General features: G+C 43.0%; 3 protein-coding genes across 8 annotated transcripts; 2 read left to right on the top strand and 1 right to left on the bottom strand.

Moving 5' to 3' along the window:
* Positions 1-164,183: 164,183 nt before the first annotated feature.
* XYLB (xylulokinase) lies at positions 164,184-270,805 on the bottom strand. 6 transcript variants are annotated; one of them, XM_068404783.1, is made up of 21 exons: positions 270,760-270,805; positions 261,760-261,786; positions 260,657-260,787; positions 247,777-247,859; positions 246,809-246,878; positions 245,303-245,383; positions 241,781-241,867; positions 240,487-240,615; positions 239,229-239,294; positions 236,762-236,834; positions 231,310-231,428; positions 230,102-230,183; positions 229,036-229,076; positions 228,511-228,626; positions 226,022-226,137; positions 223,702-223,775; positions 222,212-222,308; positions 179,355-179,413; positions 175,047-175,134; positions 172,735-172,829; positions 164,184-164,440 (listed from the first exon to the last, which is right to left on the bottom strand). In XM_068404783.1, exons 3-21 carry the CDS (start codon positions 260,702-260,704, stop codon positions 164,357-164,359), a joined length of 1,608 nt encoding a protein of 535 aa, XP_068260884.1. In that variant the 5' UTR covers positions 260,705-260,787; positions 261,760-261,786; positions 270,760-270,805; the 3' UTR covers positions 164,184-164,356. The 6 variants fall into 6 exon arrangements, with proteins under 6 accessions (XP_068260884.1, XP_068260883.1, XP_068260886.1 ...); XM_068404782.1 differs by lacking the exon at positions 270,760-270,805 and having other exon boundaries at positions 261,760-261,841; XM_068404785.1 differs by lacking the exons at positions 239,229-239,294; positions 270,760-270,805 and adding an exon at positions 237,893-237,919 and having other exon boundaries at positions 261,760-261,841.
* On the top strand, positions 260,126-266,064 carry C7H9orf152 (chromosome 7 C9orf152 homolog). The gene is made up of 2 exons (XM_068404788.1): positions 260,126-260,354; positions 265,094-266,064. Exons 1-2 carry the CDS (start codon positions 260,126-260,128, stop codon positions 265,663-265,665), a joined length of 801 nt encoding a protein of 266 aa, XP_068260889.1. The 3' UTR covers positions 265,666-266,064.
* A 286-nt stretch (positions 270,806-271,091) lies between the features above and the next one.
* Positions 271,092-288,143, top strand: NUB1 (negative regulator of ubiquitin like proteins 1). The gene is made up of 15 exons (XM_068404987.1): positions 271,092-271,277; positions 274,308-274,425; positions 274,512-274,673; positions 277,490-277,548; positions 278,120-278,190; positions 279,075-279,257; positions 280,666-280,754; positions 282,155-282,261; positions 283,117-283,303; positions 283,667-283,774; positions 283,945-284,097; positions 285,043-285,189; positions 285,465-285,560; positions 286,304-286,496; positions 287,445-288,143. Exons 2-15 carry the CDS (start codon positions 274,309-274,311, stop codon positions 287,606-287,608), a joined length of 1,836 nt encoding a protein of 611 aa, XP_068261088.1. The 5' UTR covers positions 271,092-271,277; position 274,308; the 3' UTR covers positions 287,609-288,143.
* Positions 288,144-288,358: the final 215 nt, after the last annotated feature.

Here is a 288,358-nt window from a genome sequence, read left to right as displayed (position 1 = left end):
GTCAAAGTCTCCTCATTTTCACTAGAGCAGATCACTAGAGGACAGATTTTCAAGAAAGCAGCTCCTATTTTGGCATCCGTTCAGCTGCCAAAATTTCACGTGTGATCAAAGGCAAGGCTGAGTTCCTCTGAACGAGACAGGGACTGAGCAGGTGAAGTGTATCTATCTGCTCCACCGCCTCCTCATGCCCCAACTACTGAGTTCAAAAATGGAGGTAAAATGGAGTCTAAAAACAGATCTGAAAAGCTGAAAGGTCCAGACCTGGGAGTTTGATGTGTGGGAAATGGATCTATGTGTGCATGGCATGGGAGCCACAACCACATGTGGTCCCACATGTGACACTGTCTGAAATCCAGCAGCTCACCCTCCAGGCAATAGCACTGATGGAAATATGCTAATTGTTCCTTTTTCCCATGTCATTGTGTCCCTTATTTATGTCTCTCAGGAATAAAGGGCTTTTAAAGCAAGGAACAAACTGGTCTACCCCAAGCAGTTAATCTCATACTTGGCTCCCACTTTCCTTTATTTTGTCGTTTGGATCTGGATGCTGGTGCAGTTTCATCCCCTACAACCTCACATCTAAGTTTTCATTTGCATGGTAAGTATTGCTGTCATAGCATTCATTCTTTTAAATCATAACCCAAAATTTTGCTTCTCCTTAACTGGCTGGGAGGATTTCCTCTCCCTTTTAGGGGCATGCATCTCTGGAAGACTCTGGGAAGAGACCTTCCTACTTTTGGGGAGAAGGGCTGTTTCCCAAAAGAGCATAGGAATGGTATAAGCATGTTTTTCAGGACATGACTATTTTACTACATAACAGCCCAATAATTTATATTATTATACTGGAAGCTTTGAACCTTTATTTATTTTATTCCATTTTTTTTGGCTTTGCAAATAGAAAAATGGGGGGGGGAATCACCAAATCTTTGCTATGGGACACCCTAGAGTGTATTAATGTACGTGGGGGTTGAGGAGTGCCCAGCTATGGGAGGAAGGAGTCGGAGCCCAGGGGCGGCCCCAGCATTACATTGGGCAATGTGTTATTTCAGTCTCTCTGGAGACCAGTAATAGGGCACGTCAGAAAAACTTTAAGGTAACCAATGTAGAGGGTAATGGCTGCATAAAGAGACCAACTGACAGAACACATTGAACCAATTTTCTTCCAACCTCCCCCAAATTTTTCTTTAAAAGCCTTCCCCTTCAGAAACTTGCCTGAGGTTTTCTGAGAAACCAGGGGAGGAGAACGAGAAATGGTGGTCGGCTACAGAAACTTTTCTCCCCTTTGTGGCTGTCTCATCTCCCTCAGCCCAATCATAATTAAACTTTCTGTTGCACCCACTGTGCTAGTCACTAATTGGATAATGCAAATAGATGTCCTCACTCTGCAGGGATTTTATTCTGAAAAGGTAAGACCAGGCAGTATTATTCTCCTGTTAGCACAGCAATGGTAAGCAACGGGTATTTTTAAAAGTTATTCACCAACACTTCCAGCCAGCTTAGTAGCATCTGCAGAAAACAGGGTGTTTACTCCTCTCAAATAAAGTTTTAAAGGAGCTGATTTTGTCAGCACTGATTGTGGTGGTTTGCTGTGAGACACCACGGAAGCGTGGCCTGGTTTTCAATAATTTGTCTTCTAATACTCACACCTAACTTAACCTGCCTCACTTTTTTTTTAACATCTTATGTGCTTCCACACAGTCTATAATGGGATTTTCCCCATAACTCCCTGCAGAACATTACTCTGCAGTGATTTGGAGGAGCGAAGGAAGCAGGAGCTGAAGGAGAGAGGAAAAGGAAGCTATTTTGAGCACAAAGCCTCTAGGCAGATGCAGCTTGTGGCACTATCACATTCAGCTTGAGTTATTGGAGCAAATCAATACTAATTATTTTAAGGTTGAGGCCTTATGCTGGGGCTTCTCAGAGTACTCATGGTGATCTTTTATTGCGTCTTTTGAAAATTTACAGTGTGAGCCGTTATCGCAGTGTACAGAGCAAGGATGCTGTAAGGCAGGGAAGGTCCCACTGCTTAGTCTCACCATGCTCTCAGGCACCCTTGTACAACCTCTATCTGTGGCAGGGCATGCAAACACTGGTGGAGGATGGATTTCATACTATGAGTCCTTTGTGGGATGGGAGGATCCCAAAAACTCCCCTCCTTAAAGGACAGGACCATGTTTAGGCTCTTTGCTTTAGGAGACAAGGAGGGGACCTGCTTTAGGAGAAGGGACCTCATGGTCCCTTCAAGCAGCCTCAACTACAAATGAGGAGCCAAAGGAGCTTGAGATCCACAAACTGAACACTGCTGCCATCTCAAAGCAAGCAAGGAGACTGCATGTTCCTGAATCAATGCAGCTGAGCGCATGCTTCACCTTCTCCACATTCCTCCAGCAAGGAACATGCTTCATCCTCCCCGCAAGGGAGACATTCGCTTGGTCATTGACAATCTCATTTACAACCACAACTCAATAGACTGGGATCCTATCCAGGGTCCAAACTCTCCCTCCAACCAACACAGCTGTTTACTGTGTCTCCTCTGATGCTTAAGATGAATTTCAAGCTCATATCTGGCAACTAGCTACCTAAAACTCTCAACCCAGCCCAAACCTGAGAGCTCTTCTGTGATGAAGGCTGATGTTTCACATCTCAGTGCTGCCCAGCACAGCCTCTGTGGGGTTTGGTACTTACCCACACCCACCAAGATCATACCACAAAAGTGATCTGCGGCACCCATCCCACAGTATTTTTTACTACCTCCAGGAGCTTCTGTATTCCTTCTGCTGTCTGCTGATCTTTAAGCAAGAGAAGCTCAGAAATGCAAGTGTTCTGCAGACCCATTCCTACGAGGGTCCTGGGTTATACAAAATGAAGGAATGCAGCTGCATCCCAGCACCGTGCTTAAGAAACCATGAGTATAGCATAGCTGGCTTTGATGCATGACATAGGTCTGGGAAGGGCAAGGGTAGCCAGAGGGTCGACCGTAAAAATCAGTGCAGCAATATCCACTACCATTTAGTTTCTCCATTTTACAGGAGGGGTTATAATGTTTTTCTCTTATGAAGGCTCTTCCCAGCATTGATTTTATTTTTCTTGATTCAGTGGCTGAACCAGGAAACATAAAGATTATTTCATTTTATCCAAAATGAAATATCTGTTTCATTCTCTGTTTTTTTTTATTTTTATACGTTTTTGAAGAAAAAGAATTAATTACATTTTCAAGTAAAATACTGATTTGAGATGTAAAGTTTGGGTTTTGCAAATAGCAAGGTGCAAGACTGCAATATTTTCAAAAATATTTTTCTTTCATTCTTTGGGGGTGAAAAACCTTGAAAATGTGGCATGATTTTGCCAAGTGTCAGGTTAACCAAAAATGACTTGTTTATGGCAAGTGAACTGCCGTCTGAGAACTTGCTTCATGTAGCTCCATTCTTCACTAACTCCTTTTTGTCTTTGTAGATTTGAAATTCTTCAGGGAAGAGACTGACTTTCCTTTTGCACAGGGGAGAGCACTTTGAAGATAAAAATTGTTAGAGCAGTGCTAAGTATTGTGTAGCCTCGGAAGAATGTGTTATCAGCTTACAAAGCCACTTTTAAAAGTAGCATACACTCAAAGGCACTGACATCTGTCTGTAAAAAGAAAAAAAAAAAAAAGAAGTGTAGGTGGGATTTGCTGTCTGCTATATAACTTTCTCCTAGACCTTGACTGCGTGAAACACGCTGCAAACGAGGCAGAGTTTTTCGCAGTAACAACTGCTCTCAATGAAACTTCTTTGTAAGGATTCTGTAGCAGCACAGGGATGCCAAATCTTTCTGCATTCAGATCCAAAAAACCTCCCTAGGTCACAGCAGATCAGCCCAGCCTGCACAAAGACATGATTCAGCAGATCAACTTTTATCAACCAACAGCTGATTTTCAGGTAAACCCACCTCTTCTTCTCAGAAATTATAATCTGAGAGGATTTTTTTTCATTTTCCCACTGAGTATTACTGCAGCAAACTGAGTCGTCAGCGCAAACAGAGCTTCAGAGCCGGGTACCAACTACGGGAGACCCAACCATTCTGTACCATCTTTTTAAGGGAAAATAACTTGTGACTTCTTTCCTGGCTAGACTGTCTTTCTAAAAGACTACAGGGAACTCCAGGGATGTCTGGTATTTCTTCAGTCGTGGGTATAATTTTGCTGTTTTCTGGCGCGTGTGAGACAAGCGCTGATGGAAGAACTGGAAATATTTGCCCGTCTGTTGGAGGAGTTGCCCTACCTGCCACCACTCTACCATTGTTGACCACATTTATGCCACAGCCAATTTCACAGACCCATACACTCATGTTGCTCCACTTCTAGTCCAGTCAGTGCTGGTTTTCAAACCACAAAAAAAAAAGCCTGCCTGTACATTCAAAGTAGGAAAAAAAATACTCTCTGTAGGGTGAGACAAGTAGTCAGCGCTTACGGGCTGTGTCTGTGGGTATGCACACAAGTGCTGCTGCTCATCCTGCAGCCTTTGTAGCACAGCACCAAGGCTCCTCGAGGGAGAGACCCTGAGTCAGCTGGGGCACAGAGAGGCTGAGCAACTGGAGACTCCCCTGGAGGGCTAGACACCTTTTTAAGATCTTAGACATATTTTAGTGCCTACAGGACTGAAGAGTGTCCATGAATCCAGTCAATTACTTCAGACCTTGCCATGGTGCCATATGGTGCAAGAAAGGCTGTCTGGGGCACCTAGCTTTGCTCCCAAGTCCAGCAGCAGCCCTCTGAGTTGCTAAATTGCTCCACCATGTAGCAGAATCTCACTTGGTCAAAACAAGTGATGAGTCTGCAGGACTAAAACCCCACAAACCAGATGCCTGGAAGCAAACATACTCCCCCCCCCTTTCCCCTAACATCCAGGACTCCAATTCTGCAAATTCATCTCCTATGCTGCTCAGGAGCACGTGGCGGTCTGAACTTGCAGATCAGCCATGGGACTGGGAGCCACAGGACAGCTCAGGAAGCCACTACAGCAAAATGGAAAGCTTCTTTCAGAGACCCCCTGGCTTCCCTATGCCTCTGGACCACTGTCCTGCATCTCATGTGAGTGCATGAGTTCCAGCTGTTCCTCCTACTCTTGAGCCACTTATGCATCTGCCAAGAGGTTATTCAGCCTAATTAAACTGGAGGTCCCTTATACAGCTGTTGCAGAATGACATCCACTTGTAATTGTTCTTCCCCTGCCCCTGAGGGAACCTGGCCTCCTAGCTCAGGTATGTCACATCCCCCAAATACATATATGTTTTTACTTCTTTCCTATTCAAGGTCCGAACACACCCATAAACACCCTTTCTCTTTGCTACAGCACTAGCTAGAGAAGGGCCCAATATGTTGGAGTCACTCCAAAGATGGCCTCTTTTAGCAGATATCTCTAAAATTAGCCAGGGACAGCCTGTAAATCTGTGCTGAGGCTCTGTTACAGGTGGGAACACGGAGCATCACCTTAAAAACAGTAGTAAGCATTGAGGCAAGTTCTGAGCTCACTGGGTATCTCCATTACACGGGGGTGGCATGCACCAGCCACTGCTCCTCTGCTGTTGTCTGCTTCTAGTGGTACCCCTGAGGCTGTGGAAGTCTTCAGGTGCAGAGGAGGAGGAGGGTTTGTGAGAAGGGACCGAGAGGCAGAGCTCTCTCTGCTACAGCACCTTGCAGCCTGAGGCTCGTAGTGACCCCAGCTGCCTCCCCACCTCCAAAAAGCTCATAAAGAGTGGTATAAACTCATCCACATACAGGAACACAGGGAAATTAACTGTGAAATAAGGGCAAACACCTTGAGCCATAAGCTCTCAGCTAAACAGCAGCCAAACAGTTATTATTGTTGTTATTATTAATGTTTTATCTTCAAGGCTTCCATTAAAAGCCAACCTATGTCCTGGGGCAAGACAAGAGCTGAACTTGGGCCTGTGAAACAGCTCACCCAGATGACTTGTTCTCTGAGGACAACCTCCTTAGTGAATTTTGGTCTCAGAAGAAAAGACTGAGCATTTCCCCCACCTGGCATGTCCTACCCTCTAGGTCCTGGTATTTGTTTTCTGTACCTGGAGCAATAAATTTTCCTAATCTCAGCTCACATTTAACTCATGACTTGCCACAGACAGGAGAAGCCTCTGCAGCCTCTTGGAGTCACTCCCTTCTTGCCTTTGCTTAGCAGGAGCTTTCAGAGCCATAACAGTGTCCATTTAACGACATTAGGTTTCCAGAGTATCACTGCCTGCAGATGACAGCTGAACTCCCAACTGCTCTTTTAGTCACCTTCTGAACTTAATGCTTTTTATCCTTTTTCCCAAGAAAATGCAGGTTTCATGGGGTACTTCCCAGCTGAAAACCCCAAAGCACCTTACAGAAGGTCAGTATCAGTACATCATTTTACCAAAGGAAAACTGCAGCGCAGAGAGGGTGGAAACCCCAGCCCACATCACCAGAGTCCCAGGTAAATGTAGGCAGCTGTGGGCCATAATATTGCCCATTGGTTTGAGCCACCTATACTGCTGCCTAACAAGGTGACCATCTGCCCAAGGTTACCATAGGATGACCCCATGTCCAGAAGACATTATCAGGATGTCTTAAATGTTCTCCAGGATATATAGGCACAATTAGGTTTTTTCTGTTTGTTCAGATCCTATTGCTGCACCACACTGACTCCAAGTGGTGCTGGCTGAGGGAAAACTATCCAGGAGAAGGAGGGATCGCTGTGATGGACAGTGTTTAGAAGGAAAAGACCAGTGAGCAGAGATGTTCACACCAGACTCGTTTCCTTTGCTCAGAGTACATGTTCATGGCACTTACCGAGCATTTCCAACAACATGTATTCAGATACTCAGTTAAATGGGGAGGAAAAAAAACGTCAATTTTGTAAAATGCACTCTAGCTCCTGTTGGGAGGTAAGCTGCGAGTTGTGACACTGAAAAGTAGTTGGAAGGGTTACTTCTAGATTGTTCATGCAATTATAGCCTCTGTGTTTTCATCCCAAATAACTTTGGAACCCAATGGTCACTTCCCACCAAGTATGAAAGAGATGGAGCACTCCCAAAGCTAAGCAGTTCCTCCAAGTTTCATAAGAACAGGCAAGCAGGTAGATGAGAGAGCCCCAAGCAGAAGGAAGGATGGACATCCCCAGCCAGTATTAGACATGAGAGAAGCCAAATAGAGACATACATGTATACAGCTTTCAGTGCCCCAGCTGATGGAAAATCCTGACTTTGTCCCCCACGCCAAAGAATCCAAACAGCAGACACGAACCTTGGAAATGAGGCCACTTTGATCCTGCCGCAGGCTGAATCGCTGATCTCCTGTGGAATTTGCCCTCCTAAGGCTGGAACAAAGAAGTCAGATGAATGGGAGGAGGCAGGACAGCAGCAGCCACCTCCCGTCATTCTGCCCACATCCTCCCTTGTCCCTGTGCGGCTCACCTTGTCATTTACTTGCCATGTCCATACTGCAAACACTGCTTCACTTAACCGGTGACTGTGCTATGTGGGCCAAAGCAGACAGCATAGTGGGAAGACCTGAAAGGACTGAGCCTGCCTGCGGTGACACCTCCAGACAAGTTAACAGCATCCCTTGGAGATGCTAATGAAACATATCCTGCTAAGGGAGGTAATCCCAAGAGCTACAGAGTTGCTAGGGCCCAGAAGTCCATCACTTGATCCAAGGGGAAAAGCAACTTTTCTCCCAGAAGCTGGGGAGAAAGAATGTTACAGCAGCCAAGAGGAGTTCCTCATGGGTCAAAGCCCCCAGCATGAACCCCTATGCTTGCCCCTGACACATCTTGTGCCCCAAAGCATCAGGAGGTGGAGATGTGAGCCAGCATGGACTTACCAACAGAAACACTTCTAAACATGCCACAAATTTACTTAGACGAGAAAGGGAGTGCTAAGGAGGCTTAAGCTCTCCTTTTCACCTTATTTGCACTACTGCATGCTCCCATCTTGTGGCAACAGTCCCATGGGCATGACCTGTCCCCATTTCACATTGGAGATGCATCTATCCCCAGACTGAGCTGCAGGAATGCAGGGGGGGCAAAGACTTGGGATGCTTTTCTGCAGCCGCTTCCAACCTCCACGTTGGGAGCTCAAAATAGGGCCGTGCTCCCCATACTTCCTTTGTCTGTAAAACACCAGGGACTTGCAAAGCACTGAGCATACTAATAAATAGACCTGCTCTTAGCATGGTATTTCATGGCAGCCCTAAGAAATCAACCAAGTACTGGCCCATTATGCTTGGTGCTGTGGAAATCCACAGTCAATGACAGCTTCTATCGCAAAGAGTTGCAGGAGTGGTTTACACAACTCCATCCCTACCTCTCTGCAGGCCACCATCTATCCGGCTGGTGGGCGCCGCTGCTCTCACATTACAATTCTTAATTTTAGAGAGTCTCTTCTGACATTTTGGCTACTATGGCCTGATGCTCACATGCTCATGGGAGCAAGCTGTGCTCAGAGAGGGTGAAAGTCAGTTCCTCCAATGGCACCCGGTTTCTCTCTCACATTTTCTTTTCTTCCCTTCCTGATTCATTTAAAATCAACTATGAAAAATGTCACTGATTTCCAGGAAAAACATGGGTCTGACCAAGGCAAAAGTCAACCCTTTAATTTAAAACAGTTGAGGGGGAAACAATTCGGTGAAGCTGCTCAGCTAATGCACAAACAGTTTGTAATTACAGGAGCAGGCTGGAAAAACAGGACCTACCTAGGGAATATCCTTATTAAATAAAGCAGAATTCTGTCACCTTCTTAATCATGAAATATTGATGAAACTGTAAGCAGCCCTTCTGAGGTTTTAGCCTTTGCCCTCTCCTTGTGTGTATGTGTGTCCACACAAAGACGAAGGGGAAAAAAAAAACCCTCAAAGCCTACCCATGGAGCTGCAGAATACTAACCGTGCTGCTCTGTACCAGTGGATTTTGCTGAGCTTGCATGGGCATATGGATTGGAGAAATAAAAATTCTTCACTCGGCACGATCAGAAACTTCTTTTAGACTGAATGTGTAATGAAGGGGTGATTAAATAGAGACAAGTAAGAAAGGACATATTAAAGGGAGGACTGTCCCATGAATCAGCAGGGGAAAGGCCAGGTGTTGATGTTCTTCCTTACCTTGAACCACATATTTTGGAGGCAATAGAGGGATACTGAACTCCAGGTATCCTGGAGCATCAGATATTCCCCTGGCCTCACGAAGCTATGCTTGCAGCTCTACTGCTTGTTCCTGGGTCAAACAGCAGCTGACAACAGAAAAACAAGCACTGGGATAACCCATCTTCACAAGCCAAAGGCCAGCCAGGGAAGCAGGAGGTTTTGGTTGCTGGAACTCCGAGCATCTGCATTCTCCTTTGGGAACTCTTGGAGCTCCAGAGAAAGCAGCGCCCAAGACACGGCAGCCTGTGAACTCAAGCTATATGCACTCAATATTCATCAATATCCACATCTGGGGACAATCGGAGCTGGGATGAGATCCCCACAGGTCCTTGGTCTCAGACGGTACCTGAGATCCTACAGCATGAAGCTTCACACCATCTTTGAGGTGCCAAAAACATGCTAGCTGCTCAGCAGAGGAGCAGGTCAGCTTCAGGCAGCTAGCTGGCAGTGGGGCAGGTGGTACCACACCCCTTGCACCGTTTAGCTCATGTCTGGGCACTGCTGGCTTCAGCCATCGATTTACTGAGGGGCCTCAGCAACAGGAGCCCAGAAAAGCCCTGAGGGGGAAGAACCAGGGACTATGAATAATGTGGGTGAAACTAAAAAGTTTAGAGAAGAAAAATCACAGGCAAATTTTCATCCCTTCACACTTCTCTTCACAGTGGGAAGGGACAGAAACTCTTCTCAAACCAAAATAACCATGCTCCATTCCACTTCTGTGACTCAGCTCCATGGTTCTACCAAGACAAATAAACAAAGAAAAATGGGAGCTTCCCAGAAGGAGAAAGACATTGGGAACCACAAGCAAGAATTGGAAGACCAGTATATCACCAATAATGAATGTCCACAAGCAGACACTCGGCTGAGACTGTTTTTTAATCCCTTCTGCAAGGGGTGGATGAATGGGGATGGGGAGAGAAAAATAGATGGGAAAGCAAGACTGACCACAAGGTTCAGCCAGGAATAGTAGTCACTACGTGAGGTTATCAGGACTTTCCTGACAAGAAAACATCACAGTTGGGAGGAACTGGAAAAAGGGACTGGGGCCAGGCTGGCTGGAAAGCAGAGGAAGGATCAAAGCACTAGAGGCGGAAGGAGGACAAAGACGGGGAGGCTGCAATAGCTTAGAGAGGGAGAGATGCATCAAGCAGCAGGGGAGCCTTCTCTCTGCCCACTGCGGTAATGGGGCCTTTGTTCTGCTCCTTTCATGTTCACGCACATCCCGGTCCATAAGGGCAGCCGACAGGAGCTGAATCAATCACTCGCTGGTCCCAGCGGAGGGCAGGGCATGATTGATTTGCTCTCCCTGATGGTTGGCTCTGAAAGGATGTGCTCTCATTACAGTTAGTTTCTGGGACCCGGTTCTTTACTCCAGGTCTAAATGCTGCAAACCCTCCTGCCTCCACCACACGCTGATTCTGTACCATGGCTTCATTTCAACTGCCTGAGAAAGCTGTGAAAAAAAAAAAATCCACATTAAAAAAAAAAAAAAATTAAATTAAATTGAATTAAGATAAAATAAAATAAAACAAAACAAAACAAAATAAAATATGTACCCCAGCTTTAAAACTTGCTGCTGAAACATAAAGCTGAGGCCATGGCCATTTTAGTGCTCTGTCTGCTCCAAATTCCAGTCATGCTTGTCACAGTCCCACAGCCTCTCTGTAATTGTCAGGCACAGCCTTTTGTGTTCCTAATCACCCCTGAAAAGGCCGCACTTCCCCTGATATGGCAGGCACCCTGGGGTCGTTGCATTTGGGGGCTTTGGGGTAAGGCTGCCCTGCCCCTACTCTTGCATGCTGCAGGCTGCCAGCCTGGAGAGCCTGGAGGACAGTGGAGAGGGCAGAGAGGGGCTCTGGTCACCAGAGTGAGAGACAGATACTCTGGCTGAAGACAACAGCTGGGAGATGGAGGCAGACGTGCGTTCAGCAGCAGAGACAATGGTGGCATACAACAGCAGCCTGGGTCTGCAGTTAGGTCCATCAGTAGTCACCAAGGGGTCAAGCCAGTCCTTCAGGCTGAGTTTATGTTGTACCTTCTGCAATAGACAGTGTTGCAAGACAAGTGTACATCTACGGTGAAGGACCATCCACTTGAAGAAGTCTTTTCCCCGCCTCGGTATACCTTAAGCATCTCACCAATTCCAGCCATGAGTGGAAGCAGTACTATTAGCTACCAAGGCCATTACAGCAATAAATGGACAGTTTATCTGCAGGTTTTAATTACTCACTGTTTTAAATCCTTCCCACCTACATGCTCATGTACCCTTCAGCCACACTTAGTTTTAAGCAAATCAGGCACAGCAATGCTATGTTCTCCTTTGAATGTTGCTTGTGGTGCTGCAATGAATGATGTTACCCTCCAATCCATTGCCTTGCTTACCGAAACCCACCTGATGGGATGCAACTCAGTGTGACACAGCATGGCTGCATGCAATGGGCTGAACGCTGTGGAGAATGTGGCAACTCACAGACAAACAAACTCACTTCAAAAAAAGTTATGCACAAACCCAAATCTTCTACATGGTTTGGTTGGAGGAGAGAAAGAGTCCCAGAGAGAAGAGGCTTTCAGGATGAGTTAGGGTGACATGGGTGCATGGTCTAGATAAAAAACAAAGTGCCTGGGTGCCTAGGAAGAGCAAAATAAGGTAATTGTAATGAGCTTAAAGCATGTTAGAACCACCAGAAACTGCAACAACTTATTTACACTAAGATTCTGCTAATGATATCCTTCTGCTGAGCAGGTCCTTACAACTGTCCTGCTCTCTCTTTTTTTGTCTGAGGAGTGGGTATCATACGTGGTCTGTGCCAGTGCCATCTAGCTCTGGTGTCCAGGGCAAAGCATTCCCTGGTTTCAGTGCACCATAGGTTAGATAAGGACTAGCACAGCCCAGGCTTCCACAGGCAGTTAGCAGCTTAGCTGCTAGTTTAGGAATGTCTGAACTTCACCTCCAAGTTTTGATATTTTGCCATGCCTTTTCATTAGCTGTGTTTTCCTTCTGGAAACTACCGCTTATCTGTATCACTACATCTTTACAACAAAGCCCAAAGCGTTTTATACTCTCCAGTGAGTGTTCCTAACTATTCCCAGCTCTCTTTACTAGGAATAGCTGCTTCTGCTGGCTGCTTACACCGCTCATGTAGGCAATACATTTTCCAGATTCTTTCCACCTTCCACTCCTTTTTACTAGAGATGTGCTCCAACATGGGAACAGATTAAGCTGAAGCAGAGGAAACATTGGAGCCAGGCTGGCTCAATAGCTTTATAGCAGAAATTTATTTCAAAATGAGCACAGAGCTCTGCACAGACAACAGTATAGCTCTTCAGTTTGTGTAACTTCAGCCTTGCTTTTAACATCCAGTAGATACCATAATTCTCAAGAACTAAAATTCTTACTTTCACCAAAAAAAGATGATCTAATAGTGTAATAGCATAATAGATATAATAATACCATGATATGATTCTGTTTTCATCTTCTACTCCATGACAAGGTGCAGTGAGGGCTAGCTGCTCCCTAAGGGATGGGGATCCCTAAGGCAAGGGCAACCTGGAGACATGTCAGGACACAAGTTACAACATGCTTACAACACACCATCTTAAGCACAACTCTGAAGTCACCACTTTCAGATGTATATTTTCAATTGCCACAAACAGGCCTTTTTGCCCTCTTCTCTGCCTGCTTAGTCCTGGCTCCAGTAGAGCTCCCCAGATTTGCCCCAGTTCAGAACTGGGGTCTCCAAGCTCTGCCCAGTAATCAGAAATAACAGCAGGGAATAAGTCCTGCTGCACCAAGCTCTGCAGAAACATGAAGTAAGAGACAATATCTGCCTGAATGAGCTCACAGGCTCTGTAAATGAAATAGAGAATGACACAACGGTGAAAGGAAGATGTCTGATTGAACATGGCACAGTGTTGCAGGTTGGGTGTCTGAATGCCACACACTGATTGTGCCATTACAGCACTGCTTAGACTTGTATTTCCACCCCAATGTACTAAAACCTTCTGAGGCTAAGCTCACCCAATATAGGAATACAAATAACCTCAAAAAGCCCCATTTTGGAAGCCCCCGTTCCTTGGGAAGCCAATGACAGCATGATGACGTTGCTCTAAACTCACCTCCGGGCAAACCAGGCTTAGTCACTGCTGTGAAATTGTTGCCTTCTTTCCTGCCTCTCTCCTGCCTTTGCTGTCTGCTCCCCGTTTGACACGTTTCACTGTGACAGTCATCAGCCTGTGTATAATATAATCAAAAGGCTGCTTCTGGCTTCAAGCCGTTACAGAAAGAAATTTTCACAGCACCCTACATTAAAATGCAACCCCTGCCCTGTACCTTCCCACTATGTACCTTTCTGTTCCTTTCCTCCACTCCATGCTTTTGGGTTTAGGGAGTTTGGGTTTGTTTGTAATTTTTTTTTTTTTGTACTATCACATTATCCCATGTCGCAATTGTAAAACCACATTATAAAAGCAGCCAATATTGAACTAATTTTATCACAGGGCTAGTAATAAAGTTTAACACCAACTATAATATTGTTGCACACCAGAAATATTGCAACAGAACAGTAATATCCTGTTAAATTAATTTTCCATCCAACATCACAAGATCTGTTGAAAGATGTTAAGGGTGAAGGGCTTGTAGATTTTTAAATTTATTTTTTGCTTTATTTTTCCAAAGCACCATAAATGTTTAAATTTCATAAAAAAATACATCACAAGTTTGGCAGTAATCATTCTGGTGACACATCTAATGTGTTCATTGTCTGAAAAATAATGGATGGCCGGTAGCTACCCTGCAAAGCGATATACATCATTAGAACCAGCCCATAGAATAGAAGAGGTAGTTTTAACGTGGCCCCCATTACTGCAGTGTCTTGTGCCCTCGCAATGCTTTATATATTTATTCTTAGGCACTCCAGGGAATTAGATGCAATCATCCTTTTTTTTCTTGGGCAGAGAAATGGGTAAAACGTTAAGCAGCTCGCCCCAGGTGACACAAAAAGTTTTATGATACTTCATGGATCTGAATCAGCATCCTTGGTGCAGCAGCTGGGCAATCTGCACCTCCCACGGGAGGAGGACATGGGTGGCGAAATGCTTCTTCTTGCAATCATCCCTGTCTGAGAACGCTGGCCACTTTCTACTGCCTCCGAGGAAGGTCTCGTCCACCTAGAGGAACACACAGGATTAATTAAAAGCATTCTTTTAAACCAATTAACTTAAACTGGTAGAAACCCTTGTGTAGATACTCTCAATGGATTTAAACCTATTTTTTAAAATTCAGTTTAACTTGAGGCTCTGCATTTGCCAGCTGTGTCCCCAACATCTTTCACATCTTTTCAACTGCTTCTGTTTTTAAGCTAATTTTAATTAAGCTCACGCACTCTGTGTGGTCAAATCCCAAAGGGTCTGTAGGAAGGCAGGCAGGGATGCTAGGAAGTGGAGCACAAGTCGGTTCAAGGTAATCCCAGGCACCACAGCAGAGCTCTTGGCAGGTGCCAGCTGATTCAAGTTCAGTATACGTGGACACCAGCCCTGCCCTGATGAATTTATGGTCTCTGTAGAAATTAGTCTAGACTTTAATGACTGCATTCATCCATAGACAGGAAAAGCAAAGCAGAAAATATGAGTGATGGTGAGAAGCATGCTACAGAAAATCAACAACAAAGCAGGAGACCCAATGTCTATTGACTGTCAGTGCTGCCGGCTCCCTGCCTTCCCCCAGAGCAGAATTAAACGTGACCTGGGGACAATGCTCAAGGATGAGCTTTTTAAGGCAACAGAGCATGGAAATCACAATACGTAAGTATTTCTGTCATGGAGTCAGCCCAAAAGGCAGAGTATTCATGGGAACTGCCAGTGCCTCTAAACAATCAAAAACCACTGACAGATGGAAAACCGTAGATTTCATTGACCATTCTTTGATCTAAACACATACACTACATATTAGACAAGACACCTCAGGAAATATTTTTAAACGTGTTCTGACCTCATTAAGAACAAATAGGAAGATATAGTGCCACTTACTCATAAATCTTTCCTCTTTTTAAAAGACCATTCAGTGGTTTTTTATTTGCTAATGCATGTGCCAAGCAGACAGTAGACCAAAGTGTGGAAGGCTCCAGTCCTTTCTGATCTCTTACCCATTCTTTTCCACTTCTCTGTAACTAATTCAAGGGTGCTATGCTCCCAGAGGTTTTCTTTTGTGGATTTTAAACTCCCTTGCCCCCTCCTAGATAAACCTAGACTTTGATTTGTCAGTCTTTTATAGACCCCAGAACTGAGATGATCATGCAATAGTGACTGTCTCTTCCTGTGCAGAACATGTCTGTAACGAAGTTTATACCCCTGAGGGTAGGAACCAAAGCCCATGGAAATCTGCTGGTCAGACACTCAGTACAGCCATACCTTCATATATGGCCATTCTTGTTAGTACAAACCAGCAGTAATAACACAACGACATTCAGATAGGATCTTTCCTCAGTTACTAAGCATCATCTTAAGACTGTATCCTCAAAATGTCTTTAAAAATCTGTTGTCCTGCAATATTGGGCCCTTTGCGCTGTGATTAGGATTAACTTGAGTTTTGGATTTGTGCAAGGAGTAGTCTCCAGGACAGTGTTGTGTGTGTGTCTGTATAAACATTAAAGCCACAATCCGTGGACAATGTGCCCTGCTGCTCAAAATAATGTTGCATTTCTAACAGGAATTTTAGCCTTCACAGGAGCTTTTTTAAAAGTCATAGTCTGAGGCTGAAAGGGAAAAAAAAAGTCACTTGACATCCACTGTGAGAGGCTTTGCATCGTTAATTTATTCCCCCAGAAACTAGGAAACTTGTCATGGAGAGATATAGAAGGGGAAAGGAAAGGTCTTAAGGACCTGTGAAAAGCTGCAAAAAAAGAGGAGAATCAGAAAACAAAGTCACAGATGCTACAAGAAACCAGATATCAAGAAGATTTTCAGAGACCAGGTGGCAATTAATTAGTGGAAGGATTTCTTATGGCTATTCTCCAACAGCAGCTTGGGAATATGAGAGAGTTGCTGAGATGGGCAAGCAAATATGAGCCACACAGAAGCTTCATTGCAAGTGGAGTGCAGGAAGGCAGCAGGATAAGTGAGCTGATGAAAGTTTGTAGGAAGCCTTTGGGAAGGAGGTGGAGGACTAGCTGTCTTCAACAAAATGTAACAAGAGGCAGGATGTAACGGAAAGGCTTCCCAGTGAAGGGATTTCCTGACATCTTGCATCTTAAAGCACTTTGTAATGCAGTGACAATTGGACATGAAAGGAACCTTCCTGAACTGCTACAGGTTTATGTGCATTCTGCAAAGGTGGAAGTAACATCGTGAAGGGGACAAGGTTGGAAATAAGTAAGTCCACTTAAAGCATCATCGTACCATTGTCTACTGGTAATAAATAACATTCTTTTCTTTCCTCTTTCTCCATATTTACTTTTCTACCAGTATAATTCTTTACTTATCTTGTCTTAAACCACCCTTGATTTGCATCCATTTAAGTGAATAAGACCTTTTACATTATTCCCTACAGTGGAGCAGTGGTGATTTATCCCTCTGAGAATTTTTATCATATCCATAAAGGCAAAGTCAATTTAGCTTGAAGAATGGTTATGTGTTATCCTATAGTGCAGCCCAAGGGAGGTTTAGGAAAGGAATATGAGAATGCGAAGCCAAGGCATAGATTTTAAGGCCAGAAGAGACTGATAAAATCAATTTGGTTGATCTACTAAATAGCATAGGTTTCCAGAAATGCTCCAGAGTCAGAGTCTCAGGATTACACAGGACATCTGTAGTGGAGCTGGAAAGTGAACCCAAACACACGCGTCCTACTGCAGCAGGTGACCTGCAAGGCCACCGTTCAATTCTCTTCGGTGGAAGCAAGCCAGGCATTTTCTTTAAATCTCATTGAGGGACTATTTGCTTTTCTTATATCTCACATGACTGTGACCTGGGACCTCAAGCAGGCAGCAAAACAAATCACAGAGCGCAAATTGCTTGAAAAACTTGTGCAGGCGGATAAAGAAAAATACAGCTGAAACCAGTTCTCTGTGAGAAGATACTGAGACCAACTTTTCCTGAAAACAGAATCATCACTTCTGTTGGCATAGCCTATTTCTTCCTATGTCTTTCCTGAACCCTAATATTCAATGCAAGAAAAAGATGCAAAACCATTATCTGGGTGGTTAAATTCATGTTGTCCTCTTCCAAATGATTTATTTGTAAGGTTTCACACTGTCCTACCACCACACAAGTAAATGCTTTTTTAAAAAAATATTTACTTCTCTTTTCTTTAGTTACTAGAAGAAAGTTTCTAAGTTGTCTTGATAGTATGTACCCTTCTTCCTCCTCCACCTGCAAACCCACATGCTTCCCCTTCACTTCTTCCAAACCATCTTTTCCATTTGATGTCTTCCTTTCCTCTGACCACAACTTTGTGTGGTTGGTGCCTTGATCTGAGTGGCTCATCAGTTCTGTTTTCAATGGCTTAAGTGGCTTTTAAAAGTCAAAGCTACCTTGACTTTGGCAGATCATGCACACAAGCAGAAGAGGCTCAAAACAAGGCAAACTGTTGCGAGTAAGACAGAAAACCTCTTATTCGTTCTAAAGTCTTGCCATTCTCACTGGCTCCAGACAGAACCGTGAAGCAGATGTCCATGGACCCCATACAGACTCTGTGCCAAGGTTCTGCCGGGAGAATCTAGAACTTAATTTATTGTACATGTTTACCAAGCTGTCTTTGGGGACATCCATAATGATCTGTTTTATCTGGCAACAACAGATGACAAAGGCACAGCAATGTGAAGAAAGACACATTAGCTGTCAGGAGACAGGTAACTCATCTTGCTAACATACGCCATTCCTTTTTCCCCCCAATAGCTTGGAGCTGTGTTTTCCTTTTAAAAGTATGCTATCAACTCTGAAAGATAGATTAATTCTTAAAAGCACCAATGTTTTGGGAAAGTGGTACCTGCTAGCAAGGTAGATATAGGTTTGTCATTCAAGAGGTTTTCTATTTCCTATTAGGTCCTTTTCCTGGAAAGCAGCAATCATTTATTTTAAACTTTATCTACTGGTAGGGGTTTGGGTTTTGGGTTTGGGTTTTTTTGGCTTGTTTTGATTTCTTCTGTGGACACATCTGCCAGCAGCGCGGCAGGGTGGGGGTGCCTTTTCTTGGCTGTCCTGAAAGGTGAGCACTAAAAAACTGCCATTGCTCTTGCTCAAAGTGGGTTACCAGCATGTTATTGCAAGAGGATAGATAAAAAAAAAAAAAAGGACAAATATCTTCCTAGAAGGAGATTTAGAGTTCTGATAACTTTTTTTTCCTCTCACAAGAAAGACTGAATCAGTTGTGTTGCTCGTATTCCTGGTTGTACTTCTGACAGGACATTTTGCTTATCTGGCAAATTGGCTCAGATGCATCCCACCTGATAGTAGGCAAAGACTCTGAAGTTAGGACTGTCGTTATCTGGGTGCCAGCTACAATCACAGAGAAGAGAGAGAGACCTCAGGAAGGGGATTCACATCTGAGGAGGGTGAATCATGCTCTCAAGATGCCAGTATTTCTCTGTTTCTCAAGATGCTGCTGGCACAAACAGCAGTAAGTCAGTACAATGAAGCTTCTAATTTAGGAGCCTTGGTGAAATGCCTGAAGTTTGATGGGTGAATCTAGACTGTGGTGAATCTCCCTCTCATCATATATGCAGCTTGATGGAAAGAAAGATATCAAAGGTATTCACTCCTTTGCCACACAGGACTCTTGTGAAGGGAGACAAGAGCAGCAAAAAGGAAAAGAGGAATAAAGATAAGAGAAACATGGAGGTTTCCAAGGGGAAGTGATGAAATCTATCCTGCTATTGCCTTCTGGCTTTGTGAGCTGAGTTGCACGGCTTCTTGTCTATGCCACCTCCACGCCAGAAGGCTGCTCAAATACAGGATTTGATTCAGGCCCAAAGCTCAAGCAGGAGCATAGCTGAGGATTTGCACATGGTTTCCATCTGCTTCCCAACTAGTTCTCCCCAATAACTCACACAGCTGAATGGCTGCTGTCGTGGGAAGGACAGGGTTGGGGTGGCCAGTGACTTCAGCCTGGAGACTCAGGTTGGCTGAACACTGGACCAGGCTGCCGAGAGAGGTTGTGGAGTCTCCTTCTCTGGAGACATTCAAAACCCGCCTGGACGCGTTCCTGTGTGATATGGTCTAGGCAATCCTGCTCCGGCAGGGGGATTGGACTAGATGATCTTTCGAGGTCCCTTCCAATCCCTAACATTCTGTGATTCTGTGATTCTGTGATTCTGTGAATATATTCACTAGAAGGATAGAAAAACATCAGCAACCTCAGTGAAATTCCAGAGAAGATATTTCCCTCCTGGAGATTCCTTGATGTACAATATTTTCTCATTCCCAAGTACTAAGTGCAAACAGTTAAAAGAATTGAAACTTTTTTGGGGTCAAAACAGTGGTAGGAGGTGGAAAAGCACAGTCAAGTCAGGATGCTCAGCGCTGAGCAGATCAGGAACATGATATCATTTAAAGACCCTAACTCCGGGATGTCCTGGCAGGAGACTTTGTATTAGACTTCTTTCAGTCTTGAGAAGCTAAGAGAGCAATGTGATCCCCCAGATACTTCCACCCTGGCTCCAACTCTAGCCCCATCTCTACAGAACATTGTAGACCCAGGAGCTCTGCACCATCCCCAGCTGAAGGACTTAGTAAAGGGTCCTTCCCAGAGACAAGCTTTTGGGTTGCTGCTCTCTGTGGCCTTCTCTGGAGTAGTGTCAGCTCTGCCACTTCCTAAGAGGTGCCCCAGCACTGTCTCCAAAGAACTCCCTACTATGCTGAGCCCCACAGAAGGATCAGAGGCTTTACCATCAATGAGGCACTTGACAGAAGACCTCTCCTGATGGTATTCAGGTTTCCCAACTCAACCACTCTGGGCTGTGGCTATACAGGCACTGCTGGTACAGTTCTCCTCTCTGTTCATTGCCTAAGGGGTAAAATGGCTTCCCAGCACCCTGCTTTCCCACCATCCTGAACTCAGAAGTTCATTTTATCAGATCCAGAATGCCAGGTTCTTGCATGCATTTGAAATGCAGGTAAGGGATGGACAACACACGCTTTTCTTCTTTCTCACTAATACTGGCAGAGGGGTCCTTGTGAGTATCAGGATGGTGCACTCAGGGTCTATGAAACTCATGAAGCATCTGAGTGTGGCCTGAACACAGTCACACCAGTTGCCCTCTGTAATCAAGGGAGAGGCATTCGCACTAGTTGCCCTCTGTACTCAGGGAAGAGGCATTTCCAGAGAGCACTCATCCCTCTGAAGATATAAATCACTCCAGGGAGGCTAGTGTTGTTCTTCATAAAAAAACCCAGAGCAACTGCACTATGGTGGGACACAAACAGAATGCAAGGAGGGTGCTGATGCCATGAGGACATACTCCATGTTTTGGGTCACACAACAGGGCATGTGGTTAGTATTGGGGGCAAAGCCCTTGTTTCCCACCTCCCCTTATCAACCACTTGGAAATCAGAAAGGTCTCAAAGTCATGGATTGAAAAAGAAAATCCAGTGTTCAGACTGAACATGGGAAGCAGGAAAACAGCCTGAAGACCATGTTCAGAATATCAGGAACTGGAACTCCTGGGACATAGTTACTCCAGGAAGGGCTTCTGAGTGCCTCATTTTACATGTCTCAAATCAGTCGGTGACTATAATTATCAGTGTTGCTTGGCTGCAAGAAACCCAGGGAAACAAGCATTTACAACAAGACTGTGCACCACCTACTCCCACTGGTGAGCGTTCCCATGAGTAATTCCAATGAAGCCGAGGAGGCTACATGTGTGAATAGCATTGGATCTCCTGGAGAATTAGGTTCACAGCCTGGCCCTAAGAATTATTCTAAGCCTCTAAAAGGTCCTCTGCAAACCAGTCAATCATTTCTCTGCTCACAGGTATGCACATTGCAAGTTTTGTCCTGGACCTAATGGCTTCCCAGTTAATGTTTCCATGAATTAAAAATAATGTGTGCACTGCACTGTGTCATGTCCGTGTACACATGTGTAATAGCAAAGCAATACAGGAACCATAATACACAGTTTGCTAGACCCACTGTAATAAGATCAGGTAGTTTCAGTGCCTGTTTCGTTGCCATTTTTCACCTGAGTGACACGCTTGTCCATTTTGGTATATAAACTTCTACAAGGTCATCTAGGATGTTCTGTTTTACCTTGATTGATAGCATGGTGCAAAGAAGTGTGACTGATCCATGCAATCCTGCCTCAACCTATTTTTCTCCAGATCTTCAAGGGTTGGAACCCCTCATTAAAAAAAAGTAAAAAAATAAATAAACAAAAAAACCCCCAGCCAAATCCAAAAGACTAGAGCAGTCAAAGCTCAAGTACCCATCCTGTCTGCTAATAACTTGCAAAAGTTTTTACTGCAAGATTTGGAACGTGACAGTAAAATTCTGCAACACGTACATGGTGTGGGAGGAATAGAAATTACATTCAGAGTTTGAGTCTGGAAATTTGTGCCTGAACAGGGAAAAGCAAGGGATGTGTTTAATCAACAGGCTCAAGCATTCCCTTCTTGTAAGACAGAAAAAGACAGCACTTAAACTTGATAACTCCTTAGAAATAACAAGCGAAGAACATAGATAGGACGTCAGCAATGCTCACTGGGGAGAAGAAACACAAAATGGAGTTAGAATTAACGTGTCCTTTACACACACGCGTGCACCGTGCATTGCAGAGTGATTTGTTTAGTAGTTTCCCTATATGCACTCCTGGCTGGATTACCAATGCCTTATCTCTGTGCCCTGCACTGCACCCTTTTATATACCGTATACTTGATTCACCAGGGAGGCCGGGAGCTTCAGCTGACAGTAGGGTCCTCCAGTGGGAGCAGTTAGATGCTCGTCAAACTCTTAGTAACACAGCAGCATTGCAGTGGGAAAGAGGAAGGAAGCTGAAGCACTGAAAAGGGGAAATCTTTGTTAAAAATCCTTCAGCAAAGCTGGGAACTGCAGTCAGGTGTCTGACCAGCAGCCCTATGCTCTCAGTAGCAAGCATCAGTCAAGCAAGGTTGGTCTTGTGTCCTGCCAGGCTAATGCAATGAGAGCTAAAGTGAAATGCCCAACTGGATTTTATTTTAAATGCAAACAAAAGGGACAGAATAATGAGGAACTAGAAACTTCTCTCCCTCCAACTGGACATCAAAGAAGGACTGAACTCTTCCCCAGGAGCAAATCCCTCTTCACCAGCCACCAGCCCCCCTCCTTCCCTTCAATGCTGTGTCTCTCCCTGGCCTTGGGGACCAGGACACAGACTTTTTGCCTGATCCCCAGGCATCATCATGTTTTTCTATAAAAAGCAGAGCCCTCCACCCTGCCAGGGCTCCCAGGCAGCGCTGAACACTTTCCCAAGCTGATACCTGCTGATACCAATGCTGTCACCAGTGGGTGTGGAGGAAAGAAGCCATCCCATGGACTAGGGCTTTGGGGCAAAGGTGCCAGCCCACCTTCATAACAGGTTTTGCCAAGTGAAAGTCAGTTCTGGGTCAATCAGAAAACTGAGACTGACACTTCCGTCAGTGTTAATCTTCATTTTCTGACTTCTTCAGTGAGATTCTGGAAATATTCATGCCCCATCCACATCAGACAAAGTTCTTGTATCTCCTCTCCTGCTAGCACCAGTTTCCTGCATCAGGCTAGCAAAGCTTGGAGGATTCATGCAGCCTGAGCGCCCAGCAGCTGTAACAGACACAGCAATGAAAATAAAAATGTAAGGAGTTGACTTGCAGATAGCAGGTCTTTTCTTTTGCCACTAGAAATAATGTAATTCAAATGACGCTATCCATAGCACAAATGTTCTGGAAAGTGTTCCCAGCACAGGCAGAGCTGGTAGACTTGGAGTGTGAAGGCCACAGGAGTCAGTCTGAACATAGCACACAACCCTACTGCCATAGACCCAGAAATGCACCCCATGCTTCTTGCATCAAACACTCACACCTTGTGACTGAGCTAGAGCTCTTCTTCTCAAAAGGCACCCAAATCTTGATTAATGCAGCTAATTAACTTAATTGCAAAAAGGACTGCTATCCTTTTTGACTGATTTTATACTAACCATTAATTTTAGGTTACGAATGGTTACTGAACTGCCTACTTGCACAAAGAGGGGCTTCCCAGGAAGGATGCCTTTCAACTAAGATACAGCATTTTATCAAAGAGAAGAAGGATTTCCTCTCTCTTTCTCAACAGAGAGAAATGAGGTTCTGACTACAGTAGTGTCACTCACTGAAATGACAGGTTAAGGGTAAGTGTGTATAATTGCAGACTGCAAGATGGTAAAGTATATGCAAACCCCTTTCAAATGCCAGAACGTATATTACTGTATTTTCATCTGGGGAAGAAAAAAAAAGCTTTTTTTTGCCGTGTAAAAGACAGAAATACTCACTTTGGGCACCACATTCTGATCTCGCACTCCGTTGAAGTGACTTCATCTGGGGCTCTTACAGCTTTGGACCAGCACTGGCAGAGCCCCAAACACAGATACTAGTTTATTAAACCGTGCTTTATGTTATTGTTTTGAATCTCTGAAATTTTGTGAGGCAGTTGTGCAAGAACCTTGCATCTTCAAATCAGTGTGACTGTGCCCGCCCTCCTAATCCTGTGCAAAGACAGAAGGTTAATTAAACCCGCGTTTGATTTATAAATGTTATCCCTTCTGGGGGGCAGAGTGCAACTCCAGCTAGAAGGCAATACTGTGTTTATTTTACTTCTCCACTGGCTGTTCCCTACATGCAGTAGTTTATGGATATAAATAACATTTTAGGGTAGGGAGCGGTTATGGTGAAAACGAAGCCCAACTTTTGAACAAGCCATGAAAAAGAGTAACTTGAATCATGCAATGATTTCTAGGAAGCTGAAGCAATTCACTCTTTCATGGGTAAAATATAAGCCAAAAAATAAAACTTCAGTGTCCCATGGTGACAGCAAAATTTAGAAGTATGGTATTAAAGAAGGCAGAATTCCCCACTAGTATATGAAAACAGTGTTTTCATTTAGGCCAGCGGAAATCTGGACTAGTTCCATCTGAATCATTGCATTTGCTCTGGATTTACCCCAGGGCAAATGAGAACAGAAGACAATCCTCCCAGATTTTCTTTTTCATTTCTTTACTTCTCTTTCTAAAGAATTGGGGCCAGACTCCAAGAAGCTAATATCAGTACAGCTCCAAGGTATGACCTCTTCATCACCGCTGGTATCTGTGTGGACGTAAGTATTTGTGCTCCCTACTGTCTTCCACTTTTGAGAGGGCTCCTTTCGAAGAGCAACCACCCTCCATCTCGGCTCCTGTAATGTAACCAGCTGCTTGGCAAAGCTCGGATCTAGTCCTGAATAGTTGCAAGTATTTGCGATAGGGGAAAAAATCTGAAGACATGTACACCTAGGTTGTTGTGGGAGACTTCAATTCAGACAGCAAAACATCCATGGGAAAATGCACACCATTTCTGAGTGAGGGCATTTATCACTTAAAAGACACCTATTTAGAAAAAAAAACCAAACACATTAAAACAGATCTGGTTTCACGATGCTGCGCTCAAAACATAACCACAAGCATTTCAGCTCCTGTTAGTAACTCTACTACCTTCAGCCACTCACGAACCTATGAGAGCAAATGCTGTTTATATGTCCCATGCCTGACACAGGGAATAGAACCAGCCTGGAAGGTTTCTGGGTCAGAGACCATCTTTGTGTACTGCACCAGTGCAGGATCAGTCTCTAAGCCAAGTACCGAAGGGTTGGGCTAACGCAAAGTTGTAGGACAATCACACAGTATTTGCTACATTATACCATGGCGCTGGTGACATCTCTTGAGAGTTCCAGGAAATAATGGCAAGATCACTGAGATCAGGGCAGAGGATGTGTCCCAAAGATGACTACAAATTGTTATTTGGATTAATAATAGGAAGGTCACGAAGCTGCTTTCTATTACCCTGTGTAGAGCTTGATTTTCTTTCTACTTAAACGGTCCTCACTCCATTTACGCCCCTATTCAGCAGAGCATTTGCAAGCTTAAATTTAAATATGAGCGTTAAGCTCCATCGACAGATCTCCTCTGGCTGCTAAAAGAAGCCCTGAGGCTGCTTAAAAAAACAGACTGTGCTCACAGCGAATTTGCAGGTGTCGGCTCAGACACTGCCAGAGCACATTTTCTAAAGGGTGCAGTACAGGCACCGTTGTTGGCTTCAGCTGGACTGAAGGAAGTGTTTCAGTGCTGGTAGAATCAGGATCCTGAGCAGAGCTAAGAGAGGAAGCCAGGTAAGTAAACTCAGACCTGGCTGACACACTTTGCACCCATAAAGGGAACCTTGGTTAGATTTGTGCTACAAAGCCAACTCAGCTGCTGCTCGAAATTCAGCCTAATGTTTGTTCTACGTTCCTGCAGGTAATATCCCTGTAGCAGCGGTTTATGCTACTGTAAGAAAAGTATTTTAAACACTTTAATGGCCTGCTTTATATCCATCTTCTCCTTCAGTGGGTGCAAATAATTGCCAGTGCAATTTTGTACCCCCAGTTATTTGCAGTTATGGTGCGTGTCGTTGACATGTCTAACTAGCTGATAAGATACGTGGGTGCCATCAGATGCCGTAATTAGAAGTTTAAATGACACGAACTGCACCCACACATAACTGCAAGTGCAAAACTGTATCCATAACATCTTGGAAGCAGCAAAGAGAGGAAGGACTTAGAAATTTGTCCCTGCAAATGTTAATTTGCATAGCGATAAGCTTGAGCCTATTCGGCAAATACACTTTCATTACACAAAATTTAAGCCAATTGATTCTAAACAACCTGAGAGTGTTCAGACACAGCATCTTGAAAAATTATACTAGTCTGTTCAACTAGGGCAAAGAACTTTTCCCTTCAGTTAGGTAACACGTAATTCATGTCTTCGTTACTGCCTTTGCTGTGGTTAGAGCAAGCAAGAGTCTTCGCTTGCAATGACAGATTTTTATAATGATTGCTCAAGGCTGTAGCACCGTGTAAGTGTGTTTCATATTTCATGGTAAGCAAATGGTGTGCAACAAATAAGAAGGTTCTTGCTCTGGAGTTTCTCTTGATGCCATAATCATATAATATACAATTATATATTCCAGCCTAATGCAAAGCAGAAATTTTAATCTGACACCTCTCTGTAGACATTATCCAAAGTTGTAGGAACCTTAGAGAAGTGTTCAATGATTTTACTAGGAAGATACTGATGCATTTTGAGGTTAAATCAGAACCATTGGTATTTCTCTTATTTCTCCCCCGTTTTAGCCCCAAGGCTCCATTTAACTATCCCTGTGCACTGCAGTGTGTGCAACACCACTGGAAATATTTCCTCAGGCTGTTTGTTATTTCCCCCTCTCTTCTGGCCAAGGGAGACCAAGAGAAAAGCTGAACCAAGTAAGACTGAACAAGCCAAAGAAAAGCACGATGCAAGGGAGTGTAGAAGGGTAAAACAAAAACGCTGAGAGATTACATCCTTTCATCCCTCCTGCAGTGTTTTGGCTCAGCAGATCAGCCTTTCCCCTTGCTGGGAGAGGGGAGTGTGAGGAGTCCATGGCAGAGCAACGCAGCACAGGCTGCTTGCTGTGCCTTGGGGTGATCCACCTCTCCAGGCTTGGAAGTTGTGTTTGGCCTGCCGAGGGCAGGAAAGCAGGTTTCAGACAAGGAGCATCATTTTGGGTCTTGAGGGGAGCCAAAATGCAGCAGTCTTTCTGGAGCCACATCGCCCTTTAGCTGACCTGCACCTACTTCTGAAGCTGGGATATTCCCGCACCCAAGTGTTGAAAGAGTTTCAAAGCTTCAGGAGATGCTCGTCTGGGGTTCAGGAAGTCTTCTTTTCATCAGACCCCATCAAGTGTTGGCTGCCTCGACTCGGGAGCCAGTACCTCCCATGCATTTTGAAACAGCACAGACCACGGCAGCTTCCTGCTGTGTCTGACTCGGTTTCCCACCTCCCATCTCTACTTCAAACGCTTTGCAGCTGACCCTAAAAGAAACAAGCCAAAATCCCAGCTACCCCAGAAGCAGTCCCTGGAGAGCATGACTTGCTAATGGCAAACAGCTGCAGTCATTAATGTTATCTCAGGGGATCTGGGCTTTAACAGTGAAGGTCCCAGGTTCAAATCCTGTTGACAGACTGTAAGATTAATACTAATAATCTTGCCTAGCAAAATACAGCAGGGATGACCTTCTCTGAGGCCCCAGGTGCCTAAGAGAACAGGCAGCTGATGATATCTGAGGCACCACATTGTCCTCTTGGCTGGATAAACAGGATAATGCTCTGATGGCTTTAAACTTTTTTCCTCCTACTTTTTCTTCCTTTCTCTGACAGACTTTCTTCAAGTGCCATGTACTGTGGCTGTCCATAGACTGACTGTTTCACAACATCTGAATCAAATGTCTGCTCTCTGTGGGGAGTAGAGTATTTCCATATGCCCTGAGTGCTTCTACTACTATCTCTTGCTCTTGAATCTGTGGAGACGTTGGCTGTATCATCCAAGCCACCCCACTCAGCCTCTCATACCCACTAGCTAATAGAACAAAGGGATCCAAATAGGGATTATAAAATGGCAGGTTCCTGGATCAGCCTAGGACGTGCGTAACAAGCAGCATTCAGCCTTTGACTTCCAGGATGCAGAATAAGGCAGAGTCCGCACTGCTGATCGATAACTCAAAAGTGGGGCGAGGTGATCTCACTAAAGCAAAACTGGTGAGATGAAAACTATTAGATAACATCAGCTGAGTTTGTCAAATGAGCTGAAGAGAGCTCTTGGCCCAGCTTTCCATGGACATCTGGCTATGTGGTGCTGCCTTGATAATGCCAATCTTCACCTCCATCCTCTGGGACATGGGAGAGGGCAGAGGAGCCATCATCCGTATATGTTTGGCGGTAGTAATAAGGAGGCCATTGCAGCCATGAATAATCTGTTTTCCACAATTTCCACAACCCATGTGGTGTGAAAAGCTGGACAAAGATTTGTAAATGAATTGAGCCCAAGAGTAATTACACGTTCCTGCAGATTACTTGGTGCTGTAATTGCACTTAGTATTTACCATGTGACCTAAGCCAGAAATAATCATGTATTTACTTTATATTTATATTGTAACGTGCCATGTACTATAATTATACTGCCACTCCATGGTACTTAACACATCATCGAATGTTCCACAATTATCATGTTAGTAAATAGCACTTACTGAGATTTGTGGCCCATAATTTCAAGCATTACCTGCTAAAAATTTAATGTAGTAATGTCAAAAAACCTGTTTCTTGACAATGTCATTTCATATAAAAAAAAAAGACAAGTCCTAGAACAAATAGAAATCAGTTTTTAAAAATTCAAAATTTAAAAATACAAAGCAAAAACTAGATTTAGAATTAAGGGCTTTTCCAGTAAAGTAATAATCAGTTCCATGAAGAATTCCCTGAATTCTTCTACTCGAGGTTGCAGAAGATTAAAAGTGAAAACTTTCAAACTTATGTGATTAAATGAAGGTATTAAATCCACCATGAGTCTCTTAAAGAAAAATATTTTGGAAGAAATTAATATCCACTCAACCTCTCATTTAATTCTGGTTAAATCTTTGAGTAGCTAAAACCAAACCTTGGATTTTCTGAATGGACTTATGCTTACATATACATTTGCTCCTAGAAGCATTCCCCTTGTTTTCAGTAGAGTTACTCATGTGATTAAAGTCAAGCATGTGCTTAAGTGCTTTGCTGGTTAAAAGCCAAGCATGGAAGTCTTAAAATGTTGTTCAAAGTAAGCTCATTTAAACAGCAAATCTTTAGAAGATTTTCAAATTTTCATAATTCCTCCTTCAATGGGATTTTTCCATATTGTAACACAGATGGATGCCTGGATAGCACTTAACTCTTGCAAAAACTCAATCAAGACCCAAGTTTTCCAGCTCAGGCCAATCCCGTATTAAATACATCACAAAACCTTTAAAGAAGCCACCCCAAGCTTCCCTTCCTTGCTGATGTTCTCTTTCTTGGTTTCATTGCAAGCCCCATAGAATGACATCTAATGTGAAGATCCAAACCTGGAATTAGGAATACCTTCTTTTCTCCTATGATTCAAGAGCACAGACAAGCCATTACATTCAAATTGAAGGACGAAATCCTGGTTGCACACATAGTTAGTAGTTCTGCTGTTGAACTCTGTGGACCTCAAGTTATTCCCCCAAAATCTCGTCTCTTACTTTGGCCTTGATCTGCCCAATATATACAAATAAGCTTAAATTTAAACACTGATATACCATTTACCTCATTAACTGGAGCTGGATGAATAATTCATAATGCATAATTTATCCAATGAATCTCACTTCTTTTTGTGTTTGTGAATTGTCTGCAAATAGATTCTTGATTGGACTCTTCATCTAAAATTATTTGCAGGTTTCTTTGGTGAATCATAATCAGTCTGCAGATCCTTTGAGCGGTACACTGCGAGCAGTCACAGTTTGCAGCTCACACTGTGTGGGTTCACTGTAGGAACGTCAAGGTAACACTCCTGTTCCCTCCCTGGAAAGCCTTATGTAACTAACCAACAGCAGGATGAATTTCAAACTGCCCATATGAGCGTAAAACTTGGAAATTCACACCCTTGCTGAGTGCTGTTGTCAAATCAGACTCTCCCTTTGGTGAATGGTCAAACAGTGCTACAGAAAAGCAAATATCAAAGCTGCATATGCTCTTGTAGTGCATCTGAGGGCTTGGAAACATGAACAAAGTTACTGGAGGGTGACAATTTTCAGCCTAACAGCTGATCCATGATGGCTGACCCTCTGAATGATCTCAGGTTGAGACAACCTGGATTAAGCCTCTCCTCAGTGGAGGTTAAACTAGCAGATTACTTTGCTCTTGCTGTGGGCTAAGAGTTCTCATATTGATGCAAATTGACGATTGTAGGGTAACCTGATCCTGTGCCTGAGGCTGCAAGGGGGTTTTCCACCTAGCTACCCTATTTGCTCTTGAGAAAGATCTCACCCTGGCAAAGTATCTTCTGCAGGGGCAGTGCCATTACTTGCAAAGTGCTCAGATCCACTGCAGGCATTAAAGCTGGTGGGACAGTTGGGTGCATGTATTAAAACTGGTGGGACAGTAGCCAGTGGGACTGGAAAAAGTCTTGTCAAGCTTTCATCACAAATATTGCACTGGCCTCTATGAGCAGAGCAAGAAGCCAGCCTGCTTTTGATCACCATAGCTCGCACCACCGCTTTCACTGTCCCTAAGTGACCTAAATTTGGTGTGAGAAGTAGCAGAAATTTCCTCTTCTGCTCTCCCTACCCAGTTCAGCAGAGCTCCCTAAGAAAATCCTTCAAACCTGTTGACCCTATTGCAATTTAAGCACTTTCTTGCCATAAGCCATGTGCTTATGTGCTTTGCTGAGTGGATTTGGTTTGCTAAATTAGGATTTGGTTCTAGGTTGGGAGATTTTGTCTGATTAAATCAATCTTTACTATAAACTAACATAATAACCCTTCAAAAAACAGAAGCATGAAAGCCCGAAACCGATGTGCTGTAGCCCAGGGCCATGTTCAATATGTAAAGATTAACACAATTTGAAAAAAACCTCTGCTATCATAAACGAGCCCCCAAAGTGGTCAGATGCGGAGCAGACTTTCAAGTACATCGTTTTGCAGTGAAAGAGGCAGTGATGAATATGCAGAAGAGGATGGAAGCTGTCAGGCGCATGCAGATGAAACCGCGTGACCAGTCGCTCCTTTGACCTGTGTATCAGATTTTGAAGGGAAAAGGCTAGTTTTAAGTGCTGTCTCAGAATACAAAGCAACTGTCTACCACCACTTCACGTACTGCTGAACAAAGAAGTGGGCTTTGCAGGAGGAAGAGAACAAACTCAGAGAAGATCTCCCAGGCTCAGCATTTGTTCAAACACGAAGAAAAAGATAAGTCAAAGAAATTTTTTAATGAGTACCAGGCTACATGTTGCTCTAAAGAGACCATGGGGGAGCAGAATTTTTATCTTCTCAGTGGAATAGATGCTGTGATTATCATCAGCCAAGATAATGGATTCAGTGTCCAAGCTTTGCCATGAATGTCAATTTTGGCACAACAGTTTGACATAAAAAGCGCAAATGGGAAAAGATGGCAGTGAACAACTTTATACATTAGGGCAGGTGAGCTCTGGTGGTGAAGTGATATGCTTTTTCCATGCCTGAGGAAGTATTTGGTCTGGGTGCAACACTAGCTGCATAGCACAAGGCTGTAGGAAAATGGAATTATAGGAGTAGCATGGGAACTTATTCCTGACCTTGATCTGCTGTAAGTTTTTAAGGAAATTCTCTTAAAGCTAGACATAACACCCACATTGAACTTCTCAAGAGAAAAGATCTTCCTATGTGCCCTGGTCCAGGCTGGCACGCATCTTTGAAAAACAAGGGTTGTGTAGGCACTGCATTGTTGACTCCTATACCAGCAAGCCACCTTGGATATCTGCTTCAGCTTGTGAAAGAATGCCTAAAAAGTTAGGCTCTGTGATCCAGGATATGGTCACCTGTTATACCCTCATGGTTTGTGGTATCAGCAGGCTGCACCTCACCCTTGAGACAAGGAGCTGAACACAAGCCCTCAGCTTGCAGGGGGTTTAATGCACAGATAACCCATTTCCTGCAAATCCAGTGATACTTTTCGTGTAATCTCGTTCGCCCCACAAGTAATACGAGCAAAATTTATGACTCCTTTCTGTTTTCCAAGCCTGCCTGAAAACATCACCATATAATGAGTCCCGAATCCAGGACCTGCAGTGCCACAGGAATGACCCTGGCACCCACAGCGATTCCTCTAGCCGGTATCTGCAGTAGCCCCGTCTTCACTGGACCAGCCACCGGAGTGGACAAGAATCACAGGGTACACAGTGGGGCATGTGTCCCACCGGCAAGTTTGGGTAATACTGAGCCACTTGCTCTCACCCATAAATTCTTTCCCACAGCACAACAGTCTGATGTAATGAACATTTTACACGAGCCATGAGCTTAGAGCTTTTGCTGCTGTGCATGTGCCATTGATTAGAGTGGCTGCAGATGGTTTTATTTTAGATAATCAAGCTTGCTGAGGTTTGCCAGCATCAGAACAAAGGCATAGTTTCCCCGCTCACTAACCAAATTTGCGGCCAAGGCACTTGAATTGATCTCAACTGTGATGGATGGTGAGAAAGCAGGGACTGGGGAGAGAGCAGCTTGCTCATATACCTCAAGCCAGGTGGCTCATACCTCTGCACACCACGTTTTACCTCCACCTTAGAGGAATTGTATTCCCTTTTCCTCCTAAAGAGGGATGGAATAAAACACCTTTTTTTTTAACAGCTCCCATGCTGCCCTGCTGTATTATAACAATGTACTGAGCTTCAAAAAACAAAGGAGAAAACAACAGCAGCCACAACACCCCACACAAACACTAAAGCCTCTGGAGCTGGAATTCCTCCTGCGAGACGTCCCTTCTGAAGTCTCCAACCCGTACTGCAGCGCGCTGCTTCGCATGTCACTCGACCAGCACTCCCCTGCCATTCCCACACGGCTGGAAAATCTCTTCAGGCTCCTTCCCTGAGGAAGCAGGAGAGGGAAAAGACGAAACAGTTATATGATGCTACAGGCCACACAAAGTCATTCGAACTAGATTGCCGCTGCGTGAAAGCTGCTAAAGCTCCCTGTTATTTAACCATTCATGTTGGTCTCAAAAGAGCCCAGTTTTATGGGATGCTTACTAGTTTTCAGTCTCAGTGAAGCCAGTAGAAGGGTATACAGCAGCTTGCAAGGTCTGGTTGTTTGACCTTTTGGGGTTCTCTGAGACATGCAGGGCAAGGGTGGTGGTGGGACTGGTGTGGATGGAATTGCCCATCTCTTTGTTCTTTCTCATATGCAAGGGGATGGATGGAAGCAATGGGAGCATATACACGGGATGATAGCCAGCCGGGGCTGGATAAGCACCACTTCTTGCTCAGCCGCTGTGCTGAATATCCCCTGCCACAACAAAAGACATGAATCTGCTTCCCAAGGTGTTGCTGGCTTGGACAATAGAAAGGGCTGTGATCTTCCAAACGGTCATTCTGTGGCCTTTGTTTAAAGCTATGCTTTGTACCTATAGAACAAGTGGATTGAATGTAAAGGAAGAGGAAAAAAAAAACAAAGAAAAACAGGGTAAAAAGATTGCAAGAAAGAAATCAATAGAAAGCATTTAGCAGCCGGTGTGACATAGACAAAGTGCATTTAGAACCACAGACACTTGACTTCAGGGCTGGGGTGGGGAGAGGGTTGTTTTATTTTGCTCTTTGCTGCTTAATATTTTTCAGATTAACAGTTTGCAGTTCTCTGCTGAGCTGTAAGGTCTCAGAGGCACTGCCTGCTGGAACGTTTTGATCAGTGTAAGCCGGGGCACTTCCAACAGACAGGTTTATTAACTGATTTACTGACCACATGAATTTCACCTAGATGAAACTATTTAGCTGGCCCCTTTCTCTCCCCTTTTCCCACACCTCCCAATTATTAATCATTAGGGAACTTTTTTACTTTGGCATGAAAACAGCCCCCAGACAGTGCTGCGTTGACTTTAGTCATACACAACGTGACAGATCCTCTACATTGTCAAAATTTTCCTTATGTAGCAAACCATGATAGAGGGCAAATGGGACTTGTCCCCTGCATGGGAGATGTTTTGAAAAGGAGTTGTAATGCTATCAAATATACTTTCTGGACCTACTGAAGATAGTTGCTTGTAACTGGTGCCATCTCAGAGAAATACTACTTTGGCTCAAGTGGCACAGAGCCACCAAAGGTCCTGCTGTGTCCTCTATTAGTGCTGGAGCTCGAGCTTTCTCTGGGAGGTGTCTTTTAGAGTCAAGAGAGGATTCACCCTCCAATTCAACAGCAACGTATGCAAGGTACCACCTTAGACATATAACCACCACTTTTTTTTTAATAAAGTGCAATGTGCAGAATGAAAACAGCATGCGATGTAAAGATTACCCAACCAAACCCTCTCCCTATTATATGGACTTAATTTGCCAGCTCAAGAGAAAAATGTCTTCTATAAAGAACACTATCCAGGCTTAATGATGAATTTACTCATTTGAAGGACTTGCTTTATGTTTTTTGCACTTGAGCTAGTTAAAAAAAGAAGATGAAGAAGAAAGGAAAGCGCTGAAAGAAACATTTTGAAAAAAAAAACCTTTCAACATTTGAGCGAGAAGGCTTCAAAAACTTGCATCTGTTCTCCAGCAAGTCAAACTATGGATATTTTTCCTCTCAGTATTTTGTTTTTTTTGGAGCATTAGCATTTTCAAGTTTGGAAATTCTAGTCTCTTCTATTATTTTGCATTGCCTGTTGAAGTACAAAGTTTCCTTGGTACAAAACATCTACCCAAGGACTTCAAGGAACCTAACCTAAACTGATTAACACATATATCCTTTTGAGAACCTGGTAATCATAGGAGATATTGTGGCCACTAAGTTTCATGTGAAAATTAAAGGAAAAAAGCAAAACCACTCCCTCCCTTAAGGTACCACAGTGAGAATTTTTTGGCTGAGCATCACCCATGTTACCTAGATCTCCTCTTTGTGCTTTAGCTCCTGAGTCACCCCTTCCCAGGGACAGAAGAACATACAGAGCAGGTCCTACAGGGACACTTTTCTATATAATTCACCAAATAACTCCACAGATAACAAAACTAGTGAAGCCAGTTTTCCCACAAAGTTGACATCTCTGGAGGCATTCTCTAGTGTCTATGGAGAGCCATGCTAACACTGCAACCTTTCTCTAGGGAAGGCGTTATGAGAGTTTGCTGTCTATACTGTCTGTTTTAATGAAACTCATAGGAATGAAATATCTTGAGACCTGTGTCAAATTTGATTGAAATAGGCCAGCAGGCTTAGTAGGTAGCAAGGGGATATATATACAGACACAGAGACCATATAAGTCTTATTTCCCAAGGAAAATAGGCTAGAAACACATCCCTTTTCTTACACCCACACAGATACCTGTTGAAAAGTCAATGATCATTTATTTCATGTTTATTTTTTGGCTCATATATGTAGAAACAAGTGTCATACACTACTTTGACATCCAGCGTCCTGATGGTCTACCAGAAGAAAATTGTTCTCCAGGTATTTTGGCCTCACTAGAGGCAAAAAAAATGTAAGCTTCTTCCTAAAGGTCTATTCTCAGTCTATGCCTCAGTCTTCACCGGCAAGTGCTCTGGCTGCACCACCCAAGTCACAGAAGGCAGAGGCAGTGACTGGAAGGATGAAGAACTGCCCACTGTAGGAGAAGATCAGGTTCGAGACCATCTAAGGAACCTGAAGGTGCACAGGTCCATGGGCCCTGCTGAAGTGCATCCACAGGTCCTGAGGGAACTGGTGGATGAAATTGTTAAGCTGCTATCCATCATTTTTGAGAAGTCGTGGCAGTCTGGTGAAGTTTCCACTGACTGGAAACAGGGAAACATAACCCCCATTTTCAAGAAGGGAAAAAAGGAAGAGCCAGGGAACTACAGGCCAGTCAGTCCCACATCTGTGCCTGGCAAGATCATGGAGCAGATCCTCCTGGAACCATAATGAGGCACACAGAAATCAAGGAGGTGATTGGTGACAGCCAGCATGGCTTCACTAAGGGCAAATCATGCCTGACAAATTTGGTGGCCTTCTATGAAGGGGTTACAGCACTGGTGGCTAGGGGAAGAGCAACTGATGTCATCTACCTGGACTTGTGCAAAGCATTTGACACTCTCCCACATGACATTCTTGTCTCTAAATTGGAGAGACATGGACTTGACAGAGGGACCACTCAGTAGATAAAGAATTGGCTGCATGTTCACACTCAAAGAGTTACGGTCAACGGCTCGATATCCAAGTGGAGACCAGTGACAAGTGGCATTCCTCAGGGGTCAGTATTGGGACCGCTCCTGTTTAATATCTTTGTTGGTGACATGGATGGTGGGATTGAGTGCACCCTCAGCAAGTTTGCCAATGACACCAAGTTGTGTGGTGCGGTCGACATGCTGGAGGGAAGGGATGCCATCCAGAGGGACCTGGACAGGCTTGAGAGCTGGGCCTGTGCGAACTGCATGAAGTGCAACAAGGCCAAGTGCAAGGTCTTGCACGTGGGTCAGGGCAATCCCAAGCATAAATACAGGCTGGGCAGAGAATGGATTGAGAGCAGCCCTGAGGAGAAGGACTTAGGGGTGATGATTGACGAGAGGCTCAACATGAGCCAGCAATGTGCTCTTGTAGCCCAGAAGGCCAACCGTATCCTGGGCTGCATCAAAAGCAGTGTGACCAGCAGGATGAGGGAGGTGATTCTGCCCCTTTACTCTGCTCTTGTGAGACCCCACCGGCAGTACTGCGTCCAGCTCTGGGGCCCCCAACATAAGAAGGACACGGAGCTGTTGGAACGAGTCCAGAGGAGGGCTACGAAGATGATCAGAGGGCTGGAGCACCTCTCCTATGGAGACAGGCTGAGAGAGTTGGGGCTGTTCAGCCTGGAGAAGAGAAGGCTCCAGGGAGACCTTCTAGCAGCCTTCCAACACCTGAAGGTGCTACAGGAAAGATGGAGAAGGACTTTTTACAAGGGTGTGTAGTGACAGGACGAGGGGGAAGTTTTAAACTGAAAGAGGGTATATTTAGATTAGACCTTAGGAAGAAATTCTTGACTGTGAGGGTGGTGAGACACTGGCACAGGTTGCCCAGAGAAGCTGTGGCTGCCCCCTCCCTGGCAGTGTTTAAGGCCAGGTTGGATGGGGTTTTGAGCAACCTGGTCTAGTGGAAACGTGTCCCTGCCCATGGCAAGGGGGTTGGAACTAGATGATCTTTAAGGTCCCTTCCAACCGAAATCATTCTATGATTCTCTGATTCTCTGATTTTTGCAACATTGTCTGTCTAAGTTTGCAAAGAGAGACAGCATCTATCCACCAAATGGTAAGGAAACCCTTGGTTTTCATGGTACAGGCAATTACCTTGCCATGGAATTATTTTTCCCAAGTCAGTTTATACATGTTTAGATCTTTCAAAAAAAAGTGGACCTTACTAAATCACAAGACAAAGACCTCTTTCAGAGGCATGTTAAAAGAATGAGACCTGTATGTAAAACGATATTCTCATTGTGAGTATGTAATGGGATCTCCTTTGCAGTCAAACGGAGACCATTTTTCTCTTAAAGGGCCTTTCTCAGAAGTGGGAAAAGTCTTTTGTGGATCATTGAGCTGTTCAAATCCATCTCAGAAGCTCAGCACTTGTCAGTACCTGGCAGCTATCCATTTACCTTCTTCAGAAATCCACCGAGAGAGGTTTTCAGCCATGCTCCTGCTGAACAGACAATCCCATTAACAGATCTTCCTATCCCAGATTTAAAGCCAGGGTTCTCTATCTGAACAGCAGCACAACCTAACAGGGCCATGAGGAGCAGCTTATTCCCTCTTCCTTCCAGGTTGTTAAGCTCAGGACAGACTTAAGACACACCAGCAGCCCAGCCTGGGTTTATGCTGTCTCTGTGCATGCTGTACCTGTTCTGTAGATAAAAAAGGAACTTCAATTTCCAGTGCTGTCAATGCAGTGACTTTTAATCAGTAAATTCCTTTTCTAAGGCAGGCAGGAAAAAAAAAGTCCTCATCTGAAAAAAATATCAAATGCATTTTCAGCCAGGAGACATAAATATAACCAGAAAGCCATTTGGAAATGCTTTCATCTGACAACTGACATGCTTAGATCATCTGCAGCCCACCCTGTGCTTTTCTCACTAGAGAAATTAAACACTAGGAGAACTGCTGCTGCTTTGAATACTCCCCTTAAATATTTTCTGGCACAGACTCTCCCAAAAGCATCATTGGATGTCTCACTGCTCAGGACAGGCAAATCTTCCTCTCCTTTTCATGAGACACGACACAGTGGATACCCTGGGACATGGGTAGAAACAGGCTGAGATTTAAGAATTGTGTTTTTCTCATGGAAAACTACCTGCTTGAGAGGGCCTGGTGCTTTTCTCTAGGGTGGGGAGCTTTGCTCCTACCTTGCTTGTGAACCTGCACTGATCCATTTTGGATCCCCAGTTATGCCCAAAATCCCATTCTTTTGTGTATTTGGAAAGCCTTTCCTTCCAGTGACAGCTCTGTCCACATGTCCATGCCACTCTGGACTCTGGATCCGAGCCCTAATGTCCTCCATAAAGACTGAGTCCTGCCCCATCATGCTGCAAGGCTCTTCACGTGGCCAGTGCCCCATTGCTATCCATGGCTCCTCTTGCTCAGCAAAGGTCCATTCAGGATGGTAGAACATGATCCTAAACAAACCCACCTTTGAAGTCTATGTAGAAACCCTCACCCTCTGCAGGGGGTGGCAGTGACCACAGAATAACATTCATTGCAGAGGCCCTTGAGGCTGTTCTGGCTTCTTGTTCAAGGTGTAACTTAACATATTCAAACCAAAATGTAATTCTTTGATGAGGGGGTTCACCCAGTTGCTTGTCACTTCAAGCCCCCGTACAAAGTGTAAGAAGTTCTCAGCGACTTCCAGGAAAACCGCGAGCAGCAAGCAGGAGGCTTTGGCTGAGGGGGCCTAAATCCTGAAATTCTCTTGTTTTCTTGGTTCACCAGAGGACAACTTAACAGCCAGGGCATGGTGCAATGTTGAGTCATATCTACACATCGCAGCTGAATGAGGCATATATGCAGCTTTACTCCAAATCTCTGCAAACCCATGCAAAGTCCAAATCCATGCAAAGGTCTTGCTGTTAAGAGTTATCTGAAGCCTGGATGAGTTTACGCAGCTCGCAGTGCTGTTTAGAGCCCTGGATTTTGCACGGCGGAGAGAGGACAAGTACGCTGGGGGCTTCTGCTGCTCCCATAGCCTCCTCCAGAGAGCAGAAAATCTTGCCTGCAGCAGAAGCACCTGCTGGAGAAAGACTCCTAACTAAGAGGGCTGCAAATTAGCAATCCTCCATGAATACATCTTTCAGGATTGAAACATTTGTTGAAAGCTGGACCCCAGCCAGAAACAAGCATTTGGTGAGTGCCTAAATTAAGTTAACATTTGCAGCCATGATAGACTCGGTCTAAAACACCAGGACACGATCAGTCAATTGAGTTACAGCAGCTTAAACTGGCAAGGTAACTAATTGCTTCTTGTTGTGAGTTAAGCACAATAGCTTATGTCTCAGTGAAAAAGGGGGAAGCTAAACTGAAGGTCTCGTAACAAAAATAGGTAGAAAATATACAAAAGGATAGCTGCGTTACGTCAGTTGACAGGTACAAACTAGATAAGCCCATTACTACTTTTCATGTTTCTGTGTGCTATATCCCTCTATATATTATGCAAATCCGTGTGATCCTTTCATGTAGAAGCAGTTACATTTCACTGGCATATGCCTTAGTGCAGATGGAGTTGCACAATTATAAAAATGTCCCGTCCTTGATGCCAACGTAGATGGATCACCGCTCAGCCACTCAATAAATGAAGTTCTAGGGTGTCTAGTCCTCCATCAGAGATGGAGTCCTCCACTGCAGCCAGAGAACACAAACGTAACCCTAATTAAAAAAAAAAACCACTCCCCCCCCCCCAAAAAAAAACCACAGCCAAATCCAGATACAAATATATCTAAATGTGTTCAAAAAATTATCTAGTCCAGGAAGACTTTATGTCTGATGTGAGTTGTTTGCTCATGTTCTTCTATCCAGGTTAGAATCTCCATCCTCTTATGGTCAGCAGATGGGCAGCATTGACACCAGATTGCACACACTGACTATGGAAATGCAATTGTGTGCTCAAGTCACATCCAGTCACTTCGTAGCAATATAACTGCTTGTGTACTTCAAAAGCCACACCATTTTTTCTATACAATGAAAATAATGTGGACACATCAGATACAATCTAAGTGTCTAAGTATTTGTGGCCTCTGGGCTGTCTCAGTTTATCCTGTCTGGACCTGGCTGCCAATGCAGAGAGGCACAGGCCTCCAGTGGGTCACATCTGCCTGACCCTAAGGATGTCTCAGCCACCCAAGGGCACCTCAAGTGGCATGGAAAGCTGCTTAATATTGGATTTAGGAAACTGAACCATGCCCATGGTGATCGCTGGTGGTACTGTAAAAGCTACAGTCAGGCTTGCACATCAGCAGCTAAAGTAAGTGAGCAGTTTTACTACTATTTCTATATACACCTCAGACCAGCTGGCATGATGGTATTTTTTGGTAGATTTTATTTTCTTTTAAATACTTCATTTCACAAATCTGGCAAAGAGTGTAGCCGTACAAGGAGGTGACTAGATACTGCCACATAAGCCATAATCCCTCCAGAGTGGGGAGAGAAGCTAGAGCATCCAAGGGTGAGCAGTCCTGGAAGAGATGCATGTAATTGCACCCCGAGCCTCTCCAGCCAGGTGGGCTTAACTAGAGATCAGGCCGCCTCAAAGTCAAACAGGTTGATCATACTTCACATTTTGTTTCCCTGTGGTTGTGAATGATCAAGAGTCATCCTGACAGTTTTTCTATAGTCACACTCCTCTCTTTACTTTTAATGAAAGTTGAGAGTCAGATTTAACTGTATGATTCCAGGAGCTGGGAATTTAAGAAAAGTGTAAATAAGTTGACAAGGTGGCTGTGCTGAACTTAGTGTCTCAGCCTTGGACTAGCTCTTCACACCACAAGCTTTGTACTCAGGCGTTACATGAGAGCTGAACCAAACACTACCACCAGGAGAGCTCAAGCTCATGGGCTACTGAAAATGCCCTTGCCTCATGCCTGAAGGTGCTTGGAGTCCATCAGTTAAATGCAGAGTACATCTGGCCTTGCATGCCAAGACTGCACAACAATTTGAGCTTATCTGGAGTCAGGCAGAAGATCGATATCTCATAATGCCAAGCTTCAAGGGTTTCTGGGGTGCCTGTGAGCCACACCATCAGCTCTCTGGAGCAAATTCAGGGTAATTGTGAGCCACAGCAGGTGATGGAGTTACACCAGAGATGGCTCATATTGTCTGCTTTACATACACACAAGGGCTAGAAAAGTCACAAATACTCAGGCAGAGTTGTGCAGTGAAGGCTGTGGTTTACACGTAAGGTTTCAGAGCTCGTGGTGACAGTTCAGCTGCAAAACCTCCTGGTGCTTAAACAGTGACGTTCACACTCACTCTCTGGAGGGGACAGAAGGTAATGGTACTCAGCTGTGACTATGACTATGCCAAATACCATTTGCTCATCCGAGATGAGCACAGATGGTCATATTTCCCTCTGTTTATTTTTGCTGAATGGCCTTTTCAGCCTGCCTAGTCTGTGACCTTCTCCTAAAAATGGGTAGATCTGGTTTTGCTGGAATGCTAGGTTTCTTCTTTGTTCAGGAGGTAAAATAGAGGCTCTGCTGGTGTCAGCTGCGAGGATACGGGTAGACCACGTAGTCTTTATGCTTTCAGTTCGTTCCCTGCAGAAATGCGATTGTAGGAGCAACAAAGGCATCCAGGTACATACGTGAAGAGTGTCCAACTTGCTGCTTGTCAAGTACAGATTATGCAGACTATGAACAACAGGACTCATGAGTTATTGCACTATAATTTAATACATGGCACTTTTCATCTTCAAAGTAAAACTGCAGTCTAATATAAAAGATATTCTAATCACTACATTTAAATAGAAAGGAGAGTAAATCACTAAACAATATTTTAAAATATCAAAGATAATAAAAAAAGGAATGAGTAATAATCAAACAGCACCTGCCCTCTTGGCCACTATGAAAAGGCAGACTTGGTGGGGTGTGGTGGCCTCCATGGAGCTTTCAAACTATAGGGCAGAGAGCAAGTAGTAAATGTAAAGAGTGAGAAATGCCTCTTGCCTCAGAAAGCCGACAATCTAAACAGAAAACAGAAAAGCAGTATCACCTCCATTTAAAGAAAGAGGAAAGAGGTACAAAGGGTAGATCTGTGTGATCTCTGGGACAAGAATTCCTGTCTTGACTGTTGTCCTTGTCCATGGAGACAGTGAAACTAAAAGGATTGCCTCAGCGATCACTGAAGTTGCTCCCTGGAGCCTGCATCAGTCGAACTGGACATGACTGGATGAACCATCTATGCATATAGCATGCAAATGCAAGGGAACCACCATTAAAAACATGATCATTAAGCCCAATCAGCTGCTCAAGGTGATCATCAGAGGTCCATGGAAGAACCACAGAATGAAACTCATCTCCTAGAGCTCCAACATCCTCCAAAATTCCTCCATTTCAGTAGGATTTGAGAGAGCATAGCATCATGTGGGATCTGACCCACCACATGCCAAGACACCCAGTTATACTTTGTACCACTTAAATGGTTCCTGTTCCTTCTTGATCCCTAACTCCTTGTTTGGAAGAAATGAGATGTTGGTTCCAGGCAAAACCTACCTACTGTGTAAACAATGGCTCTCCGAGGAGATGGCAACGGAGCAATTGACTACAGTCCACATGGTTTGGATGACAACCAGCAGGATGGTCTCCAGCCACACTGCCTCACTCATTGCATCATGTGGCTGTTTTACATTGACAAGCAGTCTCAGATGATCCCCCCTGGGGGTGTGTTGGCAACATAAAGTCCTATTGGCTCTGAGGCAGTTTGTGAACTTCAGAAGCACAACCTTTAGCACTTTGTTCTGTAGGACAAAGGTGCTCAGATAATGCCCTGATGGGAGCTGTAAAGAGTGATTAAATGAAGTCCCGCGGTGGTCCTGCCTTCCTCTCTGGTGGCCACCAGCTCAGTGCAAGGACACCCTGAGGCCAATCTTATGCCAGATTATCTTGTTTGGACAATACGGCACCTTACTGCCCATCTTTTTGCAACCTGGAAATGGTCCTTCAGCTCTACTGAGACATCAGTCACCCAGATAGCTACTTCCAGAGATGTCTGGAGCTCTGTTTTCTCAACTAACTCCTTAGGGTTAAATGGCAGTAAAGCCCAAACACTGGTGAGCTACAGGAATTTTCTAACCCCAAACACTTTTACTCCTACAAAAGCACAGGAAGTAATCAATTATGAAAAACAAACACCCTTTGAGAACATTTCCCCTCAATGCAGTCTCACCATTTGTAGGAGGACCTGGCCTGGACCTCGAGCCTGCCAGATTTTCTTAGGGGCTCAGGTGAGAAATTGCTGCCCTTGCCTCAGAGAAGCTGAGTGCCTCAACGATCTCTCCCACCTCTTGTCAAAAGATACTGCATATCCCAAAGTACCCCATCTGTGGACTTCTAGATCCTCCTCAAAACACTTCTGCACAAAACCCATTCAAAGTCAACTGTCTTCAATGACAACAGACCTTATATTTAGAAGGGAAAGATCCCTCAATGGCTCCTTCTCTCTGGTAGCTCTCCAGAAGGTCTTCCACTCAGTTAGCATAAATGCATTGTATCCAGGATGGCTCTGGATATGGTGAGCCAAATATTTAATATTTTTCATTAATATGAAGGCTGATGTTGATGATGAATATTTAAGCCAATACCCTACAAGGCCAAACTCCATGCTGATTATATTTAGAATCTCAATTTTCACTCTTCTTGGCCATCATGCTATATTTAACATTTTTTATTTTAAAAGCAATGCATCTCAGAGACATGCAACATCCAGTCAACCTTCCAACACACACTTGTACATATGTTTTCTCTACAAAGCAAACTTCGGTTGATTGAGAGAGCTCTGAGCTCACTGTGGCCAGCTGTAGGATCTCCATGAATAACGTCACATGGAAAGAAGTCTGCCAGGAGCTGCCATGGGGCTCAGTCATTCTAGTAGCACAATGTCATTCTAGTAGCAAACACAGCTTACACTATTGCTTACTGATAATTAACAAACACGTCACTGTTACACCGTGGCAGTCATGTTTGTGTATCGCTATGAAGCGTACTCCTCACTTGGTGCCCAGGCCAAGGTGGAGAGGGGAGGTAATCAGGACGGTTTAACTATTTGAGGTGCATCTCTCCTCAGTGGAAAGGAGAAGGAAAAAGCGTTGCTTCGTGTCAGTGAGTGGTACAGGCAGCTTTCTCACATGCAGGTGAGTGATTTCATTTTAATGAAGGAGAAATTTTGATCTTTTTGATGAGTCACTCACATTATTACCAAGGAAAAAGAAAGAGCTGCTCACTTCAGCTGATAGCCTCCTCTGAAAGACCCAGCAGAGATGGATGACAGCACCGGACAGAAAGCTCTCAGACACTTTACCGATGAGCCATGGGCTTCACAAACATTAACCCTATATAAATAAATAAGGGCTTGACTTCACAGAGACTGATCATTGGAAATACAGACAAAATTGCTCATTCTACAAGCCCCTGCTTAAAAAAATATGTGGGTAAGAGAAGAATATAAAAAAGATTAATGGATGTTGTCACAACCTTCTTTAATGAAAAACAAGGCTGTCAGGCCAGATCTCTGGCCCAGATCATTCGCAGCGTAGCCTGGGTTTGGGCTAGGAAAACAAATGCTGACCTGTCATGGCACTGCAGTACTTTCATTTGAGCCCTTATAAGTGCCACTGATTTAGGCATGGGGAGATACTGTGAGCAATTTTATCATCAACAGCCAAGTTAACTGTGTTTCTCCCTCTCTTTACAGCATGCTACACACTCACCCCCCTTTCTATCACTTACTACCTCCATGTCTCTTCCCTGCCAAGAGAATGAAATGCATGGAACTCCTTCCCACACTCCCCTCTTACCCAGCCCTTTCGAAACAGAAGCAGAAGCGGGGACAGATCCAGTCTCGTATGGCTGGAACTGGGGCTGGGTCTACGCCAGAAGCCCATTAGATTAGCAAACATTCCCTTGTGCTCGCTCCGTTGGCTCAGCAGGCGGGGAGTTAGCAGGCATCTACTTTCACAGCATGCTTCTAGTTTGGGGAAAAAAACCATCCACATGTCCCATGCTATTACATCAAATATAAATGGCGTGAGGGCTTCTGCCATCTTGTTGAGCTCCTCGCTGATTCCCACAACAGGCAGAGAGGAGAGAGGTTAAGCAAGGATAATAAATGGCTGTAGTGGCGAAAAAAAATAAAAGAAGTCCATGATTTCCCAGAGGTAAAAATAAATGGTGATACTCTCCCAGGCTCTCCATGTTGCTGTTGACTATTCCAGCACAGAGTGCACATCTTCATAGAAAAATCATAGAAAGCAGGACTGGAAGGAATCTTGACCATTCCCCTGCCCAAAGATGGGGTCAGTTGCACTCTCTTTTTGTAGACAATTTGCTAAGTTACATAGTCCTCAGTATCAAGACCAACACAAATGTCATGGCATTGCAGCACTGCCACCAGGTTGAGGAGTGACTCATGTTCTCTATTTCCCTGGAGCTATCTGTAGGCTGTCTTCAGACTCAGGTAAGCATCACTGTACAATTCATGTCTGGGTAAGAGAAACAGTGATAGGGACTAGACCATTTTTGTTTGGTTTAGGTGTAAAATTGGATTCTAGCATTTCAAAAGACAGCCAAAGGAAGGTCCAGGTTCACATAAATACATGTATGCAGGGTTAAAGTATGTGAACAGATTGGCACCTTTTGGGTTGTAACACAACTGAAATTCCTTCAGTCAAGAACTCCTCCCAGCAGACCTGCAGATGTTTCAAGACAATGACCTGGAGGTCATCTCCCCATCTTTTTCCCCTACTGTGTCCAACAGAGAGATATTTGAGCAGAGAGGGGACCAGAGATGGTGCCATGAGTGCCTTGAAGAGAAGATGTTACCCCAATCTGAGAGCACTCTAGTAGGGACACTGTCAGATCTACCTTAGGTATAAATCTATAGGTACGTTCAAGAGAGGGTCTGGTTTTGCCCCAATAGATACAGGACAACACATGGTTTATGACATGCTGTTGTATCTACTTCTGGGAACCAGACCTCTAGCAGAGGGGGTCACAGTTGAAGTACTAGGTTCAATATTGCCTGAGTACCCAAATACTCCAAATCCACAGGACAATTCCTACGTGATTTTTCTGGTGGATGCTGCCAGATTCTGCTACTGAGAGACAATGATTTCACTGGACCCAGAGCAAACTTTTTACTATTCCATTTATAAAAAGGTACATTTTTTTTAATTGTTTGTTTCTGTGCCACTGTTGTGCCTGAATGGATTATAGTAAGGGCTTGTGATACATACAAGTAGAAATCAGCTTGCTTAGATGGAGCAATACTACTTAAACAATAATGCATCAGTTTGAGTCTCATTTTGTGACATGTCTAGCTGTGTTAAGTATTCCCCTGCATACATAATGGTCCTCCTTCATTCCAAAAAGTTCAATAATTGAGTTTTATTTGCTCAGGAGTAAAATGTATATCGGGACCTGTAACACACCACCCTCCATTGGAATTTGCCACACCTAAGGTACAAGACATTGTCTGCAGGCATCCACAAAGATGCTTGTGATCCCAAAGTGTTTTACCTCCCAAGTGGGACTGATCTCCTTCCCAGAGATGTTCATAGTCGTCTCATGCGTGAAGCAAAGTAGGAAATTTGCATTTAGTCTTTGCCTTCACCTCAAACAACTTGCTCTCTCTTATTTCTTTATCTGTAAAGCAATAGTAAGGCACATATCTCCCTCCCAGCTCTTTCTTCTCTTCAGCTTACCCTAAGCAGTAAGCCTATCTAGAAAGAGACTGTTTGCACGCCGGCTAAAACCAGGAGGCTATAATATTCACCATGGCCTACAGGGGAGAGCTTCATATGGGTGTACATTGCAGTGACACAAAGTAATGACAACAGTGTCTTCTGGCTCCATCATTACCTGAAATATAAAGCAAGTTCTATTAAAGAGATGCACAACTTGGTATGTAAATCTCTGGGCTCCTTCCAAGCTGGTCTAGTTTAATCATAGCCAGACTTCATATGCAGATGAGTTCATCAAGTATTTTTTAAACAAAAAAAAATACAACATGGCTCATTTTACGTTGCCTGATTTTGTTTATAGTCTAAGACAGAACTGATCATTTCATATACATAAACATGATTTCATCGATGCTTCTTAGTCCTGGACTATTCTTCTGTGCCCGGAGGGGGTTATCAGTTACCCAGATCAAGTCTCAGTTACAGGTCAGACACCTGGAGACCACCACGCTACTAGCTCATATTTAGGTGGCCTTTGAGAGTTGATGCATATTGCTGATCAGCTAATCCAGTCAGGGTGGATCTTATACCTTCAGGCAGATAAATATTGAGTGTCTAATGTCAGCAAGCAGCCTAGGTTTCTTTCCTGCATGCCTATGCACCTCCAAAGGATGGGCAGCCTAAAACCAGTATCTAAGCTGGAGGTCTTGTCATCGTAGCTGCCCTCACTTGTAACTGCAGAGGAACCTGATTAACTGTTTAGACTAGGTCCCTAATTTTTGTAAGGCTAATCTTAGAGTAAGATTCATCTCAGCTACCTGATATCTTGAAGCCCAGACATGAATGTGAAGTGCAGATGGCTTCTCTAGGACTGGCTTCCCAACTGCAGTACGTGCAGGATGAGACATTCATCTCAGGGGGATGTGTGGAGCCAAGAGCTGCCACTGATGGAAGAAATGAGGACAGCAAGCTTGGGAACCCCAACCTCATGATTCCCCACATTACTGTGTCTGCATTTTGGGAGTTTTTTTGGGACTGGCAAAAATTATGCAAGAGCAGGTTGGCCTCCTTAGACAGTAAGGCTAAGTTTCGCCTCTCCCACCGTTCCTCCCGGGACTTGCTCCAGCTGGAACCCAGAAACATAGAGCTCTTTCCAAGGGTTAAAAACAGCAGAGGAAAAGCCCTGTATCGTCTCCTTCACAGATTCACTCCAAAACATGGCCTCACTGAGCATCTGTCACTCACCTTCAGATACAGCCAAGGTTAGAAGGATTCATCTTTAGAGGCCTGATTTTTGGAAGTGCTGAGCACCACCATCTCCCATAGGGAATGTGGCTACTCAGCACCTCCAGAAAATGAGATCCCAGATGCCAACACATAAAGCACAAGTGAAAAAATACCCAGTCACAGCATCAAACACGTCTCCTGTGGGCCTGCCCTGATGTCTATTACCATTACAGCTGAAGGGTTTGCTCCAGCATTTATCTGACAGAAAGAGCCCATTACCCTGAGGAAACAGTTTCCTCCCCTATTGACGTTATCACTTTATTGAGTTTTATATTAGGTATTTTGAAATATTTACCAGGAGGGTTAGGCATTATTGTATTTTTCAACTAAACAGTGTTGAAGGTACAGCGGGAAAGGCTGGAGGGCTTCAGCGTACCCTGCTTTGCATCTGCCCTCCTGGGTGTCCCCTGGGCATGATGCTTGGCCTTTCTTGGCCTGATTTGCCACTTCAATGATGGGATGGAAAGGGAGGGGATGTTTTTCCCTGGGTCTTGGTGTCCAGTGGTGATCTGCTTCATCTCCCCACCACCACTGCCATCACAGAGGTAAGACAGAGGAGCAGAAACAAATGTTAGAGAAATTTCAACTTAGCTGATAATATTTTACAATAATACAATAACAGCCACTCATAAAACAGTCCCTGCCCCATAAAATTTACAATGTAAAGCAGACATATAAACGAAGTGGGAATAATATAATTATGGAAACACATGGACAGGGAAGCTGTTGACCGCAGCCATCCAGCCATGCATGGACAGAGGCAAGAACTGATCCCAGGCTGGGAATTTGCCATCTGTGTCCAGCACCCTGCAGAAAAATTGCCTCTCCAGCATTCATTTTCCAGGAAGTTATCTGTCTATTGACTGTGATGCTTCCATACCCAGTATAAGCTTCATCTAGCAGGCAGCCACTATCAGACGGAAAGGACTTACTTTCTCCAGGATATCCAAGGTCTATATCCATGGCAATTTCAGTCAGCTGAGTGTAGACAATAGCCACACTTATCTGAAATACTACAACACTGGCAGCTAATGCACACTAAGTTAATCACTGGCATATTTGTAGACTGCCAAGTATATAATAGCACGATAATGAATTTGTATGGCTGGGCCTGTAAAAACTTTGCTTTTCATACTCAGGCATTTTAATTGACACAGAAATACATTTTAAAAGAGAAAGCAGGCTTGATGAGGTCAGCTTAAATTCCTTGGTATAATTACCAAGCCCATTGAACACAAATCTGAAATCATTTAGGTTAAGTTAATAACTTCTGCCTTTAGTTTATAAGCACCACATTACATTTCAGGCAGCTCAGATCCCAGCTTTGCTAAAGTGGCCTGGCCTTTAATAAATTCCTCCCCACGTTTTTCATGTTATAGTTCTTTTACAATCGTGGTTTTCAAATGGCAGTGCAGGTACAGCGTGTTTAAATCACCATAAATTAGAATATTTTTTTTCTGGCTATAGCACCTTTATTGTAAGTTGTTGACTTTTCTTTCAGCCATAAAGGTTATTACAGGCAGAAATCAGAAATGAAAAATAGGCCATGTGCCGTCTGCGAATGTCCCATGCCAGACACCTCCTGAAGCAGAATCACTTTCAGAGTTTTCCAGGGGAGTTCAATGCAAGTAAGTATTTTTATCAACTTGATTAGAATGACCTTCACATTTACCACCTTCATAAATGGACAGACGTATATTTTATATATCTCTGCAGCATAGGGGTAATTCTGTCTACAGGACGGTCCTCAAGTTAGATCAGGCATCACTGAACCGGACAGATGTCTTGTTAAAACTTATAGGAGGGAAAAAATATGTCCATCACCCATAGTCCAAGCTGGCACTAACCACTAGGTCACACATTTCTCAGGGGGCTGGTTACCATCATATGATGGGTAAATAATTCTCCCACTGCCCTCTGCTTGTGCTGCCTTTCATTTCAATTGGAGTGACACAGGGGGTCCAAAGTGGCTAAGCAATGGTGATAATAAAAAGGAAGGAGCTTGCTGGAAACCCTGCAACAGGAGAAAAGGCTCTGCTTCTGCTAAGCAGCCTGGGGAGATGCCGTGGGAGGTGGTTTTGGAAAAGTTGCCTCACCAAAGCACTTAGCATGCAGCTGGCTTTGGGTTTGTCCATTCATCAAATGGCACTTGCCCGTTGATGGACTGAAGGCAGAGGACAGGCAGGGAAAGCATCTCCACAGCACATGCCGCAATGTGGGAACTGTAAGAAGCTCCTTGGGGTGCCGGGAGGCAGCCGCCTCCTTACACCTCATCTCTCTTGCCCCTGCTCCCTCCTCCCCAGCCTCTCTCTTCTCGTGCAAGTCCATCTTTCCCAAGGATGTCAGAGGAACCCTGCACACAGTGTTAAGAGAAGCAGCAAATAATGCCGGCAGGAATTTGCTGAGACAGCTGCTCTTTTGCACCCTGTAGGATGCACAGACCAAAGAGGCGTCTGCCACACATGTCACACAGATGAAACCAACTTTGCATTCAACAACTGCACCAAACAAAAGATAAAAGCACTTTCAGCATAATAGATCATTCAAAGGGGCTCCAAATCCACACTCCCTCCCCTCCCTTTGTACCCTCTCTCCAGGTTGCTTAGCAAAAGCTGATTTTTATTTCCAATTAAAGGATTTCAGAACAGCTTTTATTTATTATTTATTATTATTATTGTGTGACCACTTTCAATCATACTGCTTCATTCTAGTTCTTTAATCTAATAAAAAACTGCAGCACACACAATTCCTTCCTGTGAAATATTCCTGGGTTTTGTTTAATGTTTTGCATAGCTACACTCAGGTTTTTGGTGTATTTTTAACTGACTCCAGATTCGTGCCTGAATCACCACCAGTCCCACCAGCAAAAAGTAGAGGGGGAGAAGAAGCAAAAAACGCCTTTCTAGCCATGTTCCTGGGATCTGCTTTCATCAGAGATATACTGGTATCACAGAGGAGTCTACAGAGCACCGTCATGTTTAACGTGCACAGGCCGACACTAAGCCAGCAGCTTGAAATGCAAAGAAACCCAAGTACAGTCATTGCAGCATCTTGCAGCAGTGCTCAAAATGCCGCTGCTCTCCTGACTGCCAGCCAAGAAGAATTTCCCAGGAAGGTGTACAGTGTAACCCTCTTCTCGTGGGGCCAGACAAAGTGACATTTCATTACCGAACAGTAATGAAGAAAATTCTTTTAATTCTGTGCAATGTGAGCATTCAAATTCCAGCTCAGGGTTTGTGCTGTTTACGTTAGGGATGAAATGAGCACCAGCCACTGGAGCACTTGTGGAGTGCTGTGGAGATGCTGTTTCCAGAGAAGGGCATTTTTTCAGAAGATAGATACTGATGGCAGAGCAACGCCCAGGTCTTACTGAGTGACTTATGCGAGTTTGGTTCTCCAACCTAATCAGAGCATTTGAAGTTCCAGTGGTGCTTTCACGCAGGCTATGTATGCACTCACAGGGCTTGCTGTGCTTGAGTAGCTTCTCATTCAAGACTCAAAAAAAGAGTCTGCAAAGATCAGTTAACTCAGCTCCACAGCCATGCAGGTGGATGAAGTAACCTGAAAAGCAATATTTTTAATGATTTGGAGACCAAAGGGCTCCATGGCTGCTACAGGCAGTACTGAAACAGCAAAGGCAAGGTGATCTCTGCCCTTGGAACATCCCTCAGTGTGACCAACAAGAGGCAGCGAGAGGAAGGAGCACGAGAGGCACTGGTGGACAGAGTCGGTGTCCAAAGAAATGACAGAGGTCAGCATGGCAAGAGAGGACAGCTCATTGTTAATCCTGTTGCATGGGACAGACCTTCTGTCTAGCAAGAGGCACAGAGCTGCCTTATATCGAAAAGCAATGTCAGCAATAAAAAAGCGTTAAGAATTGGTCCTGTGCCCTTACCAGCACATCGCACATTGCCACAGGGTATCGCGCCGTTGGAAAGTGTCCTAGTGATTTGGGAGCATCAGTCCCAGGATATTATCCACACACCACAAGTCACATGGAAGCAAAACTCCCATGAGGAGCCTCAGAGAGCAGCTCAGCTTGCCGCGTTCCTATGCCAGTCTCTAAAACAAGGCCAAAAAACAAACCTGCTTTTATTTGAGATTTTTCAAAAGCAAAATCTTACTTATCTCCCATTCCCGCAGTCAGATGAGGAAAAGCAATTTTCATTCAATTGCTCAGATAGGGACTGTGTCATTAATGTTTAAACACTGTTCAGTGGGGAGGGGCACCGCTTCGATGCTAACAAGTAAGGTGCAGTCTAAAGGACGGGTTTTTTGAGTACGAGTCTCAGAGGCTACAGCCACCTACACTCCATTTTAGAAGATGGGCTTAGATAGGTGGGCTCATATTTTAATGGCAATTAGGCACCAAATATTTCAGAAATATTTTCAGAAATGTTTCAGGTGCTGAATTGCATGTTGGGATTGCTAAATGCCCCTAAAACTCCACCCCTTGTAGTATAATACAGGGTACCAATGAAATAGGCTAACTCACAGAATAAACTGGGAGGTAGGGATCAGGTACAGGAAAAGAGAGCCACATCATGGGTGATGTGTCAGCTTGTGCTTGTCCTTAAATCCCACAGAAAACACAAGGCAATTTGGATGGGCTGAATTCTTGGCAAAAGAGAGTCTGGCACCACCTCTATCTGGAGGGAAATTGGCCACAACTGTCAGGAGGGAAACGAAACCCTCTGGAACTGAGAAGTGAAAATACAATATTTTCCACAGCTGGAGATATCCTTGAAGAGTGAAAAAAAAGAAAGAAATCAACAGTTTCTATTTCCATACTTTTCTTCCGCAATCCCTTCGTGATCAGAAGAGAGTGGGCTAAATACGTTGCAGCAGATTACGCTGCCGTTATTTTAGGACCCATCAGAAACACTGTAATTTTCCTGAAGAATCTTGTTATCACAAAATTGCAACCTAATTTGGCATACTCAGAGACTTCTGTAGGTCAGATAAGATTTGAGTAAACATTTGAATCTTTGGCTATATATCTGAACTGTACTTGTCAAGCACAGCTAAAATACAGTTCATGATACAAAGGAGGGTCTCCCTGTGCCTTTTGAAACTCCTATTTCATATTCTGAAGAGCCCTCCCAAGCCTAGGTAACTCATTTCTTTAGAAAAAGATTTCCAGAGGCACATTTACAGACAGCTAGAATTGTGACAAGGTACAACCACTCATGCCAAGACTACATTTAAGTTTTTGACTTTCCATATCCTTTTTTTTTTTTTTAGGCATTTAAAGTTCAGTGTGAAGTTTTATTACAGTTCTTACTATGAGCAAATGTTGTGCAAAATCTTCCAAGATCCCCAAAATCCACACACTAACAGGTTTTTTTTAAGGGCCAGAAGGCATCATTACAATGATCCCTTCATTTGACCTCCTCTATAACCCAGGCCAGATTGACTCCAACCTCCAATCTCAAAGCAACATCCACTTACAAAATTGTTCATTTTTTCTTAGACATATGGAGATGTTTTTCCACCAGCTGCCTGAAAACATACTAAGACAGGGGGTAGGGAGCAACGACAGAATGGGGAGGCCAACCCCTGGGCAAAAGGTCCAGGATCCAGACACCGATTTAAACTCAGCACCACCAGGGCCAAAGAAACTGCAGTGGTTTAAATTCTTTAACGATAGTATCCTGGGCTGCGTTTTACTGTTCATTTTACAATTCTGTTTATAACTTATATGACACAATCAAATGGAAAGTTCAAGAGAGAGAAGCTAACGGTGACTTCTGCGGTGGTTTTCAAGGTGAGGCTGTCAGAAAAGGGGACATGTAAGTATGACATTTTGCCTATTCAGTGCTTTTCTGTAGAGAGGGTTTAGGCACTTAATACTATTTAACAAAGGACAATGGGTGATATTCCCTATTGAATTTTGCCATGGTGACTCAAAAAACTGCTGCCCCAAGTATCCACCCTGCTGCTCCACAGGCAATGATGACCCTTCCACATGCTGACTGGACTTCCCTCTGCTGCTTTGGTTCACACACAGGCATCTTAGCACAAATCCACGTTCCTTGGACAGGACAGATACTCAAGTATGATGACATCTGAAATCACAACTACAGGATTTATCAGAGACCAGCTGTTAGTGATCTGTGTTTCACAACATCCCTTTTCTGCAGTTAAACAGTGTTGTGTCCATTTTATGGGGAGTAGAAGGACAGACGACCACACTACACAACTCCTACAGCAACCATCCCCTTGCTCCATTCATCATCTCACAACTGCAAGTGTAAAAGACCTGTCCTACCCCAAAACTGCTGCTGTGGAAATGGGTCCTAAGGTGCTTGGCTCCCTTTGAAATCCATGGGAGAACAGATTATGAGCTACCTGGCACAAGGAACACAGTGTAGCATAGCCGTTCACTTAGGGTAGAGTCCAAGTCAATACATTGAAATAACAGTGATTTAAAAAGAAACACATAAAACACCTTGCTTGCATTTGCATTAAACTCAGGAAGCTTTCTCGGGTCTTCCTCAATACATGTTGTATTTCATTCCTCTCTATTATCATAGTTACATCTCAGAGTGGGAACTGTTCAACTACTTAATGACCTAAGGCTTCATCCATAGTACAATGAAGGCATGCAGATATATTCCTCCATCTGTGATAAGCCATATAGACAGCAAAAGGCATATCAAATTCCTATATTATAGGAATTATTCTTTGCTTGCTTTATAACAAATGGGGCCATGCAGAAAATTCTACAAGGAATGCAGGAAAACCCTGCTTTCTGCATGTTCTTAACACATGAAAGCATATCCATTTAATTAAGAATAAGAAACATTGCCATACAGCACTGAAGGAAAAAAAAATATAATTTGGGGAGCTAAAAGCCTACCTGTCTTCTCTTTGGAGACAATCCTTTTACTGAGCTGAGGAATTCATAAAACTCACAGCCGCTTTTGATGTGTTGCACATCAGAAGTTTCAATTCTTTTCTTGTGAGACTCCATTCACACCCAGGAGCAGGAACGGGTCACGTTTGCTCTAGACAAGAGTCATTTTAGGGAAATTTGGCTGCTTTGGATATTTTGAAGTTTCCAGAAACAGCTCAAAACCAAAAGAGTAGGAAACGGAGCCAGAGGATATTTTGACAACCCTCACACTTTTTTTTTTTTTAATAATTGCCCAGGGAGGTCAGATTGCATTGCCATAGATCAGGAATCAACCCACCAAAGTCAGTGCAGTTTCACCAGCATTCAGACTCAGCTCAGTAAGGAGGACTCATGGTTACTCCATTCCTACACTCCATTTCCAAGGACTAACAGCCTGTGAATGATGCCAGTCAGAAACATGGTAACAATAAAGAGGGTAAAGCATGGTGACATTTTCTCAGCTAGTCGGTGTAAGCAAACAAACAAAAATACAAAGGGAGGAAAACAGTCTTGGCACAGATGGGCTCTTTTGCATGTTGCTTTCCACACGTAGAGCAATTTAATCTTGAGTCAGCACGAGTTAGCAAAGGAATGACAGGTTGTTACAATTACAAGCTGCTTTGGAAGTATTACTATCAGTGCTGCCACTATTTATGTTTAGTATTGTTATTGATGCTGTTAATACTGCTCGTACAAGCGTTTAATGTTACTGTACTGATGTAAATAACATCTGGATTAACAGTTGAGAGAACAACATGATGCGAAACAGATTGACGGCTGAAGGAGCAGCTTTTATTGGGTCACATTTCTGGGTTACATTCCTGTGGATCTTGTGCATTCATACTACAGGAGTCAACGGGAGGCTTTTCTAAATAAGCACCCCAGGATCTGGCTTGTGAAAGAGGACATGATGCTGTGACTTTTTTTTTCCTGCCTCTGCAAGGACAGATTTGTTACCAGATCGCAGTGGCAGAACTGACCACAGAAACTCTAAGCCTCAGTCCTTCTAAATTAGCCACGTGGAAGCATTACCCAAGAATTCAAACCAGACCTCACTCGGCATCTTGTTTGTATTATTTGTGGTCTCTGACTTAACACCACAAGTCATCCTTTGCCCCAAACTCCTTTAATCACAATCATAGCTGGGGGCTCAGCAGAGACCTGAGCCTCACAGTACAGAACAGAGGAAAAGCTGATACATGCTCCACGGATCGTGTATAGTCTAAATAGACGACAGGAAAAAGGAGACTGCAATCTAACTTCTCTATATAGGAAACCCTGAGGGACTTGGATAAATGTTCACTTTAACCACTGCAATAAACTTCCTCAAGTCACTGCCTCAGATGTCCGAAGAACTGTCCTGTTTGAATTAGGCACCATCATGGCACCCTGCTGGAAGCCCCCACCAAATCTCTGGGGCTCTCCCCACCAGCTGCCTCCCAAGCCGCCCGGCTGCCACAGCCTGATCTGGCTCCCACGGGTTGTGATAGCACAAGCAGAAATGCAGCCTGGTCCCCGCTGGGTGACCTGGAGATGCGCTGGGACACTGGCCACAGAGGATAGGGTTCAGCTGCTCCAATGCAGGCACCTAATGTCATTTTAGGTGCTGTAGTCTGGTCACCTGCTCCTACCCCAGGAGGGTGCAGGTCTCCCCAAAGTCCTGTATCATAGCTATGTTTAGGCAACTGAATTCCACTCTAAGGGAAGGACCCAGGGCTCTAGGTTTAAGGACCACCACATCCTCCATCAAGGTCCCTGGGGCATATCAACATCAGCATTTTAGTCTGGACCATGCACACATTTTGGAAGTGAACTCTCTTACGGTTCTTTGCTTACCATGCTTTCATTCACATCATGGTGCAGGTTGAAGGCACACAAAGGCAATTTCTTCTCAATTAAAGGGCCCTGGAAGATGCTTTTCAGGAGCGAATCTAGTAAAGTCCAACTACTAATGGGTAGAGGAGTGATTCTAGGGTAACATCCAAAAACACATTGTGGTTTATTGGCCCTCTTCATCAAATGTCATCTTTCACAGCTCCGCTCCTTCAGCACTTGTGCTACATCAAGAGAGCTTACATTGCATGTAAGGGCTGTTAAGTCATAGGTAATGTAAAGTAAAGAAAACAGCACTGAATGGGGCTGTTGACAAGTGAGTACACCCTGAGTCCAGAGCCAAAACGCTGTCTCTGCCCTGCTCCCCAACTCGCTGACAAGACGTAGCCTCTTCCCTAACACATTCCCCTTGGCCCAGGTGCATTGCCTGTGGGGATGCCACTACCCCGATTTATTTAGGGTTTATTCAAGGTCAGATGTCTCCAGGAGATCATGTTCCCTGATTCCAATTAACATCGCACCAGGGCTGCCTCCTCATGCCCCAAGCCACCAAAGTCCCCCTCACCCCAAACAAAGCCCACAGGAGCTGATCCTACTGATCAAAAAGCAAAGGTTGCTTTTTAAAGGTGAAGCCCTCCTTCCTGCCTGAGAATTGCAGACTTTTGAGAAAAGCCTTTCCAAGTGCTCTATCTTGCATTAATATGCTTTATATTGAAATGTAGATGAGGTTCATCCCTGGCCTGTCAGTGTGACCAGGTATGACAGCAGTCCACAGGTTTTGAGCCATGGTGTGGTTTTGGCTGTTTGGCTGGGTTCCCATGGTGTCTATGAAAGACTAGTGGAGATGATAGAAATGGTCTCATTTAGTCAATACTTAAATTACAGTTTTAAAAGAAATTAGTAAAATACTAAAAAACCTGCATGTTAAATACATTGTGCATTAAGAAAAATCAGATAAAACATGGCTGCTGTATCCAACTCGTTCTTCAAGCAGGTTTCCTCTGATAGCAAGAGAAAAAAACAGGCTTTTGCTGCTGAGACTAGTAAACAGGGCTTTGTAAAAGTGCATTAAAACTGCTTTGTTCCTTTGGTTTATAAATGGGAAGCGCAGCCCCAGGTAACTGCTCTGTGGTCACAGGAAGCCTGTGGGAGCTTGCGAGTGAAGCCAGGTATTTGGAGTTGAAATGCAGTACCTGAAACCCAGAGCCACCTTTCACGTCTCTTCTGATCACTTCCAGTTCCACTTAGTGTCCCCTCCTTTATTTATGGAGCATTTATCCTGGCCATGTTTCTAGGGAATGGAAAACTCCTCTGGAGAGGCTTTTTCAAGCAATCAACATTAAAAGTTAAGCATCTTAACTTCATACAGCAGAGTTGTCCCCATGATCCGAATGTACATGCTAAACCCTTTTATTCTCTGTTGTACATTGATTGTATTCACTTCAGTGGCAAAAGGTAAAAAAAGTAATTTCCACCTGCAGTTGCCCAACTTTTATGATATTTTATGACTATCACTGACATACACAGAATGACCCATTTAATTTTACATTACAGGCATTTCAATAGCTATCATCACCAGATTGTGTGATCACCTCATCAGAATTAGCCATTAGAGAGGGAAAGTTGCTTCTTAAAATGTGAAGCCTGCAGGCAACACAGAAAGCCACCTTACATATTTGAAAAAGGCCAATTTTTAACTTCTCTGTTTTTTAAACCTGTAGCATCAATAATAGGCAGACTTTACTGACATCAGGGAATAGTACATTCTTGGCCTGAAAAGCAATGGGAGATGAACTGTGTGGTTTTGAATAGACATAAAGCAAGTACTGAAGCATCCCAGTGAAATATCTAGTCTAGCATACGGTCTCCCACAGCAGCTGCGATCAGGTGCTTTGCAGAAAAGCAATCAGTACAAGGTAACCGACCCATGCGTATGAGACTAATTGAGCATGTACCAGCTGTGCATTGCCAGTGTCCCAGCCATGTAATTCCCTCTGCATGGACACATCTCCCCATCCAGAATCAACCTGACTAGGTTTCTTTAAGACCAGGTATTTCCCTTGTATCTAAAATGACCCTATTGGTTTTCTGTGGTTCCACTGTGATTTTCCTGCTGTCAAAACATTTCTTTTTATTCTTTGAGTTGCTCATTCTGGTGAAATATTCGGAGCCTGGCAAGATGTTACTGCATGCCATCAAATTACCCCATAGAGCATGTGGCATTGGCATCAACTAGAAGAATGGGCTGATGCCAGAGCAGACCTATTACCTGGCATCTACACGAGTCTCTTAACCTTCACATGAAGCAGCCACTACCCAAGAGATAAAGTTGTATCTCAGGCTGCTGTGAAATGTGGTGCATGTGCTCCAGAGTCTGGAGTACAAAGAAAGGAAAAACATTTCCCCTTGATAATGCAGACAAGGGAGCCTTGGAAGGAATTTGCTCAGCCTACTGAGTTAAGAGGAGGATCTTAGCTGTTGAGTTTCATAGGGAAGGACTCACAGAAGAGGAACATGTAAGAGTCAACCCTGGCTGATGGTCCTCCCATGAAACAAAGACTTTTTAAAAAATATGATAATCCTTTTACCTCAGTCCAGTTCCCTGCAGTGGTTTTGTTTTATGGCACCTAAAGAAAGAGCTCCTAATTTCAGTAATGCCATGATGTGCCACTGGAGGTACAACTGCTTTACCGAGTCCTAAGAAGAACCAGCACAAATCCCTCTAATATACACAGCATATGTCCCACTTGTGGAATTTGGTCATAGATAAATTTTACTCATTTTTGTACCTAAGATCACATTACTGCCTGAGCAAATGAGTTATCTTGAAAATCCTACATCTATGGCAGCAGAATACTCTGAAATCTGAGTGGAGTGAGTCATAGTTTACTTTCTGGAATATGAATAGTTCATGTTCCAGGTGATGCACATATGGCTACTCAAACAACTGCATCAACAGATATCAATTGTTTCTTCTTCTTAATCTGTTTTGTTTGGGGTTTTTTTTAAACACCTGTGAGCAAGGACAATGAAGGGAGAAGCCTATTCCAAATCCTCTATTCCACTGATGTCCAGAAACAAAGATCTTCTAACATAGCATATTTCAATGTCTTTTGTTTAACCTTCCCCCTTGAAAGATCCAAACACAGAGCCTTTGTTTTCTGGTGCTTTTCAGGCTAACCTACAGGTTATGCTTTGGTAAATATCCAGTGAGCTAAGGAAACATCAAAGCTTTTCCTTAAGATGTGTAGTTGTTATTTTGTCTGACATCTTCTATTCTTCTTAAACAATATCATAAGTATTTAGGAAGCCCTTCTGCCTCTGAAGCTCCTGTTTGCTGTTGGTATAGCATGCTGAAGTACCCAGTGCTAGTATTTTCTGTTTCAGCCACTTAAAACTTCATCGGGTCCTTTAGAATTCACACTTCTGACTGTCTCAGAAGAGCAGGCAGCGAGTTTCATCTTTACAAAACAATCACGTCCCTGGGGCTTAACACACACTTTAAAGCAAAAACAGAAACCCAATAGGAGTGATGTTGCGATGCTCTGGAAGCAGAAGGCTCGTAGCAAATGACTATTCTGGCATAACATGAATAAGCTCATGACAAAGTTCCTAGCACAGCCATGTCCATGCATATCATTCCTGATATACAGCAGAATGTATACATTCCTCCAGTCTTCGGCTCAGAAATTCCACCTCGGTGAGTTCATTGGCAGTTAAAGACTCCATACTCTAAAGTTAGGACAGCGCTGATCCAAGTTGCTACTAAGGCTACCTCCCAGGGACCGTGTGCTTTAGTGTAGGTTAGAAAAGCAAAACCATTAGTATCAACACTGATGACATAAAAAAGACTTTGGAATAGAAATTGGTGGGATAAACCAGTGTGATAACACAGGAGGAGAGGAATGGCTGCTGTAAGGGCTGCTTGCTCTGTGCACTGTGCTTTGCTTCAGATCTTTGCTGGTTTGAGATATTAGGTGCACTTCTCTCCCAGATTATAAAGTGCTCTAAGTGCTTTTCCTCTCAAGTCTTCCCTTGAGTAACCTTTTCTTTCTGAGGTCAGCCTCACTACTTCACAAGGTCAGCTGAGTTTAGATTTTTTCAATGTAGTTTCAGGTGAAATTCAGGGCAACAGACAGTCCCCATCAACCCCCAAGTGACCAGGACAAAGAATTCTGTAAACAGCTATATCTGCCTCCTTTCTCCGTGAGTAAAAACATGCCATGCATTACCTAGTCAAGAAATCAGAAGACAGTATCTACACGCCTTAGGAGAGAGATGACAGAACTGTCTTCCAGTAGGAATAGAGGGGCAAATGACCTGCATGCCTCCAAGATGAAGCATAGTCCATTCCTGGAAGGAATTTGCATTCCTTGATGCATATTGGATGAGCCAAACATGTCCTTAGTTGCCCATGAGAATCTGTCTGTTTGGGTTTGCCATCCTGTCCTTGAGTTCCCATCAAAGCTGGTCATCTCAAGAACCCCAGGCTGCTTGGATCACTGCCATTCAGATTCCCCATGCTTCCAAGGGCTGGTTTTGGTCATTATTTGAACATAGTAAGAGCTATCAAAGGGCCAGAGAATGTTGCAGGTCCAAGAGGATGGCTTCATGGTCAGCATGAACCCATTAACAGCTGCATTGCTACCAAAAGCAACACCACCCATGGTCCCCTTCCTCCTTGCCCAGCCATCTGCTCCCTCTGCTCTACCAGCTGCAACCGTAGGATTCACCTGTACATTTTCAGCCAGATCCAAAAGTGGGGCTGACCCTTCACAAAGCAGCATAATTACTGGTGCCAGGGTGAAGGAGGAGGCAGGAAAACATGCCCAGGATGGTGAAAGGCTGCAGATGCCTCTTTCAGCTAGTAGCACAGTCTTCAACTTAAGCTGCTCAGGAACTGTACCTTTAAAGATGCTACACTCTGACAGGGCTTTTCTCTCACATGAGATGTAAAAACAGAAGCCCTGACCTCTTGTGGTCATTAAACAATACAAAACCAGTAAATTGTAATTTTCCCAATTCCTTAATCTTCTGTCTGAGCATTTTCTACCATAAATGGTCACACTCCAATGGCTGGGTATGTTGGATTCTCACCAGTCACATCTTGTTGGGATGGCACAAACAGTAACTACTAGCATTTTGCCAAGCTCTCTGGAAACCTTGTCTGAAAGAAGTTCAGCCCAACTTACAGTCCAAGCAAACTTCCCTCTACAAACATTAGAGAGCTGCTGGGGCCATGTCATCATTCTCAATTTCAGGATTGTTTTACAGACATTTAACAAACCATGCAAGTAATTCATGGCACGTTTGGGACAAGTTAAAGATGAACTTACGCTTAAAAGATTCATACCTGCTTGAGGTGCCTGGGGCTGGAACTGAATAAAATACAGTCTCCTGGTTTATTGTACACGGTGAATGATGAATGGTTGTTTTAATGGTAAGGGACTCATTGGGACAGAACACAAACCAGCAGTGACAGAGTGTGAGGCTAATACATATCAAGAAGTTGCTGTGCTCCCTGAGAGCAGAAAAATGCTTAAACTGGAAGGTTGCTTCACCTGGGCAGGTGCAGAGAGCAAGGCCAGAAGGCAAAGGGAAGGCTACAAGCACTTGTACCAATCGAAGCAGACATACCCAAAGATTTTCTGATGGGTAAATACACAAGGTTCTTCCTCCTTTCTATATGTGGATTCCCTTGGTGCAAGAAGTGTGCAGCTAAAATAGCATAGAGCATCATATGGAGCATCTTGCTGTGCCTCCTGCAGCCAGAGCAGCCTCCTCAGGGTGAGCTCCCATCACAGGCTATTGCTGAGATAATTATTATTTGTGACAAAGTGGAAAACTGTACTCTGTCCCTTCAGGGAGGTGGAATAAGCTGTAATGGGGAAAGCAAACACGTGCTGCATACACAGGAGCGCTTTGTGTCAGTGTAGTGCACACACACTGCCTCCTCTCCTCACCCCGTGGCACTGGAGGGGCTGAAACCCCAGAGAGTAACTGGGGTGACTCTTCTGCAGTACGTGACTCCAACCAGGACGTAGCAGTTGTCACCTCTGCCAATGTGTCACCTGCGCTGACGTCCCACTCACACGCATTGTGTCAGTGGGTCGCATAAACCCCAGACCCTCAGGAAAACTCAGCTGGCCAAAATGGGAATCAGCCAGGGGTTTCATCAGCTTTTACCCTCCTGGTTTCATCTGCACTTCAGCCGTCCAGGTTGGTGTTTGTGCAGTGGCAAGCACAAAGGGTCCTGAGCCAGGATGAGACCACCTTGCTCTCCAGGAGCAACAGAAATAATATTAAACATACAAAACATGGTGACACACACTTTAATTCTGCAAACACTGGAAACAGCTCCGATGATAGTACATTTCATCACAAAACTATTAGATAACATACGCGTGTTTTGGAATCATCTAATTTTATATGTTTCTCATTAAAAGTATTTCCTTCCGTGTGCTTTTTCCTCCTAAAGAACACAGAGCACACTTATAACTAAATCTCATTTCAGCTGTTTTCCCTGAGAATAAGCAAAACATGCTGTTACTCATCACACTGTGATGTTTGCTCCCGCCAAGTGCACAGGGTGAAGGAGCAGGATGCAGCCACACACTTGCAGCTCTGCACAATGAAGGTCCCCTCCATTCCCTGGGCTGCTCATCTGTCCTCTGCACAAGTACCCTCTGCATGTGCACGATCCACGCTCAGGCAGGGCACCCACGGAAATACGCACACGTATCACCTCTTCCAAGCACTTGTGTTTCTCAGCTGGTTGTTCTCAAGCACGGACAAAGCCCTCTTTCTTCACAAAAAAAGAAAAGGCATGCGAAAGAAAGAGCCTCCAGAGCCAGGGCAGGGGCCTCGCCTGTGTTAATGCTTGATTTCCATCTGGCATTTTTCTGCTGTAGCTCTTGAGTCTCATCATTTTAGATATGGGGAAACTGAGGCACAGAGGTGGGAAAGGATGGAGTAACGGTCACTCAGGTGGGACTGCACTGAGCTCTTCCACTCACACAACCACATGCTAGCACACTCCCACTGTAGGTGCAGGTGACTGTATTAAAGATTTGCCCATTGCAAACACGCTGGTGTTGTTACAAGCCCCCGTGAAGGTGGGCCCTGTCACTGGAGAAACATGTCCCTTCTAGTGAAATAACCACAGATACTCTCAAATCTCTGAATGCAAAAAATACACTCCTGTGGGGTTTGTTTTTCCTGATCCCCGATAATATTTGGCCAACACAGATTCCCCATTAATTAAGACAGACCTCTCCCACTACGGGCGTTCATTGCAGGCTTGTATTAAAAGTCTTTTGACATTTACAAAACCCAGGAAGAGTTTTATGTGTTTGTGAAGACCACGTGGCTTCCAGCGAGGAACACAACAGCTCGCAGGAGCCCTAATTAGTGCCAATTACTTTTCTGATTGAGCTGCCTTCACTCCGAGGGGCAAGTCGTCACTGTGGAGTGAGGCAGGAGATGACATTGGGGCGTCCACGTTGGTGTGGACCAGCCCTACGTCACCAACCCTGGGACAATGCTGGGCCATGGGAGGCTGTGGAAACCCCAGGACTACATTTCGTACCCCACTGGGAGCTCTTGCAGAGCTCCCCATGTCCTCCGGCCATGCAGGAGGGTCAGGAAGGTATCAAAGAGACAAGACATGAGCATTGCAGCTGGCATCTGTGCTCTAAAACAGGGTGAGGTGCTGCAAAGCTTTCCTCAGAATTGTAGGAAATATAAATAACCTGTCTTTGAAGCACAAATGCACCCAAGAAAGGGGAAGGCGGGGGAGGATGTGCACACACACAAAGAGGGAGAAAGAACAGAGAAGAAACACAAACCTCCCCCCAAAAATTAAAGCAAAGTCCTTTTCCTGGGGAAGGCTGTCTTATTCTCTGCTGTGGGGGGAGAAGTGGGACTGGTGCTCTGGACAACCAGTGTGCACAGCATGGGAGAGATGCTCCCACGAATCCAAACCTACTCGATCGTTCGCTGCGACATTTTCCCGGCGACAGAAGGGCAGAGCATCAGCATTTCAGCTTCTGCTCTGCAATGCACGGCTCTCACTGGGCTCTCTCTTTCTGAAACATATGATGCACTAATGACGCCACCCAGGGATGACAAGCAGCTTAAGAGCTGGCTCGACCCTCTGGACACCTGGCACATTAAACCATGCAGCAAGTGGCATGTGCTGGCTCGGGAAAAAGCCATTACCACTTTGGACAGCCACCGGGCCCGATTGTTAATCCAGTGCCTTCATGTCCCCTGTTGCTATTAATATCAGAAAGGAAAGGAAAAAAAATCCAGGAGGAGGAATTGACTCGGCCGTTGAAGCATGTTATCAGGTTACTGATTCAAACTTCAGATGATAAACTGTGATAGGATAGAGTAAAATAACAGTGAATTAAAGCTCATGCGATGTTTAACCATTATAGAATAACAATATCCACCCCTAAATCAGCTCAAGCTTTCTTTTCTGAGACTTAAGGATCAAAACTTGGTATAACATGTAGGAGAAGCCCAATACACAGCACCCAAAGTTGGACACCACCGCTGAGGAGCTGCTGCAGCATGTCAGGGCTGGGTCTGCCAGCCTGAGCACTGCCGGGGCAGAAGGACCTGGCTACATGAGAGTTTGTCCCCAAAGAAGCTCTCCTTGTATCTCTCAGAGCTGGAAGTGTGTTTCTTCCTCATGCATGAAGGTTTATGTCATTTCCATTGCCCTTATTTTCACAGCCTTAATTTAGCGTTCAATTAGGCGGTGTTGCAAAAAGCTTCCAGAATGATTCTAAATCTAGATGAGGGTCGAGAGAAGATGTTAGGAAGCCCCTCCTTTGGGGGCTCCCTCCGAGGAGGGTCACAAGTTAGATTAGCCTAGACATTGACATAATGTTCCTCAGTGACAGTGGCTAAATCCTTTATTATTTCCAGAGGAGACCAACACCTCAACATTGCCATCACTTTGCCTGCAGAGAGAATTGGCTCCTGCAGAACTTCAGAGCTGCAGAAAAGACAGTGAGAAGAAGTCACCAGACCCAACCAGTCAGAGAAGGGAGGGAAAGGGTGAGGAAGAACAATCCTCATACTGTTGTCTATATGAAACAGAGCCACAGGGCCCTGGAATATCTCTGTTCCTCAAGCATACAGCCATCCTTCCTCCTCCTCAGCAAACCTCTGGGATCTGCATTCAGTGTGTTTCTGTAGAACCACCCATAAAACACCGTGCACTGAAGTGATAAAGAAGAAAGGTTGCATATTCATCAGAGCTGGCTTTTGGACTGAGAGAGTAATTGCAAGGACTCCCAGCTTTTACATTTAGGTCCTACCTGTGCACAGGGAGGACAAAGCTGCCCCATGTGGATGCTCAGCTCAGCCACACAGCAAATACTCTTATGTCACCAAAGCTGTCCATGCTCGTGGAGCTGTCCACAGAAGAAGTGTCAACACCTGGTCTCAAGCTCTACCCAAGCACAAGAGGAACATGTGCTGCCGTCCGTCTCCAACACACAGAGAAACTATGAGCTCTTACGAGTGTAAAATAAAATTCTACAACATACCATGTAAAAATAAATAAAACAAAGCCCTTTACTAATTAAATAGATGATGAAAGGGAAAGCTAAGAAGCAGTGCAGCTGGGAACCCTTTGAAATAATTAGACCTACCTACTTGGCTCTACAGTTTTTTTACTATCAGGAACATCAAGAAGGGTGTCAGCAAGAGACCTTCTCATTTCTTAGGTGAACAGCACAGAAGGATTTAAAATCTATTAAGAGAAGCCTGGGATTCTTTAAGTTCACTGGAGCCAAAGTAATTCACCCTGAATGCAGACCCTGAAGGTGACTGTGGAGCTTAGAATAAGGATGTCAACACTGTGCTTTCATCGTTTTCTAGCGGAGCTGGTACTGCACATGGAGCTTGCCTTGACCATTTAATTAATAAAGGGACCCACGCAGCTGGAATTAACGTGAACTTTCAAAGCATCAAAAAGTCCAGCAAAGGTTCAAGCTGGTATTTTCATTTATATATATTAGCTTATCCTGGGCCATTGTTGTGCTCCTCATTCACATGATACAGCAGCCTCTTATCACACACACCCCCTTACATATTTCCTTTCATTTTACCTCCACAGTGCTTCTGTGTGATGGGGTCTATCACCAATTAATGCTGACAATGGGAGCTGGAAGGGAATTTTAGCAAGCACAGCAGGGGTTTTTTTCTCCCCAAAATCTCTGAAGAAAGGGATTATTTCCCCCCTGCCCTCCTCCCCCAAAAAATAGTGAGTTCCACGCCAATGTTTTTCTCTGATATTTTTTTTTTTATTCTTGGTTTTACTCTGTCTCTTTTCCTTTTTTTCTTTCATTTAACACCCAACAATAGCAAGGACAATCCTTCAAAAATATTTTCATTGTAGCGTATTGAACAGAACTGGCTTCAACCCTGCCAGGTTAAAATGTTCACTCCACTCCTCAGCACTCCACAGGGTCCTATAAATTAGCCCATGAGAATCCAGCATTTATTGCTATCTCCAGTCAATGTAAACACTGCCTTTCCTTTTCTTCCTATGCCAAGGGGCAAAGATCTCAATTAATATGATCACAAAATAAGATCTGATAGCACATTAATCTATTCATAGACTCAACAGTTGCCACTTCACTCCCATAATTCTCAAGCAAGATGGGACTTCTGGTTAAAACAGTCTGCAAACAGGGGTGATATAGAGATTTTGAATCAACACAGAGCGTCTAATAAAACATAAGACCTTGGGCTCAGTGCAGGCATCACTGGATGACATTTTCTACCTTGTATGTTCATGAGAACAAAACATAATAATCTAATTGTCTCTTCTAGCCTTGAATCCTACCAATCTTTGGTACCATGAGTTCATCAACTATCCTGGCTTTCATGGTTAAGCTCTGTAGATAATCATCATTGAAGCCACAGTGGATCACTATCCCAGATGCTGAGGAAGCATGCCCTTTAATGATCCATGTGTCTTCTAGTTAGGTGGCAAAGCAAGTAGAAATTGCTTCATCTAAGTCCCTTGTTCTAGGGAATGTTGCCTCTTTAAAATTAGTGTCTTCTCTTATTCTCAATTAAACACCTACCGAGGCCATTTCAAAGATTCCTTGTGATGGCCTCAGTGGGTATTTGATATGACTTCACAGAGCAAGAAACTGGTTCCCAACCAATGCCTTATCGAGCAGCTGCCCTTTTGATGAGAAATAAAGCTGAGACTGTAAAGCAATTGTGAGCACAGCAGACCACAGATGTTTTCTCAAGAGCAGGAGAGCTATCTTTAGTGTCCTCACCAATTTGCTTGTGTTGAGTTCCTCTTGGATTTTCAGGTGGAGCTTCATTTCGACTGCTCCAAATCCATTAGCCAAATCCCCACCTCAAGGACATGCCACATAGGTGCTGTGGTTTGTGTGTTCACCAGAGCTGCTACGTTCCACCACAAGGAGTAAAGTCATAGTTAGTCACTCTTGTTTAATCGCGTCATTTCTTCTTTTTAGAGAAGAATCAGTTTATTGGGCAAGTAGTTTACACCGAGAGATATCTGTGGTATGTGAATGTTGTAGCATCTGTCTGTGAGTGGCAGAAGGAGCAATTTAGCATCACTAAAATGGCAGGAATCAAGAATGCAGATCACCTCTGATTTTCTATGAGCTTTGGTCTGCCTCTAAAAAGGGATACAGTCCCTGAAGCATTGATCCTCCCAAACCCATCTTCCACCAAGCATTCCAGACACAAATGAGGTGCCAGAGGCTCCTGAGATCTGGAGAATAGTGGGGGGAAGAGGAGCAATTCAGAGCAGGATCCAGAACCACCCTGTGGAGCATCCAGGGACTTCTGGGTACAGACATCAGACCTTATCTTTCAGTGGTTTACACTGTGCTGCAGAAAGATAACTCTCCTGATGCCGTGCCCACAACCTCTCCTATCAAAACCTAGGCGGGGTCTCTCATCTTTCCTACCTCCTCCTCAGCAGGAGAGAGGAAGAGTGCCAGTAACGACCAATGCCGCTTGTTATGCAAGGTCTGCTGCTGCCTATGGAGGTGCGAACACATTTTCTTGTCTCCCCAGAGACTGTCCTAAGAACCAAACCACAGGGTCTTTGGAAAGTTTCCATCTCATCTGCTCAACCTCTTCTACTTTATAGAAAGGAGTGAGATTCACTTGCTGGTTAGCCCACTCCCCTGCAGCAGAGGTGGAGGGGATCTCTGCTTTCAGGGCTGTCTGTACTTGATATTAAAAATACTCAGAAGAAATTGCATGATTCTTTCCTGGAGTGAGGACTGGACATCCACAGAAAGTGTGGAGTTGCCCTACTTTTAGGCAATCAGTCGTGTTGTGAAGCCTGGAGAAGAAAGTGAGGGACCCAGGTTTAATGACTTTGCCTCAAGTAATTCAGATCCCCATCTTCCACCACCCAGAAGAGAGTGCCAGACATGGTCTAGGGCTGGCATTAGATCATTGGGGATCTAGAGGTGACACTGGGGATCTAGAGTGGGGCAGCTCACAGAATTACAGAATCACAGAATGGTTGGGGTCGGAAGGGACCTCTGGAGATCATCTAGTCCAACGCCCTGCCAAAGCAGGTTCCCCTGGAGCACATTGCATAGGGTCGTGTCCAGGCGGGTTTTGAATATCTCCAGAGACGGATACTCCACTCAGGGCCACCCGAGCAGCAGCCCCGAGTCCCGTCCCAGGAGAGGTGGGGGCGTAGCCGGAGGCACCGTGGGAGATTTGAAGGGCCCCCTGGGGAGCGCGAGCGACCCGGAGCATGGTGAACAGGAGCGTGGTGAACAGGAGCGCGGTGAACAGGAGCGCGCAAACAGGGGCGTGGCAGTTTGCGCAGCAGTTCGCGCAGGCAGGGCGAGCAGACTAGGCAGGCAGGAAGGTATGGTTTCCACTCGGCGGGGCCCTAAATCCCTTGCGGGTGCCAGAAAAGACATGGCAACCCAAATGGACCTGCTGCGGAAGCATGCAGAGGTGCAGGTGTCAGGCTGCAGGGAGTGCCAGAGCCTGGCCCTGACACTTGAGGGTAACGGAGACCTCACCTGTGTGAGGTGCGAACAGGTCGATGACCTGATCTCCTTGGTGGCCCAACTCAAGGAGGAGGTGGAAAGGTTAAGGAGTACAGGAGCATCCCACGAAGAGGTTGGCTGGCAGTGCTGTTCCCTGCCTGTCCTGGGGAAAACGGACGGGCCTAATGCTCCCCGGGTAGTAGAGGATCCTCTTCCTCCTCCACAAGGAGCAGGAGGAGACCTAAGGGATGGGGGGGAATGGAGGCAGGTCCCTGCTCGGAGTGGCAGGCGAATCCCATCCCGACCTTCCTCCCCTCCCCATGTCCCCCTGAAAAATAGGTATGAGGTGCTGGAGCCTGAGCGTCTTCCTGAGTGTCTTCCTGAGTGTCAGGAAGACACGAATCTAGGTGAAAGACCTTCTACGGGGCTACGTAAACAGAAGCAACCAAGCAAGAGGGTTGCAACCAGCTCCAAAAAGGAGAAAAGAAAAGTAATTGTTATAGGCGACTCCCTGCTAAGGGGAACGGAGGGCCCCATATGCAGGTCAGACCCGAATCACAGGGAAGTCTGCTGCCTCCCTGGGGCTCGGGTAAGGGATGTTGCCAGGAGGCTTCCTGAACTGGTGAGGCCCTCTGACTACTACCCACTATTAGTATTCCAGGTGGGTAGGGATGAGATTGAAGAGAGAAGTGCCAGGGCTATCAAAAGGGACTTCAGGGCCCTGGGGCGTTTGGTGAAGGGGGTAGGTGCGCAGGTTATATTCTCTTCAATTCCTTCGGTGTTTGGTGAAAATAGGGAAAAGACTATGAAAGTACAACAGGTTAGTATGTGGCTGAGACTGGTGCCGTAGGTGGGATTTTGGGTTCGATGACCACAGGGCAGCTTTCATGGCACCGGGCCTGCTTATGCCGGATGGGGAACAGCTGAATCAGAAGGGGAAAAGGGTTATGGCCCAGAAGTTGGCAGGGCTGGTTAAAAGGTCTTTAAACTAGGTTCGATGGGGGAGGGGGATAAGACCAGGGCTGCCACAAATGAACCTAGGGGTGACAGGCCTGCGTCGGGGGCAAGACTGCTAGCCCAGCTGAAGTGCACTTACACCAATGCACGCAGTATGGGCAACAAACAGGAAGAGCTAGAAGCCACTGTACAGCAGGAAGGTTATGATGTGGTTGCCATCACAGAAACGTGGTGGGATGACTCTCATGACTGGAGTGCTGCTATGGATGGCTATAAGCTCTTTAAGAGGGACAGGCGAAGCAGGAGAGGCGGTGGGGTAGCGCTGTATGTTAGGGAGTGCTTAGACTGTGTCAAAATTGAGGAAGATGGTGAGGATGACAAGGTTGAATGTTTATGGGTGAAGATCAGGGGGAAGGTCGGCAGGGCGGACATTACGGTGGGAGTCTGTTATAGACCACCCAACCAGGATGAGCATGTGGACGAGGCGTTTTACAAGCGGCTGTCAGAAGCCGCCCGGTCGCCGGCCCTTGTACTCGTGGGCGACTTCAACTTGCCGGATGTCTGCTGGAAATACAACATGGCAGAGAGGAAGCAATCTAGGAGACTCCTCGAATGTGTGGAGGACAACTTCCTCATGCAAGTGGTAAATGAGCCCACTAGAGGAGGGGCCCTGCTTGACCTGTTGTTTGTGAACAGAGAAGGACTAGTGGGAGATGTGAGGGTCGGTGGCCGTCTTGGGAATAGCGACCACGAAATGTTAGAGTTTTCGATAGTGGGGGAAGTAAGGAGGGGCAAGAGCAGAACTTCTGCCTTAGATTTCCTGCGGGCTGACTTTAGCCTGTTTAAGAGGCTGGTGGACCGAGTCCCTTGGGAGTAGGTCCTGAAGGGCAAAGGACACCAGGAAGGCTGGACATGCTTCAAAAGGGAATTGCTAAATATTCAGGAGCAGGCTGTCCCGGTGTGTAGGAAGACAAGCCATCGAGGAAAAAGACCAGCCTGGTTAAACAGAGAACTTCGGCTAGAACTTGAGGAAAAAAAGAGAGCATATTTGCTCTGGAAGAAGGGTCGGGTAACTCGGGAGGTCTACAGGGACATGGCCAGGTCGTGTAGGGAGAAGATTAGAAGGGCCAAAGCTCAATTAGAGCTCGATTTGGCTGCTACAGTTGAAGACAACAAAAAAAGCTTTTACAAATACATCAACAGCAAAAGGAGGGTCAAGGAGAGCCTCCACCACTTGCTGAATGAGGAGGGTAGTGTAGTGTCAGGGGATGAGGAAAAGGCAGAGGTGCTCAATGCCTTCTTTGCCTCGGTCTTTAATGTTAAGACCGGTTGTCCTCAGGAGACTCGGCCCCCAGAGCCTGAAGTTAGGGACGGGGGGCTGTGAGAACCTCCTGTAATCCAGGAGGAGATGGTTAGTGACCTGCTGTGCCAGTTGGACACCCACAAGGCTATGGGCCCGGATGGGATTCACCCCAGAGTAATGAAGGAACTGGCAAATGAACTTGCCAAACCACTCTCTATTATCTACCGGCAGTCCTGGTTAACTGGAGAAGTTCCAGCTGACTGGGAATTAGCAAACGTAACGCCCATCTACAAGAAGGGTCGGAAGGATGATCCAGGGAACTATAGGCCTGTCAGCCTGACCTCGGTGCCAGGCAAGGTGATGGAACAGATCATCATGAGTGCCATTACATGGCACATGCAGGACAATTGGGGCATCGGGGCCAGCCAACATGGATTCATGAAAGGCAGATCCTGCTTGACCAACCTGGTCACCTTCTATGACCAAGTGACCTGCTTGGTAGATGAGGGCAGGGCTGTGGATGTAGTCTATCTAGACTTCAGTAAGGCATTCGACACTGTCTCCCACAGCATCCTCCTGGACAAACTGGCTGCCCGGGGCTTGGATGGGTGGACTCTTAAATGGGTTAAAAACTGGCTGGATGGCCGAGCCCAGAGAGTGGTGGTGAATGGGGCAAAGTCCAACTGGCGGGCGGTCACTAGCAGGGTTCCCCAGGGCTCAGTTCTGGGGCCGGTGCTGTTCAATATCTTTATAGATGATCTAGACGTAGGGATTGAGTGCACCCTCAGCAAATTTGCAGATGACACCAAGCTGGGTGGAAGTGTTGATCTGCTGGAGGGGAGGAAGGCCCCACAGAGGGATCTGGACAGGTTAGATAGATGGGCCGAGACCAACGGCATGAGGTTCAACAAGAACAAGTGCCGGCTCTTACACTTCAGCCACAACAACCCAATGCAGCGCTACAGGCTGGGGGAAGAGTGGTTAGAAAGCGGCCCGGCGGAAAGAGACCTGGGTGTGCTGATCGACAGCCAGCTAAACATGAGCCAGCAGTGTGCCCAGGTGGCCAAGAAGGCCAATGGCATCCTGGCCTCTATTAGGAATAGTGTAGCCAGCCGGTCTAGGGAAGTGATCGTCCCTCTGTACTCGGCACTGCTGAGGCCGCACCTTGAATACTGTGTCCAGTTCTGGGCCCCGCACTTCAAGAAAGATGTTGAGGTGTTGGAGCGAGTCCAGAGGAGGTCCACCAAGCTGGTGAAGGGTGTGGAGGGTATGACCTATGAGGAACGGCTGAGGGAACTGGGGTTGTTTAGCCTGGAGAAGAGGAGGCTCTGAGGTGACCTTATTGAAGTCTACAACTACCTGAAGGAAGGTTGTAGTGAAGTGGGAGTTGGCCTCTTCTCCCAGGCAACCAGCAATAGGACAAGAGGGCACAGCCTCAAGCTTCGCCAGGGGAGGTTCAGGTTGGACATTAGGAAGAATTTCTTTTCAGAAAGGGTTATTAGACATTGGAATGGGCTGCCCAGGGAGGTGGTGGAGTCACCATCTCTGGATGCGTTTAAGAAAAGACTGGACATGGCACTTAGTGCCATGGTCTAGTTGACAGGGTGGTGTCAGGGCAACGGTTGGACTCGATGATCCCTGAGGTCTCTTCCAACCTGGTTGATTCTGTGATTCTGTGATTCCACACCCTCCCTGGGCAGCCTGTTCCAGTGCTCTGTCACCCTCAAAGAAAAGATGTTTTTTCTCATATTTAGATGGAAACTCACAGAAATATAAATAAAAATTCTTTGAAGAAGATTAGAAAAGTCAAAGAGCAAAAAGAAACCAAAAGAGTGAATGTAACATGTTTAACCTACTGACTCAAATTGATAAGCATGCACCAGATGCTTCCAAACCATAGCCATTTGATGAAGGCATCACAGTCCTTCAGGCATCAGTGTGAGACAGCACACAACAATGTCAAGATTGAGGTGCTTTCTATATTCCAGATCCTGGTGGGAGCAGATTTAACCCCTAACATCAGGCATTAAACTACTCCCAAATGCTCATTCCTTCCACATCTTCAATGTACCTCTTTCTTGCACGGACTATTGTCAGGTCAGAGGCACCACTGAAATGGAGCCTAATTTAGGTCTTCAGTCACTTGTCCTTCCCTAGGCGGTCAGTGGAGAGCATGGAGGCAGGCTGATTCTCCCTCCGTAGGGGGTTTATTTGCTCCTGGGGAATACTTTCAGGGCAGAAACTGAAGTGGGCATGGAGTTTAGCACACCAGGACTAAGCAGAAGCTTGCTGGAGGGGGCTTGTAAATTGCAGGGCTGGAACTAAATGTCCTAAATCCAGCTGGAGCTGGCCTTCCGCCTCCTGATAGTACAACACAGCTCCCCTGTGCCATGAACATTAAATACCTTGCAACTGTCCAGATACCTCCCAATGATGTCTTTCTAAAGCGGAAACTCAAGGAAGTTTCTGGATAAAATGCTGCTCAGTGTTGAATGCCACTGAAGTATCTTTCAGTAGAAATCCAAAGTCTCTCTGAAAGTCTCACTTAAATATTTTGGTAGCTCCTGTAGTTGTTCCTGCCTGACAAACACTTCACACTGGTTGCACGGCTTTTGGTTGGAAGAAATCCCAGCTTTGTTGACACTGACTTCAGTCAACTTCAGAAGGCCTCTTAACTCTGCTTTTGGGCTTGTCAACACATAGCGGACTGAGACACATTGCCAGCAGACAGCTTCTTCTAGAAAACATTAATTGAATTCAAATTGTCTCCCAGGCAATTTTTTTTAAACTTCATATTGTGTGAGTTACTTGTCAGAACTGAAAATCTGGGTTAGTTCTTCATTGTTCACATTTACAGAAGATCATTCCCCCATTCCTGCCCCACCAACCCCAAATATATCACATCCTGATCATCCAAATGGCTTCCACATGGCAATGTACAACCAAACCTAACTTGGTGCTGCTGAATAATAACCATATGCGAAGAGAGAAGAGCACAATAGCACTTTGAGCTTATTTATACTTAGGAAAATAACTTCATAAGGGGCAATTTTTAACTACTTTTACCTGAATGATCAAATGCCACTATTGCTTTTTTGCATGTGGAAAGCTTACACTCCCCCTTCTCCCTGTGGTCTCCTGTAGCAAAACAACACCTCTACTTTGACATGGTTATTGATATATTTAGTTCTGTTTAATCAATGCACTCCTGGGGTTCTCAAGTTAGATCTCTTTAAAAATACTCCACCACTTGCAAAACAACAAAACCTCACAGGAAGCAGCCCTTGTACATCCTTCAGATATTTTCCACTTTATTCAAAGGAGAAAGTAGGGAAATAGCATCAAAGAGAGAACTTTGCTCGTCACTCAGCAAGCGTAAGACCAAAGACTAGTTTTATTACAAGCCCTGTTTTACCAGAAGACTTTTATGAAGACCTAATTGAAGATGCTGTAGCTTATAGAAATTATAATTATTTACTTGTATTAAAGAACCTAGAGACCTCAAGAAGGTTAAAGCTCCATGGTACTAGTCTTTGTACTAACAGTGGAAGACATCTAGGTTTTTGAAGAGGTTCTGCTCCAAACAGTCCAGACACAATGCAGGTGAGAAGAGAAAATAATCAGAGAAGAAAGTATTTTCTCCAAGAGCTTAGAGAAGTCAAGAATAAAACTGCTTTTCCTGCCACAGCGCTTGGTGGACTGACAGAGCTTGGGGTGGATAGTTGTGAGGGAAGTCTTTGTCTTTACTCAATGGTTTAGATTTACCTGCTGATTCACCTAACTTATCCTCAATTTTTAATTAACAGAATCCAAGTGCAACTGGGCTGGAGAATAGCATGTTGGTACAGAAAACCCACCAAACTCCAACATGTGAATGGTCCATCCTATTACTGAAAGTAGAGGTAGAAGGAGGAGGAGAAAGATTGTACAAAACATGTTGTAACCTGGTTTATCCCTCCAGCTTCTGTCAGTTGGCAGGTCAAGGCTTTCTAATCTGGAAGTTGGTTGTGAACCATTATGTTTAGTAGCCACTGGTAATGCTGTCCTTCATAACTGTTTAGTCCTTTTTAAGTACACTTAAGCATTTGGCCTCTGCAGCATCCAGCGGCAATGAGTTCCATAGATTTTTTAGGTGGAAAATACTGCTTTGTTTCATATATGTCACCTGATAATTGCATTGGAGCAAGGTAGGTCTTTCATTTTGAGAAAAGCTGAATAATTGCTCCCTCTTACCTTCCTCCTTTCCATCCCTGATTTTGGTGCCTTCTAATTTGTTCCCTCATGGTCATCTGCCTTCCAAAGCAAAAAGACCTGGCCTAACCAGTCCTACCAGCTCTTTCTTCTGATGGAGAACAACTTGTCTCCTTCCAGGAATCAGCACCACTTCACCAGCAGCTTCAACCAATGGCTTTAGCTACAGGCCCACCCAGAGAGGATGGAGGTCATGGAGGTAAATGTCAACCATGCCAGTGTAGCAGGACCAGAAGAGTTAGAAATGATGCAAAGCTCTGAATATTGTGCCTGTTTCAGATGCAAAAGCCCTCCAAGTTCTTAAATAGGGGAAAAAAGTAGTTGAAAAAAGTGGTTAAAATAAGTAAATATTGCTTGCCTGCATCATAGGAAACCAAAGTTTCAAGGTTTTCGTTCATCATGAATAAACAGAAAATAGGATTCCAATTTGAAGAGTGTTTTGAAATTTTCTCATTATTTTTCATTAAACAAGAACTGGAATAAACTGCTGTGATTTTTCCCCACACTTCATTTTCCCTTATGTCGGTTTCATTTTTGTCTCCCTTTTTCCCAGCCATTTCAAAAATAGCTGAAGATCAAGTGGCTGAAATTGAAAATGAAAAGGAGAGGATGAAAGAGAGAGGAAGCAAAAAGAAAAAAATAAGAGGGAAAAAAAAGCTTGAAAATAATTTCTCCAGAATGCAGACGATGGGTATTTTCAGTGCTCATTGGAAAGGTCCAATCAGGTTGCCACCTTAGCTCCCATGGCTGCACCCAGGGAGCACTTCCCCTTTTCCCTTTGTTTGCAGCCCATCCGATTCAAAGCACGATATGGAAATGACTCACATTGCTCTGACTGCAGATTTGGGCCATGACTGCTCTTCTCTAAGCCTCACTGGAGACCAGGAAAAAATTTCTTTCTGCGAGTGCCAGCAATGGTCCCTACCTACAAAGCAAACACTAGATGCTAGAATGATGGGAAAATGTCCAAATAGATAAGACAATCCTAATTAGGAGAAGTTTTCCCATGAAAAGCTGGAGTTTATTAACAAAGAAATGCTTAGCTGGGCAAAATGCACCACACTGCTATGCAAGAGGGTACTGTATTATGCCATTAAGACATGCAGAAATACAATTAAGTTGCCTGATGGCAAGGTTACAACAAAATATGTGATTAGCTTGCCTCACGTTGTAAGAGCCAATCGGTCACTTCAGAAAATTCTGATTTCTTCCTCGTGCCCTGTGTCTGGCAAATCATCATGGTCCGAAGCTGTTCCCATCCCAAACAGCTCTCAAATTGCCAGTTTGTCTTGACAGGACTGGATCCAGGATGCCCAAAGCCAGCGTCTACCTGGTTCTCTACAGTCCATGGACCTCTCAGCCCTGCAAGGAAAAATGTAGTTTAAAATGTGCAATTTGTTATTTTCTCACTGAAGACAGCTCCCCCAGATCTCAGAGATCTGTGCTGAGAAAGATTTTTTGCTCCAATGGACTCCATTATCTTTTTTCCATGATTTTGCTCACCTCTGCCAATGGACATGGTTTTTCACTACAATTATTCAGTATGCACGTTGTGCTGATGAGTGCTTTCTGTCTCAGGGCATTTCCTTCCCAATTTGGAGTCAGTTGGGGCCTGAAGACATCAATAAAGGTCTGGGGACAGAAACCAAGGTGTAAGAAAATTGGGTGAAAGGGAAAACTTCTGGGCTACTGAGAACGATGATGTAATCTTGCAAAAATCTCCATCAGCATCTTCAGATGTTCACGCAGGAACAGTGAGCGACCTAAATGTGCCTGAGTCAGCCGCTGCTCAGAAGAGCCCAGTTTAAACATTAGAACGCACAGATAGTAGGAGTATGTTTAAAGAGTAAGTATTTTTTCACAGGATAAGAAACAAAGCTGTTGAAATACCAAGGAAGCTTTTTACAAGCTTCAGGGTGATACTATACAGATACAGGATGATTAAACAAGTTACCCTTTAGTGTGATTCACTGATCAGAGGAGAGGACTGGGAGTCAAGACTTCCCATTTATTCTTCTATTTACCTTTTAAACAAATCCCCGATGGGATCCTTGCTTTTCACAGACATCAAATACCCACAGCTCCTCCGGATTTCAATTCAAAGTGCACGTGTTCAGCATCTCCACAGTGTGGACCTTCTGTCTGTCTTGACATTAAATTAGCCAGTGACGAAACAGGGTTATTGCTACTGACCTTCTTTGGTAGATTTTGCACCTTTGTTCACAGAGCAATTCGAGATCCTCAAATTGGCTGCTCCAGAGGTGCAAAAAAATTGCAGTGATCCTCCTTAAACTAACCCCGGGACAGTTGTTATGCAGAGAGAGCTGCCAGCCCCAGAGCTGCAAGAGCAACCGTGTCCACAGCCATGGCATCAGGCAGCCTGGCGGGCAAGTTCGTAACACAATCAGAAATGCTTTTTTAGCATGGTTTTATCCCAAAATCAATAAAGGAACCCTTTCAAAATCACAGTTGAAGCAGCACAGCCCTTTGCTCTCTCTCTGTGCACTTGCCGCACTCTGCGCCAGCAGAGGCAGAGCCTGTGCTCTCGTAAGCGGGTGACAGAAGGACACAGATTTGATCTGGGCCACAAAATGTCACCTCTAATGTATTCTAGAACCAACAGCAAAAGGATTCTGGATTCTTCCGTGCGGCACAAAAAGTGGAAAAAATATCAGCAAGTCAAATGCGGAAATGATGCAGGGGACAGGGCTGGGAGCTGTGTGAGCTGTCTAGAGAAAAGGGATGAGGTTGGAGGAGGGAGGGGGGACAGACAACAAGAAGTTTTAGACTATTGCTTTTCATTGGCCTAACTGGCAATAAAAACAAATTGGGCAAGCTCCCAAGAATTGCTCTTGGATAATCAATCACAGACAACAGAATTAGGCAGAGGCACTAAGCAAGTGGCAGGATGTTAATTCAAGCTACATTTTTAACAGTCTTGGGTGAATAACTCTCAACAAAGTATTTCCTAGTTGAAGTTTATACACTTCTCTGTTTTTTTAACCTTTCATAGAATCATAGAATCGTTTTGTTTGGAAAGGACCTTTAAGATCATCAAGTCCAACTGTTAACCCAGCACTGCCAAGCCCACCACTAAACCATGTCCCTAAGCACCACATCTACACAGCTTTTAAATACCTTCCCGGATGGTGATTCCACCACTTCCCTGGGCAGCCTGTTCCAATGCTTGACAACCCTTTCAGTGAAGAAATTTTTCCTGATATCCAATCTAAACCTCCCCTGGCACAACTTGAGGCCATTTCCTCTTGTCCTATCACTTGTTACCTGGGAGAGGAGACCAACACCCACCTCGCTACAGCCTGCTTTCGGGTAGTTGTAGAGAGCTATAAGGTCTCCACTGAGCCTCCTTTTCTCTAGACTAAACAACCCCAGTTCCCTCAGCCACTCCTCATAAGACTTGTTCTCCAAATCCTTCACCAGCTTTGTTGCCCTTTGTACTCTTTCTTTGCCATGTGGCCGCATCCAGAATACTGTCATCTCCAAAATTAGTCATTACTTCAGATTCTGCATTGGATTCTTTCTGTCGCATATTCAGGATCAATAACACCTCAGCAAAGAGCTTTGTTTAGCCCAGGGCCCCATACAGCCACAAAGCCTCTGCTGCTGAGGAAAAGGAAAGTATATGGGGTGGCAGCTATTTCAGGGGAGAGGGTGCACCCCCACAAGCACCCCGATTCCCTGCCTTGCAGGGCTGCTGTGGGGCTGGTGCTCACCACCTGCAGTGAGGTTCACAGGGTGGCTGGAGGAGGTTGGGGGATCTGCAGGAAGGGCAATGCAAGCAGAGCAGCTCCACATCAATATTACTAAATTCAAATATCCAGCTCCTAGAGCGTGTTCATCCCTGCTTCTCACCTATTCAATTAGACCCTGGTGGGAATAGCATGACAGCAGACTTCTTTCTCCATGCAGTCCGTGCCATGCAGGCAGCAGATTGACCATACCGGCCAAAAACCCTCTCCCATATGGGTTTGCCCCAAGTCTGACTTTGTGTGTACTCACTCAGCAGCATCCTGCTCCTGGCAAGATTCTAGCAGTGCTCCTGTAACAGTACAGCACACAAATGCTGTTGTACTCAGACTAATATTTCTCCTCCCCAGCTGGAGAAAGTCTGATCTTAAAATTAGGTTTCTGCTGGGAATAAAAATAGTCACTCTGAATATTCGGTGTTTGTTTATATCTCACTGCTTCCACTAACATTCCTGCCATTTAATTTGTTTGAAAGACTATTCAGAGGAAACTAATATGTGGCACGAAGACAGGAAGATAAAATGCCAAAATCTGAGCACATATTCAGTGACGTTATCCACATTATTTGCCTGGTTCTGCTATGTAAAGTTCAAGTTAAAGGGGAGGTTTTGTTTTTAAAAACAAAGACTTGCACACGTATGAACTGCATCTCCTTTCCTCAGAAGCTCTGCCTGGATCAGACAGGTTCAGCAATCTGCATAGAAATGAAAAGCAGCAATATTGCACTTGCAATTAGGCAGATTTAGCCCCCATGCAAGCACAGCCAGCACAATTCCCTGGCTTCAATGGGAGTTGTAGCTGTTTATTCCAGTCTTGTAGCTGCTTCTAAGTTTGCTAGCCTGTAAGTGTTATCAATATTTTTTTTTAAATAGCTGCTTTTGGAAACAGTGATTTGCACTTGAGTTTCCAGCTTCTGAGACTTTAGGCAGGCAGCATTTTCAAATATAAGATCACTGCTATAGTCTGAAACGGGACAGAGAAAAATCAAGTTTTGACTTAAGTCAAATGTAAAAACTTAAATACAAATACTAGGAAATAAAACTTCATGTAACAATGCTTGTATACGGTAAAGAACATTTCTGTTAAATTTACTACTCTGAGTGGGATACGGTGGTTTCTGCGGATTATTGGCAATTTTAAAAGACAGAACATTAATATTGCATGACCTTTCTTCAGAGAGAATAAACAAACAGAGCATCCGAGCTTCAAGTATCTGTTATTCCTGATTGGCTTGTTATAAAAGTTCCCTTTTAAAACTGAAATAGTCAAATCAAAGTAATTTTGCGGTGAAGAATGTGTGTGTGCTAACAAAAAATAGATTCCCTGCATAGTGTGTACATAAATACAAGAGGTTTAGCCTAACCTTCTGGTCTCAACTTTTGTATCTACACAGTAGTTGCTCAGACTGGGCACCCTATTGTGAATATTAACTGGAGTGGCTAAGGCAGCCCTGGGGCTGATAATTATAATTCGGTCCCCTGGATGATTGAGAAGCCTTCGATAGGACTGCGCAGTGCAACTTTAACAGCCCTTCCCAATGCCTAACTAGAAAATCTGTTTCAAAGGGGCTCCATGAATTGTAGGGTACAGTCAATTAACTTGAATATTAATTATCTATAATGAATGTACCCTTCTTCAGGGCTTGAAAAGAAGCAAATTACTTGGAGAGGGACTAATTAAGATGATGTAATCTTGACCATGAAGAATAATTCCTTCCTAGTGACAGAAATGATCTAATTGAAGTATCTCATTAATTAATGTCTCATGAAATTGACTGATAAAATGCCTCTATGAATGCCTCCTGAACTCGGGGCCAGCAGAGCATTGTAGCACATACACTCCCGCTCCAGACCCTATCGCTGACAATATAATTAGGCCTCGGAAGCACGCTGTGCTTGGAAGGATTTATAACTCTGCAGTGTGGATAATCTACAAATGCAAAGTTAAGACAATGCAGCTTGCTACCGCGAGACTTCTGGAGTCAATGAGCAAAACCATAAATCAGGTATAATCCAACGGATGACAAACGAATTCCCCCTCCCGCAGGCTTTGTCAGCCTGCACCGAGACCAGTCCCAAAACGTGCCCATAACCCTGTACCAGGTGCTGGCAGCTCCAGATGGCTTCTTAACGGCACCACGTCCATGCGTTCTCTGCATTAGTTCCCAGCTAAATAAAGTCAGATTACAGGCATATTATTTCCCCTTTTCCACTAGATTATCACCTGTCTGTGGATTTTAGCCACCTGAGAGTGAGGGGCAGGGGAAAGACTCTTCCCCAGAAGGTCTTGCTGGGGAGATGGCTGTGTGTGATAACCAAAGCTTTATCAAGAAGACTCCAGTGGAGAGGCCAACACCAGGACCTGGCTTACTGTCTTTTTGGAAATTACACCTGTCCTTGAAGAATAGAATTCCTGTTACTCAAGAGTCACAGGAGAAGCATGATGCATCCATCCAAGTAGAAGGTGTTTACCACTAAAACCTCACAGTGAGGGAGACTTCACACCTGCAAGTGGCTGTGGCCTTATCGGTGCATCTCGGTGGGATGAAAGACCCCACGGAGTCCATTGCATCTGGGATCTGGTGTGGTGACCTGCACCAACACACCACAGATGCCAAGAGCCATCTCACATGTCAGAGAAGAGTGAACTAAGACATCCGTAACAGAAGCAAGAAGACATCGCTGAAGCATTGTTAGCCTTGAGATGTACATGGTGGGGGGTGTGGAACTAGATGACCTTTAAGGTCCCTTCCAACCCAAACCATTCTCTGATTCTATGTACAATGTGCTGAGATACCACATGATGAGTGCTATATAAAAGCCCAAGAAAAGCATGCAAGTTTTAAAGATGTTCTGCACCTCTCCATTGTGCCTGGACTTTAAACCTCACTTGCCTCACATTAACTTGCCGTAAAGGAGAAATAATAACCAGAGGTCCAGGACAGCTCTTTTGACAACCAGTAAATATGCTAAAAATCCATTTTGATCAGCCTGGAGTTATGTGCAGATTTGGGCCTCTGATTCAGGCAGAGTAAATTGGACCCACAAGTTCTGCAGTTCAGGTAGGCGTCTCTCAGCTTACCTTGTTGGAGTTGGTCTGCTTTGAGAAGGTGATCCTTCTTATAGGCATCCAGGACACACACTTTAGAAGGTGGTAGACCCAAACCTACTCCTGCTTCTGTGAGTGTTTGATTGCATAAATTGGAATAGAGCCAAAGAGAAATACCAAGTGCATCTCTCCCAAGAATAGCTTCTCTCCTGGTGGTTAAAGTCTTCTCCTGGGAGGTGCAGGAGTGGATTAAGGTTTTCTCAGCCTGAAACAATAGTTGAATTTGGGTCTCCAACATCCTCTGCAAGTCTTCTGAAATACTCACTGCTTAGGAAAGTTGCTGGTCTTTGAGCCCTTTACTTTCTGGATAAATGATCAAAGAAAATGCATTCCTCCAGGTTGAAGGGAATGTTTGGATTCATATGAAATGCCACTTGGGGTTATTTATTTTGGCCAGATAACCTGAAGGAAAACATAATTTGGTTTAATGTAATATTTTATTTTGATTGCCAAACTGAAAAAAAAAAACATCCTTTGAAAGCTTTGGTAAAAGCATTTTTCCGATTATATCTGTTCTGCTCTTCTTGGTGTTTTGAGCAAGGACCTCTAAAACTAACGGAGGTTCTTAGGTTCCAGTGAAATATGATAAGCAGTAATAAATGATGGATGGTATAAAGGGAAATTTGCATCTCAGAACTAACAATGATCAATTTACTACAAGCCTGTGGGAGCTAAAAATAATATAAGGAAATCACAGAAACACAGCAGCCAGGCAAGCAAACAAGATGAAACTAGGCCAGTCCAAGGATGCAACACTGTTATTTGTTTATGTCTTTTCTGTTAAAGTGAATTAAATGCCCACAGCCGATAAAAGGTTCATCTACCAGTGCTGGAGCTCCACAGTATCTCATACTATTCCAACACTAATTACATTTCATAAAGCTACCAAACATACCATAACTAACATTTATTGGCCAATGAAATGATGCTGTAAGTTAATAATTACAGATATATGCAGACAATAAAAAGTGGAGCATCATCCTGGACGCAGGATGGGAGATTAAATGTTTCTGCTCTTACTGAGTGTTGCTGAGATGCTAAATTTAAGACCAGAGGTGACAGTGCCCCAGGACAGAGAAAAAAAAACCATGATTTTGGGGAGTTATGCAGGAGAGGGATATTTACTGCACCCATTTAGAATATGCCCAATACCCTGAGACTATGGATCCTTCTCTGTCTCTGAAAGAAGAGCTCAAATGGAGGTACTGGGACTTCTGCCTCCAGCTGCTTACACCCAAGTAGAACCTCCCACAACCCCAATGACAGGGGGATTTACCATTTAGCTGTGAGCATATAACCCCAAACTCTTTGCAGATCAGTCAGGTCTACACTATGCACAGCACAGACATCTCTTCTCTGGATTCACAGTGCATCACTGCCATCTCTGCTGGTTACGTGTGGATGGATGGTCTCCTGTTTCAGGGCAGGTTGAGAGTGGGAAGGAGCCTGGCCAAAGCAGAGCTTCCGTTCCTCCTGCAAACATAAAGCAAATGTTAAACTTGCTGCGAATTTTGCCATGAGCCAAATCAGCCTTCAGCAGTGCCCTGCAGAAACAAGGAGGTCAGCTCCTCTCTGGTGTTTCACCAGGACAAGGGTGAATCTGCTTTTCAAACCTCACTCAGGAAAAAACCCAGGAGTGAGTGGCTGATTATTGTTATTACTTTTCTTTATCCAGATGAATTGGAAAAAGTCTGGTTAAATGAAAAAGGAAGCAGAGTCAGGAATCAGCCTCCTTCTAAGTCTTTTCGTCACTTGGCTGACAGGTCACAGCTTCACTCTCATTGATTCCCATGTAACCGGTAACCAGATACTGGGTTTTTTTCACCCTACAGTGCTTAGAGCTTTATCTGAGCTGGCCTGCTTCAGTACAGATTCTCCCTCTAAGGCTCTTACTTCCTTACGCAATGAGATTGAAGTAGACTTAAAAGAGTAGTAAGGAGAAGAGAAAGGTCAAAAATGCCATTAACTATAAATAAATGCTCTGTTACTCTGAAGGCAAGACATCATCATGGTTCGGGCAAACCCTCACCTGACTGAAGGGGTAGTGTTGAGCAGGCTGTCACTCCTTGTGGACATGTCACTGTGGGTGGAAGGGGAGGCTGGGAGAAGAGGGAGTGATCCACAGGGTACTGATAGTGTAGGATGATGTTTTCCTGCTCTAGCGACTTTCTCTAAGTAGAGACAGGATCTCTGAGTAGCAGGCCTGGCTTGATTATCATCATGACCACTGTGGTCTTTAAGGTTGTGAATAGAGTAGATGCACATTCTTGCCTGCTACTATCACTAGAGCGCTAACAAATCTCAGTAAAAGGCAACCTGGATGGTCTATGCCCAGACAGCACAAACTGGTGCAAAGCACCATGACAACGTCACTCCAAAATTTATGGGCATTTTGAGGCTTAAATGATCACACCCATGAGCCTAGTGACCCAATCGACTATGTCAGGGGAAAAGAACTCAGGAGAACACAAGGAAAATCAGATTCGAAAATGTTTAGATAACAGCAATAAAGAATTACAAGGAACCACCCCATTTTCACTAATTTTGTCCACTGTTAGAATAGTAGATTGTTCAGAGCTACATCTAGAGCTGTAGTGACAGTGTTGAAGGGGACACAAAGTGGGATCTGCCTTAAAAAATGAACCGTTGCACAGTTATAATTGAACGTATGCATATGCCTATAATAAGGAGACATATTGGATATATCTACACTGTCACCCTGTCTGAGGGTGGACCCAGGCTTGCTCTGCCACGTGCCTTGTGGGACATGCTGTCTATAGGATGACATGCAAGTCTCCGCCCTGAATGTGTGTCTCCCTGGTCAACGGGACAGGTAGGATGCTCCAGACTCAAGACAAAATGAAAACCATGTATAGGCACTCTGAGGTGCAAACAAGTCCCAACTATGGAGCCACACAGTTATGGCTGTAGGAGCAACGTAAGAGCAGATCCACCAAGTCCTCCTCTTACACTGTCTTTCAAGGCTTGCAGAGAGCAGACTTCTCCCCAGTTGCATCTTGTTTTTTCTTACTTGTGGTCATGATGATTGTTCTGTTTCCAACCAACTTCCCTTCCAGAGTCAATGAAGCTACAAGACCTCAGCACTCCTGAAGAAAAGAAAGATGTTGGTCGCTGATTTGTATTTCTCTTGCTTATAGGATAGATATATTCATACCTGCTCTGTGGGGCAGCTCTGTTATCCACAGCCCCTGTCCCCTTCACCAAGGAGGAGGGGACACAGGGATGCCAGAGGGCTCACCCTGATGCACCATGAGGAGGGTCCCATCCTTTTCATATCCTACCCCACTACTGCTGAACCAGGTAAAGTCCCTTCAGAGGCTTCCAGCTCTGTACATATCTGAATTCCCAAAGTGACAAGATTTCCCCTCTTAGAAACTGTTCCACGGGCTGAGAAATCTGACAGTATAAAGCATGAACTAATATTCAAACTAAACTCCCCCACCCCCTCAATTTTATCCCATTACTCCTAATTAATCCCCTTTGCCACAACTGCTTTTCTTCCCTGGCATATATAATTGCTGATTGTCGCCACAGGGCTAATTCCCTTTCATGTAGGGATGGCATAAATCTATTCTATAGGGGTGTCAAAGCGTTTGGGAGGTTAAGTTTTGTCTTATTTCAATTCCATGGGGAAAACATTGTAAAACTATCTAGAAGTTGTCCTATTAGCAGTGAGAGAGCAAAGATGCCCTGGGCCAGGCACCGCCATGGTGTAAGAGAAAGGATCTCCAGTCTACATGTAATCATGGCATCACTCCAGTGTATCGGCGTTTGCTCCTGACCCTTACAATTTGCAGGTTATTTCAGTACCATAAATGATGAAACAAGATGTCAGGCATTGGGGAATAGCCTCCCGTGGATGTAAGCACATAAGTCCTATTAGTGTGAATGGGAGTTATGCACGTGCATTGGGCTGAGTATGTACTCTCCGGTCTGCGGAAAACACTCGGCAAGTCTGAGTAATCTGTGGCTGATTTTAGTTTTCTCCCCAGAGCTCCTGATGAAGGGGGATGCATGAGAAAGCTGGTGTACAAGGCATTAGCATCAAGGCACAAGTGAAAGCGTGCTCAATGGGATTATTAGTGCTTACGCAGCACAAGCAATGGATGGTGTCCTATAGGAATACTTTACATTCAGGAGTCATGAGCCCAGCCCTTCATTTCAGTGTAAATCAGGAGTGGTGGTTAAAGCAAAGGGGAACAAAGCTAAAAGCAGAGAAAGAGCTTTTTTCCTTTCCCTTTTTATGGTCAGGAGATGCTGTTTCTCGCTCCCTTCTTCATTTAACTGTTGTTTGAGAGCTGCTCGCATTGCCTAAGTGCTCTGTACACTTGTACCCTTTTCTGTTGACAACCGCCCCACCCCACTCTCTTGCTCCCAATCCAGCTCAACATCAGTGCTCCAGCAGGATCTGGTCATCACCTGGATGGAGAAATGAGAGGCTCATGTAGCAAAGAAAGAGGCAGAGAACCACTGGATATTATTTCTCACCTGTGTGGGATGAGCAGTTGCAGCAGAGGATGATTGATGTATTGAGCCTATGCTGGGACACTCAGGAAAATTAATTCATTTTCTGTTCACACTTTAAGTTAATTTGGATTATTTAATCCACATTAGGCTCCTTTATGCACACTCTCATTCAGAATTAGTGTCACTAATTCAGTTTACAAAGTAAATTAAGCTCAGCCAAATTAATGCTGTGTTAAACTTGAATGAGGGTCTATGAAGAGATTTAATGTGGTTTAATTATCCACTTTACATATCAAAAAATGCATAAAATATCACATTAAATGACAAAAACGGTCCCTGGAGCAGGAAGAACTGGAAGTCGAAGCTCCTCCTCCCAAAAAAGGGCACTGGATGACAGTCAAACACCTTCTCCTTAGCTTGGGGCATCTCTGGATTAAATAGGGAAAGCGGAAGACTTTCAGCAGCCAGAATAGAGAAGGTCAAGCCCTCTTCCCTGACCCTCATCATGGCTGTGAGATAACTCTCCAGAGACACAAGGGATCAAAGTCTCCTTCCTGGCTACTGGAGAAGTCCTCCAACCATTAGGTGAGACCACTCACCTCTCTATTTAGGGTACTAACTCTGAATATGTGCTCTGTGCATCTCCCGAAGATTTGCACAGCAGAAGAGCATCCAGCAGCTCAGAACTGGAGGATCGAGAAGAGACAAAACTGCTACGAAAGCACGGCATTTCAGAAGCGGGCTAAAAAATCTCAGGCAGGGCTCACCTGGATCTCTTGAAGGATAGTGGTGATCATAGGGAAATGGAAAACAGCCATTGTAGAGGGAAGAAAGGAAAAAGCAATTTAACTTCAATTTCCATAAAAATACAAGAACAAAGAATGAAGCTGTTTGTAAAGATCTAAGAGATACCCAGGAACATTGAGCAATACTCAAGTTTGGATTTTTTAGATCAAATAATTTCTAACCAATCTGCTGCACTTTGGCATGATGAATGGAAGAAGAGCAGTGGAAATCATACCTCAATTCCAGCAGCTTATATCTTTTCATAACAAGGTACCAAAATACGATCTAGGTGAAGCTGCTATTGGAGTATGCAAAACTATGTGGGAAAAAATATGTACTACTTTAGTAGTAATCAGCAGCTCACTTTCAAGGAGGAGGTATATATCAAGAAAAATTCTTCAAGGTTCTGACTGGGATGTCACACTATGCAATAGTTTCCTTAACAATTTGGAAGACCGCATAACCTTTACGTTTACATATTCACACACACCACCACAGAGGGAGGGGCTACCAACACACCAGAAAACACAGGGCTAGAGTTCAAAATCATCCTGGCAAACGATAGAAGTGGTCTGAAAATTAGGATGCAAATGAGCTTTGTCCTTAACAAATATCAAGATCAGAGAGGAACAACAAAGGCACAACTACAAGCCGGGAACAACAGACTGGGTGGCATCTCTGCAGAGAAGGACTTAAGGGTTCGAGTGAATCGGCAGATAAACGTGAATCAACAGGGTTATGCTGAAAACAGCAAACACCATGCTGAGGCATGAAAAGAGTACCATCATATTTGAGATGTGTGAAGAAAGCCTTCTGCTCTGTTTGCTGCTGGCAAAGTCTTTACTGGAGAACTTTTTCATGTTTTGGCCACTGTATGTCAGGAGAAGTTAAATTAATGGGAAAGGGAGAAAAGGAGATTTAAAAAAAACATAAAGAACAACAAGAAAAACCAAAACAAAGACACAAAAAAAAGCCCCAAAAAAACACCAAAAAAAACCCCAACAAACCACTACCAGAGAGCCTGAATACACGATTGTGTAGAACAAGAACAGGGAAGACCAGAGAAGAGAATATGGAAAATTGGCACCACAGTAGTTTCACACATGTAAAAAGCAGCTGCAAAGACAAAGGGCATAAACTTTTTCCCAGGGCATAAACTTTTTCCCATGACCACAGTGGGTAGGAGATGGAATTACAGGCCAGATTGAATTAAGGGGGTTTTAGTCTGGACAACAGGATAACTTCCTTATTCAGCAAGTGCTGGGGTAATCTTTGAAATTCTCATCACTGAAGGATTTTAAAAACAAGATAGAAAAGCTTTTGTTTTAATTGAAGGGACATAGTGATTGAGGGACAGATGAGATCATTGGTTGGGGTCCCTCACAGTCTTTTTACACAGAGGGTTTTTAGGTTTGCTGCCATCTCTGGTGGAACAAAGTGATTTTGGCCAGTTCACTACGTTCCTCTACTTATCAATGTTCCCATATGTAAATATACAGAAACAAATATTCAGCCCTTTTCAGGAAAGAAAAAAAAAAAACGCACCTATAAAATCTGTCTGATTATAGATCTGCTGGGATGGTGCTGAATTCTGAAAACAGGAGCTGATCCACCCTGCTATAGATGGAGATAATGTAGATCAGGGTCCTCCAACTCGTTTTGCATATCTGCAGTAACCATAAAAGAATGGCTTTGCAGCCTAAACAATTGCCTGGTTTTAACCTTAAAGCCCCATTTCCTGGGAGAAAATGATAGAAAAAATATAGTTCCTATAAAAATTCCACCCATTTGCAGCAAAGCAAGAACAGTTTCAAGACCACAGGAGTGTATAGAAGTAACCAAGTGTAGGCATCACTTTAACATTGAACCTGCACCCAACTGCTTCTTGCTCAAAGGACAGAAACAAAATGTGGGTAAACACAATGAAAGGAGGATTGTTTATGTGCCACCCCCATAGTAGCAACCATGAACTCTGGCTGATTTTGCTTATCATCCATTAAGGGAAACTGCTATAGGTCATCTCTATGATTACCTAACACTCAGGAGAAGCAATAAAGCTCAGCTGGAGGTGTCACACCGCAGCAAAAAGTAAAGCAAGCCCAACTCTCATTTTTGTTTTTCACATTACTTCAGTTAACATAGTGCACTGTTAACATTAACTCCTGGCCGTATATTGCCTTATAGATAGACAATCAATACTGCAACTGAAATATGATTTTGTTAAAACGTCTAGGGGGCTGTATGCATTTAGCTTTCACACTATTTTCAGAAAATGAACATCAATATAAAAATAATGAGCCTTATAAAATAAAGCCTAGTTCATGTGGCTGAGCTGGCTTTTAAGAAAGGGGGCAGAGATTTATACTAAAGGCATCACAAAGGAAACAGCTTAGAACAACATTCAGCATCTCTTTCAACTCCAATTGAAGGACGTTCAAGGCCAGCACTGAAATGCAGTTTGCCTTTGCTCACTAGGGCATCCACTGGGATGGCAACACTTGGCAGGAGCGCTTGGAAACACCAGCAAGAGGAAACTGCAGCAGAGCCTTTGATAGGAATACAAAATCACCTCTTCTTTGGAGATCATCATACTAAGTCAAACGCCTCATTTTTGTAGTTGAGCTGCTTCTGCTTAAAAAAGAACTCAAGAAGTTCAGCAGAGACCAGCCTGTTTACTGTAGGGCCAGCAAAGAGGACAGAAATATCCAAGGGACTGTAAGGGTGCTGGTACTGGTGGTGGAGATGCAGGGAAAGTCCTGCTCCCCCTAAATGAACCAGAGCCTTGGACACCACTAAGCACTGTTGCCTGACCATCAGCTATTTTTGTTTGGTTTCCCTTGGGACAAAAATGCTGGGGGTAGGGCTAGGGTTGAAAAGAGAATAAAAGGAGCATTTCAGCTCTTTGACAGTCAAGTGATGTAACATGAACCTTCACATGCTGCTGTTCACAAAATAAGGAGTGTGGTCATGAAAGTGTGAGTGCCATATGCACAAGACAGTCTATGTTAAACTGCTTAAGACAGGAGCTATACATCAAAGCCAAGAGGAATTAGGACACGTACATGGAAAATGACACTCTCTCCTTCCCATCCCTATATTGTCAGGATTTCCTACTACTACTCTTTTTAAACCTTTCTGAAACATTTGTAGTGAATGAAGAGGTGACAGCATTCCAGAAAGTAATGTTGAAAGGGAAGCCTGTAAAACGGCTGAATGACTAACCTGAATCAAAGCAGATGGGGGACAGGTCTCTTTAGTATCAGATCCCTTTTAATTCATCTGAAGCAAGTCTTTCTCTGACCCCTCCAGCTCTTTTCAAAGGATGTCTTCATTCAGACATGAAGGTACCAAAACACTTTCCTAAGCCGTTAACAATCTTCTGTTCACGGCTTTCCCTTTCAACTCAGGGGATATCACAGTCTGGGATGTCCCCAAGGAAAAGACGATCAAATGTGGAGTTCAGCTGTGACATTTCAAAGTTACGCTTCTGATACATCTAACTCTGACCACATAGTGGTCTTGTTGGCAGAACAGCAGGAAGCACCACAAGAAGCTCTGCTCAGGATCAGATCTAAATGGATATGAGCCCACCAGTGTTCCCCTTAATAGCAAAACTGAGGTTAAATGCACACACGTATCAAGAATGAGCAGAAGGTACCTTAGATCAGAAGAGCTTGAAGCAAATTGATCATATCTCATATACTGTAGAAGTTCACTCAAGCTTGGCTTTTCTTTTTGCTTTTTTGTGTGGGTGCCTGATATGAATTTACAGAAACTTTCATTTGTTTCAAACCCAATAAAATGTGCAGCAGTATTTTAAAAAATAATTAATCATTTTGAGTTTTCAATTAGGGATGTGCATAGACTGAACAACTTGCCACCCCAGCCAGGCAGGAGGAGATGATTAAAAACCTTCCCTTTTTGCAGGTGTTGTACAGTACCAGCTGGTTTCTGCTTGCCTCAGGGAAAGTCCTTTCATCTATCACATGTTGTATTATGGGTGGATTATGTCATATCAAATACAATTACCTCATGTCATGTCAACTCCTGACATAATGCAACAGAACATACTTGTGAGGTGCAGCTCAATGTGGCAGGATGCGTCTGAAATGTTTAAAAGACGCAGCATTGTCTGCACCCATAGGCTGGTTTCAGGTGCTAAAGTGCCTCTCAGACGCTATCTTGCTTGTGTCCTTTGCAGGAGCAAACTCTGACCCCACTACCCAACTCTAGGTAATCTCTGCATGGACTCAAGAGCTGTTCTGAATAATCATATATCATCTCCAAATCCGGTTGGAGAGGAACTCTTAACAGCAGAAGTCCCACTCCCACTTCAAAATTTTCAGTTCACTGTACAGTCCAGGCACAAGGAGAAACAGTGATAGGTACAGAGATAAAGATGGAGGGAGGCTGCAGAAAGGCTAAAACAAACAGAAGTAAGCACAGAAACACAGGCACACATATCTCCTTCAAAAAGCAAGCCAAGCAATAGCCCAGAGCCTGATTAAATCTGGGAGGCTAGTCTGTCTGTTTAATATTTGTTTACATGTTTCCTTTCCTTTTTTCATTTGTCCCAGAAAGGCAAGCTCCCAGGGAAGGAATTTAATCACTATCCTCTCTTATTTAAGAGTGTATCTGAAAAGAAACTCCTGAGAGGATGACAAGACTGCTATCTTTTCCTGCTGTGAGCACAGGGAATGGATTCCCTTTAATCCTCAGTCTTGCTACTCTGCAACGTGTTCTCCACCAGCTGCACAGGTGACTGTGAACGTGATGCTCTGCCTCTCCCTCCTTGCACATGTTTGCCAGCTCAAAACTTACCTTTTTTCCAGCTCCAAAATCAGACACTCTCCGTGTCCTTTCCCCACACAAAAAGGTGTTAACTACACAGGACTGTACAGACCTCAGCTTAGTTCCAGTAAGAGCTGACTCAACACTTATCCTCCACTTTTCCCCTTCACCTGCCAGAGCTGGGTCCAGGGTGTAAGTTGCTGCCTACTTCCCATCTGGGAGGAGTCACTAGATCCTGGCTAGCCCAGCTGCAGGTAAATTTGGGCACCATCAGAGTTGATAGGACATTGGTGATCTTCATGCAAAGACCTAAGAGATCAGCTCTTGGCTCAAGTGAGATTGCAATGGTAGGAGACTAATACTCAAGGAAGGAGTAGGCTAGAAAAAGGCATGTACCATTTTGGAGTAATCACAGGGTACTTCATCCCTCATCCCTTTGGTATTTTCTTTCAGTGTTCTTTAATATATCTTATCTGCTAGGATCCTTCTGGTTTGGTCTAGAATCAGAGCTGACCTACTCACTCCTTCCCATTGCCCACACCAATTCCAATAAAGTAAATTTTATTTCCATAGAAGTTACTCCAAAATTTCTCAAGGTTGTTTTGCTGCTGTAAGGACCTGAGGAGAGAGCCCAGAGGTGGGGAAAGTGTCATGGTTTGCTATGGAGGTTCTCCCTTTCAAGCCAGCAAACTTTGCCATGCGTTACATGCCTTGCACGTGTTACAAATTCCCTGGGGCAGGAGATGTAACTTCACTTACTTGTGCAGTATATAACACAACATGGCCCAATTGTTCCTGATTTATTTTGCAACATAAATATCAAGTAGTAATGTTACAACCTTTTCTTGATAACAACACCAGGGTGATGAGGATTTTGGCACAAGATGAGCAATGTGTCCTGGGAGATTTTAATTATACCCCTGATATTTCAATCACTTTACAAATGACCAGCTGAAGAAATCTGATCATATTGAAGATTTGGACCCTTACCAAAGAGATTGAGTCTCCTTCCTATATCACACATACCTTGTACACTCATGTCCCTTTCTGTCTGTTTTACAGCCACCACTAGCACAGCTCCAGAGAGAAAACTTAAGGCCCCCCGCAAGGACTCAACTGTGTTATCAAAGCCATGCTCTAAGGCAATGCTGCTGGGTAAAATCTGAGTAGGCAGAAGCTGAGTTTTGGTGAGAATAGTAGAGACAAGAGAATGATAGTCCAGACTGGTTAGTAAGTGATGCTACTGTGCAAAGGTTAATAACAAAGCTTTTCCCCACAGGTAGAACAAAGACACCTAAAGTGTCTGCCACCTGTAAGTGTCTTGAGGTGCACGTCATGTCCTATACACCATGTAAGGCAGTTTTATGCAGATGTTCAAGAAAAAGCTCCTGAAGAGGAACTGTGTAGTGAGGGTAGCCTGAGACTATACCTGACTTAATTAGTTAAGACACTTTGCACAGGTAATGATCTTCTCAATCATTCTTCAAGACACCTGTCTCCCATCATTGTCTACATAGGGGCATGAGGAAATAGTCTGAGTGCAGAGGCTCACAAGACTTACCATCCCATAAATCACATCCTCTCTGGCATATATTGGATTATTGCAGTTTCGGTAGCTTTGGCCAGCAGGCTCCCAAAACAGGGGTCTTCATGGGAGAAGACGAACTAGAGGTGGAGCACACGAGAGGTGAATGTAGATTGCAGCAAGTCTAGGGATAATGGTGAGAATACAGTAAACTTGGAAGATTTACAGATTTGGCCTGATATCCCAAACTCATCTGACCTTGCTAATCTTCTGCATTTCCACTATCACTTATGATAAAGGGGACCATGAGTTAGATGGAATAGTTTTGCACACCTTTCAGTAGCAAAAGGTACTGTAATTTACAGAGTCTTTTCTTTCTAGTGGAACAGTGAGCGGTAAGACTATGGGGCTTTGACAGGCTCCATATAACATTAAAGCAAACAGTGAGATAATAGAAATCACATTTAAGTGCCAATGAAGAAGAGAAAAGCCCAGCAGTTCTTATCTCAGCTTTATTGGTCCCTGTGCAATGCTGTTAGCTTTTATTGTTGCTGATGCACCCAATGTCCATTCCCATAATTTGTGCTGCATTACTTATCACTTGAATGAGAACTTGAGAGGAATCTGGGTGCATCTGAGGCACAGAAATTAAAGCAATCGGAGAGAGAGAGCATAACCGCACGCAAGTCCTTGCTGTGTATTAGAGCTGGAGAAAAATCTAGATACGCTTACATGGAAGGCACAGTCCCTTGCAGCTGACTTTGGGTACAAATCTAATCTATACATGTGCTCTCCTTTCAGTGAACAACAAAACGCTATTATAATTTTCACAAAGAGCCTCCAGATATCTGTGCTCTGAATTGCTGGCCCATCAAAATCAGAGTTATATCCCAACGCCCTTTCAGGCAAGAAGTCTCTAAGGTCCTGACTTCAACATGCATGAGGACATATATCAAAAATCCTCCAGCGAACACTGAACGAGCCACCTCAGAGCCAGAAGCCATAGCTGGACCATCACAAGTGTGCTAAATAGCCCTGGTGAGAAATGGGGCTTGTTAGTTTGGGCACAGCACCTCATTAACATGCCTTTGGATGCCAGCTGGATCTCAAAGCTGGTCCAATCATTTAATTGCCCTGCACATATCAGGCCATGCTGTTCTGGTCAAAAGGTAAAAATAAACCAGGTAAATAGAACAGGCAGAAAGAAAGAAGCAAATACATCTGAAACAGCAAGATGGCACAGCCCGCTGTTACTGCAGGGTCACAAGTAGCACAAGGACAACTGGAATAAATTTTGACCCCTCACATAACAAAACCATTCACACCCACCACATCAGAGTGATCAGCAGGATATTTAGAATAAAGACTATCCTGCCCATCTAAGACAGGGCTAATACCTCTCCACAAGGCCTCTTTTAACCTCTGCGGCAACTGGCTTGGTTCAAACAGTAATCTTGTTGATGGTCTCCTGAGGAGTCCCAGCTCATTTCGATTTAGATGCCAAAGCAGCAAACCATCTATGAACTTCATAATCTTGATCATCTTCAGCCCAGGGAGCCAGAGACAATTGTGTTTCCATTCAAGCAAGAAAAACACTTGAAACACCAACATGGATAAAAACACTTAACTCTTTAAACTCCCAGTCAATACCCAACAGCAGCTGTCATGCTTCACACCAATCGCTCTCTTTTAAGAAATGATGGGTTGAAAGGTACTTTTTTTGTTCTAGGAACAACTGAAAGCTCTGAAGCATTGAACCAAGCAACTTTTATTTTCATGCATACAGGACATGGAAGAGAAATCGAAGACTGTAATGGGGTGCACTTGTCAGCCCTGGTCATCTCAAGAAGCTCCAACAACCTCCAATGGCATGGAAGCCTTCCCCCATCCCCACCTTTCCCTGAACCATGTGCCCAACAGTGTCCTGGAGCAGGTACAGCTTTAGTCCCATGGAAGAAGTCATGTGAAATGAAGTGGTGGTTTGTAGTTCATGCTGTGGACTACTTCTCATGGTATCTCACATCAGCCATTACTAATGAGGTGACTGAAGGCACCTGAAGCTTAATTAACTCCATACTTGGGATCCAGTGCCTCCTGACTTACTAGGGACACTTCCACCCACAGCCCTCAACTAAACAGTCCCACTAACCTCTCTCTTTCAGATACAAATAAGAACTAGAGCAACTATATGACCAGCCCCAAAAGTGTAGCCTGGGGCCAGGATTTGAACCCCAGTCATGCTCCTTCACCATGGGATCCTCCTGTCTGCCTGGCTCTGCCTTGCTCACAGATGCTACAACCCAACTAGTTCTGCTGGATTTTGAGACTTGATGTCGCACAACAGTATTTGCCTTAAGGCTTCAGTTTTCTGGGTTAGCAAAGAGCCCAGAGTCACCATACGCATCAGACAGTACAGACCTGGGGTGTCATCATAGGATATTTTTCACAGTTGTCAGACAAACTCTTAGAAGCCTAAAGAGTCAATCTGTACAGCATCTACATGCATGTTTTTGGTATCTAATAAAAGGTCTGAGTTGGAAAGGGGTTGAGCTGTCTCAGCTCTCATTAGTGATCGAGGCTTTGAAAAATCAAGTGAAAGTTGCAGGGGTGCTCAAATGGCTGATTTCAGTCTCCAGGTTTACACTCTTGGGTGCTTAGTTTCAGAAGTGGCAGTAGAGTTGCATGCATCAACATAAAGCAGCTTTGCAATATCTCGGCATCTCTTTATTCTACCCCTACAGCTGGGCCACCATGCACCTTGTCATTTAATGCTGAGCCTAGGCATTTGGAACAGTTACCTCCAGGTTAGCAGGAGTGTACCAGCTCCGTATTGATCATTTGTCAAATATCATACACATGGATCTGCAGCTGGTTAGGAAGCATTTCCTCTAGAAGTCAATATTTATTCATTAACAACCTTTTAGCTGGTTAATTGAAAGTGACAGGATGCATTTTGCCTAACAGATTGCATTTTACTGAGTAATTTCTAATTTACAGTAAATATGATTGAAAATAAAAGTTCATTTCTGGTATCAGTTTAAAAATGGTCTGTGCTTCCAACAATTGTACCATAGGGAACTGCTGAGCATCGATTTATTTGTGTTTGTGTGCATGTTTTTTGAATTGCAGCAACTTAGCCGAGTTTGTCTCTTAATTCTGGGTATCAGAGCAAAGGGACCTTGTGGTGAAGGTGACAGCAAATTGTGTTAAAGAGTGATTATTCTGCTATTTCACCTTATGGCTCTTTTTTAAGCAGGATTAGATTTTTTTTTCCCCCTCTCCCTCCCTCTGGCATTTCTTATACATTTAAAAACCTAAGCACCTAGGGGTTAATATGCTCCAGATAATAGTATAACAGAGATTTACAAAACAAGCCAGACGCAGAGAACTCTGAACAACACTACTTGCATTGTGGAAACACTTATAAATGAGCACAGAAAGGAATAATAGGTGTAAAGAGATTTTATTGCCTCAGTAACAAAGGCATGCGGCTTGCTAGCACGCTGAGCTCCTGCCTTCCCCTTGGCTCCTCTCACTCTTGCAGGTGAAGAGCACAATCCCTTTTGCTTGAAGTGTGTATTACAGAGCAGAAGAGACACTGAAGCCTCCCAGATTGTATTCCCAGCTCAGCCAGACTCTCATGGGGTGTGGGAGCTGCTCTGAAGGCTGACTCTGTAAAGGTACCCCCATGAACTCCATTTCATTGTCGTCCAACAAGGTTATACCCAATGTGCTCCATTTCCAAATAAATCGATAAGGGAGGGTCTCCACTCTGCCTGCCACCCGCCTTGCACACTCATCCTCAGTTTTGGATGTCCAGTGGCTCATGTATCAAGGAACAAGAAACTGTCCAGAGCTTAAGCTCAGGAAATAAACCCTCCGAGGAGGCAGGCACTGGCCGAGAGTCCGCTCGCTCCCTGGCTGGGAGCAGGAAGTCTTGTAGCCCAATTCACATGGAGGGGCACGGCAGGGTGCAGCCCATCTACCCTAATTTAAGTATCCAAAAGTCTAAGTGAGACATATTCACCCTCGGCCTCATTTACAGCTGATGGCGAGATGGGAAGTGATCTCATCCTAAAATAAGCATCTATGAGAGGTCAGAAGAACCGCCCTCTAGAATGGGACGTTTTTCTCCACCGAGAAAATGTAAAAGGATCCTGGAGTGATTGTTCCAGTGAACATAAAAGAAACCTACAATCGCCAACTTTAAACTTAAGCACCTCTAAACTTCACCATCAAAAGTGTATCTAAAGCAGATTAAATGACTCCTGCTTTTAATTGATCAGTTATCCCACTGAATTCCTTTGAACTTGAGCGTAAATTCATCAGGCAGCTCCTGTACGAGGCTGAGCTGCAGAGGCAGAAGCTGCCCCCAGCTGATGGAGTGGGCAGATGTACCTCCGATTACAGGTAGTTAGCAGATCAGCGCAACAAAAAGATTATATTTTTAAGTGGGATATTGCTCGGATTCAGAACCATGCTTTTTGATCTCCATAGGAATGGATAATTAACTATGAAGATAATCCATGCACAGCATTTAAATACCAGGCAGAATTGTTATGCAATTTAATTAATAACCACTCTGTGGGGTGGGAGGGAGGGCATACCATAACTGCAATAGCCTTACATTTCAGCAGAGATTGCTTAGGAATCACTTTTTGACAACCTTACTGATGCTAAGGCACCAAGTATGGATGTACCAGGGAACCTGACGGGGCTAGTCCTTTATGGGACACCTTGTCCCCTGTTTTCTGGGAGGTTTCAGGGAGTTTCCTTTCTTCCAGAGTTCTCTCTCTTCAAGAGAAACAGAGGGAGAAGGTTGTGCTATGCAAATCCCAAGACCATTTTACCCATCCAAATCCCCATCACACAACCACTAACATCAGGCATGTACCATAACAAGTACTTTCCATGTATCAGTCCTAAAACAGGGTAACATTTATCAAGTAGAGTTTCTTCTTTCTTTATCCAGGTCCTATTAGATTTCACCATAAATCTCTGTGATTTTATGGTGGATTTGTCAATAAATGAAATTATAAAAGCCAAGATACTTTTTTTTCCTTGTTTGATTTCCTCAATGATTTTTCTTTAAGACAATCATAGAATATCTCGAGCTGGAAGAGATCCATAAGGATCATCAAGTCCAACTCCCTGCTCCTCACAGGACTACCTACAACTAAACCATATGACTAAGAGTGTCATCCAGATGCTCCTTGAACTCTGACAGGCAATGTTTTCATTAGTTGTGATCTCAAAAGAAAAAAATCTTATTGTCATTCAGTCCCAGGTATCTCTTTTCCTTCTACTCCAGTCTCTCACTTACACCAGCAGAAAAGAAAAATCAACTCTTCGTCTGGCTGCAACCCACATGCAGCCAGAGTTTGAATTTCCTACAGTAGCGCTGATCTGTTCACCCTTCACCTAAGAGACAAGCATCCATCAAGGTGCTGTTATAAATGGAGGGAGGAAAGATCTAGATTCTCCTCCCTTGGCATTTTGGGACCTTACAGAGGAAGAAGAAGAAGATGAAGTACTGGCACTCCAAACCTTCAGCACAAGTCTTTTCTTTCAACAATGGGTAGGAACTTGCAAGTGTCGTGTGTCCAAATATTTTGTGAACATTACTAGGGCTGACTGTCCAGTTATCTGCTCTTCCACAGACACCCAGAACATACCTTCTGCCCTCTCACCAGCTCTACCTATCGCAAAGCCAATACCCAGAGGTGTCCCCTCCAGGTAGCAAGGGACATATGTCAGGTTTTGGGGTTGAAAATGTGTGCCTTAGGATTGTTTCCACTGTGTGAATCCTGGAGGTGGGCAAAGAAATCCTTCCCCCCTCCTGGGCATCTAACCCTCTCAATTCACCTCTTAACTTGTGACCCTACCTAATATAATACTGGGACAGTAACAGGGGTAAATGTGTCAGTCCTATAACCAATTTATCAGTAGTTTTCAATGGCTTTTGTTTCAGTAATGAGAGGTTCTACTTCAACATTTTTCTTCCTGAACAACATCCCTGAAATCCTGGTAATGTTCACAGTCCAGGGTCCCACGTGGACTAATAACCTCATTCAAGGACACTGGTAGCTTGAATAGCTCATCCAGTATCCTTTACAGATCGGGAGGCAAGAAATGCTGTCCTTCCAGCATGACATTACAGGGAGGGGAGCAGTATGTTAAAACAGCATGTTGGGCTCAGTGGAGAGCAGTATTGCTGCCAAGAACCACAGGTCAGCCTGGAGACAGACCACTTTTGTTTTAAATCTCTCTGGCTACACTTCCTTTGGGATGATGCAATCCTCAAAGCAAATTAGTGTACACAGGAATCTCCATTGCATTGGAATATGTCATTAGAAATAACTATTTTTAACAGTGTTTTACCAGGGCTATGACAGAGTCAGCGAGTCATCTGAATACAGAGATGTTGCTCCTCTGCAGTAGCTCAAGTGATGCCAGAAATCCAAACCCTGTGAAGTCTTTGAGTCTTTGTTGTTCTTTAAATGACTTCAATATGGGAGTGGAAAAAGAAAGGGGGGGAGCAGGGAAAGGCTGTTCTGATTGCAGACCACCCTGAGTTGAAGGTTACTGTTGTTTTTTGCCCGGCTTATATTGGTCCCATTGCACAAGAAAGATTTAGCTCCACAGCCTTTAAAGAGGTTTGAAGAAGTGAGGTTTTCTTCTTGGAAATCCCTATCTCTCCTCTCTCCAATTCCTACAGAAGAGACTACCGATAATCCTTTGTTTAGGACACTACCGTGGGACTCGCAGACCAGAGTTCAGTTGTCACTGCCACAGATGTCCTGGGTGACCCTTGGCAAGTCATTTAGGGGTTGTCTCTTTAAGCTGATTTCAACAGGACAATATGTCTGAAGACCAGAGCTTCAGCTGATGCCTCAGTTGGTCATCTCCAAATACCTTCTACTTTCTCTGGCTGCAAAAAGTATAACAACATCACAGCAAAAAAAAAATTCATATGATGGTCTTCAACAGGAATCTCAGCAATCGTGTGAGAAGCAACCTCAATGGGGATGCTAGTGGCTGATGCAGACTTTGAAAGCATCAGTATAAGGAAAACAGTAGACATGTGAGTTGTCAGCTCATGAGAAGCGGTAATTCACTCCGGTTTGTGTCTAAAAGGCCCTCTCCGGAGTTTCCTTAAACAGAACAAACTGCTTCCCTAGCAAGCAGCCAAAAAGGCTGGTTTTCCTCCTGATATTGATTACTCTCTCTAGAGCTAGGAGAGGAGTCATCATATCCAGAGGAAATTAGAGGGAGGTGGGAATGTCTTGTCAACAGAGCTGTAAGAAATTAGGAAAAAATGCCTAGGGAAACAAGCTGACGTATTTCTTCTTAGAAAGGCCATCAAGATTAGGAGTCTTGGGAAAGCTTCACTAAAGTCAGTAGAAAAAATTACGAGTGGGGAAATTAATTTGGGCAGCAAGAAATTAAATATACACAGAAAGAGACCCTGAAGTCAGTCAAAAAGCCTCCAAGAGAGAGATGCTGGTTCTGTTCACCCCAGCTGCAGGGGTGAGAGAAGTCAAGGGCAGGGAAGATCTCCATTATGTGGAATAACGAGGTACATGCCCTCGCTGCTGGTGCGCACCCTCTTGCCCTGCAGACACACAGATTGCTGCAGTACTTGGACATGCACCTGCAGATCAGGAACCAGGGGAAGGCAACCCTGTCTCATAGTTTGGACCAGGTGTGCATTGATAATAGGACATATGGGTCAAGACCAGTTGCAAACTAAGATATGCAGCAGTATCTGTGGAGAATAAATCTCTCTCCCAGAGTGGAGCTACACAAGATTGTTTGGAAGCAGAGCTGCAGAGCTGCAGCAAGTTGGTCAAGATATGAGTCTTATCAAGTGCAACTCACTGATGAACAGACACAGCGAAAGCCACTTGCTGAAGGGAAGCAGGCTGGTGAAAATATAAACATTTAACTTTGGAAAGAACTGTCTGCTTTGAATGATGGGCAGGGGGTTGTTTAAAAGTCAGACAGACCAAAGAAATGCTGACTGACTTGCTCTTCTGAATCAAACCACTGAAAAAGCCAGAGGTTAGCATGCTGGGCTCGTGACACCTCACAACCCAGAGCAGGGTCTTGAATGTCATCCTTGCAGGTCCAAGCCAAGTGTCTTACACACATTATTTAGTTGGCAGGAGTCAGTATCCACATGTTCCTTTCTTATTTTCTATCACCCTTACCTTGAGAAACTCAAACTTCAAAAGTCTCACTGAGGTGTATTTGTTTCTGGGAAAAACTTGCTTTTGAAAGATGGGTGTATCCTGAGCGATAATTTCTTTGGAAGATTCCTGTTAAGATCAAATCATAACAGAAGTGGAGAACAAACTGCATTTTTAAAGAGTAGATCCACTGTGTGCTTTCAAACAGAACCCCCGAAGATGCATCTTTCTCCTGGGTTTTAGCTGCCCACAGTGAGCCAGGACTGAAACCCCGGACCAATGCACCACTGCACATTACTAAGGCCCCATTTCAGCTGGATTTCAGCTTTGCTGCCTAAGCCTTCATTATCCTAGGTGGAGCTTAAAACAGCAAAAAATGTAAGAATAGAAAATGACCTTAGGTTGCTCCTGATCATTTTCTCAAGGGATTATCAGTTATAAATAGAGCACCCCTACCAGGAAATACCAAAGAGGCCTCCTCTCCCCAAGAAGGGCAGAAGACCTTCTGTTCATCCCAGGGCAGGACCAGGCTGGTACAGGGTGACTGACACCAGTGGAGCTGGCTTATACCAGCTTGTGGGCCACAACCGTGTGATGCTCTAAGAAAAGGCACAGGTCAGATGACTCCCCTCTTTTCATCTTTGTGATTTCTAGCAGTACCTAAAAGAGAATTTGACACCAAAGAGGTGTGAGACAGCACATCAGAACAGAGGCTAATTTAGGACAATTTGGGGCTGTTTTCTGCATATTCAGAAAAACAAAAAATAAAAATAAAAAAAAGAAGCAGCTTGATACTGGCCTGTTAAAGTTTATACGTAGCTTTGTTCTGGCAGGGGACTGTAAATGACGCGGCACCCAAGTGCAGTGCATGGAAAGCCCTGGCATCTCAACACCCTCTCCACCAACTCAGCAGGATCAAAGAGTCATATGGTCTGTCACCTTTCATTTCCAGATTCATGTACCCAGAAATGGATGGAGCAAGCCTGGCAGAATAAACTAGAGGTCTCCACGTGCACCACAGTCTTGATGACTTCTTCTGAAGAGGTGCCAACTCTCTTCTTGGGCAACCCAGTTACTGTCTCAAATGCTTTTTGTACATCGTTGCCACCCATATGCGTGGGAAATGATGCCTATGAGCACGCAGAGTTAGGAGCAGACACCAAAATCCTTTTCCTCCACGGCTTAGGTATTGCATCAATTTTTTGGCCTCACTCCTACCTGCCTTGCACTCTCTGGGCAACCCTTACCTCTGTGTAGGCACAGGAAAGTTGCCAGGCAGCTCCTCTATGTTCGTGGCAATTTGCAGCTCTGATCCAGGGGATCTACAAGGGACAGGGAGCTCTGCTCTCTGTTTTGCAGGGAACCGAGAAACCCAAGTCGTACATAGGTGGGTGACGTGGTTTCTTGCCAGTTTCTCCCTGCAAGGCTGCTGCCTGCTACAGAGTGATTAGGAAGACAAAAGTACAGGTACCTTTGTTTAAAAAAGAGAACAAACAAGCAAAACTGTGTGCAAAAGCTACTTTTGTCATAAAAGAGGAACATAATTAGCGGCCCTTTATGTGGCACTAAATATGGAGAGTAAATGAGCACCCTCTGATCTCCAGACTTTTGTGTTTCTTTCTCTATTTTGCTATTGCTGGGGGATGAGAGTTGCTTTTCCCAACAAGCAGGGCCTCTCACAATAGCAGGTAATTAGTCAAGGGGCCCAAAGGGATCGAATCTTGTCAAGGGAAACTCATTTATACAGTCAGGTGATGAAGCCACATGATTGCAGTTTAACACTGCGGTGGCCTATTGAGATACAACTGCATGCTTGTCACATGCCCTCAGTGGCGAAATCACTATTTTCAGACATCCCCTTTCCCCTGCAAGAAAGCAGAAAGTGCAGCAAATAAGTCTGGGTACCCAAGCAGGAATTGCATGCTGGGGTAGGGGTGGGATGGGGAGACTGGCGCTCGCCTGCTGCAGGGGAGTGATGCTGCACAGTCCCTGCCTGGGAGGGGGGAAGGATCTGTGCAGCGATGGACCCTGTGATGGCTCTCAGAGTAATCGCCATAATGTGCCTTGCTTTAAGAGCCCTTTTCCTGGGAAGACTGTGGCTCTGTTTATAAATATTACCTATAAATAAGCCTCATGTTACCCGATGTGAGCTGCCCAAGAGCTATAATTAGGGCTGTGATGAATCCACATTGTTATGGACACGCCGGACACCAAATATCAGGCCTTAAATTTCCACAGATGCCAAATGCGAAAGTGGCAGATCAGACACCCTATCCCATTTGTTGAAAATAAATGTCTTATTTACGTTGCTCTGGTTGTAATCTCTATCCCCAAGCCACTATTATTAACTAACAGGAGTTTTGTCGCTGAGCTGCATCGGATAGCCAAGCAGGAGACAAAGATCTTTGGGGAGGCAGGAATGTCACGGGAGAGGCAGGATTAGGAGCACACTTCACTCAGAGAATTATTTTCAAAGCCTGTGGACATTTAGGCCTTTATTATCTCCCTAAGAGCAGCACGGTTTCTCTCTGCCTCTAGACACCGAGGTGTCTAGACCAGATGCTCTTGCAGCGTAATTCTCTATACATGGAAAGCACAAGCAGTTTTCTTGTGCTGAAACGGGGACGATATTCTGCAGCACCCAGCACTGATACATAACTGTGTTACCCCACGCACAGCTGGTCCATCTTCATCACCTCTGAGCCCACCCTCCAGTCCAGGTTTACCAGTCTGGTTTGCATACAGTCCTGCACCTAAGCTCTGCTCCAGAGGGCACTGGCAGGGGAAGAGCATGGACCCAAAACCCCATCCATGCAGGCTGGATAAAGAAAACCCAAGCCCAGCTCTCCCCAAGTGCTGTGGAGTTGTTGAACTTAAGCCACCTACCACTGGTGATATGGATTGAAGTTGGAAGAGTCAGGAGTATTGTCACAGCTTGCACTTGTCCGTGGGTCCGAGCACCATCTCACAAGGCAGACACCAGCCCTGAGCTTTGCCCTGGGGCAGAAGTGAGGGTAATTTTGAGCATTTTCTACAAGCCACCCTGAGCTTTTACCTGCTGACATCAGGAGCTGAAGCTGCAGCATCAAATGGGGAGTGAGAATTCGTGCTGCAGGCACCTTCCCACTGACTGCCGAAGAGACTTTTCTCCGGGGTAAATCAAAACTCAAGGCTGATTATTCTTTGCTTTGGGAACCATCCCAATTAAAATGGTCTATCTGAAACTAAGCTATGAGCTTAAAGTCTTTACATCTGGGGCCACGATATGAGCTCTTCCTTGCAAACACAGGTCCCAGGGAAGCATTCCTGGCCAGGAGAGAGTACTGCTAAGTACAGTCATAAAGATGGAGAAAGCCAGGGTTGAACTTGCCTTCGCCTTTGTGTCTGCAAAACGTCTAACAGCATGCATAAGCACCTTGTTTGCACAGACAAATATGGATTTAACATGCACAGCCAGGCCCCATGAAGTAATTTTACAGTCAGTATGTACGTGCCAACCTCTGAAAATTTGTCCTCAAACATCCTTTAGATTTCAGAGTTTATCCGTCCAGGAGTCAAAGTAACTTCTGTATTTGCACTCGTCATGAAGTGCCTCCTCAGCAGAGATGAGGCAGAACCATTTTCATCCTTTCCTTTTTATTTGGCTGGACTTGGGAAGGCTTAGAGCTGGAAATTTTGGTCACCCGGGAGCTCCGCGCAGCCCTCGAGCGCTGGATGAAATGCCCTTCTAACACACACGCAGATAACAGCCGAGTAGCGTTGAGAAGCTGACTTAAAACCTGCCTCACCAGCCCGGGGCTCTGTCCACAGCTGGAGGTATGCAGGTATTCTGGTGGGACGTGCAGAAATGTAGGGTATCGCGAGCTGTGCAGGCTGGGGGGGTGGCAGGTCAGGCTGAGGGCACAGGCAAGGCTTTCTCCATCGCTCATTTTTAAAATCCCTTGTCATGCACAACCACCCTCTAGCTGTGGTAATAAGTCCCCAGAGGCCACGAGAGGCCAGGCAGCAGGTGGGTATTTAGGTTAAACCTATATGTCATGTTTTCATAAAGTCTTTACTTCTGTCCTTTATGGTCTCTCCTTTCCTTCCTGTAACCTTCCTCCTGCTCTCACTATCCTCTGTCCCACTGGGCTCACCAGAGAGGCTCCAGGGGATGTATTTCTTCATCTCCCCTCCTACTTTCCCAACTGCCTCAAAGAGTCAGAGACAAGGAACCCCAAATGCAGCTCGAGTTGCCCTTGCAGTGATACTGCTGAGCCAAAGGCAGCTGCCTCATGGTGGAGGCTGTTGGGTGCCCAAAGCTCAGCCTGGGGACCAGCGGTTCAGTTCGTGGTTGCTGTAGTGCACACTCACCGACTTCCATGAAAGCAGATCACAGCTTTCAACATAAAGGTCGCACAACCATGTGTATATTCTCCCATGCTAAAAAAGAAGAGAAGAAAGAGACAGCACATCTCAGCACGGACATGTATTGATGACCGGTTATTGACACTGAGACATTGACATCATCAGAGCCTGTTATTTAGGATACCCAAGCTCTGGATAACTAGCAAAAGGAGTGGTAATAGCCCATTCTGAATTGATACAGTCTGTCCAGTCAATGCTAACATAAAGCCAAATTCAATAAAGCTGCTTTCTTCAGCATGACAAAGGCTTACATCAGGCAAGGTATTAAACACAAAAAAGTAAAACACTCAGGATACAAAGGGCAGATAAATCTGACTGGCCTGAGTAGTTACATTGAGAGGCTGGATATGCTGCTCCGGACCTGGCATGGCTTCATATCCTATCTGGAAACCAAAGTCAGCCAACGGAGCAGAGTCAGGCAGCCCAGGGAAGTCCTCACCACCCTGAAGTCAGTGGCACATCTGCAATTAATGTGAGTGGAGGCAGGATTTCACTCTTCTTCTCCTAAGGGTTACACAAATTATCCACAATCAGCCATTGGAAACTCCCTCATATAGATTTACGTTTTCAGCTGCTGGAGTAGGGGCAATCCAGCCTGAGGCATCTAAAGATGGTTTGGTGTCCATAAAGCGCCAAGCACCTCTCCTGGGACAGGACCTTTAACAGGCCATCCTAAAATTAATACCACCCTGAAATTACTAACCACCGTGGACCACATTTTCCGTAACTCTTCTCAGATCAACTGCCCAATTTGCAGCAAATGATCCAATTCTAGAGGAAATCAGCACATTTTTCTCCTTCCTTGAAGATCATACAGTCCGTGTTCAAACTGCGGCTGGTGGGAGTTTTCGCATTTAAAAATACACGTCCGCATCCTCTCTCACATACATGCATGGCTTGCACATGACGATCATTTATTAAAACTCCTCACTCAGAGGCGAGAGGCTGTTCCAGACGAATTGTTGCAGGAGAGCTGGCGACGGAGGAGGTGAGCACATACCCACGCCATCGTTGGAGGTGTCTGCTGAGCCGTGCATGGCGGGTGGGCTTTCTCTCCATCCTGAGCCTCCATTTCTTGGAGCAGCGGCGGGAGGAACCTCACTGGGGCCCCATCGTGGTCCTTATGTTCTTCCTCCCAGTTGCCGTCTTGTTTGCTCACGTTATTCTGCCTCTTAGTTAATGATGAGCTCTGATGCAGTTAAACACTGACACAGCCAGTGATACTGACTACAGTGATATATTTTCGTTATTTCTTTTGTACAATGCTTCATTTACAGTGGTTCGTATTATACCGAGAATCAGTTTTAAACACACTCCAGGATCTCTTCTTCCTATTCACTGCATCCCATTAATGCATCCTGAAAGGGATTCTCACATGCACACATTTTCTGTGGTTACTATTTTTTGCCCTTTCTTCCATTTACCAATCTGCATCTCTCCATGCTGCCAGGGATTAGGGCCATTGTTGCTATTTAAAACAGCTTCGCTTTGGTCTGTGCTCTGAAGGCTGGATGCTGGCCTGTCACTTTTCCACCTGCTTGGATAGTCTCTGCTTGGGACTGAAATCTCTCATTATGTCCTTCACTTCAATGACATGGGTCTGCCAGTGAATCAGGGCCATAAATAATAGGCAACCCGTGTGGTCCTGCCTCCGTAAGTACCAAATCAGTGAGGCATTTGAACCGATCCAGTTGGCCCACTGAAACTGAGAAATGATGGCTTTGCCTCCACCATCGTATAGAGGGTGGGCTTGGTTCCTCCTCTATCTTACAGCATCAGTCCTGAGCCACACAGGTGACACAGGTGCAAACAGATGCAACTCCATTGACTGAGCCACATCTACACTTCCAGCTGTGCTCACCCTGATGCAAGATCTAGGATGGGAGTTTAGGGGTTGAGGGGGTAAGAAAAGAGCAATCAAGACAAAAGTTTAAGCCTTCTTATATATCTATATATAATATATATAAGATGTGGGGAGGAAACCAGCTTCTGTGCAAGTTCAGCAAGACTAACCTCCACCAGCTGTGACTCCTCTCGCATTCAGCTCCCTCCAGCCTGCACACAGAGGAGATGCAAATAAAGGCTGCCTCATCTTTATGCCACCTGAACATTAAGATGACAAGGCAATCTCTGATTGCAAGACTAAAGCAGCTCTCCATCCTTTTAGTGTTGCTGGAGCAGTTTAAGAGAGAGATCTAGGTGCTTGCGTCCAGCTCATTATGTTCAATGGAGCTGCATCCATTTGCAGCCGTGCTACATTTGACTCCTGTAAAACACATCGCCATGGGGAATAAATGAGTTTCTATAGGTCTTGGAGTTGTACACAAATGCACAATGATCTCAGATCCATCTGCTCCCCAAGGTCTGAAAGTGAAATCTGCTTCCAATCTTATGTTTTATGCTTATTGCTGTCATGCTGTTTATACACCCGAATGCTGCACATTCTCGTTTTGTTTAACATAAACAACAACTATGCACCGTCTGCTGAAACTTTGTCAACTGCCTCTTCCTTCTGTCTGGATAATGAAAAGACACAATCTAACAAATGCATCTTATTCTAACTGTTTGCTTCCAGACATAATACATCAAGCCCGAACATAAGAAACAAGGGGAAAAAATTAGATTCAGCTTAGCTTCACGGAAGTCAGTAGAATAACACCAAGAGAGCATCAACGAACAACCTAAACCAGTCCTGTGTCCTTTTTAATCCCATCTCAGAGTTTGCTGTCATGCCAAGCCAGAGTGGTCCACTCCCAGGTTTATGCCTCAGGTACAGACATTGGATTCACTGGGACAATGTTCACTTTTAAGAAGCTAAAGCAAGACCTACATGCGGGACAGCCTTCCCACATCTGCAGTGTTAGACTTTCCCCTGATATATCCAGTTGTGGGCTGCATGGACCTTGTCCAATGCAGAAATATAGGATACTGTGAACCTTTTAGCTGTGGGTTGTTTGAAGATTTGAATGCACATAGCTATTCTGCCCCATGATACATCCAGTCAACACATCTGCAGTGGCCAACACCTTTAGGGGAGCTGAAGCTATGTGTTTAAGAAAAGACTGGACATGACACTTAGTGCCATGGTCTAGTTGACAGGGTGGTGTAAGGGCAACGGTTGGACTCGATGATCCCTGAGGTCTCTTCCAACCTGGTTGATTCTGTGATTCTGTGATTCTTCACAGAGTCGCCATTACATTCAAATGTGCCATGCACTGTGCTAGGCATTCTGCTCCTCATAATTAGACTTAGATGTGGTAATTCCTCTCTGAAAGTGAATTTTCTTCTAAATGAATGCTCTTATGGTCATGGCCAGGATTTGAGAAGTGATGTGCAGGAAAAAAAAACAAACCTACCTGGCTCTCGTTTTCTCCTGGACGCCTGAAATGCAAGAATGTCAGCCCCATCCAAATAAAATGTCATTGCTGTTCCCTCATCAAAATGACATCTAGTTGCTCAGCTGAGGCTGCAGAACTTTCATGAAGAACAGAAAATACAGAAAATGAGAAAAGAGAGAAAGGAGGAGAGACATTGATAAACTGATTTTAAACTCACAATGTGCACTACTGTTATAAAACATATGTATCATCTTAGCTTCTGTCACGCTAACTGTGCCAAATTCAGGGGAAAAATAATCCACTAAAAAGCTCAGTAAAGCCCCATCCAAAAATACAGAGCCCAAAAACTTCTGATTTGGCTTTTTTTCCCTTGTTTCTTAACTCACATAGCTGTGTAGTTGCAACAAAACCAGTTTGCTAAAGTTATTTCCACCTTGCATTTTCATATCTTCTAATGGCTGAAATTTGCAAAAGGACATGGATTTATGCAGGTCCCCTCCTTTACTTACCCACAACCTTCTTTCCTGTAGGTTTTCCTCTGAAGTTGCCCCCTGTTGTCAACGACCATCCCTTGGGTCTCAGGTTCCCCCTGCTAGAGCCTGACAATCACGCTCTGCAGTATTCATGAGTCCTAGCACCCCTAGCCCAAAAAACAGAGCATCCCTGTGACCACAGATATTCACCTAAAGGACATAAGGGTAGAATCAAAGAATCGTTTTGGTTGGGAAGGACCTTTAAGACCATCAGGTCCAACCGTTAACCCAGCACTGCGAAGTCCACCACTAGACCATGTCCCTAAGCACCACATCTACAAGGCTTTTAAATACCTTCCCAGATGGTGACTCCACCACTTCCCTGGGCAGCCTGTTCCAATGCCTGACAACCGTTTCAGTGAAGAAATTTTTCCTGATATCCAATCTAAACCTCCCCTGGCACAACTTGAGGCCGTTTCCTCTTGTGCGATCACTTGTTACCTGGGAGAAGAGACTAACACCCTCCTCACTACAACCTCCTTTCAGGCAGTTGTAGAGAGCGATAAGGTCTCACTTGAGCCTCCCTTCCTCTAGACTAAACACCCCCAGTTCCCTCAGCCACTCCTCATAAGACTAGTCTCCACACCTTCCACCAGCTTCATTGCCCTTCTTCGGACTCTCTCCAGCACCTCAATGTCTTTCCTGTAGTAAGGATGCTCCCTGGTAGCTGAGCATGAGTCAAATGCACACCTCCACCAAGGCAGGGTAAGAGCAAACTTCGTGCCTTGCTGCCACAGCATTCCCAGTACCGCCTCTGTGCACGGATCCGGGTTCCTGTGCTGCCAGTGCACTGCACAAATCACTGTCTTTGGCTTACCACAGCCTCTAGGCAGATTGCAGCAGAATTTAAAACACCCTCAATGGGTGTAAAACAAACAAGAATGGGCTATCAAAATGTTTTGCAAATATAAAAAGACTCAGAAGTGATGGGGAAAGCAACAGCATGAAGAGTCATAGCAATAATAATTATTGTTATTGATTTCTACTAAATAATTAGCAAAAAATATAACATTACACATAGCTCTTGTCTGAGCTGTTTGATCATTTCATTTCCCTTTTTGAATAAAGAAAAGCTTATTTTGCTATTTCAGCTTCTGAACCAATCCAAGACATATGCAGGGATGCCACACACACAAAATAAAACACACACACACACATCCTCCACCAGAGACAACCCGACATTTTCCAAACCTAAAAAAAAAAAAAAAAAATCAAACCATGAGTTTATTCTGAATGTGGGCGAGTTCTCATTTCACTGAGACAACTTTCTGGTGAAGATGGCTAAATAATCAGCTGGGAAACTAAAGTCACTAAAAATCAGCTCACTGAAGGATTTCTGAGGCCCTGGAATTGACGTAATGCACAATTTAACCATGCAGTTCACTGCTCTGGTACATCTCTACAAGCCACATGCTGGACATTTCAATAATAAGAACAACAAGAGCAATAAAAGCAAGGAGTTAAAAAAGCCCTGGCAGTTCAGCAGGGATATAAAATCCCTTGCTTGGAGGGATGGGGGAAGAAGAAAGGAAAACAAGGATTTTGTAGAAAAGGTTCTCTCTGAGTAAGAAATTCCGTAACAGCAGGGGGTTAGCATCTTCCCTGAATCAGAAAGGACTGGTCAGGTTGTGGGATGGGTATTAAGCTGGACTGGAGAACAGATTGGACATCCAATTTGCTGCCTTCCACAAGAAATGCATATTCCTCTCAAAAGAGAAAAGAAATGTAGCTGGAAGCCAGGAGCCTGACTCTCAGCCCTTTGGCTTCTATTTCCAGGTATGTGTAAGACTTGACCCTTATTTTGGCTAAAACCTGTGTCTGCTGAGATCACCAGGGAAGCTCGTGGTCCCTGACACGGGGCATTGACTTGGGCGTGCAGGGACAGGCTGATGGGAGGTTTCACGCAGGATGTGCTCACCAGGCTGCTAAGGTTTTACAACAACCAGTGCTGTGAACGCACGTTCCCCGTGCCCCACATTTTGAGCTCAAAATCAGGAAACAGTGAGGTCAGTTCCTGAGACGGCAGCCACGAGGCTGGAAAAGAAGTGGCAATAGCAGAGCTGATATCATGAAAGCTCCTGTTGAGGGCTGAGTTTGCTGGCAGCAGCACGGTTGCATTGCTCATGTCTGGGAGTGTTGGGAATGACAAATTGTCTGCAACAAAACCCCAGTCTGAGCCAACGTGCAGAAGCAAGAGAGGGGCTATAGGTCCAGTCTGGCAGCTGATCCACCTGGAGAAGATCTCAACTCAATGCCAGAGTCCACAGAGCAGTGTGGGATGTGATAATCAGGCCCACACGTGACAAAAAAAGAAGCATTTGGGGGGATTGATGCACTGAGACAAAACAGCCATGAGATAACAGTGCCCAGCTCACCCTTTCCCTGTTCATTACAAGGAACAAGAGGCAGACCAAGGTGAGCAGGTGAGTGTGGAGGGAGGAAGGAAATGCATCGTGGGAGCCCCGCCAGAGCGAGCAGGCATCAGTTTGTTATCTAAGGTGAAGCAATTGCTGAAAACTCCCTTGTGTTCATGGCATTTTTGTCATAATGAATATTTAATTAGGCCAAAGTGGGCCTGGCAGTTTGCAGACACATTCCCCCTGCCATGGGGCTGCTTGAGAGTCTCCATCAAGACAGGCGGGATGTGCAAAGGAGTCTACAACCTCAGGTCACCATTTCCACCCTAGGTCCCTCTTGTAGGCAGCTAAACCCTTGACCACCCACTTGAATACTTGACTTACTGGTCAGAAATGCTACAAGCACCAAGTGAGTAGCCAAAAGAGGGGCTTCTTTATGCCTGAGCATTGCCCAGACTCAGAAATATCTTTTTTTTTGGCTGAAACAAGGATGTAGGTGCCCATTTTAGGTGTGAAAGGCCTCTGTGAATGTATGTCTGTAAGCAGGAAGTTTGGAAGACTGCTTGCTCTTGAAGAAAGCCCTCAGGAAGCTTCATTACACTGAAAACCTCATTAGTCCTTCTGGTCCCATGGTGGGGAAGGTGACACCCTGTGCAGAGCCAAGGTTAACATTGTCCTGCAAAACTAGATGTGGCTGTGGGGATCAAACATCAACATTCCCAGTAATCAGAATCCAAATCTGGCCACAGTGGCTGGTTTTGCCTCCAACACATTAATGCCAGCTTTTCACATCCATCAGCAGAGTCCAGCCTTTTCAGACCAGGATCTTCAGAGACATGAGTTCTTCTGCCGTCCTGAAATGCATCCAACCCTGAACCTCCCAGCACTGGGGAGAGCAAACAGCACATGTCTGCAGCCAGCAAAATCGCATCTGCCAACATCAGCCAGGCTGAATCCTGTGCCAAGGGCAGCCACCATCCCAAGGATGGTGGGCTTGAAGACTCTGCTGGGACCTGAGCATTGTCCAGGCTTCCTGAGAAATTCATTCAGCAGATCTGGCAGCACAGGATAGATAACTTGACTCCAGGTGATTGCAATCACTCTCAGGGATCACCACCTTCAGCCCAGCTCCCATAGAGGAGTAAATTTCACACTGCCGTTTTTCTTTCTCTCATCCCTTTCCTGGTATTAGAGATGAAGGGAAGCAGCTTCTTCAGTGAAAAAATATATTAAAAAATAGGCCTGATCTCTTCCTCTTGGGCTCACATCTTTCCCATGAGCACATAAACCTCAATCATTCTGACATTTTCATTGATCTCAATGAAAGGACAAATTAAAAGCTGATCATTAATTCACAGGCTTCCTCTGCCCCTCTCCCACAGAGGAAAATTGGCTTATTTATGTCAAATATTTACTTTGTGCTCCATCCCCAAATGTGCCATTATTCCCCAGAAGTTTAAGAAAACCCTCTGAAACATGGGGACTTATTTGGGAATTACGTGGACTGCACCAGATCCTGCTGGAGGCCTCCCTTCAACCACCCCCTGATCACAATTGCAATGAGTTTCTACTTTTTCCAAACATTTAACCCTATGATGCCCCTTCATGCCAGTTTGGCTGTTTTGAATTCACAGCAGGTTTACAAAGGAGGAAATCAGCCTTAGGACCCTTTGACTCAAGTTTGCCTGCCATAGCCCATTGAGATTTAATTTATTTTTCAGTGGATGAGCCATTGGCTTGCAACCACCTTGTGCAAAACACCTTCCCTGCAGCATTAGACCTGACAGAGAGATGGCTTGAAAACCGCCTTTGCACCAAACAGTCACCAGGGGAAGAGATCTCAGCCTAGCTGGGACTTCAGCAGGCATGTGGACATGCAATCACATTGCAAACAACTCCAATAAATGTGTCCAGCAAGTGTGAATCTTGACACAGGACAACAGCTCATGCTCCAAAATGTCTTGCTACCTGTAGCCTAACTGCTTCCCAAGTCTTCTCTTCATGAGCAAGACGGAAAAAAGACGGAGTGGGGGCAAACTCCTGACTCATTTGGCCTTGGAGGCTGTATCTGCTTGTGCACAGCCCCTCACACGCTCCACCACCTCAGCACAACGCTGTCTGAGCTCTTCCACCAAGTCTTCAATTGCCATGAGTTGAACTAACAAACAGCATCATCTCTCCCCCCCAGACCTTGCAACTCTGCTTGTGGCTTTGCTTTTGCACAGGTTTTCCTGACAGAAAAATATGGGCTTTGTTGAAGACCCCAGAGCTGCAGCAGGAGGAGGTCAAATAAATTAGAAAAAGTCACAGAGGAAGTAGGAGAAGAGCAGCTAAGAGAGGCCGTGGTCCATCTAAGGCCTCCCAGCCCTGTGAATTAACCACAGCCATCCCTGAGCTTACATCTTGTTTTATCCTCTAAATGCTGGAGGCTGTTTAGTGTCTTTTTTCTTTTTTTTTTTTTTTTTTTCTTGTTCAAATATTTTACTAGCTGCACTGAAAAGAGAGCTACAAACAGTAGGGGAGAATCTCTCATGGCCAGAATACAATGAAGCACATAAGTGCGAGGGATTGTTCCTTACAATGCTTGAATCAAAGATAAACATGAAAAGAGCTGCCTCCTTAGAGCATAAAACAGAGGAAGACACCATTCCCGAGGGGAGCAGTAATGTCTTTAAAAAATAAACCAGCCACCTCAAAGGTCAGAGCAATGTAGAGATGAATATTTTTTCATCCGACAACTCACCTGAATTTCAAATCCAGGCGATTTGATGGCAAACAGCTTTTGGGAACAACACTGGGATGCAGGACTCACTGCAGACAGAGCCCCTCTTCCAAGGAGCCTGAAGCACTCCGCAGTCTTTAATTAAGGAAACTTCGCAACATCCCTAGATGCTGGCTGGAAAGCTCTTGTCCTTAAAATGACATCATGCCTGTATCAGGCTGACAGATCACTCCTGGGCACTCACGGGCACAGCATGCTCCTCAGCCCCTGTTTTCCAGCCCAGAATTGCCTTTCAGAGTTGGGGGCCACCGTGGCAGCCAGTGCTGGCTGTATCCCAGGGCAGATGCATTCCCAAAAGCAAGGGCTGTCTTGGGTGCCTCCTGGCAGTTCCTGAAGGGCAGGGCGAAGGCAGCATTTTCAGTTCCTTTAGGAAACTGAGCACTCAAAATGTTAAAGATCCCTAAAACATGCAATCTCATGAAATTAAGAGCCATGGAGACAGGGACAGGAAATCTTAAATGTCTAAGGCCAAATATAAAGCCCCCACTGATGCTCCTCCAAGGGACCCCATTGCCCCGGGTGGATCCCATTGTGCCAGCCTGGGGCAACCCCAGCCAAAGCCCCCACAGCCGGTGCAGCATCCAGGAGGCGAGAGCAGCCCAACTCACAACTCACTTCTACAAGCCCCAGTGGCTCTTCACCTCTGCTGGTATCTGCATCAGCATCCCCAGGCTCCAGGGTCAGCAATGCAGAAGTCACCCTTCAGCCCTTGGATTGGGGTGAATCTGTTCCCTGAGAGCATGGCTTTAGGAGGGGACTGCGGACCACTACCAGAGCTGCAAGAGGCTGAGGTCCTTGCTCCGCTTGAATTTTCCAGCCAAGTTATCCAAGCGGTGAGACATTGGCATGAGGAAAAGAAAAGCAAGATTGAGGTGTCTTCAAAATGAATCCCCTTCTCTTCTGCCCGCCTGCAGGGAAGGAGCAACACGTTTCACGTGACTCTGCCTGACAAACCCATGGAACATCCCAAAATACTTGAGTTTTTATTCAGCCATGGGGAAGAAGAGAAACCAGCATCATAGGGGTTAAACCCCAGGCTGAGATGGAGCGGCACCATGAGAAAACCAGTACAGTGTACTGAAGGGATCAGGGTGCTTTTGGAGCCCACCTCGCTGGTTGTCAGTCACCAGCATGAATTGTTGCCTTGTCCAGGGGAGGTGGAGCGCTGCTGAATGTTTATCGCCCTCTGAGAAAAGCTGCCCATTGCTGACTGGTCCTATGAACCATGTCAAGGCTCTGCCACTGCCAGTTGTAGATGTCAAATTATTCTACACTTACACCTAGCACATAGCTCTGCAACTGCCCCGCAGCAGGGTCTACACACTTGGACTCTGTTGCTGCTGTCAGTAATTTTATTCAACAAATGGTGCAAAGATGCAGGAATGAGTGTGGCAGGGGACAGGCAGGGACAGGCAGCTGCCCAGGATGGACACTGGGGCATGCTCAGCTGCTGCAGGCACAGCCTTGGCAGCACCAGCTCTTGGTGGGGAGGAGGATGTTCTGGGGAGAAAAAAAAAAGGAATTATCAGAGAGGAAGCAAGCATGAGAAATAAAACAAGCATGTACAGAAGGACTGAAGCAAAGCAGAGCTCCTTTCACTGGTATTCCCCTAGCACCCAGAGGCAGCCAAAAAGCTGGGGGGACGAGGGTGGTGGTGCCTTTCAGTAACTAATCCTTTGAGGGTGAAAATCAAATTGATGTATCGCCCAGGGAAAACAGAAGCCCACCACCAGCACCAGAGGAATTTGATCGTAGGAGGGCTAAGTGAAGAAAATGCTTTTATTTTTACTTGATTTGAAGACGTCTTTTCCTGAAAAAGAGAGGGAGATCCTGTTGTTAAGTTACATCAATGCTCTCCTCGGTCCTGTGAAATCCTTCTGCTGACATCCGTGACCTTAGGTCATTTGGGGTACGTCACAGCCAAGAGAGCTCCCCGTGCCGGATACGTGACAGACAGGTTTGGGTGCCCCATGAGACCCTTGTGCTTTACTTTCGAGTCTGAGGATGCTCAGCCTGCGTGGTTACCGTGCAGTTATTTTGGACAATTTGTTGTCTTTTTGTGGAAATGGAACCTTCTTGCCTTGCTCCCAGAGCCGGAGCAGCCTTCGCTCTTTGACACATCCCTCATCACCTTGGCAGTTTTTTCTCAGTGCTCCATCCTTGCATGTGCTACAATTTACTGTTTATATTTCCTCTGATATGTGATGGTCGAGGTGAATAACACTCAAGTTTCACCAAGGTGTATAACACAGTTACTCTAGTTAGCGCAAGAAACACACAGCTTTAGACAGGAGCAAGAAAACACCTGTATATTTTCACCTGCCTCAAACTCCAGCTTTTAAAACACAAGGCAGACAGCAAAAGATAACCTTTAGCCGTTGCTGGCCTGCCTGGAAAACAACTCCATTTCCACCTGATGCCAGCAGAAAACTGCTTCTGAACCTCGCTCTTGCAATACAGACAAGTCACACAACATAAAGCTGAACCAGCACCGACATGTGGTAAAAGGGACGAGGTCCAACATGTGTTCAAGAAGGGGTAAAAGAGTGTTTTGGCTCTAATGTCTCTGGACTAAAATAAGTCCATGGAAACAGCTGCAAAAATAATTTAAGCCAGCCCACCAGATCGCTCATCTCTTCTGCCATGTTTCTTTACCCTCAAGAGATATAGAAAATAAAAACAGTTTAACTATATTTTTGGCAAATTCATGGCTCTCGTGAGATCTTTAGCAGCCCAACAGGCCAAGCACAGGTAACTCTTACCCTGGCTAAAACATAAATCCACCACAGGTGAGACTAGCCCCTTGCATGCCACAGGACTAGGTTTTCACGCAAGGGCTCTGCTGAGTGTTTGGTCCCAAGAAAGAATAAATTGCCTTTGTGCCCTTTCCACGCGGATACACCCTGCTGCGATGGAGGGACCCACTGGGCCAGAAGTTTTCTTAAGCTGGTTTGAAATTCAGTTTTGCTTAAACGGGTCCATTTTAAAGGCAACCTGGGACGGAGTGCATGTCACAGGCACATTTTTAGTGATGGCATCGTTGTTCGCGAAGAGCACCAGGGAGACTCATCCACAAAACACACATTCACCCAACATCAAAATGCTCAACGTTAAGAGCAAAGCAGCTCCCAAAAGGCAGCAAACTCAGTTGCCGGAGGCCACCCATTTGGGCTGCTCCAGGCGGCTAGGTTCCCAAGCAAACAAGCGCGGGGCTGGGGGAGTAGAAAGGATTTTGCATGGTTCATGTGTCAGACATAGCTCAGAAAGGTCAATCGGCTTTGCGGCGGGAGCCAAAGGAGAGGGAAAACCGCAGCTGATTAGGAGGACAGGGTGAAGGGGAGAAGGAATCTGCAGCCATGCCAAAACCTTTGTAAACAAACTTCACTGCAATGTTGCGGATGAAAGAGCATCACCCTGCAAGCAGGATCCAGTTCCTAGGCATAAATCAGGAGCCGCTCCAGCAAAAGCAGGGGAGTCACACTGGCACAAGCAGGAGGAGGATCACCCCCTCCTGCTCCCAAACAATAGCTCTGTGCCCCCAAACACAATTCCCCCCTCCCACATAGGAGCAGCTCACTTGGGTGGCAGCATGGCTGAGTGCCTCCGGTGTTGGAGGAGAGCTGAGTCCCCAAACACCAGCCCAGGCCTGGCTTTGGGAACCGAGGGTGCATCCACCAAGCCACAACTGGTCCAGGAGGAGACACCGGTGGTTTCACCTCCAGCTTCTGGATTTCTTTTGTCCCTTCCTCGTGGCAAGTCTCTTGAACATGTGCACAAGCGGGCGGCCACTCTCCCTGATAGGGAGAGGGCGGTTGTCCCAAAAGGAGACGAGCAGTGACACAGACCACAGCTCGCTGACAACACACTGAGTCACAAGCCACTTTTTACACCCTTTTACAATAAATATTAGCTGGAGGGGGTACTGCTTTTCCCACTCTCCCATCAGCGTGGCCTCTTATTGTTTACTCTCCCCCAGCAGTCCAGGCGCTCTTGTTAATGTGCTGTGATTGAGTACTTTGGAGCGGACGGGGTTTGGGGCTAGCTCCCGGCTCCCTTTGGAGAGCTGTTTACTCTTTAGTGGTGCCGGTGGCCGGCTGAAGACACTGCTCCTTCACCCCCGCTGGGTCCATCTGCTTTGTCTGTCTGTTTTCCTGCTGCCACCGGCAGGCAGCTGGCCTGCGCATTGCAGCTAGCTGTTTGTAAACCCCTGGAGGGAAAAATAAAATTAACCCTGTAAAGGAGGGGGCTGGGAAGGATGGGGAGGAAGGAGAGAGCAGGGCAGCTCTGCCTCCCAACGCCGCTCCCCCTCCGCAGCCACTGGCTTTCCTCCCGCGCAGGCAAAGCCTGCAAGGACAGATGCCGGCGCGGGGCCAAGCCCCAGCTGACGTCAGGACACTGCTGGCACCAGGTGAGGATTTGGATGGGTTATTTGTCTTGTTTTGCATTTTTTACCTGGAATGGACAGCGTTCAAACAGAAGGTTTTAGCTCTTCTCCAATCCTGATGTCTCTCCCCATGGCATGGGCAAGCCAAGAGGGCTTCAGACCCCATTTCTCCTTGTCTTGATGTGCTGTGGGTCTTCGCTGGTTCCCCAGCTCCCCACACCGCTCGGCTACATCTGGCCCAAGCCATCAGCAAGCACAGTCCCCATCCTTCCCCACCATAGAACCCAAAGCAAGAACATGACTATCAGACACCATGATCACAGCCATGGGGCCAGGTCTGCTCCCCCACACTGTAACCCTGCCTGTTCCTCTATTATCACCCTGCCAAAATGCTGCGTGTTTGTTGCAGTCAGTGGTCTCTGGGAACCCACATCTAGTCTCAGGGCTCCAAAAGAGGTTTAAGGAGATCTGTGACCAGAGCCGCAGTTGGCACAAGCCATGGGGTCACAGTCCGTGAGAACAGATATCCTTATCGATGCCTTTTGAAAATCTGACTCTGCATCCTCCCGTAAACCAGAGCCTTTGCAGTTCAGGTGAGGGCCAAGGTGTTTCCAGGGTTTGCAGCATCACTGGACACACCAGTGCTCTCAGTGCCCCCAGGAGCATGCACCATCAGCAGCCTCAGAGGTCACCCACCGACCCGCAGGGACTCTCTGTGGCAGAGCCAAGGATCACACAGAGTCACTGGCTACATCCTGACCCTGCGGGGAAGGAAAGAGACATCTGGCATAAAGATGGAGCAGTGCCTGGAAAGCCCAACCTCCCGCGAGGGGGTCTGACCTTTGGGTCTGGCAAGGGGCAGGGCTCCGGGCTCTTCCCTCCAGCCACCACAGCCTCTACTAGCAGAGTATCCAAACCCTTTGGTCTATCCCAGAACCCTCCAAGACAGTGCTCACTTCTGCACAGACTGACCCAATCTGGGAAGTATTTAGCCACCAAAAGGTACAAATGGTAAGTGAGCTCACAGGTTAAAACACTGGGTACACCCAAGCAGATGCAAACACATACCAGCGTCCACACTCCCACCATGCAAACACAGCAGTGGTGTGTATAAATGTATGTATGCCTGTGTTTCACACGCATACGTACACCCCGCAGCACTCACCATCTGGGGGGTTATTCACGTGGAGTTTCCCCCAAAACCCCTCAGCTCTGAGGGGAAACCGGGGCTGTTCCTGGTCCGCCTTTGTCCTCCCTCAGATCTGCAGGCGTAAACGCAATCTGCTCCTCTTCACACACACAACACTGCTGGCTAATAGGAAAAGTAAGTGGAACCAGAAGTTAGCTACAGTTGTCAAGCCAATATTATATGCTGGGGAAAGCAGCAAGAGTCGCTAATCCCCAGGGAAAACTGCAACCCCCGTGCACACAGACTCCTACGGATAAATAGGTATATAGGATCTAGCATCCCCTAGAGACCTCAGCTGCTAAGCCAGCTCCCTGGAGAGTCTTCAAAGCATCTTTTCCTCTCCTTCACGCCACCCACTAAACCTGCCGAACGCGGCGGCTGTAGCCGCTGCTCGGTGACGCATCCCCTGCACGGGGAGCCAGCCCTGGCACGAGGAGCGGGCAGCACGGCGCTTGGCACAGGCACGGCAGATGCCAGGTGCACATCAGCGGGCGATCGCGCCTCGACATCTCACATGTGCACACCGCTGCTCGCCGCAGCCGCCACCAAACCCCTTTGAAAAACATGTGTCGTCCCCCCATCATCCCCGGCCATGACATCTCTGCAATGACAGCTGGGCAAGCAAAGCTGCATTGCTTGTCCGATACACTCGCCCTTATATCCCTCTCTCCAGGTGTGCGTAGCTCTTACTAACATTAAACAGAGATGGTCCGGTGTCTTCAACAGAAAATAGATACCTCTCATTGTTTGAGACTGTATTTAAAAGTCAAAGTCTCTGTAAATTATGATTACGTGGATGTTCTGCCATCAGTCTGGGTCCATTAGAGACACTTATTTTTCTTCCCCTTATTTCCTCTTTCTTCTTCCAACAGGCTTTGCCGGTGCCAGTTCCATACTGCTGCCCACTGGAAATATCTGCAGGCACGAGAGGGTGAGGATATTCACTCCCCAAAGCCTTTGACTGTACAGCAAGAAGAGAAAATGCCATCTGATACCTGATGGGGACTAATTTCCTACTAGGAAAAGCTGGTTGCTAAACACCCGGCCTGACAGGCTAGTGAGATGATTTCCAGCAGAGCTGGAGAAGTCAGCAGAATATGCACATGTTGGACTGGAGACCCTGGCCACAGTTCAGTGGTACCAGGCTGCTCGTGGCAATAGCAACAACAACAATTGATTTATCCTAAACCTCTGGTTACCAGAATCCTCTGCAAACTGTGCAGGGAGCACAACAGCACCTTTATGTAGGGGAATACACCACCACAAATAGTATTTTGTGGAAATCAGGACCTCAAGCTGCAGGGAATGGCAGGAGTTTAGCCTGGTCCCACCTACCAGGTGCATGTGCCTACATTTTCCAGTATTCTCCCGTAGCTGATACAGGAACAGCCAGGCAGACCCTGCCTGCAATGCAATAAACCACTGACCTGGGGAGGAGGTACTCCGAATTTTCCTTCTTCTTTCTGCAGCCCTTTGAGTGCTGACAACTTAGCAGGGTTACTGGTTCCCTTCCAGTATGGGATTTGGGGTCCTACTTTCTATCCAGGTTGTTTCTGGGAGCCCTGGCTGGTTGTCTGATCCCACACAGCAAAGGGCACCCAAGCAGCCAAGGATTTGTGAGCTGAGATGATGAAATAGGCTAGAAAGAAAACGCACCTTTTGTATTCTGGGGAGTCCTGCATCTTTCCAAAAGCGAGTCCAAAACTCACTTATGGGATCTTTCACAGAAGAGAGCTGGAAGCGGACACGGATGCTGGAAGTCTCCTTTCCTGAGGGAAAGGAGAGAAACTTCAGTTTTAAAATGGTGGGGAAGTGTCCGGGGATGGGACATACCATAAAACTAGAGGGTAGGGCTGTTGTGCAGAACCCTTAGCATCATGGTAGTCTGCATTTTGCAATGCAGCTTCACACTGAGAAATGAATTATCTTGAATTATGAATTATTTTTTGTAAGCAGTAGGTTGTGAGGAGACACTGTAGGAGAGAGGGAAGATAACGGAGCTCTGTACATGGCCACAGAAGTGAGACGGCAGGAGGACCTCTTGGTGTTGCAGTGCAGCCTCCTGCCCCTATTTCTTTTTCTAAGGCACAGCATCGTAACAAGAGACATAACCTCTGTCCAAACTTCGGAGACTGATCTGATTTTGCTCTTGGTTTTGGTATTTGGATGAAACTGAATGAGCTTTTTTAGCAGTCTGACAACAGAGGCTTGGCACTGTCACCATGAAGCACGAGAAAAACCATGAGCCAGGTTTGGAAATCATGAGATTGGCTTGAAAAGCAGAAGAATTTTTTTTTTAATTTTTGCGTCTGTTTAGAAAGAATACACATTCTTTGTGTTCAGTTCCAGTTCTCTGAAATGTCAGGGTCTGGGCTTTTAAGGAAATTTATCTTTTTCAACCAGAAGGAATAAGAACTATTTTTTTTTCTCATTAGTGATTCTTCTGCAGTTGCATGACACTAAACTCTGGGCTTTGGGGTGGGGGAGGAAATCTCCCAGCAACTTCCACAGGGCTCACTGTCAAATTAATCAGTGAAATGGCTGGTCATTGGCGTGAATATAAATGTACTCCTGACTTGTGCTCCCACCACATGTGCACGTCCACTCGCAGAGTTCACCTTCCATGCTGAGTGGCTACTTGAGCCAAGAGCATCCACCCAGGTGCAAGCACACACAGAGCACACATGAAAATCAGGGTCTGCCTTCCTATTTGTCTGCAGCTTACATAAGTGAGGTTACCCCCCTGCCCACTGCAGATTTCTCCTAAGGTTCGGCAGACCTGAGCCCTTGGACATGAGCACCCAACCAGGGTGCTCAACAGTTCCAAACACCAGGTGGTAAAAACCTTCTTATTGCTTTGATGCAAATCTCATGGCTGAGAGTCCTCACAATGTAATGCATTGGGTCGTGCAAAAAATAAACCCACAACATTTCTCTGCCCGAGATAAAACCCACTGTAGTTCTGGCAGTAAGCAGAGCCTGTCCCCTGACGCCAGCTACTGCATGTCTGGTGCAAGAAAGACCAGAGTCAGGCCCTTTATCAAAGAAATAGGCAGTTTTCCCCAAGTCTTGCAGTAAAAAATGGCCATCAGTTTGCATTAAAAAGAAAATGCAAACTTCGTATGAAGCATTCAGCCATGGAAACGTGCTTATGCGGCTCTCAGGATCCCTTTCTTTTCATCAGAATTCACATGAAAAGCCCTCTTGCTGCTTTCCGTGTCAGCATTAACTCTTCCAAAATGATTGGCATCCAAGGTAGCAAACACTCCCTCCTGACAAAAGCCCCCCTGCCCCCGCCTCCCTCCGGCAGCCCCTTGCCCGCCACCGTCCCACTCTCCACCGCAGACAGGTCCCATTGTGCCTCCCTCCCAAAGCAGCTGCACAATGAACAAAGACATCAAGGCGCAGGGGCTGGGGCTTGTTGGAGTTGTGGAAGGAAACACAAGCAAAGGAGAAAAGTGGAGCTGAAGGGAAGGGAGCAACAGTCATTTACTTACAAGTGCACTCGGGAACACGTGAAAAGCACCTAAAACCTAAAGGTTTTCTGCATATGTTCCAGCACAGGTATTTCTACCTCTGATTATCCACTGTGCTGGGCTTCCAATAGCATCGAAATCACAAAGCTAATTGCACTGTAAAAGTAACGGCCTATGAAATTTTTAATGGAGCAGATTGCACTTATAATTTTTTTCCTCTGTGGTTCAATAGACTTCAATATCTTTTCCCTCTTGCAGCATTTGATCCAGGCTGACAGTGGATTTATACAATTGCCTTTCTCCATACCATAAAGACTGAACCACAGGACAGCACTGGTCCATTTTCCAGCTGGATCCAGGCAGCCAAGGGCCACAGCTGGATACTCAAATATTTTTGAGGAACATCTGAAAATACATCCTCACCACCAAATCACTGACACATAGATATGTGGAGCCATCACTTATCACCAGTCACAGAGTTTGGGCATTGCTCTGCCATGGCATAGCACAGGTTGAGGACAAGTGGCAGTGGCACTTGCACAGGAAGACATGGCTAGTGGGCTTCTACAGCTCCTCCAGGGAAAATATAATTGGGAAAGGGAAAAGCATAAAATATTTGAAGAGTTAGTGTCAGGGATGGAAGTAAAGCAGCATTTAAGTTAGGATGAGGATAAGTTCTAAAGGCAACATGGACCACAGTGCTAGAATGCAATAATAAGAGTACTGGTGAGGGCCAATCTCAAGGGAAGACTGCAGGCACCAGGCATCTTTCCGCATACCATTTAGGCCCAAAGCTGTCACATCTCACAACCACTACTAACCCCCAAAGCTGAAAAACCCTGCCATTGGCAGAAGGTTGGTTCATGTCTTACAGTTGTACCTCTTGAGCAGAACTGGATTGTCCTCTGTTGATGCTGATGTCCAACAGAGCAAGAGACATCCAGCTACAATCAGATCCTACAGACCCATCTTACCCACTGCCACCTTCGTGGAATTGAGGATATAAGCACCCGTCTCCCTCTGAAGTTCACCACTCATCCAGGAACCAGGCATCCCATTGCCTGAGTCCCCTGAGGGACACACTCCATGGTCAGTGCTTGCCTAATGCATGTGAAAGGCAACAAGTCCTGCACAAAGCACAGCACTCAGGGTCACACGAGTATAAAAACATGGCTGATGGAGAGAAGAAGGAAGAGAACAAGGTGATGTATCGAAGCTCTGCATATGGAGCAGGGAGAGCCAAGCAGCACAGGGATCCACAGACGTTTTTCATAAGACATCAAAATGAAACATCCTCTCAGCTGTTTCATATCAATATCGTGAAATTCCTATTCCCTCAGAGATAACAAAACAGTCCATTTTCCATGCTGTCTCAGAAAATTCCTGGGTGAATAATTCCAGCTCCAGCCAGTCCTAAATATTGGCAGATAGGCTGTGAAGTGTCTACAGACCACAGCTCCACTGGGCTAAATCCCATTAAAAGAGATGGAATCCCCCCAGTGGAGTGTGTCGCATGAGATAAAGAGCACCGAGAAAAAACAAACAGAAGAAATGGGGAAATATGCCCACAGCCCCAAATTAACAAGCACCCCAGGGTGCCAAAAATAACTTGATTTCCTGACTGAGCCCACCCTAAAAATGATCAGCCACAGTCTGTGCTGAACAAACCATCATCAGATAAAGCAACGGCCAGTGCTATACTCATGCCACCCGCTTTCACATCTGCGGAGAGTAACATTTTTAACAGCATTAGTGGGAAGCTTGTGTTGCTAACTCACACAAACACACGCACGATTTAGATATATTCTAATAGACAGCTCTGGCCCATGACATTCCTGCAGGTCAGAATTAAAATAAAAGGCAGAGACGCTGTGTGAACCTCTGGTTGGACTGTTGGCTGGCTCGGTGCAGAGGCAGCCTGCAGTTAATCAGCCTTCTTTCTCCACTAACTGTCACTGCAAACAAAGGAATTAGCAGAAGGTCTGTAGGGAGCATTGAGATAATTTGGCTGGCTGAAGAAAAGAGAAAGAAAAGAAAAGCAAAACAAAATTACTGAGAAATTTACTTGCACTGACCTCTCCATAAATATTTAGATATAATCATCATTACCTTGGAGTAAATTAAGTTATAAACAGTCTCCACAATTGCACATGATGAATACGTATCAGCATCAGAGAGCACTTTATTGCAAGTTAATGTGGAAACAGAGCACCTCAATCAATCAGGATGCAGAAATGCTGTCTGATGATATCAGCCTATCTCAACCTATTCATACTGGACACCGTACACTCGCTCACCCACCCATGTCCGCCCCCACTTATTATTACATAAACAAATACATATCGAATCACGGCAGAAGGTAAGATGTATGTTTGTGGAGCTGGAATAACAAGGGACATACAGTACTTGTTCTCAGTCGTGCTAGTGGTATTATTTATATTATAGTAACATCTACAGCGACGGAGGATATGGCCCCCCTGTGCTGAGCTCTGTATACAAACACAGCCAAAAGCCATCTGGGTAGGATTCATCCGACTAGATGCAGACATCCACAACAGGGACGTTGAGATAATCACTGTCAGCTCCTTTCACAGCCAGCCGACAGAAATCGGCACTTTCTGAGCACAACTTTCCAGACCTATTTTAGACGCCGAGTTTAAGAAGAGATGAATCATGCCCTGGACTCCTTCAACTGCCTTGGCTCGATCTCCACAGACCCTTCAGGAGCCCCGGGTGACTACTGCTGAAGTCAGCATCTACACTGCAGATTCCAATTTGATGAGACGAGCCCCATCCGCTTTGACCAAGAGACTTGAGGGTTTAGGAAAAGCAGACAACCACATGGCGAGTGAAAGGGAATCATATCTGAACTTCATTTTTGGATGTGAAACCCATGTAGACTCCCAGGACTAATGGCTTCTCTGTCTTTAGAGCTCGGCTGTTGAAGAGGAGGCAGAAGGGAGCATGTTGCAGAGACTTGTGCTGCTCGCAACTCACCTACCCCCTCACTTTCAGTGTGAGACCTGAGAGATGACAGATCATCTGTCAGGCTGAGGGAGCTGGGTACAGACCCAGCCTGGAGAACAGAAGACTGAGGGGGGATCTTATCAATGCTTACAAATACCTTAGGGGCGGGTGTCAAGAGGATGGGGCCAGACTCTTCTCAGTGGTGCCCAGCGACAGGACAAGGGGCAACGAGCACAAACTGAAACATGGGAAGTTCCATCTGAGTATGAGGAGAAACTTCTTTCCTGTGAGGGTGCCAGAGCACTGGAACAGGCTGCCCAGGGAGGCTGTGGAGTCTCCTTCCTGGACACGACCCTGTGCAACATGCTCTAGGGGAACCTGCTTTGGCAGGGGGTTGGACTAGATGATCTCCAGAGGTCCCTTCCAACCCCAACCATTCTGTGATTCTGTGATCATGAGCTTTGCCTTCCCTTCAAGCCATAGAGGCTCATTCCCTGCCCCTGTCTGGCCCTTTACCTCAAGTTCCTGCCCACCCCAAGCTGGGGCAGTTGCAAGTGCACAGCAGGTTATCCAGTGAGCTCTGTCATGGCACTGCCAAGTAAGGGCAGGCTTTAGGAACTGGCTTCTTCACGACACCTACCAATCACCCATACCTTACTATTGCCACCACCCAATGCATCCAAAACTTAGGCACACTGCACACACAAGATTAATAAGGGGTTTCCATGCTGCAAAGAAGGAAGGAAGGTGGTCTAATGAGACAACTGATGATGAAAGTGTTTCTAAAAAAAGGAGCATGATCAGAGATTTTATTAAGGCTCATGACTTCAGCAAGGTAGTGAATCTTGCAAGAGAACAAAGATTTTAACTGGAGTTACATGTGCTTAAACCTCTTAAGAAAGTCACTGAAATACTGTAAAGCACTGGACTTGGGTCAATTCAAGACATCAGTGCATCACGCTGTGCTAATGGTCTTAGGAAAAACTGTCTTCATTCAGTTTTTCACTTCAGGGTTTTCTCTTATGGATAAAACTTAAATATGCATTTTCCCACATAAACTGGGACACCCAGTTCATGGCGATGCTCAACTTGAATTTACTATTGCAAAACAACAACAATAGACAACTCAACACATGAAAAGTGCCAGACAGAGAAAATAATTAAAATGCAAACCAAGTGGGCTGAGAAGTTCCTTCTCGTCAGCAGGTATTTATAGCAAGAGGTGAAAGAGAGACAACGTAGCACTGACTGTCTCTACCCTGTTAGAAGGTGAAATAAAAATATTCCTCTTTTTACCCTCCTTGGATATAGCCTAAATAGAGTAAAATAAATCTCAGCCTGTAGTTGCCTTGTTCCCTAAGCTGTGGGACCTTTCAAAAAGAGGTATCACAGATGCCTCTGCCGCTTTTGCACCAGCCCTGCCAGTTTCTTCTGACAAGACCCTGTCTTCTGTCAATGCCACCCCTCAGTGCTACAACACTGACCCTTAATCCGATAATTACCCAGCCCAGTAAATTATTGCAATTAAGCCCACTTCCCAGCTGCAGCTGAGGACAGCCTCCCGACAGGGCTCCTACCACCTCGACACAGCCCAGCAGAGCGACGAAGCCCATTTTGCCAAACGGTGTCTCATCCCTACCAAGCCCTAGTCTGAAGGGAAAGAAAGAAATCGCTAAATCTTTCAACACAAAGTGAAGATTTCTATAGATACCGAAAGCCTATTGACGGGCTCAGATCAAGGGCTTTTTAATTGAGTGAAGAACGTTAATTAGTAAATCTACTGACTTCTAAACACAGCAAGACCTAGGGCTTTGGATTACCATTGTGCAAGGACAAAGCAGCTTTCAAGGTCTCAAGAGCATTTTCCCTTTGCTGCCCTACCCCCAAACACCGAAAACTGTTGCAGCTAATTGTGGAGATATTTGGATGGTGCGGTAGCAATCAGACATTGCTTCTCTTTAGCTGAAGGAAGTGCTCAATGGAGTCATCAGGAATGGTTATCTCTGAAAGGTGAAGAAGTCTGAAAAAAACACAAGATGTTGCTAGAAAACAGAAAGATCAAAGTTAAAAGCATTTGGATGGATAAAATGGTTGCAAAGATTATTTCTTCTTAACATATAAATTACTCAAATCACTCCCATCTGTCTGCCTCCACGGCCATATGAAAGAGGAGACCAAAGGCTTAGCTCCCAATACATTAAATCCTAATAAATCCACCCATGTTTTAAGTTGTAATACATGAAGCACTTTTCCTAGAAAAACTATCTACAGACCAGCAGCAAAGGCTTTAAAATATGTTTGTTATGGAATCAGAAAAAGAAGGGATGAAACTGCAGCAGCTCAGCAGTGAAGGATTGCTGGAAAAGCAGAAACTAAAAACGTAATAACAGGAAGATGAAGACAGGAGGAAGCAGCTTACCAAAGGGAATGGCCTTGCTGGGGAAAGGCAGCAGAGTTTATGGCCCCACTCTTTATCAGCTGAGGAAGTCAACGCAAGCTTCTGGTGGAAAAAAAAAATAGGAAAGGAAATAAAAAGGAGTTTAAGATCATTTTAACAGTTTGAGGCCAGATTCATAGCTGACCTGAGCTGTGTCTGGGGATCTCACCTCTATTTCTAACGTTCGCTGCTGTTTTCCCATGAAATGATGGCTGGGAGGCTGACGAGCACCATGTTTCTCCTGTGCTGCTCTATATCCTTTGCTGTGCATCCACCACCCTGCCAGCCCACAAGATTCCTCCAGCAGCACTCAGCAAATGTCCAAACCACCCTCCACTTTCATGGGTTCTGGCCCACTTTCCAGAGATGTGGGCAGCCCTTGTCCCAGCTGGTCACTGCAGCAGTAGATGACACACTGTGGCTATTCTTATGAGCCACGTTTTCCTGCCCAGAGACAACACTTTGGCCAAACTGTGGTGCCTTTGTAGAGCACAGGCAGTGCAGGGACACATTTCCTCAGCCCACCTTGGAAGCAAGCTGCAATTTTTGACCAGATGTGCAAAATGGGAGAAGGCTGGGAGCGTGCAAGGAGGCTGAGGAGGGAGAATAGGGGTGTCAGCCACAATTTCACACACATATACCACCCAGACAGCTTTCCTGGGAGGAACAGGGTGATATTTTGGAGATGTTTTAGCATCCAGGGACAGCTACAAATTACCCACCATCAATAGGCAGCTTCTGGTCAAGTGCAGCAACATCCAGCTTACACAGTTTGCCCACATCTATTCAGGCGAGGCCAGGAATATCTTGACATGCAACTTGTACAGGCATGTGGATATGTGGGGGCCATGTTTCAGCATCTAACTGTAGATGACAGCAGCCTGAGGATCTTTAATGGCCTCAAATGGTGAGAAAACCTTTGCATTTCACTTCATAGACCAGTGAGAGAGCAGGGCACTTAGCAAGATACTTGCCCATATTCCTTGGCATGGCTAGAATGCATTAGGCCCCTGGCCCCTGCCAGGTCAGCATTTGCAGAGCACGGCAAACAACATGACAGTCCTGCAGTGACACCTGTCCTAGATGTAGCTCTTGCAGCAACCCATTTTTGCATTGGTAAAGTCAAGCCCAAAGCTAAGTCAAGATACCTCCTAAGCTATGGACAATTTGCAGCCTCTGGTGGCATGGTGGCACATCACCAAGACACAAAGGCATTAATTTATTTAAATTCTTCTTACAGGGATTTATTTTCTTGACCTGAAGAACAGACACTGGTACAGCAAAATGTTCTGCTGGCCTGTTTAGCATAACCTAGAGTTAAAACACAGAGGCAGTATTCCCTATGTCGGCTCACTGCTTCAAATCTTACCTGACATCCTGCATCATGTATGAGACATCTGTGCTACATGCTGGTGGAACAAATCTGTCAGCAGAACGAACGTGCAGGGACAAATCCATCCCTGTTCCAACAGCAATGGTGTTAACCCAGGGGACCATTTTTGGCCCGCTAGAGTCAAATGGGATTCAGATCAAGTAGGTCCCTATATGCATCTTGGAAGACAAATGAATGACTAAAATAGCATTAGTGGAAGCAGGAGTGCCTGTTCAGTATGCTGAGATACACTGGCTCAACCATGGCTGTGGCAGTTGCACTACGTTTGGATTCAAATTGCCACCAATCAGTTATGCCCTATACAAATCCATCCCTTAGTTAAAAAAAAAAAAATAAAAAAAACTTCTTAAAACCTATCTTGTGTTATGCCTTCAGGGCAAATTTGCTTTTATGAGCATGAATAATTCATGCATGTTCATTTATTATTAATTAATATTCCATGAACATGCATGGTTTATTCACCCAAACAAAGCACCACACCCCTCACATTCTCCCTGCAGCCTGGCATTAGCTACTCACTGCAGCCTGGCTGACCAAGGCATTAGATCAGTATCATTTATCACCACTTTCTCCCCAGAAGCTACTGAGAACATTATGACCCTTCTTGCTGGCCACTAGCTTTCTCTGTTTCCAGGGATGGGATAGAGCAATTCAACTCTACTGAGCTTAAACCTTTGGGAGAAGTTGGAAATGTGGTTGCAATAGGGAAGCAAGAAGAGGAGTTTGACTTTTTTGGTGGGCTGTACCAGGGTGCACCCATTTCCATTTTGGAGAAGCAATGCCAGGCACCCTGCAAAATGCTGGTCGCCCTAGGTCATCACGTGGGTCACTGGACAGCAGGGCTGTTGGGGGGACTCATTTCTCATTCAGTGCCATGTCACCAACACCCACAGCAGCATTTCCAACATGGAAGTATCTCCTATCAGAGAGACTTCATTGCTTATGGCAGAGCCCATGCCAACCACGTTTCCCTGCTGTGCAGGCAGTTGACTGCAAGCACACAGGGATTCGCCAGCAAAGCCGAGAAACTAATGAAAAGCTCTTCCATCTCAATATAGATCCTTATGTGCATCGACTCCAGCATCAGTCCACACCATGGCAGGGCAGGTGGATTTTTCTTCTCATCATCCATCCTCTGAAGAGCCCACACTTGTTGGATTTGCTCCCAGTCCTGGATCTGCCCCTGACACATGAGCAATGAATGCAGAGCCAGCAGAAATCACAATCCATCACCATTCACAGGCAGCTCCAGAGGAACCCCAGCTGAGCCCCTTCAAGCAAGGTCAGACCTACCACTCATAGCTCTCTGCAGCCACTACGATCTAAAGACTAGCAAAGCTCCACATTTTTATGGGACAGGCAGAGCAGGACTACCGATTGCTCCGTAAAAACATCACCTACAACACTGTCCTATCATTGTTTCTACACAGGTCCAGGAGCACTTCAGGTTTAAGCAGACTCACTTAGGTCAAATCACCACCTGGATCTTCCTTGTCCTCCCAAATGGTGCCCACTAAACCCCACACAAAAGGATGTTTAGCTCCTGAATGTTCACCTGGTAAGAGCAGCCCTGTCACAAGGCACTCTTGGATGCTCCGTTCATGTCCCAGGTCTCAAAACAACCACCTCACCTGCATCCTCTGTGCTACAGTCAGTCATAAGGATGCAGGACCAAGAGCTGGATTTTCTTTATTTGGGCTAAAACACTGCAATCTCTTTATATGGTCATATGTGAGTCCTGATTTCAAGCACAGGAATGCTGAGAGGAGATAGTAGACACTGGAACAGCTTCAAAACAGGAGTTAGCTGAAGCAAACAGAGGAGACACGATTTTGGCATTTAACTAAGGGTTGAAGTACAGCGCACAGAGAGAGGGGGAGAAGAGAGCATCACTTACAGGAGACGTTCACATGGTGCTCAGCACAACGGGGTACCAAACAGAACGACAGCAGGCCCCTCGATATTCCTGAAGTAGCACATGGAGGAAGAGAGAAATTAATAGCAGCATCAGTTTAATCAGATTTAAATAATGCTGGGTCCAAATCACAGGTCTAAAGCCAGATAACCCCATCTTTGCGAGCCTGGAGAGGAGAGTGGAGATGGGGCATGAAGCACACCATTTCCCTCACTTCTCGTAATGGTTTGAACCAAAGGACTGTGTCCAAATTCCCCCAACTGTGGTCTGTTTCAGATTCAGACCTGAACTGCCTGATTCCAGTAAATACTCTGGGCACCCTCCTATTACCTCAAATTGTTTTACAAATACAGATAAGTTCAGAAACACTTTAAGAGTTACAGACAATTTAACACACAGGGGCTGCTCTCGGAAAACTTAAAACTGTCATAATTCATCCTCCCCTTCCCCCCGTCCAGAAATGAAAGATTAAACCTAGGAAGATTTATTAAACTGACATTTTAATAGGTTTTTTTAGACTTTTGCTGTTAATAGTTTAAATATAACTGAATACCATGAAAGGCAGGAATATGGGATGGAGCCGGTGTCCCCCAACAATAAGAATGTTTTAAACACTGGGGCATATCGCTAATGCATAATTTAGTCTTATTTGCATGGCCCTTAGAACTGGGAGTAACGAAAACACAAATCTAATTAACAGAGTGAAAGAAATGCCTCCACCAGCAAACTTCATCGCAAGCTCCACTACCACACACCCACCCTCCCCAAGTCACAAACATTAAACAGATGGCAAGGAGGAGAAAAAAATAAAAGACATCACACGTCAGCTTTTGGAGAGAAGAGGCGGGGGGAAAGAGAGAGAAAGCAGAAGGGATGGGATGGATAACTATGCTACTTGACGATGAAGCAATTAACTTGCTGAGGGTGGAATAATTCTTGCAGTGCTGCTTTGGTCAAAGCACTCTACCAACTTAGCAAAGGAGTAGATGTATTCAGTGCAGTGGAGAGTAAACCAGTTTTCATAAATCCCAGCAGGAGTCCGTTTCGCTTTATGAGATTCGTGTGAAAAATTGAAAATTCAGGTTTTTCCAAATGCATCTGTAATCAGCAGCCTGAGCTGCGCGGGTCCCCAGAGGTAACTGATCACAGCACAAAGTAGGGTTTCACAATCACACTGAGCTTCACTGCATTTTTAAAGGTTAGACATTAATTCCTGATCAATACAAGGAACAGCAGGCTATCCCCTACCCCTACTCCCAGAACTGTCTTACATTATTAACTGAGCCTTGGCTTTGTGCTAGAATTACTTCAAATCACAACTTGGGGCTGTAAGACGCAGAGTCCCTCCAGATCCAGAGCAGAGTGGGGTGAGAAAGGCCCTCCCCAATACCTTCTTCCCCTGTGCACAGACAAGTCCACCCTCTTTTAGTTCTGACTGGCATTTCCACTTTTTTCTAGCCCCCTTTTATTTCTTTACACTCCCCCCATTAGCAAAGTTGCTAAAAAGAGCTGCTGGGCTAGGTATGGTCCTCTCTCACTGATCAGGTATGAAACCTGCTACAGGTTCATCCAGGTAACTGGTGGCTTTTGACTTCCTTACTCAGGAGGTATTTCTCTCACTGGACAGTTGAAGGCAAACAAGGGTTGTTGTGCTTGGCATGACCCAGGCTGTCATCTGGTTAAACACAGACAGCAATGAAGACCTCTAGAGCTCAGCCATTCACAACAGTCCTCCTTCTTGTCAGCATTAAAACCATCACAAAACTGAGCACAACGCATGCTATTCTAAAAGAAATTGCAAAGTTGAATCAGATGAATCACCCCAAAAAAGGTCTATATTTCTGTCCATTGCTGATACGTTTGGACCAAATATTGGGAAGCTTTCTAATTCAGTCCCCAGAGTACATAAACACACAGGCATGCACATCCATACACATATATTTCATATTTTGCATATCTCAAAAATAAACACTAGGATTTGAAGCTTCTCCATGTTTAGTTGGAATATGTAAAAACAAGTCATTCCAAATTAGTCTTCACGTTTGAGTATCTCTCCCTTAACAATGTGCCACACTAAACTTACTTCTGCTGCATTCTTCTGTGCCATTACCATTACGAATTTCATTGACTTCAAGACAACCCGCTTGAGCCCTGAAAACAAACTCAGTATGTCCCAAGCATCAAGATTTCCAGCAGCATTAATTAAAAAAAAAAAAAAAATCCAGGCTACTCAACAGCCTTTAGACATTGAAAATTTTCTGGTCTTCTCCACGCTTGCACATTGGGCTGTCGTCTGCTCTCCGCTCACGTGATAGGTGATGGCTGCTCTTATGTGAAGACCTGATGCAGTTTGACATGGTCTAGGTCATTGGCAGGAGGGATGCAAGCTGGTCGGTCAATCAGATTTAGGATCAATTTTTGATTGTTGGTCATGCTTGTTCCTCCCCTGCCTCTCTTTCCCTCGTGGTAACACTGCTGCAGCTTTGAAGGCTTCAGCTGCTAACTGGAAGAGATTCCTGGACTTCAGGCAGCATTTTGGGGAGTTTTTGGAAATCTCCACAGTTAGGCAGGCCTGGGTTCATTAGCATGCACTCATGGTCTCATATTTTTTACTGCATCTCTTCAGGGCTCATTTATTCCACTGAAATCAAACACAAGAATTCCGCCAAGGTACCCTTGTCAGATATGAAGCGACTGGGCTACACAGCACACTCTTTCCAGGTACTGCAGCAGGTACAGGAAGGCTTACAATGATTTTTGGTGTCATATCAATTCATTATCAAAGGGAAATTGATGAATATCCACTTTTGCTGAGTTAGAGAGTCTCCTGATGGTTAACGAGCATGAATAAAACGTTATGCAAATTAGTGGCTGAGAAGGGAATTCTGGAACTGAACTTGAATATGAAATAGGTCATTAATACAACACAGTTTTAACATCTGTTGATTGTTTCTGGTGTTACATTTGTGGTGAAAATATCTATGTTACGATTCAGTGAGAAGAATGTAAGATGACCCCATGCTCATGCACGCATCCCTCTGAACCCCCTGACACGCTCAGTGTGAGAAAACAGGAGTGATTCTGGAAAACCAAACAGGTCCCTACTCCTGGTGAAGAAACACAGTTTATAGACTAGATTGCTATTTGTTCACCTGTTCAGGACACCTCAGTATTGTGTGTGCTTACCTGGCTGTGCAGTTTCTCATAAAATATGAATGCTTCTTCCAGATATGGATGGCGCTTAACTTGCGTTTACTGTATAGTTATAGGTTTCTATTATTATTTATAAGCCTACAGTGTGAGAAGCTTTTCTCTAATGCTCAAGAAGTGGCAGCTTCTCTCTTGCCAAGGACAGACAAGAGGACACAGCAAGAAGGCGGCAAACAACAAACAAGAGATGTGTAGACAAGGCAAACTAGATTTTCTGTAAGCCGTACAGGCCACCTAGGTGTTTAAAAACAATTAACATTGGATTGGATTTGGGCTTTGTGGGCTTGGTAGTGTAAGGTACAGTTTGTGTCTTATCCTGTTGGTACAATGCAGTCTGTCTGGGTTCCTGTGCATGGGGTTGTTTTGCATTTTTTAAAGAATGAGTGCTGAAAGCCAGCAGGTAAAACAGGAAAAACCCAGTTTCTTTGAAGATAATCTGTAGTGCTCATAGATGCCCCAAAGGATCTCTGACACATCACAGGAGAGGAGTGGCAATTTAATATTTGGAGGGAGTGTGTCAATGGTCTTTAAAAATGAAAACTGAATACTGTGACAAAAAAAAGAGCGTCAAAATAACTGAAATGTTCCTTTGTGGGAAACAGGCATTGGGATACACAGACGTACTCACACCCCTCACCTCCCCCACAGCAGGATCAAGACCTCCCAGGAGGGTTAGGTCTGGGTAGGAAACAGTGATCATTACAGGGCATTCTTAATCCGGTTCTGCAAAGCAGCAACCTTACAGTCTTGCAGGCATTCAAAGGGGAGAGGGAAGGAGGGATGAAAGGAAGGAAATCTCTTTCCTACCTTCTCCCTGCCCAATGGTTATTGAACTACCCATATGAAATGGAAAAGGTCCAAGAGGAGAAAAAAATCCCATCTGCAATAGCCAATAAACTCTGAGCAAGGCAATATATACAGGATGCAGCACAGCGAGTTTCAAGCCATGGTAGTGACACAAGCTTCAGTTTCTCTCTTCTGGACTGATCACCAAACTCATCCCATCTTCAGGTATTTTAGATGAGGATATTTCTCTCTGGCCAGAAATTCTACCCTTCCAATATGAAGTTTCATCTTCCATGAACTACTTTCTACCATCCTGTCAGAAATTTCTACACAAGCTCTATATAGGACAGCAACAGGAACCCCCATTCAAATGAGGTCCATCCTCAGGAGAGAAGGGGGAAAAAAAGGTGGTTTAGTTCCCCTCTCATTGCTTTAGATCCAGCACTTCATTCACAGTCATTGTTTACAAAAAGGAAAAGCAAATCAAGACTCAAATCAACAGATGACAAAAGCTGGCACAAGTGGCCCATCCAAGCCATGGTCTAGAGTTTTGGTCAGTGATATGAGAATAGCAAAATACAATGATCACTTCTAGCTGAGGCACATAACCAAGGGGAACACAATTAGGGGAACACTGCAAGAGAAGACCAGGACATGCTTCTTCAGAGACAAAGGCATGGAATAGCAGGATGACAGGAGTACTGTCTAAAATTCAAGGGAGGAGAAAGGAAACAGTACAACATTTTTACATTTTCTCTTGAAGGTTTCTGCCCACCCCAGCCAAGCTCGGTGTAGTGTCTGCACTTGCTTCTTAGGTATGAAACCTCAGTCACTGCCTGATCACAGAATCATAGAATGGTTTGAGTTGGAAGGGACTTTTAAAGGCCATCTAGTCCAACCCCCTGCAGTGAGCAGGGACATCTTCAACTAGATCAGGTTGCACAGAGGCCCATCCAGCCTGAACTTGAATGCTTCCAGGGATGGAGCATCTACCACCTCTCTGGGCAAACACTGTTCCAGTGTTTCACCACCCTCGTAATAAAATCTGTCTTCCTTATATCTAGTCTGAATCTCCCCTCTTTTAGTTTAAAACCATTACTCCTTGTTCTACCGCTACAGGCCCTGCTAAAAAGTTTGTCCTCATCTTTCTTATAGGCCCCTTCAGATACTTGAAGGCTGCAATAAGGTCTCCCCAGAGCCTTCTCTTCTCCAGACTGAACAACCCCCACTCTCTCAGCCTGTCTTCATAGAGTAGGTGTTCCATCTCTCTGATCATCTTTGTGGCCCTCCTCTGGACCTCCTCCAACAGATCTATGTCTTTCTTAAATATTTCAAAGTGCTGAGGGCCTCAGAGCTGGATGCAATACTCCAGGTGGGGTCTCATGAAAGCAGAGTAAAGGGGCAGAATCCCCTCCCTCGACCTGCTGGCCACGCTGCTTTTGATGCAGCCCAGGATACGGTTGGCCTTCTGGACTGCAAGGGCACATTGCCCGCTTATGTCCAGCTTTTCATCCACCAGTATCCCCGAGTCCTTCTCCATAGGGCTGCTCTCAATCCCTTCATCCTCCAGCCTGTATTGATACCAGGGATTTCCTCAAACCCCAGTGCAGGACATTGCAGTTGGCCTTGTTGAACCTCATGAGGTTCACACAGGCCCACTACTTGAGCTGTTGTAGGAGCTTTGATCCAATAGATTGGTGTCTGAGGTGATGCAATGTGCCAAAGCCTACTATCTCATAAGGATCACAAAACATGCCCTTTACCAGAGCAAGCCAGAGGGCAGAAAAACAGCAATGCAGGTACTCAGTTTTTAGAGTTCTCCAAGCAGAGAAGGACTTAGGTTGTAGAGAATCTCATCAAAATCCAGGGTAGCGATTTCAAAGCCCTCATTCCAGATCAAAGCCACCTCTGTAAACAAGGGGCGAGTAAAGACAGTAACAGTTTCTCCATCCAGTGTGCATTGCAACTCTCTGGATTGAAACTCCAAGTTGGTATAAGGAATGACAAGTCATGGTGGGGTAATGAAACCTGGAAATCATGCAGCTTAACCACAGCCCAGGGGTTGGAGGTACCTGGACATCAGGCTACTAAGACCAAGAGTCACCTAATTTATGGAATAAGGACCCACAGCCAAGTTTAAATGATCCTTACCAGGCCCCTATATCTCTCATTCATTGCCTGCTCTTAAGTGCTAGCAGTCATCTCAGCAGCTTCACCTCCATTTTGCAAACCACAGTGGTGGGCTACTATATTTATTATCCCATCACAATTAACGACCTCTGATTAGTTCAACTAATTACTGGGTGCTAGCAATTACTCACTGACAGGCCTCCTCAGAGTCTTTAATAGCTGTTCCCACAAGATCAAACAGGTGAAGGCCATAGGAAGAAAGCAAAACAACCAAACAAGTGAGAAATGAGGGAAAGAATTAAGAAATCCCTGAACAGACCCAGGTCCTTTGAGACCCAGAGTAGCAAACAGCCCAGCTAATTAGGATGCCTGTTGCCTTACCAGCATGCATGGAAATTTTCCCTCCAGTCCTTTTTCTTGCAGAAGTTCATGATTTGGGATTTCTCTACCATACAAGCACAAGACAACATGCATTTGCACATTCTCGTTTCAACGCTGCAATGCTCCTCCAAAACACTAGATCATGTCTGGGCAATTTTGTTTAGAGGGTGAATTTTGGATCCTAGGCCTTCAAGTGGAAGGATTTTCTTCGCAGCTGACTGAAGACATCTGACAATGGGAGGGATTAGGGGAGAATGGAAATGCTGACAAAAGGATAGCCTTAACTGATGGGGAACACACTTCTTTTATGGATCTCAGAGGCAAAAATCCTTAGCAAGATGCTCTACACATTGTAATAGCAACTGTATGTTTTCTGTTTCAGATCCTGCCAACAGAACTGAATAGAAAATAAATTGTTAAAGACATTCATAGAATTGATCTTGACCTGTATTAAATTCTACAGAATGCAGAAAAAAAAATCATAGAATTGTATCTGATGCTTAGAGAATGCTCTTGCTCCTATTGCCATTGAATTTTATGGAATTTCCCTAAACAGGAGAGCATCCAGATAGCATCTTTGTTTCCAGGTGCATCTTTTTGCACCTGTGGTAGGGTTTTCAGATGGCTGGTGAGGTCAGCTGAGGTGCCAGCACCATCTTCACCTCTGGCTTAAGTCAGTCTTGTTTGAACACACTTGTCAATGGTAGCCATGGACGTGATAGTTCCTTCCTTGTGATGCAGATGTTTGCTTTCCCCAGCTGTGTGCTCACTTGGATAAGAGCAGGTCTAGTTACATGCAGAGCATGAAAGTTTCTGAAGAGTGAAACAGTTCATTCTCTTTGCTCTGCCTCTTCTCCATCCTGTCTCCCTGCTTGGCTGCATGCTTCACCTCTGTGGCTATAGTACTCGGAAGATGCCTGCTTCCAGACATCCTGCTCCAAAGCCTTTCGTCTTGAATAATATTGATCTGACAAGTTTTAAGGGAGGATTTCAGGGTGTTCATAAAGCACTTGTGTTGGATTCCAGGTGGCTTTTTAACAAGAAGCCAGCTAGCCACAGACAACATGGCCACAGATCCTGAAGCATCTCCACATCCCAGAATCAGTTGCTAAGCACAGCTGAGACCTTACCAGGAGGACTCTAATCCTGGGGAAGCTGCTGAAGAACAGACATTAAGCAGCTTGACATATGGTAAGCTTGGTTCAAGGCTTTATCCCTCCCTTGCTCCAAACACGATTTTCCGAAATGATGAATGTTTTGCAAATAATGGTTTTGCATTAGAAACACACGTTATTTCCTGACTTACCCCTCCAACCTGGAAAGAGTGCTGCCAACACAGGGGAATGTGTCCAACACTTCTTTGAGCCTAGCTGTGCCGCAGGTGGTGATGGGAGGACTGGAAGGCTGACATGGGACAGGTTGTCTGAAGGAGACTGGTGGAAAACATGGCCCTCCTGTGGACATCAAGCTTCGTGAGCACAGCCCTTGTCCCTGGGGATGGGCATCAGACTTGGGTGTCTGTATGGGGTGGGATGAATCCCTCTCAAGGCCGACAAAGGCAGGATCATCTGCAGACCATGGATGGAAGAAACACCGATCCCACATGTACACGATATTATTACCCAAGTGCACTCCTTGCTTGAGTGAGAGAGGACAGCGAGCGTGATCAGGAGACCTGTCACACCCTGACAAACAGCACCACGCAGGTCCTTTGCCTTTCTGAAGAAAAAAAAGCGGGGGGAAGAGGGGGAGGGTGCTGCTAAAGCTAAATTGTCCCATAAAACATTTTACTACAACAAACAGATTAACATTTGACTCTGCTATAGAACTCGAACAATGCTAAAGGCTGCAAAATGCCTGCCTGAAAAGGCAATGCAAAACAATGCGGTCACACAAAGAGCCATTGCTGAGGCAGGAAGGGCCCCCATATAGCCCCCCTGCCCAGCCACTGGGTGCTTTCATGCCCACGCTGGCTACCCATGCTGAAAAGGCGCAGGAAAGTGTTTTGTTTCAAAGTAAAATCTCTTCAGATGAAGTGAGCGCTGCAGAAAGGCAAGGCACATGCTGACGTTCCCCTTTTAGAAGAATGACAAGAGCCTTTTGCTCTTGCAGATCGGAAATTCTCCCCAGGTCCTGCTTTCTGCCCTCAAGGTGCTCTCCACCCATGCACGACCCCCAACAGGCTCAGCCTGGGGGATCCCTCCTGTCCTGCTCATGTGGAGATCGGGAGCACATGGGGACCAGAGCAACCGGCCACGCAGCCACCACCTGAACTCAGGCAAGCTATTGGTACCTGTAGTTCTCCATTTCTGCTGCAGGTACATCCAACTTAGGCAACTCACATTCTTCTAAAGTACTGGATGAGTTTTCTAGACCTAATGAGATTATCATGTGAACTGGATCAGAGAAGTTTTAACTCATATGCTTTTGTTAATAAATTCAACGCTGGAAATCAGCTGAGGTTCAAGCAGCCACAAGCATCTCTAAGGTTTGATTTGATACTTTTAGTCGGCCATAAGCAGTACTTTCTCCTACAGACACACATACACATAACACACTTTTTTGCTTAAAACTCTATTCATACCCTTTTTTTTTTAATTCTTTTCTGCTTCCTTTTTATGATCAGAACTGCCAGAATATCTCCTTGCAGAAAGGCTTTGGGAGACCTCAAGAGCAATATCTCATGGGGCTGATCCCTGCACAGGTCTTGCAGGCACCTCTGACAGCAGCAGCAGAGTTGCAAGTGGCCTCCAACATTTGGGGACCCATCAGGAAACTGACAGGAGCTGATGTGCTGCTGTCTCACCCACCCTCCAAAGTACAGCAGATTTTGGTGTTCCAGGCTTAATGACAAGCAGGACGGACAACCAGGAGCAACAAGCCATGGCCTGAGGAAGGTGGATATAGGAATTTCCAAGAGCGGCTGCTGTCAGAAAATCAACATCAGTAAGGAGCCTCCTGGGTGGGAAAACATCAGACCAACTTGTCAGTCAGAGGGCAATGGCTGACAAAGACAAGTTTCTTGCTATGTCTTACAGGGTTAGGTTTTTTTTCACCTGCAAGCAGAAATTCTGGCTCTCCCACATTCATGGCAAGACGTCTCTTGCAAAGCATCCTCCACGCTCCACCAGGTAGGCAGCAAAACAACAGCAGTCAGGTCCGACCTACCATTCCAGGTCCACCGAAAATCAACCACCGGCCATCATGGGCAGGCGAAGCAGTGCCAGATGGGGGCCCGTGTTCAGGGCTGTGTGCCTGCAGGAGAGGGGTTTCTGTTGTTCAGAAGGGAGATGTGCCCAAGGGAAGCCCTGCTGCTCTCCTCCACCAGCCCTGAGGAACAGGTGGCTGCAGCATGAATATCCACGCTGGTCTGGGATGTTTGATATCAAACGGAGAGGGAATTAAGGTGCTTGGATCTGTGACTGCTTTACATGTTAACTCTGGACAGGATGAACATGTAACCCCCTGTACTTGCCTTTATAAGCAGTATTTGGCTTATTCTGTTCCTGAGCTTGTCTCCTGTGCAGTGTATTTCTTTTGCTGATAAATATTTATGCTCCGTGATTCTGATTTATACAAGGGGCTTAAATATTGTAAAGCTGGATACAACCAGCATAAAACAACATAAAACAAAGCACTAGTATCCAGAATGCAGTGGACTAAAAAGGCATGGCTCCTGCAGTGGCCAAATTTTGCCCCAGAAATGACCTCTTTTCCCCCCAGGACTGGCACAAATTGGCAGCTTCCCCCTCTCTGCTTTACAATTGAGATTCCCAAACTGTGTGTATCAAACAGGAGAGGTGTTTGCAGTATTGCCAAGGTTACCAGAGTGAAAACATTGCAAATGGCATTTGCATGATTGTACTTTCAAATCCTAACTTGTGCATTTTAAATGAAGGTGATTTATAACTCAAACCAGAACACTAATCATATTCTGGAGTAATAGGATTTATTTGTTGGTTGTTTGGTGGTTGTGTCTATTTTTTCATCTCAGAGACAACAAGGAGCTTCATGAAAAGGGAGATGGCTGGGCTTAAACCCTGCTCCAACAACATTTTGAAAGGATTAGAAAATAAACACGAATATGCTGCATTTTCAATATGCGGTTTAGAGTCTGTGTAGTCTTTAATGCTTCCCTGCTATGAGAACATCCTAAATTGCTAAGCAAGTTCAGACAATTGCCATTTCAAATGAAAAACTCAGATTAGCACAAAGAAGGAGTCATCTGGGGATCAAGAATGGATGTTTAACATCACCCAGCTGTTCGCCAGCTATGAAAATCCTTACCCAAACCACACCAGGCACGTTATGAAGCAACACTCAGTCCTCCACCAAGACTAGGATTTACAGCCCAATATCTTGACCAACTAAAGCTGGAAGCAGTTGCCATGTTCCCCATGACACTGGATTTCTGGGATTGACTGTTAAGGTCCTGGGCCACCTAACTTAAAGTCATGCAATATTTATGGAGAGAAAGAGCTCGTTTAGGCTGTAATTTAGGAGGCGCCTTAAATCTCACGGACCATATCCTTACATGGAATAAATGGATTAAGTCAATATACACCACCCCAAGAGCTTGATTTTAACCTCCATGCCCTGTGCACACCAGACTTACGGGAACAAAGGTTCTCCATAAGGGATTGAAGGTTACCAGAAACAGGTCCAACAAATTCCCTTATTTTTTTTAACAAAAACAACTTTTCCAGACATTTCTGAAATATTTCTTTAAAGCACACATTAAAGCCACCTTCTAGCCCTTGTTTTAATACAGCTATTCGCAGTGGTGGTCTGTTAAGCTAACCTGTCAGATGTGGGAAACCAAGAGTGCTCATGCAGTCTGTAACTGCAGCCATATGAAGAGATGATAAACTTCATCTGACTGGTGGGGATTCTTATAACACACACTAACCTGGTCACTTAAGTTGCATGATCATATATATATATATATATTGGCAATTGAGTTTGGGCTAGTTAAAGGGTGTCAATTTAGGCACCTAAAACCAGCACCTAAAATCTCTAGTTGTGCTTGGAAATGTTGGCCTTGAATATGTGCCTACAGACACTGATTTTATACAGTGTGTATATATGTATATGTGTGTGTATAATTTCACATGCACATATACATACATCTAAAAATGAAAAAATTAATCTAAAATATGTCACCCTGCAATCTGTCAAATAAAGCTGATATAATAAATCTGTCACTTTATTTAACAACTGATGCTGAAGAGAACTAGGCAGAATGAAAGAAATCAAGACAGGGCTTAGTAAAAACATTGAGGAAGGCAGAAATTAAAGCAATCAATCACATTCTTGTGGAACGTCTACACCACTCGAAATAATATTTTATTGTCTGCTATTGATTGGATGCCACTGAACAAAATTGCAAACAATGAATCTGGTGTTATAAACAAGAATCACAATAAGAATAACTTATTTCAAAGCCTCGGCCGCACAACAGTTTGCACTCTGCAGAGTTAGGCATGGAGCATCGGACACCTACTTGGTCTACCACTGTAACCTAAGAAAACATCCCTGCTCGTTAACAACAGAAAGGTTGGCATGCAACGGTGCCTGAAATAAGGGCACACTCCCCTTTTGCCCTCCTTTGCATTTTAAGCATGAACATTTAAAGCTTGCAAACTTTGGTAGGATTAGAGGGAAGGACAAGGATGCAAAAAAGAAGTGGCACCGTTTTTTTCAAGCAGTGAGATCTCCATTCAGGAAGGAGGAGGAGAACACCTTGAATTTTAATCTCCTAGTACAATCATGAGAAAAATCAAGGAAATGATGCAAAATCAGAGAGCAAAGCAAGGCTGTAGTACCCAGCAGCCAAACACAGGCAACTCTGAGGAAAAGAAAATTTCCACAGGCCCTCCAGCAGCCACTGGCCCCATGTCTCTTCCCAGGTGCTTTGCCCTCACTCAGATGGGATGCTGCGACCCTGACCTGTGCAGGGACAAGGAAGATGGGTCAGGACCCAAGCTGGGCCTGATGGAGAGAACCAGGTGCAGGACAAGTCATGAGAGGCTATGTCCTTGGCTGCTAACCAAACCACAAGTTACTCATCAAACACCTTGACTAGCACCACCAGGACAACCTGAGAAGCAAGGTGCTGCTCATGCTGAGCACTGGTCTGAAGATTCACCTCCAGAAAGGACAAGTTGCCACAATATGGTGCTTTACAGCTGTGAGGAGTAGAACCCACAGCTGGTACCCAAACCCCTCTGACCTTGGTTTGTTGTAAGCAGCAATCAATACCTAGCAGGGCTTGTTGTGCAACTGGGGGAAAGTCCTGCTTCTTCCTTTCCCCTCTAAAGCCCAGAGGACTATAAAACAGAGCATTACTAACATCTCAAGGAAAATCAGACGGCATGGTGATTAGATGAGCAAGCCATTCCTGATAACATCCAGACTCTAAAATAAGAGTGGGCAACTATGAATGCAAAAGGCTGGGTGAAGGAGCAAGCAGCCAGGATGGATTAGAGGATACATCTCCTCTTCCTGGATTGTCCTGTGATGCCACCGGGTTGTCACACATTAGCCATTTACATACACGTGCAAATGGCATGAAAACATTGGGCCAAATCCATCCACATTGCAAATTTATTGAGTTCCAGCAGATCTACACTGGGCTCATTAGGTATAACTGAATATAATTCTAATTGACAGTTTTGATCACACCTCACATCACTGCTGCTCTAACATACCCACATGGGGCGAGAAAGAGGTAATACGCAATACTATTGAGATCTGGCTCCAAGGGTGACAGCAACAGGAGGAAGAAGGAAAACCATCCCTGGACCTGTGCACAATGGCCAGGGATGGAGCTGGAGGCATTCCTCCACTGAAGAAACATTTACCCTGCTGTTATTCAGGTCAGGTTGTTTCTAATTTACCATTACACAGCTGTACATACCCAATAGTTTGCTACCCACCCCTGCAATATCCAATCTCTACTATTACTACAGATTTTATGGAAGGGGAGTCCCTATAGGCATTTTAGGGGTAAAAACTCTGCTTGTTGTGCCAGCCCCACCTTTCTGGGGAGGAGACGTTCTTCCAAGGGCTTTCAGTTAATGTGGATGAGAGTCTGGTACACTGGATACACTCATCAATCAGTTCGGAAGCCAAAGCTCTTGTCTTAATGAATTATAATTACTTCAGAAAGGTCAGCCTAGACCCTCACCAGGATGGGAACTTCCTCACAGGGCTGGGATTGCACAATAGCGTCCATGGGCAGACGACCATGGATCTTGGTGAATTTGTACTATGAATGCTTTGGGCCCAGAAACCCCAGCTGATAGCCCCGGGCTGTAGGAAAAGCTAAGGAGGGAAGGGCACAACTGGCTGAAAGACAACATGCAACGTGGTTAGCGATGGCTCACACCCAAGCCTGCAGAGGCTTGCCTCAGATCTGGGTCTAGCCAATGTCTGGATTGATGCCTTTGATGAAGGGTCAAGAACATGCTTGTGAAATGTATGGTGGGACCAAGCCTGAAAGGGGTGCGAGTGCCTGAGAGGAGAGGAGCAGAATTCAGACAGACAGTGACCTGAAATGCAACTGTCCGAAAGACGCAAGAAGGAAATCCAGAGAAGCAAGTTCAACCTCCTGCCCTCAGGAAGGACATCTCCAAAGCACAGGCACAACAAGAGGTGCTGGTTTATGGTCTGGAGGGGCAGGCAAAAGGGCCACAAAGAGCCAGCAATGAGAGCAGCATCCCATCAAAGTTGTGGGATGTGCTAACTGGAGGGGGGGACACAGGGAGGCACATGAACCCATCATGGCATGGGGTGGGAATAACCCCCAGCCTTCCCACTGGAGGGGCCGAGGGCAGCTGCCCTCATCCCAGCTTCTGGGCTCCCTATCCAAGACCAGGGATGCTTCCTGCTACCAGGTCAAGGCACGTCCCACGATCACCCCAGTTTGCTCTTCGGCCACTGCTGAAATTCAAGAAGCAGCTCTGGCTTTGGGACCAAGCAAGCTTGTGCAGAGGAGGACACCACACGTCCATGGCACGGATTTTGGGGTGGTCGGTGCCCTGCTGTCTCGTTAGCAGGAGGCTGCGCATGTACAATGAACATTTAAAGGGGTGGAAGGAGCCATCAAGCTGTACAAAGCCAAATCTGTCCAAACCTGTGCAAAGGAAGGCAGCGGCGCAGAGGAAAGCAATCTGGCACCCTCTAGTGTGATGTGCTGAGAAAAACTGGTCCCTCCCGCACCCTTCACCATACCTCAGCCTCACCTTTCCTCGCACGGGCCATCCATGCTCGCAGGCTCTGTCTCATCAGCCGCTTTTAATTGCCATCCACTGTAGCAAGACACGAAACTCATTAGCATGAGCAGCAACATGTCATGGCAAGGCTGTCGGGCCATTTGCCTCCCAAGACTTTCAGCAGGCACAAGCCTGATCTGAAGGAGAGGCACAGCCCAGAGAAGCTTTAAAAGAGATTTTCAAAGTTTTGGGGACCTGGGGACCGAAGAAGTGCTAATGCCAGGACGTCGGGGCCACCGTCACCCACAGCACCGCATGTGCGGGGTTCCACATGAAGGCAGACGTGTCCCACAGCACGTTCTGGGAAGTGATATACTTCGCTGTTTGACAGCATTGAGCTGGGAGAGAGCAGATTCAGGCGGCTGCATGACATCTAGGGTGGGACATTTGTATTAAGAGAGTCTGAATTACACAAAAAACCCCGAGGACCATCCAGGGTCTCCAAGCCCAGCTCAGCCCATCCCCAGCAGCATAGGCACAGCTACAGCCACCTGAGAACATTTCTCCATTTACAACTTGGCTCTCAAGCCAAGGCAAGAAAAACAACTTTCCTCCCTTCCGAATCACCTTCACCGTCCTCCAGTGAACTTTTGGGTAATGTATGCTGTGTCATCAGAGCAGCGCTGCTCCACGAATGGTAAACAGGCACCTGCATATTTCTGAGGATGACAGTTCACATTATCATTGAACCCACGCAGAGCACAGGCAGAAGAACATAAAATACCCCCAAGCCAGAGAGCACCATCCCCTCCCAGGGACTGGGACCACTTCCACAAACGCTACTGAACAAAACCTCCTCCTTTCCCAGGGCTTTGCAAACAAAAGGGGTTTGGGGTCTGACTATGCGGCCGTGGGACAGCTGTTGGTGGCCTGACCTTCAGCACCTGGGATGGTGTAGGTGGGACGGTTGTCCCAGCAGCAACTGCCAACTCTGCTGGCCATCAGAGACAGGACAGGGCCAAGTCCCAAAAGGCCATGATAGATATTGCAACTGCTACTGCAAACACATTAATGTGAGTGTTCCTGTTGACCCTGTAGAGCTGGCATCTAACCAACCTTCGTGCCACCGAAGGTCACCCCTTCTTGTCACATCATTGCTGGCATTTTTTACATGTCAGAGGTTTCTATGATCTGCATAGAGTTTTGCGTTTAGTTTTGGCAAGCTTGTCACCTCAAAACAGTCCACTATCCTCATCCCTCATGCTCTTCCTTGTCCTGTTAGTCTAATACCAAAGGACCCTGCTTGGGTAGGGGGCAACTCGTAGTCGTGTGTCTCCTGCATCACCTCTGACATCCTCCACTGCCCTCCTCCAGGTCCTGTGCTTCTCTGCATCAGCCAGATATTCCCCATGAAAACCAGCCGCTGGTAATGCAAGCCATGGCTGGCTCAGCTCTGGTTAAAACTGGATCCAATTTTATAAAACCCATCTTACAAGCAAGTTCATCTCTTATAAATAAATACAAAACCTGGGATGTTTGCCTGGCCCCTGAAACAAAAGGATATTTGCTACACAGCTTAAATTTTTATTGCTAGCTAGTGTAAGAGAGAGGGAAACACAAAAACACAGGCTGAGCCAGGACCTACGCAAGCTCTTGCAGACAGATTAGCCAGTGTAGCCCCTTAATGACCTTTAAAATGCCCCTTGCCTGTCGTGCTAAATTGCATGGTCATTTTGTGATGTGGACACATGTTCACAGAAGACTAAGCTGAGACCATCCATGAGACAGATTGCTCTCAATTGATATATATATGCTAAAAAGTGTCATATTTCTCCCTTAAAGATTTAAGATTCCTTCTTAAAATCAACTTATATTTTCAAACCATAGACTCACCAAAAATGAATACGCTCAATTCAGCAAGCTAAAGTTGCCAGAGAAGTGACTCAAGCCATGTTCAAGACATCAGAGTTATAACCAGATCACCAGCCCCCATGAGAAGCAGGAATTTTTTTGGAGGCAGAGCAGGAGGGTGAACATTAAAGCAGCTCCCTTACACTGGCCTTTCCACTTGCAAACCGTGGCTTCCTTGACATGTGCAATGCTTGAACCTTTTTGGAAAACCACAGAAAGATACAGCCTTGCCATAAAAAGACTTTATGGAAGCAGTGCATCACAGGACATCACTTTAAAAACAGGTCTTGGCCAAACGCAATGGGATAAGTACTGCCCTCCCCACTGCAAACCAGGCTGGTGCTGCTCTGTATCCTGCCTGCCACAGCAGGTGCCTAGGGAAGAGCAGCAAACAGACAACTCTGGGTGTATAAAATTGGGTTGCATTTTCTAGTTATGCACTTACAGAAGCACAGAAGCAAGAGAAACAGGGGCCCAAGCATGAAATTTGATCTACATTTGTACAACAGTGCAACATCGTGCTTGTCCACACCTACAGCTGTTAAGTGCTACTGCAGTAGGAAAGCATACAATAACACCCAGATCAAATGAGACATCTTTAATCTTCCCCCTACCCGCCCTAAAAGTTTTGAATAAGAACCATTAAATGAAAGCTAGAGGGCAGGTCATTGCTCAAGGTCAATATAAATATGAAACTTAATTAATATGAAACTTAAAATCTACACAAAACTGGTAAAAATCAAGCACTGGTACGAGGTCAGTGAAGTTGCATCTGGCGAGGGCTCAGCCACAGGATCTCAGGAAGGTTTGGACAGGAGCTGTGTTGGTGAGAGTGGAGTGAAATCAGTGACAATAAGAGCAACAGCCTGAGCTGTTGTAAAACTGAAGAGCTGAAAACATCAACTCACTGTCTCTGCTTCTTATCTGGGAAAAGAGAGTAGTGTGCGAGCAATGGCACATATCTGTTTGCGCCATTAGTTTGACTGTTAACACATTATTTCTTGGTTTCCAATGATTAATGAAACAGAGAGAGATTTTTCTCAATATCCCTATTACCTTATTTTTCTTGCTCCTTCTTTAGCCATTAGTTAGTTTAACTCAAACTTACTCTTAAATGCACTCCCGTCAATGCTGGTCAACAAAGCATTTAGGCACGTGCTTAACTCAAAGCAGATAACCAAGGCGCATTCAGCAAAACTCACCCATACACCTCACTTTTTATTTTCTCTGAAAAGGGGCCCTCCATCATTTTAAAAGCTGTATTTCTTTTCAGCATAAAGTACTCCAGCCACAAAAATCAATGCACTGTGCTCCATCAGTGTGCATCTGTCACTCAGCTCCCAGCACGGGAAAAAGAAGAGGCACACATAGAAAACAAGCACCCAGTCCCTTTAAGAAACAGCCAAGAGTAAAAAGATGCATAATTTAGCAGAACGGTCTTATTTGTGTATCAGGTTATTTTAAACGTCAGCTAAGGTTATATTCTTGTCTTCAGTTGCTGCTGGATGTTGCTTCAAAGTCATTCTGAGTCACTGTTCTCCATCTTCAACTGCTGATGGGCCCCCAAATAGTGATGGAAACAACTTCTCTTGACATGGATAACCTCCAATAAAGGAGTGACTTCCCTCTTGACACGCTGATTAGAATAGACGAGGGGAGGTGGAAGGGAAGAGGAAGGGGAACGTAGCTCTTGAAAAGCAAAGAAAATGGGTCACATCCTGCCCTCTGCTTCTATGGCATCAGATTCACTCCAAGCTATTTGCAAAGCAGCAAGAAACTCATTAGATTGCTGCTAGGGCTATTGATGGAAATGCAAATCTTTACCTCCAGTACTTCATTCCACAGCAAATGCACAGCAGGCTGGGGAAAACCAGAAAGCTGTAATCTCAGGTCCAGGAATCCGGCAGACTGAAGTATCATCTCTGTTTATCAGATCTCAGTCCAAAAAAAAACCCCAAAGTCTGACTTCACTCAGATTTTCCATTAGTTGCATCGACACAGACTTTAAAGAAATTCCTCCAGGTTTCCATAAGCCTGAATAAGGTGAGGATCAAAGCCTGAGTGTTCAGTAAATCAGCCCCGGCCCGGTGCGATGTGAAAGGGCTCTGCGCAGAGGGATACAGTCTGGCTGGCGCTTTGCAAGACCCAGGGAAGTCTCCTCCAGAGCCGAGCTTTTGTTTTGGCCTGACACAAGACTTGCCAGAGCCAGTAATTCTTTCAATTATCTTCCATGGGCTTTAGATTAAGTTGCTTACAGTGAACTCAGCTTTGGCTGCCCAAAGCGATACTTCGTGAGATTATCTAGCTCAGAGACCAGGTAGAAGCTTTCCAGAAAAATCCTGCCCTGGTCTTCCAAGGCATCCTGCTGATACGATGACTGAGTCATTGCACTGGTCCCAGTAACGCTACCTGCAACTGGATCACACAGCCAGAGGCTCCCCCTCGCTAAGGAAGAGCATTAAAACCCCCCAGTCTTGACCCCTCAGTAGGATCTGCACTCACTGCCACATGTACGTTTTCCACGGAGCGCCAAACATTGTCATTTACACCCATAAAAGGCTGAATTCAGCACTCTTTCCATAAAACGGATCGTGAACCCTTAACACCACTTGCCTCTCCTTGGAATAATAAATTATGAGGACAAATGGCAGAATCATTATCAGTTTCAATATCCAGTCATAAATAGTCTTGTAAGAACACTCAAATGATGGTGTTTTATTGCGTTAGATATCACTTGCCATTAATTACAGCATGAAACTTTTGTACTTTGATGAAAAGCATTTTAGCCAGCTCAGTTATAAATTTAAAACAGTCTTAAAACAAAAGTCACCTCAAGTCATGGGTTTTTTTTTCTCTATAGATCTGAACATAGAATAGCATTTTAAGCGTGGAATGACACAAAAGCAAGGTTTTATAAAAGCTATTTTATTGCACACACATTTGGCTTTAGCATTTAGAGCAAATGGTACCCATGGCTATTTCTTACAATAACATTGTTGGCAGCTGGATTTCACTGCTACAGATACTTCATAGCTCATTTGGTTTAGTAGGGGGTTTCTTACTAATGATCAAGTGCTGTTGTTAATCAACGTGATCTAGTTTATATTTCTTCCCCGTATCTTTTGTTTGGATCATTTCTCCTTCCTTCTGTCACTGTAACTCACCACGCAGGATAGAAACGTAGCTGGCTGCAGAGCAAGCCTGGTGTCAACGAGAACTGGTGGCTTCAGCCCCTAGCAAATCTGGGATACCCACAGGACCTCACATACAGAAGTCAACTTCAGCCTAACTTCAGTGGGACGACCCACAGGATTGAAGCTAAGGTCTACATTTTTAAATTGTGGGATCAGACTTCAAATTTCCAGGTCGAAGGGATGCGCAATTTAAGTTGCTGCTCCTGTGGACCAGCGTATCAGCCCATGGCATTGATCACATTTTGTGTTGCTTTGCAAAAGGGATTATTCCACCCTTGCTCTGGGCACAGTAACCTTACAGCAACCACAGCCAGCTCCCCCAGAGACCAGGATTCAGAGCCTCTGCTCAGCTGAACAGCAGTACATCTATTATTAAATCCAGCGGGATTACTATCATCCATACATGAATGTACAATCCCAAACCCAGATACACAGCACCAGCTGTACTGGCTCCCATAGATTTGTAAGCAGATTTGGAGAAGACATTTTGCTTTCCTTTCCCAACCCTCCAGGAGGAATTATGGGTGGCTCAGTATTTAAATTATTCTCATGAGCCTTGGGAGACCAAGGTCTGGCTCTTGTCCTGCCAAAGGCTCTTGCTTTGTTCAGGGACACAACAAAAACACCCAGCTGGGGTGGGAATCAGCTCAAGCTAAGGATAGCTAAATTTAGGAGTCAAATTCCCACAGCAGTCAATGGAGATCTTGTCCCTCCATTCAGTGGTGCCTTCCGTGCCTGGAAATGGCTCCCAGGAAGATTTGCTCTATAAAATTCCTGGAGATAGAGGTAAAGCTGACCAGTTTGCAGTTCCCTTGGATCCTCCTTACTCTCTTTGAGGAAGAACCTAACATTAGCCTCTTCACAGTCACTGGGGACCTTCCACAATCATCACCACCTTTCAGAGATGATAGAGCAGCCTCACAATGACATTAACCAGCTTCCTCAGTACCCTCAAATGCATCCCACCTGGTCTCACGCACACATCTATGCCTATTTTCATTCAGTAGTCCAAAATTTGATCTTCTCTGCTATAGGTAGTACCTATCTCCCCTAAATTCTGCCACTAGGCACAGAGATAAAGACGCTGGACAGCAGACCTTGCCAGTAATGAGAAAGGCAAAGAGCACCTCAGCTTTTTCCATGCCCTTTCTCACTACGTTGGCCAACTCATTCAGCAACAGACCAGTATATTCCTCTGTTTTCCTTTTTCTGGTGATTTACCTAAAGAAATCCTTATTCTTGCCCTTCACATCCCTCACCAACTTCATCTCACTTTTGGCTTTTTAAATTTCATCCATGTTGGACCATATCTGAGATCCAAGGACAAGTGACATGCCCCAGGACTCATCAGCACCTCTAAAAACAGATGCCATTGTCACAACTCAACTGTTGCTTGAAATGGTGACCATTTGCTTTTTGACACAAAAGTGAGAAATTGAAGAAAAACAGTCTAATTGCTCATTTAAGGCAGCCTGTTATTTCCCTTACGCTCAGCCAGTTAAAACCTCATTTGATAATCTAAGAGTTTAGCTCCCAGTGCTCTTGCCTAAAATATAACAGATGGCCTCTAATAAGTAAATTGAAAAGTGCAAATAAGGTTAAAACAATTTTTCTTTATTGAATATCATTAACTTCAAGGCTGTCCACTTTAAAATGCTAATTAAACATCACTTCCTTTTTCAGGGTTCTAGTGAAGAAAGATTGCCGTGGGGTAAATTCCTCGTTTGTAGAGGACTAGCCCAGCAAACCGATAGCAAACCGGGCTATGACATGCCCCAGGCTTAAGAAGTAGAGTTGGAAGCTTTCCATTTATTTGTCCTTTCCATACTAGCTCCTTCCCACAAACCAAACACAGTCAAGAAGGAAATTCAAAAGAGGTCAAGTGTGAAACCCCGCTTTGTCCACGTGGCAAACAACAGTTTCTCTAAAGGTCACTACTAGTTCAAACCAAATGCAGTTTTCAGCACAGGATTTCTGACACCATGTTGTAGCCCTGCAAAATGTCATGCTGCAGGTACGGGGCTCTATATTCCTGGCACTATACACAGAGTACAAGAGGTCCTTCACCACCTCGCCCCCACCTCATTCCTAATTCCCAGTTCAAATTTATTCTCAATCAGTATGTGCCACTTGTTCGTGTGCCAACATTGTTCTTTGGCTTGAATAACTTTTCCCCTGCTCTTTACCCCCAACCTGAAGGATTTATACTGAACGATGGTATTGCCTCCCAGCTTCAACTCGCTAGGTGAAACAAGCCAAGCTTTTAATCTCCTCTCCTAGGACAGCCTTTCCCTTCCCCTGATCAATGTATGAGCTATCTTCCTCAGCTGTTCCAGTTTTAATTCTTCTTTCCTGAACACAAGAGAGCAGATTTGCAAATTCCCTCCCAGACCAGATCTCACCAGAGCCTTGCACGAGGCAATGATCCCATTTCAGCTGGCAAGGCACACAGGTAAGCTCAAGGACAACACTCACCTTCTTCATGGCCAGGACATACTCACAGTTTCTAGTCACCAAGTAAAAAAACTAGTATGTTGAAATCTTGCACTTCCTTTACCCCTGCTGAAGGTTGAGCTCCCAGTCCAACACAGGTCCAAAAGGCACCACAACTTAGCCCCAAAGACAGCCTCACATTCAAATAAAAGCAATGAGTGCAAAGCAGCCAGCTTTTTGGACAACAGCCTCAGGATGACAGCACATCACCGGGAGCAGGGAGCTCTTGGTGCTACCCTGCCTGGTGGGTTTGACCCCAGCTCCCAGTTTGCAGGCCAGTGTCAGTAGACTGGAGGAAACTCAGGGAGGGAGCAGATTCTGCGCCTCCCATGATCCTGGGCTGTTGTAGAGGAAAAAAGGAAGATACATCTACCCAGAAGAAGGGGAGCCTGACTGAGTACCTGGGTCCCCTCACCAAGCAATTCCTGAGTCCAGGTGCATTCTCCCTCCCCCTCTAAATACATGATTCTCACTCATCTGAGAAAGTTAATTTACTTTGTCATTTAAGGATTCAGAGCATAAATTACAAAACACAGAACTTGATATAAAGTACCTGTCCAGTCTCACCTCAGTGATTTCTCACCTAGACAATCTGGCTGAACATGAGCAAGACTTACCCCAAAATACTCATGCTATGGACAATCCAACACTGCCTGTCTAGTGCCTCTGAGCTGCAGCAACATTTCTAGGCCAAGAGAGAAGGGAAAGAGTTTCTTGACGTTTACTCTGGCCTTTACAAGAAGCACTTGCCTCATGGTGCCTCATCTCTTCTGCGATGGAAGCCCATGAACGATGATGGTTGACTACCAACAGGCAGGGGTAGTTGTCAGCAACACTTGTTTAACCGGTCCATTTATAAAGCATGCCAAGACCACACACAACACAGATCAAAATGAAAAAAATCTGTATTCCCTGGGCAAACAGCAAAATGAGTCTATGCTGAAAGGCTTTTGGAAGAGCCTGCTGTGCTGCAAACATGGCGAGACACAATCAAACAAAACACCACCACCGTATCTTCTGAGCCAAGAGTCACTCTGATGAAAAAAATGCTTTCACAGTAAGGGAGGTCTTTAAATGCAGCTTATTTGCTTATTCGGTCAGTCGAACTGACTAAATCACATATTGGATTAGCTGCATTCAATGTCTTCCCTCTGCTTGAGTAGGCATTTCTTCTAAGGGACAACAATGGCAGGGACCAGAACAATTAGGCTGAGAAATGGAAATTGGGAAAACATATTGTGGCCTTTCAACAACATCTTTCCTGATCAAAAGGGTATTTCTGCTATACACAACTGTCCTCAAGTAGGGCAGGAATCTAGCAAAGAAATGATACCAGGAGTGACAGGGAAATGTCCCATCCTAACCTAACAAGCTATGGCAGCAGTGTGAAGAGATGTTCTCAGGAGGCATAAGATGGGATATCGAAGTTGTGTGAGAAACCTTTGCTTCTTACGTGTTTTCTGCAACATGTTTTATTTTCAGATAAAAGTCCGCTGCTAAGAAGTAGCTCCATTTCTGCTCTGATTCTCTGTCTAAGCCTTTCTCTTATACAACATGGCTTAGACTATTTTTCAAGGAGAATTCCGTCTTCCAATACCCCAGTATTTATCAGATCTGGAACAGAGCTGAGCTTTCAGGAGAGTAGTGCATACATGTCAGTCAGAGAGTAAATATTGTCTCCGAACAGCAAGTTGAACAGACCTTTGTTTTCCTGTGCAATGCTTGTCTAAGTCTTAAGGGAGCTGTCTTTCACTGAACCGGGGTACTGAGCTTGTAGGCATAACACAAATGCCTGAACGAGTCCAGCCTGAAGGGATAAACACAAGCAAGGGCACGCAACAAAAGGACAAAAAGCAAAAATGTAAGTAACAAAGCTCCCAACCTCTGCCTGCTGGGTATCTCCACTCAGGTGTACAAAGAGGACTGTTGGAAGGGTGTTGGGGAGGTCCATCTCATGGATTTGACAGTAAAAACAGAGCAGTCCTGGAATAAGAAAGCTTTCTAGTTGTACAATGGTAACCAGGGACAAATCTTGTCTCCAAAGTTGAGACCAGATTTCAATCAAGTCTTCAGGAGTTTTGCCACAAGAAGAAAAATGGGCTTTTTCTGTCCTTCACACAACTGCCTTTCTACTCAGCAGGGAAAAATGGCTCACTCAGGAGACAAATCACCTGATCTGTTGTAGACATCTGCCATAAGATAAGATGAACAACAGGCAGAAACTCCTCTCCCTTGTGGTCCTCCCTTCGATTATAAAAGGAGCCCATATGAGAGCAGACACAGACGTCTACACTGGTCAGATGAATCCCACACCTGAGTGACCAAAGACTTCTGTTTGGCTGATGAGACGCTAAAAGAGAAACAACAACCAGATGGATGCATTATGGAGTGCTAAGGCACAATAGACCAAATAATAAAAGCAGAGCTTATCACAGCATCTTAGCAAAAAACGTATCACAAATACCTGTCATCTAAAGATCTTAGAGCAAGAAACATTGTATGCAATTAATAACATCCTCAGTTATTCTAAAGGGCAGGCTGATGCATCAATGGATGAGGCAACCTAGTGAAAGACTGAAATCTGAGATCATAGAGTATCCATAAGCAGTGATAGCTGCTCCTTCACCCTTACCTCTCAGGCTATGTGCTTCAAGAACACTGAACAAAATTATTGAGTTCCCACAATGGTCGAGATATTTCCGTAAGTCTGGGATCACCGCAGAAGCATCATTTGGTTTGTCAAGGACAACTTTAAGAAGCAACAGAGGAGCAGAAGAACAAGTAAAGCAAAATGAGTCTTGGGGGTGGATCTCAGCAGGAGACAAGTTCACTCAGGAAATCATCACATAAAAGAAGTTCTTAGCATCTCGCAGAAGTAGAAACAGCCAACAAGGCAAACCATGTACAAGAAAAGGTCATATCTGCTGCAGGAAAAGAAAAAAAGGGTTCTAGGAAAAAAAAATTTCATCTAAAAATCTTACGTTCTGGTAACGTAAGCTTTGACGACTGAAAGCTAAACCACTTGAACTGGCTAACCAAAGAGACTTGGCCTAAGCTGTAATCAAAGAACAGAAGGTGAGCAGGAGCTGTAAATACTCTGAATATCCCAGTCAAAGATCTCCTACTCACATGCTTCAGAGACATGCTCAGAAAAAAGCAGGCTACCAAAAAAATTCAACCCAAGTCTTTTGCCTTGCACAACACATTGTGATTTTAACCTGCACAAAATGAGTGTAAAGTAATAAGGTAAGATCCTTTGGTGCAGATATGATTTCGTACCCAATTTGCACCAGTGTAAAACACCGTACTAAAATTTCCAGCCATGTAGAATCAGGACTACAGTCACCTTCAGAGAAGCTTCTTAAGGAAACACTCCTCATGGGAAAATGATCCCCTGATATCTGAGTGAATGTCCACCCACCTGCTAATCATCCTTAGCCAGATCTTTAACTTGTTTGACAATTTCAACCCAATTTTAACTGAGGTTTGAGACCTCACCAAAATCAAAATCCTAAAGTTTACATGAAAAGTCAGCAGCTGGGGAGAAGAAAAATCCAAATTAGCACCTTTGTGCTAGGGAAGGGGTTATAACTTGGCCCTGTATTCATGACAAGCATCAAGAGCAGACAGTTTAGTTCTTGAAAATGTCTCTCTTTTCTTCCCCCACTCCCTAACCTGCACGCAGCAGTCTGGGGACTAAGGTAATAGAAATAGTGATAAAACAAATGATTTTTTCAAGGTTCTGCTTTAGCTTTTTGTGGCTTTAGATACACATCCTTCACTGCACTGCTCTGTGATCTGTGGTGGTAGCTGCAACTCCAAAGGAAAAGAATGCTGAAAAACAACAAGGTCCCACTGGGATCGCACACGGAGGTATCCAGCTCACTTACTTACTAAAGTACCGACAGAGCATAGACTTTTTTCAGCATAGACTTTTTTCAGTACATTACTTATTCAGTCAGAGCTCCAGCTCTCTCAGACTGATCCCCTAAGAAAATGCAAACATCTTTTCCTATTTGTTTCCAGCTGCATCACAAAAGACTTTAAAGACTTCAGGCTGCAAAGAAAACTGTTTGTCTTTGGCTCATGGTACACCAAGAGCTTGTGGGGGAATCCAGTGCAGCTCTCATTGACTGGTGAGGGCACAGGGCCATCGAGCTAAGGAAGCTGCTTGGATTTTTCCATGTACTCCATGACCCACCTCCAAACTAGAGTAGCTTTGCTTGTGCAGGACAGCGATGAACAACCTCCTTGCGGCAATCAAGGTTTTTTTTCCAGAAGATGAGATCAATTTTCCAGCAGATTAGTCTAGACTGGGAATAGCTCAGCTGGTCTTTAAACACAGAAGCTAACCTTTCGTCTAGACAAGTCGGGGATGCCATGTTGCTCACCTTGAAGAACAGTAAGGTCACTTATAGGGGAGGGAGGGAATCAACCTCCATCAAATATGTTGAGGTAGAAGGCATTGGCTTGCCTTTAGATTTCTGTTAGATAAGATATTAATTAAGTCAGTAATCTCTCTATTCCAGCCAACCAGAATAATATAAGGTAGGCAAGCTGTCAAAAAAAACACACGATTTTGGAAACCAGAGGGCACCAGATCCTTCCATCACTGGGGGCTTTTTTTAAAGAATCACAGAATGGTTTGGGTTGGAAGGGACCTTAAAGATCATCTAGTTCCAACCCCCCTGCATGGGCAGGGACACCTTCCACTAGACCAGGTTGCTCAAAGCCCCATCCAACCTGGCCTTGAACACTGCCAGGGAGGGGGCAGCCACAGCTTCTCTGGGCAACCTGGGCTAGTGTCTCACCACTCTCATAGGAAAGAATTTCTTCCTAATATCTAATCTAAATCTCCCCTCTTTCAGTTTAAAACCATTCCCCCTCATCCTGTCACTACCTGCCCTTGTAAAAAGTCCCTCTCCAGCTTTCTTGTAGGCTCCCTTCAGCTACTGGAAGGCTGCTAGAAGGTCTTCCTGGAGCCTTCTCTTCTCCAGGCTGAATAGCCCCAACTCTCTCAGCCTGTCTTCACAGGAGAGGTGCTCCAGCCCTCTGATCATCTTTGTGGCCCTGCTCTGGACTCGCTCCATGTCCTTCTTATGTTGGGGGCCCCAGAGCTGGACACAGTTCTCCAGGCAGGGTCTCACGAGAGCATACGAGAGCAAGAAGCATGTGGCTCCTTGGTAGGCTAATGTGCATTCCTGGAAAGACAAAAAGAAAAGAGTGGTGGAACTCTTACAGCAGCATTTCTTCAAAGGACCTTTCTAGAGGGAGATTTACTGAGTCTTATTCTATCTGACACTAGTCAGTGAACATGTGCAACTTTGGTGAGCTGGAAAAAAAAAGAGCTTATCTATAAATTCTTATAGTCCAGACACCATTCCTCAGAGGCCAGCCCTAATAAACCCATCACCACAGCAATACTATAATTCAGTGGTGCTCAACTCCTGGCCCTTCAGAGCCTTGCAACTGAGTCTTTTCACAGGAACTCCCACAGCAAGCACGCAGTGCATCAGCTACCCTGAGCAAACAGTGTTTTAATGCTAACATGAGACACAACAGAGAGCCCCAACCCAGCCCAACAGAGAAGGAAGGGTTTCCTCCTCCCTACACAGAGAAGAGCTCAGGCCTAGAAAGTAGTTAAACCATCTAGATGATACCCTGCTAGCACCACATAACACTTTGTTAGGAGCCAATATATTATCTAGGAATGTTCTAATGTGTGCTATGAGCTGGGAAACATAAGCTTTAACCTTCTTCAGCGGATGAAGAGATTGACCCTGAGCCTCCCATTTCACAGGCAAATAAAGCCACAAAGCTACAAGAGACATCAGTCTTCTCACTCTGATAAGCCACATGAGCTACTCAAGAAATTGTCACCAAAACTTCACAAACCTAAACCACCTCTCTGAATCCCTTCCCTGTGCGGTTAACCTCGATGTCAAAATAGTGACCAGGCAGAACTACAGACTAACGATGGTAATGCTGCTTAAACCAGTAGGCATCGTTTAACTTGCATTAATGAATTCTTCTGTCCCTCTCTACAGCCTTGCTCAATGACAAAGCAACTGCTGACGGTGGAGGCCTGCGAGAAGTATTATACATTTTAGCACTGTACCTTGGGACCCAGAATAATAAGCACATAAAAGAGATAGATGTGTATTTGTAATGCCACCTTTTAAAGCAATTGCTTAAAAGAAGCCTGCTTTAGAAACTCGGAAATGTAATTCTTGACCTTCCTGAGTAATCATGCTGATATCAAGAGAAGTTATAATTATTCAATTGTGAACAAAAAAAAAAGGCACTGTTCGTACTCGCAGATGAAGCACTTAAATACAAAAAGGAGAGCAGAGGAGGAACGTGCCCGTTCCCCTGCCACTCCGGAGGTGAGTCACGGCAAGGGGTTCCCAGCCTCACTGCGGAGATGCAGCAGGGACAGGGAGAGTGCTCCTAGGCCACTGTGATGTGAAGAAGATGAATTTGCATCACCCACCTCCATAAGGGACATAATCCAGCTCTCAAATACTCAGCAAAGAGATGTTCTACTCCCTACAGTTCCCTGGTTTACTCCCCAGGCACTTTACAACTTGTGCAAGTAGGGAAGAAAGGCTTCAGTCACTTTCATTAATAAACAAGTCTGCTTTATCCCCAAAAGAAATTTTATCCTAAGGGAAACATACTGGCACTGCAGAACAGTGCAGTAAAGTGTTCCTGCTTGCACAGGGTGATCTAGGATGCTCATTCGAATTCTGCGACTTCCACACGTCTCTGTAGCAAGATTTCCTGGCTTGTATTTTCTCTAAGATTTTCTCAGCCACAGTCTACTTAATCTGGACTAAAACATTTGAAGTGGAAGAGTAGCAATAGAGCAAGACCAGTTCTGCTCAGGATCTCCAAGAAAGAAATGGGATATTCGTGGTATAAAAAAACAGTGACCTTCATGCCTTGTTGGGAGCAGAGCTTGCTTCTGCAGTCACACTCAGCGCAACACAAAGAATTTCACAGCCATGACACCTGAAGGAGGAAAGGAAAACAGTATAACCCCAAAACGGTGCGCAGATAAACTGTCGGTTTTTTGAAACAGAAAGGAAATGTGTAAAACTTCCTATGTTTGTTCCCTTATTCTCTTTTTTACAAAACTGATGTCAAGTAAAACATTGTGCAATGGCGTCTGTATCACATCAGGCCTCTGTGCTTTCCACAATTTATAAAAACCAACCACACCGTGTTTTATCACACAACAGACTTTCCATAGTATCATGTAACAAGAACTCCCCTTCTCTGAGGATCCCAGGGAGTCTTTAAAGGCTTTAATCAGTCTTCACACCACAAATCTCCACCTATTAAAGAAAGATGGGATTAAGTCAGTGTGCTTATGCTTTCTGTTGCTTTCATGTAGGCAAAGATATAAACATCGACAAGTTACAGATGTACAGAAAGATAATTTCAAAAGATTTAAGCGGCAGAAGTTGTGGAATTAAGATACTGTATTAGATAGGTATGCAGAGAGGCCGGCACGCTAAACACATGGAATCAAAGCTGATAGAGATGGGCACAGTGAGTCATATATACAATGGACTTGACTTCGTCATCCAGCTCTTCCAAAACAGCAAGAACGATCTGAAAAATACCCAAGAAAAACTGAAGTCACAAACACACAGAGCAGCACGATGCTTTTTTAATCAGGTTTTCAATCACAATGTATTTTTTTCCACCAACTCACTTAAACACAGACATTTAAAAATTATTTGTCTACAAAGAGGAACAAAATTATTTAAACTACTCCAGTAAATTCTGAGCAAATCTCCTCTGATCTTCTCCTTGGGAGTCCACTCTTCAGACGACTTATAAATTTTGTTTGCTTCTATTTTGCAAGACAAGAAGAGGTTGGGTTGTGGATAACCTTCTGTTCAAGCTCAGCATATCTTTTCAGAAGTGGACGATAGAGCTAAAAAGGAAAAAGAAATAAATATGTCTACGTTGAAAAATTAGATCTTTAAATCAGGCTGCAGTTAAAAAACATCCTCAGATCTGAAAAATGCAGCATCTTCGTAGGTACCTGACGGTCTGGGGTTTTTTCCCCAATTTGCTCAAGAAAACGCTGCAGAGTCTTCTTTCTTCAAATGTCACAGTCCTTTTTACCATCTCCTTTACAGCTTAATTTTATGACACGCACAGGTTGTTCTTATAGTGGCTGCGTTCTTGCTCTAAGCAGAAGTCATTACTTCCAGAGGAAGCAGCTCTGCTAAAGTCACCTCTCCCAGTCCGATGTGCCCCCTCGGTAATAGCTGTCCTAATCAGCCAGGCGGAACTCCTGTCCTTGCCTCCCTCCGCTACCTCAGGACGGATCACTGCCTCTGTCCCCTCCTCCTCCGCCTTGCTAATAAGCACACGGCCACCCCCTAGCACAGTCAGCCACCGCTGTCAGAAAGGTCCTCCTTGGCCAATATGCTGATCAGGGCCTTCTAAAATACACTTCACACTCCCTCTCCCGCCCCACTCGTACTCCCATATCTATTTGAGCTTCTTCTCTCCTTCACATCTTTCACAGCCATGACTTTTCCCATCTATGAGGTACTTCATGGCCAGGCTCCTCACTCCCTGCTCCCAGGCCCAGGGGGACAAATGGAGACACAACTTCTTTCCACAACTAGACTGAGTATCTAAGTAGCTTTTTGTATTTCCCTAGCTAGAATTCTCCAGGAATTTTAAGACCCAGAATTGTTATAGAGTCACTGAATCATAGAATCGTTTTGGTTGGAAAGGACCTTTAAGATCATCGAGTCCAACCATTAACCCAGCACTGCCAAGTCCACCACTAAACCATGTCCCTAAGCACCACATCTACAAGGCTTTTAAATACCTCCAGGGATGGGGACTCCACCATTTCCCTGGACAGCCTGTTCCAATGCATGATAACCCTTTCCACGAAGAAATTTTTCCTGATATCCAATCTAAACTTCCCCTGGCACAACTTCAGGCCATTTCCTCTCATCCTGTCACTTGTTACTTGGGAGAAGAGACCAAAACCCACCTCGCTACACCCTCCTTTCAGGTAGCTGTAGAGAGCGATAAGGTCTCCCCTGAGCCTCCTCATAAGACTTCTGCTCTAGGTTACAACCATAAAAAGAATAATAAAGGCTCAAACGTATTCAAAACCCCAGATTCAAACACATCTTATGTTTTTGGATATGGGCAAGATCCACGTTGGGATTCGTTTCATTCGTTACCGTTTTTATTTCCCCCCTTCTGCTTCAAATTCATCACAGGACATATCGCAGAAGATGAGCTGCTTGTATGTGACCAGGTTACACAGCAGAAACCCTGAACAGAGCCTAGCCCTACTGCTGGCCCCAACCCAAAACTGTACTTCATCTAGATTTTGGAGACACACTTCATCCTTATCTCCTCTTTCTGGTTTTAACTGTCCATCTAATAAGATCAGCAGTTTGACAAGCCATACCAGGACAGCTTCACTCATTTGCTGGCTCGAGCACAAAGAAGGGACTGCCAGGAGCCAGTATGGGGTCTGGTCCAGGCTGGAGCAGTCCTTTGGAGGATGCCATAAGGTCACATCCCTGCCGCAATGAATCCCAGGGGCCGCCAGTCTAGTCTACAAGCCCTCTGCACTGATGTTATTCATAATCAGGGCAGTCTCGCTCCTGGCTCCAGGTTCAGAGAGGTTATAGAGCCCTAATGAATCATACCCAGCAAACTGAATTACTGCTCTCATCAATAAGTGAGATCCAGCATTTAAATGCATTTTATCCTTCTCCAGATAAGAGCCACAGCCAACAACTCCATATGCACAAAAAATTCAAGAAGATGTTTCAAGTGTAAACTATAAGGCTGTAGGAAGAGACAGGATTGTTCTTGTGCAGTTTTATGTACAGTCCTGCAGCAGCCTCAGTGTCTGTAACAAACTTCCTCATATTAAATAAAAAAACATCATACAGTTTTCTCATCTAGGAAATAAGGAATTACTGTCTTTTGTTCTTGTGTTTCGGTGGATGGCAAAATACCCAGTTTCTGTGTTTCCCTCTTCCTGAATGACAGGTTCAGTCTGAACAGTGAAACCTGGATTTATCTCTTCATTCCCACTTCCACCTTCCACGATGGCAGGTGAGAGTGACTTAATGGACAAATTCTGGAAGAAGCAGCCTGTTCTGATTAACTCCTCCCTTACCAACCAGATATTACAGAAGTTAAAGTACGTTTCTTCAACAGAATAAGTATATCAAGGGGAAGAAGAGAAGAAGCATCTACAGCAAATGGAAAGAGACACTGTTCGCTAGCCAAGGCCTCATCTGAACAGTTTCTAAACCCATCTCAGTGACTGAGTCTTACTGTGTCTTAAACTTACATTCATTAAAACAGAGGAACCTACTCACTCCTACCTGTGCAACAGACTCATTCAGTGACCCCAGGGAAGTCATTTAACATGTATTTGCCCCAACTCCTCTTCTCCACAGGACAGCGATACTGAGATCCACGGAGATTTATGCAGATTTATGGGGTTAGAAAACAAAATGCACCACTATGAAACACCACATGACTCAGCATGGTATTTTTAACTAACTGCATGAGGGCCTTGAGGGTTCAGTGAAGTACATATATATATTCTTTTCATGTTCCCAAAGAATAGTACTGCTCCCATTTCTGCTAAATACGCACATCAGAATAAACAAAATATTGAGCAGGCAACTACGGTTATACTGGGAGTATCAGTATGTCAAACAAAACCAGCTCCTTTATTCACTGAAGCGTCTATAATCAAGCCTCACTATTTCTTACTTTGCTATTCTGTAAATTTGATAAACCCCAGGTGCTTCACAACAAACATTCAGCACAACCGAGTTGCATCGGTAAGCGAGCTCAGCCACTGAGAAAGCAGGCTCCATACTACTTACCCAGCAGTAGTTTTACAAAATACACAACAGTGCATTTACTAGAAGGCTGGGAAATACGATTGTTAATACATCACTCTAAATTAAAATGTGTCAAAATAAATGAGAAACCACACTTCCTGATACAGTTTCTTTTCCTGTTTATTGGACTTAAGCACTTAGCTTGCTAATGGAGAAAATTCAGGCATTTGCAACAAGTTTCCCAGCCATCAGTGTAAATGAATGCTGCATTATGGACCATCTGAAAACAAATGCAAACAAATAATTAAGACTATTCCTTGTACTCTATTCCTGTTCATTTTGGGTAAAAAGCAGCGCAGGGCAGAGGGCTAAGGCAAAGTCTTAAATTCCTCTTCCTCAGGGAATTTGGCTGTAATACCACCGGTACATCACGGCCAATAAGCGCAGCAGTACTACAAGCTTTTCAGAAGCAGCATTTTGCTTGCCAGCTTAACACCAGCTGAAGTTTGGGGCTGAAGCAGTGCAGCTCCCATGAAGTATGGAGAAAAAAAGCCAAACTGCACCAACCAAGAACATGGCCTGAGCGTGCACACAGTTGTGTCTGTGAAAGATGCTTCTCCACCTCTGCTGTGACTCAACTGCCTCCACAGAAACTCAGGCAACTCCTCCTAAGCGATTCCAGGAGCCTTTTTCCTGAGGCAATTATATAGATTTATTTTTATAATTGAGGTCCAAAGGGAATAAAGAACTCTCAATGATGCATAAAAACTCAAGAACATAAATTCCCTCTCTGTCATAGCCTCAAACCTAATATATCAGACCATGATATTTAACAAAAATAATTACATGTATCACAACATGAACCTTATTATTGTCTATAATTTAATTATTGTCCTTGCTATATTACAGCCTTTACTGCTTATCTCTATAGCCTATAGTACAACATTAGCAGTACTCTGATGGCTTCATTTACAAACCCTAAACTTCTCTCCTGGGACAATTTGGCCACACTCCAACAGTCCCACAAATAACAAGAAAATGCTAAAGATAAATATTGCATTATAACAGAGAATAATTTAACCTGCCCTCCCTGGAAAATGCATTCAAATAAATGTTACCTTGCTCTCTAGTCCAAATCAAATATGTCATCCTCATACTGCATCTCACCATAGTACCAGCCTATGAACTTGACAGGGCTTTTACTGTTTCTTTGTACAATGTCTGGGACAACAGGACATAGTTCCTTCCACTTTCTAAAAGCAAAACCCGCTACAAATTATTACTATAAGTGACAATCAACATGGATCCTTCTATCTCCTGCAATGCTATGTTAGCCAATGATTGGAGCAATTCAAATTTACAAATTAAAAAGATGATGCTGATGATTATCTAATTTTAATCTACCTAAGTACATTTAATCTACCCTGAAGAGATTAAAATTAACCAGTCCTTCACAAACACTTGCTACTTTTGATAGGTTCCTTTTTTATTAAAAAAAAAAAATCTAACTCAAATTACTAAAAGAGATTAGCTTACGAAATCAAAAGTTACAGATGTTTTATTTTTAAATCATAGCAGTTGTTCACCTTTCTTAAAACAGAAAGAATACACTTAAAGCAAAGAATATGACAGCGTCTAGAAGTACTCTGAAGACTCCTTCAAGGAACCACATCTCAGTTACTTTTTTCACTTTGGATATTCATTCTGTAAGCCTATCTTAATCAGTTTTATAGGTTAAAAAAAAATTATTGGCTACACAAAATCACCTTAACCAAACTCCCATCAATAGCTATTATCATATTTTTGTGGTTGTATTATTATTACCTATTTTGCACTAAATTACCAACCTAAACCAATTCTAGAAAACAACCTCCTCCCTCCAAAATCTAACTCAACAAAAATATCATTATTTTAAATCAATAAATAGGTCATTATAACCTTCCTGGGTAATAGGGTCACTTCTATAAATCTACCTACTTACAAGGCAATTCACTGAAGTCAAGAAAACCTGTCAGGTCTACATTTTCCCTCCTTGAATTTTTGCAGGATTAATACATCTCAGCAGAGTCAATAATGCAATCAAAAATTACCCATCCAGAGGTAGCGAACTGCACTACGCCTTCTCCCCACAAAACCCTACATGACAATATTACAATATATCTGACACTACGTCATAAACACATGGCTTGTATAAACACAAGTGATCAACTCCAGATAATCATGTTCCCTCTCATGCTTTTTTGCTTAATTAACCAACTAGTCAACCATCTCTGTTTTAATAGATTACTAAAATAGAGCTGAATTCTAATGCTGGAATAATAGAGTCTTTCTGTCTGTTAATATATATTTATTGCTCTAGAATCTCCTGGTTATTTCTGTCATGCTTAGTGGTTCTGATTAATCTTTTTCCTTGAGGGGGTGAGGAGGCTCCAAAGAGGTGAGATGATTCGCTAATTTTTGCTGTTCTGAAAACAGGAGAGAAGAATTCATCAGGTTAACCCACAGATGAATGATTTGAGCTAGCCTGGTTGAGTAAGTGACCAAAGACTATAACCATGATGGTTACCACCACAATACCTTAGGACCTGTTTGGGTATTGACCGAATTAGAAACAAGGTCAAGCAGGGTGAGCCCCCACACCCTTAGAGTTGGGGTTGTAGCCACAGAGGGGAATTTATGCTCTTTGAAATGGTCTCTTCCAGGTGGGATGGTCTCCTACAGAAGAAAGCCACTTTTTTGACAAGTTCCAGACAAGTTGGAACTTATGGGACCTCAGTTTCCACTACTAACTCACCACCTATCACAAGCCCTATGTCTTTCACCTTGTGACCTTACTCTATTTTACCTGCCCATCAGCTTAATTGAACCAGAAGAGCTGTTTTGTGTGCTCTGTTTTTCCTTTTTGAAATCACATTCATTATCACAAACAATCCTTCAGAAACCAAAGAAACACTTTTTTGCATTTTTGGTTCCTGGAAAGCCCTACTGTGTGCATAAGCCTTGGCAATGAAGCTACATCAAACTGTTGTTTGATCTCTGTCTGCAAGAGGTTTTCCTCCCTCCAGTGTTCTAATACATGTTGCCTCCAACCTATACCAGGAAGAAAGGATGAAAGCAGAGCAGATTGCTGTGTTATGACCTGTTTTTTCTCTACCCTGCCAAGATTTAGCTATAGCTGTCCAAAAAACATAGGGAAGTGGTCCGGGGAATTTCACATTGGTTAGCCAGACTCTTTCAGAAGAGCTCCTCAGTGAGACAGAACTTAACCTCAGGATGACTTTGAAGTTTATAAAAAGAACCGTCATTTAAGTGAAAGCCTCTAACCTCAACAGAATGAAACTGGATAGACAGGCAGATGCAGCTCTGTAAAAAACAGAATCAAACTGACTCATCACATTATGAATTTTTACTGCACTGGTCATGCTAACACACTGTATTACTAACAGGCCCTCTGGCTTTCTGCAGTTTCACAGCCATGAAACTAGCCAGGGAATCCACCATCAACTGCAAATTTATAAGACAGGAAGAAAAGAAAATTATGTGGAATATGTAATTGCAAGAAGCTGCTTTTAATGGAATGAAGCTGGCAAGTTAAGCGCAGGAACGGTTTCCTTCACACGCTGTTTGGCCACTACCTTCTCTATCATTCACTCCTACCTGCTGGGGCAATAATTCACTGCTGTACATCATTTAAAACCAATAAAAAGATGTGCTATGAGAGCCACGTCTAACCAAGTGGAAAAGGAGAAGAAAAGTATCGAGAGGGAGATAATTAACTCTTGTAGCTTCCAGGCCATTTTATGCAGATAGTAAAATAGAAGGAGGTAAATGAATTCCCCACTGATCTTTCCAGTTAGGTTAGGTTGGCCTCTGCAGGGGTACAAGGTCCTTGCTGCTCTTGCAAGGCCCCTGTGAGTGACAGCTGTATCCCCTGCCCTTGAGTTTTATAGCTGAAGCAGCACCGAGGGGGTCAAAAGCAGGTCTCTGAGCACTCTCCACCCCCACACAAGCCAGCCTGGCAGCTTTTCAGCAGACAGCATTTTTGGGGGGAACAGGGCAGCAATGTGAGGTTGAATCAGACACTGGGGATCTGCTCCTGGAGTGTATTCCCTGCAGAAGGCTTCAGCTGCAACACACACGACACAGGTCATTGCTGTTAATTATTTTATCTTTTCAAATGAGGGGGGAAGGTTGAGTAAATGAGATCAGATCAATCAAGTTTAAATTATTCAATGTCTTAATATTTCTGAAGGGGACTTCTATTCGATTACTGAGCTCCTCCATCTCAGTTAATAATTAAATAATATGCTGGCAGGCACAATGCAGCATGATCATTTCTATTATTACTCATGATGATATCTGGTGCTCCACTACACATGTAGCTGGGAGTTAGTAGTTTTGGCAGATCATTAATTGCCCAGCTTAAATAAAAGCTTTAAAACCTTGATGCCTGTAGTTAGGGCACATCCAAATCTCATAAATGGAGAGCGTAAGGCTGTGTTGATGTACAAGAAGTTTCTGCACAGCTGAAGACAGAGTTAGATTCATCTTTGGTTATTTAAACTTGTGTTCTCTAGGAATCTTGATATATTGTATTGTTTATTTATTACTGGACATTATGTTTCAGAAGCCGTTTTAAACTAAGCCCTTTGGCACCTGATAGCGAGAGGTGCAGGGTTGCACTGGAGAGGCCTGAGACCACAATGCCTTCCTTGGTTTTACAGGGGCTGGAACCACATAGTTAACAACAATGACTATTTCGTTTGCTTCATCTATGTTGCCTCATAAAGCACAAGCTTCACCTTCAGATATGCTGAAATTGCCAGGATGGGCATGGTGTCGAAGACCTATGCCTAATGAATCTTCCCAGTTGGCATGCTTTCCTACTGGGAGCTACAAGTAAAGATAAAAAATTGCTGACCACTGCTTAAGATCAGACAGGAAGGATTTTTGGGGATGTTTTCCAAGAGGCCAGAAAGCACCATCACTATGGCTTTTTCCATGCTGTTTCCTGCAAACAAGTCAAGACTATTTTGTCAATATTTGTCAATTTTGTCAATCAGTTACATCTTGACTGATCTGTATCCAAATGCAACCTGTTTTATAACTTTGTTCTGTCCCTTAAGGAACAGATTTTGCTCTCTGGTCACATCCAGTTAGGGTCCACTCTCCCAGACCTGGATGGAGCGATCACTCGGATAATCGCATCATTACTACACTAGAGATATCCCAAAATCAAATCAATCTTTACAACAAGAATTGTGTAACAAAATGTTTCTTAAATTAATCTATTTTACTAGAAAAATTAGTAAACCACTACATTTTGAAGCAGCCAAGAAATGAAAAAAAGAATGGAATTCCCAAGCTTGCTCACCTCCTCAGCCCCAGCGGTTGGTATAACGGCCAGTCTAGGCTGTGGTGCTAATTTCACGACATCAGCCAAGGACACATTCGTCTCAGCTACAAGCCCTGCAATGAGAATCACAATCCTGATCAATGCAAAAAGCAAGATGAGGGATGTGCCTTGACTCCCTGGTAAATTAATACATTATATTGATCTTCCCTAGTCAGGTCAGCATTCGGGACTGAAGGATAAATGGCAGAAGATCTTACATTCCAACGCGCTAGCCCGGGAAGTGGGAACTCTGTGATTGAGTTTTTGCCAATCACTCAATTCGTACCCTGGAGAATAAATAAGCAGCAGAAATGCTACTCAACTATATCAGTAATTATTTATGGCTACAACAATACAGTAAACAGCAGTGAAAATATGTGGAAGCAAGGGATTCAAGGACAAAATGTGACTAAACAAAAAAGGAAGAGAAATGAAAACACTGTCAAGAAAATATGCTACAAATTATTAAATATATTTATATATAAGGAAGCAGAACAATAGGGGAGTTCTGCTACTACAGCATTTTGCTTTGCAAGTGAATTGCAGCATTTCAGGAGTTCCTTGTTACACCTGCTAAGAACCCCAGGCTAACTGCGGAGCACCCTATTTGTAAATGTACACCATAATATTATTAAGGAGCCCTTGCCATCAATATTTCATGTATATTAGCAAGTCTTCACTTTTACTCAATTCCTTTGCCTGGCCAAGAGTGAGTCAGCTGAAAGCATCAATCAAAAATGCCATTTAAAAACACACACAGCATGCCCCTGGGACTTGGCTGCCAGAGTACCTGAGCTAAGGAGTCCCTCCATCAGCATAGCATCTGAGATCTTCACTCAAACGCTCTGTCAACCAAGCCTCAAGATTTCATATGCCAAACTGGCAGAAGGAATACACATCTTCCCTACATACAAAATATCTGCACTTTAATGATGGCTCCACATTTCACATGTATTCACATTCATTAGGTGCTGGGTAGCTTCTGGTAGCTTCTGAAGCCATAGGCAAAGTTTGAGTACAGACAAAACCAGTTTGGAAACTTGGCCCCCAAGGTGGAAAAATGGTCCCATTTTGACTTCAAACACACTGATAATCCAACAGTACTGTTTCTGCTGTCTTGCAAAAGCGCACTTTGTCTGACAGAACACTTGTGTCTTTTCAGGAGATAAAGAGGAGAGCATGCTGTGTGCATTAAACACATCAGTTCAAGTTTTTGGCTGTGCAATTTTCTGTGCTGTTTTCAAATGCAAGAGAGCATGTAGTCTTCAGATGCTATAATGTGACAGCAGAATTTGCTTCTAAAATTAAAACATCTGATGGCTGATGTTATCTTTTCCATGCTTGCTGCAATCCCATGATCTTACATGAATTTGTACAGAAGCTATCAGGGTCTTAAGGTCCAAATTCTAAAGCTCCTAATCAGAAAAACTGAGGCTAACAAAAGTTGGTCTAAATAAGGACTTCAGAATTTGATACACATTCCCTGTTTTGTTTAGCTGTAAGATATTAGAAACTGTTTTAAAATACGTGAATAAAATTTCCTGCCTGGGATTCAAGTCTTAAATGGCTGATGGCCCACCCTTAACATATACCTGCATGCATTAATAGATATAAGTTAATTAACACTTTAAATCTGGGACTTGGACTGTTGCATTACAGTGAGTGATGAATGCCCAGACTGGTCAACCTAAGAGTATCCCAAGATTCATGCTTTTACAACAGATAGTGCATACTCGAGCTTGGAGCCCAGGACACCTTGCTTATCCTTCGTCTCGACATTTAAAAGCTGTAAGATATATATAGGTTTAACAACATTTACTTGGCCAGCAGTATTACTGGTCCTGTCATCCCCGCCCTCTCTGATCTTCTTTGCTAGGATTGATCTTTCGTTTGGTTTGACCGTTTCAGCAATCCAGTTTACAGCCTGCTCCACAAACCACAGCAGCAGGCTCCACCAGCACCTTCAGTTGGCTGTATGCTCCCAAGAGCAACACATGGAGGTAGCAACTCAATACAGTAAGTTCCTAGACCTTCCCCTGTCAGTACCAGCAGTTTCCAGGCCCTCTCCCTTGGTTGAGAAGCAGCCACCAGACTTGAATTATAATGTAAATGTTATTCTTGGGCCTGATCCAAGCATACTAAGAGCAAAAAACCCTCTTTGACCTGAGTGACCTTCCAGTCAGATCCACACAGCTTTATTCTCCCCTCATTTTCAGTAATGTTAATCCCAAGTATTAACCAACTGAAATTAAATGCCCAGACCGCTCAGAAGGATCTCCTTACAGTCTTACCGTGAATTGCTCTGTAAGCACTTCCTAAACAAGCAGAGTTGGCGGTATCGATAGTGTACACGGGTGCGTTGAACACATCAGACAGGACCTGAGAAGAATCAAAGCATCTGTTACACACATCCATGAAAGACAAGGAATAAGCAATCCCCTATCATTGCTTAGGAAAACAAATAACTACTGTACAACCCCAGCCAAGCATTTGGGTACATGTAGCATTTCTTCAGAAAGAAGCACCACAGGCAACAATGAGTCCTGAACTTGTCACACAACAGGATATTGGTAAATCTGAGCTAGAAATGTAACTGCAGTCAGGAAACAAAGTCCCATTTCTCTCCATATCTCTTTATTACAAGTTCAGAGGAGTCTGGGTTCAAGCATCACCTCCCTCACGAGCCCACACAATCAGCCCATGCCAAAGGCTTACATCAGTGCGAGGAGATCTGCTCAGGAACCGGTGCCTGTTTTCTTCCATCATATTAACAGCTGAGCCAAGTGGGAAGGAAGGAGAGAGGAACCAGTCATGACTCCTCAGTTCTCAACTTCGATAAACTAAAAGCTCCAGCAGTACGAAGGCCTGCTAAGCCTGTCCTCTTCACCTCCACCATTCCCACCATACTAGGGTTAGCAGGAAGCACGACACAGGAGCTGGTGACAGTCTCTACATCTACCAGGAATTTTGCTGTATTCAAGGGACCCTTAGCTATGAAGATATACCAAGACACTTCTCAACTTGGCTTGAGCAATACAAAGAAAATTTTACAAGCAAAGAATTTGTTATGGTATCCAACAGATACTGAAGTTATTCGACCACACATAATTTTGCATTAAAATCAACACCAGGCATCTCACCTTTACTGAGCACATGTGCTATTTCCCACAGTGTAGGTTTAGGAAAACAAATACAGAAAGGGAAAAATGAAGACACATTTGGATAGGGACATGGGAGGCTCAAGAACACTCTTCTGAAAACATTGTCAACAAACTCTTTCCATTTTGGTTTCATCCCCTCTAGGATTGCAGATATCCCTCAGGCTGAGCAACACAAGAAGCAGGTTAACAATTCAGATTTAACTTGTGCTGGTTTTATTACTTTTACCAAAGGCAACAGTGTATCACCTGATTCACATCAGTACAACAGAGTCTAAAATAAGCTGACAGTGTCCAGGAATCCAAACAGTTTGGATTAGTGATCTGAACCCCAATCCAGGAATTTACAGTCCTACTGGTGATGGGCCCCAGGTCTTCATAAAAGATCACTCAGACAGTCAATCCATATATGCTATAGAAAAAATAGTATGTGTCATTTCTAAAGGATTTTGCCTCTTTCTCTGCAAGTTTGTGGGGAAACTGCAAATCAAAACCTTTGAAAAATCACTAATTTTCATCATTTTAAACAAAAGTGGCTGGTTGCTAACTAGAATCCAATGAAAGCCTGAGCTCATACTCTTAAAACACTCTCTTCTGGTAACACAGTCAAGTCAGTATTGCCAAACTTCGCTTGCAAGCAAGTACTGAGCAATACATGAGCTTCAATGCTAGAGGACAAATGGAAAATTAATCACGGTATCTATTAAAAAGCCCTCTGGAAATGATAAGGTCACAGAGAGCTGGTTCCACTGCCCATTCTGGCAGGCAATACTACCGTATTGTTTCAGCACATTCCCCATCTGCTTCTTCATCTCATCTCTAATACGTCTTTCTTGTCTTAAGCTTGAATTGTCAATTCCTTTAGACAACAGAGGTCTTTATTTTTTGCATCTCTGCAGAGCCTTACACAATGCAGCTCTACTCTATCCTGAATGCTAATAAGTGCTTTAATACTACAAATAATAACTACCTTTTCTGCCACATGATTATAAAATTGAAGTTATTCAAAGTTCATATCTTTAGTAAGTAATTTGAAACCATGGTCTCTCTCATGAATAATTTTAAAAGAAACCGTTAGAGTTTTTACTGTTAAAAATATTTCAGTGTGTTTCATGTGGTCATTAATCAAGCACCACGTATGTTATAAAAAGCTTTCCAGAACCATGGAGAAAGCTCCCCTACTATATTTTTTAACAGATCTTTCTTAAGTTGCCTCCTTTGTGGTGTAAATTATAGGACATATTACATGTTGATTAATTAAATGATAGTCTTTTGTAGCCCTGGAACAAATTATCCAAAATTGACCACGATAAGGGTGGAAGCTGTTATTCTTCATGCTATTGATATGGTTTCTGAGGTTTTGATTAAATTAAAAAGGAGGATCCAATTAACCAGTGACTGAATTAAGTGGATGACACTGTATTGATCATATTATTTTAAGACACTTCTAATGAGTTTTAAAAGCAGCTGTACTGTTACACGTGAAGAGCAAGCACCACAGCCACCACTCTCCCACCCTCCTGATTTTTCAGCTGTGTATGTTGCAGAATTACATGTTATAAAAACATTCAGTTCTCTGCCTTCATTCCTCAGCAAGGAGATCCTCTTGGCACCTAAACTGGAAATACAGCTTTAAAAACAAACTCATCTATTAATCCAGTCTCTTTCCTGATGTATTCTTAGTAGAATTACTCCAGTAGGGACCAATGTTTTAAGCAATTAACCTATCAGCTAATTTTCCAACGTCAAGTTCCTAAGCAAAATAACCAAAGCAGATGAAGAGAAGTGACATCTGCAGGCAAAACATGCCAAATGTGCTGTGTCCCAATCAGCTGTACAACGAATGGTTATACAAACATGTGGTTTAGATGCCTTAGGAGAAAGAGAGCTTTTTGCTTTTTGCTCTTTGCTCTTCAACCTCCATTTATTCCAGCTCAGGTTTCACAGAGCAGATGACCTTCCCTTCATATGATTGCAATTGTCAAAGAGTATGGTGCGTAGTTGAGGCCGGCCTCTAGACTCTCTAGCTGATGCAAAGGGATTGGCATCTCCAGAAAGCAACTCACCCTGTGCTGACTTCTACAACTACCTGAAAGGAGGTTGTAGTGAGGAGGGTGTTAGTCTCTTCTCCCAGGTAACGAGTGATAGCATGAGAGGAAACGGCCTCAAGTTGCACCAGGGGAGGTTTAGATTGCATAGCAGGAAAAATTTCTTCACGGAAAGGGTTATCAAGTATTGGAACAGGCTGCCCAGGGAAGTGGTGGAGTCACCATCCCTGGAGGTATTTAAAACACAAGTAGATGTGGTGCTTAGGGACATGGTTTAGTGGTGGACTTGGTAGTGCTGGGTTAATGGTTGGACTTGATGATCTTAAAGGTCCTTTCCAACCAAAACAATTCTATGATTCTATGACTAACTTCAGTGCCAGGACTTAGCCCAAGATTAAGACAGGTGCCTTTTGGTGTAAATGGCTACCTCCAGGCTCAGTGTTGGAGCCTCTAGTCAAAGGGGAGCTTGTCAAGGCAACCAGGGGAGTACAGAAAGCTCTTTGGCTCACCTGGAGGGAAACATCTACGTTTGGTAAGTTAAAACACCATCCAGTTTCCTTTGCACTGTAACTGACTGGATCTCCCCTGAGTATCACAGGATTGACAGATCATATACAGACATCACATCGCAGATGACTGGATTCAAGCAAGATGAATCCTAGCCCAGATGTCTAGTGCTGCGATAGCAAAAGCCAAGTGAGAGGCCTCTCACCATTCGTGAGCAAGGCTTTGACAAATCTCAATGGGCAGAAACAGAGAGCATACGGTACTCTGTTCTCGAGAAGATGGATGAAGGATCTTAACCAGGGCTGGATGTGCAGCAACAGCAGCAGAAGAGGAAGGTGGGAAGAGGGAGAACGGACTATAGAGAAGCGTAGCCTGCCCCCAGTATGTGACACAATGCTAATAAATAATAGATACTCAGAACAACAAGTGCAGGGGTTTGGGGTTTGTATGGGGGTTTCTGTTTGTTTGGGGTGGGGTTTTTGGAGTGTTCAACACCAGCATAATCCCCCTCCAGTTTAAATCCATGGTCCAACTTTGATCTGAATGACAAAAACTACAAAAATCTCAGGTATTTTATCAAGTCTTTTCTTGTTTTCTTTGCTGATTGATTTCATGTAAGTGATGAGACCTGGCAATCACCAGTGCTTCAGACACACATTCATAAAACTAGCGAAGTGTAAAAATACCTTTAAAGTGAATACAAAATTAGCATTGGGCTAACGGTTTCCATGCTAAATGTGAAGAAAAGCCCCAAAGACCTGCAGCACATTCACAGTTCCATAGCCACACCTTCCTGTGTAGCTGCAGTGATTTGGATTCAGTACATCAAAATAAAAATGCAGATGTAACTGCAAGTTCATTTCAAAGGAATTAATTTTCTACTTACCTGTAAGATCTTTTTATTGTGGGATGCGCCACCAGTGGCCAAAATCCTTGTTCTGGGCACTGCAATGCAATACAACATAAGATCAGACTGAAAGTGCATATTGTCGAGATTTGCACTACTGAACCAAGCAATGAGAACAAGGAGGTGGCAGTCAGATGGTCTGGGCTCTCTCTCTCTGTACCTATAATTTACCTTCTGTGAAAAAGGAGATAAGACTGCCTACCCACCTTTCCAAGGCACATTAGAACACTTCCTTAGAAGAGGAAACATAAATATTGCAGATCTATTATCATTATAGTGTTATCGAAGTCAGGGAGATTTGCAAAAGAGATATAAAGTAAGAAAGGGAGAGTGTTATTATACTACAGCTCTGGTTTGAGGTCAGATTGGTTTGGCTCATAGCTGTATATACACAAACTGACAGATAACCTTTAAAATATCTGTATTTTCCAACCTTACCTCCTTGTGATGTTCACAGTCAGAGTTCACTGAAACTTAGGCAATCCCTATACGCTCGAATGTCAAGGAAGTGTGTCAAAAGGTAATTAGAGATGGTCTAAATCACTTCAATAAAATAAAAAAATATTTGAATCTTCATCCAATGCAAACCCACAGCTTTGGGGGTGTTAAAAAATTATCCTGCATTCTTTAGTCTTTAAAGAAATCCACCCTTCCTTCTCACATTCCTGAATGTCTGTCCTGTGCCTCATCATTTATTTGTGTGCATGCTCCTCTGGAGCACTGCATGCAGCAAGCCATACGTCTCTCCATAACCACAATTCACCAAGGCATTATGAACATGAGTAGTCCAAATGGTCTCACTGAAATTCTTCAAAGGCTTAAAACAAAATAAATGCATAAATACTTTGATATTGTGTATTAAAAAAAGCTAAACATTTAAGTACCCTGATTTATGACAATAATAAGTGATACAAACATGTATACGTTCCCAAAAGGGGAATTTTACTGTGGTTATTATTATCTTAACCTCCCTTTTAATAACAGGTAAAGATAATTTATGTCTCACAAGGCAAAGCTGGTCAACTTCTACTGATGCCCTAAATAACTTATTGCCATTTATCCTTTCAAATATCTTAACGACAAAAGCCCTGAAGACAGAATTAGAAATAAAGAGAAGATGCAGCTCACCATGCCATTTCTAGACCCACAGCTAGGTGCTCAGGTGGAGTCTAAGACCCAGACAAAGCATTGCATGGGGGACCCTATTTTACTGATAAATTTAATTTTATTTTCTTCTTTGGAGGATATTCAGTGATGCACAAATTGGGTTTTAAAAGCCATTAGGATCTCTGTCAATGTCAGTAAACAAATAAAACAAACAGCAGAGTGATTCCTCAGGGAAAACACGTTTCAATTATACCAACAGAGAGTGACAGATCCCTGCCAAGATTATCACAACATAATAGCACAGAAACCAGTGAAAAATAACTAGTAAGCCTCTGTTTCTAGAAACAAAACTGAACTCTAAATGATTTGCCTCGTAGTCACAATTCTGTCTTGCTAAACCTTGTTGCAAATATAAATTCTTGCAGAACCACTGTATCCAACATGAAAACATCCCATTTCAGAGGCAGTCAGCAAGACAGAATGAGAAACAAACGCGTTTGCTACATTTCACAGCAGCTAAAACCAAAGAATAAGGCATGCTCATCCTCCACTGCCTCTGGAAAGGGGCTTAATAAACTGCTGGGCTATCACTGTCATGAAAGAATGGTGGGCAATATAAAAGTGGCAAAGCCAAGCAGGAACCACCCCTGTGAAAACCACAAACATATCTTAGCTCGAGTGCTGCCTGCACTTCCATCTGCATGCCAGCTCTCTGTCTTAGGGCTCTGCTCCACAGCTTTCCAAATGTCAGTATATGTTGCTGTCTGCTTTCACTGGCACAGCAACTGATAGGCCAGCGTGGGCTGATTTGTGCCTTCCAGCTGACTCCAATGCCTCTGTAACAGACAACACCTTTGCATTAGGAATCAAGGTCTGGACAGGAGACTTACTCCTTGCTAGGTCAGAATATTCAGGTTTTGGCTACGTTATCAATTTATGCCATAACTGTAATTCCAGATACTGCTATATAAATAAGTTACCATAACAAAAGTAGGGGTGAATTTACAGTGCATTAGCTATTCCATACAAACCACTCATGAGTATGCATTTACCCTACTATTAGTTGAGTTAGATAGCTACCAAGAAGGCAAACAGATAGCAAGTCTGAAAGTCTTTAACACCCCGATTATCTGCACACCCATCTTAATCCAGACTAATTCTTTCATAGCAAAATACTAAGAATTATTTCAGTATATAGCTAATCTACTTGATAAAATAACTTAATTTACACTGTGAAGTTTCTAATGTTGGTTGGACCTCTCAAGTTCTAAATTGGACCACCTCATGAGTACGAACACACACAGATACACAGTAAAAAAAAACAAAACCCTATCCTGAAGCTACATGAAGGGCAAAACCACTCATTCTCCTCCACTTCAAATAATTAGGATGGCTTGCTTCACCGAAACGTATGCCAGTAGATAACAGCCTAGTGAACCCTAGCCATCACTGTCTGACAACAGACTCTGACTCATACTGGTGGGACTGGTCCATCCAGACCACATGAAAGAGTGATCTTAGGTGAAGCCAGTGCACAGCATTTCCAGAGGCAACTCTGCGTAGGGCCATAGCAGAGACAACAGTTTCCTTGGTTGAGTTTCAGCCACTTCTTACAGATGAAGAGTACATCCCAAAAGAACTTACTTGAATTTGCTGTATTTTAGGTTTACCTCTTATTTCAATCTCTCTCGTGAGTGTGAGGGAAATGCATTGATCACTGAATTCAGGGATTGTCTTTTTAAGGCCAATATTGTGTGCTTTACTGAACAGTGGACATTTGCTCTGAGATGTGTAATTGGATACATCTTATAAATAAATAAAGCGAGCCCATCATTTATGTATACAGGGGCACTAACAAAGACATCGTTCATCCATCACCAGCAGTGTTCTCAGCCAGCTGTGTTTGAATCTGTCAGGAGCTACCATCTATCCCCTACAGCAGCGCACAGAAGGAACTTAAATACAGTGTTACTAAAAAAAAAAAACAACTGTAGCAAACATAATTCATTAATTCAATTCTTTGACAGTTGAGACAATGAGATTTAAACATCTTTTAATTAAAAGCTCCCTGCATAGTACCTAACCAACCCGATTATTTCCTTCCTATTTAAAAATTAATGATTTTTTAGAGAGCTGATACAGAATTTTAACCTTGTCTAGAAAGCGTTTGCAGCTGCACATGGCATGGTGTCATCCTGCAATATGCACATCTTCTACAGACCTACTATCTGCTGTGGAACATGGTGACTGATCTAATGAAATTCAGTTAAAATAATAATTCCCTTTGGACAGGAGGAGGGGGGAAGACCCAAGTAAAGAAGTTCACCTATTGGGAAGCCTGAGCCTCAGGCACTTTCCCACATAAGACTGAAAAGCCAGTCCCACTCTACTCACACAACAACCCTCACTCTTCCTTTTACACAGATCCAGCAAGAACTGGTTGATGTTAAAGTTCATCTCCCGGCTCTTGTTTTCAGCCAAAATATTGCTTTCATTGAAAGGCACATAGGGGAAAAAAAAAATCTGTCACTGAGAGAGAAATTACTGTTATTTGTGCTCAGCTGTTGTCAGTGGTCCCAAAAAGACTGAGGTCCTGTATATTTACAAACACAGAACTGATGCCTTCCCAGAAAAGAAAGCAGTTTAGTCAGATAAAGACAAAAAGCGGAGGGAAAAACAAATATTTTAGAATGTGCAGACTCAAAGAGTCCAGGTGGATTCAGCAAGTGAGACAGTGGAGCCAGTAACACAGGGTGAGTCTCTCCCGAGCAGTCCGACATCCCCTCTAATGGTCTTGGCACATAACTGTAACTATTAAGAAAAACAATCACGTAAGCAAACTCGCATCAATTGGAAGGTTAGTGCTGATAATTAGCACCAAAAGCCTGCTGCCACCTCATTTGTGCAAGGAGACTGGAGGTAGAAATTCACCCTCCTGTTCCAGCAGGAGCGGGGTCAGATCGCACTGCTAACGGGTCCGGATGCTGACATCGATGGGCTGACTCCTGACCTCAGGGCTTCTGGATCTGGCTGTATTTCCACTGGACTGTAACAACGTGCCTGTGTCAGTGCAGAATTTTGCTGGCTCATGCGCTGCAGAGTCCGAAAGTAGAATTTGACCTTCCATTTTGCTGCTGAAAACCTTCAACTTTTTCATCTAAATTTCCAGTGCTACACACAGCCCAGGTTTGTATCCCAAACTCCGGGCACTCGCTGACTTTCAAAACTCCCAGAAGACATTTACAAAGCTTCATCCAAACAACTTCATAATGTCCTTCTCATCACAACTGAGTCCATAAATAAAACAGAACAATAGAACATGCATTCAAAAAGCAGCTGATTACGCACATGAACCCACGCCAGCTATAAGCATGATTGCAAATAACTGCAATTTACAATTTGCAAGCAACAAGAAAACTATCAGCCCCTCCTTTATTTTTCTGATTAACTCCAAACACTATAATTTTAAAAAAAAAGTATTTTCTAGCTTTTCATTCAAGAAAAACAAAACAAAAATATATGATTATTTTGTCCCATTTATAAAACAAATGTTCCAAAATCGTCCTCCTTGCATACTAGCTCTTCCAAAATTCATGCTAATCTTTCTTATTCATATAAAGACTGTGAAATTAAACTCCTGCTATGGTAAAAGCTTTCTCTTGTCTATATCCTTTTAAATATGAAAATGTACAAGGTACTGAGTGCCCTTTATGTACCTGTGAATTCTAGGACTGGGTCCAAAGGCATTTGCTTCTCTACATCGCTGTGCTGCGTCACTTCTGACACCTCTGAGTATTTCATAACAGAGAAAAAAAAAAGACTGCCACAAACCAGCCTTCAGCATATTAGACAATAACTACCTGATGATTGAGGCAAAAGTAATGTAAACTGGAACACATCCTTTTTTTTTTCTTTCCCTTTTCTTTTTGATTTAGACCAACACAACTGCCCAAGTGAATAAATTAGAAGCTTGAAGCCAAATATTCAAACAAATCTAGCCACCTTTACAATTCTAGAAACAATACAGTAATTCATAAAAGCTATTCAAAAACTATTTTTAGAAGTGTTTCTGACCTTCACTTTGAAGCATCAGCTAATTTATTACAGAGAAAAGCAAGCCGTATTTGCCATATAGGTTGGCTGTTTTCTTACTTATAAGCAAAGAAGTTTTCATATTTCATAACGTGCTTTAATTTCACCGAGGGTTTCAATTGCTTAACTGTACGTCAGAAATTTTCCAGACACAGAATTTATTCTTGTTTTTTATATGCAGTGCCTGGGGAAGAAAAACAACTTTTAAGGATAGAATTGATCATCAGCCTCTGAGGCTACAGCTACTATTACACCAGCTGTAATTCAACAGTGGAAAAAAGTCTCAATTTTCTCAGCAGCAATGACAAATATGGCTAATATTCTCGACATTTATGCCACTTACATAGCTAAAGTCTCTACAATGATGTAGGGGAGAACAGGCATGATTCTTCTTGCTCACACTGCTGTAAGGCAAGAATAATACCACTAAAATGAGTAGGTGCGCACACACTGAAGCAGAACAGTAGAAATGGCATCCATAGTCAAGACTCATATGCTACTGCTAGTCTAAGTCACCTTATGTTCTCAAGGAACTTCCAATAGCAGAAATTGTTCTTCATGAGGATACCAAATCTGTTTTTCCTAAGATCTTGCTTCAATAAAGACAAAACTTTGTATTTCATAACCTGAAGCTTAAAGACACCAAATCACCTTAACTCAGAAAATCCTCTTAGTCTAGCTCACTTCAGGTATGAATTTAAAATTTAACATTGACTCAAAGCCTTCCCCTTTTTAATGGATATCAGAAAAAATAAACACAGAAAAAAATGTACATAAATTCTTTTTTAACAGCACCTTAAATTATTGCAGATCACCCAAAAAAATACACCCAGTCTAAGATGTACTATAGGAAACAAAATCTACACAAGATACAACCCCACTGACAATTCAACTTCATTGACTTCAGTGGAATTATACAGCAAGGAAAACTTTGGTACATGAACGTTAAAGACTGATTTGGGAACAAGCAGATCAATAGTCATAACAGTGTTATAACATATACATTGACACGCTCGCAACAAGACCTCTGAAATATTTGCACTTCTTGTAGAAACACTGCAGAGCTGCAATTGCTTATCAATTCGGTGTAATTTTTTTTTTTGAGACACAGATCTCTATTTGACAGAATATTTTTATGAAGCCTGGGATAAATTCCAATGGTAATGTACAAAAAGAAAAAATCCACAACTCAGCACTAGAGTTTACAGCAAGAGGAAAAAAAAAGCAGCAAACTCAGACCAAAAGTTCTTGTAGATACAGGCTGAATATTTTGGAAAAATCTTTCTGTGAAAGCTTTTAAAGAAAGAGACGAAAGACAAATTAGAAGGACCACTGAAAATCTGTTTGGTCAAGACTGAAAATGTATTTGTGGAAAAGTCCTCTTCTGAAGAAAGTACTACTAGAAGTAATTTAGTAAACCCTTGCTGTCTCTAACTTGTGTAAATTCTTGGTTCTGAATTAATTCGTTAAAGAAAAAATAAGTTATAGATTTCATGAATTTGTAAGGTAAAATGGGTTCATGTACCAATAGAACTGGCTTACATCAGGTTTAATTTTTTATTTTTGGCCACTCACTGAAGTTCTCCTCTTTTGTTGCCCAAAGTCTGGATATGGCAAGAACCACAGAATCACAGAATGTTAGGGATTGGAAGGGACCTCGAAAGATCATCTAGTCCAATCCCCCTGCCAGGGCAGGATTACCTAGATCATATCACGCAGGAACGCATCCAGGGGGGGTTTGAATGTCTCCAGAGAAGGAGACTCCACAACCTCTCTGGGCAGCCTGTTCCATGAAACCATGAAACTTAGAAATAGAGTGTGTTGGAGAAAAATACTGATCACACCAAAAGCTATTCAGAAGTTGTCCAGACATCCATAAAGCAGACAAGGCTCCAATTAAAGTCTTAACAAAACAAAATGCAACCTGCTTTGGTTTACCCCATGCTTCCACAATTATTCATAGACTCTTGGCAACACCTCTACCTTCACCTTCCACTTCAGAATTCCTGTCCTTCAGCAAATAAATGTGAAATGTGGAACCAAAGTGACAAATTAACCGATTCTCAAAAAATGTTCTGAAGCAGGTGGTACCAGTTTGGAAACAAAGCCTAGAGGAGATCCAAACTGGGCATTTAAAATCTAGCTATCACATCCAGCTATTTAATAACCTACCTACAGAGAGCTCCAAAAATGTACAAGGTCAGAGTGGACCACCTGCTTAAACAAGATCACACAACTTGAACACAGTGATCCCACCATCCAGCCCAGCTCTGTATTTGCTGAACTACAGTAATCCAAAGAAGACATGGAACCTCAGCTGAAGGTCTCAAAGTGACAGAATTTACTCTGTCTACTGGCTGTTTTCATGTTTAATGACCTTTAAAGTTAAATATTTGCACTTTTCCCATCATTTAGATATTTATCCTTTAAACTTCTAGTCACTTGATCTTTGTGGCTTTAGCCTTCCAGTTAAAGCATTACTATAGAACTGGGTTTCCCCTACACATCTTGGCACTTATAGACCACAATTAAATTTAATCTTAGCCTTAGCTTATCAAAAAGAAAGACATTAAGTCCTGGTATTCATTAAAAGGCATAATTTCAAGACCACAAACCACTGATGCTTAATGCTGCTGGTATACTACCAGTGCGTAGCAGAAATGTCTTCACCACTGAAAACACTATCAAAAAAGAACAGAGCTGTTAAGAGGATTAAAACTGTCTACCCTAGAAGTATCTGACACTGCATGTTGTCAGTTTGCCTACCCAAATATTCAGTAGGAAAGTGACAGTGTATAAAAAGCTCCTGATAAATCAAAGAGAACCTTTTGGTAGAAACCTGCTTGGCTTCCTGGGAGAACGTTCCGGCTTTGAAGGTTTGCAGCTCCAACAGACACATGCTCTGCAGAGTCCCGTGGTAGGAGGTCAGGTGTCCTATGGTCCCTGTCGCAGGAAGCCCCAGAGTCCAGGGGGGCTCTGCACTGAGCTACACGTCAGTGCCTCTGGGAACCCTGGAAATGCAAACTTACCATTCCTGCTGCTCAGTTCCCGGGACTGGAGGTGAGACATGCACCCAAAGTCAGGAGCATGCAAGATGCTCCCAGAAATTGGCTTAAAAAGAAAGGTCACTGCTACCTTAGGCATTTTCCACTGACTAAAAAAAGACAATTATTTTTTTATGTGCTCTGTTGCTAGCATTGCAGCACAGCTCTGTATTTCCTCAAAATAATTTGACACATGAGAAATTCATGCTTGAAACTCAGCAAAATATTCACCTCCCCATGCCTATCACAACTCTGATGTGTAGAATTACCACATGTGGCTTTACAGATCACACATCAGTAAATGATGCTTGCTACTGAGTTATTCAAAAACATTCATTGTTTCATTTTTAAAATACTATTTGTCCTCATATACAGCAATATCCAGCCTTGCAAACCTTCTAAGGGAAACAGAAAATTACATTGGCAAGTCAACATATGACACCATCCATCGAAGGTTAAAACGAGAAAAGTAGGGAAGGAAATAAATGAGCTGCCCAAGGTCACACAAAATCAGTAGAACAACCAAGAATAGAACAAAGGCCTCTTCATTACTTAGATCACAAATGCATTCGATTCTGCATTAGTTAATCTGCAGAGTCTATGCATCAGTAGCAAGACATGTCCACAGGAGAAAAAATATAATAATAATCAGCTGGACGTTCAGCATTACCTAAAGCCACAGGATATAATTAAAAGGTGCAGGGTGTGATGACCTGACCTTGAATGCCACTTGAGTGAAGACAGGCAAGAACATCCTACCAGGTATTCTGACTTTAGAGAAACCCAAACCATCACAAACTTGGGAACAGATCAGTTTGGGATCTAGATTTGGAAACCAGATCTCTACCAGGTCTCAGGACCACTCTGCTTCCCTTAGCACCAGTCTTTGCATCTTATCAACAACATTACCAAAGGCCTGTAGAAATGCAAAGGAAAAGAGTTAAGGTCCAAGTACAATTTTTTTTTTTTGCAGAGGATAAGCCAGCTGAGAAACAGAAAAGAACTTAAAAAACAAGGCAATTTGGGTGTTTTCTTTACAAGATTTTTCAAAAGCATTATTACAACTATTCTGGCATCCACTAATATTGCCTGTAGCTCTTCTCTTCTTAGTCCTGTAAGACTTTTTTGGTTTTGGTGCTGGTGAAGAATTTTTCTTCTTGATTTTTCTTTTTAATACCTCCTACTCCTCTCAACAGAAATAACCTACAGGTTGTAAAGTACTTGGCAAGAATAAAATGAATTGATAGGAGGGTGTACCTGCTCGCAAAACACTAGGCTGAAGTAGCAGAAAAATCTGTTTATTTTGTTTGTTCAGTGAAGTTCCATATGCCAAGAAGGGAAGCAAATATATTGAGCAGGAAACATTTGCTCCTTTTTCTCCCTAAAAACTACACCAAACTTACCAGCAGAGGAAAACCACACTGATCTTCTCTATGTGCCTGTGGTGGGTTACTTCACTCCTCTGAACCTCTTTCTTTCTGCACCCACAGAATACAGCACTGGGGACCGCTTGTACCAGTTGAGGCTCTGAGCACTACTAAAGTGTTCTGTTATTAATAAACCTCCTGCTTTCCAAGTGGATTATTTATAAATGAATTTTGTAACCTCTGGCAGGCTAGAACTAAACAGTTTTTTCCCCCTTTTAACTGAAAAATAACGGCTACAGAAAGATGAATAGAGAGAAGCAATTAATATTTCCTAATAATTGTCATACTGAATGGGAGAACCGCTACGTTTCTCAGGGTTTCTGTGCAGAAAGGTTCCAGGTAACTATTCATTCACGGGGCTGGGTTCATGTAAATCGGATGCTGTTGCCAAGCAACTATAGGTGCTAAGGAATGAAATACAGTCTGCAGAAACCTAATAGCCTGGAGAGAAAAAGAACTACAATCTGAGATTTATGGCATATATAAAAGGAAAAGAGTCATTCTCCCACACACAAAGAACACAGATACTTTATAATAAATGTCCTTAGAATGTTTTTCTAAGGCATAATCAGGCAATAAAATCCCTACTCCACCCCAAATCAAACAGGCAAATCCTTTTTTTTTTTCAAATGTTTTGTTCATTAAGCTTTCTAGAAATAGTCTTGAGAAATTAGCTACGAAGACAAAAGCTAAAATTTAACCCAAAGATCTTTCTTTTGCACAAGAAAAATGTCAGCTACACAGACAGCACCACAACTGCCAATCAGCTATCTACTTTACCTTCTTATGTTTTTATACCATGCTCATTAACATTGCATCTGATCATCAGAAATTCTCTTTAAGCTTATTAAGATTTTAAAATATTTTTAGCAAGCTAATTAGAATACATTAACAGAGCTCATCTGTGTTCACCCATCATGCATATTTTATTTTATTCAGGCAAATTGCTTTTAAATGAAATATTAGACCTAGGAAGGGTACACTGTTGGGTGCTGAACAATACAACCCCTTAGTACAAAGCTCCACTCCCAAACACCCTAATAACTTCATGCCACTGGAAAGGGGGGAGATTTTCTGATGGCAAAGGTGTTTTTTTTTTTTTAGTGCCTGCCCTTACCACAATCCCCTACAGCTGGGGTGTGGGTACATCCTACTACCTGAACCATCCTTAGTTGCCATCATGTTCCCCTACAATCAATAGAAGTTAAAGCCACCAAGAGACCACTGCAATGGGGACCAAAGGGACGCATAACAAGGTCCAGCTAAGGAGAAGGAAAGAACGTCATCAACCCCTCACACTGTAGTTCAAAGGCTTTTATGAATTCATCTTTGGTGGTTTTTTTCTCCTGCTGACAGTCTCTGAACAGATCATTTGATCTTAAGGCAGGAGCCCAATTAGAAGTTCTGGCATGATGTGGCACAGGTTTCTAACAGACAGAGGTGCACATGGATTTGGCAGAACAGCAAGAAAAGTTCACAAAGAACAAGCCTGAAGTACCCTTTGCTTTAGATAGCGTTATAAATTCCTCCCTTTAATGTGCACTAAATGTCACCAAATTCAAACACATAAAATTAAATAACAGTTTATGGGGAAAAGGGAGACAGCAAAAACTACCTTGGGGATTTTCAGCATGCCACTTCCAGAATTTCACTCAAGTGAGATAAAGTCCATCATTGGACACTGAAAAGTAATTATAATACTACTATAATAAGACGTTCCTCAAGCTCCCGCTATTCAGTCACTCAATCCAGACAAATATGACATCTTTCAAATTGTTCCTTTAGACTCCATATGGCCCAAATCCTTCCCTATCTAAGGAAGGATGGAGAATCACACTAATTTCATCAACAGTTCTCAAGCTAAGTGGTTACTTTTAGAGATCTGCATAAATAAAAGGATGAACAAAGTTTGCCAACCTCACACTTGATTCAGATTTTGCACTCTCGCTGCATTTCAATTAACCTGCCACAGATTGCAGAGCTGACATATTTGATTCAGATAGTAAAGAAAACACTCTTTAAAAAACAACAGGTCTGAAGCTTTTGATGAGTGATCATACATTCCATATCAAAACACACATTTAAATCTCAGTCATCACACATTTCACAATCTGCATCAACACTGTCTGGTTTGAGGGATTTTGATAATCTCTTTTACAATCTATAACAGTTCTTTATGTTCCAGGCACTGTTGCCTTTTAACCAATGATCATTATTTAGGTATGCTTTGCTCCTATAGCCTTCCTTGAGATGTTAATCTCTTCATTCTAGAGGCTCCTCTTTTATAAACTGCTGTTGTGCTCCCCATATTTTCTCCCACCGATGAACGCCAAAACTGAATGCATTTCATTGAGCATTTGGCTGAACACATCAGCCACAATGGCCCAGGGAAATTTTAATCACAGATGGGTAATTCTACAGTAAGCTCTTCCAAAGGCCAAGAGAAGACAACCATATCGATGGGTGGAGTCTTTCCTCTGAATAAATCACTATCAATTGCACTGAATCCAAAAGCACCCTGTCATAACCTTTTCTATTTCTACATTTATTAACTCAAACGTCAAAAGCATAAACTGCAGTCTGCACTTTTTCCTCCAGCTTGAACAAGCAGAAGTTTTGCTTTTTAAAGGAATTCTCTGTCTTTGATGGTTGGAGCAGAGATTTCACCTCCCTGCCGTGGAGCTGGAGTCAGGCAGCTGCCTTGGCCGCAGGGATTAGCCGAGATCTCTCCCCGGCACTCGCTAAACGCTGCGTAACGAGCCAAACAGTCCCTACAACCTATTTGTTGACATTAAAGAACACAAACTGCCTTGGTTTACTTTGTAACATTTAAGCAGAGATTTATCCTATCATAAGGAAAATGCCCACCTAGAAATCAATACAAATTTTTGCAGCATCTTAATTGCAAAGAGTAGGGCTTGAATGAGCAATGAAGGCAAACTGACATTTTATTGCCATTTAGAGTGACCAAAGACCCTGAAATATGTTTACAATTAAGAGTATTCCCTAGCAAAAGGAGGGAGGAAAGTAAAGCATGTCTATCAGATAACAGTAAAATCAAATCCAATTTAGCAAAGCACGTTTTGCCATTGGCCTACCCTGGTGCATGCTCATTGTTCCTACCACGGAAACAGTGACTCAGTTATCCAAGCCAGCACAATTTTAATAAACCCCTACAATATCACTGCTAGAGTTCCATCTGCAGTACAGCTACACTCAAGCTCACCTGGCCTGGGATTTTAACGAGAACCTGGAGCTCTCCACTGCTTACAGAAACTTCACTGTTAACCCAGCCATCCCCAGAGCAGCTCAGAGCGCGTTACCCACCCCAAGCCCCTGGCTGACTCTGCCACCCTTCCACAGAAGACTCAGCTACCTTTAGTAAAAAGCTGAAAAACTCCTCCTGTCCATCCTCTCTCTCTTCCCTTTCTCCCAAACCCCCAGCACAGAGGACTCATGACCATTTTTTTTCTTTAAATTTTCTTCTCCAGAGTCCAAAATCTTCCGCTACCTAAAACACAGACCCATCTGAGTATGGGACATCACTGAATAGCTACTGACTCCATCAAGCAATTTTTTTAAAACTATTATTTTAAAGTAAGAGGCTGTTTACATCTTTCTTTGAAATGGCAAAAGGACCTGAGATGTGGTTTGCCACACGCACCAAAACACAGCATATTCTCTGAGTTCCACTCACTACATTATAACCAATCTTTGCATGAAACACCAGTCAACAAAAACCGCACAGCATCTTTTCCCAATTCCTCACAGTTAACACATTAAGTGGCAATAAAGGGTGCAAAGACTTTCCAAGGGCATGTACCTGTTTAATTATTCAAAAGAAAATTGACTCAGGCACCACGGCATGAAACACTAAAATATGCAAACGAAGTAAATTATGGGGGAAAGCAATAAAAGAGAAAAAAAAAGGGATCATGGTGAGAGGAACATATGGGGGCACATTCTGACCTCCTTGTGTACCTGAGTTTCTCTATATACTCGTGTACAAGAAGAAAAGGTTTGTGAAGCGACAGAGAAATTATTATTTACTCATTTCAGTACTCTGACTAGGGTCTTGAAACAATCTAACCTACCTAGAATTTCCTAACAGAGTGTTATTTTCACCTATATACATGAAGCAATTTCAGAAAAAAAGGAATGTTTACACCTTCCTAGACAATCAAATCTCACCGCTGGGAAAACACACACTTGTCTCAACAGAGGCTGTATAGAACAGAAGAAAAGATGCAGGATCTGATCCATGAGTAAATCTTGTTTATTCTAAATTAAGGGCCTGAAATAACTCACTAAAATAATAAGAACAGGTTAACAGAAAGATATCATAACATCAGTTCTAGTTATTTGTCCATAAAACATGAATATCCCACCAAAACAAAGAGCATTTGATTTTAGGTTGGACCAAAGCAAATGCCTTTCCAATCAAGACATCTAGTGAATTGAATGTCTCTTGTAAGCAGGTGCTACTGTGTTATATTTTCATCCAAACCGCTGAGAATAAGCTAGAAGAAAATGACAAAGTAAATTGAACAAGAAAGTGTCTGATCTTGATGAATAATTCAATGATGCAATGCAACAAATACTGATTTTTTTCCCTGGTAAAGGCAGTTTACAACTGTCCTTTGCTTAGAAAAATGACCTTCTCGTCGTAATTATGCTTTTGTCTTCAGGCACTGGATGACAGTCTCAGTAATACTCGTGATTCCAGTTCACAGTTCGTTTGCTGATCCATTCCTGCTATATCATCTCATCTTTTTTTAATAAGATAATCCAACTACTGAAGAACTTCAGTATAATATTAGGCACCTTGGTCACTGACTGTTCTTTAACTATTTTGGTCACTTTTCTTGGGTCTTAAAAAGCATGAGAGTATCTTCTAAAAGAGCTCACAAAGTCACAACCTGCACACAGGCATGAGCCGTACTAACTGCAGTGTGATGCACTAATCAAGGTAGGAACAATGCCATCAGTCAGGAATACGGCATCTTGGTGGACACCTAACAACTTCTTACAGCAACAGGGAGAACCTGGAAGGTAAGGATTTTATGATCCACATTCAGGATTGTCTGAACTCTAACAAAAGTACATTATACCTACTTTTGTCTTCTATCTGTTAAAAGGCATTAGACTAGAACTACAGCTGGAAAGCAGGATTCAGGGCTGTTTGATTGTATTCCTGCCCTACACGATCAATGACTTCTTGCATTACCTTAGGCAACCTTCCTTCACCTTTAAGGGTAGAGCTTCTACTTCTACAAATATGCAGTATTAACATTAAACCTAGTGGAAACATGGTAAAAAAGCATCCACAAGGAGAACGCGAATAAACTCTCTTCTCCGTAGCCAGGATGGACAGAACAAAGCCTGACAGTATTAAGCTGCGACACGCCAAAGTTAAATTTGTTGTGAGAAAAGCTTTTCAATAGTCAAGATAGCAAGACATGGGAATAGGTTAACCACTACTCCCATTCCCCAAGGAACCTCCTGACTGCATGGATAACAACAGTGCGAACACAGACATCCATTGCTCTTCTCTTATAGAAAAGTTACCGTGCAGCCAGGACTGCCACAGCCATGGGTCTAGAATAACCATGGTCATATAGTATAATGAGAAGAGAATTTACTTGGGAAAGGGCTGAGCTACGTGCCAGTCCCCGTTCCCAGAAGTGTGTCTTTTATTCCCAACAATTAAAAAATGCAAATAAGAATTTACCCGTCAACCCTGTTGCATCCACAGTAAAGACTGCATGGGAAGAACCCCATCACTGGGAAGGTAGGCTCAGCCTGATGGTCCAATAACCAGAGAAATCTTCCTTAGAGTTGTGGTACAACACAGTGTATTCAGGTCTTTCTGTAAGTCATACCTCACATATCAGTATTAAAAAGGGACATACTTCACTGAAGATCATGACTGAGAAAGGCTGGTTTTGTCTTTTCTCATTTATTCTTCATTAATTGTGCTCTACATCTCTTTCTTGATGCATAGTCGTTTTATAACAAAAGTATACAGCAAAGAATCCAGTCTACAGTAGATTACCAATCCAGTCAGAACCAACACAACAAAAAAATAATTAAGAAAAAAGTTAGCCCTAATAAAATCTGTGATACTAGACATAAACAGCAGGACTGGCTTAAATACAAGTAAGGACACAGGCACTCAGGTGCTTATTTTCTGTCCCCTGCAATATATCAATATCTCTTGCTCATGAATACTCAGATTACATTTAGCTAGTTGGCAGCACTTCTTAACACCTAACAATCTAATAAAAATATATTTTTTCTCTGTGCTAGACAAATCTGCCCACCTTCAACCTCGGCTACCCATAAAACACACAATTTATTCAAGTACCTTTACTCTGAGTATAATTAACCTTTTCAATGTACAAAAGCTTTTGTGCCTCTTAAATGAACAAAGAGCTATTAATGGACAAAAAATACTTTCCTGATCAAATGTTTAATACTATTTCTGGGAATACAGAGTATAAAATTATTACCCATGTATATAATACAGTATATAGCTCATGCATCTTCTTCCAAAAGGTTTCTGTTTTCAAAGTAGCATTGTATTAGACTGATTTTTATACACTACAAGGATACTTTAGTTGGGTTACGGCAGATTTACACCAACAATCAGAAACAGAATGACATGATCAGGAAAAAGTCCATTTGCCCTAGTTTCAAAGCCAAGGGATGAATGTAAGAGGAAAACAAGATTAATTTTATTTTATTCATTTGGAGGTTAAACTGCAAGGAACCTTAACATCACACACATGGACATAGGTTTTCAATGCATGGTCTGTGAACTCCTGGCAGCCCATAAGGTAAGAGAAGCAGGTCGGTTGTCAAGGAGACTTGAATTTACCATGTAAGAGGTCCAGTCTCATACTGAAAAATTTATGGAACCTACAAATTTTAAGTTCGAAAATCAGTGACCAAGAGGAAAGAAGGTGGCATGTGAGTGGTTTTCATCCTTCTTTCCCTAATTTCTTACAGGGATGAGAGAGATGAGAATTGACCTGGAAGGCTTGAATTCACCAGTGTCCCACATCTTCTCTTCTGTATGGACACTTTACATCAAGGCAAATGCTGGCTTTAGTTCTGTATTTTTAGCTGTATTTTAAATGAAAAGATGCACTGAATTCTGCAGTAACACAACTGTTGATCACACTTTGTTTGGTAACAGAAGTCCTGTCAGATATTTAGCCTTAGTTACCAAAAACTATCTTCAGGGAGTACAAACATTTCCCCTCTGGCATCCTGTCAGTCACAGTAAATCTGTAAATAAACTGTCAAACTCCATTCCAATCATTCCTGAATCTGCAAGGGAAAAAAGTAGTAAAATTGGTGCAGCTGGTTGTAGTCCCTGTAGAGCAGGGCTGATTTCACAGCTTTAATATGGTTCACTACTTCACAGCAAGTCCGATCTGATATATAGCATGCAGAAATGAGTGACACCTTTGCTAATCATTTTCTTAAACTTCACATGTGGAGGTAATAACAGATGCAATGACTTTTCAAGGGCACGGACTGGTTAATTTTTCAGAAGCAAATCGACTCAAGTTCTGCAAAATTAAAAATCCACTAAGACACACTGTCAAGCTATCTAAATTATGGAGAATCACACGAAAAGGGAAAAAACAAAGATCTGGTCATGAGAAAGACAGTGTTAGACCCTCTTCTTATATTGTTATATGCAAAGTAGGCATATAGCAGCTGAAAACAAGCCAAGGATCTAACTAGAGATGCTGACTAATTAAATAAAATGAGGAACCCTATGTACTATTACCTAGAATGCATTGGCACCCTTGTTTTATAATTCATAACTTGCTAAGAAATTCTGAGAGAGCTGGTCAAGAATTTTTCTGTAAGAGATTTTTTGTTGGACCACAACAGCTAATCAAAGAGTTTTTCAGGGCCACAACAGAAAATGAGCAACAGAAGAAAGATCAGAAAGAGAGCAGATAAACACTATCACCTTGCTGCCTGTGGACTCACTTAGGATGTAAATCACTTAATTTAGAGCAGGGACAAAACCTGAAGCAGGGTCTGCTTTATCCCACAAATTTTCCTTCACCATCAAGTTATACAAAGTCACACTGTCTCTCTGGACCAGTGAATATTTCATAAGAAGCAGAATAGCCCCAAGCAGAAGACAGACTGACTCTAAACCCAGTAGTGAAGACACTTGCTTGATTTATGTCAAATCTAGGTTCAAGACCCAGTTCTGTTATCTGTCAGAAAAGGGATCTTGGTCTCAGTCCCCAAAAGGAGATGCATCCTTCATGTTTCTTCACAAAAGCCCCCTGAAATGTGACTTTAATTATAAGACAGTTTGAAAAGAAGTTTTGAAAGCACATCATTTCTTATGAAACAAAAATACAGGTATTTGATGGTACATGCTTACTCAGTCTTCCTGCTCAGGAAAGCAAACTTTTCATGGGAATAGCTGAATGCACCATAGGAAAGGAAAGAGCACTAAGGTCAGTATGACTGGAATGAGTTTGAAGGTGAAAAAAAATAACATCACCCCCTTAATTAGGGTTGCCATATGTTCAGATTTCAGCTTTCATGTTTTCTTTTTTGAGCTCAAATTTTGACTGGTTGAAAAGAGAGGAATACAAAATGCATCAAGATTTACCATGTGTGCCCTGGCCTCCTATGTTTAGGCCAAACCAGGACAATGTGTCAGAGAACTGAGGTATCAGAGACATCATGCTCACCACACAGAGGCTACAGGGCCTATCAGCTACTATTGCCTTCCACAAATTCCCAGAAGAAACAATGGGAGCCCTACCCCACATCTTCCTTTTTCCTACCACACAGAAATCCAAACCTTATGCTACAAAAGTTTTCAGCAGAAGCAACAATTGCTGCTCTGCAGAACTGAGTGTCAAACTGGTTTATTCTCCTCTACTTGTATACAAGCGTCTCATCCAAGGTGCAAATAAAGCACTGTGAACCTGAAAACTTCAATGACCCTGGTCTAGAGCCCTGTACATGTTGGTGAATGGTGTCCTTAGCAGATCTTTCACCTGAGAATTAACCACAGAAAAGAAATCTCTGAGCCTGAATCTCATTTCCCATATAACAACTGAGTGAGTTTATAATCCCAGTCTAATAATAGTCAATTCACCCTCAGAAGACCCTTAACAGATAGGAATTCTCATCATCCTGATTTCAGACGTGAGAAAAACATACAGTGAAGATACTCATCTAGATGAACTAGGACTGCAGGCCAAGTCTCCTGAGTGTCAAAGCAGCACCTAAATTGTACCACCTTGTCATTGTGAACTACAGCCAAGGCTTTGCTTTAAAATCAATGAGACATCAAAATCCAGCCTGTACACTTCTTTCCATCCAAAAAAAACAATATTATTTCAATTTCCAATAAGAAAGAAAATGGTTTATTGGATTGTCCTTCCAGTATCAAAAAAAAAAATTACTTAGCATGCAAAAGTTTCAGCCCTACAAAAGTCCGCAGTGAAATACAACCCTCCCTGGCAGTCAGCACAGCACAACACAACAACTCGTGACATGAAATGAACCTTAAGATAACAGCTGACAAAAAGGGGACTTTAAGTAAAAAGAATGCAATTATCCCAATGGGAATTGCTCCAGGGCACCTGTGTTAACTCCCCTGCCAAAAGTATTTTGAACTCTCTAATGGCCACAAATGATAAGAAAAGCTATGATGAGAGAAAGTCCGTGAGGCTACACCTGCAAAGTGAAGTATTTTTAAGAAAAATGCTTCAGATACAGAGACGGAAGCAATTAAAAACCAAAAGAAAAATGTGTACTGCTGTCTTTGTTTTCACCCAAGCTGAACTTCCCCTGCAATTGAATCGCTGGCTCACTGGGGCAGCTGGCTGACATCCTGAACCATGAACAGGAAGAGCTTGTCTGGGAAATCATCACAAACCTCAGGCTTGTTTGTTTGGAAATGAGCCCATGCGTAAACACACTTACATACACATACAGACCAAGGTCTAGAGCATATGACTGCAAACTAATGGGACCTGGTGATATAGGACCAAAGTTCTCGATGCCATCTTTGCCTCAGTCTTTACTGCTAAGATTTGCTTTCAGGAATGTCAGGTCCCTGAGATCAGAGGGGAAGTCTCCATCAGGGAAGACTGACCCTCAGTGGAACAGATCAGGTTAGGCAACATTTATATAAACTGGATGTACGGAAGTCCATGGGATCTCATGGGATGCACCCATGAGTGCTGAGGGAGTTGGCTGATATCATCATAAGAACACTCTCAATTATCTTTAAAAGGTCATGGCAATTCAGGGAGGCTCCCCAGGACTGGAAGAAAGCAAACATCACTCCTACCTTCAACAAAGGCAAGAAGGAGGATACCAGAAACTACAGGCCAGTCAGGCTCACCTTGATCCTTGGGAAGAAGCAAAACCTCCTGGAAACCATTTCCAAACACATGAAGGATAGAAAGGTGATTAGCATTAGTCAGCACAGCCTTCTAAGATGAGACGACTGGTTTGGCAGATGAGAAGAAAGCAATGAGTGTTGTTTATCTCTATTTTAGAAAGGCTTTCGGCACTGTATCCCACAATATCCTCACTGACAAACTGATGAAGTACACGTGGACAGCGAGGTGGACTGAAAATTGCCTGAACTGCTGGATTTAAAGGTTGTGACAGGTGGTACAAAGTCCAGCTGGAGGCAACTCACTAGTGGTGTACCTCAAGGGTCAATACTGGTCTGATGCTGTTCAACATTAATGACCTAGATGATGGGACAGAGTGTGTCCTCAGCAAGTTTCCACATGATACAAATCTGAGAGGAGTGCTGATACACAAGAGGGTCATGCTGCCATGAGTGGGACCTCAACAGGCTGGAGGAACAGACTGACAGGAACCTCATCAAGCTCAACAAATGGAAATGCAAAGTCCTGCACCTCGGGAGGAAACACCCCACGCACCAGTACAGGCTGAGGTCTCACTGGCTAAAGGCCATCAGCTGGAAAGCAGCTTAGCAGAAAAAGACCTGAGGATCCTGGTGTACAGCCAGGTAAAGGTGATTCAGGTATGCATCCTTGCAGCAAGAAGGCCAACAGGATCCTAGGTTGCATTAAAAAGAGTGTTACCAGCAGGCTGAGGAAGTAATGCTCAGCACAGGTGAGACACATCTGGAGTGCTGGGTCCAGCTCTGGGCAAGAGTATGAGAGAGACAAGTCCCAGTAAGTCCAGTGAAGGACCATGAAGATGATTAAGGACTGGGACACCTGACATACGAGGAAAGGCTAAGAGAGGTGTGACTGTTCAGCCTGGAGAACAGAAGGCTCATGGGGGATCTTATCAATATGAATAAATACTTGATGAGGGAGAGTAAGATAACAAAGCCAGATTCTTCTTAGTGCCGTCCAGTGACAGAACAAGAGCCAAAGGGTATAAATTGAAATACCAAAAATTCCTTTTAAATACAAACTTTTTTTTAACTGTATAGGTGACCAAACACTGCAGCAAGTTTCCCAGAGAGGTTGTGGAGCTTCCAACCTTGGAGATATTAAAAATCCAGGTGGACACAGTCCTGGGCCACCTCCTCCAGCTGGACCTGCTCTGCCTCGACGATCTTCAGAGGTCTTTTCCATCCTCAACCATACTAAGATTTTAACTACTTTTAGTATAACTTACCACATGTAACTGTAAACAGTGTAAAAACCCTGAAAGACTACTTTGCACAATTGGCCTAAACCGTGTAAGAAATTCATTTACAAAGATCCATTTTTCACCGTCATATGTTCCAGTCTGTACACACAAAATACAAAACCACATGTAGGAATCTACTTTGAAAAATAGAAACTAAATACCTAGGGAGCAAGGCGTCAGAGCGAAACAGAAAAGTGATCATATGCCTGTAATGTAAAGCGCATCTTCAGTAGACTGAAGTCAGGACAGAATAAGCTCAAGATGACAAAATTACTCAAGAAAGCACCATTATGAAGGTAATTTTTTTGACTAGTATGTAACAAAACTCTTGAGGACATGACAGTTATCTTGTAGAGCAAAAGTTTGTGAATGTAGCCATCTCTGCTTTGCAAGAGCCTTTGACCCCAAGTAAACCAATTGATACCCATGGGAATTCGATGAGACCAAGGCAATACAGTGCAACTTTGCAACTTATGATCATCTAGTCCTGAAGACTTCAACAAGAAACAAACTCATTCACAACTACACAACTGGGATAATTTTCTATCCCTCACTATAAAGGCAGGGGACCCTTCATCCTTTTCAAGTTCTTCATACAACATTTCACCAGAAAAAAAACAGGTACATCCTAGCATGCATTAATAGTATGGGGTTTTTTAATGAGGAAAAGGAGAACAGAATATGCATAGAGCCCATGACTAAATTAATTTTGAGAACCTCCTGATTTTAAAGTGCCTGGTATTTAACATTGTGATAACTCCAGGGAGGAGAGTTGCCCATAACTTTACAAGGAGGAAACAAAAGGAAGCACTTGGATACTGCAGAGAAACAGAGAGATGGACAGATTTACTTGACATGCTCTCTAGAAGCCCTGCAGGCTTCATCAGCAGTGCTTGTAAGGCCTTTGAAGTGTAGCTGTTGCACAGCTTGTAAGTCCCTTCCTCCGGAGCTAGTGAGCTTGTGGTGTTATAAGCCACTTAAGCTCCTTAGTCTAGATCTAAGCAAACAGCTTGATGCGCTTATAAGCTTCACTCCCTCTTATTCTGAAGATGTTAAGCTGCTTAGCTTACTGTCTTCAACTTTCAAATTCCTACAACCAAATCCTGCCCATGCACCTCGAATCCACCTTTATTAGCCTGATTCTCCCCTCTGCTGAGGATTCTGAATGGCTTGTGCCAAGTCAACAGTAGAATAAAATGATCTTTTATAGCTTAGTCCTTCCAAAGTCATAGCCAATACCTGAATGTCTATTGCTTTGGCAACTACCACATTGCATTTTCAGTATCCACGGATTTACTGTAAATCAAACATTTTATGTATTCTAACAAATCTCTTTCCATCAATAAAGTCTATTAAATATTTTGGTTACGATTTTCAAAAAAAATAAGTCTACACTGGTGTAACTGTTCTCACAAATGCGAGCTTTTACTGTTGAATTTTGATTCAGTAGGAACTGCAGAAGCTTTTGGAAGGAGGGGTGCTTATACAGGAAAGATGGTTTTCATGTAAATCAAGCTGGTACCAGACTACTGGCATTTACAATTAATAATGTTACAGGAGAATCTTTAAACTAAGAAGTGCGTTATGGCTGGCACAAATGGACTTGACACATTTTCTACAGCTGAAATCATTAAAACTTTGTATCTATAAATAAAAGATAGTGCAGACATTAATAAATCTGAACAAGAAACCACAAAGAAGAAATAATTCCTGTTTAATCATAGCACAAAAAATAAGCTATTGAGCTATGTGTGGAAGTGCTGCTATACTGATACTAGAAATCTAAAAAATAAGATAGAAAACCTTAAAATGCCTAGTTTTCACTGAGGATATTGACAGAAGCAGCATAATGCTGAAAGGCAGACAATCATTACATGCTGTAAAATAAAAGAACAACTTATATTGCAAAGATATAGGAAAAGCACAGCAGTGAGTGTTGCTATACATGAATGAAAACCTGAAGTCAGAGCAGACAAACAAGTTAATTGTACCAACTTGTAACATAATCCATATGGTTTGAGTATCACATCAATATTGGGACCATACAACAGACCACTTGCCCAGAATGACAACAATGACTAAAACACACACAAAGAGATCTCAGAGAATCTCTGGACAGTAACAGTGAGATACTACAGTTATCCCTATATGAGTCAGGGTAAACATCATACTCACATATGCTTTATGCTACAACTACTCAAGAAACCTAGAAGAAAAGAAGCGAGTTCTGACCAGTCTTATGTTCATCAAAAAACACGTGGGCTCAGAAAGTTACTACTGAAGAGCCATGTTGCAATGGTTACTATGAAGTATTCAGATACCTTGGTCCTTGAAGAGCCAATGAAAATAAGTAAATAAATGATCCACAGGAGAAATATATCATTCAATGAAGTGGAATAAGATAAAAAGGAGAAAGCGTATTGAAAAGAAATTAAAGGCAGCAGCCAAAAGCCCAAAATGCTCTTAACTAACACTGAGACTGTTGAAGGACAATGTATGAAGAAGCTCTTGACTGGGGATGCATTGGAGGACCTGTTTCAGACTAAGGTGTCAACAAGGGATGTTAAAGAACAAATCATGTTATCCATGCAGAAGTTGTGTGTGAATCAAGTGCCAAACTGTTAAAATGTTACCTTCGAAAAATACAACTTCTTGCTTAAAACTGCCTTAGTGTCAGAGGCATGTTGGTGACAAACATGATGCCAGTTATCAAAATGTGCTCCAGGTTGGACATTGGGGAGCTTTCAATAACCAAGATCCAGACTCAGCTAATTGGCAGGAAGCACTGCAAAAACAGATTCATTAGATACTTTGACAAACGTGATTTAATAGGGAAGATCAGGTGCCTTTTGTAAGGGCAAGTCCTGCCAAACAGATCTCAAAAGGAATCTCTGACTCTACTGCTTTTACACAGGCATAAACATGGATTTCCAACAGGTTGTTTTGACAAGATCCTTCGCCAAAGCTTCTTGTAGAATGAAGGCTGCCACAGGACAAGAATGGAAGTGGTCTTAGAAATTAATGATCATTTTTTAAAAAGACATGAAAAGAACACTAGGACTAAGTGATTGGCTTTCACAGTCACTAGTGAAAAGTGATCACAAGTAATTGGGAAAGGGCAGAGAATGAGAAAACAAAGCCAACCCGGAGGAGTTACAGAATTTTCTCATGATAGAGATGGGATAAGAAACAAAATGGCAGCTGAAATTCAATGTTGATTAGTACAAAGTAATGTACGTGGAAACAACAAACCTAAATTCGCACACCCAACAGGCTCTGAAGTATTATCTTTGAGTAAAGCATGGTACATTTTAATAATTTCATGAAAACATCAGATCAATACTCAAAAATTGAAAAAGCAAGCACATTAAAATTTTTGTAAAAGGAGTAAAACCAGAAACAGTATTATGCCACCTTTCAAATAAAAGATTAGTCTCTGTTTGAATACTCAGTGCAGTGCTGGTCCTACATCTCAAAAAGAAGATAATAAAAATGGAAACTATATATAGAGACACAACAAGGGTGATCAAAGGTGTGGGACAGCTTCCAACGAGACGTGAGTCTTGATTACAATTCTTCAGCCAAGAAAAGAAACAGCTAAGGGGACAGCAGAGGGAGGCCAGCAGAGCACAGGCAGTCAAGGAGATGATAAATACAGAATAACTATTCACTGTTTCTCATAGTACAAAACCTACCGAGGAGAAAATGAAATTATCAGGTGACATGCTCAACACAAACAAAAAATAGGGACTTGTCACACAATGCACAGCTCAGCTGAAGTACTCAGTGCTACAGGATACCATGGGTGCCAAAAACCTACATGATTTTAAAAAGTGATTAGAGAAGTTCATGGGAAAAAGTCTGTCAACAACTGGTAAATAAAAAAACCTCAGGCTCAGGAAGTCGCTAAACTGAAGACTGGTGGAAGCTGGGAGGATATAATAGCTGGTTAGCCTTGCTTGTATATTTGAGACTGACCACTGTCGGAGGAAGACTCTAGCCTAGCTGGCCCTTTGGCCTGACTCAGAATAGTCATTCTCACCTTCACCAACAGCAGCAAAAGTATTTCAGACTTGAGCACTCTTGAAAGGACCTCCCCTTAATTCTCTGCCACTTTTGAATGAAAGCCTGCAAATGAGGTCAAACCAGAGGTGATCCAAAAGAATTCTCAGTGGGGAAGACACACCTTGCACATTTTAGCTTTCCCTATCACAAAATACATGAAAGTATTTTACACTGAGTGTAAAAATTCACCAGCAAGCCAACAAAAAAGGCATCTTCAAATCTTGCAAACAGACATTTGATTGTACCAGCTCTAAACTTCCAAGCATAGCCATTTTCCCTCTGAACGTGTTTGTTTTAAAAGTTATGAGAAGACAAAAGTCTTACAACTTTAATTATATTTACCATAATTCTGGAGATTGCAGCAATCTTGACCTTTTTTTCCACATCCTAATGCAATTTCAAATCAATCTTCTCTGTTTAACAAGGGTTATCAAATGCCACATAGCACGTAAACTAGATCTTGACTGCTGAGAAAACATCTCTTTGCAGAACACTATTTAGGCACACATTTAAGTTTCATTGACCTCACAGGTATCCAAGCACTTTCTTGCATCGGGCATTTCTAACCCTGACAGTGTCAAGAGTCAATGGGAGCTGAAAGCCTGTACTTCAACCCCGAGGCTTTCAGTCCATAATATCCTACGCAAAGGGTGGCTGGTCAAGTTGTTGCTTTGCCTTTTTCCACTGTCATGAAGGGCATAACACAATACAGCTAAAAGAGAAAGCATTCTCTATTTGTCAGAAGTCATTAAACATGTCACTGACTTTCTGTAAAACTCAAGAGCCAACTGGGAAAAGAGCAGTATGTCTCCACATCCATCTGAGTGACAAGGTCAGAGCATCCCTCACTTCCTTGGTTGCATCTCCATCACTGACTCTGTTCATCATGCTGTAAATTAAGCCGTAAAAATTTGGATACGATACCTACTGTAATTAGCTCTATCTGTCCAAACAAGGCAAAATGAGATGGGGTGGCAGCTGAGGGATCCAATTGGCTCGTGGCTGCAGAGTGACAGAACTAGGTCAATATACCAACTCCATTCAGAAGGAGAACATAAAATTAGCCTTGTCTTGTTACATTTCTGAGATAAGGTTTCAAGACCTTCAGTTACCAAGAGCCCACTAATAAAATGCTTTATATTTATATTCCTTCCTGAGAACATTTTCTTTTGTATATCCCATTAGAAACTCTCGCCTATCAATTTATCGACACTGTCTCACATTCTTCTGCCACACACCTCAGCAAAGAGTCACCTCAGCAGGCTGCCATTAGGTCCCCCTGAAGCCTCTTCTTCTCCAGGCTGAACAAGCCCAGCTCCCTCAACCTAGAAGGGTTCAGGGCAGGTCCTCCAGCCCCCAAACATCTTGGTGGCCCTCCACTGCACTTGGTCCAGTTTATCAATGCATTTCTTACATGAAGGGGCCCCAAACTGGGCACAGTGCTCCAGATGTGATCTAATGGACTGTTGAATAAAGGACCATAATTCACTTCCCTCAATTGCCTGGCTGTGCTCCTGTTGATACAGTCTGTACGCTGTCAGCCTTCCTTGCTACAAGGACACACTGCTGGCTCATTTTTAGCTAGACCTCCCACATCCTTCTCAGCAGAGCTTCCCCTCAGATTCTTATCAATGCAGGGAGTTCATGTGCCACAGGTGCAAGACTTGACATTTTTCCTTGTTGAATGTGATGAGGCTCCCAACAGACCATTCCTCTGTTTAACATGCAACTTACATGATTTATTCAAGTCACAAGTATGAGCTTCTCATCATCATATCAGAGGATAAACCTGGAGATAGAGCTGAATGTGCAACACAGGATTAGGTGTACACTGGATGAAGTAGTGTGATGCACAGCCCACCTCTTTGGCCTTTTCTCATTATATCATAAGACCTTTCTCAATGTTTATATTCACAGTGACTAACACACTGAAGGTCTCTCTGCTCAGAACAGTTCTCTGTTCTGAGAAATTTGGCCCAAGCTGCATGTCCCTGTTTAAGGGATTTCTGACAGGAATTGCAAAGCACACACTAAGTCACAAATGACACGGCTCAGTTTTCTTGCTGGCTCTCAGAAGATCACTAAGATCAGAACAGCAGGACACTTATGTAATTTAAACACCAGTTTCAGAAGCTTTAAAGACAGCCTTTTCACCAAAATAAGCATTCCAAAATAAATTGCCCAGGATTATTTATTAAAATTATTAATAACATTCATAAACTTGTGTATTTCCTTTGAACCCCTGTCAAGACTAACATATTAGACAACTGCTACACTTGCAACCTAGAAGCACTTGGGTTTTTCATGCATGAGTGGCACTAGGTCGTGAAGAGGTTCATGTGTTGAAACACAAAATGGATTTGGCAAGAAGGAAGAGGAGGAAACATGGCACTTCAGCTGAAGAATATGACATTTCAGCACATGAGGATACTAAAACATCAGCTATTTTCTTTCTAGGCAACAAGGGAAGTGCACTACATGCTCCAAATCTTGGCAAACTGAGTGAGCATTACAATTTTCAGAAAACATGGAAGGGAATAAGGGAATAATTTCTCAACACAGTGTGGGATTTGGATGAGCTGGTATCCACTAAGGATCTGTAAATGTCCTTTTTGTCTCTCAGTTACAAAACGATTTTAAACATGGTGGGAAAGAAACAGTTATTCCCATCCTGTTCCATAGCCGAACCATGAATCAAGACCCAAGGTGTCAATTTACCCTCAATAATCTTTTGTTGCAATTTAATTTACTTTTTCTCCAATGTAATCCTGGTGTCACCTTACTGTTTAATATTGAAAGTTATTGACAAAGGAAATGCTGATTCATGAAAGTGAGATGTTGCTCTAATGTATTCATGTGAGAACAAATGAGCCTGTATCATTACATGGTTCTTCCTCTTGCTCACATTTCATTTCAGCCCTGACAGAATTTCAGATGGGGTGAGTGAATCCTGCACAAATCCTGCAGCAAGTTTTTCTCAGTCATGGGCCAAAGAACAAATCCGATTTCAAAGAAAAGCTTCATCCTCAGTGCAATAAGAATTCTCTGTGGAATGTAAAAGGGCACGACCACTTACAGACTGAAGCAGAGCTGTCTCTGAAATTAGGGAATCTGTTTATCTAGCTTGTTTCCTATTCAAACAGCACGTTCTGCTCCATGGGTACATATTTGCTGTGCCTCATCCTGATTAAGATTTATATCCTAATCCAGCACTACTTGTCCTCACTATTCATAAAACCTGTACTTTCATTGGTACTGGGCTTGACTGCCTGGGCTGGGTCATAGCCTGCAAAACACTTCAGCCACCTGAAACCAGTCTGTTTTGCAGAAGGAAGCAATACAAGCTCCTATTGTGCAGTATGGCCAAACCTTAAAGTTCAGTATCAACTCATCTTTCCTCCACGCCACTGCTTCCAGGACTTCTCCATAATTGATTCCCATTTAACTAGTATGCACTGAAAACAAGCCACTGTTTGCTCTTCCTGGATGTGGAGATCCTCATTCTTTGCAGATTGCTGCAGTGCCACACCATTCGATTCAGTTCAGCAAGTACAAGATGATGCCATTGCAACATGGCGCTAGATGGCCAGAGGATCATTCTGGAAGTCTAGTTATCCTCTGATCACAGTGTGGCAAAAAGACCCATTAACTTTGGAAGCAGCACCTGAAAACATCTGCGTAAGAGCATTTTCAAAAATCTTCCACAAGAGAAGCCCAAGGTATCTCCTGCAGGGTAGAGGTCTCTGTTTGCAACCCAGAAACTCCTCACCTACATGCCACCACTGCACGGAGGCACTCCATAGCTGGCATCACCCTCACCAACAAATCCAACATAACATATGGGAGGTTTTTCAGCTAGAATGGTCTCATTTTTACTCCAGGCACAGAATAGGGATTCTGATGACCGTGGGAATGGAGTAGCATGAATAGACTACACTGACAGACAAAAAGTTTTTCAGGGGAACATTGTAGAGCCACACTCCAAGGATCTGTGCAACGATGGGCATGGGAGGAAAGCATCAAGAAAGGGAAGAAGCATTTTGCTAACTGTATGGTAGCAGTTATTGAGCAGTCAAACGCGTGAAACAAAGCAACATGGCAAATACCACGAGGTCCTCATCATGATGCAGAAAAGACAGTTTTTTTAATTCATTCCAGGAACAAAACATTACAGTCTCTTTCAGTGCCTTCACAGAAACATTTTGAATTATTCTGGATGCAGGTTGATCCAGAACTCAGAGAAACTGAAAGAGGAGGAGGAGGAGGACAACAGAGAGAGGGTAGGGGAAAAGGACTGGTTTCCAATATTTAGAGCAGAATGGGCAGAAGTTTCTCTGGGCACAGGGCAAGAAGGCTGACACCCATGCCCAGTCCTCAAAGTCTCATCCTAACTTTGCCACATGCTCCCCCTGTAGACATAGACATCGCTAATGACCTAACCCCAGCATTGGAAACCCACCTCCCAAAGCCAACTAGCACTTTGCATTCACTAACTATGCACACCACGTTAGGGTAAAACAGAACAGTAACTACATCACAAGCCTCCACCACATCAACTCCAACAGTTATCCTGCCAGGAAAAGGTTAACCATTGACTGAAGCCAAATTAGTTTTACTCACATGGATGATTATGTAGCTACTAGTGCTGCCTACCTCATACACTTGGAGAAAAAAAGTATGTACCTACAGCGAAACCAGAGCAACTGCTGTAAACATCAGCTGTTGCCACTGCTCTGTCAGTATCCCACTTGCACAGATTCCTCACCAAAGTCCAACAGTGCCTTCCAGAAGGTTGTAAAACAGTGAATGAGGTCTCGTGTTTTCTCTCCACACACTGCTGTAAATGCAGTGCAGCCAGAGCAGAGGCAGTTCATTCACTTGTGCTGGACATCTGCCTTGACACCACTAGAATAAATTGAAGTGAGGAGCATGCTGAGCTGCAAGTATTTTATACTGCTGTAGTGGCAAGATAAGAACACTTCTGCATGGGGGCTCAACAGGACAGGCAAGCTCTTCCACACTATATAATACTACAATTCCTCTCACAGCTCAAAGAGGAGCTCTGGAGGACACCAGAGAAACCCTACCATCTTATCCAGAGCCATGCAGCACAAGGACGGATACAGTAGCACAGGCACAAACCAGGCACAGCTCGGGAATGTGGTACCACCACATGTGTCTGGCTTGCCCAGAGCTGCACTGGGCCAGTCCTGCAGCAGGCGTACCCTCGGTTATGGTGTCCTCTCTCCACCTGGGACTGTCACAGGGTAGCTATGGGCAGCTTTGGCAGCTCATTTGCTCTATTTCGCCTTCCTGAATGGCTTCTGAGGAAAACAGCTTAAAAATGAAAAAGGAGCTCTTACACAGATGAGTACTCTGGCTGTGTGCAAAGCAGACAAGCCCAAAATGGCACATACATTTTCCTCTTTCCTACCTAGATTTCTACTGATTTCAGTCAGTTTAGGATACAGCATGTTATAAAAAATATAAAGCAAAGGATAAAGAACAACTTGGAATAATCTAGTTCTGATACTTGAAGACACGCTTCACTTATTTTGGATCTTTTAATCATATAGGGAGATATATCATGTGAAACTAGCATTTTCCGTGCTAGCTACTAGTATTAATAAGTTAGCATAGCACAAGTCACTGAAAGTTTATTCAGGTGAACTCATGTATGTAATGGAGTTGCCTTTAGCAACTCTCCCTCACTCCTGGGCCTCCTGTGACTATGCCACCTAAAGTTTACATTTATCTTTGATGATCACAGCTGGGCAGGATTTCAAAACTTTAAACTAGAAAGCCTTGCAGCCTGCATTATACACAGCGCTAACAGGTCAAACAAAGAGGCAAAAGTAGCAAAAGGTTCACTATAATACTGGTATTTTCCTAGCTTTTATCGAGCAAAGCATTTAATCTAATGTATTACACTTAATGAAGAGTCAGGAACTTGCACTGCAAATAACAGATCAGATATAATTGGAATTTGTTCCACACTACTAGCCTACATATATCAATAAAAACAATAACCACATTGGATTTTGGGCTCACTTCATTTGGATTTCTTATTTAGTGTTTAACTAATTTAACAATAGTAATGATTTAATTCAAATTACAATCTAAGGACAATAAAACAATTTTAAAAAGCCATTAAAGATTTCATTAAGTTCCATCTAAATTAATATTAGCTTTCTTAATATTTTCAGTAAATTATTTTTTCTCTCATCACTGAAACAAACATGAAGTTTCCTCTGTGCAGTCAAGCTTTAGACAAACCTTGGTAGATTTATCGGTATTATTTCAAGCAATTAATTAATATACATTAGAGTTATTTAGAAGAAAAGCACAAAAAATGGCAGGAAAATGGATGAAGCTGTTTTTAAAACACTGCATTCAACTTAGATAATTGTTCTTTGAGCCGTTTATGTGGAGCTCTTAGATATACACCATCCATCAGATCACATTTCCCACACATTTGTGGTACTGCTCCTAAGCATCAGACACATGTGAGTTACCCAAGCCACAACAGTTTTAAGAGACATTTTTCTGCATCTCCACATGTAGCAGTCACTTGCACAAGTGACTACTCAGACAAAAGAATTCATTTCAGAAACATGCCAGTTATAATAACTAAAAGGCTTCCATAAGTTTCCGATCTTGCCTCCCATCCTCTAAATGATACAGAAAAGTTATTTGTATGATACAGACATTACTAGAGAAAGAGAGAGAGTGTATATATAAAAACTTTTTTATATAAAACTTTCTTGTTCTAACCAACAGAATATAACCCATCCTACCTCAGTCCTCAACATATTTTTGCTTTTGCAGTCTCCTGGAACATGGAGCTGATTTTGGGGTGTTGGCCGTGCCATGAGGCCAGACAGAAAGGATGCACAGAGGAGGTAGATGCAGGTAGAGGCCTCTCTAAACTGGAACTGCTCACTCTATCCGTTTAGTCCCTTGGTTAAAATAAAAAATGGTTAAATGGTCACGCCTCTGAGGAGCTAGCTAGCTCATTTCCAAGCACATAACATGGGTTGGAAATTAGGGTTATAGCCCTGAGCTCTCCTGGTTCGCATTATTAACCCTTATTCATGCAAATGGCAACACTCAGATCAACAGGAACGCCCTTGCAGTGATTACGCTTGTACCTAACAGCCTAGATAACATTTTAAATTTGCACTAACCTGTAACACAGCTCACAGCAGCTACTGTAGTTGAAAGAATTTATTAATACTTTTCAGTAATGAATAAAAAAGGAATTTAAAACACAAAAATAAACAAAGAGCCACTAGGTCCTGAGTACTTGCAATTTGCTTAAAAAACATAGTTCCACCTTTTCAAATAGATATGCCAGCAATTTTTTACTCTAATGTGTCATACTTAAAAACAATGGCTTCAGATGTTCACCTGCATTTCAGTGGGTCCCAGACTTTTGTATTCACAGACAAAATTAGGTATGAAGTATGAAGCTTTGCATCACTCTGCAGCACAAGTGTTCACTTGTAGGTAAACTTGAGTCATTTAACTAGAAGTGCACTTAATTTGAAGTCATCATTACTCAAGCAGCTCTCCACTTGTACATTTGTATTATCATTATAATTAGAACTACTTCAAAATAACAAAAAGTTCATTTTTGACCAGAATAAACACAGAGGAAAAAGCTCAAGAGCACCTTGAGTGAATGCTTTTGAAAATATTCTTCAACATCCCTCCAGCTCTGTGACCAGTGACCACCTTCATTCCAATGCTACTCACAGGGTTTTTACTACAGAGGCTAACACATGACATTATTTTCTGCTGTTTTGTATGTTTTAAGTTGGCCACTGAGAGAACTGAAATACTTTGCTGATTTGTAACAATGTTCCAGCTTTCCATAATTACTTCTGGAGATGCATACATGGAAATTGCTACGTACAGCTAAATGTTGACATTTACCTGTTCGGTAATAATAGATACCAGCAATGGAGAGGGAAGGAATTGAGTGACCCAGTCCTGGAAACACAGAGGAGGCAGCCAAAGATGTGCTGGAATAGAGCCCCCAGAAGCCTTCCTTCAGCACATGGATACCTCTAGGATCCAAAGCCCTCTACCCACAAAGCCCATATTTCGAATGCAACAAAAGTGATCTTAACCTGTGAAAATAAGACATGAGAACATCCTGAAGAAAGCTGCTATCAATGATGGAGTACACTGACTAGATAGGTAAGTACATTGAAACTTTGGCTACCAACTTTAAGCTAAGGAAATAGAATGTATTTCCAAGTCAGTTCATTTGTTGTCCAAAATAATACTGGCATTTGATACTACTTCTATAATGAATACACATTGTTTAGTATTGTTACCTTTGGTAATACCATTGCTTTGTAAAAAGAAAGAATTCAATATTATGCGTTTGCGCACTCCAAACACCTTCTAGTGGAGTTTTTCAGACAGAGCATTCAGCTCATTCAAATTCCTGTGCAGCCATTTCTTTCACTTTAGTGTTACTGCAAAGGTGGAAATACAAAAGCACACAGATTTCTATTTTAAAAAGACGCTAGCTGATTTCTACAAACAGGTGCTAATTGAACTTTCATCCACCAGAACTTCTGAAAACTTCTAATAATTATGCATTTCAGAAGAATCAACCAATAGGCACATAAGGAGGTGAAATATTAAGTCACACTTTAGCAACATTTCAGATAAAGATTGACAAGTGCAGTTATCTGCAGTAGAGGCATCCTCTGAAGAACTATTTCACTTTGAGGCATTATCAAAAATAAAACCATCACAAACCCATCCTTTGCTTGTATGTATATACATACTTCTATTTTCAATTTCAAATTTCCAGCTTTCATAAATTTCTTGAAATTTCTTATTAAGCTTCAAATATTGTGAAATGGCAGACAAATACTTGAAAACCAACAGAAGTGGTAGAGAAGTGGCCACTTTTCAACTCACTCTCTACTTGAGTAGTAATTGATGTACAATGCTCAGCAGGTACTCCTGAGTTTAGTTTTACTTTAAGTCTGTCTGATGCTGTACAATCACTGTAAGTGCACTTGGAAAAAGACCATTTCGGATTCAAACAAACTTTTTCTTTGTGATCTTTCATCCATTCTTTAGATTTTCCAACTAGGAAAATTATAGCACTGATGAGCTGAAGGCCGCTGTAAGGGACCATCAAGTCCAGCCTTTTGAACATCAAAGAGAAAAATTATATCACTGTCCAGAAACTGGAATCAGGAATTTCACATCACCTACCATATCATTAAGAGACTTCAATTCTGTGGATGCTCTAATCTCACTCTTCCACACATCCTATTTTTCTACTTCAGGTCAGTCCTGTCACTGATCCCAAATTCCAGCCTCCATGTGTAAAGCTAAAAAATTTCCGTTCTTACTCACGTCAAAGAGAGAACTTTAGAAGTACATACTGCACTTGAAGCTTATTTTTCACGAACTTCCCATCCTTTGCCACCCTTTACTCTTGGACTAAACTGACATTGTGAAAGCCTTGGGGCTGAGATCTGTCATTTTATGTGCAGCATGCATACTTTGCTAGTACATAAATTAGACACACTGCATAAAGGCTAAATAACATTACAGTTCAAAGGAGGAAAAAGAATACTCTTCATGCACGTTCTTGAAAACCAGGGGCCAGAAATAAGAAAAAAAAGCTGCCCAAATTAATTCTTTCATGTCTGAAGAGAATTAAAGTTATACAATTAGACTGCAAAATTCCACTTGTCCACAGATGTGTGAACTTTTACTTGGTTTTTCCTTTTTCCTTAAACAAGAAATGCGGAGGATGGTTGGTTTTTTTGAGATCCTCTGAATAAGCACTGAGCAGCTGTCCTCTGGAAATCCAAGCCTGGATGGAACCAAAGCTTTAGATACTTAAAATTGTTTTAAAAACTTAGGCAATACTCTCTTTTAAACTAAGGCAAATCTGTCTTGCCTCATCTCATGCAACAAACACAATCACAGCCAAAAATCACTGTACGTGCAGGCAAATATAGTAGGTAGGAAAAAAATTACTTATCTAGTAGAACCTCTGTTATCACTGAAAAACCTAAAGTGTGGGTTGATGCAGCTGAAAATATTGAAACACTTAGTGCTCAGAACTGATGCATAATGTGAGATGTGTAAGAGAAGCCAAATCACCATAAACCAGAAGAAAAGACAGACAGCTGGAGGGACTAGGGAATATTGGGAGAGCTTATTAGAGTTCACTAACAGGCCTGTCACATTTGAGCAGCAAAAATGAAAATACAGAAAGACACAGGAAGAAAGATTTAACAAATATGTAACATTTGACTAAGTGTCAACTAAGGTAAATGTAGTATTTTACATGCAGAATGATAACCAAAACAGGGCATCTTTTACAGTGATGCCAGCAGCAACTCTGGGTATAACTGATTAATACAAAGCAACATATATATAGCTGTGAATCAGATGAGCTTCCTAGCAATGGCATCTCTTACAGATACCCCCATGTGTCTGAGCCAGAATGGACCATGCTGATCCTTTGAACTCACCCTTCTATGACATAAATTATCTCTTTGGACCAAAGCACCTGTTTTCAGAAAAAAAAAACCAACATCTTGTTCTTAAAACTGCCAGTGCTAAAGAATTCACTACACCACTGTCAATTGCTGCACTGTTTGATTTCAGTTTCTGTTAAAAATCTGCACCTTGGTTGTCATTTGAGGTTTGCCCACCTTCAACTTCCAGTTGCTGAACCATAATGTTTCTGTCTGTAAGGCTCAAGAGTCCTATACTGTCAAGTTTCCTTTCCCCAAGAAGGTACTCATAGACTGCAATCATGTCATTCCCTTGCTAACCTAAATGGATTTAAAACTACAGATCAGTCTCAAAAAACAAGCAATAAATGGAGATTTATTAGATAACCCAACAGATCTCCAAGTCCCCAGCTTCTAGAGATCATGAAGCTCTAACAAAACCAGCTGGCTAACAGCTTGACTATTTTTCTGAATCCTGCTTGAACAGCAGATCCACTGAAACAGTCATAAACAGTCTCTCCTAACATCAGGGCACAGGAATTGAACCATTTACATACTTGGTCTTTTGCTGACCAAACATTAAAAGTGATTGTTCAAACAATGACAACATTTTATCATTGTGTCAGGAAAGAAAGACAGATAGTACCCCTTCCAATCTTTTTATTAACTCTTCAGATTTTCTGTCTTCATTGTGTTTCCTGTATATGTATAACAACAATAAAACAAAATAAAAGCAAGACAATAGCCACCGCGTGAAAAATTCTACAGCATGTAAGCAGCTTCCTTATAGCACATTAGGTCATTTCCTTCAGAGACATTTTATCTAACCCTTTTAAAAATTAGCTAAACTAACACTGTACTCTCCTGAGCCAAGTTATAATAAAAAGCCCTTTATGTAAAATACTTGGTCAGGGAATTGGTAATGAGATAACCAACCTTTCACTCCAGATCACTGGCTTAAAACCAAGCCTTGCTTGATCGTGCCTAGAAGGTTCTGCTACGTGCTAAAAGTCTGATGCTCTGTGGGAGATAAGAGGGGATACAGTCAAGTTCTTGGCATGATATTGCCCGCCTCGTGCTGGCACTCTTATCAGACAGAAGTTTCACCAGAAAATATAAATATCCTCTGCAGCAGAATCACTCCTTATCTGGGAGGAAGATCCTGCCTTTGATGAATTTGAAAGTACTTCTTGAGCCAACACTCCTCCCTCAAAAATATAGGCTTAAGATCTCACGGCAAGATACGCTCTGCCCCATCACTATTCATATATGTTCCAATCTGACTGTTACCACTATTCACTATTACTTTAAACAGAGCACTTCAACCTCCCATCAAGGGCATCATCCTCTAATTATTTTTAAACTGTTTTCACTCACTTGCTGAAGCAAAAGGCCCCTAACAAAGCCATCACCCTCATGCTGCTGAAATACCATCAGCACTCTTAGCAGCAAACAGCAAGAGACAAGCACGAAGCCAACACAACATTTTAGCATTGATCTAAGAAATTTAAATCCCACAGGGCATAAGCATCAATTTAATGTGTATGCAACTACAAAATGGCCTCACTCACAGTGTTCCTCACTTCAGCCAAAACACTGCTACAACTGGAGTAGAAACACACTTGGTGGTGAAGGCAAAGGCGATTGATGGAACAAGTACCCCAAGGTTCCTGATAATTCGTAAGAGTTTTGGAGACTACAATCACAGAAGCCAGTCAGTCAAAGACAACCACCAGCAGAAAAACCTGTCTCATAGCCTGACACAAAGCCATCCTCAGAGGGTCCCGAGGACCCGTGACATCTAGCCTTGCAAAACTGGAGAGCCACTTCATCCTCCAACAGACCAACACTTTGCTGTGAAGCGACAGCCCCACACCTCGCCTTCGGGTTTCTGTGCCTCCGCATGACAACGTGAGTGATTAAACACAACCGCTCCACGTTACACTAATTGGTATTTTCTGACCTCCCCACGCTCCATCAGACTGCCTTCCCTGCGGACACACATTATTACTACATTCAACCTGCTGAAAAGAGCATCAGATGAAGACACCACCTGAAAAAAAAAGGAAATTTGACACCTTGGAGTTTGCCTTCACGTAATCTTAGACTGAGGTCTTCACAAAATGTAAGTTCCCCCTCTAACCACTGAGAAGTCAGGCCCAGCGTGCTCTGGCATTTCCCTTTTTTCCCTAGCACTGCAGGACTGCCATTTTGTTTAAGAATGCATCCCGTTGTATATCCCATCAGAAAGATGCACTTTCACACATTTGAAACACCAGTAACATGTAGCACTTAAGGAAAAAAAAAACTGGCTCATTCTTACACCAGTGCAAGCCATGGGCATGTCTGTGTCATCCCAGACAGTACTTACACACCGCGTACAGTCAGTAGAATTCAGGGCACCAGCGTTATTTGCAAGTGATGGATTTATGTACACAAGAAACTGTAAATGACATAATAAACACACACAGGATTTTATGGACAAAGCTCATGCTTGTAAAATGTGGCACCTTCCATCCATCTCCCCCTGCTGATGACAGTTAGGTGGCAGAATCAGAATCCTAAAGGTATAAATGTGACACAAAGAGCACAATGGGCAACTGGAGTACTATGAACCCACTGACAGGCACAAGAACGTGAAGGCAGAAAGCCCTGTCCAAAGCTAACAGCTTCAACACAGACCCCACCCCAGATCATCAGCCTACCCACAAGGTAGGATTTATTAATTGCTGCTGCAGTCCCACAAAAGCTTATTTAACACAAGTCCAATACACACCTGACCCAGCATGTATAGACTTAGTGCTCAGATTACCATTGACATGAAGGTTTCTACACTGTAGACCAGCACATCATTTAAATATCTATTGACTACATGTGTAACCCCAAATATCTATTGACTACATGTGTAACCCCTACATGTGTTGGCCCTGTACTTCAAGAAAGATGTTGAGGTGTTGAAGCGAGTCCAGAGGAGGGCGATCAAGCTGGTGAACGGTCTGGAGGGTCTGACCTACGAGGAACGGCTGAGGGAGCTGGGGTTGTTTAGCCTGGAGAAGAGGAGGCTCTGAGGTGACCTTATTGCAGTCTACAACTACCTGAAGGGAGGTTGTAGCACAGTGGGAGTCGGCCTCTTCTCCCAGGCAACTAGCGATAGGATAAGAGGACACAGCCTCAAGCTTCGCCAGGGGAGGTTCAGGTTGGACGTTAGGAAGAATTTCTTCTCAGAAAGGGTCATTAGACATTGGAATGGGCTGCCCAGGGAGGTGGTGGAGTCACCATCTCTGGAGGTGTTTAAGAAAAGACTGGACATGGCACTTAGTGCCATGGTTTAGTTAACATGGTGGTGTCAGGGCAATGGTTGGACTTGATGATCCCAAGGTCTCTTCCAACCTGATTGATTCTGTGATTCTGTGATTCTGTAACCAACACCAGAACCCCTACCTGTGTGCTGTTTTCCTTCAGCATACATAATATACATCATGGCAATATTTACTTCACCCATCAGTGGGCAGTGGGGTAGATTTTGCTCCCAAGAATAATCAGTTTTGTGGATCTTCACCAGGACAGCTTCACTAGGTCCAAGCAAGAACCATTGCAAGAACCATTGCAACATTCTCCACCCAGTGTCAACATGAATTTTAGGATTGCTTGGTCAGGAATAGAAGCAACTCTGAAGTGATCATCAAGATTATTGAAGTATATACTGGCAGATCAGTCTGAACCACTGACAGCTTTATAGCTGCTGTGATCACCTGTGTCACTGAGCTGCAGACACTGTCATTTCTCTATAAAGTTGCCATGAGTTTGACTTCAGAGAGTCCTCAAACCACGCAGAAAGCATGTCTGTATGACTAGCCTCTGAACTCCAGTTGTGAGTCTAGCTTTCAAAAGGGGATGGCTGCAAGCAGAAAAAGGAAGTGACAAAACAGAAGGTGCTTACGATACAATCAAAATCCAGGAAAATAAAGGCAGAATAGCAAACCTTCATCTTATCTACACGAATCTCTGAATCGGAGGATGTAAACAACAAGGACAGACCAAACTTCATTTGTTTGTTTCTAGATCACAACGCTCTATCCACCCCTGCAGCACATAAGCAAAACAGGATACAGGGTGTTACTGAATGATTTCCCCTGAAATCTGATTGAGAAAGATTAGAGCAATTAGAACAGAGTGACACACACTTTTAAAACCCTTAAATCACGATTAATGTAAGGTTTAACTTTACTTCTAAGGCTCAGCTGGGTGACTCTGTGCCATTTTCAAAACAAGGCTGACACACACAGCCCAGCCTCAAAATAAAAAATCATGAGGCAGCATCCCCTGCCCTCTACTGGCACATAAGCCGCTGTGAAACCTCTGCACAAGCACAAACTGCACCTGAAGAGCTCTTTTAAGGATTTTTTTTAAACTATTATTTGTCATTTATAAAAGATCTATAACAGACCGGACACATCAAACTGGGAATAAAACCTCAGGTATAAACCACTCTTTCAGCACCATTGCACTTCTTCCTGCAGAGCTAGCTAGACCGAGGATTCAAAATACTGCTCCTAGCAAGACAATATATTCATTAACTGGAAGTAAATTCTAAGGGATTATCTATTGTTTGCCATGTTCACAGTGCATAACCAAGAACTCTATCTGGCAGATTCTTATTTATTTATTTTTACAAAATTCGCTTCCACGTACGCTGCTGCTTTTCAGATTGCAGTCATCCAAACTGCATTTGGCCCAAGACTAGAGAGGCAGGTTCATGACTCTGCCAAAATGATTTTCCAGCACCTTGGTGCCAGAGCTAGGGAAATGCTTAGCCAGGTTTCTGACTCATTTGCACCCCTGAGATGGCACCACGCAAACCTCAGGGCACCATAGCAAAGCATTTGTTGTGACTGCCCGTGTCACTTCCATTTCTGTGACAGATCAATTTAATAGGTGTCATGATATAACTTTCCTGATCTCATGAGCAGTTATTACTGTATTCTCCCAATGGTGTAAACAACAACAATAAAAAAAAAGCCAAGATGTACACTGCTGTGATTATATTTCTGAATGTAAATCAGCTTGATTCCTGGAAAAATCAAAGTAAATTCCCTATGTAGACAAAGCCTAAAAGGAATTGAATAAACACAAGGGTCCCAACTGTGTATTTCATCCAAAAGATAAATAAGCTTTTAAATCACATTAAAAATAAGAAAGCAGCCTGAAAAACAGCAGCTGTTAAACAAAAGAAAGTCTGGCAATACCAGAGTAATTCCCACAATGCTCATCCGTACCCTGAAACACGTTCAGAACACACTCTGTTTTCAGAGCTGTCACACAACAAATGCGGATGTAAGCCTGCCATCACTACACAAATAACAGCACATGACATTTAAATAATACCACTAAGGCAAAGTGGGAGATGCATACAGCCTACACTACATAGAGCAGTTCTTTTTTAAAGCAACTCATCTATTAGTTATCAAATAGCTCAAAGACCCTTGGGATGCAACAAAACAAAAGCATACAAGGTTCCAAGGAAATCTACAGGAACACAATGCAATCACACCCCTCTCCTTTTTACTGTAGATATCAACAGCATTAATAAAAGAAAGAGTTTTTAAAGCTTATTAAGCCACATCCTAAAGCTAGTTAGGTTTTTGGCTGTTCTACTTAGCCTAAATGTATTTACAGATAATTTCTACCCGTCTGTTTCTGTGTCAGAGTTGTTTGATACCTTAAAACAGTTCTTCTCACACTCTGGTGTTTGTATAACCCCTGACATTTACAGACTGCAAAAGTATCCTCTTCAGCCATGAGCTTTCTAGGCTATTTAAGCCAAGCTTTTGGTGCAGCAGAATCTAAGAATGAAGGATAAACAGGTATTTAAAATATGATCTATCTGGATCTCTGCCTGTCTCCATAAATAACCTCTGCAAATAAATATGGTTTCAAGAAAATATAGAACAGGAAAACCTTTACAGCATAAATTTATGAGGGGGTGTTGCCAAGCCTTGTGATTTGTTCCAGTATCTCTATATTTTCTCAACTTTCAGCTCCTAGAGTTCTCTCTTAAAAAAAAAAAGCAAAAATCTATCCTTCATGATTATGGATAAAAGCCTGGAGGCAGGAGTCAAGCAATGGCTTGTAAAGGAGGATGTCAGGATTGGCTTGTAAAGAAGGAGGTCAGGATGTAAATAAAAATAATATGATGTTAAAAAATAAAACATTGGTTAAAAACCTTTGAGATAAGTTAATTCAGTATTTTTTAAGATGCCACTGGCTGATACACTGACAGAAAACGCCAGTAAAACATCTTACTAACTTGCCTGTATTCTTTTTGTAGAATTGCACGGTTAGTAATGATCTGATCCCACTTCTATAGGTAAAATACAGGCTGATTTTGTTGTTCCAATGTGCTAAAAACTATTCATATTATAAATTCTAGGGAGCACAATCTCTTGCTTTCTAAATCACAAGACAGGGAAAGGGCTTCAGCTTTATTTACAGAAAAACTGAGGTAAAGAGGTAAGTGACCAGCTTATGTTAGATCCAGGAACTGAACACAGATTTCAGATTTTCTGTGCTTTAGACTGAAGGCTGCTCACCTTTTCACTTAACAAGCTATCGAAGCCCTAACTCCTATTTAAAAATTGACAGTGCAGCTCAGTAATAATGAAACAGCAAGAATACTTGAAGTCATCTTAAAGTTAAACCACTGGCCCTTCTAAAGTTAACAACTGCAAAAACTTGCCCCCAACACACCATCAAGAAATTTTCCAGGAGGCTAATTTAGAATTCATACCAGTCTCTGTATCCGTCAGGCAGGACAAGGATCACAATACTGACATGACTGTCGGGACTCCTATCTTGGTGTTTGATCTCTAGTGCCATTAGTTCTGCAGCTTTTTCACCATACTTACTGACTTTATATCCCAGCTTTTCAGCATGAATCCTCTTGGCCATGAACTGCCCTTCAATCAACGCCCGTATTTCCACCTCCTTTGGAAAGTCTGAAACCTGTATCAAAGAGGGAATACATTACATTAACAAGCACCTTACACAGTACACAATGGCAAGCTGGAGACGGGTTAAAAACACAAGACAGATTTATAGTTGATTATCCTCGTCTTCACCCTGAAGTCTGCTTTTAACTAGGCCCAGTTCTTCACTCATACACACAAGATGGAACTAAAGACTCATGACAGAGAACACAACCCATAATCTCGGTGCTGTTGGCAAATCCATTAAACTTGAAATCAATGCATGATGGGAAAAGGTTCTACTGCAATTTGTAAACTTTTCTCTATGCATTTCTCAGCACCAAAGGCTGCTGAAGAATCAATAGCTCAAAAACATAAAACTAAAGCAAGCAGATAAAATTCAGATGCATTAAATAATGTCACAAAAGTTTAAATCTATTTCTGTCTGCACAAAAGTGAAACCATGTAATCTTTTCATTAATTTATTTAGTTGCTATATAAAACATTTTCTTCTGTCCTTTCGTCAACCAGAATATGAGAAAGGCAACAGAAGTAGGAAAATATTGAACTACAAACACATACAAAGAATTTCACAAAAAGTTGAGGTTTTCCATGCACTACAATAAGTGCCTACAACTTGTATAACAGCTAGAAGTGATTAAGCATTCATTTAAACAGCAAACATTTAAGAGACCAGTGCCACACTGCAAACACAAGATAGTATCAATCTCTGTTCACCTAGGTGAGGTCTAATCGACTGGGAGTCATGATTGATCAAAGACATCTGTTGAGTTTCAGTACCACCCAGAAAGCCAGACATTTAAACAACATCCATTCCTCAAAAGAAAAAAAAAGAAAAAAGATACAAAGAACTTTCCTTTCCATAACGTAATTCCTATTTTAATTCCAATTGGACTTGAGTCTGTGTTTACTTACATACCACTACGTAGTCTGTAGATTACTCCAAGACATGCAGGACAGCAAAATGAGGTCTTTACATACACATTTAGAGCAAGATAAAAGACAAAATATTAAAGCCCAAAGTTTCAACTCATCCTTATCTGTATGTCTGAAACTTAGAAGATGAGGACTAAGTCATGTAAGTGCACTAAACTCTCAATAAGCTCAAAGTTAATCCTGTTTCAAATACACTGCTGATTTCAGTAAATCCACATTTTCCAGTAAAGGAAATATTTCCTCAGAAAAATACCATATAAGTCCTAGTTCAGTCTTTGCACTGCAGATACTCTCAAGCTACAGACCAAATACTTCCTTATGAAAATCATCCCAGGGACTTGCATCAATAAATGAAACTTGAAAGCAAGTATCCCAGACCAAAAAAAAAAAAAAAAAAAAAAATATAATGGCAAAGATTTCAAGCCTTGACAGTACTCCTTCAAGGTCTGAGACATTAACTAGATTATGACTACCTTTTGGTTGTCTTTGTTGAATCTGTGAATCCCAACTGCTTCAGGAGTAATTTCCATCACATCAAAGTAGAAACCTGCATCGAGGAACATTAAAGAGTGTCATGTCTGCTCCTAGCCCAAAGTTGGAATCTTACTTCAGCACACAGCTAAAATGATAAATGTTTATCATGTATTTGGAAAGACATTTGATTCACCACACAGTCTGTTTCTTAACTAATTTCAGTCCAGCTATTTATCAAATTTAACTACTTTCAGTTTACAAAAATGTGGATCTTGAGCACGTCTGGCTCTACGCATCCAAACAATATAATAAACAAGCCTGCAGAAGAGCACACATCTACCAGAGCACACACAAATGCAAGTAATGTAGATAATATATAACAAATCTTAAGACATAGTTTCAGTAGGTCGTATGCAAGGGTGAAAGGAAAAAAAAAAAAACAGAAAAATGGTAAGTTAGTGAGAAGGGTACAGGAATATGGGAACACTTCATGCACTGGACTAGATTTCATGAGCTTATTAGGGAACATCACATATTTCATGACACTAAGTCATGAAGCAGAGCTGGTCTCTGAAGAGCTTTGATGAGATCTGAAGAAACGCAGTAATGCTTTATAGACAGCTAGACAAGAAGTGTGAAAAAGATTTCATTTGTGTTGATGGCAAGAAGGGTTGGTCAGAAAAGAGATTTAAGAAAGGAGACAAGAAAAGAAAATGAGGACAGAAAAACTGAACAGAATAGCTAAGAAACTAAGGAGAGTTTCCAAGGTTCAGATCTTTGGAACAAGAGTATGCTGTCCTAGCAGCCCTGTGAATATCAGCCAAAAACCAAAAGTAGTCCTGTGCTTTAGCACACATAACCTTTTTGGTTAAACATTCTGAAAACGTGCCATTAACCACACTGTGAGTTAGAGATCTTGCAGGCCCTGCCAGGGGATGTATATCCCAAAATTTCCTTTCTGACCCTGCTGCCACCTTGAATCTGGCAGATGAGGTCTTCAAGTAAACTTGCTGGTTTTATCAGCGATCTCAGGTACTTCCCAGACACAACAGGACCCTCGTCTCTTCACCACTCCTCCTTCCCTATTTGCTATTCCTGTTACTCTCATTATCCCAACCTCACCCTCGCAGCTGCCTCTCCCCATCTCCAGACCTCTGCAGGGGCATCTTGTCACACAACAGGCAGAGCGGGGAACAACTGATAAAAGGGAGGGTGCTTGATCAGTTACTTCATTGCTCTGCTTCCCTCAGGAACTCAGATCATGGAGATTACTGTATTTTTACATATATACCCAGAGGCGATCCAAGCATACAGGTTCTTGAGGATGACTTTCACAAAACACCTATTTTATAGGGGATTGAGATATCCAAGTGAATATACTACAATACAAATTTCAAAACTTTAAGGCAGTGTCCTGGTATCCCTGAAATCAGTAACAATATTTACATCAACTTCCGATTTTTTTTAAAACTGTCTAAAGTGGTTGACTTTTTGATTTTGGAATAACTTCTCATTTTCTGAAACACCTGAATTGACTTGTGTTCTAGTGAAAAGAGATTCCTGGTCATTTTAATATTCTACAGAGACTGGATTTGACAGACAACATAGCAGAGCTTCTAAAAATCAAATCAGCGCTAACCTCAAAGCCTCAAGAAACTGTATCTTAAATTCACTTTCCTAAGGAGTGAAGTCTTCTATAATTTAAATACCTACATTAAAAAACTTTGCTACCTACAGTTTTTTATGTTAATTTTACTCGTATCAATTCAGATTTTTTATTTTATTCACTTAGCATAATGTGGGGAAAAACAGAGATGAAACGACTCTGTGACATACATTGGGGAAAGTGCAGGAAATCTAGGCATCACTTGACATCACTGCTTTGTTCTCATGCACTAGAGAAGATTCTAGACTAATGTTTAGAGATCAAAACCATTGAAGACTGAGAAAGAAACAGTGTGGAGCTACTTAATCCACTTCGTTTGAGTCTTCAGCAAAAAGAAACAAACTTTAATTAAAGCTCCCTTCAGAAATTACTGGTTTTAAACATCATACAGCTAAGATGCTACTAACATTCTTTCAATGATCAAAAGAGCTCCATAAATATAATTTCATTATTTAGTGAATATCGAAGAAAAATACTATCATGACACTTAGGCTGCCAACAGAGCATTTCTAAGTACGCATTGGGAATTTCCCTTGCTCTTGTTAACTTAATTCTTGGCCTTTATCATGACCCAAATAAAAAGCAGGCACAACTCCTACAAAATAATGTATCTAAGCAAACCCTGGAACTCCCAGCCCTGCTAAAGCTCATACCCAAGTTTCCATTGTTTCCAGCAACAGTAGATGATAAGGCTTTGGAGAATTCATCCCAGGAGCCTGAAGCACAATCGTCTCTGATCCTCTCTCTCATCAGTGAGCCGTTCTTAAAACTGAAACACACAAACATACCATATGCATTTTCTAAAACGTTTGGCTCTAGATTTTTAAAGCAATTTGTTGTTTTACTCAATATTGCAGTTTATTTTATCAGCTGAATACAGCTGGGCAAGCTACAAGATACAATCATTTCTTCATTATGGAAAGAGATGGAAAAGGAGAAAACTAGATAAGAGAGAAAACAAATATTACAGGATGTGTTGAGAAATGCAGGCAGAGATGCTGGTATACACCTCTCCAAAGAGTCAGCTTATACCCAGTCTGGCAGGCCATGCTAAACCCAGGCTATCTCTGAACAGCTAAGACATCTCCTCAGAGCTCCATGCTCAGGAGTTGCAGCCCACTGCCTGACTTACTATGGTCTCCTGGAGCTCGAAGCACTGGAGAACACACGGTACACACAGATGGAACAGCAGCAGGAGCTCTGATCATGCTGGCCTTGGGGTGGTTCCTGTGGAGCTGCATTTGTGCACTGCGCCAGCACTCCTGTAAAGGATTTCACCAAGTCTGGTTGCACCCAGGAGCTGAGATGAATACCTACTTTTGGACTCTCTGTAGATGAACCTAGTAACTATAGAGAGAAACGTTCTGGGCTGTGGGTGCAGAGGTAGATCTGCTATGCGTTGTCTGAAGTGCTCTGACACAGCGCTAAAAAAGCTCACTCTGAGATGACTCTGTAAGGAGAAGCAAGAGTTTCGCCACACTGCATTTATGATTTCAGGAGCATGGTACTGGTATGGAGCCAGCTTGGGTCCAATAAGACTTACGAGGTCTAGCTCCATGCCAGGATCTGGCAAAGGAAAGCACTACAGCTGCATCTGCATGGTTCTGGTCCAGAGCCAGTAAACCATGCTCTAAAACAGGCATCTCTTCAGTGTTTATGGTCTTTGTACCCTTTATGCGGTCACCTCCTTTGCCTCCTCTGTGAATATAACACTCCTGCAAAATACTGCAGCATTGGACTCGGACCCAAAGGAAAGCACTTCGAACACTCTCCAGCACGGAGTTATCAGAGCAACTCAGCAGGAAAGGCACAGAAATATCCAGAAAGAGGGCAAGGAAATTATTGAACTTGCTCAGTAGCAGCAGCTGAAGTAACTCGAGGTTTCTGTACAAGTATTCTGCCTGGTAGCTCAGGCACTCTTTTTCTACTAACCCAGGTAAGTCCCTTATTAACTCCATTATTTTATAAAAAAAAAGGGGCATTGGTGCAAAAGGGGCAGTGACAAGGCAGAAATGGCTATGCAGGGGGAAAAGGATCTCTTTATATCTGCAGGGCTACAGAAATATCTTGTGTTCTAAAAGGCAGGTTTGGCCTTCTGCACATGTTAAGCTGCAGTAAAAGAATGGCAGTATAACAGTTATTTGGAAAAATGCCTCAGCACCTCCTTTTCTATTACAGTTTGTTTACATAGCTCTCTCACACAGCAACAGTGGGAAAAATATGGGGAAAAATGAGAAACGAATGCAAAACTGTAAAAAAAACCCCAACTGCTGGGAAATCATACTATGAAACTCAGTAACCTGCAATTGACATCACACTTCTGAACTCAACTTCACAAACACTGTTCCCACGGTCATATACAGCATGTACAGGTAAGACTCAACATTACAGTTAAGGGACAGATCTGAGCTTTGCTGAAGTTTTGAGTTACAAGCACGTACAACCCAGGAGACCTGGACACAAAAATTCATCCTCATATTCCTTATAAGTATTTGCCTAAATACTATGACCCATTCCGGAAATTTTTCCCCTGAATACAGTGACTCAGTGAGGGAAAATGCAGCTTCAGGCCATCCTCCCACCTATTTGGCTGGCAAAGGGCCAAAAAATTCCCAAATCACACCAGCCAAAAGCCACCATAGGATCATTCTCTCAGCTGGTCTTCTTGAGATCTCAGTATTTTCCACATGCACAGCCTAATACATCCCTGAACAGCACTGATTATACTCCTCTATGAAAAGGGAGTCTTCACCTGCCCCATTATGTCCCCTCTGGACCACTAGAAGAGCACAGAAGTTATACAGCCTGGTCAAGCTTCTGACATTTCACATTATTATATTTCAGGATTGTTATTCCTGTACATTAAATGTATTACCTTAGATTCATACCAAACTGGCTCTATGTATACGTTTTTATTGCCGTGAGAATTTATCCTCCACAACTCTGCAGCTTCAGTTACCCGAATTAAACAATAGGAATGCTATAATGTTGATGCAAATGTTTCAGCAATAGATTGCCATATACCGTACAGAATGCTGAATGTTCTATTCATTATCGTTTTGCAAAAGAAATAAAAAACACTAACACAGAGAAAGAAATATATGTTATTGATCCCAGATGTACAAAAAATAAATGATATTACCATAAAAGTGCCATATATGTTTGAGAATCAACAGGATTGCAGAGGATATGACCTTCTAAGGCAGGAGTTGGTTCTTGGATCCACAGAAACAATGTGTCACTTGTGCCAAGGCTAATCTGGAGGGGAAAAAAATAATTGAAGCGTTATCACAATGTGCATGGAAAGCAATACAGAAATTAAATTAAAACCATTTGTTATTACCACTAATTGTTTTTAAATTACACATTAAGTCAATTGGATTTGTGTTGAAGTTAGCTCTGACTTAGGTTGTCACGCCATTGAAATTCATACTAGATGGAGACTTAGGTTTTAATGTCTGGAGCATTAGTTAAAAACACTCACAAGAGTTTACTTAAAATCTTTCAGGCAGCTTGCAGCTTGACAGAAATAAAACAACATGAATCCAATAAGCAGAAAATCAACACTAGCAGATAAATTTAACTGATAACCTACAGCTATTTTACATTTCATGCATTTCATTTATTCAGGGATACAGGCAGTTTCCAGGAGTATGCTTTGACTTACTGCAATATCTCCTTCTTGAAGTCTCATCCCTGCCAATGATGCTGAAAGCAAAGAGAATACCAGATAAGAAGTTACTCATTTGACTCAATTATAGCGTGTTGCATGAGACGTCATAATACATCACATCCACTACCTCAAAATACAATATAAATGGCAAATATGCTCACAATGGCCTTGGCCTGTACACTGTAAAAGATGGGCAAAGCATTTGGGTGACGGAGTGATTTTTAATAGAATCAAAATGCTCAAGACAGAAGACTACAGAACCACATGATTCTCTAATGTTTTATGTATTCAGGTGTTAAATACAGTGGACCCTTACTTAACAACACATTTTAAATGAGAAACACTCCCACTTACATCAGACTACTCACATATTTATTGGACCAAGCTGGATTTGAACAACTAGAAGAAAAACTGGACTTTTGGGAAATGCAGACTTTAACCATCTCCCAGAATATGAATGTAAAATATACCACGATGAAGCCTCCATCTTGATTCAAACCTGCATATGCTACTGTAATATGGATAAGTATTTTATTCTCACAGTCTTGAGAAACAGCCGACTTTGCTCTACACTGAAACAGTCTCCAGGATTCCAAAAACTGACCCTAAATTAACACCTTTCCTTATATTGAGATCTATCAGTCAGACATAAGGACAGCTCTAATTCGTAGACAAAGCCTCTGAGGTCCATCTCCACCTTTTTGCTTGAAAAGATACAATAGCAATTTTTAATTCATGTTTTCTAAGTTAAAATATTAGCAGTTCATAGCAAGAATAGTTTCTTAGAGGCAGGCAAACCAAAACCGAAGTTATCAAGAAGTCAGTGAAGTCACCTCTATTACTAGGCAAAAGAGAATTCATTTGTCATACCCAGCTTATCCAAGATGTCTATACCTCAGAAGAACCAGTGATGGAAGGCTGTAGGAAAAAGGTATTAATGCTGACAAACATGATATTCTTTCACTGCATAGGGAGCACCTGAGAATCAACGAGATTGACTTAGAATTTTAGTACATACATAATCATATTCACTGTATCTTAAGACATTTAATCATCTCACCTGGATTGTCTCCTGTAAATGCAACTATTTTACAGTCTGGGCTAAACCCATAACGCTGACTATAATATGGAGAAATGGGCCCCTAAGGAAAAAACGAAAGAGAGAGGGAAAAAAGCTCCAAAAATGGAAAGTAATCTTGCAATGTATGACACGATGTGTTGTAACATAGAACTGAAAAACCCCAAAGCAGCTGCAATAATCATCTCTGTGAATTTAAGGTATGTATGAATATTGTAACCATTTTGAACCCATTTTTTTTTTTGCTGTTCAGAACTTCACAGAAATAACCTATTTCAAAATCTAATCTGAGGGTAAGTAAATAGTAGCATTTTAGCTTTGGGTCTCTCTCCAGTTATTCACATCAAGTAACAAATACATCCACCTATTTTGCACACATACATGAATATTAATACAGAGAAATTAGAAATTCAATGCAAACATAAGAGGAAGCACAACATTAATATACATCACAACATCAAATGCTTGAATATGACCCCTATTATTTTAGGGGTCAAGAAAAGGACGTCTATACACAAGGATTTTTTATGTGTCCCCCTCCATTACAGAAGATCAGCACTGAATTCAGATGGATCAGGTGATGGGTATCTACACTATCTTACATGTGCAACAGCTAAAGCAATAGCTCTTTTTGTGCTGGGTAGTAAGACTAAATTCATTTACTCTAAGAGATGGGTGGCTTGATTTGATTTCACCATTATGCTAAACTAACTGAGGAGCTTTAAATATCCCAAATTATTCACAAAGATTACCTCATTAACTCTACAAACAGTCTAAAACAAGGTCCCTGTCAAGAAATGCAAATGTTGGGCTCTGTTTCTGCAGTAATAAATACTGTGCACAGTTCTGCAGTGACCAAGTGTTTGTGGGCATGACTCCAAAGACTCTTACCACTGGAGCATCTACCAAAAGTTTCTTCATGCCCAGGGCATGCCAAAATCCAAGGTGATTAATGATGAAAGCTACAACAGACACCAGCTACCAGCCAGTTTTCAAAGATGTCTGTTTCCACTCTGGCATACACGTTCATAACACACCTGGAAATACTAAATCAAGCAGCGTAGCTCTGAGGATAACTGTGCATGCACGCTTGCACGCACACACAATTACACTCCAAGAAAGTACTATTAGCAGAACTCTCAGCACAAAGCTCTATTTGTTGCTTACAACTCCTCCAGACAGGCACATACCAGGACTGAATGGGATGGTACAGGGCATCCTAGTTTCTCCTCTAATCCAGGTGCACAAGCATCAAGGCAGGACACTGACCATACCTTTTCCCAAATCTGCAGCAAGTTCATACCAGAACCTACAAGACAGATCAAAACAAGAGGCATATATCATTAAACATAAAACAGTACTGTATCAGAAAATTCCACTTCATTACAGGCAACAGAAAATTTACAGATGTGTATTTTACAGTCAAAGAGAATGGTTACAGCTCTTCTAAGCATAAAGGATACTGAATATTCACCCTCTGGATAGCTTTCACCTGTAAAGGTAGCAGAAAAGGCCTCTCTGATGCACAGCACACTAGTCAATTCAGTTATTCCCAAATTAAGAGCAAAAGGAAGAACATGGATGCCTCCCCAAATCTTCCACCTTAGACAAAGACTTCACTACAACTATCTAAAGGTGATGAAGCACTGTCACTTGAAGGTGTGCTGTGCTAAACTGAGACCTAACAACGAAGAAATTCCCCCTCAGGCGGTATGGCTTTACACGACTCCTACCTTTGAGTAAAGCATCTAAATCCATGTTGACTAATCTTCCTCTATATCATTGTTTCCTTCTTCAGAGATGACAAAATAAAGGCTTAGAAGTAAAAAAAAAAAAAAAAAGGCAAGAGGTCCAATTTTCAAATGTAGCTTTTAATTTTGAGGCTGATTTGGACAGTCCAGATTTGAATACCAAAGTCATGATTTTCAGAAATGCTGAACAGCCCAACTGAAATCTAGATAACATACCAAGCACTCCACATCCCTTGCTTATGTTTCTAAGATGCCTTTAATTGCACATTTCATTAAACTTGAAAATCTGTACATGTTTCTGGTTAGTACTTTTCAGGGACATACCCGTCTTATTCTAGATTAACGTTTTCAATTCAAAGGCTGTTTAGCCCATGACTTACTTATCTCAAAAAACATAGCCACACTCTCAGTTGAGCACAGTGGAAAAGCTGAAATTTAAATTCAATACATCTTTAAACTTTTTAAAACACAAAGACGGTGAAGTTGACCCAACTTGCAATGTCTGTGGAATAAGACCACACTTGCGATGCTGGGACACAGACGAAGAGAAGGGATGCAACCCACATCTCAGCCAGCACATCTCAAGGCTCTAGCAGTGCTCTTATTCTGAAGAAGGGCACACGCCTGCCACACTCCACACAGATACACTACAGCTGGTTACACACGCACAAATGAGCCCACCCTATCACCTCCCAGCAGGGCTTAATAATAAATTTAATAATGTTTATAAATAAAGTATCTATTTGTGCAATTCAATCCTAAGCACCATCAGCAAGGTCTGGACCTACTGCTTCACACAGTGTCATGAACAGAAAGTGTTGCACACTCCAGCTGAGACGCTGGAATAACCCAAGCCAAACAGTAGGGTATTTGGATTATATTTAACAAAACATAAAATAGAATTAAATATATTAAATTTAATCAATCCCATTTCAGTCAAGTTAAACACACTTAACAAATTATGCTCTGGTTTATTTGGCCTGTGATGCAACAGCAGGAATTTGACAGAGCACAAAGTGCAACACGCTTTCCCCAGGCAAAAGGTGCATTTCCCTTTTCTGCTGTCATAATCGCTACCACCCACAGAAAAGGAAAGATGGCAAGATTTACCCCAGCTTGTCTCAGTTCTCTATGTGAGACCTCTCTTAAACCTAGCCACCCTCTCCTTCCAGGGGTAAACTGAGTCCTACCAGGGTAAACTGAGCCCAGCATCCCTGTCTGCACTTCCCGGAGGCAGAGGGTGTGAGCAGCCTCATGGCCCAAGCTCTCGGGCATAACAAGGCTTTCTATGAGGAAATACATAAATCTATAAATTTTCCTGGAAAAGTCCCTAATTTAGAAGGCCAAGAACCCCTTCACTAAATTAAATTGACCAGTGAGCAACAGTAACGCTAATAAATAGGAATTCTACTAGAGAAAGATTAGTGGTCTTCTGTGTTTTTTTTGAAAAAAATCATTTTTCCCTCCCACAAGCCTAGAGAAACATTTAACCAGTATCCTCCAAAGCAATTTGCAAGACATAAGGACAGCCTCCAATCTTTTCTGCATAAAACAGGAAGACCACTAACCTTTATAACTGAAAAGGCCTACGTTTATATTACATAGAAACAACACTTCAGTTTAGTGACTGGTAGATATAGTTGCACAAAGGCTTTAATATGCCCTGAGAAAAGAAAATGAGTTAATTTACCGCACCCTCCGAAACTCATTTAGAAGATGGGAAACAACTGTTTCACAAGAACTATTCATCTGTTGGCCTGGATTCATCCTATCCAACTGTGGGCGCTTGCATGAGAATCTCTAGTCAGTGGAAAATAAAAACCAGAGCTGAATGCTCCCTGGAACCGCTTCTCTTCCTCCGTTGATTATACAGAGAGTGACGCACAGTCAGTTCCTAACTCAAGCACCTCTGGCCATGATCTACACTGCTAAATTTAACATATAAAATAGCTAATAATCTGAGAACCAAGAGTACAAAAAAACCCCAAAAATCAAAGGCAGCCCTTTGACTTGTCACACCAAATGGATACCCCATCAGCAATGAAGGTCAATAGCCAAGGCCATGGTCTAGTAAGGACTGAGGAAAGGGTCTATACGTGGACGAACAGGATTCAGTATTTCACTGCAAGCAGCACTGACTTTTAAGATAAAATGACCAGGAGCACAATCAGGACTTGCTAATATTTACTACGTATACAAAAGTGTAAGTGCTTCAACACGGGAAGAGGGGAAAAAACAAACAATTTCATTACAAAGACCAAACAATGCAGACTAACTGGTTTTATTAATCAACAAACTCAGATCAATTTAAGTGCATCTGTATTACAGCACTCTGGATTGCCTTTTCAGTGAGCTAAAATCATACGCAGTGTAACTGCGCTGACACCACACAAGCTACATTAGGAAGAAATTCAGCCCACCATGCTTCCTTTTGAAAAGGCTTCAGTTCAAAGCATCCTTGTTTGATAGAACAACAAGAACAAGTATGCTAAGCTATGATTTGCCTAAGGCTCTTAGAAAAGCATTTCAAAAGATAAAGCTTCTCTAGGTCAAGAGCTGAATAGCTGTTCTTTAAGGTGTCTTCTAAAAGAAACAATGCCTCAAGTGTTCCAAGTTGTTTAGGTCTCAAATGTATCTTACTTCTAACATCTGCCCAATATAAATGAAAATCATTCTTCATTCCACCAGAATGTAATTTGATTTTTTTTTAAATCAATCACCCAGGGTGCTCAGCCATTCATGAGGAGTGATTTGAACCTTATGAGATTGGACTTTTAAAAAGAAAAAAAAAATCCTGAAACTGAATAGCACATTTCCTACAATAACCTGCAAATTTAGAGAGATAAGTTATTGTGCAGAGCTAAACAATTTGACAGGGTCTTTTAAAGACGATATGACCTGAAGTTAAACCTACAGAAATGAAGAATAGGTCCATTATCTGAACATTATTTTGAGAGATTCATTTTAAACTACAATATACAGGTGCAATGTAAAAGATCAAGTGAATTGCAAGAAATTGTAAATGACAAGAAAACAAGTTTTTCAGCTGGATCCAAATAACTACTGCATACATTATAATTATATTTCATTACTGGAATTAGAATTCTCTCTCATTATGTTAACAGAAGGAAGGAACAAACAAGACAAAATACAGCTTACAATGACGAAAAATCTTTTGTCTTGTAAAGAGAACTAGAACATCCTGCTTAGTTCGCTTATCTTTTTTCACACAAAGATTTAATAATCTTACATGCTCTGAACAGTAGATAACATTTATTCAAATATTCTGTAAATATCCAGAGGTGTAACAGAACAGCCTCTCCTAGAGCTGGTAGAAAAATGCAATACACTTTCTAAGAAAATTTTCCAATTAAGCAAATTTTCATTTCCTTTAGTTTGAAATGTTTTGGTTTTCAATCGAACACAGAAATGTCCATGTTCTGAAATTGAAGAAGCACAGCTTTCCCCCCACTTGCTTCCAAGTAGAAAAGGCAGAGGTAACATTACAAAAAAAAAACAACAAAAAAACACCAAAACCAAGATTTTTTTGCCTAGGCTGTTCTGTTAGCTGTGTATTTTCACAGCTGATTTTTGTGTGTGTGTGTGTGTATTATTGGCAGCAATAACTCTTTGGAGATTTGCACTTTGCTCCTCAGTAGGCCCAAATACCGAACACTTCAGCAGCTCAGCAACCCGCAGAACTAGCTTCATGTACTGCATTTCAGAGAGAGGTGGTGAGATCTTCAAGGTACTTTTTCTGATAAAGAGATATGTTGATTTTTTATTTTTCAGTGAGAGTGAAGTGTTAATTTTGATTTAAATCTCACCACCTCTCTTTGAAATGCCTAACAGAACAGGACCAGAAGACAGATGTAATAATCTCACAACTGCTGCAAAATAAGCATGGATTGCCTTGTAATTTTTAAGGTCTCAGTATAACCGGGAGATCTGATATTGAATAAGTTGTCCATTAGCTAAAATTGAGGTGTCTTGCCTTTTCCTATGAGCTTTGATGGAACAACGAAGGAGAAAAAATGAGTTGGTCTTAACACATGGGTGTCAACTATGGCTCTATAATGTAAAAATTCCTTAGAGAGCCTTGTTATCTAAACTTTCAGCTCTGAAATATATCCTCTTGTAGTTTCAGAGCAGGAATCAAAAATGTTATTTAGAAATAACAGCGCAGCTCCCGGGAAAATGGTTTCCTTTGTAACTGCCATTTAAAATTGCCATTTAAAAGCTGGATAACTGAGATAACATACAACAGAAAAGAGAGACACTAGCCTTGTCACTTTTTTGTCTTTGTTATGATGAATAGAGAGATATGGAAGGTTAAAAAAATTTTTTTAACTGAGTTTAGGATCTTTTTCATGGTTTATGCTTTTTTCTCTGGTCCATTTTGAAAATATATTTCTGTGGCAGATCCATATTCCAGTTAGGTAGGGGGAAAAATAATCACAATACACATCTTGTTCACATCCTATGCAACTCAGAGCTAAACCAGCAAAACCAAAGAACAAATATCAGAACTATGAAGTCTAGCTAAAAAATCCACAACCTCTTCATGCTTTTAAATAGATATTTCAACATTCCTTTATACAGCACAAAGTAATGAAAAAAGGCACAATTTCATTTAAGAATATTTTCTGTGGATCCATTTTGTAGAAACAGGAATCATAGTATGATGGGGATAAATAAGCACAGCTGACAGCACTATCAAGTTTATCAACAAATTGAAAGGAGTAACTTAGCTTAAAATCTATATATGCAGCATTAAAGTTTAAAGACTGCAAATAAATAGCAGAGACCTTGTCCCCTTTTATGTGAGGTGGGGACAGAAAGGAAAATTCCCTTGTTGAATTGTTACTATGAAAAAAGCCTCCACACTTACCGTCACTGTAATCAATGGGTGCATAAGCTCCTAGGAAAAGGGAAGCTGCAAAACTACTAACCAAAGAGATTCTCTGAAAGAAAAAGTGTGAGATAGTGAGTCCCATCAGTATTCACTTTAAAGAAAGTGAATAATTAAGTAATTGGAAGCAGCAAATGTTAATAAATGCTTAATGTTAGGCACAGAAAGCACACAAAAATACACCTAGAAGTATTATTCTGTTCTTTCTATCTGCCTAAGTAATACTGCAGATATCAATCTAAAAGTAATCCTGTGATAAAAGCTGCTAATAGCTTTGTATTCTGAAACATGCAAAATACACCTAGTATATTAGCATACTCGATGTTATCACAAATTAATTCACAACTTCAGTGTATCACAGAACCTCATTTCAAGGAAAAACACTTACTAAGGAAAAAAAAACTAAAACAACCTGTATGTTGGCAACAGAGGAAACACCCAGAAGCCATGCACTGGGCAACCCAGAGCACGGGTCTGCAAGCTTTTCAGCAGCTCTGGCAGGGCTCTGCTAGCACCTTCACATGAACTCTTACCTCCCTCCCAGCTGAGACCCCAGACCTCCCAGGAGTTACTCCCAGGAGCTGGTAACAATCAGCTTTGCACTGAACGACCACCTGCAGCTCTGCCTCAGGGTATGTTCCAACAATGCATTAAATCCAGCTGCAGGGCTTCTAGTACTCGCGCAAAAATGCCCCGGCCACATGACACAATGCACCGATCCAACACGAACTCGCCTCCACTACAGATCTCCTAGAAAAACTAGAAGTTAACTGGCTACCATCAAGCTTTCTGCAGGATCAAGTAGTATCCGTTCCCAAGAAGCTGGCATAAAAGCAGACAAATTCCTTATCGTATGCTCTAATTCGGAAGAAATACGATTGTCACCCAAAAACTAATCAGAATCAAATCTGTACTGGTGGAGTGAGCCAGCAGTGACAGGTTTTTTTATTAATGATCACAAAACCACTGCTTCACACAGCATTCAAAGACGGACTACAGCCAGAGCTGTATGAGGTGGTTATAATGGCCAGGAAACTTAATGATGCACCTGCTCTTCATGCATCTCTCCACAAGAATATATCATGTTGTGCTTAGATAACGAAGGCCTACCTTCTGTGGTGCCCCAACAGGCACTAGCTGCCTGAAATGGAAGGAAAATGATGAAGTTAAACTGTGAATCAGCCAGCTTAGCAAGCTGACCTAGAGCAGAAAAAACATCCACCTTCCACGTCATTGAGACTGCAGAGCTGCTAAGTACTTCCTGAGGGTTCCCAAGAGCAACTCTGACATAGAGATATTTTGTGTTTGAATACACCTTGCATATCCTTTATTGCTAAAAGGTGCAATCAATGCAACCAACCCTCAAAGTCTGAGCTTGGTCTGACTAGTTTTCAGTTCCATGGACCTCCTTCCCCTCCATTAATGCATTTTTCTCCATATTTAGTCTTAAGCTTACGATCAGACTGTATTAGTGCTCTGTTTTACCCCATCACTTACTAGAATAAAGGTTACAGAACATGTACTAAGAAAGAACAAATAGAAAAAGAAGCAGCACCGCCCACAAAATACAGTCAAGTTTGCAACTCACTTCCCCATGAAGTCCCCAAGGGGTCCAATTTTAAAAGCCTCAAAAAAATTATGATCAATATTATCAAGAACCGCAGTAACACAAAAACATGAGCAGCCTGACTTCATTGGTCTGGGTGTTTGGCATATTCTAATCACAGGACAGGAGCTCTTCTCTCATTTACATCATATTTGCATGGAGTTTTCACCTTGCTTCAAACCATGGCATTTCATGATGGCCTTTCATGGCCCTTCATGGCATCATGGCTAGATGCAGACTCAACCAACTGAAACAATAAAGGAATGGCAAGCTGATTTCTGAAAATTAAAAATCAGAAGGAAACCAACTACACAGTGCAATTCACTTGCAATAACAGAATCAAAGTAGCTCCTCAAGGGAAAAACTATGAAAAAAGTCTAGAATCGATTGCAGGCTTTTTCCTACACACACCCGCCTGAATGCCAGCTTTGTATGGCAGAGCAATCACATTTCTGCATGCATATGGCTAGTTCTAAGTGTGAACATTTCAACTGTGTGCTTAATTACCCACTTGTGTTCAAACTGCTGTACATACAATTTGTTACCACCCAAATGAAAGTCTGTTTTTTAAAACGCCTTCCACCAAGGTGAGATCCAATAGAGCCCGCTGTGTTAAATTAACATTCAAGACAGAACTGATGCCCGATTTTTATCTGCCCAGTGACTAATCATGTAACAAAACCAAAAATAAAATAAAATAATCAAATTTACAATTTTAATCTTAAAACCAAACACAAGAATCAAAATACTCTTTAGCAAACAAGTCTGACATCCCCACAAAATTAATTTCAAAAGATTTTCAACTATGTTTTCCAATAAGTGTATTGAAGTTGAGCCAACCTCAGTTTGCATGTAGACCTCAGGATTCTGGCTGTAAATCTTTGCTATCTGGTTTCCTGTAAAACGCTGAGAAACAAATGCAAATGCTTAGAAACACAAACCCTAAATGGAGTCAATAATCATTAACTCTGCGTAATGAGTTCAGTACATTGCACTTTGGATATTTAATTTGCCTGATGCATGATGAAAGTCAATGCACAGCAGGCAATCTGCACTAAACAGGCTATAACGCACTGTCTCATTATGAGAATTTTGCTCACCTTTTGAAAAAAAAAGCATGTGAAAAAGCATTACTATGCATAATTTACATTTCAGAGATGACAGTTCAATGGAATGAATCACACTTATTCTGTGCACAGGAACCAGGACAATTCAAATGCTGCCTTCAAATCCTTGAAAAGGTTTCGGCTACCCAACCTATGTACCTCTCTGAGGCAGGAGAATTGGGAGCAAAGCAGGAAGTTTCATACTCAAAGAAGCAACTCCAGCGCAGGCTAATAATAGCTGTAAGAATAATTATTTTTCATCCATGTATTATATCAAATAACAAAAAACTTCTAACACTGAAACCTTAATCTTTAGCAAGTTAAAAATAAACTGTTAGTGGTATGCAAAGTCTGATTTCAACACTGGCATAAACCTTGCAGGATGATTCAAAAACAGAATCAGCAGTTTGGGAGGCTAGAGTCGTATTCTGTTGAACCAACAGTAAGAGCAGCCAGGTGCTGAGATGCCTGGAGGACAGCCCCACTCCCACTCCATAACTCATTGTCACAGAGAGAGGGAAGTGGCAGGAAGAGGAGACTGACAGAGTACTCTCTGATAGAGTCTCGAACTTCTAAAACTCTCTTCTCTTAGGTCAACAGCTGCTTGTTAGCCTTCAGTGAACATTAAAAGGCCAATCTTTTAATTGTAGAAGCAATCTGTGTGGCTGCACAGGAGCTCCCAGGGGAGAACCAGGCCCTGAGACTGTAAGCATAGCCACCAAACGTTGTATTTTGGAACCACTGGCCAAATGCAACAGCTTATCCCAGCTGCTTCCTGCAGCAAAATTTCCAGTGTTTGCCTCATTTCACTTTAAAATTGCCACATCTTCCTTTGTGAGACTACTGCAAAGCACAGTATCACTGGAGTTTCTTCAAAAACTCTCTCTTTCGCAGCTAATGGCTGATCATTATCTGCTGTGGTACCACTGTAACGGCAGAACTGTTTCTAGCACAAGACTCTGCTGAGGACTTTCTTCCCATCCGTTCCTTACCTCGTAGGCTCGAGAACCAGTGATGCTCGCTAGGTGCTGTGCTCCCCCCACGGCTTTCTCCAGAGCGCTGCACTGGGAAGCTGTGCTAGAATCCATCCAGATGGGGCTGTTACTGATAGAAAAACAAGCCTGCAACCAACAATATCCTTTATTAGTAAGTCTGATCTCTAAAAAGTCCCTGCTAGAATAACAGCAATACAGCAGACGTACATATCAGCTCACAGTTCAGTTCTCTGACGTGCCTTCTGGTCTCCTTTCGATAATTACAGGAAAGCAGATTATTGGGCAGTGTGTTGGTCAGTGGTGAAAAGTTTAACCCCAACTTCACATCAAAGGGAAGCCACAGGCTTTTTCTGCTGTTACTTGACACAAACTGCAGCACGATGTGTACTTCACATACCCCGCAGCACGATGTCTCGGTATGCTCCTTTGGTAGCCAAAGCCCCGGGCCCTTTTATGCAAGTTTAGCCTCACTTTTTAGAACTCCTCTCTAAACAATCACATTGTCTTTTCACAGCTCTACTAACAGACTTCTCTTTAATGACCAGCATAACCATTTGGAAGTACATCACCAGAGAGCATTTTAATTCCATTTCCATGAGTTTTGCACAGATGAGATATTTCCAAAATTAATCATTTAACAGATCAGTTACACAAATGTCTCCCTTTCAACATACACCTGTTCTTTCTGATCTTGAAGTAAGGAAGGTAAGGGTCTTCAAGAGGAAAATTGATTCCTCCTTTCTTTTCTTTTTAAATAAAAGTTTCTCAAGTCTATGTTCAAAACTTACCAACCACACACAAAATGTTGAGGTTCAACAATGTACTTGTTAGGAGTTTGTGTCCACACAGCATTACACTTTCAGAGGTGAGTGTAAACTGGTCTTCTTTTAAAAAAATTTTCTAAAGAAATCGCAAGCACTGCAAGGAAACTCAGGTGCAATAGTATTTTTCACCACATTTTTTTGTTAATACACCTATACTAAAAAATGTAAAATGCTTACAGGTTGTTTACAAAAATATTACGTTTCTTAAAAGAACAAACAGGCTGGCTGATTCTGGGATGCCCACCGGCACCTGTAAGCTTTTAAAGCAGTATATACTGTCACTCAGGAGAAAAGGAAATGTCAAAAGCCCTGGAGCTGAAGGAACAACCAGTATATTTGACTTTATGCTGCAGGGGCACGCAACTCAGCCAAACAAAAGGAAAGGTTTGCAAGGAGAAAAGCAATGTGTAAGGATCAGAAAAAAGGAGAGTGTAGCTCTCCCTTCAGAGCTCTTTTATGCACGTTACCTTTAGTGACTGATGTAAAGGCAGTTCGGATGATGCATTCTTTAAAATTTGGATGCTTCCTTTTTTCCAGTACACACTCCCATGTTGCTGTAGGAAGTACAGAAACAGAAGTTGGAGATGCCCTCCCAAGCTGCAAAGTTCAGATCCTGATCTGAATTTCAAACTCTAAGGGACAGAGAACTCTCTCCAAACTAGGACCAAAAAATGCACCTTTTCAAATCAAGTGCCTCATTAGAAGACTCTCTAAGACTGAGCAAAGCATATACTAAACCAGCAAATGTAGGAGTCAACAGATAACGATGATTTTGAACTATAGCAACTTCTAGCGGCAACTATTATTATACTGTTAATGGCATTAGATAGTTCTTCAAGAGCTCTTTGAGCTGTAGCCAGGACTCCAGTCAGGACTGATAGTTCTGTGCTATTTCAGCACAACGCCCAGATTCTTCAGTTACGTCTGCCCCAGTCACCGCTAACAGACTGCGTAACGTTGAGGTTATTTAAGCTCCATCTTTCAGGTGGTTTCCTCAAGCCAGGTATCTCTAGTTACGCACTTGCAGGACACCTTAGGCAAACCACAAAGTACCATCTAATAGTGACAAAGTGACACAAAGTCACAAAGTCACAAAGTGACCCACTAATAGTTCTGATGACACCAAGTGCACACAGAACCCCTTGGGCACAGAGTACTTGACCACAGTGTCATCCAGATTCTATTTCACACCTCTGCCATTTCTGCAGACAATCGAGACTAAGTTTGTCCCTTCTTTGGGACAAACACTGGCACATCAGTGCACCTCCACAGTGATCTGCAGCATAAAAGCAAGGTTTCTCAAAGAGAAAAGGGAGAGAGACAATGTGGGTTGGAAGGGGGCAACTAAATGAAATCTGTTCTGCCTGAAAGAATCTGAATATAGCACCAAGTTGATATCCCCAACTTGTTGGAGGATACGTAAAGTAAAGGGAATACGGCAATCTGGAAATGCACGTCCTTTCTTCACTTGAGTAAGCTGGGGTTACTTGGCAGTCCCTAACTTCCGTTCCACTGAAGAATTCATAACAGAGCCTTGATACTGGCTATGATTTTCAGACACTTTGCTCAGACTTCCAACTGAAATCAATGAAAAATGGAGATCAAAGCAAGAGTTTGGATTAATTAGTCCCAGATATATCAAGATGAACAACCTAAACCTCATGTGTCAGAATTAGCTATGGCTTTGGTGCTGTCCTCACCCTGAATATCACCTGTGAAAGTTATAAAAAACTTCCTTGTTTCACCAGCGTACTAGGAGACTGGCCAAATGACCAAATGGGACCCCTGAGGCCCCAGAAGAAGTCAGGATAGAGGAAGAATCTGTCTTGGTAGATGAGGGCTGGGTCAGGGACCAATTAAGCTATCTGGACATCCATAAATCCATGGGCCCTGATGGGATGCACCCGCGGGTGCTGAGGGAGCTGGCGGAAGTCATTGCTAGGCCACTCTCCATCATCTTTGCTAAGTTGTGGGCAATGGGAGAGGTGCCTGAGGACTGGAGGAAAGCGAATGTCACTCCAGTCTTCAAAAAGGGCAAGAAGGAGGACCCGGGTAACTATAGACCGGTCAGCCTCACCTCCATCCCCGGAAAGGTGATGGAACAACTTGTCCTTGGTGCTGTCTCTAGGCACATCAAGGATAGGGGGATCATTAGGGGCACTCAGCATGGCTTCACCAACGGGAAGTCATGCTTAACCAACTTGATGGCCTTTTATGAGGACATAACCCGGTGGATAGATGATGGTAAAGCTGTGGATGTGGTCTATCTCGATTTCAGTAAAGCGTTTGACACGGTCTCCCACAGCATCCTCGCAGCTAAACTGGGGAAGTGTGGTCTGGATGATCGGGTAGTGAGGTGGATTGTGAACTGGCTGAAGGAAAGAAGCCAGAGAGTGGTGGTCAATGGGACAGAGTCCAGTTGGAGGTCTGTGTCTAGCGGAGTCCCTCAAGGGTCGGTTCTGGGACCAGTACTACTCAATATATTCATTAATGACTTGGATGAGGGAATAGAGTGCGCTGTCAGCAAGTTCGCTGATGAGACAAAACTGGGAGGAGTGGCTGACACACCGGAAGGCTGCGCAGCCATTCAGAGAGACCTGGACAGGCTGGAGAGTTGGGCGGGGAGAAATTTAATGAAATATAACAAGGGCAAGTGTAGAGTCCTGCATCTGGGCAAGAACAACCCCATGTACCAGTACAAGTTGGGGGCAGACCTGTTGGAGACCAGCGTAGGGGAAAGGGACCTGGGGGTCCTAGTGGACAACAGGATGACCATGAGCCAGCAGTGTGCCCTTGTGGCCAAGAAGGCCAAAGGCATCCTGGGGTGTATTAGAAGGGGTGTGGTCAGCAGGTCGAGAGAGGTTCTCCTCCCCCTCTACTCTGCCCTGGTGAGGCCGCATCTGGAGTATTGTGTCCAGTTCTGGGCACCTCAGTTCAAGAAGGACAGGGAACTGCTAGAGAGAGTCCAGCGCAGAACCACGAAGATGATTAAGGGAGTGGAACATCTCCCTTATGAGGAGAGGCTGAGGGAGCTGGGTCTCTTTAGCTTAGAGAAGAGGAGACTGAGGGGTGACCTCATTAACATTTATAAATATGTAAAGGGCAAGTGTCATGAGGATGGAGCCAGGCTCTTCTCAGTGACATCCCTTGACAGGACAAGGGGCAATGGGTGCAAGCTGGAACACAGGAGGTTCCACTTAAATATGAGGAAAAACTTCTTTACGGTGAGGGTGACTGAACACTGGAACAGGCTGCCCAGAGAGGTTGTGGAGTCTCCTTCTCTGGAGACATTCAAAACCCGCCTGGACGCGTTCCTGTGTGATATGGTCTAGGCAATCCTGCTCCGGCAGAGGGATTGGACTAGATGATCTTTCGAGGTCCCTTCCAATCCCTGACATTCTGTGATTCTGTGAAATGTCAGGACGGGTGTTATAAATATCAGAAAAAAGGCACTATGCGCTACAGGCTAAATCATGGCAGCATCTTTGTCGTTTCTGCATCAAAGACTATCTTCATTTGTTTTGTGTTGTTCCTAGGCAGATCTCTATCCTAGCCAACAAAAAATGTGCTGAACAGGATGTTACTATGCCTTTAGCAAACTGCACTCCTCACTATTTTTTCTACCCCATTTCCACAAGCACTTGGATATGCTGAAATTCAAAATGACCCCAGTCATCTCAGAATCTGTATGTGCAAAGAATTTAAACAATAGGAAACCAACTAGTTACACACTATACTGATCTAAACAACTGCACTATAAACCTCATCCTCCACTCCCACTACCTTCTAGTAATTGCTTTGTGTGCTTCAAGTTTTAAGTTCCCCTGAGGAATGTGCCTTTTACTGGATGCTTCTATAGAAGCTTTGGTCTTACTTGATGTCATTATGGTCTTCTGCAATACAATTATTTAAATGAAATTTATCACTACACCTTATACTCTATTGAAGAAATATAGTAAGACTTGATTTTTTTTTCTTTATAAACTAACCTGGCCAGCACCAGACAAAGCTCTGACTTGAGAGAAGTTAAAGCCCGAAGACTTCATCTTTTCCAAAATCAGATCCAGAGCCTACAAGAACAGACAGAATCAAGAATGACTGTAATGAGCTATCAAATTATGCATACTCACAATCTCTGGAATGAAACAGTAAATTCATGTCATCACTGATAACAGTTCATTGGCAGATAATGAAAAATTAGCTAATGACTGTGGACTTCTCAAGAAGCTGCATAAATTAATTTACTAAGTAAGAGTCCATAAAAGTTGAATCACACAAGGGGAAAAAAAAGATCTTTAAACAAGCTGAATCAAAAAGATCCATTCTTTGAAACCGAAGTAAGAGGCGAGAGTTAAAGAATTCCAATTCATTAACAAGCCACTTCTAAGAGTGCCAGACACAAAGCAGGATTATCTTTTTCTGTTCTTACTTTTGAAAATCTATGAAATCTTAATGGGGTGCACCCTGCACCCCATCCTACAAGATGTCAGGTATCCTCAATACCACTGCTCCCAGTGTCAGCTGAAAACTCAAGAGTCTCTTCAATATAAGGCTAATTCAAGGGAATTTTAGCACTTTAAGCACTTAGATTAATTTTTGGTTTTAAACTTCAGGAAAATTTGGCAAGAACAAAATTAACTTATCTTTACATAGTCTCATTCAGATCAGCATTTCCCAGACTACTTTGACAAATAGACCACTGCAAGACTTCAAAATTTCCTGCAAAACATCATATACCTATATCATCATATTATTAATTTAATAATTGAAACTGTTCCTATTCTTTATGGTTCAAAAGACCAACTGCAAGCAAATTTACCAAACCTTTGTCAACTACTGTGGATCACCAGCTGGGTGTTCTGAGACCTTTTGAATATCTTAACTATTCAAATCACACTAGTAAGACAAATTTACACAGTATTATGTGACAGCAAATGTTGCAGAATCTGCACAGAAGCAAGGAAGGCCTTCTTTTCAAATAGAAAGAATGTTGTATCTCAAAATAAACACCAAAGTGACTGGGAATCACTGAATAAATTGCCTTTAACCACTTACCAGTTGAGACATCAATTGGTTAGCAAAGCTTATTCTAAACACATTGTGCAAGTAACCTGGATGCTACAAAAACACAGATTTAAGCTGGGCAAAACGACAGCTGCCACTTTCACATATGAAACAAAAAGATGAGAAAAAAAAGACTAGCCTTTTTTTCCAAGCGAGGGAAAGTCAGGAAAGGATTTACCACACACACAATGCTATAACAGTAGAGAGTGAAGAAACAAACAAAAAACCCCTCAAAAAGTTAGCAACTTCCACTGTGTTTGTTGGTAACATTAATATTTGCATATCAAAGACACAGAATAACACTTAAAAGAAACAGAATACAAGCAAAAGGACTATGTTGATTTGAATGATGAGTTTCACTATTGCTTGGAATACATTTCCATTTCAATAACAGCAAGGAAGAAGTTGAATTATATAAAGCTTGTTCATACCTTGACCCACATTAGCACAGGAGAAGTGACTGTCAGTCTGTCACTGTGAATATAGACTCCACCTTGAGTCCTACAGAAAAAATGGTATTTTCTCTTGGTAAATTCAGCAACTTTTTCCCCACCAAGCAAAGTTCTTCACATTTATTAATAACCAAAGAGAGTTTGCAATGCTTTTACGTTAAGAGCAAGGATACAATCAGTGTTTGAAACCTGAAAAAGTAAAAGTCAGCTCCTAGGAGGTGACATAAGAGATCTTCGACCCAATTGCAAAGTAAATTTGCAAGGAAAGGCTCTGATCCTGAAGCAAGATCTGTGAATGACTCTAATGCTGATACTGCTCATTGGCTCCATGTAATTCATAGTTATTTCTAAGTTTCCTGCCTGTCACCATTAGTGGCTTGAACCTAGAAGATGAAATTCAATTTTTGTTGTTAAACCATCAAGTAAATAAACACATTTCATTGAAACTTGCGAGGGTGAAGGATGACGTTTGTAAATTCTAGTCTATTAACTGAAGTAAACAAATACTGTTATCCTACATCTTATTGAGATGTGGAACCACTGAATTTGTCTCTAAATGCCTTTTAGAAGTTTCCCTCATGCTATTTACTTGCTATTATCATAGCATTCCACCCTGACACAAAGGCAGTGCTTACTTCTGTGCCCTGAAAAGAAACAGTCCTGTCCACAAGTCTTAAGTCCCAAAAGAAAAAAAAAAATGGTTTATTTCTACATAATACTTTGGGGGAGATTTTTAAAATTTATTTCCTGTTGGGAGTTCTTGCCATATTTACATACCAAGGAAGGCAAGAGCATATACTACTCTTGCCAAGTATGAAACATGAACATGGCATGAACTTTTTCCATGCCTCCACACATATCAATGAGACCAAATAGGCAACAGCCCCTCCGCCCCAGTCTCCACACTTCTAAATTATATTATCCAAGTAAAATACAAAAAGCCTTACTTAAATTCTGGAAGGTCTTTATCAAAATGAACATTATCCTCATAAATGACTCTCAGCTGTTCATCAATAGCAATGACTTTCAGCTACAAGATATAAAACAGGACGTTAACAAAAACTAACAATAATTAAATAGCACTGATAACTCATTGATAACAATTCAGTTCCCACAAATGAAATGGGAAAGAAGATCACCCCAATCCATACATATTTTGCTGAAAGTATGGGCATAATTTTACATTAAACAAGTTATGATGTGAATTTCCAGCATGCCACCTATTCAGCAACGTGTACATTCGCTTGCATTCCCTCCCCAACCCCCACCCCCCGCCATTTTCTCTCTCCTTAATCACACAAGACCGAGGTGCAGGCACATGCTAAAGAACAGCAAACAAATTACCACGTTTGTGGCTTGCATCATGGTAACCAATTTTTCCAATTTCTCCAGATAGGGTATCTTAGATTAAAGATGCCATTCGCTTTTTATTTTCCCCTCATCTTACCAAGGAACCTAACAGACCCTTAGAATACCTTTAGGACCTTCCCTGCTCCCCAAATTGTGAGTAAATCAACCTCTATCGGTCTGGCAAAACTCAGAGGCATTAAACAAGTGTATTCTGAGCTTCTGCAACATTTGGAAAGCAACATCCCAAACAGGTAACTCCATAAAGCTGAGCTTTCTTGTAAGCACAAACTAGAAGAGTACCACAACCCTTCCTCCTCTATCTTCACTCAAGTTCACCAGTACAGAAGAAAAACATTAACAGGCTAGAAGAAAAGTGAGAAGGTAGCTCACATTCTGCACATATTTCAACAAGGGAGAGTGTGCAAACCGCTGCTAAAGGAACAGACAAAAAAAACCCTACAAAGACTAAATCATCTCAAATACTGGTGTACTCAAATAACAAGGCCATTCCCATTTTAGCCATACTAACGTAGGGCAATTCTTTATGCACTGGCACAACTCATTACTAATCCGATGCCCTGCGCTAGCTTAAAAATGGCTCTGACCCACTGCAGCTTCACTGGCTTTGTGCTTGCAGAATGCCCCCTTAAAAAACACTCGATCAGCCTAACCTGGATGTGTCTTTTCAAGCTCCCAAACCAGCACAGCCCTAATGAAGTGATTTATGCTCATACACCTATTTTAAACATATTCAGGCCTACGCACAACTTGGGCAAAGTTTCTATTCACAGTGTAGTAATACCCAATTGTGCCGACAAATCAAAATTCAGGAAGCAACCTGAGCATCCAGGTTCACAATCCTACTAATCTTGATTCACACAAGGACACTGGATTCAGGTGCAAATCCCAGCTCCTGCTCTCCCTGACGGCACAGGCAGAGGGGTCTCCATGCAGTCTGTGTGTAGACAAGGGCCATAGTGCTCCTTTCCAGGATTAAACACATCCCTGGCAGGATGGGGATGCAGGACATGGTAGGACACACAGCCTACAGCTTCAGGGATGAGACAAACAGAAACACATGAAGCACAGGGAATTATCTTGCATCAGCTGGGGCAGACTGCCGGCGTGAGTGAACTCTCAAAACACACCAAGTGCTGGGAATTATCCTGCATCATTGTGGTGGGCTGCTGGCGTGCCCTCGGCACCGAGCACAGCACAGCATCCCGCAGCGGCCAGCCCGGCCCTGCTGCCACCGAGGAAACCCTGCGACACCGAAGCGTCGCTGGGTGGAGGCACAGAGGCGGCAGAAGCCGCTCGCGAGGAGCGAGGCCTGTTCCTCCCCGTGCTGCGAAGCAGCCCAGCGGCAGGTCACCGGGCCCCCACGGCGGGCGGGCCAGCCCGGGCCTTGCCCCCACGCAGCTCCCCGAGACCCGGCGGGGTGTAGCGGCCCGCACCCCCCCGCGCTTCAGGCCCCCGGAGGCGGCGGCGCCGGCCGAGCCCCGCGCAGGGCAGGGCCGACTCCGGGCTGGCGGCAGCGCTGCCCCGCCGGGCCCCCGGCCCCGCTGCCTTGCGCGCAGCCGCCGCCGGCTTTGGGAGGGGAGAGGAGGGGCGGGAGGAGGCGGCCCCGGTACCTGCTGCGTGCTGAAATCCCAGCCCAAGTAGCAGGGAGCGGCCATGGCGCGGCGGGGCCCGCCCGGCCCTCACCCTTGCCCCGCGGCCGGGGGTGGCTTTGCAGGCCCGGCCTCCCCGGGAAGGAGCGCTGGGGTTAATGAGTGCTCAGCGCACGGGGAGCCGGGCGAGCGGGACTGACCCCTCATCGCTCCCACGGAGGGGCTGGTGCGGGAGCTGCAGAGCAGGGAGAGGCTCTGGGGAGGAGATGTGGTGGTGGCTCGCTGAATGCCAGGGCTGTGCCCGGCAGCTGCTGAACACCAGTGATGGTGTGTTCATGTGAGGAGTGCAGGGCCCTGCCGGTGCCCGCGTCAGTGGGAGCAGCAAAGCAGCTGCACAGGCACCACCTGATAAACAAGCAAAACAAAAAAGGGGCAACTTCATACCACAGCCCAAAGGGATTCAGGGAATTTTACTACTCCATTAACATGTAAGCTGCCTGGCAGAAAAGGACCTGGGGGTGTTGATCTATGGCCGTCTGAGTATGAGCCAGCAGTGTGCCCAGGTGGCCAAGAAGGCCAACAGCATCCTGGCGTGTATCAGCAATAGTGTGGCCAGCAGAACTAGGGCAGGGATCATCCCCCTGTACTCGGCACTGGTGAGGCCACACCTCAAATACTGTGTTCAGTTTTGGGCCCCTCACTACAAGACAGACACTGAGGTGCTGGAGCAAGTCCAGAGAAGGGCAATGAAGCTGGTGAAGGGTCTAGAGCACAAGTCTGATGAGGAGCAGCTGAGGGAACTGGGGGTGTTTAGTCTGGAGAAAAGGAGGCTCAAGGGAGACCTTATCGCTCTCTACAACTGCCTGAAAGGAGGTTGTAGCGAGGTGGTCTCTTCTCCCAAGTAACAAGCAATAGGACAAAAGGAAACAGCCTCAAGTTGCACCAGGGGAGGTTTAGATTGAATATCAGGAAAAATTTCTTCACCAAAAGCATTGTCAAGCATTGGAACAGGCTGTCCAGGGACATGGTGGAGTCACCATCCCTGGAGGTATTTAAAAGACGAGTAGATGTGGTGCTTAGGGACACGGTTTAGTGGTGGGCTTGGCAGTATCAGGTTAACCATTAGACTTCATGATCTTAAAGGTCCTTTCCAACCAAAATGATTCTATGATTCTATGTTGTGGTATCACACCCTGGCTTTGCACAAACACACTTCCACAGTATTCCATAAAAAAATGCAGAATTGTTACTTTGGCTGAAGTTTTGGTTTGTGGTTTGCTTTTTTATTAGTTGGAAGGGTTTGGGGAAGTTTTAGGGGTTTGTATTACCTGCCATAGCATGTGACAAGCAAAGTGGAATTGCTTAATCAAAAGAAGGCAAATCTAAAATATGCTTTCATTCTGCAATCAAGGCGGTATCTCAGCAGAGCTTTAACGAAGTCAAATAGGTTTTGCATGCCCAGGATCTTAAACTGTTTTAACAGTACAAATATTTAATTTGAAATGCCCTTTAAACTATAAAATATTAATAAATTTTGTCATATACTGAACATTTTAAATACATTTTAAATATTCCCAGTGATTTCTCAAAGCCCTGACTCCCATAGGTTTATACTTTTAAGATTTCTAGTTATTATTTCAAAGAAAAACCTTTAAAACATTAATCCTGAAGATTCTCAATCTACAATGCAAGCTAACATTCTAATATACTGACTTTTAAACCAGTCTTACTCTGTCATATCACGTACGAATATTTTGTTACTGAGAGTACTTGTATTAGAAATGTGATCACAAAAATCTTTAAATAAGACAGAGTTTAAATTAAAGTTGCCTGGAAAATATTTACAATGTGGGAACCCCTTCAAATGCATAGTGTTGTCGACCTGCATTTTAGAGGCTAATCTTGCAAATTTATCTGAATAGTCTGCAATCAGGAAACATCCCAATGAAGTAAGTGGAAGTACCAGTCCATTTAGAAATAAAGGTTTGTAGAATTGACACCCAGTTTGTCATTTGTCTTCTTTAAATCAGATAGCCACCAGGTAGTGGTGGAATTTTTCTGCGTCTAAGGCGCTCATGCTGGATGGACCTGTCCTGAGCAAAGGTCTCACTTAACCAAGTGGCTGTGAAGGAAATTAAGTTTTTAAAATGTTACTAAGAGCTGTTTCCTTAGTGTAACTCTTACCAGACATCAAAGGACCACATAACACCTAGAGGTTGCTTTTCCATTAATGCAGAACCTGGCTGGTGAGCCAGGGAGGTGAGCCTTGCTCTGCCCTTTCACTTGCTGTGTATTCCCTGTAAACAAGTAACAGATACAGAGGCTGAGGCTTGAAATGCTGCAATTTTCAAAATATAACTACTTGCAAAAATGAAGAGGAACTGAAGTCAGTTCTGAAGAAAGCTGTAAATGACTTGAGAAAAAAGGACATTAGTGGATTTTAAAATTTTTTTTAAAGGAGGTATTGGTTAGTAGAAAGGAAACAACAGTTTATAAATAAATAAAGCAATCTTATGAGGATGTAAGAATCAATTATATTCTTCAGCCATCAGATAGGAATAGTCCTAGCACAGAAAAGTTGGGGCTGGAATAACCATCCTTGTGTTATCAGATCTCCTTAAATTAGGAACAAGGGTGCAAGAGAATAGCTTAGGAGAATCCACTCAAAGAAAGGATAGGAATGTTAATGTCGCTACTTTCACTCTTCATGTTTTTCTAGAGAAAATAGGGAAGTTTGGAGAATCATTGCCTTACCCAGTCACTCTGTTGCCCATCCTTCCATCAAGGCAGTGTTCTCTCCAATTTAGTTGTTTGTGTATGGAAAACGTGCATTGCTGCTGTTCTTTCTGCATTAAAGTTTATGCTGGCGATACTACCATAATGTCCAAAATTGTTTCTTGAAAGCAGACAAGGTTTAGCTGTGCAGTTATCAGTGAAGTCACAGTCATGTACTAGTGATGCTTTAGCACTGACAAATCCATAATTTCCAGGGGGGATGGACAAAATGCCATTTATAATTGAAAAGTCACCACTGCAGATTAACAGCTTGAGGCAGAGCACAATTAATCACTCAAGACACACAGAGCAGGGTAAAGGGAAAAGCAAGTTTATTCCCCTTTTCCTATTAACTAGTTTCTGACCTGATGGAGAAGCAATACTTCCATGCTCTGCTAGGCCCTTGGCCGTTTTGATAAGTTATAACTAGTATGCCAATTAATGCTTTTTTTTTCTTCCCCCTGTCAAGTTAAGTTCAACTGCACATTCATTTCAATTCATTGCAAAACATAAATTATTTTAACTGCGTTCCTTATTCCTGCATACTGAGATTTTTTCACTTTTTATTCTCACTGCAAGTATCAAAATCTGCCTCTGATCTCAGTTGCACCCTGATATAAACTTAGATTTAACTGCATTCTTCAGCTTTACATAGGTGAACTCTTCGAAACCATGACAGCCTAACTACCATGATTCATTATCATCACATCATCTTAGGATAGACCAGACCTTTGATATAAATTAGGATTACTACATTGACAGCAGTCCAGCTATCCTGATTTATACTGGCTACATAATTTAATGGGATGTGGAAGTACTCACATCTTCACAGGAAGTAACAGAAGTCCATGGGCAACTACAAAGCTGCCAATCCTTTTGCTTCCAGCAGGAGATTTTGGGCATCTAACTAGTTATTTTGAGTAGCAGGGCAGCCAAGTATTTCTAAGCCCCACACGGGTATTTCACATTCATACATCAGCCTGGGTTGGCATAGCAGAAACAATGGGACAGGTAAGAGTCACTGTACATACGGACATCAGTTACGCACATGCAATACAACCGTGGCAGCCCATGTTAGACCTAGCACTGTTAGGCCTGCTGGCACAATTATCCTTTCCCGGTAAGAAATCGTGTGGGTCTTTAATTACCCTCAAAAACATTAGTGGGTCAGGTAAATGCCAACCTATTTTCCAAGTAACCTGACAGTCACGTGCAATGCTGCTAATTAGGTGGGAGATGTTTACAATGTTAAGCTCCAACTAACATAACAATAACACACTATCACCTAAAAAAAAAAAAAAAAAAAATCTCAGCTTGAGCACTAGACCTACCTACTGGAAAGATATCTGAACAATGACACTGCTCTAAAGGTCATTCCCTTTCTACTTAGCATTGCAGGTACTCTGTTATCACAAGATCTCCAGCAATGTTTAACCAAGTACTGATAAAATAAAATACCACAGTACCGTAAATTAAAAGACGAAGTTGCTGTTCTTTTATTGAGATGGCATTATAACACCAAAAATGTTTTCCTTTCCCTAAATACACACTTATCTGTTGAAGTCACTTTTGCACATGATTTTGTGGTAACCATTGTGTTTGTCCATACTTCCAAATGCTGTGCAGAGTCTCATTATTCATTCTGTAAGAATAAGTACCTGATGTTGAAAAGCAATGGACTGAGGTGGCTGTTATCCACTGCAATCTTACTGACTGCAGTGTGAATGGATGAAGTTATGTATAAAGATCCAGCCAAAGCCCTACGCATGAGTTCTGCAAGAGGAAGCCCAGACTGCAGTTGTTACATGGAGACTGAAGACATAGCTTAGTTAGGTATAGTAATTATTCCACAAACTTATTCATTGATTCAATTCTTGACATGTGGATATTTAAAATCACAGGTGTGGTATTGCATTAACCAATTAAAGCCCTTGACAGAGACCTCATGAAGAACTGGCACAGGATTCTACATAAAAGCACATACGTGTACATGAACAGTGGGTATAAGGACAAAATGCTCGACTACACAATCTCAATTATACTGTCAGTTTCAGAGGCATTGGTCAATTTGCAGCTTTTATTTAATTATGTACATAAAATCCTCCAATTTCACTTCTATCGAATTCAGCAGAACACGTGTTGACTTCAGTGGGTACTGAATCAGGCACTGTGGAATTGTAGCTGGTTTTACATACTCTAGTTTTACAGATGTAATTTCACTGACTCAATTAGGCTACTAGTGATTACTAAGTGCAGTACAAACTCCTCATGAGATCTCTGCATGGAAGTGAAGTCTCCAATTTAGAGACAAGGATGTCGTGCAGAACAGTGTCAAATGCTTTGCACAAGTCCACAATGATGACGTCAGTTGCTCTTCCCCTATCCACCAGTGCTGTAACCCCGTCATAGCAGGCCACTAAATTTGTCAGGCACGATTTGCCCTTACTGAAGCCATGTTGGTTGTCACCAATCACCTCCTTGATTTCCATGTGCCTCAGTATAGTTTCCAGGAGAATCTGCTCCATGATCTTGCCAGGCACAGAGGTGAGACTGACTGGCCTGTAGTTCCCTGGGTCTTCCTTTTTTACCTTTTTAAAAAGATGTCAGGGTTCATTTGTTTAAAATCTCTAACTGGTAAATAACTGCAGGTTCTTCTTAGACTTGCATCTGCACACTGTCACTTCTAAAAGGGAATCTCAGAAGTTCTCAGTGGGCAAGGACAGCAGAACTACAAAATGAACAACTCCTGACCCTAAGTTTTGGATGCTGATTGTTTACACAGAGGAAGTAATAAGGCAGACAGCCAACAGAGTGAGCAGCCTTCTAACAGAGCAAATTTCAGCATTTTAGTTTATTTCCCACAGCAAGTAACACTCCAAAGGAAGGTTACTTAATCCTCAGCACCAACTGAGTCAAGACAGAACAGAGCTTTTTAAATGCTGCTTATGCCAGGCACAAAAAACACGTACAGAGCATCTGCTGCATTTAACTCCTCACAACCAGCACAATTCAATTTGACTTAGATGAACCCAGTGATTTCAGTGTGACTGCATTTACCGTCCCCAAAATAAAAACCAGAATGTGGTTCTACAAAGGGAACTGGATAGCACCAAGTTCTCAACACATGCAAACTCTCAACATGAGTATTAAAGGTGAAGCACAGGATGATTGGTATGAAATCCTCAGTGCTACCTTGGTGTCCTTGATATAAGCCTTTACAGCCACCCAGGCAGAGCCCAGGATCAGAGATGCCAGAACTCACTACTGGACTGGAGCAATTTTGAGCTTCCTACAGCTTCTACGGCATTCTGGGCACACCAGTGTTTTGCAAAACCCCTCCCAGTCACTGGCCCTGGACCAGTGGTGGGGGACTCAGTCCCTTGGGAATGTCAGGGATCTAAGGAACAGAAATTTGGCAAGCCATTTTACAGCCTATACTAACCAGGCAGCCTTCTCAGACCAGCTAAAAAAACAACATTCCTGATTCATTTTTGATATATTGATATATTGTAGGTATATATAGACACACACTACCTAGTTATATTTACATAAAGACTCCAAAGGAAAAAAAAGGAGGAAAATAGAATACTATCAAGGAAATGTGAAGGTAAACTACATACAACCCAAGCTCACCAAACCTTCACAGGGACTTGAAGGTCTGCTGGGCCACCCTCCCTTTGACACACTTGAACCCTTTATGTCTGAAAGCACATGAAAGGTCAGATCAGATGAAACATCTCAAGATCATACTGAAAACTTGCATCATAGGCTCCTTCATCCCATTAGCATGGACATGCAGAAAGCACCAAAAAATAATCTTGCATCATCATAAAGTCCTGTGCTCTAACTACTTAACCAGTCCCTAACTGTGGCATGCTTTAAGGCTGTGCTTTCAAGTAATAGAAATATATGTGCTCTTATCAAAAATCTCATTAAAAAGTAAACAATTACTATTGATTCTAGTAACACTGTCTGGAACTCAAATAATAGCAGACACCCTGTTTCTGCCTTTCTTTTTGTTATTACATTTTCTAACAATAAAATAGTCACTTTCTAATGCTTCAGGACTGCATTTTAATAAAAAACCCACCATAGAAAGCTAGAGAAAGGGGATTATCACAGTAATTTTGACTTTCCTTCTCAGTGCTAGTTAAAATCTACAGATATTTGTATTCTGTCTTTGTAACCTGCACGAACAGTGTTGGACGTGTCTATAATTCTGCACATGACCAACTTGAATAATTATATATACTTCTGGTCCCAGGTGTGCAGTAAAACCCAGTGTTACAGGAAATGCATTCAGACAGTTAACCATTGTGAGCATTTTTAATTATCTTTAAATCAACAATTGTTCCTATAAGGTCCTCCAAACAATTTTTTAATAAAAAACTAATTTACTACTCACAAATTAATTAGTATGAGATAAAATTACTTGCATCTTTTTAAATGAGATTTTGCAGCCAAGGTCAAGGGCAGTAAATATCTACTTCAAGTTCTAAAAGCCATTGCTTTTGGATTATGAAGTGTTCTCAAATTGTTTTTTGCCTCAAGGAAATGAAGATTGCTTCTATTGTGTGATGGAAGAACAGACTTAAGGGAAATATGGCACTTCAGACTTCAGAGAAAATCACTCATAGGTAACGTTTTGGACAGGAGTTTGCTCAATTAAAGAAAGACAAGTTTTTACACAAGCCTAATCATGGCAATAACTTTTCAGAACCTATAGTACTGTTAAGAAATATGTCTACCAGTGCTAGGAAATGGCTTGACTGCTTATATTCCTACAAGCCAACTGGGGGCCTCTAGCATTTAAGACTAAGGCAAACATACAGTCCTACCACTCCAATAGTGCCACCTGCTGCGTATTTTAAAAGTATACAGTGGGCTGCATGTCCATGTAACTCAATTTAAAGACTGAACGACTGACTGATTTAAACAGAAGTCATAATTTTGTGTATATGTATGACAATAAGAAAATTTTAAGGGTTGGGGTTTTTTTTAAGTAGTAATACCTAAACAGACTAGGGATACAAAGGAAGTGGTTCCACTATGGGATAAGAACAGAACCCATAGGTAATCCATTTTCAAGTTTATCTCAGTGGCATAACAAGGATTAGTTACATCAGCTCGCTACACAGCAAAACCACAATTAATCGTATGTACTTCATGATATCATGCAGATTAGACCTGCAGCTCATTTTATGAATCATATCCTGGTTCCAAATTCACAAAACACACGCATGTATGTATGTGTGTTTGTGTATACATATAAATATACACACACAGACATACACACATGCCTTGATAGCAAAGCATACACACACAAACACATATATAAATACAAACATATCTATACAGCCCTCTTGAGACTGAAGCAAGATGCCCTGTTCACCAGCTTTCCCTGAAAAGGAAACAAACTGCAATGTATGTGGAACTGGCTCAACAAAACAACAGCTGATCCTGTTCCTGGTTCCAGCGATCTGCTGTGCCACCTGGACTCATTCACTTCATTTCACTGGGCATCTGGTTTCTTTTCCCAGTTTCTTGTTTTGCTGCTTACCCATGCAACTGTTTGGGAAGAGACTGCCTTGGATAATCCATTTGTGTAACTAAGTGTGATGGCTTTTCCATGATCCTGAGGGAATGGTATAGTACAAATAATTAAAAATCATAATAATTTCTCATCAGATACAAACCCATTATACTTTAAATGCTCTTCTAATGAGAAGTTAAGTGTACATCTTTTAAGACAGAGCCTACATTTCACATTCAAGGATGCTATCCTAGTAGTTCTTTCTGCAACACATAGTCAAGTTGCACAAGTTGCTTTCACAGGAGGTCAGCAAGTCAAATAGTGTGACTGGAATTTTAAAAAGGTTGTGTAACTTTTATGACCATTAATATTGTTTGTATTGAATGCCAGCTCAAACTGTAATGAGGTTAATTAAATCTCCTGCCCCAACGGATAAACCAACTGCCTGAAGGTCCAAAGGAGGACTCCATGTGCCAACAGCTCAGAACACTGAACAAACAAGGCAGCTGAGGTACTCCTGTGTACAAGAGCACTAGGTGTTTGTCACTACTGAAGGCTGAATATCAAAGCAGATCTACCAAAGCCACAATACACCAGAACAACTCTAACATGACAGGTGTTTTTTCCAGATTCAAGAGAGAAGCCAACTTGAAGAGTATCCTCAGTGTCTGAAAGTATTGTGTTTACTGTTCTTTCCCTGGCTAAGGCAGAAAAAGACTGCCATTGAGGTAGGCAACATAATCTGCAAGACACAAGCATATTGGGAAGGCAAAAGCAATTATTAGTAAGTGAATTACAGCAGACTTACACATGTGAGCCTGCTGACCCTTACCAGAACTCTGTGCATCGCATAACCAGAGTTGTCACCTGCGTACGCACGACTTCCAAAGGGATTCCCAAGATCTGCAGGATTTGAGCCTGATTCAGTAAATCATTTATGATTTAAATCATCGCATAATTTTTGCCACTAACTGAAAAAATACAGCAGACCGCCATTCTTTCCACACACTGTCCTTTCACAATGTTTTGTTATGCAATGTTTTTCACTGCAAGAAACCTAGCAGATGCACAATTATATTAAAATTGCTGTTTAACGGCATTATTTTTTCATACACTGCTCTGTTGGGCCCTTGCAAGAGTATCAGATGGACCTATTTCAGGGAGAGAAACTTGCAGTTCATAGTCCAGACATAGTCTTGTACTTTATTGGGTATGATCAAAAGCCATATATTTTTTAATTTTTTGCCTCATTATTAGATAATACTATATGTATGGTAAGTTTTAAACTGTGGCTTACCATGCATTTGAAGAGTTTGTTCAGCTCTCAGCAAGGAAATGATAACTTCTATAGTTTATTTCATTTTATAGAAAGACAGAAAAACAGAATGAGTCAGAGTAAGGCATTCCTATCTCCAGCCTCCCAATTCCAAGTGCCGTTGGCATATGCTGTCTTGACTCTGCACCCAGGCCTGAATACTTTTAACACATTCTTAAAAGGGAGCAATAAGCACAAAATTATTAAGGTATAACAAATCCTCCCCTCCCACCCCACTGCCCCAAGAAGCAGCAGCAAGAATGAAACTGGATGAAAGGAGAGTGGAGGGGAAAAGACACAAAATACATGGACAGAAACCTGAAGAAAGATTTCCCTGGTGGAACTACTGTCTTGGGGAAGTCACCATGACAGCATCCCTTTAAGAATTAACATTACTACATAAACCAGTATTACCCAGCCCTTTGTGCACCTGACTGTGTTCAATGAGGTTTTGTATTTCACTGTTTTTTTTGGCAAAGCTTCATATGCCTACAACCTTAAGTCAACACTAAATCCCAACTATCCAGTTATAATCATGAACTCTGTAGCAGTTGCTCCAGATGCACCACACAAAAACAAGCTGACTGAAAAATAACTTCAGAGTAGACCATGCAACTTCTGAAAGAAGTCACTGTACTTTGAGAAGAAAGTTACTTCTTCATTTAGGAAGAGTTCAGATGCTTCATACTTTATTTGCTTTTTTTGCCAGCACAATGAAGGAAATGTCCCGCTTCTGCATGACTTTTTCTTCCTTGTTGGAACAGATGGTGAAGGCTTACAAATACGTGACTGCTATTTTTTTAGTGACTCATACCTCAGAGCAACAGGCTTCAGATCATGATAAGCAGCCAACCAAGATGGACGTAAGCTTACTTGAGGAGCAGTATGACCATATAAAACAGAAGCAAAAACTGCAATCACACATAATTGTATTTAAAACAGGTATGCTTATATTTATAGGAAACAATGCAAATGTAGATGTAAAGACTATTGCTTTAAATCTTGAATAACTCCTAGCTTTGTTCTTTTTATGCTCAGCTTCAAGGGAGGTATAAAATTAACTCCTTTTCTGTCATTTTGGTTTTTTATTCATTTCACTGAAAGGTGGTCTTATGCTTATATTGATTATCTTCATGGCCATGAAACATTAATGTGAATTTGAAACAGATGAATGTATTTGAGATAAGGTTTTACAGGTTTTATGTCAGTAAAGTAAAATTCTAAACATAAATGGTAACTCTTACAGGAGCCATGTACTTCAGGTCTATCATCGGTGTACTTGTGCAATGCATTCTGTAAGATTTCTGCTCTCTTGAATGCTTCCATCAGAACAAGCAATTCTGGGGCTTCTGTCTCTTTTTCTCTTCTTCTTTATCTGTGTAAAGAAATGTGTCCTACAAGACTACAGGAAGCAATAGCAAATATCAAGTAACTAGCACGTTTTTGTTAAAAAATAACTTATATTAAGAGTCATAGTGGGTAACTAAGACACAAGCTTTGACCAAGAGGTCCTGTTTTGAAAGTGTTACACTGCATATTGCTTGGAAAGTACAGAAATAGAAAAATAAGTAACAATATGTATCACTCATCTACCTGCTACGCAGACAGATTTTATGTAAGAAACTTAAAAATACTTAAAAGTTTTTAGTTAGACTACTGCTTACAATATTCCACTGATATATTTTCATTTACTTTCCAAGTTAGTATTCTCAATATCACTTTAAGTCAATTAATGAAGTTGTCTTCTGAATTTAATTGCAATATGAAAAACATGCTTCATTCACCTCTATGTTAGTATGTAGCTCAACAAATGCAGAACTTAGGTTACTTCATTCCTTACATTTTCCTCTACATTTTTCAGCAGTTCTAGATTTTGGCTGTGTCAAACTATATCATCAAAACAACTGAAAAACCACATAATTATGAACTACACAACAGATTCACTTCTTCAATATTGTTTCATCCAAATGTCTAGAAATTCTTAAGTTAAAAGAATTTAAATTTCTGTGAGAAGACTTATCTATATATACACAAGCTTATTTTATCAGGTACGAAAGGGCAACTAGACAAAACAGCCCATCTAATCAGCTATAGCAAAAATGTAAGTCAGTTAAAGAAAGTAAGCAGAAGTCTGTATACAGATTAAATTCAAATGAACCTTCAGATATAATGAATGTAATTGGATTTTTTTTCAAGGACACCATTTGAAGATTAAAGAAAAGACACAACAAAGCAGGATTGCAGAGTTTCTGGGAAGTTTAAAATTTAGTAGGGCTGGAAGTTCACATACAAATATTTTCACAGACATACACGTAACCCAAAACATTCACCAAACCACATAACTTACCGCACTGAACTTTCTTCTTCAAACAACCTGTGTGGAAAGGATTAATGCTACTGTTAGTAGCAGTTGAAGTTTGGGGTTTGTTATGCTGAGTTCTCAATGTCCTGAAAGTTGATCTTATACATTCCTACGGTTTGGAAGCTGGGATAACCTATTACATAGCTCAGCACTTTGAACCTGTTACATGCATCAGTTTCCAAGAGCATGTCAAGCAGAAATGAACGCTGCCATATCAGGATGGCCTGCTGCCCTACACTCCTTAAATTATGAGCTTAAACTATCCAGAAATTCCAGCTAGTACCAAAAGGCAGTCCACATATGTATCAGTATTTTGTACTGGCAGCAAATTGTTTCCCTACCTAGAGGGTAAGAATATGGCTGGGCTGGGAAGGGGACGACAACAACAGCACCCCCACATCCCCACACATACACACAAACCTCAGAGGCCAGACAAAAACCTCATGAGATTCAAACATCACGGAAGGAGGGCACCTTCAGTCCCTTATGGTCTTAAAAATCCCTGTCAAAGGTCTTTATTCTATCTAGTAAAACCCTGACTTGTTTCTGCCGGACAGACCAGCTGCCCTTCCATGATACCCCATGGATTTTGAGCATTTCAGGTTTACTGCACCACAGTTGGAATGGTAACTCCAAGTTTCCTTGAGGACTTTTAGCTTTGTATGTCACTACTTATTTGCCAGAGTCATGAAATTGTAGACCTTTAAACAGAACTTAAGATTTTCTAACTTCTCTAGGTTTTTGACTGGTGGGTTGGGAACTGAGAAGTCACCTAAAAACAACTCTCTTCTGTTCCTTCCCCAATACACACAGCCACGTTCATGCTTCTGCCTGTTCCTGATTATTTGAGAACAAAGAGCATGACAAGACTTGAAAAGATTTGAAAGTCACCAGCTAGGGGATAATACAGCAGTGTATTCATTATTTATTGGCTAAGCAGCTGAAAAACAGTATTTACTTCAGGAATTAAATGGAAGCTTTCAGCGCATGCAGTCACAACAGAATAAACACCGGGGCTCTGACTGCAGAAATGTCTTCCAAGCATTTCCCAAGCTAACTTGAAATAAGATTATCTTTTGTCACTCACTCCAGAACCTTAGAAGTAGCTATGATGACAGCACAGGAAAAAGGGTAAATGGTAAACAATCCGCAACAAGGCTATTATGCATAATTAAAAAAAAAAAAAAAAAAAAAAAGAAAGAAACAGACCACACATCTGTCTAATTAAAGCTTTGTTTAGAAGCATAGAGAGTGCTGAATGTGTGTTAATTCAATGCACAGTGGTTCAGGACTCTCACATTTCTATCAGGGGTCATCACTCAATTTTGTGTGCCGCACCTGTAGCCAAGGAATCAAACCAAACCTGAACTCAAAACCAGTCCAGACTATTAAAATTGGCCTAGATGCATTACTTTGAACTCTGATCAGCTCAAGCCAGATCGTAATTCTTCTGATGATCCGTTCATAAGGTTCAAGATAAAACCTGATCTTGCTTATCAATGCCAGGTCAGCCAAGAGTGCAATTACATCCACAAGAACGTGCAAAGCTGCATCACCTCAGTCTCTCAGTTCCTTCTCTCTTGCTTTTTCTCTCACATATCAGACAAGCACTAATTTTTGTAGCTTGGTGGTATACTGTGCTGTTCTGCAGAACATAGAGATATCTATTTTGCAAGTGGACTTTTTTGTAGCCACCCAAGCTCAGCTTTATTTCCTGGATAAAGCCCAGTTGTAACTTTGATACTCACTGTTCCATGATAGAGAACTGTGTGTTCTTATCTCTATGCATGGTTTCCCCCTAGGAAATTCTGTTAGCATACTTCACTGTATAGACATAGGCACTACCACATCTGTACCTCTAAGCTCTGCATGTGCTTTAGTCTTCTTTCTCCTGGTAACACTGCAGGAGAGCGGAAGATGTGAGCTGATGCACTTCTCACTCCCAGAGCCATGCTGCAAAGCAGCTCTTATCAGATCAAGCCTACGTGGCCAACCCAGGGAACAGAAGAAAATCTGTGCTGGTGTTGTTGCTTCAGCAGCGGGAGCCAAAGACAGCAGTGAAAGCCCCTCCTTAGCCCAAGCCATGCTGTGAAGGTTCATTTACTGCCAGTAAATCAGCTGGGTCTGACATCTTCAAATATTTCCTTGTAAAGATGGTATGAAAGACAGTTATAAAGGCAGGGGCGTTGTGCTGGTTTTTTTAAAGGCAGCATTGTATTCAAACTAGCTTCATTTCAAATTCAGGGTTACAATTCTTTTAAAATGGCTATTCAGATATTGTTTCAGAATATAATCAGCACTCTTCTACGTCTACTTTTTTTCATGTTAATATGCATCAAAACTCATACTGCAACAGACACAGTTCCTATAACTCAACCCTGTAAATAAGGTCAACATTCTGCACAACTCCTACTTTAAACTATATTTATACTAACTGAAGCATATTTCATTAACACTTGCTATGTCAACAGCACTGTTTATCTTTAGTGCAATGGTTCCATTTCCATTCATTTTCAAGGCACATAAACCCAGCCATGTTCAGTAATTTGACGGCTGCTTCGTGTAATTACAGTAGCATTAGCATTTCTATCCCTAATACCTTATACTCTTCTAACAGTAACTTTCATACTGACCAGATTCTCTCCCACTGTTACAGCTGCTCTACACCATTCATGGAGCAAGCAGATTTTTCCTCTAAGTGATCATTCAGGCAACACTAGTGTGATAAGCTATTTACTTTACACCATTTACACTGACTACAATAGTAAAATTGCAGTAAAATATTAAAATACAAGCCTATATGTTAATGATCCCTCATTAAGAAAAAGAAGAAAGAAATTCACAACTTGTTTCATCTAGAAGCAGTCACAGTATTTTTAAGTCGTGAATACAAACTTCAAACAGTATCAAATAGAACATTTTTGTCTTTCATATCACAACACCTACCAACACACGGAGCAAGTCGCTGCTCACCTTAAGAATTTTTGCTTACAAGCAAATAATTACTGAAAGTCAATTCTCAATCTGTGTTGTTAATGAGTCTTAGAGTACCGGTTAGATCAATATTGACTTGATAAATCTCCATTTTCATTTGACTAACCCTAGGGTACCATTTATGTCCTCAGAACTGCAAAACCAAGCATGAAATATTTCTATGCCATAACCTGGCATGAAAAGAACTTGCACTACTTTCAGCCACAGACGGAAGGAGTACAGATAAACTCATCTGTTAAAGCTCTTCAGCTGACTTTATGCCACAGAAATTACACCCTTAATTTTTGCCACCATAGTAATGTGCATATATGCATTTCTCTTGTAGGTGAACATGAATCTGTTCTCCCAGAATCAATGGTCAATGCTGTTTTAATTAATAAAAAAGTTGAAAGATCAAAGTCATTTACAGAACGTGTTCCTGTCAGAAAGGTCAGCCTGGAGATGACCAGCAGTGGCAACGTACAAGACAACTCACCGTGGCGCACCCACCTGGGAATTCACCGCCTGGTGCAAGCCCCTTGTCAAGGAGTTACCTGGGATCCTTCCCACTGCAAGAACGGACCATGCAGGTTTGACAATCAGAGACTGATTTCAAAGGGAAACGGCACACTGCAACCCAAGGAATTGGAAGGAGCAAGTGAACTATCTGCGCTCAGTCAACTGGGAAGTTCAAGCATATCGAACAGTTTCAGTACAGAGGATGGCAGCACCATTTCAAGCACCTGCCAAAAGCCTCCTCCGAAGTCAGCCACTTCAGCAGTTTGGGCACTTCAACATATTTCTTCTACAAAATGCACGCCAGCCTGCAATAAACTGAACTTTTACCCTTTCCCTAATAAAAAAGGGCCCAGAATTTCTGAAGCAGCAAGGAGGCTTGGACTATATGTCTCACAATGAAGACATCCAGTAATACATAAAACTTAGTCAAAAACTTGCCTAAAACTTAAAACAGCAAAATAGTCTTCCTAATTAAACTGACTGACCTGCTGAGGGTTTACTACTTTTATTAGCCAAGGCAGATCCTTACTATATAATCTGTTTTTCAGTACAGTGTAAAATGAGATGTTCTCATGAAGATGCTGGGCTGCAATCACAGATACTCACTTCTGTTATTTGAGATAGATATAAGAGCAATTTTATCTTTTTTTTTTCCTGTCTTCAGGTTACAGATTTTAGAAACTAAGAATTTATCACAGCAACATTTGAAATATCTGAAAGAGCTATAGCAGACTAGTAGAACTATTGATGAAGCAACTAGGCTAAATTTCAGTATGGTACTATTTAATTTGACAATAACCAAGTAACAAATGAAACAGTATAGAAGGTGATTGGTACACTTAACGTATGATTTCATCATTCACTTTCCTCAAAAAAAGATATTCAAGATACTTTCTGATGTGTGTATTTTTAAAATCAATGAATAAAACCTCTGCTCATTTCTATTGTTGTTTTAATGGGACTTAGTAAATGACACCTTTTTCTTATATATAACTTCTATAATAACATATTGTTGGTTCCCATCTATCCCCAGTATTTCATTAGAAAACAAAAGTCTGAAATAATTACTTAGCTCCCCGATACCATATATCAACGTACCTTCCTTACCAGAAGTATAATGCATCTTTCTGCCATTACAACTCTATGCGCACAAAGAGGATAGAACCCTTTAAACTACACAAATGCAACTGTACTAGTACAGCTATTTTTTATAGATAGGCTTTAACATTTTCTCTTGTGGCACAATGCACCACAAACCTGTGCAAGTTTTTAGAAGTGAGTAGTTGTTGCTGGATCTCCTCCTACAAGATCTTTAGAGGAAGGAGACCCTCTTTTGCGGGTGCTTTTCAATGACAAAATCATGAGCTACGTATCACCCACTTCTGGCTGCAAGTATTCTGACAGGTCTCTGTCTCAAAAGTAGGCATCAGGAAAATTGAAGACTTGAAATGTCTCCCTATTTCATGATAATGTTAATTTCGACCTACACACCTGGCAGCCACTGGCTCTTCTGAAGCATTCCATACCTACCTGAGCTCCGAAAGGAGCGCAAAATGAGGATCAGGTGGGTGGCCCACAAAGCTCTTTATGATCCCTGCAAACAGTCTGCAAGCACACATCCCCAGTTACCATCACTGTCTCAAAATCACACCATCCACACCCAAAAAAGAGTGAGGGGAAAAAAAAAAAGATGCCAAAGACGCTCAGCTGTGGTTTATGTCCTTCTAGACACAAACTCTTCTCAGCAAGAAAAGATAAACCATCCCCTCAAAAGATATCTTGAAAATAGAGTCAATGCCAATGTGCAAATAAAATCCTATTGTCAAAGCAATAGCAGTGTTACCCATTTCTAATAGAAACTACCATTTTCTTTGCATCAAACAGAACTTCAAACCATTAATCCTTCACACAATTCCACTGACTTTTGTTGTGCTTGATGGAGGACACTACATCTGGAGATGTCTGCACAGATCTGTCAGAGCCCACACTTCCATTGCAGGAGATTCACAACTGCAAGTGCCCCACAGTACTTTGTTAGGTCCACAAAAATAGAAAAAATACCATGAATATAATGCTATTTTACTCCCTCTGGCCAAATGTCATTTCCTCTATGCCACTCAACAGTTTCAGACCCAAACTCTGTAGTGTCCCACACCAATCCAGCCACCACGAACTGGAAGTGACAGTCCTTAAGACAGTGCTGATATTACCAATAGCGATGAGTACGCCACAGTAACTCCTGAAGAATTTTCCACTCATCCTCAGTAAAAGCAGCAGAATCATAGAATCATTTTGGTTGGAAAACACCTTTAAGCATCAAGTCCAACTGTTTACCCAGCACTGCCAAGTCCACCACTAAACCATGTCCCTAAGCACCACATCTACATGTCTTTTAAATACCTCCAGGGACAGTGACTCCACCACTTCCCTGGGCAGCCTGTTCCAATGCTTGACAATGCTTTTGGTGAAGAAATTTTTCCTGATATCCAATCTAAACCTCCCCTAGCACAACTTGAGGCCATTTCCTCTTGTGCTGTCATTTGTTACCTGGGAGAAGAGACCAACCTCCACCTCATTACAACCCCCTTTCAGTTGTAGACAGCGATAAGGTCTCCCTTGAGCCTCCTTTTCTCCAGACTAAACACCCACAGTTCCCTCAGCTGCTCCTCATCAGACTTGTGCTCTAGACCCTTCACCAGCTTTGTTGCCTTTCTTTGGACTCGCTCCAGCACCTCAATGTCTGTCTTGTAGTGAGGGGCCCAAAACTGAACACAGGCTTCAAGGTGCAGCCTCACCAGTGCCGAGTACAGGGGGATGATCCCTGCCCTAGTCCTGCTGGCCACACTATTGCTGGTACACGCCAGGATGCTGTTGGCCTGCCCAGACTAGTTTCCAGTTCAGATGCTGATTTCTGTTTCTGGGTAGGCATGAGACATTAATAAAGAATCATAGGTACATATTTTTTTCTTCACAGTGGTTACAATTTTCAAAGAAAGATTAGAAAGAAAAAAAGATAAAACACAGATATGCATAATAGGTTTAGGTATAATAGGGAGAAAATACTAGATAACAACTAGCCCATAAAGAAACAAGAAACTACCTGGAGGGTAACACTTAAAGAAATTCATTGTCCTTTGATATGTGGTATACATTAGCTTTCTATTTACTTGTCTTGCTGATTTGTACTCCTGCCTACCGTTATACTGGAGGGTTGTTTTTGTTATATCTCCAAGTCTGTAGACCACAAGAGAACGAAATAAAGCTGAAGGAATAACCAAAAGAAAAATCCCATGTAAGCAAGAGGCCACTATTAAAACTATTAAAAAATTAATTCACTATCATTTTGCCTAGATACTTGCAATGACACACTTGAGAACATTTCAGCAAATGCAACTTCAACTTTTAAATCTTTTAAATCGGTATCACAGAAAGTTTATAACCTTATCTAGCCACTTACCTACTCTATAAACCCATTTGAACTGAATTAGTGATATTATTTTCTGCAAACACTTTTAAATTGATTTTAAAGTGCTTTGAATTAGTTATCTTAATTAAACATGGACCTTGAATACCTTGATTTAAAACTCAGTGCAGGTTTATGCATGGACTAAGTAACTAACTCCTTTGTAAGCACATTTATTCAAATACTTTGTCCTTTCCTGAGGCTTCTCTAGGATATTACTGTGCTTTGTACTGACTGGAACTTATTTAGAAAAGGCATTTTGCCTTTGGAGAAGCCCTTCAATTTAATTCCCAAGGACACTATGGAAGGTCAATTTCAGTAAATTTTGATTTTGGACTAGTGGACTAGTTTTAGTTATGAGAAAAGTTGCTATACTTACATTTCAAGAGACTGAACTATTACACAGGCACATTGTCTAATAAGAAAATTATTTTTTTTTTCCTAAAGCAGCTGTAGTAAAAATGAAGCAGGAAAACATGAGAAAAAAAATGGAAAACTTCAAATATGAGAAAGTCCCAGTTCTAAAGGGCAGCTGATTTTCAAAACCCTTTACTGTTAGCTTCTTCATGTTTGGAGATCATGGGACAGTAACTTTCATCACTCTGTTACCATAGCTTTAGCTAAGTTTCAAGCATTGAACTCAAGACTGCCATAAAAGCAAGTTTACTCGTATTTTATCAGTAGGCAAACTTGACTGATTTATGCACATCGGGGAGCCTAGAATCCTGAAATCCTAGTTCAGTCTCTTGTTCACAAGTTCGTGGTACCTGTGAAGTTCCCATTTCCAAAGCTGCAGTATGCAGCACCCCCACTTAGTCTGCATGACCGTCTAAGGAAAATGTTTTACGTAAGGACAGTCCTGCAGGCACATCCATTCTGGAGTAAATAATACTCCAGTGCAATGAGTTCAGTCACACATCAGAGCAGTTAGGATAAAATCCCTCTGCTGCTTGGACAGCTGGTCACATGAAAGAATTAACCCACATAAGTTAATTATTTCTGGTGTAACCCATTAAAAGAACACGTCTTTTACAGGCACCAAAAAGATTCCAGGGACAAGCCCCAACCCTTTGAGGGCCTCACATACAAATACAACATTGAGCAGCCTACGTTGTACAGCTAAATGTCTGTGTAGTCACTTACCCAGCTCCCACTCTAGGACATTATGGGAACTAGAAGTGACGCTCCAGCACCACCTCAGCTTGAGGTGGTGTTTAGTACCAGATTTTCCCCACATACACCATGTATTCTTCCAGCCTGGTCTCTGAATGCAGGTGATGTTTTTACAGCCCCAAAACCAGGCAAGAACCTGCCCGCCTGCCTGAAGGGGAAATACAAGCCCACACACGAAAGCTCACCCTGAATGTTGCCCTCAAAGAACACAGAAAAAAAATCACACATTATCATAGAATCATAGAATAGTTTGGGTTGGAAGGGACCTTAAAGGCCATCTAGTTCCAACCCCCTGCCTTGGGCAGGGACACTTTCCACTAGACCAGGTTGCTCAAAGCCCCATCCAGCCTGGCCTTGAACACTGCCAGGGAGGGGGCAGCCACAGCTTCTCTGGGCAACCTGTGCCCGTGTCTCACCACTCTGACAGTCAAGAATTTCTTCATAATATCTAATCTAAATCTCCCCTCTTTCAGTTAAAAGACATTCCCCCTTGTCCTCTCACTACTTGCCCTTGTAAAAAGCCCCTCTCCTGCTTTCCTGGAGCCCCTTCAGGTACTGGAAGGCTTCTAGAAAGTGTCCCCAAAGCCTTCCCTTCTCCAGGCTGAACAGCCCCAACTCTCTCAGCCTGTCTTCATAACTGATGCTCCCTGGCACCTTTCACAGCACCTCAGCCTTTTGGGAAACGCTCCCTCTTAGCACTGACAGGAATTTCAGCTCCTGTTGCCTCACAAACGGAGACGCTGCAGCTGAGGGGTGGTGGCAGTGCACTCAGCCTCCTCCAGGCTCCAGCCCCTCTTGGGGTATGTAGCCAAGCGCCTTGGGCACCCCCACCACCACGTCCCAGGGGAGAAACAAACCAGGCTGGGCGATACGGCAGTGCGGGGACAGCAGCACCTGCCCCTGAGCCACAGGAGACCAGCCAACGCCTCCCCTCCAGGTGAGGGCAGGACGCCAAGATGGCGGGCGAAGCGCGGCTTCAACCACGTGACGAGCCCCCGCCTCGCTCTCGCTCCCCTCCCCTGGGCCTTCCGGGCTTCCGTAGGAACCTGCCTCTCCCCCGACATATAAACGTATGGTGTGACGTCACTCAGGCCCCGCCCCCGGAAGGCGAGCGGCGGCCGGCGGGTGCTCAGGTAAGCGCGCGATAGCGCCGCGGGGGCGGGGCTTGCGCTTCGCCCCGCCCCCCTCCGCCACCGGACGCTGCTCGGGACCGAGGCACCGCCCCGGCCGCTCCCGGCGCCGTTGCCTCAAGGAGGGCGGGCACCCCTTCGGCGCCGCGTCCGTGACGGGGTTCGGGGGAGCAGCTGCGTGAGGGCCCGAGCTCCCCTCAGAGACCGCCTGGGCCCTGAGGCCCGGCCTCCGCCGCGGGGCGCAGGTGGGTGCCCGAGGGCCGAGGCGGTGGGAGCCCCGTTCCGCGGTGTGCCGGGGAGCGGCCCTCCGCCCGCCCGCTCTCCGCGGGGCCTGCGCGGCCTCGCCGCCTCCCGCCTTGCGGTTGCCCGCTGAGGAGCGGAGGCTGGTTGGATCAGTTCTGCTGCCGCCACGGGAGGCCCCGGCGGTGGGTGCCTCAGTGCTCCCCGGCCGCCGTGGTTTGGAAGCGCCTGGAAAGGGCGCGGCTTAAAGTGCCCTGGTGACACCCGTGACTTGTGGTCTCGGTGCTGTTGTGGTAGGGGAGAGGCTGGATGTGCCCTTCGGGAGGCCTAAGCTCGCCCCAGGCTGGGACTGGCAGTGTTGGGGTTTCCATCCTTTCGCTGAGGTCCTGGCTCGTGGTTTATTCGCACATGACGCTGCTTCAGTCTCTCACCCCCCTTTTAGCCACGGGGGGGCTGTATCATAGCTGCGCCAGGTAGCTTTCCTCCTTGTGTTCCGGAAAAAATAATGTGTACTGCTGTACTAGTAAACCACTCTCAGAATCCTCTGTTCCTTCCCTCAAAAATTTGGCTTTTCAACCTTATTTCTGTAAGTATTTTATTTTCTGTCATATTAAAGGCTAACTGGATGACATTTTAGTTAGAAAAACTCAGTCTTGCATTCAAAATGGCCTTTGGGAAATACCCCTGGTTGTTTACTCAAATTAGTTTTGAGAAAGTCCCTTTAAACTCTTACCGAAAGTGAAACTGTGTCAGGAGCACTTGTGTTGGCTGATGGAAAAGTAAGTCACAAATATTTTTGCTAAGGATTCTCTCGCAATTTAGTTACAGTGAAATAGGAATTTATGATAAATGTTAGTGTTACATATGAAATGACAGCTTTTGTGTTTGTGAAAGCAAATTTTTTTTTTAATAGGGGGTTGGAAAGAGTAAGTTTTGACTGGAAACTCCAGTGGAGTTTGCTGTTTTAAATAGCTTAGTAAGAAATTACAAACTTATAAAACTATAAAATAGTACTGATAATCAGATGAATGACCAGTTTATAAATGCTACTCGTATTTACAATTCGTGGTCTTAGGCATAGGTTGCAATTTTAGAGTTTATCTGGCTGCCCCAAAGCCATGGGTGCCTTTTTTGTTTCTCAAGTTAATGATAAGTAGAATTATAGCTATAAAATGGTTCTTCAGCATAACCTAAAAGTGGGAAAATGATGATTACAAGTTGTTCATGAGGATTGCCAGGCATGTTTTGGAAAAGAGGGAAAGCTGCATGAATAACTTCAATTGATCTTTTGAGAATGGAGCATGTTTGTTGCTTTCTGCTTTGTAAATGCCATGTTCTGCCTTGGCCCTAAAATAATAATAATATTGTCACCATCCCAACAAGAAGAAGAATGCACGGGTTTCTCTCCTAGTTTGGACAGACACTATGCAAATTATAGCAATCAAACAGGAAGGATTGTTAAACCATCCACTTGCTCGGTTAATCCTTCTGACTCCTCTTTAGAAGAGACTTGTTTTTGCAGCGTTCAAAGATTCTTTGTAGCTCGTTAAAGCTGGGGTTGAGGTAAGGTTAACCAGTAAACTTACCACACATCGGATGTTTGCCTGTGCGTTTTTGCTCTTAAATAGTGTTCTTCTGAGCAAGGAACAGTCTTTGAAACTGGAAAAATGGATAGAAATGTTTGAGTCTTCTGTCCCCTTTTCTCCTGAGAGCTATGTGCTGACAAACAAGAATGAGAAAAGGAAACCACTCTGAAAGAAAAGTGAAACTGATCAATCAAATTTCAATGCCAACCTTAGTGCATATGTGCCAACATTTTAAATGCTTTTCTGTGTAAATTAAGGGACATCTTCCATATGATTCCCAGTGTCCAAGAGCCAAAAGTCTCCCATGCTTTAACATGTACATAGATTTTCTTGTTTATTTTTTTTTTTTTCTGTTGAGGTCACTGCACCCACCTTTCCTTGCCCTTTCTGCCTTCCCTATTTCTTGGGGGGGGTTCTTTCAGGGACATGCTGATTCACTCACAGAAGTTACTGGTTTCTCCAAGCTGAGTAAGAGTAACTTGTGGTGATGAATTCTGCCTAAACTCTCACCTGCGAGCCAGGGAGCTGCTCTGTTCAGCTCGCAGTGATCTTCTCCCCAGTGATGGGTACCTTAATGCCTGGTGCAGATTTACAGTGCGTGTCATCTCTGATCTCAGCCTCTGCACTTCCTGTTGCCTGTGCCCCGTGTGCCTGTTCTAGCTGTGCAGTGGGAAGAGCGTCTCTTGGACTATGAAAAGTGGCACCCCTCCTATTCCTTCTTTGTGAAACCAGAATTTTACAATACCATTTTGTGATACTATTAAATTGTTTGCTTGACCATTGACATCAGGAAGGGGAGGCGTAGATCATTGTCTGCTCTTAGCTCTCCATGCTGTAGCTGATCTCGCTTTGCTGGAGGGCTGCGAGCTTTACCTTATGGTGGTCTTATAGTGGAGCTTGTGGTTCTGGGATGTTCCCTTCTGACCCTTATTTTCTGTCCTCCCAAAGAGAGCGATAATTCATGTTCAACCATCCACTGGTGCAGAAAGACTGTTAAAGTAGGGAAGTGGGAGAAGCAGGAAGACGGAGGTACAGCAAGGACGCTTTTTGGAGGGGGAGCGGATTGAGCAGCCATGTCCAGGGCAGGGCAGAGAATTGAATCATGGATTTTGATGAATTGGCACCTTCTGCAATTCCAGCTCACATGAGGGGTCAGGGGAGAGGTTTAATTTGTCTTGAATCTGCAAGATCCAATGCAGGGGGCTTCTGAATTATCCCTACTCCAATCCAGGTTTCACCTCCTTTCCAATTTTTTATAGTAGTTTGGACTCAGGTTCCCCTCCCCACCAAAATGCATGGAATGCGTTTTATACTCAACTTTTTTTTCAGAATTCCGAAATGCCACTTAGACTTCTTGAAAAAGTACAATCTCTTAGTACAGGAAAGCTATATTAAAAGATTGATTATTTTTCTTTCTTTTCCTTTCCAATTGTGCTTTTGTTTCAAAAGAATGGCACAAAAGAAGTATTTAATAGCAAAACTGACCAGTTGCTTAAGAGAGGACAAAATTCAGCTATGGAAACCACCGTATACAAATGAAAAAAAAGAAGCTGGTGAAGAGATGAAGGTAAATATTCTCTCCAAGTTGATGTCATGCATCTTCCATGTCATATTGCTGGTGCATTTTCCCATTTTTTCTTGCTGTTTTCTTAGGAGCTTGTACAAAAATATTCATCTAAGCTGAATATCAATGAGAACGATACAGAGAATATGCTTGAAGAAATACGGTGTAAAGCAATTGAGCGTGGAACAGGAAATGAAAATTTTAAAGTGACTGGAATTGCGAGACTTGATATATATCTGCCTCGTAGAAAAGTAAGTGATGTTGTATAAAAGTCAGGATAAGTAGCTTTACTGTGGCCTTTTGAGTTCTAGATACGTATCTAATGCAAATATCTTCACTTCTTCAACTTTTTCAGGTGTTTTGTATGAGAGATGTGTGTTAGGCATATAAAATATGGGGAGAGGGGGAATTATGTAGGTATATTTCACTTTCCCAGGTATGTGGGAATATCATGGCAAAGGAATATAATATTGGGAGATCAGTAATTGTCTTCCCTTTAAGATCTAATGAGAAATTGTCTTTCAGTTAAGAAAAGTAAATTAGATTTAAGTGTCTGACTAGTTCAGTTTGATTCCTTCTGATGTAACTGTTTGTATTAGCAGTAAAGAACAGATATATTTTTTCAGCTGTAGAACACCTGAAGTTGAATTAGCATATGAATATCACTGTATTACCACAGCTTTTGTTTAAAAGACAGATTTATTTAAAAAAAACAAAATCCCTTTAAGTGCAATAAGCAACTTGAACTTGGTGTCATCTTAGGCCACGTATGGCTGATGACATTGAAAACAACTCCTTTAGCTTTTACCGGTGGCATGTGGCAATGTTCTTACAGGGATGACATTATCCTCCTGTAACTCTGCCAGCCCAGGCAGCTAACTAAACTTACCTTAAAATAGGTATGTCCAGTGTTTGAACTTGGAAACAAGAAGCAGGATTTTCTGTTGCGATGGTACTCATCTGTTCTAAGTCAGGCTCCTAAAAGCTTCACAAAGATAGAATGGAATTAAGTCTTGCCCTTATAAAGTCAGGCTTCAGCCTCTAGTTTCATGCATAAAATATGCCAGAATAATGATGTGAATCTAATTAAATCAGTGTCAGACTGGTCACCATACCAGATTCTGTGGCTACATCTACCCTAGTCAACTAAACACAGGTTGGGTCCAGGCTGGCCACTGTTTGGTGGACATCCATCCATACTGTAAAGCTGTTCCTGTTGGCTCTGATGCAGTTTAGCCCAGCCCCCCCGATATCCTGCCAAGCAATGCCCAGGCACAGTGTGAGGGCTGACGTGGGCCAGGGACCGATCTCAGATGGCACTTTGGGTACAGCTGCTCTGCTCTGAAGGTTGAGAGGATTCAGCGTTATGGATGCGAAGTGTGCCGTGCAGGTTGGTCACAGGACAGAGAGGAGGCCCTCAGTTAGGTTCTTACTAATACAAAGCCTCTTAACTGGGAATATTTTCCCCTTAAAAACAGTCTCTAGCAAGCACAACAGCTGTCTCCAGTCACTTCCTAGTTTTGATCATGTGCAGGAGCAGCATCTTCCCCAGTGGTGTATGTCTTCATCCACTGGTATCAGTGAAAGGTAAGTTCTTTATTTAGGGGTGTCACTGAAAAATAGTAACCAAGAAAAACTCTCCAAACCAAATTATAGTTTAGAAAGCCAACATTGGTTTATTACAGCTGGGTGCATGGGGGATATCTCCTCCTATCATGCACACCTAAGAACAAAAGCTTGCTCCTTATATACATAATTCCAAGAAAAACCCACCCCATTAGAAACACGCATATGCTAATATGTTATGTAATGCGTTACGTAATGTCTTTACGCATGTGTACTAAATTGGGGAAGGGCTCTTGGGTGGTCTCTGGTGGTCGCAATCCCCCTTTAATCGTGCTTCTGCGCAAGCTTGGTCGAGGCCTTCTTGTATACAAGTACATGTGTTCTCAAGAAGAAGATATCGTTTTGGACTTCTCTGACACGAGAGTTTATGGATCAAGTTAATTTAGACATCACAAAGTTGTTCTGTACAGTTTTGTTTTGTCTTTTGGCCCTTTTATAATTAGCAGAGACCTTTGTTTTGCTAAGACTAAGCGTAACAGCATGAGTCATTGTCTACTAGAACCTTGTTATCAATCCCATAAACAAACTCTATCTACAAAACATGTAGTTTGCTTCAGAACCTATTGTTATTCTCTATTATTCTAGCTAAAAGGAAAATTACTGACAGGAAAGTTTGTTCTGTGTAAAGGTAACACAGAGCAGGCCTTTTAGAGCCTACTCTGAGGCCTACTCTTGCTAAACCATTGCTGAACTGAACCGTCTGGTATCAGGGGCACTTAAAGGTTGTAGTTTTCTTATCAGCAACAGAAGTGAATGTTCACTCTGGAAAAGGGTAATGGTTTGGTTTTGTTTTTTTTTCCTGCAGAAGATCTTAGATGGTAACCTATGCTTCAGAAGGATTTTTTTTTTTTTACTGAGTACTTGCAAAACCACAACACACAATCATAATTGTTCTCTCTCCTGTAGTGAAAAATTATTACTAGGGCATGTGATGGGCTAAAGGGTAGAGAGTGTTAAGTGATTGCCATGCAGTTAAAATAAACAAATAGTTTCATAATTCCTCTTTACAATGCCACTGGGCATAGGGGAATTAATTAATTTAAAATTCCAGTTTATCTAATCTGGGACCAGAGACGCTAATAGGAATTAATCACAACTTAGCCAGTCACAGGTGAGTGGCGTAATTACAAAGCAGAGTTAAGATTGGAAGTGCATAATTAAATTAGTCTGTTTAAATTGTTTGGTTCTGAATTTAATTTATCTAAGTCTGAAACTTCTGTTGTTATAATGCTTATTTTTAGCACTATATAGCAAGTAGAAGACTCCCTGCCCGGAAATCACTAATATATATGCCCAGCCATAACCCTGTTAACATGATTATTATTTGAAAAAGAAATGATAGCTGTTGTAAAACAATTAATTATGAAAATGTCCGAAGTATCTTGATATCATGCTTTTTTCTTTCCCTTCTCCTTTCACCCACCCAATATAATTACTACAGAGCAGAAAAATCCCACTGGAAACTAACCTGTTCATCACAGGCAAGGAGCTCAGATCACAGTAAGTGTCATCACCCTTGGTTTTTCTCTAATGAGACAGCATACTGTCACAGACGAACAGAGCACTATTTGTTTGATTTAAGCTTTTTCTTAGCATGTATGCTTGTTCAGTACCTCTGAATGGGATGTCCAGCGTCCTTGTAGGGCAGTTCTTCGTGTAAGAAGCTGTGGTTTAACAGATAGAAAATGGAAAGTTGCATCTGTGGAAGAAGATAGCTCTCTGTAAATCCCCAGCAAGTACCTGAGAAGGCACTAGTGATCAGTATTCCAAATCTCTAACTAGGCAGGACTTCTGAACAGGGAACATTAGCTTTTCTTCCTTTTCTGTTTTTAAGCCTAATAAAATCAGATTCTTTTCTGTCTGCTTTGCTTTTCCCTTTCTGTATCCCAGACTTTCCCTATATGGTATACCAAGCTTTCTGATTATGTTATTTTACTTTTCACAGCCTTTTGTAGCAGAAGTTTTAAGCCAGTTATGAGCATACTCATTTTTAAGTTTTATTGCTATTCTAATAGAAATATTGTATAGCCTTACAAATTTATATTCATGGATGAATTTTTTTATTTCACAGGATAGCACAGGAACACGCATTAGAAGAAAATGCCATCAAAATAATCATAAATAAGAAGCAGCTTGACCTGGGTACGTATCTCTAACTGAGTATATTTTTGTGATAATTTTCCAGCTTACTGATTCTCAGAAGAAGAATTTCTTGCAACTCTGTTAATTTTCAGAAATTCCCAAGGAATAGCAGTTATATTTGTCAGGTTCCGCTCTACAGGAAATTTAATGAATTATAATGATCAAAACTCTTAGATAGAATTAGAGCAATTATAGGAATCCTGTAATAAATGTTAAAAATCCATTTTTCAAGTGTTGAAACACTGAAAATGCACATTTAAGAGAAACCCTGAATTTCCTCAAAAACCATGTTGTATAACAGCACATTCAAAAACTTTTGGTAATGCTTTACACATGTTCAACTTATCAGACATGTTGTGGGAAGTGATGACAACAGCTTTCTCTTTATTGATGGCCTAAGCATTGGACATATTTATTTCCTTTAGAATATGTCAGAATTAGATCCATGGACTTGACAATAAGAACTCAGATTCAATTCTGTCCTATTACTATTCTGGTGTATGACCCTGGACATGTTGTTATTCCAGTTTTTTCCTGAAGATTGATGAACTGAAATAGAAACAATGGTATTTTTTTAATGTTTTGAAAAAAGCAAGCAAAGAAACATACCAATCATTTAAAAAGCACTTTTAAGATGCAAGTCTGATTCTAATTTCTGAGTTTCTGCTGAATATGTCAATAATTGGCAGGGGTTTTGATTGGGTTCCTGTGTCTGGTAATTACTGTGGTTCTTCAGTACAATACGAGCAAGGCAAGTGGCTGTTCAGGTTTTTTTGTTTGTGGGTGTTGGCTTTTTTCCCCCCACAACGGCAGTACAATGTTAAATGGTCTCTCATCACAAATACAGAGTATTTGGATTGTATTCATCATGCTCTGTTTTGCAGGCAAAACCCTTGAGGACCAGGGTGTAACACACAATGCAAAAGTGATGGTACTTCAACTGGAACAGAGTGATGAGGAAACTAGAAGAAAAGTTCAGGAAGAAGAACTTCAATGCAAGAAAGAAAAAGAAAGAAATGACAAGATGCAAAGAACTAAGAAGGGTTTGGAAATTCTAGCAGAGAGAGGTAAGGGGGGTTGTTGGGGTTTCTTTTGTCGGGGGGAGATGGGTGGTCATTAATTCTTGTGCATCATGTTATCTTCTCAGTGGACTTTCAACATAGAAGAGTGCCTGTACCATGGCTGGGTTTCAGTTAATACTTTCCTAGGTTTCTACCTGTAAGTTGACTAAAACTTCCTCTTCAACTCTTCATACACAACTAGAATGCTAGAAAACATTTGGTCCTTTGAGAAGGTTATAATATAAATCAATTATTATTTAATTGGCACTTGACAGTTAAGGGACTGACGTCTGTTGAGAACAGGCTTTAAATTTATTGTAGACACAGTGGAATAATGTATTATAAGTCATTCAACACTTTTTTGTAGTTTACCTCAGATATGGCTGTGCGTAACCATGGTTTCATTGTGCAGAGCAGCTCACTTGTCATTCTCATCTGTAACGTGGCTGTTCCGTTCTCATTGCGTTTGATGTTGATTGCTGGCAACTGTGGATTAAGTTAAAGGGATATAGTCAATTTAACAGCAATAATTTTTCAAAATGAGGTTGTGTGTGTGAATCGCATTGCTAGATGGTGAGTTTAAATCAATTCTCTATTGTTTCAAAAATCCACAAACAAGAAACTGTGAAACTGAGTATGTGCTGAACTCCTGCCAAATGCAAAAATACCTGAACAAAGCTTCTTTCAATGGTCAGTGACAGCCTGTTTCTTACTATAATGTCAGATTTTGAACAAATTAAGTAAGTGATTCCTTTTATGGCTTTAAGGGGTAATTTAGACCCCAGCCCTTGAATCCTGTATAGGGCCTCTTTAAGGTATTTAACACTAACTGTCAGTTATAGCACAGTGCCAGCGTGGAGTCCATAATGGGCTCACAGGCTGAAGTCTCTGTGTGAATTGTAGAAAGGATTTGACAACCCTTTTGTTTCATCTGAGAAAAATTGCAGGGCAGAAGCTTTTAATCTTGGCAAACTCCTGCTTAACTGTCTTTTGTTTACCAGAAGATAGTGAGCTGTATTTTTTTTCAGTTTTATCAACTGTGCTCAGTTGTGGTTTTTTTAATATTCTATGCTTTATTTGATAAAGCATTTCAAATGTTACATCGTGTAAAATGTAGGTGTTTTGTCCTCTGTGAAAAATTCTTTACAATTCATGTAACTTTTAATGTTGTGTCTAAATTTCTGGATGAACAGGGCCTTTTCCTTCGTGACCTTTCTAAGTTACTCATGTTTGTCTGATCAGGGCCATTTTTGGTAGGTCTGTCCAAAACACAGATGCAGCCTTTATATGTAATTCTGATTTTTTTGTTTGCTTTTTTGTTTAACGATGTACTTACTGACATAATCTTACAACAGCAGAGTTACTCTGTTGAAGGTGGTACTTACAATTTAAACTGCTTTTTCTTGTCTTTCAGAGGAGTACTTAGATACGGATTCTGCTCCATACCTAGATATAGCTAATCAGACTGGAAGGTCAATCAAGATTCCTCCTCAAGCCAAAAAAGTAGGTAAAAGTATCTTACAAAGCTACAAAGATGGCTTTTTATAGCTTGATTTGTGAAGCATTTCAAATATGGGATTGAAATACAGTCAGACTTTTTGGGGATGTAACCCTGGGTCCAGCAGATGTTTGCTTAATAGAAATAATTTTGAAATAAAATTAAAGTAGAACTCTACAATTGGGAATACTTCAGTCATCTGGAGAGAGACCTCTGATTGCTGATCTAATTGCAGGTCTAATCTTGCACCCACCCCTGTGGTCCATATCTTATTTTTGTGTTTTAAGAAGAGCTTTAACTTTGTTATATCCTAGCATCTATTTTAAATTTTGGGTGCCCTAGTACAACATGAAAATAACTTGTTCAGGGGATGGTTTCAGTTGGGAACTCGATGAGTCTCTCAAAATCAGACTCTTATTTTAAAATCGTTTTGAGATCTTTTGCACTCTGACCCCTCTCAGATTTAAATTTGTTCACCATTCAAGAAAGTCCCACATTCTTAACTGAAAATACCTTTGGTTGGGTGCATGGTTTGGATGACAGTAGAAGTGATAGATGTGATACTGGCTGTTGAAGCAGAAGAATTGCGATAGGTGCTGTCTTTTAAGATTGCTCGATTTTCTGAAGATAAATAAAAATACTTGGAATTACACCCAGTAACAAGAAAAATACCTTGGGAAGAAATGAGCAGGCCCCAATGTGTGCTAACGGCTGCTCTAACCTCTTCTGAAGCATACTGCGTTTTCTACATCATCTGGAGTTTCTGGATGATTGGAATAACAACTGTCCCTTCTCACATTGTGTGCTGTTCTGATGAAGTGCTGAAAGTAGTAATTCACCTGAAGAGTTAAAGCATCAAATGTTCAAGCGCACAAGATTTCATCAGTATTGAACGTGGGTGAGAAGAAATATTGCAGGTTGTTTCTATCCAGAAATATTATTTACATTTCCATTTGTCATACTGCAGGAACTAGAGTGTGTTCCTGTGATGTTCAAAATTTAATTTTCAGTTCTGAGGTTTTGCAGGAGGTGAATCGTTAGGTTTTACAAGGTAGTTGTTATAGCACAGCAAAAACAAATTTGATGCTGTTAGGAAGCGTAACACCCAGAAAAATGCTTAGCTTATTATCACACATCATTGAAAATCTGTCTAGGGTTGCATTCTTAAAATAAACTTGGTGCAACATTTCACGTGTCAGTAACATTCATTGCTTTTAATTAGACAATATCTAACATTAGCAGATGGGAGGAAAGTATGAAGCGGTGTGAAATAGTAGTGCTCTTACAGCACTGATACAATGATATTTTTCTGGGAAGAACAGGTGCTCTAATGGATTACCTAGATATTCCTTTTTAGTTATGTGAGTTGGGGACGCGCAAAAAAAGTCTCAATCTGTTTTTCTAGGCACTTGTGCTGGCAATGGGTTATCATGAGAAGGGCAGGGCATTAATGAAGAAGAAAGAATATGAAATAGCACTGCCGTATTTGTTGGATGCTGATAAACACTTCTGGTAAGAACCTTTTTGAGTCTTTGTGTCTCTTTCCTTTCCTGTCAACCCAATACAGGAACAGCATTAGCTCTACCTGTGCATGGAAATCAGGGCCTGTTTTACCCAGGATAACTTCACAACCCCTCTGCAGATGGGAAACAGCAAAGGCTCTGACCTGCAGTGACAGGTGGCTTCATGCAGAACAGCTGAAACAGATACTGGCACTGGGCAACTTAATCTTTCATATCCACATAAACAGAAACTGTCAATATTCATGTACTAGGCTATAAATCGCATTAGCTTGAGACAGTTACAGATACTTTTGCAGTTGCTCCTGTGAAGTAATAATTTCCTGTAAAAGGTGGAGCAGATAGCTGAGGTCAGTAACGATGCCAGGGTTTCTGCAGGTAAACTACTTTCCTGTCAGCAGTCAGAGCCCTAAATTGCTCTTTTGAAGACCCCCAAAAGTAATATTGTCCCCATCTGTTTCTCATCTGTATGTATGTGCAAGGAGACTGGCACAGGACTTGGCATGTTCGTGTGCACTAAGAAAGACAGTTTCTCTATCCTCTAAAAGATTACGCAGGGTTTAATTCCGTTCTGCTTTTAAAGAGATGCTGTCTTAAATAGTAAGAAAATGAGTTGTGACTAGTGTAATTCTTTGAGAAGTAGTGCTATCGTTAGTGCCCCGTGCATTAGTGAATGTGATGGGAGATCAGTGCTGTATTACAGTTCCACCGACCTCAGTTTGCTACTTCAAATACAAACTGTGTGCTTTCTCAAACATGAGTATGCACGTTGTTTCATTAGTGTTAAAAAGTGTGTTGAAAAAATAACCTCTCCCCAAAAAAAACAAAGTGTTTTTTTATTTTCCAGTGAGTGTAGCACAGAACTGCTGAACACCGTTGATAATTATGCAGTGCTGCAGCTGGATATAGTGTGGTGCTACTTCCGTCTGGAGCAGCTGGACTGCCTGGATGATGCAGAGAAAAAGCTGTCCACAGCACACAGATGCTTCCAGAGGTGCTATGGGGAGAACTATGAAAGACTTATTGATATCAAAGTATGCTGGTTTTGATTTAATTCGGGTGGCTTTTTTTTCCTACGTGCATTCAGTTATTGTTCAAGTATTACGAGACTGACTTGTCGAAGTTTAAAGTTTTCTTGTGCCTCCTCAGCCTGTAATCTCGTTGTGTAATTGTCAGCATAGTGAGAGCATTGGACCGGACACAGAGGTCGTGGCAAACGTGCCTTTATATGCACAGACATCATCAGTGTTTTAGATGTGACACTTTATCTGCATACTGTGTCACATATTAGTGACTATGTCTTCTTTGAATGTGTAAAATGTCCTGTTGATAATGAATTGATGTTCTACCATATGCTTCTACCCACATGACTCCTCCTTGTTTGAACAATTCTCTAGGGAAGCTATGGTCGTGAGAAGGTTTTATTTCTGCGGCTTTACCTTCTTCAAGGGATAGGACACTATCACAGTGGCAGAGAAAAGGAGGCTGCCGAGTATATTCAGAAGGTAAGGCACCATGAGGTAAAACTTCCAAGCTGTTCACACTAACTCCTGTGTTTGGGCTCTGTCTTGCAACTTCTCCCTGTTCTTTGCTTACTCAAAAATGGGGAGACATTTTTCTTGTTTGTATGTTAGCAACGGTGTAAGTAGTATCATTTTGTTCTTTCTATATACAGGCATCTCGTTTATATGAAGAGCTGTCCATAGATCCTCACAAAGTTGATCGCCTGTCACTCCTGGGATTCTCCGAACAGGAAGCTCGCCTTGCCCTGCGAGCATGCCATGGGAATGTGGAGCATGCTGCCAATCTTATCACCAACAGGAGAGAGGTATGGTGCAGTGAAAGTATTAAATCAAGGATCATATTAGTTGGGGTGTCCATAAGATGTTTTGTGTGACTAGTGCAACGTGGTGCTAAATTAAGGACTTTGATTATCATGCTTTGGCACTGTTAGTGTAACTGACAGTTTGACATCTTTTGCCACAAGTTTGAAAACAAGACTTAATACAACAAGGGAAGCTCTGTCCCAAAACAGATGGGATGAGAGCACCAGAGACCTGTGGTTATACCACAGAAGTGCATTCGAAGATTTTGCACCGGTGGTTACCAGTCAGCAATGCTCTGTGTGGGAATAAAACCGCCATGATCAAGCTGTCACTCCTGCGCTTGGCTGGTCTGAAAGACAAGAGGGTCACGAGGGTAACCATCAAGCTACACCGTATTGTGGCTTTGGACTTGGAAGATCCAGGAGGGGAGAAGGATTTTTTTTTTGTGCTGAAGTGAAGGAAGCTAAAGTGAATTGGTGTCCAGATCTGAAGTGCCTGAAGTTACGTTCTTGTAAGCTGAGGTGGCACTTCTAGATTTCAGACGGTGAAATGTGGACAGAAAAGTCAAGTGGCTGAGGGAAGGGCTGAACAGAACTCCTTGGCGACATGCCCAGTGCTGACTGTATGTCCTTGGCAAGTCTTGTCACAGGCCCATCTGCCAAACGGGTTTATCACTTACCACACAGGGCCTATAATAGCTGTGACAGCCTAAGATCCGATCTGCAGAGCGGAAGTATGGCAGCAGTGCTAGCTCATGGAAATGCAGCTTTATTTAGTAACAAGTGTCTGGCAGCACAGTCTGTATTTAAAAAAAAAAAAATCCCTTTTCCTCAAGAGATTCAAACTCGAAGAAGTAAATCCAAGAAACCCTTGGGGATGTATATGCACAGGGGAAGGCTGAAGCATTCTCATGCACAGTGAGCTTTGTTCTTGCTGTGTTCTTGCAGGAAAAGGCGCAGATAAGGAGGGAGGAGAGAGCTAAAAGGCGGCAGCGACTGGAAGACATAAACACCTTGAAAAGTATGGGCTATTCAGAGAGAGCTGCTCAAGTAGCTCTTCATAATACACATGGAAACCTGGACCAAGCCTTTAAGGTAAGTGACTTTCAGGAGTAGTACTTTTGTACAAAAAACCTTGTTTGCTTTTTTTTATTTATTGTGTGGTAGATTCTTATTTTCTGTAGTCTCTAGTCATCAGTTTTATAGCTACCTTTTCTGAACTCTAATGACTAAACTTCCACTTCCTGACTCAACGAACCAGATATCATTTAAGTTGGCTCAGGTTTGCTTATATCAACTCTTGGGCTAAATACACCAAGGACTGCTATATTTCTATTGCTCTATTCTGATCCCTCTCTGTTCTATTGTAGTTTATTCTTGACAATCCAGAGTTATTGTTAGAAGATGATGACGATGATCCTGTGGCCATGGACCAGTTTCAGGTTTCCCAGGAAAGTATTGATCAAGTAAGTTAGACCTTTTTGCTTTTTTAGGAGCTGGTTGTCTTGTTTCTGAGTTATGCCTTCAAACACACCAGATCTTCCTTAAGCAAAGGTGCACAAATTTTCTTTGACCCATGTCACTCAAGCTATCACGCTTCCACTGTCTGGCATCTGCTCTTCACGGTGAAGTCACACTCAGGCTAAAATGTAATCCCTGTGTGCTTCCTGCCCATGACACCAACTTGTCATGTGCGGATGCGGAGCAAAGTCTCTGCACTCTAGTGCTCTATCCCAAAAAAAAGCCAGCAAACAAGAAATTCATTCAAACTCTAAAGAGTTGGCATGTGTCTTTCTCATCGTAGGCCATCTGAAAAGCTCTTCAGGAGTTAGTGTGGCTACGTAATCTGTGTCAGATAGGCAAGAGAACTGTATTGCCTAGAAAAAGTAAATAGCACATGCACCCTCCTGATATACTGGAGTGCTTTGAAGTTTCCTTTTGAAAAACAGAAAAAGAACTGGTCTGCTGTTAAACAAGAGACTCTTGATTCTGCTTGACATCCCCATTCCTGTAATAGGTCACTGCCCTGTTGTTAACTGTTCCAGTAAACCAGAGTCAGTGTCCTGGAATTCCTGGCATGCAGCGCTTTCCTCTGTGCACGAGGAATGACTGTCAATGCGGAGTCAGATTCCTGTCAGACCCTGGTGCTGGATGAGCTTGGATTTTTCCAGATTTTTTAATTATTTTTTTTTTCCCCCCTCTTCTGTAGCTGATGTACATGGGTTTCAGCCGTGACTCAGCAGAGCAAGCTTTAAAGGTCTTTAAAGGCAACATCCACTTAGCTTCCCAAACCCTTGCTCATTATGGGGGAGTCCTTCCTGCTTCCCTGCAGCTGTCTCCAGAAGGGTCCAGTTCATCAGAAGAATCAGCTTCATCAAAAGATTCACCTGCAGAGTCTGCAGGTAAGAAATGCTGCATACAGCAGGCAGAGGAGAGGGAAGGGGGAAGGCTGTTCTTCTGGCTCTTGTACAAAATGATTAAGCCATTTCTGCTTAAATACTGGTGGAGGGCCTTGAGTAATTACAGATAACTTGTTAGTAACACAGTTCCAGGCCAGGCAGCCCTTACCACAGATGAGCTGTAGCCCCGGCAGTCAGTGACAGCTATGTGTGGCACCATAAGGGATACATATTAGCTGTAGGCAGTGTGTAAGGTGGACGCAGCTCAGAAAAAAGGGGTAACCTTCTGAGGCATCCTGGGAAGGGCTAAGAGGAAACAGCTGCTGAGCTGGCCAGGGCTTTGGCACACAATGCTGGAGGCCTCAGGTGTCTGCATCCTCACCTCCCCAATGAGGAGCACGTGGCCCTCTCCAGCCCACAGACAGTTCTAGCTTCTGCCATCCAATTGTATTCACTCACACCAGTTCTCTTCAAAACAAACCACCCTCTCCCTGCCTGTACTGTTCCAGAGAGCCAGTACAAAGTTGCTGGAGCATGTTCCCTGGGCCTGCCACTGATAATGATGATTTTTTGGCTTGCTAATATCTGGGTTCTGACTGATAGGAAGTTTATTCCAAATCTGCGCTATACAGTCAGCTGATTGGACCACATTCCTCGTGTCCCTTGTGTGGTAGAACTCTAACTGATACTCACTGTTCAGCAACAAGGAAACGCGCATACTCTCTTTCTCGCTTTATTTGTCAGAGCTGTAGTGATCCCTGTTGTACAACTGAGGGCTTTCCTACAGCTTTAAATAATAGGAAAAAATTGCCATCCTGTACTATCCTTTGCAGAGCTATTTTAACTGAGGAGGTTTTACAGTACCAGGCTTGCAGAGCGGTCATGCTGTTGAAAGGGAAAGTACTAACTTCTTTCAGAGGTGAATTCACTGCTGCTGCTTTTTCTTGGAAGGTTCTTCTAGTTCACCAACAGATGAAGACATGGAGACTGACGCAGTCAATGAAATCCTAGAGGATATTCCTGAACATGAAGAGGATTATCTGGATTTAACACTGGAGGAAGAGGAACAGATCATTCATGAATACTTATCCTATATACAAGTACCACAGCATTAAATCCCATTACATCTACTTCAGTTATATGTATTTACCTTGACAAATTGAGTTTGGATTATAACTGCACCTTCAGCTTCTCTCTGACTAAATGCCTTGAGTTCAGTTAAACTATAGGTGGAACACTTAATTCCTGCTTATTTGTAAATCTGCTTAAAGCCTACATTTGTGATACGTTATAATTTATTGTCATAGCAGAAAAATAGAAACATTTATTTTCAGAAGAAAATTTAATAGAAATAAACTATATTTTTATTGTGAAATAAGTTAATTCACTTAGTATTCAAGTAAAGAAGCATTTCTATACCATTTTAAAATACCAGCTTTAAAAAAACCCATGAGTTTGTAAAGCAGAAACCTAGCTCATGAGGTTACAGAGGTATCGACTTACCAACTGTTGTTTTCTTCTGAAAGATTTCTAAAAGAGACATTTATGTGTCTGTTGTGCATGGATTTATACTGTGTTCTGCTTGTCACTTCACGCGGATGTTTGTTACACAGGCAATAAAGGTAACTGCTGCTTCTGCTGTGAGTAAGAGTATTCTGTCCTTTGGTTTTAAAAACCAGTAGGAACTACCTGGCAGGGCTGTGTCCTGTCAGATCTCAGTGACCTGGGTAGTGGTATTTCATTTTATAACTAAATAACCAGCTTCCCCAAGCAGCAACTTGACCTGTTGCAGGTGTGGGGTGTGAGCTGGATGGATTGCATGGGGAAGACATGATTTTCTTTAATCAGTGCCTGAACCAAGTCTG

This window comes from Nyctibius grandis, chromosome 7 (assembly GCF_013368605.1).
Source record: "Nyctibius grandis isolate bNycGra1 chromosome 7, bNycGra1.pri, whole genome shotgun sequence".
NCBI classification, from domain to species: domain Eukaryota; kingdom Metazoa; phylum Chordata; class Aves; order Nyctibiiformes; family Nyctibiidae; genus Nyctibius; species Nyctibius grandis.
Note: the sequence above shows the minus strand (reverse complement) of the source record. Positions and strands in the feature narration are given on the sequence as shown.

Coding starts and splice junctions, on each gene's coding strand:
- C7H9orf152 (XM_068404788.1), top strand. CDS start 260,126: ATGAAGGAAATGTCCCGCTTCTGCATGACTTTTTCTTCCTTGTTGGAA. Junction 260,355..265,093: donor CATAATTGTATTTAAAACAG/GTATGCTTATAT, acceptor TTTCTCTTGTAG/GTGAACATGAATCTGTTCTC.
- XYLB (XM_068404783.1), bottom strand. CDS start 260,704: ATGCATTGCACAAGTACACCGATGATAGACCTGAAGTACATGGCTCCT. Junction 175,135..179,354: donor ACAATAAAAAGATCTTACAG/GTAAGTAGAAAA, acceptor GATTCTTCTCAG/GTCCTGTCTGATGTGTTCAA. Junction 172,830..175,046: donor TGCTTACAGAGCAATTCACG/GTAAGACTGTAA, acceptor TTCTCATTGCAG/GGCTTGTAGCTGAGACGAAT.
- NUB1 (XM_068404987.1), top strand. CDS start 274,309: ATGGCACAAAAGAAGTATTTAATAGCAAAACTGACCAGTTGCTTAAGA. Junction 274,426..274,511: donor AAGCTGGTGAAGAGATGAAG/GTAAATATTCTC, acceptor CTGTTTTCTTAG/GAGCTTGTACAAAAATATTC. Junction 279,258..280,665: donor GGAAATTCTAGCAGAGAGAG/GTAAGGGGGGTT, acceptor CTTGTCTTTCAG/AGGAGTACTTAGATACGGAT.